This window comes from Melitaea cinxia, chromosome 3, assembly GCF_905220565.1.
Source record: "Melitaea cinxia chromosome 3, ilMelCinx1.1, whole genome shotgun sequence".
In the NCBI taxonomy this organism is placed as follows: domain Eukaryota; kingdom Metazoa; phylum Arthropoda; class Insecta; order Lepidoptera; family Nymphalidae; genus Melitaea; species Melitaea cinxia.
The window spans coordinates 788,101-1,076,458 of record NC_059396.1 but is presented as its reverse complement, the minus strand read 5'-3'; the positions used below and the strand labels follow the sequence as shown (position 1 = coordinate 1,076,458).

The 288,358-nt window shown below is 37.5% G+C and overlaps 15 protein-coding genes and 2 long non-coding RNA genes across 19 annotated transcripts in view; 11 read left to right on the top strand and 6 right to left on the bottom strand.

The window, feature by feature from the left end:
- Positions 1 to 1,367, top strand: part of LOC123668779 (maltase A1-like) — an 8,546-nt gene extending 7,179 nt beyond the window's left edge. The window contains exon 8 of the mRNA XM_045602476.1: positions 1,232 to 1,367. Coding sequence (XP_045458432.1) covers positions 1,232 to 1,307 — 76 coding nt within the window. The 3' untranslated portion in view covers positions 1,308 to 1,367. The remainder of the gene's footprint in view (positions 1 to 1,231) is intronic.
- Positions 1,368 to 2,999: 1,632 nt separating this feature from the next.
- Positions 3,000 to 10,762, top strand: LOC123668768 (maltase A1-like). Its single transcript, XM_045602466.1, has 8 exons — positions 3,000 to 3,201; positions 6,211 to 6,390; positions 6,695 to 6,852; positions 7,150 to 7,535; positions 7,818 to 8,019; positions 8,095 to 8,451; positions 8,637 to 8,875; positions 10,627 to 10,762. The coding sequence occupies exons 1-8, from the start codon at positions 3,000 to 3,002 to the stop codon at positions 10,700 to 10,702; spliced, it is 1,800 nt and encodes a 599-aa protein (XP_045458422.1). The 3' UTR covers positions 10,703 to 10,762.
- Positions 10,763 to 12,961: 2,199 nt separating this feature from the next.
- On the top strand, positions 12,962 to 20,253 carry LOC123669682 (maltase A3-like). Its single transcript, XM_045603273.1, has 7 exons — positions 12,962 to 13,100; positions 15,097 to 15,276; positions 16,382 to 16,515; positions 16,862 to 17,124; positions 18,321 to 18,510; positions 18,752 to 19,129; positions 19,357 to 20,253. The coding sequence occupies exons 1-7, from the start codon at positions 12,962 to 12,964 to the stop codon at positions 19,690 to 19,692; spliced, it is 1,620 nt and encodes a 539-aa protein (XP_045459229.1). The 3' UTR covers positions 19,693 to 20,253.
- Positions 20,254 to 35,313: 15,060 nt separating this feature from the next.
- On the top strand, positions 35,314 to 42,372 carry LOC123669681. The gene is made up of 2 exons (XM_045603272.1): positions 35,314 to 36,069; positions 42,187 to 42,372. Exons 1-2 carry the CDS (start codon positions 35,314 to 35,316, stop codon positions 42,370 to 42,372), a joined length of 942 nt encoding a protein of 313 aa, XP_045459228.1.
- Positions 42,373 to 74,247: 31,875 nt separating this feature from the next.
- On the top strand, positions 74,248 to 82,735 carry LOC123668758 (thioredoxin domain-containing protein 3 homolog). Its single transcript, XM_045602455.1, has 10 exons — positions 74,248 to 74,395; positions 74,985 to 75,088; positions 75,210 to 75,281; positions 76,301 to 76,450; positions 77,356 to 77,554; positions 79,417 to 79,587; positions 80,276 to 80,433; positions 80,986 to 81,206; positions 81,634 to 81,859; positions 82,335 to 82,735. Exons 1-10 carry the CDS (start codon positions 74,248 to 74,250, stop codon positions 82,533 to 82,535), a joined length of 1,650 nt encoding a protein of 549 aa, XP_045458411.1. The 3' UTR covers positions 82,536 to 82,735.
- Positions 82,736 to 83,104: 369 nt separating this feature from the next.
- LOC123669271 (kelch-like protein diablo) lies at positions 83,105 to 100,026 on the bottom strand. The gene is made up of 11 exons (XM_045602883.1): positions 99,828 to 100,026; positions 97,133 to 97,301; positions 96,564 to 96,743; positions 95,832 to 95,990; positions 94,929 to 95,121; positions 92,631 to 93,007; positions 91,679 to 91,780; positions 91,208 to 91,356; positions 85,613 to 85,751; positions 84,665 to 84,777; positions 83,105 to 83,250 (listed from the first exon to the last, which is right to left on the bottom strand). Exons 1-11 carry the CDS (start codon positions 99,986 to 99,988, stop codon positions 83,226 to 83,228), a joined length of 1,767 nt encoding a protein of 588 aa, XP_045458839.1. The 5' UTR covers positions 99,989 to 100,026; the 3' UTR covers positions 83,105 to 83,225.
- Positions 100,027 to 104,484: 4,458 nt separating this feature from the next.
- On the top strand, positions 104,485 to 125,736 carry LOC123669680 (conserved oligomeric Golgi complex subunit 4). The gene is made up of 14 exons (XM_045603271.1): positions 104,485 to 104,686; positions 105,036 to 105,233; positions 105,343 to 105,445; positions 106,124 to 106,256; positions 106,956 to 107,076; positions 107,642 to 107,827; positions 109,291 to 109,449; positions 110,630 to 110,754; positions 110,832 to 110,945; positions 112,362 to 112,566; positions 113,215 to 113,509; positions 116,208 to 116,371; positions 116,506 to 116,705; positions 125,604 to 125,736. The coding sequence occupies exons 1-14, from the start codon at positions 104,600 to 104,602 to the stop codon at positions 125,644 to 125,646; spliced, it is 2,133 nt and encodes a 710-aa protein (XP_045459227.1). The 5' UTR covers positions 104,485 to 104,599; the 3' UTR covers positions 125,647 to 125,736.
- LOC123669270 lies at positions 122,344 to 125,435 on the top strand. The gene is made up of 2 exons (XM_045602881.1): positions 122,344 to 123,467; positions 124,893 to 125,435. The coding sequence occupies exons 1-2, from the start codon at positions 122,381 to 122,383 to the stop codon at positions 125,135 to 125,137; spliced, it is 1,332 nt and encodes a 443-aa protein (XP_045458837.1). The 5' UTR covers positions 122,344 to 122,380; the 3' UTR covers positions 125,138 to 125,435.
- A 4,560-nt stretch (positions 125,737 to 130,296) lies between the features above and the next one.
- LOC123669679 (CKLF-like MARVEL transmembrane domain-containing protein 4) lies at positions 130,297 to 141,289 on the bottom strand. Its single transcript, XM_045603270.1, has 3 exons — positions 141,100 to 141,289; positions 131,225 to 131,491; positions 130,297 to 130,443 (listed from the first exon to the last, which is right to left on the bottom strand). The coding sequence occupies exons 1-3, from the start codon at positions 141,226 to 141,228 to the stop codon at positions 130,297 to 130,299; spliced, it is 543 nt and encodes a 180-aa protein (XP_045459226.1). The 5' UTR covers positions 141,229 to 141,289.
- LOC123669269 lies at positions 138,229 to 140,038 on the top strand. Of its 2 annotated transcripts, none has more exons than XR_006745728.1 (3): positions 138,229 to 138,307; positions 138,457 to 138,692; positions 139,978 to 140,038. It is a non-coding gene; the product is annotated as an uncharacterized LOC123669269 (long non-coding RNA). The 2 variants fall into 2 exon arrangements; XR_006745727.1 differs by having other exon boundaries at positions 138,248 to 138,375.
- Positions 141,290 to 144,943: 3,654 nt separating the features above from the next.
- On the top strand, positions 144,944 to 160,079 carry LOC123669266 (CKLF-like MARVEL transmembrane domain-containing protein 4). The gene is made up of 4 exons (XM_045602879.1): positions 144,944 to 145,037; positions 145,287 to 145,421; positions 145,719 to 145,985; positions 159,583 to 160,079. The coding sequence occupies exons 2-4, from the start codon at positions 145,293 to 145,295 to the stop codon at positions 159,721 to 159,723; spliced, it is 537 nt and encodes a 178-aa protein (XP_045458835.1). The 5' UTR covers positions 144,944 to 145,037; positions 145,287 to 145,292; the 3' UTR covers positions 159,724 to 160,079.
- A 3,744-nt stretch (positions 160,080 to 163,823) lies between these two features.
- Positions 163,824 to 165,683, bottom strand: LOC123669268 (proteolipid protein 2-like). The gene is made up of 3 exons (XM_045602880.1): positions 165,561 to 165,683; positions 164,949 to 165,209; positions 163,824 to 164,540 (listed from the first exon to the last, which is right to left on the bottom strand). The coding sequence occupies exons 1-3, from the start codon at positions 165,681 to 165,683 to the stop codon at positions 164,454 to 164,456; spliced, it is 471 nt and encodes a 156-aa protein (XP_045458836.1). The 3' UTR covers positions 163,824 to 164,453.
- A 3,118-nt stretch (positions 165,684 to 168,801) lies between these two features.
- Positions 168,802 to 184,754, top strand: LOC123668747 (mitochondrial uncoupling protein Bmcp). The gene is made up of 6 exons (XM_045602445.1): positions 168,802 to 168,865; positions 168,968 to 169,115; positions 172,127 to 172,331; positions 179,018 to 179,275; positions 182,949 to 183,038; positions 184,635 to 184,754. The coding sequence occupies exons 1-6, from the start codon at positions 168,802 to 168,804 to the stop codon at positions 184,752 to 184,754; spliced, it is 885 nt and encodes a 294-aa protein (XP_045458401.1).
- Positions 184,755 to 188,910: 4,156 nt separating this feature from the next.
- LOC123669678 (girdin-like) lies at positions 188,911 to 220,867 on the top strand. The gene is made up of 28 exons (XM_045603269.1): positions 188,911 to 189,057; positions 189,513 to 189,641; positions 191,269 to 191,447; positions 191,806 to 191,828; positions 192,834 to 192,925; positions 193,315 to 193,403; positions 193,845 to 193,937; positions 194,569 to 194,629; positions 196,270 to 196,449; positions 197,230 to 197,448; positions 198,257 to 198,343; positions 198,829 to 199,007; positions 200,135 to 200,177; positions 208,738 to 208,860; positions 211,096 to 211,161; positions 211,545 to 211,622; positions 212,029 to 212,169; positions 212,275 to 212,349; positions 213,308 to 213,385; positions 214,523 to 214,588; positions 214,843 to 214,953; positions 215,213 to 215,312; positions 215,686 to 215,804; positions 216,908 to 217,059; positions 218,319 to 218,456; positions 219,098 to 219,452; positions 220,263 to 220,379; positions 220,748 to 220,867. Exons 1-28 carry the CDS (start codon positions 188,911 to 188,913, stop codon positions 220,865 to 220,867), a joined length of 3,360 nt encoding a protein of 1,119 aa, XP_045459225.1.
- Positions 220,868 to 225,525: 4,658 nt separating this feature from the next.
- On the bottom strand, positions 225,526 to 227,369 carry LOC123668736. Of its 2 annotated transcripts, XR_006745640.1 has the most exons (3): positions 227,335 to 227,369; positions 226,782 to 226,896; positions 225,526 to 225,906 (listed from the first exon to the last, which is right to left on the bottom strand). It is a non-coding gene; the product is annotated as an uncharacterized LOC123668736 (long non-coding RNA). The 2 variants fall into 2 exon arrangements; XR_006745639.1 differs by lacking the exon at positions 227,335 to 227,369 and having other exon boundaries at positions 226,782 to 226,912.
- Positions 227,370 to 234,976: 7,607 nt separating this feature from the next.
- LOC123668726 (beclin 1-associated autophagy-related key regulator-like) lies at positions 234,977 to 236,408 on the bottom strand. The gene is made up of 2 exons (XM_045602425.1): positions 236,099 to 236,408; positions 234,977 to 235,666 (listed from the first exon to the last, which is right to left on the bottom strand). The coding sequence occupies exons 1-2, from the start codon at positions 236,275 to 236,277 to the stop codon at positions 235,240 to 235,242; spliced, it is 606 nt and encodes a 201-aa protein (XP_045458381.1). The 5' UTR covers positions 236,278 to 236,408; the 3' UTR covers positions 234,977 to 235,239.
- A 37,689-nt stretch (positions 236,409 to 274,097) lies between these two features.
- On the bottom strand, positions 274,098 to 277,682 carry LOC123669677. Its single transcript, XM_045603268.1, has 2 exons — positions 274,769 to 277,682; positions 274,098 to 274,495 (listed from the first exon to the last, which is right to left on the bottom strand). The coding sequence occupies exons 1-2, from the start codon at positions 277,680 to 277,682 to the stop codon at positions 274,098 to 274,100; spliced, it is 3,312 nt and encodes a 1,103-aa protein (XP_045459224.1).
- Positions 277,683 to 288,358: the final 10,676 nt, after the last annotated feature.

The window sequence follows — 288,358 nt, the reverse complement described above, 5'->3', positions numbered from 1 at the left end:
CAAAAATCATCAAAAGCACTGAATCATCATTTTACAAATTAAAATAACATTCGTTTTATTTAATATAGTTACAAGTAAAGCTAGCACTGATTCCGAACGTAGATTCTGCAGAGAATCGGCTAAAAACTCCGCAGTTACGCTTTTAAAAAAGAAATTTGTTTTATTATAAAATAAGTTAATCTTGAATGAAATATAGAAAACAAAATAGACAGAGATTACGTCTGGGAATACCAAATTCTTACTAAACCTTTCATCTATACCTACGTGGTTTATTCTCAACGTATTTCTAGGGCATCCAATATAAGACAATATTTTATGTCATACATTACGAAGATACCATATCAGGAACTTATTTCTTCAATGCTGTATTTTCTGGGATTTACTTATATTTAGGGGAATGGAATTTTGATTTAATTTTTATTCGAAAACTGCTTCGTGACAAAAGTTTTTCGCGATTGCGATGTCCTCGCGACGTTTATCCTTATTGACGAGCAGTGACGTAGTCAGCTTAGCCCCCCCCTTCCATTCGAAAACCATAATAAGTCCAGCAATTTCTGTTTTGCTGACCATTTGCGCCCCTTTGTTATAGCGTCCGGGGCTTTCTACGCCTAATGCCCCCCACCCCCCCCCACCCACTACGCCACTGTTGCCGAGCACGAAAGGAGCTGATACAAATCGTTATCAGTACATTTTTATCTTAATTCTACTGTTGCTTTCAGTTTATTTATTTATTTAAGTACCAGCAGTAGATACAACACTGAGTACGTATACTGGTTCCCATCATTAAACAATAAACTTTAGTTCGCAACTTTTTAAAGTAGTCACCCAAGTATTCACAATAATTATGCCAATTACAAATTTAAAAAAAACAAATAAAAATCGACTCAGAATAATAATTCAGATACAATTAATATCTATTATTATTTTTATTTACAACTTTATCATTTTGTCCTCGACGAGAAGATCACAGCTAAATAAGTGTTCCTGTTGGTGAGTAAGGTGACCAGAGCACCTGTGGAATTGGTGATTGGGTCGGCAACGCGCTTGCGATACTTCTGGTGTTGCAGGCATCTATGAGCTACGGTAATCGCTTACCATCGGGTGAGCCGTACGCTCGTTTGTCGACCTAGTTATAAATTACTTAAAAAAAATGATTTGATTCTTCTGTTGTATTACATTGAGTGTGAAGAATTTATTATTATTTATGAATAATTAATTTTTTTTTTTGCAGTGATACCATTCCACTGGAAGGCAACCTTACTCTTAATCCTGGAGAAGCTCTTGTACTACGAGGATCGCCTACATAGAAATAACTATTGTTATGATGTATAATTTTAATAAATAATGCATTAATAAAAAATAAAAAACATATTTTTATTGGTTATATCACCAAGACCTGAATCTACAATATTAAATAATTGTGTTTGCTGGCAAATGAAAAAAAACCGACTTCAATTACATCGACAAGTAATACAACGTAGGTAGACGAAAAAATTGTCAAGTAAATACGCATTATCAAAGATCACCCCAAAAGTTGTGATCAGATCTCGATGAAATTTAAATGTGACCTTATGATAAACATCAGCTTTCGATTAAATTAAAAATCATCAAAATCAGTAAAAAGTTATGCGGATTTTCGAGGGTTTCCCTCGATTTCTCTGGAGTCCCATCATCAAATCCTTGTTTTTTTTATCATAGTACCACACTTAGGATATCTCCTTTCCAACAAAAAAAGAATTATCAAAATCGGTTCATAAACGACGAAGTTATCCGAGAATATTTTTAGATTCATTTTTAGAAAATGTCGTTTTATCCCTGTTTTTAGGCAATGAAAAAATGGCTACAATATCGTTAGAATACGGAGGTAAATTTCGCACTTGTCAATAAAGTTGCAATAACTCAGTGGGAAATCGACCGGTCGCGACCGACCGAAAAGACTACGGTTCAAATCCTCAAATTTTCATATCGATTATTATTTTTTCTTTTTTTTTTCTAATTGCACTCGCATTTTTTATTTAAATAGCCAGTTCATATTTTATATTATTATGTCGGTAAAATCAAAAAATATTATTTATATTTTATCAATATGTAATTCGTATTTAAATATGATTTCCAAAACACATGATTTACTAAAAATACCGAGTTAAGCTCGGTCACCCAGGTACTTATTACTAAACTACGAGGTTCTGGAACATTTAAATTTAAAATATAATTATGATAAAAAATAACGTTGTAGTTATTTATCAACACTTATCTGACGATAATATATTTTTGGAACGTATTATTAAACGACACTGCTATAAAGAAATATAAAATATTTATAATTTTCAACAGATATAATCTTTGTATGACTTTGTTTCTATAATTCTTGAGATTATTAGTATTTATTTTAGGATTAGTATACTACCCTAAAAGTCCTGGACCAAAAAAACTGAGAAGGGTTAGGGGAAACGGTCGGCAACGCACTTGCAATGCTTGCAATGCACGGTACCCGATTATAGTCAGGTCGAACGTAGCCTATTTACAATCCTAGTACTATTAAAGGAATTAAAGCGATAAAATCTCAAAAAGTTGTTTTATTATTCAAGAAATAATTAAACTACTATTAATAATCTATACTAATATTATAAAGCTGAAGAGTTTGTTTGTTTGTTTGAACGCGCTAATCTCAAGAATTGCTAATACGATTTGAAAAATTCTTTCAGTGTTAGATAGCCCATTTATCGAGAAAGGCTATAGGCTATATATCAACACGCTAAGATCAATAGGAGCGGTACACTAATGAGGAATGTTTCAAAACCGAGGGTTTTTTTCGAGTAACTATTTAACGCGGACGAAGTCACGGGCAGTAGCTAGTGATTATATAAAATCAAACATATTCAATTTTTTATTAGTAGTTGTTATAATACTGATAATATTCTCCCCCACCAAAAACTTGTATCGCTATAATGATATTAAATTAACAAAATTAGATATTTAGTAAGCGTTTGGCAGTCAGAATGCCGTCTTTGTTAAAAATATTAGGCATCTGGTTTGGTGCTATAGTTGTGGTAGGTGAGGTGGTCGACAGCTCAACATGGGAAGTCCTGGCCACCAGACCGGAACTAAAACCACTAGACTGGTGGGAGAATACCATCATTTATCAGATATACCCAAGGTCGTTCAAGGACAGCGATGGTGATGGCATCGGTGATATCAAAGGTAAATTTAATATTTCTACTAAGTAAATAAATGTTTTTGTTACTAAACTAAGCATTGTTTGTTTTTAAGTCAAACAAAAAACTGAATTCTAAGCAATTGAATTCAACCAATCTTTTCTCTAAATGAAACCACAATTATCTTTACTGTATTACTAAAAATAATACATTATCATAAAAAGATAATTTTACATACAAAGTAATATAGTAAAAATCTATACCTACATATAATAAAATCTTAGGAAAGTCAAAACTGTACATTGAATATTTTTTTAAAAGAATACCTACTTACGGTGTGATCTACAATCGATAACGAAGCCAAAAATATAGTTTTTAGAATTTTTGTCTGTTTGTCTGTTTTTCTGTGTATATGTCCAGGATAAGCTCAAAAAGTACCGCATGGATTAACTTCAATTTTTTTTTTTTTTTTTTTTTATGTCACTAGGTCGGCAAACAAGCGTACGGCTCACCTGATGGTAAGCGATTACCGTAGCTTATAGACACCTGCAACACCAAAAGCATCGCAAGCGCGTTGCCGACCCAAACCCCAATCCCCCCCAGGAGCTCTGGTCACCTTACTCACCAACAGGAACACAATACTGCTTGAAAACAGTATTATTTTGCTGTGATCTTCTGTAAGGTCGAGGTACTACCCCAGTCGGGCTGCTCCATATTTTGAGCAGGAAATTCCTGCTGTGCCCTACCTCAGTTTGGCACGAATATTATTAAGAAGTCGGGTCAATATATAGGCTACATACTATTATCACGCTATCACCTACGGGAAACAGGCAGTGAACCTTTATTTCTTCAACGCATTCTGTAACAACGTGTAATCTAACGACGCATATTTGAATGTTGTTGTTATTATGTTAATAACCATGCTATAAGCTAGCTTCACACTATAAATAAAGACATTCTGTAGTATATTTAGTATCAGCATTGAACCCGTGCGAAGCCGGGGCGGGTCGCTAGTAATACATAAAACTGAAAGTTATTTTTTTTTAAAGTTTCATTTAATTTAATTTAATAGTGAGCACTCCTACTTTGACTGTTTATACGCAGAGCAGGATATTCACAATGTTTCTCATGGCCTAATTTTTTTTCTCCTATATTTCGGAACAAGTGCAAAAGCTATTAGCACGAGATACAAACTAGTGACGAACTTCATCCATTAAGCGGGATTAAAATTATTTTGTTTATTTATTTTTATAATAGAAAAATAAGTGTTGTCTGAAAAATCTTGGCCAGGCTATATTTAATTCAAAATTGAAAAATTTATTTTTATTCAAAAATGTACCGACGAAATTAAAGAATAAATTTAATACCTGCCGACATTATAAAGCCTGTAGAAAATGCCAACGCCGGGTTATCTATTATTTTCCAGGCATAACTCAGTAGTTGTTATACTGCTACCAAGTGGTGACAGGTATAAACAGGTATAATAATATACATATATTGTTCTAGTTACTTTCACCTACATGTTTCATATGTAATCTTATATCAATAAAATATGATGAATACGATGACATAGAGTTGCCTACTAAAAGTCTGGTTTGAATGGTGGTTACCGAATAAAATATATCATATAGCCTTAGCAGGAAATTTCCAGCTAAATTTTCGCGATTTATCTTTAATATACTTGAGAACATAATTATTTAATTGTTATCCAATAAGCAGATAAGTGAAGATGACCATGGTATGAGTCAAATATGGGAACAAAGAATGACCATGTAAATATTCCGTTTAACGTATAACTTATATAAGCTAATCATATCCATCAACATTCTAGTTGAATCACCATTCACCGTGTTACCACACGAACAAAAAGTATTAATACTCTTATTATCTGACTTATGCGCTTTCGATAACATCACGCCTTACTTAATCACTAATCTATTAGGATTACTGTCAAAATAATTTTAATTTCTTACGTTTTAAATTTCACTGCAAATTTATTTTGTTGTTGTGCCAGAGTACTCCTTATACAGGCTGTTTTAATAGATATGTGTAATCGAATAAAAAATAAACGCAGTTGCAATAAAGAAATACCGTCAGCGTCCACGTCCTATCTTGACTAGGAAGTCACATAACCGTCGATCTGCAGTTTTATGTAATAAATTGCCCGCAGGAATGCATGATTTTTGACAAAAGGCATAGGCAATTTAGAGCCTGTAGATGTTCATTTTAAATAACAAAAAAACGTGTAAGTATAGGAGGGTTTAGGTCTCTGTTTATTAACATGGCGTTTTGAATCAAGTGCTAGAAGTCGATTTTCTTCAAATGATTTAATTTTATAATTGATAGTAGATCGCTAAGATGACCTATTTAATGCGAGTTCCTCCCAGCTTTCGGGATCAATAGCACAAGCATTCAAGTTTCTTTTGAACACATCCTTATACCGTAGATGTTGACCGCCGTGTCTTCCTTTACCCTCTGCCATCTCAGAGTAAAAGACTGCTTTGGGTAGACGGCGGTCATCCATGCGAAGGAAATGCCCACACCATCTCAGCTGTCTCTGGATAAGCAAAGCCTCCACTCCACACATTCCAGAAAGTCGTAGGACCTCGGTATTTGGCACATGGTCTTGCCATCTGATCTTCATAATAGATCTCAGACATTTTAGGTGAAAAGTGTCAAGCTTTTTCACATCTGATTTGTATATTAATATAGAATAAAAAAATGACCAATTATTGTTTAAATGACAAAATAGTGCCTTGCCTATCTGTCTTTTTTGTCATACACACCTGATAGCAATCGATACTTACAGAAGGGAATATATCTGCAAACTTGCAATGAACAGCGTGGTGGATTAAGCTCTGACTTTTATTTGATTTTACAAGCTGAATCAATCAATCGAAATAAAAAAATAGACTAATTAATTTGTTTTTCGCAACATGTCGACACGTAATTATTGAAAATTTGCAAACAGTTTAAGTTAATAGTGCATTAAAACGAATTAAATTTAGGTTGAATTTGCATCCTATTACAATATTTTTTTTTATTATAATCATAGGTATCACATCAAAACTGGACCACTTAGTTGAGGCTGGCGTGGGTGCTATATGGATGTCGCCCGTCTTCGTCTCGCCTATGGTAGACTTTGGGTATGATATTAGCGATTTCTATGATATTCAAGGAGAATATGGTACTATAACGGACTTTGAAGAATTGGTTGAAAAGGCACACAATCTTGGTAATTATAATTCACTTATTTCCTTCATTTTGTCTTTGGTATAATTCTCAACGCAATTTTTTTTTTTTTTCGAAAAAGCGTCCAATCAATTTTTAAGATTTGATGGGATACTATAAATTATTTATGCAATTTTATAAGAACGATAGATTGAACTCTCAATAATGTTTCACTTCTTGAGTTCAAGCTCCTTACGATTTTACTCATATTTTTTGTATATATATATATTATTTTTTAGTCACTAACTTCAGTGGATTTTGTTTATATTTGTGTTTGAATTATTTTTTTCAATATACTAATATTTTAGGTATCAAAATCATTCTGGATTTTGTTCCAAATCACGCCAGTACTGAATCTGAATATTTCAAGAAATCTGTGGCAAGAGAGCCCGGGTACGAGAATTACTTTATTTGGGCCGACCCTGTTGTTACCAATACTTCTAGCCGAGAAGTCCCTTCCAATTGGGTAAGTACACATCCAAATTAATATAACACAAGTCCCTTATAACAACTAACAAATTCCAAATGAACAAAACAATCTTTGAAACTTGGTTCATTTTAATGGTCACTATTTTAAGTCATCTAACTATAAAATAGGAACAAATTTGCTTTGTTTCTTTTCTTCTTAGTAGCTATTGAGTTAAAAACTAGAATAATAGAACAATTTAGGAAATTTCAAAACTGCCAGTATTTACTGCGCTTGTTCAAACTGTCTTCAAAGAGAAAAAAAAGATCAAAAATAAATTCTGTAATTTGTTTTCAGATCAGTCAATTCGGTGGTTCCGTATGGGAATGGAATGAAGAACGCCAGCAGTATTACTTGCATCAATTTGCGATAGAACAAGCTGACTTTAATTTTAGAGAACCAGCAGTTAGAAACGAAATGCTTAATATAATGAAATTTTGGTATGAGAAGGGAGCGGACGGCTACAGGTTGGATGCTCTGCCGCATATGTTTGAAGCGAACCCTGATGATCATAATGGCACATATCCCGATGAGCCTTTGAGCGGAAACCTGTTCGTAAGACCGGATCAAGCCGGTTACACGACACAGGAGTACGTTAGAGATCAACCAGAACTTTACGATGTGGTTTACGAATGGAGAGAAGTCGCTGACAGATGGACAGATGTAAACCAAACTGACACCAAGTAAGATTAAAAATTTTAACACTTTAAATTTTTTTTTAATGGGGAAATCTGATTTCAGAAGAGATTTCTTTTAACATACCCAAGTGTTTTTGGAATCGTTTTTATTTACTATTAATCTAACATCGGGTTTGAGTAGTTCATTCAATGAATCCTTTAGTAAATATTTATTTGGGTCAAATGGACGTTTATGTAGAGTCATATATATATGTTCCCTCCACCCTTATATTGTAAAACTCATTCCGAGCTTAGTGTGTTTGTTCTCATTGATTGACTATATTTTAGGATATTGCTAGCAGAAGCATACGCCAATATATACAATACGATGCTCTACTACGGCGACGAAAGAGGCAGAATCGGTGCCCATTTCCCATTCAATTTCGACTTCATCACTAGTTTGTCGGCAAATTCGAATGCTCGGGATTTCGTCTATACAATCCTACATTGGTTAACTTACATGCCTCGAGGACAAGTTGCTAATTGGGTCGTAAGTATATGTATTACACAAATACTATTCACAACTTTATAATATAACACTAATGACTAAAATATTTTTTGCAAGTTCGGAAACCACGACCAGAATAGAGTTCCTTCAAGATTCAGACCAGATATGATGGATGGTTTAAACTCTTTGAATATGATGCTGCCAGGAGTCGCTATAACTTATCAAGGCGAAGAAATTGGTATGAAAGATGGTTATGTCAGTTGGGAAGATACAGTGGACGTGGCTGCTTGTAATCAAGGGAACCCCGATAACTACTTAGAGTTCTCAAGAGACCCGGCTCGTACTCCTTACCAATGGGATAATACTACCAGCGCTGGTTTTTCAACAAACACAACCACTTGGCTACCAGTTGGTTTAGATTACATGGAACTAAATTTGCAGGCACAAAGAAAGGCAGAAAGGAGTCATTTCAAGGTATTTTATAAAACTTTATGAATTTTAAGGAATTCAAAAAAGGTTCAAAAGTTAGGTCAAGAACACGATATGATTGTTATAACAAAAAAAAAAAACAATCAACACAAGTACAACTCCTCTCACGTTGCAAATACTCATAAGTGCTAGCCTAAGCACCAGCAATAATTAATATTACTGTTTTAAAGGTGTACCAAGCTCTGACGAAACTGCGAAAAGAACCAACATTATCACACGGAGAATACCACATCGAAAGTCTAACGGCGAATACCCTGGTGCTCGTGAGATACCTGCGCACCTACGACACTTACGCCCTCGTCTTTAATGTGGGTCAGGAACAAGACGCAGTTGACCTGTCTGCTATATCGTTGCTAAGAGAACCCTTGACCGTCTATATATCAAGCATACACTCAGATAGAAATGTGGAGTAAGTATTACAGTGTTTTAAATCTAATTACTGTTAAAAACTACATCAATATTTTACTGCAGTTGTAAAAGATTTCAACGTAATATGTGCAATAAAATGATTACTTATCTCCAGTAATAAATCGATAGAATTTTTTTTATTTGATCTCAGAAACTTGTTTCCAAATTTGTATGAAGCAAAACTTTTTTGGAATTGATGTGATTCAAAACTCGATAAAATGAAAATGCGTCATGGTAAAGAAAGACACATACAAATTTTATAGGAGAGAATGAGATAAAAAACAGTATTGCTCAAAACACGTTAGCGATTCTTCACGAGGCCGTGGTCGTCATCGATAGAACTTTAACTTTTTATTTTACTTTGTTCACAAATCATCTAAAGTATATATAATAAAATAAGCATAATTATTATTTTTCAAATTAAAAAAATCACTTTAATTAATTTAATATAGTTAAAAGTAAAGCTAGCACTGATTCCGAACGTAGATTCTGCAGAGAATCGGCTAAAAACTCCGCAGTTACGCTTTTAAAAAAGAAATTTGTTTTATTATAAAATAAGTTAATCTTTAATGAAATATAGAAAACAAAATAGACAGAGATTACGTCTGGGAATACCAAATTCTTACTAAACCTTTCATCTATACCTACGTGGTTTATTCTCGACGTATTTCTAGGGCATCCAATATAAGACAATATTTTATGTCATACATTACGAAGATACCATATGAGGAACTTATTTCTTCAATGCTGTATTTTCTGGAATCTACCTATATTTGGGAGAATGATATATTTTGATAAATAATGCATTCAATATATCTTAATTTTTACTCTAAAACTACTTCGTGAAAAAACTTTTTCGCGATTGCGATGTCCTCACGACGTTTATCCTTATTGCCGAGTAGTGATGTAGTCAGATTAGCCCCCCCCCCCCCATTCAAAAACCATATAATAAGTCCAGCAATTTCTGTTTTGCGGATCATTTGGCGCCCCTTTGTGATAACGCCTGGGGCTTTCTACGCCTCTTGCCCCCCCACTACGCCACTGTTGCCGAGCACGAAAGGAGTTGATATAAATCGTTATCTGTACATTTTTATCTTAATTCTACTGTTACTTTTAGTTTATTTATTTATTTAAGGACCGGCAGTAGATACAACCGGTGGCGGGATAACCATCCAACTGCTGGCTTTGAAATACACAGGCCGAAGACGGGCAGCAGCGTCTTCGGTGCGACAAAGCCAGCCCTGCGGTCACCGACCCGCCTGCTCAGCGTGGTGACTATGGGACTGAAACTTATGGAGGCCTATGTCCAGCAGTGGACTGTATAGGCTGTATTGATGTTGATGATGAACTTTTTAAAGTAGTCACAATAATGCCAATTCCAAATTTAGAAAAAACAAATAAAAATCGACTCAAAATAGTAATTCAGATACAATTAATATCTATCTATTATTTTTATTTACAACTTTATCATTTTGTCCTCGACCTTACAGAAGATCACAGTTATATAAGTGTTCCTGTTAGTGAGTAAGGTGACCAGAGCACCTGTGGAATTGGGGATAGGGTCGGTAACGCGCTTGCGATACTTCTGGTGTTGCAGGCGTCTATGAGCTACGGTAATCGCTTACCATCGAGTGAGCCGTACGCTCGTTTATCGACCTAGTTATAAATTACTTAAAAAAATGATTTGATTCTTCTGTTGTATTACATTGAGTGTGAAGAATTTATTATTATTTATGTTTTTTTTTTTTGCAGTGATACCATTCCACTGGAAGGCAACCTTACTCTTAATCCTGGAGAAGCTCTTGTACTACGAGGATCGCCTACATAGAAATAACTATTGTTATAATATATAATTTTAATAAATAATGCATTAATAAAAAATAAAAAACACATTTTATTGGTTATATCACCAAGACCTGAATCTACAATATTAAATAATTGTGTTTGCTTGCAAACGAAAAAAACCGACTTCAATTACATCGACAAGTAATACAACGTCGGTAGACGAAAAAATTGTCAAGTAAATACGCATTATCAAAGAACACTCCAAAGGTTGTGATCAGATCTCGATGAAATTTAAATGTGACCTTATGATAAACATCAGCTTTCGATTAAATTAAAAATCATCAAAATCGGTACACCCAGTAAAAAGTTATGCGGATTTTCGAGGGTTTCCCTCGATTTCTCTGGAGTCCCATCATCAAATCCTGGTTTCCTTATCATGGTATCACACTTGGAATATCTCCTTTCCAACAAAAAAAGAATGATCAAAATCGGTTCATAAACGACGAAGTTATCCCACAACATACATAAAAAAAGAAAAAATATATACGGTCGAATTGAGTAACCTCCTCCTTTTTTGAAGTCGGTTAAAAAAGAATTTAAAAAAGATCCTAACAAAAAAATATTAATATTAATAAAATATGAAATGAATTGTCATCGACGCTTAATAGTCATCACAAATTGCTAGGTAATCTCCCAATCAAGTTATCTAATCATTAAATGACAGATGTAGTGCGGGGCTGATAATAGTCCAGTCTGCAATTTGCCGCCTAACTAAATTACCGTCTGCACTTCCGATCTGGAATAGTGATGTACGGAACAATACAGATCTCGATTAAACTTGAATTTTATTTCTTGGCAATGTGACTTTATGAAATAGTTTTGAAAATTACGATAGTTATTGTTCATGGATTATACCTGTTGCGCTGGCGGTTGCGGGTTCGATCCCCGCACATGACAAAAATTTGTATTGGCCATACAGGTGTTTGCCGTGGTCTGGGTATTTGTGCAGTGCTTGTGGGTTTCCCCACCGTGCCTCGGAGAGCACGTTTAGCCGTCGGTCGCGGTTGTTATCGTGTACACCTGATAGCGATCGTTACTCATAGTAGACAATATATCCGCCAACCCGCATTGGAGCAGCGTGGTGGATTAAGCTCTGATCCTTCTCCTACATGGGGATAGAGGCCTATGCCCAGTAGTGGGATATTACAGGCTGAAGCGATAGTTATTGTTTCTTTTCTATGTATGAGTATGTTCTTAAACTATACAGCTCTGTATCTGTGCTCTATAGATCGTACGATTTTAAACACAATTGATGAAACTTTAAGATAAAATTAAAGATATAATAAGAGTAGTCTCATTATCTAGCTGTTAGGAAAACAATCGGAATCCTTGTCATATTTTTCCAAATTTTTTTTCTGTATGTATCGCATTAGATTATTTTTTCTATTTTACTGTTAATATTATAGTGCTGTGTGGCTACGGCACTAAAGAATATAGCCACCCCTTCTCTTCCCGTGGGTGTCGTAAGAGGCGACTAAGGGATAACAAGGTTCCACAACCACCTTGGAACTTAAGAAGTCGACCGATGGCGGGATAACCATCCAACTGCTGGCTTTGAAATACACAGGCCGAAGACGGGCAGCAGCGTCTTCGGTGCGACAAAGCCAGTACTGCGGTCACCAATCCGCTTGCCCAGCGTGGTGACTATGGGCAAAACACATGAGTTCACGTTATTTTTGGCGTAAACTTGTGGAGGCCTATGTCCAGCAGTGGACTGTATAGGCTGTAATGATGATTATATTGCAATAATGTCTAAATGTCCCACTAGTCCTTTTAATGTCCACTGTCCTATCGAGATGGATCGTTTTACTGTTTGTGATAAACTTGAAGGCTTGGAACTTAATCCACAAAATTACAGATACCCAATTGTAAATTAGGCGTATCGGCAAAAAGCGTAAAAAAAGAACTTCAAAGAGGGACGCAAAAACTTAATAGCGTTTTGAAGGGGAAAGTCCCTTTGATATGAGAGGAAGGGCTGTACAGTAGGACCGATTTCGTGTTTTAATAATGGGAAAACATCATTGTTTTTTATTGATTTTATTTGTCGTTTGATATCTTTATTTACTTCTATTCATATTTATATTGACTTACTAACATTAGTTATAAATTGTTGTTGTAATACTAACATTAAGATATGGACTATGTCTGAAACAAAATAAATAAATAAAAAAAAATTGTAAAATGTTAGGTTTTGGCCTTCACTAGTGCGATCTACTTGTTAATCTGGTAAAACACACAAAGTATGTGGATAGGTGCGCTCGTGTTGACAGTGTTACTCAGAAGTGGAGGGGCCGATCCCTGGTGGAACAATGCGGTATATTACAGCGTCCTGGTCGACTCTTTTAAAGATATGGATGGAGATGGACTGGGGGACTTAAATGGTGAAGAATTTAATTCGTATAGTATTTTTGTTTTACTTTGAGATAAAAACAGGGTCGTGTCCTCCAAAAGATATCCTTAAACTCTCTGGGCCTGTTTTAGTACTTCTAATTTTTTTGTTGGCATTTTAGGACTATATTTCTGTAAAGATAATATAAGACAAAAAATTTCCATAGTGTAAGACTTTTGGGTTAAAATTTTGTACATTTTTTTGTTTAAATATTATTTTAGAATCTTAACTAGTGTTTTCTAATTATAATGAAACATTTTTTTTGTATTTTATCGCGGTAACAAAAAAAAGGTGTTTCATTATAATGAATGAAATTTGCGTAAACATCAGAAAAGTGCTAACTAACTTAGATTTATATTATTAAACAGGAGAAAATAAAGGAATAATCATAGAAAATAGTCAGTAATGATCATATATCGATTCAAAGTTAATCGTGCTTTGTTATATTTGCAACGAAACTCACATTATAAAGGTAATTCATTAACATAACTCCTTAAAAACATTCTGGGAAATATTCAATCGCTATACGAAATCAAACAATTTCCATTATCACGTGTTTTCTCTAAATTAAATAAAATTTACTATGTGATTATTAGCTGTGTTCCGCAGTTTCACAAATGTTCATCTGATAAAAAATAGGCTATAACCTTCCTCAGTAAATGGGCTATCCAATAATTGTATTTGGTCGCAAACGAAAAAAAATCGACTTCAATTACATCGACAAGTAATACAATGTAGGTAGACGAAAAAATAGTCAAGTAAATACGCGTTATCCAAGATTACCCAAAAAGTTGTTATCAGATCTCGAAGAAATTTAAATGTAACCACACGATAAACATCAGCTTTCGATTAAATTAAAAATCATCAAAATCGGTACACCCAGTAAAAAGTTATGCGGTATAATACGTAGGTCAACGAAAAAATAGTCAAGTAAAAACGTTGTTAGATCTCAAATAAATTTAAGGTGGACCAAATGACACACACTACCTTTCGATAAAAAGCCAATCCAATTCGAATCAGTATTTCCTGAAATAGGAATGGCGTTTAAACAAACTTGTCAGCTTTATAATATTAGTATAGATTAATACTCTTACCCGCATTGGAGCAACGTGGTGGATTAAGCTCTGAGCCTTCTCCAACATGGGGAAAGAGGCCTATGCCCAGTAGTGAGATATTACAGGCTGAATCGAATACTGTTAACAGAAAAACCAGTACGAATCATTTAACAATTTCAAACTATTTTTGAATCCATTGTCCAACAAAAATCTACGGCACGATTTGATGTCAATTTTAAATTCGTTCGTGCTGTGAATATTGTCCCATTCTCTCACCGCCGTTTATAAATATCGGTCATGTATGCTCTATCAACTCACAAGAGTACTTTAAAATTACTACAGTGATAAAATGACAAAGCTAAAACGGAGAATACATTTATGTATAGGTTTTAGAATAAAACAAAATTATTATAGTACATCAAAGTTTTTGCTGATGGAAATAAAGCTTTCTATGAACCCGTCACTCATGATGATGTAGGTTTTTGTACTGTAACTTGTAAGATTTCAAAAACAACTCTGGTGTAGTAATGCGAGTAATCGCCTCAAACACCGACGCGTCCATTGTTCTATTTCCGCTCAGGATTGATATTTGTATGTATACAAATGTTTCTGTCCGATCTGTTCTTATGGGTCTCCCCGCCGTGCCTCAGAGAACACGTTAAGCCGTCGGTCCCGGTTGTTATCATTAATACCCGATATGATCCGCAGTTGAACAACGTGATGGATTAAGTTCCAATCCTTCTTCTAGGTGATGAAAGAGGCCTATGCCCAGAAGTGGGATGGACAGGCTGAATTCATTTCAAAATACAAGCAACGTATTAAAATAAAAGAATAAACAGTACTATTAAATACCCAATCTCATACTGTCAGCCTCTAATTTAAAAATTATGACAGCTAATGCTAGAACTAATCACAATAATTCTTAACTAACAGGACTTACAAAGCAACTAAGTTACGTTCGTGCTCTCGGTGCGGATGGTGTAATTCTATCTTCTGTATCCTCGAAAAGTATGGATTGTGATCAACCCGGTATTATGGATTTTACTAACATAGATGAGAGATACGGAAATTTGGATGACTTTAAGGGACTTGTAGAGAAGGCGAAAAAGTTAGGTAAGCCAAAAATTGTATACAGTGGTATGTTATGAAGGACGATTTCGTTTTTCGGGAGGATCAGTCTGTTGAAATTTAAATTAATTTGTTTTTTCTTTTTCATTTGCTCGATTCGTTTCTAACGATACTTTTATACAAGTTTGTACATTTAAAAACCAGCTGTACGTTACACTCGCAAACGAAGCTAGTCAAGCCATTGCTTTGGTTACAATTTTAACATTTCGTATTTTTTGATCGAATAAAGCCTAAATACCCTAGCAATTTCATTTATAGTGATTCAATTTAATTTTAACTTATTGTTTAATGTTATTAAGATTGTTATAATCAACAAACTCTACTTATCACAAAATGTATTCTTCTAAAAATGGACATAATGGTGGCAGCAATAATGAATATCTATCTTCTATATATTAATACGTGAAGCAAAAATTTTGTACCCCTTTTTACGAAAATTGAGCAGACGGAGGAGTGTGCAATTTCGCACACTTATAGTTTGTAAATAAAACTTATATAATTATTGTATATTAGTCATAAAAATATATTAAATCAATTTTAAAAAAATCATTACACACACTACCAATAACATATATGTGTGTATTTGACAAACACACGCATATATATTCTTTTATTTAGTGTTTAAACTTATAATTTAAATTGATTATTGTCGAATTTCAACCACTGGGCGACTACTAGTCATTATAAATTGGATTTTTACATATAATTGAAATAATTGATACGTTAAATCTCTAATGTTATTTCTTGCTGATTATTCTTAGCAAAATCTAATATACATTCCGAATCGGTGCTAGCTTTATATTAGCAAAAATTAATATATCAAAGTCATTTTAATGGATTTTTTTTTTATTTTTGTGTTACCCACACATTAGGAAATTTAGAATTTCCTAATGTGTGGGTAACACAAAAATAAAATCGCATATATCTAAGTCAATCATAATTATAATTTGTAAAATTCAAAAGTTCTTTAACCTACTTAAACAAAGCAATATTTGATTATGATTTTGTAATTACTGTATCTGTACATTATTGCAATTAGAGCCTAAAATTACTTATAAATATTTGTATATAATGTTATTATTCGTCACAGAGCTCAAACTGGTGATTACTTTGACAATGCAGACAATCAGTTCAAGTTCTGAGCTGTTTAATCTAAGCGCTGAACGCAAGACTGGGTTCGAAGATAAAGTTATTTGGAGGGATGGAAGTCTTGACGAATCGCCAGCTGTGAGTTTTTTTACATCTAAGGAAGATATATAAATAGTAAAATAAATTAATGTTCTTGTAATGCAAAAACAACAGTTTTTTCTACATTATTTTTCTTGTCGATTTTTTTGTATGTTTTCGTAACGAATTAATATTTAAACAATTTAAGCAAACACTAAATTGTAAATAGCTGTTACTAAATTCGATAAATTTTTGTGGGAATTCTAATATAAAAGAATATAAAAACCGTGCCTAAGTAAATTAATCGTGAGTTTTAAGTGACAGTGTTATAAAACTACATTCCTTAAAATACTCTTGTTCTAATAAAACGGTACTCGTAAAATAAATTAGGCGCTATTTCCAGAATGAAGATGGAATCAATTGGGTATGGCGTGAAAGCAGGCAAGCGTATTACGGCTCGTTGCGTAAAGAGGCTGTTTTAAATCTCTGTTCGGAAAGTTTACTAGCTATGTTGTCAGACGCTCAGTGCACTTGGTTGAAACGAGGAGTGTCTGGAATACTCCTACACCCGGATTTTCCCTTAGATCATGAATGTGGTGTGCAACTTGTACAAAATATGACTGTTGCGGCTATGAGCTGCTCTCGAACTGCTAACTTAGAAGTACCGTGAGTAAAATGTAACAGAAAAATCAAATTTTACTGAAACAGGGGACAGCAGGAAATTTCCTGCTCAAATGATGTAACATCCCGACTCGGTTAGAGCCTCGACCTTGCAGAAGTTCACAACTAAATAATACTGTTTTCAAGCAGTGTTATGGGTAAAGCTTTAGATTAGGTAAAACCGAATTATGGGACCGTGGGGGGAAGGGGGGGGGGGAGAGGGTGGAGAACGCTACCCCTGGTACCACTGTCACACCTCAGAACCCCATGGTTATGGAGATATCCATGGTTAAAGTTTTGAGGTTAGAAGAAGAATTTCGAAAGTTAGAGGAACGCTTGGCTCCGGCGCTGCGGGAAGTGCAGCTCTTCCGCCCTTGCGTGCGAAAGCACGCTCACTCATGCTTCGTTCCGCAGCGGAGGCTGGTCGCCTCCGCGCCTCCGCGGCACAAAAAACACTCTAGGGGTAGGACAGACCAAGACCACGTGGACAGTGGGGTGCTCCGATTCGGTTTTGGGTATTTTTCGAATTTCTAAACCTATATTCTAGCACGCAATGTTACTAATTTTATTAGAATATTATGTCTGACGCGTTATTTTGTTTAAAAGTGTCGATTTGTCAAACAATGCAAACAGTACGAGCTCAAAGGTATTATAATAGCTTTAAATTGTTCTTCTAACCTCAAAACTTTAACCATGGATATCTCCATAACCATGGGATTTTGAGGTGTGACAGTGTTACCTTGTATAGATTCCCCTACACCCTCCACCCTCCACACCCAAAAACCCCATAATTCGGTTTTTCTAATTCGGTTTTACCTAGGCTAGATCTTAGCCGTGTTATGTTCCTGTCGGTCAGTAAGGTGACCAGAGCTCCTGGAGGGAATTGGGGATACGGTCGGAAAAGCACTTGCGATCTGCTTCTGGTATTGCAGACGTCTATAAGCTAAGGTAGCTTACCATCAGGTGAGCCGTACGCCTGTTTGCCGATCTAGTTATATAAAAACAATTAGAACAATGAAATAAACATAGGGAATACAAACTGAAGAAAAATTAATAGAAAAGTTTAATGTTAAAAATGTTCATTCACATAAAAATATATTCAATAAAATACCACTGGAATGCGTTACATTAAAAATCGTAAAACCCCTTCCAAAATATTGATAGCAATTTAACGTTACTACAATAATGCGATTTTGTTTCAGAGTCATTTTAGTAGAAACTGCGCTAGGAGCGGAAGTCAGCGCTAAATATTACGTTGAAGTAGGTTTAGGCGCCAATAGTGTTATTAGTTACGATTTGGCTTCGCCAGCCAAGCGGCCGGCGGCAAGTTTGGCGCTCGCCCTGCACGCGTCGCTGTTGTACCCGCCGCAAGATATGACCCCCACTTGGCTCGTGAGTTAGTCTTAAATATTGAGCCATACTGCTGTCAAAATAAATCTTCTATAAGCCGCAGCTTTTACCTTAGAGATTGGAATTTAGTTTCGGTAGTACGCTTTAACGTTGCGAAATTTATTGCAAGAAGGTTATGTATTTTGGTAGGCTCTTGTATTTCATTATTAAATTTCCTAACATATGAATAGCAACTAAATATGCATTTGATATTAAGCATCCCTTAAAATAATTTATGTTTCAGACTAGTAGGAGAAACGAAAGTAGAATAGTGACACGCTATGGTAGTGGAATGGTGGACGCTATAATTTTAATAGCATTCGCACTACCGGGTGCTACTATCATTCAGCAAGGAGATGATTTGGGTGCAGCAGATACTATTCTTGAATGGGCAGAAACTTCAAAATGTTGGCCTAATCCAGCAGTTCCATCAGCTGCTCCATTCCCATGGGACGACACTCCTACTGCCGGTTTTACGTCTGGCGATCCCTGGCTGCCACTAGCTCCAAATTATCGATATGCCAATGCGAAGTCTGAGTACGCGATTGATTTAAGTCATATCGGTGTTTTAAAAGTTGCTTCAGCTATTAGAAAATCTCCAGCTATTGGACCACACGTTGAGGTAGAAATTTACAGTCAAGTTGTATAAAAAACTTTGACTCCATATTAATGATATATTATCTCATAATTAATAACTCTGCTTAATCCCTTAAAATATAATATGATTTTTTAATCAAATAACAATGATCACGAAAGAAGAATCTGTGTAAGTGATACAGATCTTCTGAATATTTATTTGTTTCCGCTTAAATTATATCTTATACTAAGATACATAGTCTGCTATTCCAGATAAAGAGACTTGGTGATGCGCTCGCTGTACTAAGGTGGGGTGGATCAGGGTCCCTACTTGTCGTTTCTAATTTAAGTCAAGGAAAAACTGAAGTCCTACTTTCAAAGATTCCTGGACTGCCATCCGAAATGACAGTAGCTGCCAGTTCAGGAGGATCCAGCTCTTCAATCGGTTCCCATGTGAATTTGGAGAAAAACTTGAAACTCAGTCCTGGAGAAACTTTGCTATTAGTTGGACCACCTAGACATTGTGGTGGTCCAGGACCCGTGGACAAAATCGCAAGTAAACTATCTGAAGGCTGGCAGAAGATCAACAAGTATTTTGGCAGCATTTAATATAAATAAATGATTTGGCAATAACATTCTGTTGATAAATGTATCAAAATATTGTGTTCTGTAATTTATCAGTTATAATAACATCCAGTTCATGGATATGTGACATTTGCCTATAATTAAACGCGTAAATTAGTTAAAATAAACAGATAAAGAACTTTATTCAATATGTCAAATACGTTTATAAGACTCTTTAATATTGTACATTTTCAGTTATATGGACAATAAAATAATTAAATATTTCTTTTAAAAGGTGGTTGGTCCTGTAATAAGTTTTGTTCTTTTTAGCGTTTTCCGTCACATACATAGAAAGAACGATTAGAAAGAGGCCGCAACAGACAACAGGCCTGTAACCTCATACTACTCGTAGCAGCTACGCTCCACGATCAGCGGACATTAGCCTACATTCGCATTGTACATTTCATTCCCTATTGTATTTTCCATATGACCTATTTTCCTATGAATCTTATGAGCTATATCATTTACATATGCGTCTCCTTTTGTGAAATTACTTTTTTAATAATGTTTTATATGTGTAATAAATACTACTTTACTGATGACTCATTGAGAAATATATTATTAAAAATAATATTGTTGTAATATAAATGTATGTGGCTATGAATGGGGAATTCCAGCGTCAGTCAGCGAATTAAATCGATATTTTTTTTTACCAGAATAAGATTTAAAGGCTAAAGTTATAAGATGCTAAAGTTTTCCTAACTTTCAAGTCATCTAAATCTTGCTGATGTACCCAATGTACCTCAAGGTTATACCAGTTATTACAAAAATCAAATCCAACAGCGATTTTCTAACATCCTTAATGAGGACACGAGCAGACAACACGAAAAAGGGGACGAAATTCCAAAATGGAGTCATCGCAACCGTAAAACCGCGAACTCTTCAGTTTTCCGACCGCTTTCCGGCAGAGGGCGTAAAACGCCGGGTGTTAGGCATGATAGTAGGAATTATGACAAATATGATATCTGAAATGATGTATTTAAGTGATGGGTACGTACAGAATTTGCTCTTCTCGGCATTTCCGATGGTGACGATTGCGAGGCAAGCGGTGAGAACGGTGAGCACGGCTCGCGACCTCATGGCCGCGACGCGGGCTCACGGGGGCCCGGCGCGGCGCGGACTGCCGCCACCGTTGCGCTATCGACCACACGCCGGCTACTACGGGCATGCGCGGACCCATCTCCGTGTTGCTAGTAGCAAAAACGTATTTTATTCTTATAAAAATTCTAAGTTTACAACTACAAGTCTAGTAGATCTTTAAATTTACTTCCTCCATTAAACTAAATAAGTTTTCGAGACTTCATATATCAAATTACTATTTTGAAAACTGAGACCACAACCAGGTACGTTCTTTTAGTAAACAAATCATTAAATTGTGATAAATTTTAAATGACATTTGGTTTAACAATTGTAGAAGTACCTACAAACTTATTTTATCAATGAATCGAATGAGCACTTAGCAAAAGAATGTACCTATTAGACCTACGTAACAATTTGGCGCCATGTTACAAGTCAGTGTGTACATTCCGACTTTGGTCATGTAGGCATACGTTTTAGGTCTTTTTAGACCATTAATGTTTTTTTACTACTTCATTGTTTGGCTGACTAAAGCTCATAATGATAATTAACACTGACAAATGAGAGTTCAATTCCCACATGGATCTAATATTGGTTAGTATACAATTGTTTATGAAGGTCCGCAGCTTACTCCTGCGTAAAGGTCATCTCTTCTATACAGAAGAAAGACGAACTTATTGTTTTCTAATGGTCACGCGAATTTCATTCATTATAATAAAACAATTTTTTCGGATATTATCGCGGTTAATTAAGTTTTTTAGATGCCTTCGGATACTTTATAGCAAACGTGGTCACGGGAGGACTCAACTCCTCGTATTAAAATATAATCCAAAAGACTAGTTTTATTATAAAGATGAACTTATTATTTCGCCACGCTGGTCGAATAAGCTTCGGCGTATATAGCTGTTTTCGATTTTTTTCCAGAAACATGTACCTACGTACTCGTATCTTAACGATTTCAATCACTGCTCCACTTCGACCGTTCGGTATCAATTCGTATATTTTATGCTCTTGGCTACTTTCACTATTTCAGTAAAACTGAACTACAATGAACCATCCTTTTAAAAAAAAATTCTAGTAGAAGGGTGGGTGTAATCCACCACACTGGTAACAGCAATTACTACCTACCTACCTACCGGGCATAGGCCTCTTTCCCCATTTAGGAGAAGGATCAAAGCTTAATCCACCACGCTGCTTCAATGCGGGTTGGCGGATATATTCCCTACTATGAGTAACGATCGCTATCAGGTGTACATGATAACAACCGGGACCGACGGCTTAACGTGCTCTCCGAGGCACGGTGGAGAGACCCACAAGGACTGCACAAACACCCAGACCACGGCAAACACCTGTATGGCCAATACAAATGTTTGTCATATGCGGGGATCGAACCTGCAACCACCCCAGCGCAACAGGTACAATCCATGGCTGTAACCATTGCGCCAACGCGGCGTCAAGTAGTAGTCTAGTTGGAGTAACGATAGTTAATAGGTGTTTATAATATTAATAGGGATCGATGTCTCTGCTCCGAAGACGTGCTCTCCGAGCTATGTTGAAAAGAACCCACTAGAATAAAACCACAGATGATAAACTAATATTTGTTGAATACTTATAATTATAACTTGGGTATCTTCAAATCAAGAGTGAATAGGCATCTTCTAGGCAAGCGCGCACCACCTTAGGCTGCATCTTCACTTACCATCAGGTGAGATCACAGTCAAGCGCTAGTCTATATATTTAAAAAAAATACAAAAATCTAACCCGAACAGGAATCAAATCGATCGTCGGTGTTTGGACGCCTATACACAGCTGAGCGTTTCCCACTGTTGTCAAATGAGTAGTTTTATGAATAAAAACATTTAATATTTATCAATCAGTATGATGGATGATGACCTCGTTCTCGTGGTCCTTTTTTCCTTCTATTTAGACCATTACGAATTGTAATACTAAATAGACATTTTACTTATATGGGACATCGACGCTGAAAAAGTGACAATTACAAAATTACAATTGCGGTAAATTTCGCAATTTTTAAATACGCTTCAGCCTGTAATATCGCACTGCTGGGCATAGGCCTCTTTCCGCATGTAGGAGAAGGATCAGAGTAATCCACCACACTGCTCCAATGTGGGTTGGCGGATATGTTCCGTACTATGAGTAACAATGTACATGATAACAACCGGGACCAACGACTTAACGTGCTATCCGAGGTACGCTGGTGAGACTCACAGACTGTACTAACACACAGACTACGGCAAACATCTGTATGACCAATACAAGTGTTTGTCATGTGTGGAGATCGAACCCGCAACCGTCAGCGGAACAGCCACGAACGACTGTTGTGGCCTGTGACCGTTGTGCTAACGAGCGTCAATGCGCGGTTTCACCCGCGTTGATTTCAGGAAAAATATAGCCTTCCTTCTTCTTAAACTACCTAACATTCCTTTTTAAATAGTTTAAATTTTTTAGTTGTGGATACCTGTAGAATAGGCAATTATCTAATAAAATGATATATAATAGTTATGTGGAGTGATTGTGGGGTTTATTCTAAAAAAAGCATACATCCGTATATATAATGATATATCATATGTATATTTGATTGCAAGCGAAGAAATGTGTAAAGGAATATGAAATTAATTTAGTTTGTGATGTTTCTTCTGTCGTGTTTTTTTTTTTTTTTTTTTTATTGAACAGTTTTATTTTTAAAGCAACAATTGTCAAGGGAATTTACTTTTATACCGTCTGGTACAGTTAACGTTATAAAGAAAAAATAAATTCGTTACGCAAAAATTTTATACATTATTTTAAAGTTAATAAAAAAAAATACAATATTATTATAAATATAAATTGTTTGTGCAAAACGCTCAAGAAATTGTCATTACTCATCATTATTACAGCCCATAACTCACCGCAATCGATACCAGGATATCATAAATAAAAAGAAAAAGAAAATAAGAATTTTCTAGATAAGAGAATAGATCCCTCTAAAGTCGGTATCAGTCTCGAAGCAACCACCATCAGCTCCTCACGACCAACACCGACTTCTCAAGTTGACGTACGGAGCCTTCCCTTGCTGATTGCCGTGAGTGCCACCCCCCCTTAACCCCTCCATCCTCCCCTCTCCACTCCAAGGTACTCCTCAGCTGAGAGCCACTCGACGCAACACGAGTACCCTCCAGGCATAAAGGTATCTTTTTGACAGTTCTGAAGTATACGCAAAGTAAAAGGTGGCTGGATTACTTACGAGGCGCGTTAATATACCTCGAGTGGGGAGCTCTTGACGAGTACGCGTAATGCGATTTTTAATTCTTGAATGATTCATTTGATAATATTCAATGACGTGTCGACTGCGTACTATCGAAGATATGATACGATTGTCGCTAAATAATACTTAGAACCTAACCGTCTATTTGTTTTAAGGAATGTATCAATTGATTAAAATTCAATAAATAATGTTTAAAACAAACTTTTTTGTATATTTTTTAATGTTATCAATTTCTAAATATTGAAAATTTGACAGGTTACTGTAAACCGAGGAAAAATATGTACATTTTTAAGTTCAAGCATTAGTTCTGTAAATATATTAAGTTAGAAACTTTCTTGGTTTATATCCTAGTACCAATTAATAATAATAATAATATTGTATATTTATTTCCAAAATATAAGTGTACAATAGACTCACAAAACGTCTACAACAGATCCATTATCAAATAATAAGTAAAACACATTACGACAATATCCTTCACAAAAAATACAAAACAGAACGATGAACATACACGACCATTAAGTTATAATTAATTACACAGCCTCCGAGATCTTGGAAGTGATAGCGGGAGAACTTACACAGCGAATCGTTGCCAACTTTTTGAATACCAACATAAATTAAATAGTGTAGTAGTCGCCGGCCATTAGCGCTCACTGAAAATATTTACACACTAAACGTTTTATAACAATGCTATAAATAATTCGATATCAATTAACAAAAGATCATTTTTTGACCTAAATAACAACATTATGAATACAGAAAGAGTCGTACAAAAAAAATTATCAAGTTAAAAATGTAACGCCGCTGCCGTTTCGATCGCCAAATCGTTAATCGATCGATTAATTACGAAATCAATCAAGATAGACAAAAAAAATGTAGATAAAAAAGTTCAGGGTCCAGGATCAGCAGAGGTCTCGAATACCACTCAGCCCAGCAAAGGGTAGTGAAGCCATCGTTAGGTACCCCAGACCACCGCTGATGATAATCGAGTGCCAAATTCGTGAACATATTTCACGTATCAACATTGTTTCGGCTGTTATCAAGCGGTATCAGATAATGTACTGCAACGCACGGTTGATAAAACTGATTGTAATTGTACGAATGATTACGTACCGTTTAATCGTGACGTAATTATAGTCACCTAAAAACCAATTAGTAAGTGACATGATTCGAATACTCTTGACTAGACAGTATATTTCGAACAGTCGAAAAGAGGAGCAGAAATGTCGCATTTTTTTCTATATATGTAACTAGGTCGGCAAACAAACGTACAGCTTAACTGATGGTAAGCAATTACCGTAGCTTATAGACGTTTGCAACACCAGAAGCATCTCAAGTGCATTGCTGATCCTACCCCAAATCCTCATAAGGAGTTCTGGTCACATTACCCCACCAATAGGAACACAACACTGTTTGAAAGTAATATTATTTAGCTTTAATCTTCTGTAAGGTCGAAATACTTCTCCAGTCAGGCTGCTCCAGATTTTACCTAAACTAATTTCTTTAAACCACTGTTTTGTACATATCTAATTCAAGAATTCACTTTAAACTTTACTTGAAACGCTTAAGGGATGATAGCCTGTTTTGTATCATTGTCTCCATATCGTCTATTATTACACATTTTCAATTCCTTACCTTTACTCATTTTACCACTTTGGTTGGTATTTGTCAAATGTTTGATCTTGAACAATTTTAAAACCTTGATATTGACCGCCGTACTGAATAATTGTGTTTACTAGCAAAAAACAAACTTCTATTACATCGACAAGTAATAACAACGTAAATAGACGAAAAAAATTACAATCACACTAGTCGTCACTACGATTTCCGAAAGCTCCCCTCGATTTCTCTGGGATCCCTTCATCAAATCCTGGTTTCCTTATCATGGTACCACACTTGGGATATCTCCTTTCTAACAAAAAAGAATCATCGAAATCGGTTCATAAACGACCAAGTTATCCGCGAACACACATAAAAAATATATATACGGTCGAATTGAGAAACCTCCTCCTTTTTTGAAGTCGGTTAAACAGAATCATCACGATCAATTTTTTACTTACATAAAAAAAATTAGCCACAATTAGAACCTTCTATTCTTCGAAGTCGAATGAAAAATAAAGAAAAAACTCTCGGTAATATAAATCCAATCTTGCTGACCCACAATTCTTATGTTTTATAATACTTAGTTTTGTTGTGAGATTATATGAACAAAGCAACAAACGGAATAAGGAAAATTCAAGATGGTACTTGATTGTACGATAAAAAAAAATATGTTAACAAAATTTGGTTTTGATAATAAAGGAAATGATATTTTGATGCGAATTCGATGGAAATTCGAAACTGCTCGCCAGCTCGTATTAAAGTGTAAGCTGTTGATGTTTCAGATTAAAGTTATATCCACTTTTGATGAAAATTCTAAAGTTAACTTCGCACTCTTGTTTTCATTGTTTATAATTAATTAGTCGATGCTTCTATACAAATAAATAAAATTGGAGTGGCTGTTTGTAATATTAAAATAACCGCTTTTTAATAAACAAAGGTCAATTAATGTTTATTCTTTGTTACTCTTTATTTATAATTCCGTCTTCATTAGCCACCATATTTTTATACCTTGATTATTTTTCCATATCATCTGACAGTGACACCTCAAACCATAAATTTTAATATTTATAGAGAGAATACTCTATCTAATATATAAAATTCTCGTGTCGCGGTGTTTGTAGTTAAAGTGCTCCGAAACGGCTTGACCGATCCTCATGAAATTTTGTGTGCATATCGGGTAGGTCTGAGAATCGAACGACATCTATTTTTCATCTCCCTAAGTTATAGGGAGGGGGATTAAGGGGGCTAATAACATATATGGCAAAACAACGTTTGCGGGGTCAGCTAGTATATATATATAAGATTAGGGATTATATGCAATATTTTGCATCGTAACTAGTTCTTAATTATTCGATACCTCAATAACTTTACCACTTAAATATAGCAATAGTATCAAATGTCAATTTAATACATAACTGCTTGGTTGACTACATGCGAATTGTACTGAGATTTTTTTGTTAATTATTACGAAGTAATCCGCATTAAGACTTTAAAACAGGTGAAATGTATTAGCATACTTTTATATGGCAATAGATTTTTAATCTTAAATTTTTTGCGTGTGGTGTGCTTATTAACTGACCAAATGTGATTGATAATTACTTTTACATGTTCTAATTTTTTTTCTTGCTTTCATTTGTTAATTGACAACAACAAAAAAAGTCCATTCTAATGGATCTAATTTCTTTTTTAATGCTTCTTGGTTAGCGCTCTTTCAGTTTTTGTTCAATATTTAATTATCTTTAGTTCTTCAAATTGTCAGTTGTTGATTTCAATTAGCAATATTTCAAAAGGCGCTGTTTCTATAAATGTAATATATCATAAAACAACTGCTCAATATTGTATAATTGTTTTTGGTGGTTACTCCTTAAGTATCGATTTTCATACAAGGCCCATGGCATGAAAAAAATATGAGGAGTAAGATCTACTAAACGAATGACCTCGTTACGTTTCCCGTAACGCCATCTATCGGAACTTAATAGGTTTCCGATATATGGCTTAATGACGTTATCTAATAATGCCATCGATAGATGGCGTTATTTGATTCGTTTATTTACCATTTGATATGGTACTAATATTTTTAACCGACTTCAAAAAAGGAGGAGGTTACTCAATTCGACCGTATACATATATTTTTTAATGTATTTTCGGGCATAACTTCGTCGTTTATGAACCAATTTTGATAATTATTTTTTTGTTGGAAAGTAGATATCCCATAGGTTTAAAGAACTTTATTATCAACAAAGACAGATTGTCACTTATGTGATAACATAAACTTAAGTAATTACGTATACATCGTCGTTGCCATTCATGCACTATTATTGTGAAGGTATACTTAAAAATTTATTCAAAATAAATACCATTTTGTTGAATTTCGTCCCACCCCATACATTCAGATCAATTTTATAATAATTAAATTTCGTATTTGTTTAATAAATAATCAGACAATTGTTTTTTAAATGCAAGAAATGAGTCAACATTTTTTATATGTGAGGGTATACTGTTATACAGACGCGCTCCGTTGACTGTTATCATTGTTTTGCCGTATGACGTGCGATGTTTTGGTATGGTGAGGTAACTAGCGCGCCGACTGCTGCGCTCGGAAACTTGGTTTTGTTTAGTAAACGAAAGATTAGTGTGGATATTCCTATTAAAATATTTTCGAATAAAAATGCAGATATTATATTTGTATAAATTTTCAATGTTCATTAAGTTAGTTTCTTCATATATTTTGGTAGTTGGCGTTAGGAAGTGGTAATTAAAAAGTAATTTTATTATTTTATTTTGTTGGCGTTGTAATTTGTTTAATTGAGTTTTGGCTGCAGTTCCCCATATCTCGATAAGATATAGCAGGTGGGGTTTAACTAAAGCATTGTAAATTGTATATCTCAGGGTACGAGGGATGCATTTTGTAATATTACAGAGTGAGCCACGCAGTGATATTAATTTTGTTTTAATTTGCCTTAAATGGGTATTCCAATTCAACTGACTGTCGATGTGCAGACCGAGATACTTTTCGTGAGTTTTCTGTTGAATGGGTTCATTATTGATTGTAAGAGGAGAAAAAGTGGGTATTAGTCTATTTTTGGCTTTAAAGATGACATAGCATGTTTTCGATATGTTAATGGTTAATAAGTTGTATTGGAACCAGTTATATAAAGTGTTGAGATCCTCTTGGGCTTTAGATATTAAGTCGTGAATGGAAGTTCCAAAATAAAACAAAGACGTGTCGTCCGCGTACAAAGTAATATGAGCATGTAAGCCTAGCTGAAAAATATTATTTATATATGTAACAAACAGGAGAGGCCCGAGTATTGAACCCTGCGGTATTCCGCAGGTAACAGGTAATGCGTTACTTTGGGTTTTGTCCGACTTTACTATTTGTGTTCTACCTGTGAGATACGATTCAAATATATCTAGTGCTTTACCAGTGATACCTATGGACTCTAGCTTTTTTAAAAGTAGCTGATGGCTTACTGTATCAAAGGCCTTTTTGAGATCAATAAAAATACCTAAAGCTACGTTCTTTCGGTCAATATTTTGTTTCAATTTGGTGACAAGGTCAATGGTAGCCGTAGTTGTATTACTTCTGGGTCTAAAACCGTACTGACTATTAGAGATAAATTTAATTGAGTGTAAATAATTTTGTAACCTTGTGTGTAAAACTTTTTCAAAAATTTTTGACAATACTGGGAGTACCGATATGGGTCTATAGTTACCTGGATCTGTATTGGATCCCGATTTATAAATAGGTGTTACTTTGGCAATTTTTAATGAATTTGGAAATATACCGTCACATATTAGCCTGTTGAAACATTCAGTTAGTCTATTACATATCAAATTTCTTATAGATTTAATAGCTTTAGTACTTATACCATCCAAACCAACGCTACAATTTGAGTCCAGTTTAACAATTATGTTTAAGATTTCTTTTTCAGTACAGGGTTCAAATGATGAAATACAATTTTTTGATGGGCTTATCCGCGGCAAAGCACGATGAAAATTGTCATGGTAATGATTTGGTATACATTCGGCTAGCTGGGTCCCAATATTTGCGAAATATTCGTTAAATATTTGACATATGTTAAAAGGATCTGTCACTACCAGAGAATCAAATTCAAGCTTAACGGGAAAACTATTGCAAGCAAATTTATTAGTTGCCAGAGTCTTGATTAAGGTCCACATTTTCTTTGGCTTGGTACTACATTTAGTAAATTCTTTATAGTGGTATTGATCTCTTGTTTCTTGAATTAATTTAGCTACATGTTGTCTTTTCTTGATAAATTCTTCCTTCAATGACTCGTGATGTGGATTATTCTTGTGTTTCACCCACAACAGGTTTCTTTCATTGATCTCAGAAATTATCTTTTGATTTATCCAATCTTTTTGTGGTTGATTTAGAATTTTGGTTTTCTGTACTTTGCTGATATCCAGACACATCTTAATCCCATTCTCAAGCTGTGTATAGTCGCCCTTGGTTAGTTTTGGTAACTCTTGTTCAACGTGATCAAAGTACTTGCGATAGTCTATAGCTTCATACCGGCAATATGCTCTAGGCGGTGGTTTAATTTTATTTATTTCGAGATATATTTGTTTATGGTCGGATAGAGGAGAATTTATGAGTATCATATTAAAAGTATCTTCGGTTAAGTTAGTGCTCACATGGTCTAGTATTGATTTTCTTGTCTCACATTCTCGTGTATAATAGGACTTCTTAACTTTATTAATAATTTTGTGACCAGCTCCCTTAAGAACCTCTTTGTATCGTTCCTTCCTTATCATGGTATCCCATATGTGGTACCATGATAAGGAAACCCTTGAAAATCCGCATAACTTTTTACTGGCTATACCGATTTTGATGATTTTTAATTTAATCGAAAGCCGATGTTTATCATGTGGACACATTTAAATTTCATCGAGATCTGACAATAACTTTTAGAGTAATCTTTGACAATGCGTATTAACTTGACTATTTTTTCGTCTACCTACGTTGTATTATTACTTGTCGATGTAATTTAAGTCGGTTTATTTCGTTTGCCAGCAAACACAATTATTCTTAGACTAGTAAGGCTTTTTTGTGCCTATTTAGACAATTTCGATGATTCCTTTAAATAGAAGTTAATATATAATAAATACCTTTCATTAAATATTTATCAAACAGACGAAATTAATGAGATATTTTAGTGGCATTATAGATAACCGTTAAAGGTGTGGGCAATTAACGCGCGCGCTCGTCCGCGACGGAATTCAGTTACGGGTAATCGCGTTGCTATAATATGAATACAATTGCTGGAATATGTTTCATAAACATATTACTTCTTGCGTACGATGTAACTCATGCTAAAATATTGCTTGCACGAAATTTTTGGTTTTTACCCAACTTCCAAAAAGGAAGAGATTCTCAATTCGACTGCATTTCTGAAGTAAAACTTTTTTACGCACGCTTGACCTAGTGAATTAGCTGGTATATGCGTGACGAGAGCGTTACGAAAAGTGTGATCGGGTAAGACGAACGGAAGTTGAGAGTGAGATATAAGTTAATGAAGATAGAAAAAGACAGAGTTACGTTTCGTAAGTTTTACTTCAGTCGTGTAGTCTAAAGCACTCGTTTTATGTGTGTCACCTAATTACTGGATGTACCGACATTGATGAATATTTTTAAATCGAAAGCTACTGCTTAACAGTCCAATTTAAATTTGATCTGACAAGTACTTTTTGAGTTATCACTAACAATGCCTACCTAATTGACTTTTTTCATCTACCTACGTTGTATTACTTGTCGATGTAATTGAAGTCGGTTTTTTTTGTTTGCGAGCAAACACAATTATAACATATAAGGGGACATTCATTAATAACGCGGGCTCATAATGTCAGAGTCGAAAGAAATCTCACCAAATCTCATTTAAACCGAGGGGGGAATAATCCTAAATCGAGGATCCAAAATGTCACATCACTTCAAAAAATATAAATATTACAGATATCAAAAAAATATTTTGAGTGTACATTTTGCCCGCTAAAATAGAAATAATTAATTAATAAGAATTAATAAACGCATCACACTCAACGGATCCCCCAGTAGGATTTTCTCCTGTGTCGGGGGTCCGGAAACACACACAGTACACAAACACAACGCCCAGACCACAACTAACATCTATATGGTCGATACAAATGTCTGTCGTGTGCGGGAATCGAACACGTGACCGCCAGCGCCATTACCGCTGCGCCAACGCGTCATCAATATCATGACTATTAAAATCATTTAGTTTTTGCTTTGATTTTTATTTAATTTAAATAAATTAGCTATGGCATGCCGGAATAGTTTATTATTTACCGTCAATCTTTAATGGATGCCCCCTAATGAAGTTCGTTTAACTACAAACAACGTCTGCAAGGGATTTGAAGTTTAATGTTTTAATGATTACAAAAGTTGTGTAACTTTGACGTCAAAAACAAAAAATGCAATTAATTATTTAAAAAATTAGTCGAATTGCTATGATCATTACCATTAAATTTAGCTTAAAATTACAATTGGAATGTATGTAAGAATATCAAATAAGTTGCATCATTAAATCGGTGTTAACTTTCTGAAGAAAATCTTCTTTACTCATGCTTGACTTGGAGAGTGAGCTGGTGAAGGCGTGATGAGGGCGTTACGAAAAGCGTGATCGGGCGAGGTGAACGGAAGTTGAGAGGGAGATATAAGTTAGTGAAGATAGAAAGATACAGAGTTACGTTTCGTAAATTGTACTTCAGTCGTGTGGTCTAAAGCACATTCGTTTTTTCTTTGTTTCAAATATTCAAACAGATTAGTCAACATACAGTCTATTAGATTTTAATTGTAAATATAATTATATATATTTAGTTACAATAATTAAAAGTTAATTAATAGAATACCGTCAGCATTATTAATTAATAATATAAATATATTTTGATTAATTATTATTTATTAATAATAAAAATAAAATAACACGTCTTGCTATATTATACAACGAAATAAAAAAAAAACTTAACTTACGCCTAAATCGAATACCTTAACTGTCTTCAATTGAATATTTTGACTGACAGTATAACTATTTTTTTTTAAACTGTCAAAAATAACTAATATTTCATGTATTACTAATGTGGTGTTATACTTGTCCCCATTATAAAGCCGTTTAATGAACTTAAGCGCCGTATTGAACATAAACTAGTTCTAATAACTCGGGCGGATCCGTCATGCGGAAAGTTAGCTAACAATAAATGCATTCGGGTTCAACAAAAGTGAAATAGGATTCAATGCGATCGTAAGGCTTAGCGTTCACTCCACACGTCAATAGGCTGTTTTTTTTTTAAGAATGAGTGCGAAAGTTTAACAACGCGCTTGCGATGCTTCTTGTGTTGCAGGCGTTTATAAGCTACGGTGATCGCTTACCATCAGGTGAGCCGTACGCTTGTTTGCCGAACTAGTTACAGTAAGTTGAATCCTAATCGTAGAATAATATGACATATGGATTAAATGATATTTTTCGATCTTAGACCTCAGTGATGATACGCATACATTACACTTTCATATCTCACAGTAAGTACCCTATGGATACATATGCAGCCATATTTATTTAAGAAGAGTTTAAAAACATAGCCAACCTTTTTAGATTACCCGCAATCAATTAAAAACACGCGGATATACGATAATAACGTATACGAGTTACGATATTACTTTCATTTTTTTATGTTAAATGTCATTGCTCCCGTTCATTCACCCCTGAGCTGCTGTTCGATTGTTATTGCGTAACTTATAACTTAATTAATAAAACAATTACTGAATAAAAGTGTGTGTGTATGTTTGTGTTCAATTCACACAGGGCAGAAGTAAAACTTCTGAAAAGTCGTAGGAAGGTAGGTCGTTGCGATTTGTTCTTTCGTTCTATCGACGATGTTCACCGTCTCGTTATAAAGGTCGTAAGCGCCATAAAAACGCGTCGCTTACGAGTTTTGAACGGTAATGTAGTCTATCTCATTGTTTTCTATACATTTATGTTTTTCTTTCTTTATCTTTACGCTTCTTCATTTTATCCAAATTCAAATCACAAAAATTCTAAAGAAGTTTAACTTCTGAAAGTTATAAATAATTATTATTAACTAAATTAAAAACTCTCGTGTCACGGTGTTAGTTACCAAACTCCCCCGAAACAGCTGGAAGTAGGTCTGAGACTCAACCAACATCTATTTTTATACCCCTAAATGATAAGAGTCAGTCAGTCACTTCAGCCTATCGCAGTCTGCTGCTAAAAATAGGCCTCCCCAAATTCACGCCAGACATCCCGGTTTTCCGCAATCCTCATCCAGCCTACACCACCAATCTTACGTAGATCGCGTAACTTAGGCTACTTTTTTTCTAGAAATTGATTTATGTTATAACTCTGTGAACTGAACAATATTTTTTTTTTAATTCCACGCTGACGAAGTCGCAGTCACAGCTAGTTGTTAATAAGACTAATCTCCGCTCAAAACAATAAGCGTCTGTTTGAAACTTCCATGATCGCGTTTGACCTTGTGTTATTACTAGGTCTCAAGAGCTTGTATATTGTTAATTATTCAGACTTTTTAGATTTATTTTTGTTTTTGTTTATTTGTAATATTCGTAAATATTTGATTACTTAAAACAATCTAATTACAAAGAAGTTCAATCTTAGCCTGTTACGCAAATTGATATTCATTTTTTGACAAAATTCTCATTACAATATCTTTACTATGGTTTCCTTCACTCTCTAAGAGCAGTCCACTGCTGGACATAGGCTCCTCATACAGCCTCCACCGGCAATCGGTCCAGCGGACCGGAGTACGTCACACGCTGCGATTGCCAACACGCTATCTCCACTGACACAGGTGACCAGACATTGCTAGCTAGCCAAGAATCCCAAATATAGCTTAATTATCAGCACTACTATAAATCCTAAACTCAAGATATCTTAGTTAAAATCTACTTTTTTTAATTAGTAAGGCATATTAACTTTCTACTGGTACTAGTAATGACTGGTAAAAGTAAAATTACGTATAAGTGCAATTTTCTGCCACTTATGGTATTAACTGTCTAGTAATGAGCCAGACTTAAGCGTTCGAAACGCAACCCGCAACCGACACAAACTAAGGTTTACATTTTCACGCCGGATATTACTTCCTCGTTTATTCACAGCTACTGTTACTCACATTAATACCTTATACGGTTCTTAGAATGTTTACGGTACTATTATTTAACTAAAATACATCAAAATTAACATATACACAAATCGGTGCTATAAAAAATTCTTAATCATAATTAGTATCAATGAAATTGTCATAAATGTACAAAGTAAATAGCCGTTAAATCTTTGCTCTACATTGTCACGGCGCGCCAATAATAGCGTCAAACTAAGTAATCACATTGCAGTTTATTTAAAAGTACATAAGTAGGTTTAAAATTAAATTACAGTGCAGTACGGCGCGTCGGCCGCACTCGCGTCGCGGCGTCCGGGGCGTGCGCGCGATCTCATAATTACTAATTACCGAGTCCTCTCCGAGTGTCTGTGAGTGATGTGGTTAAATTGTAAAATTAACTAGCGTTATCGAGCTCGCGTGCCGCTTTCGTAGTTTCGTTTGTGTGTTCGCATTAGTGAGTAGTGCGTCCGCGCGCGTCGCTCGAGTGTGACATGAGTCTGTGCGCTCAGACGCAGGACGAGTCCGCGGTCGCTCCGCCCATAATCGTTATCGAGGAGTCCGACCCTCGGGACGTCGCGGCCGTCACCCTTCCGCCTGAGGGAAATGTATCATTGCACGATTACAGAATCGTTAGCAACAATATTCGTGCGTGCGTTCGTACCTCGTCAACCAAAGAGGACTTAGTGTCGAAATTAGATGTGTGGTCGTCTGTGTCTTCTTCTAGGGATAAAATATTAGAACTATTACGACCAGAGGATCCAGGCAAAGACGCGCTGGAAGCGATAGTCCGATCGACGCCGAGGCGAGGCCTCGTTCGTCCCTACGATGAGGATACGAAACGCTTCCTCCAGAGAGCTCTAAAGACTCCGAGCCCCACTAGTATACCTCAATGTGAACCAGACTCTCGGTTGGCGACGACCGAGGACAAAGATGACAAACCTAAACATAAGACTGACTCTGACGATAAGAAGGAGAGATCTTTAGCTGATGAGCTTCGAGAAGCGGAGGAAGATGAGGTATCTGGAGCTAAAATGAGACGAGAATTATTGAGAGAGTTCAGGAAAAGAGGCGGAGGTATCAGGGAGTCGATGGAGAGAGATAGACTAGGGAAGCTGGCGCTGGCAGTGGAGGAAGACGAGGATTACGAGGAGTGCGGGCTGACGGCAGCGGCGCGACAACTGGACGCGTTGTTGGTGGAGTCTCGGAGCCTTCACGAGGAGCTGGCGGGCATCCACGAGGACATGCAGGTGCTGGCCCGACGCGTGGCCCGCCGCGACCACTGAGCGTTGGTACCACTGACCACTGCCACCACCTACCACGATATCGCACCAATACAAATAAATTAGCACAAGTAGCAAAATAATAAACAATACAGCAATAACACTTTAATATCACGTTAACAACAAAAGTGTAACAATTTGATATCACGTTAATTTAATTATTTTTTTTTTGATCATACAGAGTTTTGTGAAAGCCTGTAAATATCCCACTGCTGGGCAAAGACCTCTTCCCATACATACATACATAGGCTTCAGCCTTTAATATCCCACTACTGGCCATAGGCCTCTTTGCCCATCTAGGAGAAGGATCAAAGCTTAATCCACCACGCTGCTCCAATGCGGGTTGGCGGATATATTCCCTACTATTAGTAACGATTGCTATCAGGTGTACATGATAACAACCGAGACCAACGGCTTAACGTGCTCTCCGAGGCACGGAGAGGAGACCCACAAGGACTGCACAAACAAACAACTTAGACCATGGCATTAGCCATACATATGTTTGCCGTACAAAGGTTTGTCATGTGCGGGGATCGAACCCGCAATCGCCAGCGCAACCGTCACAATCCATGGCTGTGACCGTTGCGCCAACGCAGTGTCTCACAAAATATAAGTCATATATATATCACACGACAGATCAGATTTTTACTATCCGATAAACATATACGATTTAAATGAGAAACAGAATTTTTTTTATGTTTATATTTGGTCATTCAGTTTTCCATATTTCTGAAATTAGAAGCACCATGGTCAAGGATGAACTTAGTAACAAACTTGGTTAATATCCTGTTTTACTTATAAACCAAAGCCGTAATATGGATATAGACCGATGCACATTTTTCTTGCGTGCACTGCTTCGACGCTTACGCACTTTCTCATACTAAATACTTTATAAATTTCTATTAAATAAAAGTAATGTTAATTACAAAACACTATTTTTGTTAATGAAGAAATGGATTAACATTGTGGTTGAATGTAGTCATATTACATTCCCGACTTTATTGCAATACCGTTTTATCAAATTGCCTTAATAACCTCATTTCTAAACATTCAAATTGTGTCAAAATTTGACTTGCTTAAAATTCCGACAACAGTACTGGTGGTAACTAGGATTGTCATAGAATAACATTGTAGCCTTTAAATTTTCGTAGCCAAATAGAGTTTCCAACCCTAAAACAACTCAACGTCACAGGAATTCAAACTTGTAGAGTAGCATAACCAAGAAAACTGAATTTTCATCCTTTACAAACGTAGAGGCCTATGTTCAACTATGGGATATGTACAGGTGGTCAAATACGCTAATAAGGAATATTGTATTGGCGTAACAAGCTATATTTATAATTAAAGACAAAATAATCTCTGAGATTTCTAGAAGCGATGTCGTTTAATTGTCGTTAAGGAATAATAATATCCTATAATTCATCAATTCGGTAAAGATAGGTGTTAGGTTCAACGCGAATTTAATGAACCAATTACGTTAGTATTAATCTTTTTTTGGTGGCGGTGGCGGTGCTTACATATGTATGTTTATTGTTTATTCACACACTCTCCGCTTCGCTTCCCTGTTTGCTTTAGGGCTGCGTTGGCGAATTTTTTGATTCATATAACCAGATTATAAAACTGGGTCACTTGATTTTTATCTTACTTATGTTATATGATGTCATATCAGCCCCTACTGCAACATACTTAATATATGATCCGTGATTTTTAAACAAATATGTAGTTAAAATATTGGGTCAATTTATGTCATTTGCAACACTATAGAGAACATTATCGAGGGCTTTTCTCGTGGGACATCGACCATTCTTGATTTTATTGTCGTTTCATTTCATCAATCCATTATTTCTTTTGTGTTTCACAAAGTTCTTTTATTTGATTTACTATATGTAGTGTGTGTGCTTTACTCTTTGGAAATCGATGAGTTATATCACATATGAATACATAGATTGCATTAAATCCTTTGCTTTTAAACAATCAAATCATTTTAAAATTGCCATTTATTTCATAAATTAAAAAAAGTTATAAATCTAAAGATATAATAAACGAAAAGTTTAAAATAGTATTTATTTTTTACTTTTGTTTGTGAAATCTAGTTTCTTTAGCGTACCGACTTTCTAAAAGATAAACATAGTTTTAAAAATTTCTTAGTATTATTTTTTTATCTTTATTTAATGTTAATAGACATGATAAAAACTTGATAAATGAAAATGAGTTATTGAAATTAATTTTGCAGTAAAAATGACGATTAATAAATATAACGTTTTATGTAATTATATAACTTATGTGAAATACTATTTTGAACGACGCCCGGAAACATGTAAGGACTCTGGAAACTCTGCACTTTTCATTATTTCGTGTGATACGACTGTTTCAACTAAATTATTGAATAGAGATTTGTCAATATTACATACTATAATACTTCAGCCTAATACAGTCCACTGTTGGACATAGGCCTCCACAAGTTAGCGCCAAAAAATGGCGTGAACTCATATGTTTTGCCCATAGTCACCACGCTGGGCAGGCGGGTTGCTGACCGCAGGGCTGGCTTTGTCGCACCGAAGACACTGCTGCCCGTCTTCGGCCTGTGTATTTCAAAGCCAGCAGTTGGGTGGTTATTCCGCCATCGGTCGGCTTTTTAAGTTTCAAGGTGGTAGTGGAACTGTGTTATCCCTTAGTTGCCTCTTACGACACCCATAGGAAGAGAGGGGGTGGCTATATTCTTACTGTCGTAAGCACACAGATACAAAATAATATAATTTAAAACAAATAAAATATTGTCAGCAACCCTACTCCGTCCATACGGAAGCTGCCGGAAGTGTCTACTGTTACCTTTGAAGTTCCGCCACAACGGTTCGTTTTCAGCACGCGTACCTTCAATTTAAGTTTTAATATACGCTTTAAAAATTCACTCTCACTCATGGCGGCTGTTATCCCCTTTAATACATATATATTTACATGTATCGTGCGAGTTCTGTTTGAAAACATTTACATAGAATATTTAATGATCCCAGTTTTAAACGAGGGTCTATATTAGTCTTTATTTTTAACCGTCTTTACAGAAAGCTAATGTTCTCAATTCGACTGTTTTCTTATGTGCGTTACCTCATAACTTTTTAGTTAGTGTACCGATTTTGATGATTATTTGCTTTTAAAGCGTAATTAAATCTTTTTGCTTTCGATTTTTTCTTTTTAACGCAAAATCAAAAATAGTTCTTTTTCGAGGACTTCAGATAATCCTTAGATAATCATATCATTAAATGAAAATATTATAGACAACAGCAAAATAATTTAATTCATTAACGCTTCTCAATTTACATATTAAATAGTCCCAGCAGTCAGTTAAAGCAGGTGCGCTAAGCAGCTGTCTCAACGTAGAAAACAACGGAACAGAAATGTTACAAACACTAAATCGAATACAATAATATAACTACATTAAAACACTTTTTCGCTGTAATTTGATTACAATTGTTATAAACAAAAAAATAACTGCACTTCCAAATTTATAATTAAAAGGGAATCCACCAACCATCCCACTAGACCGGAACTATAACTTATTCTCGTTCATATCTGTCAATAGAAACATAATTGTATATAGATTGATTTAGTTAACCTTTACCTTTTTAACCGACTTCCAAAATAGGAGGAGGTTCTCAATTCGATTGTATTTTTTTATGTATGTTTTGTTTCACGTGTTGTCACGATGGTTTTGTTTTAATCGAAAGATGGTGCGTGTCATGTGGTCCGACTTAAATTTAATTGAGCTGTGACAAGTGCTTTTCGAGTTATATCTAATAATGCATATTTACTTCACTATTTTTTGTCGACCTACGTTATATTATACTGCTTAACTTTTCACTGGGTGTACACGAAAGTTGATGCTTGTTTTGTGGTCTCGACTCTCGTTTAAATTTGATCGAAATCCGATGACTAATTTTTGAGTAATCTTTGAGAACACCTACTTACTTGAATATTTTTTCGTCTACCTACGATATATTACTCGTCGGTGTAATTGAAGCCGGTTTTTTTTTTTCGTTTGCGAGCAAACGCAATTATATGTTATAAGTATATACACATGCTTAAACTTACTGGATCACTAATTCTTATTGACTCATCCTACAGTTAGTCTGAGTCAATGACTTAGTTATTTGACAACGCGACCGTGTAAGCGATAGATTCGTGTTTGAGATATCAAGCTTTCACTAATCAACTCGAAGCTGTTTTCCTAATTACGGTATTATTTACAAATGTACTAGCATTACTATTTTTTTATTATTTAACTTCTCATTGTATAGCTAAAAAAGTGTGTGTCGGCTCCTATGCACGACTGGAGTTTACTCCTTCAGATCGACCGTCTAAATAGTCACAAAAAAGGCTTACTAGTCTAAGAAAAAGATTAATACCACATCAAATGCTAAACGAATCAAATAACGCCATCTACCGGAACCCAGTAAGGTTCAGGAAGTCGGTCCCGATAGATGGCGTTACGAGAAACGTAACGAGTACATTCCTTCAGTAGATTTTACTACTCATATTTTTTTCATACTGGGGTTCTTATATGAATATCGATTCTTAACAAGTAAACTTCAATAAACGCCAAAAATTTTAATAACCTAGACAAGGACATTTAAATAACATGATTATTATTAACATATACAACAACATCCGTGAGGTAATTGCTGCAAAAACTTTAATTCGAGCCGTTTTTATCGTTATGAGTTAAAGATCAGAGGTGTCACTGCACTTGCGTATTATCAAGGTCGTAACACACATTTAATGGAAAATTATAACTAATCTGTATAGACAAACGTTATGCGGCAGATATTTGTATTCAAATAAATATTTGTTTCTATATATAATAGAGTTCATTCTAGTTGGTCTAATTCTCTAACCCAGGGGTCTCCAAACTACGGCCCGCGGACCAAATCCGGAGATCAATCCAGCCTACGACAGCTTGATTGAAATGCAAAAAATTGTGTTTGCTCGCAACTGAAAAAAACATTTCAATTAGATTGATAAGCAACACGCGTTATCAAAGATTACTCAAAAAATAGTCAATAGATCTCGATCAAATTTAACTGAAATCATAAATAACCATCAGCTTTCGATTAAACTAAGAATCATCAAAATCGGTACACCTAGTAAGAAGTTATGAGGTAAAATACAACGTAGGTTGACGAAAAAATAATACGATAAATAGACATTATTAGATATAGCTCGAAAAATACTAATTAATAATAATAATTAGTAATATAATTAATAATATCTTAAATATGACCTACCATTCATACACTTCGTTATATTCTGTTACATTTTAAATTATATCATAATTAACTCATTCATGTAATTTACAATCATAAACTCTTAATTTTCATTACTGGGGCTTAATAAATCAATACTCACCAATAAAGCTGGCGAATCAATACAAAGATTACAGCTACAACTACTCGATATAAATAAAAATGACGAATGAAGGTTACTTATATTTTTTAGAAGGTTTTTACGAAAAGAAAAATCATGAAAACGATGCAGAAAATTGTCGAATGAATGGCGGCTCAGGGTAGTACGTGATTCTAGGACCCGGGCGTCCTGGATATCACCCGTAAATAGGTTCCCCTGCGATACCAAAAAAATAAAAAAATAAATACACATCATGAAGATTTCATCAGATGAAGTACTATTTATATAAATAGTAGATAATAACTAGCTGACTCGGCAAAGTTTGTCTTGCCGCTAAACGGTATTTAAAATAGGGGTTGGTGATAGAAGGGTGAAAATGTAGGGTTGTATGTATTTTTCAACGCCTAATCATAATACAATAAAAAATAAATAATTTATCTAAAAATTAAAAAAAATTTTAGCTGTGAACTACCCTTAACTTTTAGGGGCATGAAAAATAGATGCTGTCCGATTCTCAGACCTACCCGATATGCACACAAAATTTCATGAGAATCGGTCGAGCCGTTTCGGAGGAGTTTAACTACAAACACTGCGACACGAGAATTTTATATATAAGATTAATCCTTTATTATAGGTAGATGATTTTGAATGATGATTAATAACTTATTGTACAAAATATGCCTCTAGATCCAGTGCGCGCGTGCATACCGCTGCTCGGCCGCAGCGCGTGCGTTGACAGCGGAGTCGCGCTCGCTGCGGTACCTGGATGACGTCGTGGCCCTGCTGCGCGGTGACGTCACCGCAGCGCAGCGCACGCGCGCCTGGCCCTTCGCTTTGGGTCGCAGGCAGCCCGGCAGGAACTATATTGTGTAAAATAGGTAAAAACACTCATTAAGATTATTATTTCACGTTAATTTTATTAATATCATCTACGTACCAGAAGTAGAGCAGCATGGTTGATTAAGCTGCGATTCTTCTCGTACATGGAAAAAGAGGCCTATGCCCAGCAGTGGGATATTTCAGGCTGAATCGTATCTTATCGTATCACACCGTTATTAATATCAATTAAGTTGCAAGATTTGTCAAGACAAAGTCTACATCTAAATACTAGATCGGCAAACAAGCGCCAGGTGAGTGGCTCACCTGATGGTAACCGATTATCGTAGCTTATAGACTGTAACACCAGAAGCATTGCAAGCGCGTTGCCGATTCTATTCCCAATTCTCCCAGGAGCTCTGGTCACCTTGCTCACCAACAGGAACACAATATACGCTTGAAAGCAGTATTATTTAGCTGTGATCTTCTGTAAGGTCCAGGTACTTCCCCAGTCGGGCTGCTCTATATTTTGAGTAGGGAATTTCCTGCTGTACCCTCCCTCAGTTAAATAAGACTGCAATAAGTGTACCTAAAGTAACTAAGGTTCTATTATTATAAAATGTCAATGGCTTCCAGAAATTCGAAGACGGTTATAACTCCACAACTTTTTATGAAACGATACATACAATTTACAAAAGAATTTACCTAACTGTAAAGAAAGCAAAATCTAACAATGAGTTACGAATTGAATAATCATAATTAAATCACAAAAGATTACAATAAATGGCTGAGAATCATCCGAAATATTTTAATTTAGTTTATTGTTAAAAAGGTCGTCGATCCCTTTGGAAATTATCCAAATATTTGATAATGTATCCAATTAATGTGGACAGAGAATTTCATTAATTGAATCGACATTATAATCAACACACAAAAGCATAACCCGAGTTTCACATGTATGTATGTATGTATGGGGTATGAATTTCATTATATTCCATCCGTATCCTTATTTGGGAGCTCAAATCTGCTTTTGTCTATTTACTACGGAGATTTCTAATAAGCGCCGTCATCATCGTCATATCGGCCAAAAGATGTCTTATTTTATAAATGACAACAATACAAACATGTCTCTCCTTTTGATAATATTTTTTTTAATCTTTCACATTCACACACGGTCGTCTGTTCCTAAGCTAAGCAATTTAATAGTTTTGCTACAGGTAACAGTCGACTGATATAGCTACATTTTTTTCGATAAATACCTTTAAATTATACTTCCATAAATAAATACAGAGATCACACCCAGGTTCGAGCCGGGAATTGAACTCACAACCCCCCAGAAAGCAGAGTAACTTCAAACTGCGCCAACAGGCTAGTCAAATTTTAGAAATTTAGATAACAAAGACGTGTTGAAAATAAATAAAAATCATTTTAAATGAGACCAATATTCCTCTTTGAAATACGAAACGCCAAATAAAATATCTATGATAATATAAGCTAATTGAAAAATCTTCCCCGTTTCTATAATGGTACCAGGTCCTACCAGGGATTTTGGGAGTAAAATGAGCGACAGTGAGATGAGAGACAGCGAAAATGACCTTGTGAAGTACTCCTACCATACTTAAGCTCTCTATACAGTAGCAGCCGATAGTAAAGAAATTGATTGTTAAAAAAAGAGGGCACTTTAGAACACACGACTGAAGTAAAACTTCTTTAGCTCTATCTAACTTATATCTCCCTCTCAACTTCCGTTCACCTCGCCCGATCACACTTTTCGTAACGCTCTCGTCACGCATTCACCAGCTTACTCCCCAAGTCAAGCGTGCGTAAATTTTACTCAAAGACTCCAGCGTATTTGCTTAGTGCTATACAAACACTTCATCTTAATATTCTCATCGTAATGACCCAAAATCTGACAATTATGTGTAGGAAATTCCTTAATCTGACCATTTTGAAAAATAAAAAATTCTATCATTTCGAACGATCACACCCACGACACGAACCGGCAGATTAATAGTATCCGTTATTGTTTTCTAAAGTTTATGCTTTTTTCACTTATTATAATGAAACAACTTTTTCGGATTTTATAGGATATATTTTACAATAACCATGGTCACGGAAGGAAGTCGGGCATCTATAAAACTTAATAAACCGCGATAAAATCCAAAAAAATTATTTCGTTATAATAATATCCGTTATCATAAATACATATGACGCAGATACTATTAATAGGTAACGCATTCGAGTACATATTTCTTTGTGACTGACTATACACTCCACATCTCTGACAGGACATATGATATAGCCTTTTTTCTTTTTAGCATCTAATCTTCAGAATCCAATAGGTCCCAACGACACTCGAGTAAATCCCTATTTAGTTTTTCAACCTCTACCATAACGCTTACGTTATATATACCCGCAAACAAATATTTATTTACGATCCGTTACATGTCTAATAAATGACAAACCATTAAAAAGCGTAGAATTATCACGAATGCTCGTCCAAACACATTATCACTTAATTAACAGTTCAACTTAATGTAAACGTTCGGTCTGGGCCAGTCATTACACATTACACGCTGGCCGATCACCAAACGAGCTAAATGAACGTGAGCTACGACCAGCGCGACACAAAGCTGGCGACCGACTATATTACCATATATGCGACCGTATCGATGCGATCTAATTAATTGTCTGTTATGTTACAACACAAATGATGATTTTAATTATATTTGTGTATAAATATAAAAATACTACCTTTTGCCCGCGGCTTCGCTCGCGCAGGAAACTTACCTAAGGGAGTACCTAAGGGTTATAATACATTAGAGGTTCTGCCTTCAGATGCTAACACTACCAAGTTGTTAGATGAACTGACTCTCGAGCAGGCCACGTAAAACTGGCCGTGCGAGAAGCAATCCCCCCTAAGATCAATTCCTGCTGTTTTCAGTGACTGACCCCGAGACTTGTTGATCATCATTGCGAAACAGATCTTAAGGGGGAATTGCAATCTTATAACTCGAATGGGTACTCACAAAAGAAGGGGGTGGGTGAAATCACGAAAGACGTATTTGTTTATTTATTTTCGGGAGTACTCCTACAAAGTTTCGAATCGAAATTTTTATTTAATATTGTTTCGCCATACAAATTTTGAACCACCGTTTTACCCCTTTAGGGCATTGATTTCGAAATATCATTCCTTATTCCTTGTATACATCATAAAGGGAAACTCTGTGCAAAATTTCAGTTATTACGTCCAAGGGTTTGGGCTAGGCGTCGATGAGTGAGTCAGGACTTGTCTTTTATATATATATAAAAAGATACATAGGTATAAAACTAGGTAGGCAAACAATCGTACGGTTCTTCTTATAGACTTCTGCAACACTACAAGCATCGCAAGCGCGTTGCCGACCTTTTTTTTTTTATTATTACAGCCTATACAGTCCACTGCTGGACAGAGGCCTCCACAAGTTTACGCCAAAAATAACGTGAACTCATGTGTTTTGCCCATAGTCACCACGCTGGGCAGGCGGGTTGGTGACCGCAGTACTGGCTTTGTCGCACCTAAGACGCTGCTGCCCGTCTTCGGCCTGTGTATTTCAAAGCCAGCAGTTGGATGGTTATCCCGCCATCGGTCGGCTTTTTAAGCCCGTTGCCGACCTTTTAACCCCGACCAACTATAATAACAAAAAAAAAATGTCGTGAAGAAAAAAACTAATTCTTTAAAATATAATTACATTGCCAGTTTTAAATCGTCGCATGTTAAATTTATGAACGAAGGTACTTTAATTATGTAGTTTAAAAGGAATGGTTGTAGTGAGTTAAAAATAACAATATAACTTAAAATTTTCCATGTAAATAACGGTATACATTATTTTGTTTCCTTGTTTATTTATATTGACTATACCTCTATGTAAACACGATATGACTGATTAGTGACCCAATTTTATTTATGCCCGCGACTTCGTTCGCGTGGAATTTAACAAAAAAGTTATTGTTCAGTTCACAGAACTATAAAATAAATAATTTTGTAAATTAAAAGTAGCCCACGTTACTTCTTATTACATATTAAAACAACTATTTACCTCGCCAATATGATCAAATTTAAATTATTGATATCCAAAAAGGGATTGATGGTGATGTTTTTGAAATCTCATAGATGGCGCTGCTTTAAAATTATCTTGATACTACTTATATTCATTTAATGATGTTTATAGGCCTAAGTTACTTATATTGCGTGATTTTTATAGTGTGAAGCTAGCTTATAGCATGGTTATTAACATAATAACAACAACATTCAAATATGCGTCGTTAGATTACATGTCGTTACAGAATGCGTTGAAGAAATAAAGGTTCACTACTCGTTCCCCGTAGGTGATAGCGTGATAATGTAGCCTATATGTTGACCCGACTTCTTAATAATATTCGTGCCAAATTTGAAGTAAATCCATGCAGTACTTTTTGAGTTTATCTCGGACATACATACAGACAAACAGACAAAAATTCTAAAAAATATATTTTTGGCTTCGGTATCGATTGTAGATCACACCCCAAGTATTAATTTAGTTTAGTTTAAAAAAATATTCAATGTCCAGTTTTGATTTTCCTACCATTTTATTATATGTATAGATGTCAACCATTTTATCGAACATTTGTTTTTTTGTTGTATGTGTGTGTCACAATCACATTCTTAGGCCACTCAAAAAGGTTCTGTAATACTCTATACTTTATAGTATTATATATAAAAGGGTCCAAAACGTGTTTCTTATACGGAGACTTTTTTTTCAACTATATTTGTTTTCGTGGCTACATCGGTTCCAATAATACACGCCTTCAGCCTGTTACATCCCACTGGTAGGCCTCTTTCTCCATTGAGGAGGACGATTCGAGCTTAATCCACCACGCTGCTCCATGGCGGGTTGACGGATCAAAAATACATACTCTATGAATAAGTATTCCAAGCGTCTGCTTAATACCATTTCAAAAGGCACCCAAGCAAAATCCGAAATATTTCGAAGAATCCTGTTAAAGATGGACAAAGAGCTGTCATTTAGTAATAGAATTCCATTAACATTATGTAAGGTACGAAATTTATTTAACCCTATTTACTGCAGTAGTTATGAATCGACCCAGTAGCGATTGTTCATTTAGATTTTTAGTCTGAAATGACATAAAAAACTGTGCTAATAGAAGTCTAACCAATTTGGACGGTTAAGCTAGTTTGCGATGTTAAATTATTATGGCAGAAAAGTGATTTGCATTTTGGTGAGACATTTACACGATACGACACGATTTTGATATGATAAATTGTGTTGATCTTATAACATACACACACGGTAATTTTATAACTATGTAACATTTGTTACGTGATGAATAACAATTAATGTGTTGTGAAATCGAATATTAATTTTTGAAACTTAAATAGCTGTGCTTTTAAACTGTATGGTATGTACACACCTATCGGCTGTTTGCGGGTTAAATTCCCACTTGTTGTATTAGAAGCGGAAATTTCACAGAAAATTTTCTGCTCAAAATATGGAGCAACCCTTCAGGGGTAGTACCTCGACCTTACAGAAGACAACAGCTAAATAATACTGTTTTCGAACAGTGTTGTGAACCTTTTGGTGATTAAGGTGACCAGAGCTCCTGGGAGGAACTGGGGATAAGATTGGCAACGCGCTTGCAATGTTTCTGGTATTGCAGACGTCAATAAGCTACGGTAATCGCTTAGCATCAGGTGAGCCGTTCTTCTGTTTGCCGGTCTAGTTATATAAAATGAATTAAAAAATATACCGCATAACTTCTCACTGGGTATACCGATTTTGATGATTCTTATTTAATCGAAAGCTTGTCTTGTAGTCCCATTTAAATTTGATCGAGATCTGATGACTACCTTTTAACTATTTCTCGTCTACTTACGTTGTATTACTTGTTGATGTAATTGAAGTTTGGATTTTTCGTTTGCGAGCAAACACGATTATTATAATCAATCGTCAATATTAAGCAATAATAAAGTACATGTATAAAACTAGCTGTTCCCCGTGTTTTCATACTCTTTAATTTGAGAGAAGAAATATCGTATAGCCCCCCTCGCTAAATGAGCTATTCGATACAATTTTTTCAATTCGAAGCAGTAGTGAATGATATTATCGAGCTTAAACCAAAAAAAAGAAACAAACTTTTCAGCTTTATAATGAGCGAGAGACAAACTTCTTAGCATTCCATGGATACACCGTGTGGGTGCCGGGTCCATCGTGTAGCAGATGGAGAAACTTAGAGCAGTTCCCAGGACTTGCGACCCAGGTGTATGTTTAAGGAGGCCCCCTTTGAGATGCGCATCAACGCTCACCTTCACTGCTCGAGTTTCCCGCCCTGCCTAGCCAAATTTGATAGGAACCTGTTAGTGCAGCCTTAGACACTCGTTCTGAAATAAAACTTACTGCGGTTCTCGACACGCTAAGGTCTTTCAGAAGATCGTAGAGAGATTTTGCTGGTATACCTCACGCTCCTACTTCTACCGCGTATAAATTAACCACATAAACATTTTTGTTAAGCTCAAAAATGGTTATGTGGTTAATTTCTAAAACATCTTCTAACAGATTATATATCTATATTCCCTCTCTCTTTTCTTGTCGTATCCGTCGCAGGCTACACTAAAAATATCTCATCACGGAGCTGCCGGTACCGGCGCCGACCGATCGCAGTAACGCGAGACACGAAAATTACGCCACGAATCGCCAAAACCCGCAGTCCACAGCGTTTATCGTCATAATAATTTAGAAGAAAAGAGATTGAACTTCATTATGAACTTAACTATATATAAAATTATTATTTTTTTCATAGTTGAGGTATAGCACAGCAGAAAGTATACTGTACTAAATGTGGAGCAGCCCGACTTGGGAAGTACCTGGATAGAAGATCACAGCTAAATAATACTGCTTTTAAGCAGTTTTGTGTTCCTGTGGTGAGTGAGGTACCATAGCTCCCGAGAAAGGTCGAAAGTAGGATCGTCAACGCGCTTGCTTCTGAATGCCTAGTGCGAGTTTTATTCACAGAAACATGACAAACGCGTTTATACGTGAAGATTATTTTGTATGGGAATTTAAACAGTGCAGCCTAGACGATAAAGAATAGTATACGATACAATCGATACAGAGTCATCTAGCGGCAAACGCGAGAACTAGGTTGAAATCCCGAATTCCTCATACAAAATGAAGTTAAAATTTACGCCCGTTATTGCGAGACGGATTAAACAAAACTCGCACTAGGCACTCAGGTGTTGCAGGCGTCTGTATGCTACAGTAATCGCTTACCACAAAGCATAGGACATACCTAGCTTATTTACCGACTCAGATGTATATGACAAATTATATATTTATAGTTTGATTTAAATAAGAAATTAGAAAATAAATTAAAACAATATATAAGAGGTAACAATATAAGATCGAGATTTCTGAGAATAAAGCAATTGCCAAGTCTGTGGTCACAAAAGTAGGGTTGTAGCAATCGTAATTGCATCTCAAGCCTGACGTTAGAAAATTGAAGATTGAAATCGTTTACGATTTTCAATTTCGATTCTCGAAAAATAATAAGCGTTCTAGTTTTGTAAATATCTCCCATATGACGATAAAAATAGTAAGCACGTGTATACCTAAAAAAATCAACATTATTCAATCCAGTTTTTGCGCCTTATAGGTCATGAGTCTAACTTCAATAATTAAATTTTAATATTTCTTATAACAAACGCGATAACGAGATATCATTACATAGTATAAAACGAAGTCGCTTCTCGCTATCTGTATGCTTAGATCTTTAAAACTACGCAACGGATTTTGATGCGGTTTTCTTTAGTGAATAGAGTGATTCCAGAGACAGGTTTATTTGTATAATACATGCTTAATATAGTAGAGGAATACTGATAGTTTTTACACCCGTGTGAAGCCGGGGATGGCCGTTATACATATAAGAATTATTGATAGTAAAATTAATAGATTCTTTTCTTAAAAGAAAACTGGGATATCTGGCGCGAACTTGGGGAGGCCTATGTCCTGCCGTGGACTGTAATAGGCTAAACTGACTGACTGACTTTTCTTAAAATCATGGAGATAAACATGACTTATATATACAATAATTGAAACTCTCCTCACAGAGCGGAATTTAATAATTTATTTGATTAAATTTCACTCATCCTCTCAAGAAATTTAGAGCGAATGTTAATTGGATGACGCGCATGACTGGATGCGAACACGAGAGCGACACGTGACAGAATTATAGAATGTAAGTCAAACAGTCTACTCCGTGAGATATATAGGTATTATTAGTAGATGACCCAACAACCGCTCTGATGTAGAGGTGGGTGCAGATTCCTCAAAACCGACGGGTTCGATCGGGATAGATATTTGTGTTTGTACAAATATTTATTTCCGGTTTTGATGTCTGTGCCTCGGAGAGTTCAACCAGCTGTCGGTCCCGGATATTATCATAAGTACCTCATTGCAAGCGTTAGTCATTGTTAGGAATATATCTGCCAATCCGCAGTGGAACATCGTGGTGGATTAAGCTCCGATCCTGCTCCATGGAGAGAGAGGCCTATGCCCAGCCGTGGGATGTTAGGGGCTGAATGCGATGCATACGTGCAACGTAATATGCAGTTCGTTTCTCTTTCATTTGACTTACAATTAGTTGAAAAAAAAATTTAAAAAAAAATGATACTTCAAGTAGGCATCAGCAGACTTTTGAATCGTCATTTTACAGTTACATAATCATTTTAATATTTTGAAATATTTGCTGTTTAATATGTAGGCATTACCGATTGGGAGTGTAGATTCTGTTGGAAAGAATCGACAAGGATAATCAGCAGTTACTAGATTTATATAAATACAATAGCGTATCAAAATAGCACCAAATCAAGGGTCATGTAAAACGCGTGCGTTCATTTGGCGTTTGACCACGCCGCATCACAAACGGCTGAATTCCGGGACAGCTTTGGGTTTGCGATGGCAAAATGCTGGAATACTTTGCCACCTTATGTACCCTTCGGGTAATAAATATTTGACACATATATATACTTTTTAGGAAAATACATAGTACATTTATTACTAAATAAATACTTATTATAAATAAAAAAAAGAAGTTATAATTTAAGTTAGCCCCGCAAACGTTGTTTTAGCATATAAGTTATTAGCCTCCCTTAATCCCCTTATAACTTAGGGGTATGAAAAATAGATGTTGGCCGATTCTTTGATCTACCCACTATGTACACAGTTTCATAAAATCGGTCCAGCCGTTTCGGAGTCTACCCGATATGCACACAAAATTTCATAAAATCGGTCCAGCCGTTTCGGAGTCTACCCGATATGCACACGAAATTTCATAAAATCGGTCCAGCCGTTTCGAAGTCTACCCGATATGCACACAAAATTTGATAAAATCGGTCCAGCCGTTTCGAGTATGGTAACTAACGTTTTGACACGAGAATTATTATTAAGATATTATTCCTCTGATCATTAATAGTTGCAGATTTATGAAACGTTTACTACACTCAAATATGAAGTCATCCTTAACAAGGTTATCGTAAACTGCGCCAGAGGCTAGTAATATTATATAAATACAATTTTTTATGAACACTATATAATATTTATGTAATTATATGCTTAGTATCATGCCACATTCGACTACAATAATAATTATTATGTCTCAGCACACATATATTTGTATTTTTTGTAATGTAACTTTTTATAATATAACCTGTTGGTTTTTCAATGTCATTTTGATCTTTCAACCGACTTCAAAAAAGGAGGAGGTTACTCAATTCGACCGTATATTTTTTTGTGTATGTTCGGGGATAACTCCGTCGTTTATGAAGGGATTTTGATAATTCTTTTTTTGTTGGAAAGGAGATATCCCTAGTTTGGTACTAAGAAAACCAGGATCTTATAATGGGAAACCAGAGAAATCGAGGGAAACTCTCGAAAATCCGCATAACTTTTTACTGGGTATTCCGATTTTGATGATTTTTAATTTAATCGAAAGCCGATATTTACCATGTGGTCACATTTAAATTTCACCGAGATCTGATTACAACTTTTGGAGTAATCTTCGATAATGCGTATTTACTTGATTATTTTTTCGTCTACCTACGTTGTATTACTTGTCGATATAATTGAAGTCGGTTTTTCTTTGTTTGCCTGCAAACACAATTATTTTTTGTCCATTTAGATTAATATGTTTTTTATATAGTTAGAGTATTTTTTCATTACGTCGATAGATATATAGTAACCAAATTAGGAACTAGCTGAACCCGTAAACGTTGTTTTGCCATATATGTTATTAACCCACCTAATCCCCCCTTATAACTTAGGGGTATGAAAAATAGATGTAGTATTGTAACTTACATTGTAACACGAGAATTTTATATATAAAATTATTATTCTTTAATAAAGAGTCGGTGGAGATAGCGAAGATCTAATCATTACTTCAACCGTTAAATAGCTCTTTCGCTAAAATATATTTATATTTATTATATGTACTTAATAGATTTTTGACTATCAATATATAACTTTATTTAACGCGTGGTCAACAAAGTCGTTATTTATTGTTTATTAACATAAGATGGACTTAAAGTTAAATGCTTTTGAGAACACTTCAAAGCAGTCATAATCTAGTAACACGTATTATTAATTTTTCTTACCTTTTTGATAAAGGTAATATTTTTTCATAAGCGGAAGATATTAGAAAGATATAGACATCGATTAATAAGATATGCCACTACTAAAACTGGTTCTTTTCTGTGAAATTTGGAAATGACATAGTTTGTCGAATCAATTAATAAAGGAATTTAACACATAATGTAACACATCATTTCTTATTCGAAAAAAGTAGAGTTAAGCCGTGGCCCGTGATCATGCAGCTCAGTACTAACAAAAAGATAGAAGTTGAATAAAATTAAACGATATAAATAGTTATTTTATTATATAAATATAGATATATACCTAAAATAATAATATATAATTAGTAATTTTATAGAGAGTACGCGTATAGAGTACGCGCTAGAGTAATGATCAACGGAACATGACAATTGAATATAATTATTTATGAGCTATACAGATGTTTGTATTGGTTCGTGCCTTTGTGTTTGTGTGTTTGTTGGTTCGAACACCCGATAGAGATGTAGCGACATCTATCAAGTTATCAAAGTGATTGAGTATATTTACAAGAACCCGACAAAAACCGTCGGGGCGTTAGCCCACCAGACACAACACCCGTCTGGTTGGAGGATCCTCCCTTTTCAATGGGGGACGAGGGACTCCACACCACGTGATTCACATCCCCAAAGAGCCTTTTTATGTTATGGAAGGTCATTTAGTACAAAGCATTTATTTATTTATTAAATAAACATCATAAGAATGCAAGATAGTAGCGACGACGTTTAACAGAAGACAACTCATCAAAGTACCTGTAATGCAATCAAATTATATTATCGTATTATTTTATATCCCTACTAGGGAACTCTGTCTGTCCATATTTTTTAAACAATAAGTAATCAGTAATCACCAACACATCATATACTAAAACCTTCTCCGAAACACGCTGCATCTAATGGCATTAGTATTATTCCGATCGGTTCAGTAGTTTTTGCAGTATAACCGAGCAAAAAAGAACCGGCCCTCTACTTATTAATATAGATAGATAATTGTTATAATCAATAATTAATTCCATATAATCTTAAATGTGACTTACTATTTATAAACAGATCTTATCCAGATCTTAACAAATTTACGATAAATTCATATGAATGAATCTGTTTGTTGCAGTTAGCGATAGCGAGAGGACTCCGACCTGCAGCGCTGTGAGTGAAAACAACGATTTATCTATGAATACATATATGAAATGTTTATTCACCGCGTGACAATCTGCACCCTTCTACGTGGAGAAAGAGGCCTATCAACTGGGATATTATAGGCTGAAATAATCAAAATATCTTAATATTGTGTAATGTATTTCAAAATAGAGTCTACTCAGCAATTAAACTAAGATGCTCAGTGGCGTAGTGAGAAGGGGGGCAATGGGGGACATCATGCCCGGGCGCTACTTACAAAAGAGCGCCAAATGGTCCACAAAACAAAAATTGTTGGACATATTATATGATTTTCGGATGGGGGGCGCCTAAAAGGGATTTGTGCCCCAGGCGCGAGTTAAGCTCGCTACGCCACAGAAGATGCTTAAATACTACTACTACTACTACTACTAGTACTAGTTATTCTATCTCCCTTGTGAATTATCGTACGATATAAAATATAATATGGCCTCCTAAGCAATAAACTAATTATGAGATTTTAAACTCTACTAACGACGTGCGTCAAGAACTCTGTTTCCAAGCTCATGCAAATTTTTCAATTATCTCTCTCATTATTTTTACTTGTAACTCTATCAGACGACTTCCAAATTCAAAATGTAACCTAAAAGGCTAGTATTGAATAAGCAATTTTCTTAAATTAGCAATTACTTACATTTGAAGATTGAAAGTAATGCACAACACAGACAAAAATAGGGTCAGAAAGTATGGGGCGTGCATGGGGTATTTTTCTTTTGAAAAGCAAATCTTAAATTCAAATCATTTCAATCACTTGAAACAACGCAAATAGAATGTTACCAATTCTGACAAACATGACAAGAACATTTACTTTGGAAGACACTGTTCAAAAAATATTATTCCATCTTGAGGTTTTTTTTTCACATGTTGAATACGATCTCTCTAAAGTATAGGCGTTATAAAAAGCACTAGTAAAGAAATTAATTACAAATTTAATTTAACAATTAAATAATCAGAGCAAACATTGTGGTTGATACAAAGAGTTTTACTAACAAAAGTGTAATTTTGATCATTATATTTATATCATGCAATATACCATACCTTTGTCAGATTGTAATATTGATATGGGATATTAAAATGTTCCATGAGACATTTTACTTGAGCGAAATCGATCAGAGTGTACAGTATTTTAATCATAAGTTGTACCTATAATAAAATAAAATATAACTTAAAAATTAATTATTATTATTACACTTTTAAAATAAAACCTTTATTTCATCATCATCATCATCATTACAGCCTATACAGTCCACTGCTGGACATAGGCCTCCACAAGTTTACGCCAAAAATAACGTGAACTCATGTGTTTTGCCCAAAGTCACCACGCTGGGCAGGCGACCTTTATTTAAAAGACATCAACTTCAACTATAAGATATTTTACTTTGTATATACAAAACTTAAGACTGAATAAAAATGGTTAGTGATAGTATATAAAATATAATTTCTCTGTGTTGTTTGTTTATTTATAATATACTGCATTCGTATAGATTAAAATTCTGGTAAGTGAAACTTTTATTCTATCGCTTCAAAATTTTTTGTTTATCTATCGCATGTCGCATGTCACGTGTTTTGTAGTATTTGTGTGTTTTGATCTGTATATAAATGTAATATAGAATGTAATATAAATGTTTTATTCACTAAAGTTTCACTTGCAATTTAATTTTTCTTGCTTTGCTAACTTTGATTAATAATAATATAATTATAATGAAAGTACCATTAAAAATATACGCAATAAATATTATTATTATATAATTGTTATATTAGGAGTTAAAAATATCACACGTTTAAGTAATTAATACATTAATAAATTAAGTAAAAATACGTAATTTTTAAGTATAATTTGCTAAGCAATACGTTAATTTTTTTCACAAAAATTGTTTGTTTATTGACTTAGCTGGTAAGACAACGAAAATATGTTATTGTGCTAATTATAGTATTACATGTAAAATAATACTCCTATATTAATACATTATTTAGCTTTAGAAGTCCGAAATAAATTATGTGGTTATTATATTGTTTTGTGTTGCTGGAGATAGGTCTCTCCAACTTCGCGCCTAACATCCCGGTTTCCCGCAATCCTCATCCAGCCACCACCGGCTATCTTGAGTAGATGACTCGGTCTAGCGGGCCGGAGAACGTCCCACACTGTGTTATAAATTAAGGCTCTAAAATGGTAAAAGAACATGCCTTATATACACATATGGATTAAAATATCTTCATACAATCAAGTAAGTATGGATCACTACTCCACCATACAGGAATATTTTGTCCAACAATAAAATTTAGAGACAATTGTAGTTGTAGTATAAAACGCACCTGCTATCTGAAGGTAATAGCAAAAACGGTTTGAGACAAGCTTTTAATTTAAAAGAATTGAATCTATTATTTGATTAAATCTATTTCTGCTTAATACGTTTACCGGTTGCGATAAATTAATTCTTTGAATGAGGATTGTGATTTATTTATTTCAACGTTAAAATGTGTTTTTTTTTTTCTTCTTACTCAGAAAACTTTGTGGGCTGATGCACAACACTTTGCTGAAGATCATGACATAAACGAATGCATAGTTTACGATACTATAAAGGACATACAGATAAACATTCATTTTTTATATAAATTTGGGATGAATGTTATAAATATAAATAGTTAATCTGTGACGTGTGAATGAAAGGAAGAATGAGTGAAAGAGATAGAGTGTGTTCGGCCATGATTGATTTGAGTATGAAAGAAGGAATGAGCGAGCGAGTGCATGGTGAATTAATATTCACCATGATTATTAGATAGAATTAAATAAACATTATAGTTTCATTGCTCTGTGCTCGTATGCTCAATCCCACATATAGATAGATAATTCTTTTTTTGATGGAATTAAACTTGAATAATAACGTCGAAAATATATCCTAGCCAGACCTAGAAAAAATATGGATGACAAAAAACTTATCGTTGACGTTTTTTTATTTTATTTTAGTATGCTCAGCGCTACAGCTCAAGTCCAATACTATTTTAAACGTAGCCCTATCAAAAATGTCGAGTTGATTAGTATTTATTTCGTACATGCTTGTAAATAATATATAGTATACTAGTTTCCTAATGATGAAAGAATTATTAAAACTGATTCGCTAGCTAAAATAACAAGAAATAAAGAAACAAAAGATACCTATAGGTGGATCACAAAATAATAATTGTCATCATATTTCACTGTTTCAAATAAATCTCCCTTTCATTATCAAAAGCAATTCCAGACCCATTCTTAACAAATAGCCTCAGAAAACGCTCGAGTCACAAATTGAAGAACCCCCGAACCATGGCAAAGAGGCCACACGTCCGAGGACAATCGAATCATTCAGACGGGCTTTGATTACGACAATAGTTCATTACGTCGAGTATGCATCTAAACAGAGTAATTTGGTTCCGTGTCCGGGAGCGTGATTAATGTGCCTCCCCTTTGAGGAGTGGGGGGAGGTCAAGAGTGTGGGCTAATCTCTGCCGCTGACGGATGACTGGCGAGGAATCCAAATTAGAGTCGTTCGCTTCGGACATAATAAGTACCTTTTGTTTTGGTAATTATTGGTGGATGTTATGAGAATCTTTTTTTTTTACATTTGTTGCCAAATTATTAATAGAGATTCTTGATGAGCTTTGAACTTGAATTATCTTTATGTAAAATTTTATTTATGTTTACAAGATATAGATATGTCAATTTAAAATTGGTACATAAATGTCATCCCGAATCTGAAATTTTATGTCTCCTAACACCTTGCCTAACTAAATACCTAAATGCCTACTAACACCTTGTCTTTGGCCCTCGGTTATTTATTTTTCGGCTGATTGACAATTATTGACATACAAATTAATGTTACTATTTACGAAAGACAATGGAGCAAAACAAAATTTCAGACGCCTGGTTGCGGGTTCTTTTTCGTAGTGTAACAATTTTAAGGAGTAATTCTTTTTTTTTTTTTGAAAATCAACGGCTTTGCAATTTTTTTTAAAATATCTACACAATGCACACACGGTCGTCTGTTCCTAAAGTAAGCAACTTAATGCTTGTGTTATAGGTAACAGCCGACTGGTATATAGCTACATATTTTTTTATCTAATATATAAAATTCTCGTGTCGCGGTGTTTGTAGTTAAACTCTTCCGAAACGACTTGACCGATTATCATGAAATTTTGTGTGCATATTGGGTAAGTCTAAGAATAGAACAACATCTATTTTTCATCCCCCTAAGTTATAACGGGGGAGGGGGGTAATTGAGGAAGTTAATAACATATATGGCCAAACAACGTTCGCGGGGTCAGCTAGTATAAATATCACCAGACTCAGGGTAGGAATCGAACCCTCAACCCGCGGAGCAGAAAGCGCTACAAACTGCGCCAGCGGGCTAGTCGTTTTTATTTGTATTATCATATATATATATATATATATATATATATATATATATTTATAATTCGTATCTATCATTCGTATATATTAATCTTATTTTGGTTTAAATATCCCACTTGATGGAATCAATCGTCTTCATAGCAGCGTGTCGCAGTGCAGATTAGTTTTTTTTTTTATGTTAAGGGTTTTTTTTTTATATATTACCCTAGAATATAATAACAACCCTTGACGCACCAAAATAAATGTTCTTCTCCTTCTGGTTTTTTTTATAACACTCTGGTGGCAAAGAAGCCCTCGTTTACTTTATTGTAAGCAGTTTCTATGGAATATGCCTATCCCTGTAACACCGGGAGCATTACAAGTGCGTTATTCCCCATGACCCTACCCCCAACTGGGTGGAAAATCGAATTCCCATCGCATGGAAATATCATCCGCAGAATTTTCAATTACCTTACCCACCACAGGCACATGACTGAGGTAGAGCATAGCAGGAAATTTCCTGCTCAAAATGTGGAGTAGCCAGACTGGGGTAGTACCTTGACCTTACAGAAGATCACATCTCACATAATACTGTTTTCAAGCGGTGTTGTGTTCTTGTTGGTGAATAAGGTGACCAGAACTCCTGCGGGGAGTGAAGAATAGGGTTGGCAACGCGCTAGCGATGCTTCTGGTGTTGTTGACGTCTATAAGCTACGGTAATCACTTACCATCAGTTGAGCCGTATGTTAGTTATAAAATACTCCACCGAAACGGCTGGACCGATTTTTATGAAATTTTGTGTGCATATCGGGTAGGCCTGAGAATCGGCCAACACCTATTTTTCATACCCCTAAGTTATAGGAGGGGGGATTAAGGGGGTTAATAACATATGTGACAAAACAGCGTTTGCGGGGTAGCTAGTACATATAATTATATATATTTGGGAGCAGTATTATTTGACTGTAATATTTTGTAAAGTTACAGTACTTCCTCTGAGGGGGGGAGGGGGGGCAAATATTTCCTTTCGTGCCCTTCATTACTAAGCAATTAAAATAATTCTAACAGTAATTTACCACAACGTACACTGAAACTTCATAATATGCCTGTCTATGGCTCCATAAAATTTAAATTAAATGACAGAAAACCTTCGTTTTCTAATTTACATAAGTCGTATAATTCAGATTTTGTAACGATAATTTATGATTAGAAGCAATAGCGCTGTCGTCTGAAACTACGTGTCGCCCGTGGTTTTGCCTTCACGTAATCGCCATTCGATAAATCAGTTTTGTCTATTCATTATTTGCTTTTTCGCCTAGGCCTTGGGTTCGTCAATTCCATGTTATTGCAAAAACGGTATACTACTAGATATTAAGGCATTGCTACACCCACAACTTCGAAAATCTATGACTCATTATAAATTTATTTATAAGTAAATAAATAAACGCCTCACACTCATCTGACCCCATTAAGACTCCTTCGACTCCAACTCCTGTGTGCGGGGTCCAGAAACACCCGATTCAGAAGCACAAACGCCCAGACCACGGCAAACATAACCATGGTCAATACAAATTTATGCAATGTGCGATGATCGAATCCACAATTACTATCGCAATAGCCATATACCAGTTCAATGAAAACAAAAAACCATGGCGTCAAAATCTAAAAATAACATTTTAACTACATAATTCTTACATAATACAAAACTGAAAATTCTGAATTTTAAAATTAATAACAAACGGTACCCCAAAAAGCGAACGGGGGTAGTTAATATAAAATTCCGTGCTTTCTTCAGTTTGCGTGTTCCGTAACCGCCTAATTGTGCATGCCGCGCCCGCCCGGCCGCGCGCTGCACAGTCCGCGACGACAGGCGGCCCGGGCCTCACCTGCAAACAACGAACATACAAATCTAAACTCCATCTAGACATCAATAAAATCATTAACCTAAAACATTTCAATTGTAACTTTATATTTTGATTCACTTGAAAATGTGGCAAAAATAAAACACACCAGAAAAGACAAATTTAATCACGAAAATGTTATTTAAAACAGTCAAATCTAATGAAATCCGGTGGCAGAAATGAGCAAATCTTTCTCTAAAGTCGCTCCAAATAAAAGCGTGCCTGATGACAATGCGTTATTTCAGTTTTAATTAAAGTAAACGACGAAATATTTGAGACGTTTAAAAATCTCATTGTCTCAAACGTTATTCATTATTCTGAAGGCCGCGGCCTCTTAAGAGAATCTAGTTATTATCTTCAATTCTTTTTATTTTGTTTACCATTTTTAAATAAATTAAGGAAGCATGGTACACGATACATGATTGTAAACAATCTTTAATTCGAGCAATTTTTTTTTACTGTCGACAATTCGTTTCCGATTCACGATAATAAATCAGTATCGAACCTTAACAGCGACAGGGCACGCACACTTCACTTAGAACTCACATACATCAACGTATTTCGCGGAAGTGGACACATTCTGTGAAATACTACACCGGAAATGGACCTGTATTACGTATACGGACTAAGTATTTGAAAGTGAACTTATACAAGTGAAGTGATAATCTAAGCACGGTGTCACCGAGCTCGTGTAATCAAAGGGGTGACGATGAGGCTGTCACGTACGTGTCTTATGTTTGATAATAATTAATTGAATGAGAAGTGCTTGTTGAAGTTTATGAGTTCGCTCATCCTGCAATTATGTTAATTTATAGGATACCTTGTTACAGTAAAATTTGGGTTGAGCGTTTGAATGGTTGAATTTTGAATGTGTGTGTTCTTCGTGGTGCTAGCTCGAATAGGTATGTAAGTGTCAGCTGATGAATGAATTAGTAATTTTATTTTATATTAACATATAAATAATTTAAACAGATATAGTCTTGAAACTAAGTTAGGGCACAGCAGGAAATTTCCTGGTCAAAATATGGAGCAGCAGAACTGGGGTAGTACCTCGACCTTACAGAAGATCACAGCTAAATAATACTGCTTTCAAGCAGCGATGTGTTCCTGTTGGTGAGTAAGGTAACCAGAGCTCCTGGGGGGTGTAATTGTGGACCCTAGGTCGGCAACGCGCTTTCGATGCTTCTGTGTTGCAGGCGTCTATATGATGAACCGAAATAGAACAGACAAGAGCTATGACACAGACAGCTTAATCCACCACGCTTCTCCAATGTGAGTCGGTGGATACATTCCCTAGTATAAGTAGCTACGATCGCTATCAGCTGTACATGATAGCAACTGGGGCCGACAGCTTAACATGGTCTTCAAGGCACGGTGGGGAGACCCACAAGAACTGCACAAACAAACAACCTAAACCATGCAAACATATGTATGGCCAATACAAATGTTTGTCATGTCCGCGTATCGAACCAGCATTCGCGAGCGCAACAGCCACAAACCAGTGCTGTGACTGTTGCGCCAACGCGGTGCGGGTTATCATCATTTCAGCCTATTGCAGTCCACTGCTGGACAAAGGCCTTCACAAGTTCGCGCGAAAAGTGGCGTGAACTCATATGTTTTGTCTATAGTCACCACGCTGGGCAGACGGGTTGATGACCGCAGGGCTGGCTTCGTCGCACCGAAAACGCCGCTACCCGTTTTCGGCCTGTGAATGCATGGTTTATATGTCACCTTAAATTTAATCCAAGCCGCAATCACCTAAAATTTAAAAGCAGTTATTACACATTTTGTAATATAATCATTCGTGAGTCAATGTTACTTTTGTTATTAATTTTATATCAATGAGTAAACAATAAATTGATAAATATTATACATTAATTGGTTTTTAAGCAGCGTGTTACGTAAGCTATTTATTCGAAGATAAGCCTCGCTTTATAAATGTTTTAATTATAAATGTGCCTTTGCTCTATGGAGATAAAAGTATTAAACTTATTTTAAATTGAATAATATTTTACCACAAATGAAACAGTACTGAATAAGTTTAATAATTCTCTCTATTAAGTTTTAGATAAATATAGATGAAACGTTTATATTACATTCTATTTATATAAAGTTCCTTTAAGATTTAGCCTTTGACATTTAATGATAATAGTAAATCACCATGGTGTGAGCAGTGAGAGATATTCTGTCTCTTAAGTCTGCGTTAGATACTTATATAGTTTAATTTTAACTATACAAATAAATGAAATTGGAGTGTCTGTTATAATATTAAAATAAACGCTTTTTTACTAAATGCGTATGGATGTAAACACGGTACATATACAAAAATAACATGTTTGCAAATTTGTGTCTGTTTGTCTGTCTGTCTGTTCCGGCTAATCTCTTTCACTGGCAGATAGCTGATGAAATAATGAGTAACTGAGCTACTTTTATTTAAGAAATTTATTTAATTTTATAACTCTACGAACCGATTAAAAACTTTATTGTTAAATTTCACGTGGATGAAATCGCGGGCACAGCAAGTCTATAAATAAATTTAGAATTTCTTTTAGAAAGAAGAATAATTTCTTTTAGATAAATTGTGCCTTTAATGGCTAAAGCATATAATGACAAATATAAAGATTTTATAACGGCTGCTTTATAGTTCCCAAAACTACTGGGTTTCTTGCTAATTCCTCTAAAGCTTAAAACATACCTATATTTCAAATCGGTGGAAGCTTTACATCAACTTTAATTAATTAATTACTTGATGGTATAAACTCTGTAAAATGATGGTTTAAAAGTGTTATGAAAAATAAACTCAATCCATACGTAATATAACTCTTATAGATAAGAGTATCATCTAATCTATATTAATATTATAAAGAAGTAAAGTTTATAACTTTGTTTGTATGTAGGGCGTAATCTTCACAAATACTGATCCGATCATGAAAATTCTTTCACTAACAGAAAGCTACACTATTCAGGAGTGACATAGGCTATATTTTATTGTAATTGAACAAAAAATTCAGTAAATAAGAAAAAAATTAAAATATAATATCAAAATGGTAAATAAACTAGCGCCATCTATCGCTATTAGAAAACAATTTATTAGTCTCGACGTTATTAATTTAGTCTTATTTTAGTCTATCGACGACGTTTTCTCGATTTTTGATAGATGGCGTTGGAGCAACATATTATTTATTTAAGTGCTATAAAATTTGTTCTTTAAAGTATGTTATTTGGTTAATATAATAATGATTAACGCCCAACGAAGAGGGCACGGGTCGGCTAGTTTATAAATAAAGCGAAGTCACGGTAAATGACTTGTTGTATCTTTGTACATCTTAAGGATAAACAAATAAATAAACACATGTTAATAATTACTATTTACCAACTTTACATAAAGGAGACGAACCGCCCGGGGGTTGAAACATTCTCTTTGACATTTAATGATAAGAAAACACATCACCGAATGTTTATTTGTCTTTTATTTGGAGTATATCTCCTAAAATATCTTTCACGTGACTAATGGATTACTTTGTAAATACATTTCAACTTTCAGGTTAAAAATTAAGTTTTGAAATTATACATAAAGTTATGTGTACCTAGATTTGTCATTATTCAAATGACCTGGGGTAGAGTATAAAACATTTCAAAGTACAAAAAATTGAGAAAAAAAACAATAATATATTTTTTAAAATTCCATATAACCAGATAGCCTTTTTTAAGCTTTTTTTTTTAATATTTTCAATGTAAAATCTGACCTGTTACAGTATTGTTATAAATATAAATACTCTTTTTATTTCGCGTAAAACCAATGTTCTACAGTCACTACTTTGCTCTTACCACGCGGTTCAAGTCTCCTATAAACCTAATTGCTTTATGTTCTAAGTTTCATTCTACAAAGGATGAATTGTAAGCTAAATATGTTCGAAGCATAACGAAGATATAATTATATTATGTAAATGTAAAGGTATGAAGTTACTAGCTTTGTTAGTTCGTTACTAAATAGTTAAATTAACACAATCTTGGAGCAACATTTAATTAATCAAACAGATTGAACTTCAGCGTATAACTGTCTGCGTCAAACCGATCTCAACTTAGTATGCGGTTTACATACGCAGGGCTGTCAAAAATAGCAATTTAAATAAAAAAATAATAACCTCTATTACTAACCTTGACCATTTCTTTATATTTTTTATTTAAAATTTTACATATTCATTCGGGTTCAATTTTTATACTGAATTGGCGTAGTAGTCATAGTAACTGATTTTTACGTTATCAATCACGGGTTCGACGCAACACACGAAAAATGTTTTCAAAGGCTAATTACATATTAATCGTAAAATGGGTATTGGCGTTTGTATTGTGTATTTCTCCGGATCTCAACGCAGGATTGCCATCTTACTGATAGCCCTTGAGATTACTCAAAGGGTTCCCTATCTTACTGGGAGCCGTTGAGTGTGACATTTATTGATAAATAACACAGCCCTACATTAGTGTTCGAACGTTGTCACGTAAGTCCGCGCCGAGGCACTTGTTTGTGACTTGTTTGTGATCGCACAATATTTGTTGTGTACTCCTTGATAGCTGTATCGAGTCGGGCAATGAGCGAAGCTCTCGATGTGTTTGTGAACCGCAAACATTGATACAGCTACCGAAATGTGTGCACTCTTGATGATGTTGACGCGGTTTACATATACTATATTAGAGTGCCACAATAAATAAGCTTTGTTGTATACAACATTTACAACACAACAACAAGAACACAACAAATAAAGATTTTATTATTACTTTATACAATTAGGGCGGTAATCAAGCGTACAGTCCGCTTGCCAGCTGAAAGCCTGCAACAACAGGAACGTCACAAGTGCATTGCTAACCTTACCTTTGTTGTTAACATAGTACGTCGTCAGGAGTTCTAGCGTTACTCTCCACTGGAACGTAACGCTAGTTGAAAGAAGTATTATTTAACTGTGAAGATCTTTCACATTGAGACACTTTACCAGTCGGGCTGTTCCCGATTGAGAGCAAATGAGAATTATAGTAATAAAATATCAGGTAGCCTTGGACTAGTCTACAATAAATTCATAGACTATGGTTTTCCAATTTATAACATTTAAATCCCGCATTAATAACTTGTTAACCGTGGCATAAATAATGAATGAAAAATTCACCCAAAACCTTGAACAAAAGCGAATCAGAACGAAAATAGACACACGCTAAATTTTCTAGGCATTCCATCAGTTCATGAAGTTAAAGTTACTACAGAATAATTTATGTTGAGGCCAGTGAGATGGCATGCGAAGATGACATTACTAAACTTCTGAACTACAAAAAAAAAGTAATAATTCCTAAAGAAATATGTCACGCAAATATCTTTGACGGATTCATTATATTTTAATTTTCGAATCGATTTTCTTTTCTTTTTTTTCGTTTTATGACTGATGTTAATGTCGCGAAAACTGGAGTTCTAAAGTCTAATATTAAATTAGTGGCAGAAGCACGTCACAGCAGTTTTGTATATACAAGTATATTTGCTCTAGTATTGAGCATATACTAGCTATTGTGTAACCTTTTAATGTCAAAGATTTAAATCAATTTTTGGTTAATGTCACATTAATTTTGGACGGAGGTCTGTTCTTCTATATTGAAGACAAGCTGTACTAAAGATTTGTTTTCGATTAGTAATCTTGTTTGTTATCCCTGCTATCAAGAAAATAATACTAACTCGTAGTATTAGACACCAATCACGCTAAGATACATTGAAATCCATTCAGTATTTCCGGCGTCATGAGTGGCCAATAAATATGGACAGACCGACAAATGACAGAAAAGGCGACAGACAAAAACTAAAAATAAGCTAAAAATTTAAGCTTTAGTATAGACACAATACCTTTCACACGAATATAAGATCTACTTAAAATGTGAGTTAGAAATCTAAAAGGTGAAATCTCAATGGTGCCAGCCGACCCTCAAAGACCAACAGTTCAACAATGCCCTGGCAGCATAACGTGACTTTTAGCTTAGGTTCGATTTAGCTTTACAATCCCGACTTAAAAACTTTGGACAGTCCGCATTCGCTTAGACGTAGAAACGCGCACCTGTGATTAGTTAACAAAATTTCAAAGTTACAAATTGTAAAATAGCGCCATCTAGATTAACTACAGACAAACATTGAAGGTAGCACGCGAATAAGCTTCACGGGGAACGGAAAAGCGGCTCGACACAAATGTAACTACCATCTCACAGATGGCGCTAGTCATTCTTTCAGAGAACAGGTCGGGATGACCTTTGTTTTAACTTTCACTACGGGTATATTCTTGTATTTTCTTTACAATAACAACCATTTGATCTCCCACAGCTGGTCAATGGCACCTCCTATGAAGGATAAGGATCGGAGTTTTAACTTACGACGCCTGTATGGAATTGGTCGTCTGCGTTAGTGGGTGCTCGCTTGCGGTAGTATTTAAACTCAATATTAAATATTAATACAATTTAATGAATAAGTAAGAATAAGGTACATAAATAATGTGTGTTTGTACAATCGTCAACGAGAATGAAGTGAGCGGGTCGCCGCAGCGGGCGCGCCCGATGCATCGGTCGACGTATGCAAATGTGTGTGTGACACACACTTGCAAGGCGTTAACAAGTTGCCGCCCCAGGAACGAAGTTCTGCTGATCCATTAGTGGCAGCGGGCATAGTCTGTTGAAGGCACGTCGTACAGATCCCGAAGTGGTAATCACGTCTGCTACTCGAGCCACTCCGTCAGAACCGGGATAAATATGTGTCACTCGTCCCAGACGCCACTGATTAGGAGGCAGCCGGTCATCCTTGATCAGCACCATCTCGCCAAGGTTCAGTTGTCCGCCTTTTCTTTGCCATTTTTGCCTCTTCTGTAGTTCTGTTATATATTCCATATAAAAACGATTCCAGAAATGAGTCTTCAGTTTCTGCATTCTCATATAACGTGAGAGTGTATGTAGTGCAGCGGTTTCTTTGACCTCAGGATTCGGGAGTGACGTAAATGTTCGTCCAATTAAAAAATGAGATGGAGTAAGAGCAATAAGATCAGATGGATCTAACGACATCGGAGTAAGAGGTCTTGAGTTTAAGATGGCCTCGATATGTATGAGGACTGTGTTCATTTCTTCATAAGTTAAATTAGCTAAAGACACTACTCGCTTTAGGTGGTGTTTGACAGACTTTACGGAACCCTCGGCTAATCCATTAAAATGGGGGCTATACGCTGGGTAAAATTTAAAATTGATTGAAGAGTCTGCAGCCTTAGAAGCTATACAATCAGAACTTTGTTTAAGGAATTTTGCGAGCTCATTGCAGGCACCTACAAAATTCGTACCATTGTCCGAAAAGATGTTGGCGGGCTTACCCCTACGGGCTATAAAACGATTAAGTGCGGCTAAAAAACTGTCACTAGTTAGGTCGGTGACAAGTTCTATATGTACTGCTTTTATCGCCAAACATATAAAAATACACAAATATGATTTTATTAGTTTGCTACCTCTTCCTTTTCTATTCAAAATCATAACTGGCCCGGCGTAATCTACGGCTGTGTTAATAAACGGGAATTCAGTGTATAAGCGCTGAGCAGGGAGATTACCCATAATTGGTTGTGCAGTTTTGCCAGAAAAACGACAGCATTTTATACAATTACGAACTGTTTTTTTTGCAAGGTTTCTGCCACCTATAATCCAAAATTGTTGTCTTACTAAAGCTAATAACAGTTGCGGTCCAGCATGCAAAAAGGCTATGTGATAATATTCAAATATTAAGTTTGCGATTTTGTGTGATGAGTGGAGCAATATGGGATGTTTAGTTTCATAACTATAGAAGGAATTTAATAGTCTACCTCCTACTCGCAATAAGTTGTCATTGTAGTCATAAAATGGATTTAAATTAAGTAATTTGTTTTTTGCAGGTAACTCTTTTTTATTTTTTAATAATATATATTCTTTAAGAAAATCCTCTTGTTGAGCAAATCTACATAATGATTTTAATGCTGATTTTAGTTCATGAACCTTTAAATACCCACTAAGTTTATTATTTGGATTGTGACAGTTGTGTATAAATCGTTGAGCAAAGGCTATGATTCTTTGTAACTTTCCCAACTTTGAAAAACGTTTAATAAAGTCTGAATGAAAGGTGAAATGATCATTTTGTTTTGATGTTAAATGACATTGTACTTTGAGCTCGGGTAAATTTAGAATTTTAAAACCGGTTGGTTGAGCAGGCCACTCTGACTGATTCTGAGAAAGAAATAATGGGCCTGACCACCATAACGAACATTTTGCCAATTGCTTTGCATCTGCACCACGTGACCCAATGTCAGCTGAGTTCAAATGCGTTGGTACATAGCGCCACATGGACACTTCTGAATTGTCAAGAATTTCCTGAACTCTATTGAAAACGAATGGTTTTAGTAAATGACTTTTTTCAGATTTTATCCAGCCAAGAACAATAGTGGAATCACACCAGTAAGTATAACTTTTTATATTTAATCTTAATGAACATTTTACCTTTTCAGCTAACCTTGCGGCGAGCAGCGCACCACACAATTCTAGTCGCGGGACCGTTGCAGGTTTTATTGGAGCTACTCGACTTTTTGCAGTTAACAAGTTAGTTGTTGCCTGGCCCTTAACAGGGATAGATTTAATATAAACACATGCTGAATATGCTTGCGTTGATGCGTCGCTAAAGGCATGAATTTCGACCTCAAATAGAGAGCAATCAGTTAATACGAATCTTGGAATTTTAATGCTATTTATGTAAGTTAAAGAATTAACAAATTTGTGGTAATAAATTTATGTAAGTATCATTTTTCGGACATGTATTCTCTGTCATGTGACCTAAGCTTATATTCTTTAATGAATTCACAATATTTCATTTTAAATAAAGAATCTTTTGAAAATCGGCGCTCTAAACACAGAAATCTAGATAATGCTTGTTGATAAGAATCACCAAGTTTGTCGGGAGATTCACTTAAAGGAATCGTCACAACAAAACGTCCGTCAGAATCGTAAGTATAGGTCTATCTATCTATCTATCTATAAACTGTTGCTAACATTCTTGTTCTTCTTTAGATATATGCTTACGTATTGACACTGCTTCAAATTCAAAAAATTGATTTAATTGTTTATCAATGTTTTGATCAGATGATATGATAGCATGATTGCAATGGACTGTATTTGAATAACATTGTGTTTGTGCAAGACCGGAGATTAACCAACCAAACTTGGTTTCACTTAACGTCGGCTTGTTTTTTCCTAATGAAATGTTATTGGAGCAAAGCACACTCCAGAATACATCTGCCCCAAGAAGCATATCTACTTGAGATGGGTAAAAATATGTGGGGTCGGCTAAAGTAATCCCCTTTGGAATTATTATTGATTTACAATCAACTTGCGTAATAGGTAATAATTGTGTGATACGTGGTACTACAAAACATTTAATTTCCTCTTTGTACGTGGAATTAAGCGATGATATAATAACGTTACATTGTTTGGATAAGCATGAAGTTTGACAGTTCAACCCTTCAACTAATGACGAGATCGAAGTGGTTGGTAAGTTAAGTTTATCACATAAGTTTTTTGTAATAAAACTCGACGTGCTGCCGTTATCTAACAATGCGCGTATAGTATGTTTTTTACCACTATAGTCAGTAACTTCGATCAAAGCTGTTGACAACAACACACAGTTTTTATCGATAGCTGACAAGGCTACATTATCATGTAAAATTTGATTAAGTTTTTGAGTTTCAGGTGGGCTGTGCGGCGACGGCGGCATCGACTGCAGCACTGAAGAAGACATCGACGGTGGGACTATATTCGGCGGCGGCGCGGACGGCGACGCAGAGCAAAGAACTATATTATTATGTGCAGTGATCGATTCACTTGGTGTGTGTGATTCATGTGTATGTAATAAGCTGTTTATTGGCTTATTACATACTCGACAAGGCCCTATTTTACAGGTATTTCTGGTATGACCTTGACGTAGGCAGTTCAAGCACAATTTAAGAGATTTCGCTTTTGACATTCGGTTCTCTAACGAAAAAGACCTAAACTTTAAACAACGATATATAGCGTGATTATGTTTACATAACGGACAAACATACGGTTTATTTATATGTGAGGTGTTGGGGTTGGAGGTCACTACTAATGATTTTTGACGATTATTATAAGTGACGTCACTGTGTCTACGTTTCGTGTGAGTGTCCTCCATGGTCTCCAACAGATCAGCTTGATTTTTTAGGAAAGTAATCATATTCTTAAGTGTCGGCAAATCCTTCAACGTGTTACGGTAAGTTTCCCATTCACGGCTTGTGACAGGGTCTAACTTCGTAGAAATAATATACACGATTAGTGCGTCCCAGTGTTCAGTAGGCAATTTCAAAGTTTTCAAAGCTCTAAGATTTTTATTTACGATGTCAATAATGTTACGTAACGCTTTAGAAGACTCTTTAGCTATTGATTCAATATTAAAAATCGATTGAATATGATTTGTAACAAGAAGTCGTGTGTTATTATATCGATCACACAAAAGATCCCATGCTACGTCATAATTAGCAGCTGAGAAGTCGAGCGAACGTATAACTAATGCTGCACTGTCTTTTAAAGTCGCGCGCAAATAATGAAATTTATGTATTTTAGGAATGGAGTTATCATTGTGCACAAGAGAAATAAATGTATCACGAAATTCAAGCCAGTCATGATTTTGACCCGAAAAGGTAGGTATAGGTATAGTAGGTAATTTAAGTTTTGGCCCACCTCCATGCACAGTACTAGAACCTGGCATCGAACCGGAACCGGTGGCGCCGGGCTGTTCGTGCCGCGCCAACAACTCTCGGGCAAGCGCGATGCTCTGGAAGTACTGGGACTCAAAATTCTCACGTTCTGTGAATTGGTCCTCTGGAATTTCAGATACATTTTCAAGGTTAGATTGAACATCATCATATTCTGAGTAAAGTTCTTCTATTTTAGTAAGGCGAATGTTGAGCTCGTTAATTAAAAGTGATGTTATCGTATCTGAGTTTTTAAATAAATCTAAATAATTTTTAAAAAGAGTAAGCTTAGCCTTAAATGTTGCACGCCTTTTTACTAAAGTTTTAGGGTCCATTATGAGTTATATGATATGTATTATGTACTTACGAAATCAGTATAAACTGTAAATAAAATAAGTAGAATTTAGGCGTAACTAATTAAAGAAAATATAGAAAAATACTTAAAAGCAATAATGAAGAGAAGCGAGGGTTCAGTAAATGTGCGCAGCTAGGTAAAAAAGCTAAGCGTGCGATGCGAGTAGCCGACAGCGCGTTCGGCTGATGCAATACCGGTCAGCAACCAATTCCGCACAGCAAGTGGGTAGGTAGCGGCAGTAAGCGGTCATGCGTCACAATCGCGATCGACTGAAATGCGTAATAGCAATAATTACCCACTATTCATAAAACACAATCCACACACAAAACGATTAATCCAAATCCAAACCTCTGAAATAGACAAGATGTATATTAATATAATAAATAGATAATTAAATGCAATTTATTTGCATTAAAATAATTCTTTTTATCTTAATATTTTAAATTTGAAGTAAAATGAATAAATACTATGAAGCAGTAGCTACTTTATAATAGGTAATAAATAGGTAGGTTTATTTCTATGACTATATAAATTATTTTTTATGTTTGCTCATCCCCAAAGGGTAAGAAACGTGACGATTAATACCTTAAGTATCTACTGGTGTAGATTTAAATAATTCGGAAATTAAATGAATAAGAACTTTTGATTAAATAAGTGATTTAAAAAATATATGAAATAATAGTTATTAATAGGGAAATAATTGGAACGAACTTACAATAACGCCACCCGATATCCTTACTATATTATGCACTTCAAATTTCAAGGTAGGTGCAAGGTCGTATCCAATCCAGCATAGGTAACTTTCCGTTGCGAACACGCCACGTCGATTCGCTCGTTTCCTTTATTCCAAATCTTTATGAATATGCACTGATTTTTTCTTTAAAGCTTCGGCTCGATGAACCAAAATGTATGGAATTGGTCGTCTGCGTTAGTGGGTGCTCGCTTGCGGTAGTATTTAAACTCAATATTAAATATTAATACAATTTAATGAATAAGTAAGAATAAGGTACATAAATAATGTGTGTTTGTACAATCGTCAACGAGAATGAAGTGAGCGGGTCGCCGCAGCGGGCGCGCCCGATGCATCGGTCGACGTATGCAAATGTGTGTGTGACACACACTTGCAAGGCGTTAACAACGCCATTTAGTAAAATTTATATATATATATATATATATATATATATATATATATATATATATATATATATATATGTATATATGTATATATATGTATATATGTATATATATATATATATATAAAAACGGTCACCAACCCGCCTGCCCAGCGTGGTGACTATAGGCAAAGCACAGGAGTTCACGCCATTTTTGGCATTTCCTGATCCTAAAACCAAAGTTGTGCCGTACCACAAACTATAATTAATTTTGTTCATCTTGGCCTTCGGGGCTATTGGTGATTGATATCTTACACCTTCGAGTCGAAGTACCAAGAAATTTGATGTTTAGAGCTGTTTATACATAACGTCCTTATCGTAGATGGAGAAAGAGGCCTATGCCCAGCAATGGGATGTTACAGGCTGAATCGTAATCGACACATACCATATTGATAATTCCTTCTAAATGGACAAATAAGGTACTTTTCCTTCATTCAAACTTGATAAAAGTATTCGTATAAATTGCAAAATATTCTGGTACAATAAGTCTTTCTGATGCAAACTTGAGACCAATCTATTTCTTATCACAAAAAAAATATATCAAAAATATTTTACTACAATAATAAGTCAGTCACAGCTGGAGTTTTTCTGATGCAAACTTGAAACCAGATCTATTTATTATCACAAACAATGATCGTGGAAACATTTCAGTTTGTAGGAAACCAATAAAACAGCCATTTACCTTGCCATGATAAATTTTATTTCTAGTCATGCAAGCTCGTGCAGAGTTAGAAAACAGCTAGATAGCGCATTAACTATGAAACGGTTAGGAACAAATATTCTTAGGAAATAAGGGATATAAGAGGATGAAAGGAAAATTATAAGTATAATGAAGTTGTTTGAAAGAATGTATTTAATTTACTGTCTTGAATTAAAAACCGTCGAATACCGCATCCTTATTTAACTTACTTCCTCCTTCTCCTAGCCATTACCTGTATCTAACTTTTAACCGTCTTCAAAATCATGAATAAACTTTTTAAAGATGAATATAGAAATGTTACTATTGTTACTTGTTCATCTCGTAATGTGTCCATAGTTAAGCTGACTTGAGCACATTTCAAATTGTAAATTATTTGTAACCGAACCACAGTAACTTCGTTTAAATGTAAAGCAATTGTACAAATAACTAAGGATTAAATAAAATGGGGTAAATTTTGACTACCAGCTCTCTTATTCTCAACAAGTAACGCAGCTCCTTCACAGTAATTATTATGACAACCTTGATTTTTTAAGAATGTAATAGCCTAATCGAGTCCACCACTATCGATTTGTAATCAATCCTATACACACAGATATTTCACCACAATCAAAATGGATCCAGCTTATTTGACTACAAATTACAATTCTTACTTCGAAAATTTTTTCTAAATTTTCCAAACTTGTAAGAATAGTTTTAGGATTTTGAAGGCGTTTCTCTGATTTTCCAATCCTACTCCACAATGCCACCTCTACCCCTAACTACCCCAACCCCACACGTGAGCGGCACTCGCCGGTATGTCTATAACGAACGCGGTCGCGAACGCCGCCGCCGCCGCCGCCGCTGCTGCCGGGACAGGCAAGAAAGCGGCTCAGGTCCAGTTACAGGCTGAACTTAACAATGATGATGATTGGAACAAGTTCATACAGCGAGATGGATTACTTGGTAAGACTATGCATTATTCCTTCAATTTTAAAAATCATGATATTATGGTCAAGTGAACTTTTATTCTTTTGATTCCTCTGTAACCAGTTATTTTGGCAATACTAAATGTGTAAAATTTGGGCAGAAGACCTAAAAGTTTTTTTCAATGATAACTTTTCTGATGATATTAGTTGTTGGTCACTGTCCCAATATTTTGAAATTATTGCCCCATTGGTAAAGGATACACTGGACCTAAACGGACATTTATTATATTGACCAAATGATAAATATCCTTTTTGACCTTGAAAACAACAACAACAACTGCTCTGGTGAAGTGGTGAGTGTAGTCGCCTAAATTCACAAATCGTGCCTTAGAAAGTCGGTCCCGGTTGTTATCATAAATACGTCAGCGATTGTTACTCATAGTAAGTAACATAGCGATCAACCCACAGTGGAACAGCATGGTAGATTAAGCTCTAATCCTTCTCCTACATGAAGAAAGAGGCCTATGCCCAGCAGTGGGATGTTACAGGCTAAATCGTGATCATGACCGACCGTGAAAATTTCAAACCATGTCAAAATTGGTTTTTATAATATGTGAAATTTCCAGTGGTGGATGTATACACCGAGTGGTGCGGACCGTGCATTGGAATGGTGGGGAACCTGAAGAAGATCAAGGTGGAGATCGGAGGCGACAACCTGCATCTGGCAGTAGTGAGCAACAATACCATAATTTACCATTATCTGTATACTCATAATCCAATTGCTTTTCAAAGGCTATTCTTTAGACAGTTTAGTATTATAGTACAAAATTATAACTATTTTTTTAATCTAGGCGAAAGCAGACACCATCGAATGTTTGAAGAGATTCAGAAATCGTAGTGAACCAACTTGGATGTTTCTTGCGGTGAGAATATTAAAATATTTAAGTATCACAATTTATCGATTTTATTACGATAAAATAGTTTATCTAGCAAGGCTTAAAAACATGATTACATAGTTTCCAATAACGATTAACAAATATTTTGAATCAACAGCTGAATCAAATATTAGGTGACATTCTTATAGATATAATTATACCATTGCGGAAAGAATAAATTAGCATAGCATTTAAACACATTAAAAAACAATTATTCCGCTAGAATTAACAAAACAAAACCTTCAAAGTAATATCATTAGAATTAAACTTTTACACCATTCAACCGTGGAACTTTAACATTTCGAAGTATATAGGCTTAATAAAAATAAACTTTATTTACGAAACGAATAAGAATTGATTTAAATCAGCAGTATAATATAATAGAAAATTTAATGTGGACGTGTGTGTCAAAACACATGGATAGATACTTGTACTGAGGAATGGCACGGACATGGACGGTATCGACCAAACCACCTTGTAAAAATTACATAAAAATGGTTTATACGCTCATATCATATCTACCTATGTCTCTTTCAAAGAATTCATAGACTAGACTCGTATAAGCATTTCAATTAACTTCTTAAACAATCGTTTAAGCGTTACAATTGAAAACAATCAAACATGTTCGAAATTTAAAGGTTCATAAATAAATGTATCTACAAACGAAAAAAAAACCGACGTTAATTTACATTGAATAGTATTGAAATCAGAAATCAAATACGTATTAATACTTACTTTTTAATTTATCTCTATAATTATCAAAAATAATCGTTTGATCTCGATTAAACTTAATTTATTCGCATTGACATGACAAGCACCGCGAGAACCACCAGCGAATAAAAAAAGAATCATTAAAATCGTTGAACGCGGTAAGAAGTTAAGACGAAACATAGATTAAAAAAAATGCAGTGAAAATGAAAATCTCCACCTTTTTTGAAGTATCTTAAGTTTCAATCTGTGCATATGAATTCGACTTTTCTAATTACAATTTTATAATGTAAATATAGGGTGGGCAGTTAATAAACGTAGTTTTTGGCGCTGACGCACCACGTTTAGCCCGAACTATCGTCGAGGAACTCAAAAATGAGGAATTAGTAAAGAAAGGGGAAAAAGAGCGGCCTAAACGAGCGCCTCACGAACTCACTCCTCCAGAACAGGTAAGGTTTGAATTTGGTTAGAATATACCTTACCTTAAAACTTGAATAAATTTATTATAAACCCAAATATGTAACATCCTATACCTATATTTCTTATTGTTGTGGCAAGGCCTCTACTTGTATACTTGTATAGTCATATATTATTTAGGTGTCCCAAAATAAATACACGTAATCAGTCCCTATTTTATGTGCCTAGAACTAGGACCAAATATACGCATTATAATTTTACTTTTAGAGCATGTAAAATGTACAACCAATGTTTTCATCACATTGATTTTGCAACTTGTTCAGTGCAATCTTTAAGGAGTGAATTACGATATGCAATAAATTTTTAATTTTTAATTTATCATTAATTATTAACATAATTCATGAATTTCTAGTAGGTTGGTTTGATTTTGTTATAAATTAATTTAATTATGATTGTATTATAGTTGGTATGATTAATTTTTAATGTTGTATATATCTGAATTTTATTATCTTTTAATTATTTATTATTTAATTGATGATTGTATGAAATGTTTCTATTCGTACATGTTTACCAAATTATTCAATTTACTACTGTTTGAATTATTTATATTTCTGTGTGTATCGATTATTTTTGATTAATGTGTGCTTTTTAGCTTATTAATGAATTGTTTACTATTGGAAACTTTATTGGTTTATGTATTAGTTTTATATGATTTTTTTCTTTGTATTATTGTACTGTTTGTTTCCTAAATAAAATAAAATAAATAAAAAAATAAAAATAAATAAAATACCTACCATACTGAACCAGCACAAAAACTCTACAAAATACGAAATAGATGTCTGATTGAAGACACCATATTTGGGTTAGGATTGTTAAAGTTTGAGCCTGTGACGATGATTAATGAAAAATAATAAAAGATAATAATTTTGTTTACCAGGAAGTCGCATTAGCTCAAGAGAAGCTAAATGAACAACGTCGAGAGAAAGAAGCTGCGGCGGCTAAGACAGCGCGAATCGAAAGGCGGGAAGCGAGAGCCAAGCGACTTGAAATGCACTTTACAGATGTATGTCCAGCACTCATGATGCCACATGCGCAGAAAAACCTTAGAAAAGTTTCGGACGCCCTTGAACCTTATGGTACGAAAAAGTTTAATAAAATAAAAACTGTATTATTAAATGATATGTCTACGAACACGTGGTCTTCTGCCCCTAAGGTATACAAATTAATGACTAATTTTCGTTCAAATAACACATAATACATGCATTTCACACCCAGAATCAGGGCGAGAATCAAACAGACGTCCCATTATGTAGAAAGCATGGTCACTGCCAACTGCACCAACGAGCCAGTCAAATACAATGTATAATCACTATAGTAATCTATATATATACAAATGAATGTTTGTCTGTATGTCATTTATAGAATCGTAAACTATGCATTTGATCATGTCGTGATCTTCAGCAAAGTGTTATGCATGAACCCACAAAGGTTTCTGAGTTGGTAGGACCAAAAAAAACGTAATAACACGCGCAGGGCAGCTCGTAGTACAATAAAACGAGTGTGCTTTAGACCAAACGACTGAAGTAAAGCTTCTTTAGTCCATCTAACTTAGGTATATCTTCCTCTCAACTTGCAGACGATTTACAAATTTACCGTCACTTTGGACTGGCTGAGTTGCATGAGACTATCAATCTCCTTAACAAGGACGTAGCTGCAATCTACCAATGGGCCAATTCGTTTGGACTTCTTATAAATCCAGTAAAATCTCAAGCAATAATTATCGGTAGCAGCCGTTTGAGAAACCGTATTGCCTGGGAAACAGTACCTCCAGTCTTGTACTGTGGCACACCGATACCATACTGCGACAAAGTTAGAAACCTAGGCTTGATTTTGGACAAAAACTTCGTGGATAGCTCATGTCAACGAAGTCAGCCGAAGGATGCACCACACCTTCCACTCTCTTAAACGCCTCCAACACTTTCTTCCCTTTCAAACCAAAATTCTGCTTGCGCAATCCCTTCTTTTACCTATCCTCGATTATGCAGATGTGTGCTATTTAGATGTGACAAAGGAGCTACTTAATAAATTAGAGCGTCTACAAAATCTTGCGATACGCTTCATCTTTGGTTTACGTAAATACGATCACATCACCCAATTTCGCACTCAACTTAAGTGGCTCCCAATCCAACTTCGCCGTGATATGCATATCCTTTCTTTTCTCTATAACATACTCCATGACCAAAATGCTCCCTCCTACCTTCGGTCCCGTTTCCTTCTTTCTCCTACCCCAACACGATCTAGAAGGTCTTGCGTCACATCGATGCTCGAAGTCCCCAGACATAACACCAACTTCCTCCTCAATTCATTCACAATACGCGCTGCAAAACTTTGGAATCATTTACCTAGAGTGATCCAAGACAGCACTTCAATTTATGCTTTCAAGGACAGGCTAAGGAAACATCTTCTCTCCGAAGCTATGAACCTCTCATAATTGTTGTACTCTCAATATATGTATGTATGTATGTATGTATGTGTATGTATGTATATGTGTATGTATGTGTGTATGTATGTATTTATGTATGTATATGTGTATGTATGTATGTATGTATGTATGTATTTATGTATGTATTTATGTGTGTGTATATGTAGGTATGTATGTGGGTATGTATGCATGTATATGTGCATGTAACTATGTATGTATTTAAGTATATATGTATTTTTTTTATATCACTGATTTTGAATGTATATATAGCAAAATAAGTATATGGCATTTTATTATTATTTTTAACTTTTTGTTCAGTTTTTTTTTTTCACTTTATCACAAATGCACTTATGAGTCCCGCGATAACATCTTCTCTCACCACCATGGGTAGACTGGTAGAGATCTCTTACAGAGATAAGTTCGCCCTTGCCAACATTTTTTGTAAAAATGACTTGTAATTGTGATTTTTTTTAAAGTGCAATAAAGAATATATATAATAATAACATAATGTTACAGGTGTGCTAATCGCTGATAAGTGCCCCCTCGTCCTTGGCAAGCATGGAGCAAAAATACTGGCGATGGAAGATCCCGAATTCGAAAACGCTGAAGCAGCGGCTCAGCTCATTGAAAGGCCATCACTAGCGTTGTTGCTCAAGAAGTTACCAGACAGGGAAGGCAATATAATTGGCAAGTAGTTGATTGTACCTAAATTTTATTAACATCACCTTATGATGATTGAATTTAGATAATATTAACTGGCAGCGGGATAGCTGAAAAGTATAAGGTATTTTTTTTTATTTAACTCTCAAGAAGAGAGAAAAGAAAGATCCTATAATTCGTATATAAGAGCAGTTTTTTTTTTTTTGCTAATTGCCTTACTACCCTTGTTTCTCGAGTTAGGTTGAACGCTTTCAACTATTTGATGAGGTTAAGGATCATAATAATAACAACTAGCGCTACCTTAACGGAAAAGATTTCTTCAGAATAACGATCTGTTATACCTAGGTTTAATTCGCGGTTGGTGCTGACGCCGCTATTTTAATTCCTTTTAATTATTCCATTTTCCATGCGGTCGAGTCAGTTGCCGTTTACCATCCAGCGCGTCACTATATATATTTTTTTTATCCAGAAAAGGAAAGTGAGGTGTTTTTAGGGACAGTTACTGTTAGTGTTTGGACGATAAAATAAACTAAATCAATACTTGAACAAGTTGTGTGTTTATTTTAAAAAGACTACCGGAAGGTGCCGCGTAACAGATCGCAGCAAAAAAGTCAGTTATGCGAATGGTTAAAGAGCGAAGAGCGAAATTTTTTCTTTAACACGTAACATTTATAACGAAAATAATTTAAACTCCGCTTTTTAAAAAATATTCCAGAAATAGCACGTCGAGCTTTATTTGGTGAAGGCTTGGAGGATGAAGAACAATCAAAGAAAATTCCATCAGAGGAATTGAAGTTTAACGGAGTACCGGGTTTATTTGTGCCCGCAGACCGTCACCAAAGAGCTTCTGTCCTAGATCTGCTATTTCCCAAGGTAAGGTAACGTTATATAAATAAAGTAATGGTCATAATTATGTTCAATGAGTAATAATTGCCAAAACAACCTTCATTATTTGATGAAATGTTTTTAGAGTCTCGGGATCTAGAGTTGGTTTTTATTTATATTCTTGATATATCGTAATTTGTTGTATGACTTAAAAGGATAAATTAGCAAACGATTCAACTCATATGAAGTTATTACCCATAAACAATTACAGCACTGGTTGTTATTAAGGCAGTCATAGATTCTTTGCTGACCTTAATATACAGGAGAAACAGGGAGCTGAAGATGGAAATTTTGATTTGATAAGTCTACGATCTGAACAATAACTGTTTTGTTAAATTCCGCGCGGACGAAGTCGCTGGCACAGCTAATAATAAATAAATACAATATAGTTTTAAACGACCACTTATCCATACTACACAAAGCATTATCCCACCTAACTCTTTATTAATTACGAACCAATATATATTATAGTACAACAACGAACAATACATTCACATAAATATCTTAAAGAGACATTATTCTAACTGCCATCAATTCCAGCTGGTCGGTGGTTTAGTTGAACCTCCAGCGTTACCAGATCCTCCTCACATCGCGATGGTATTCGGAGCGTGGCAGCGCAGAGCAGTCTTAACCATAGCATCCACGCCTAAGTTAGCGCCCAGAATTCTACGGTACGGATTCTTTGCGGACGCGAACATTGAAGAGCCCAAGTTGCTTTGCAAAACCGTCGAAAAATATGAAGAAAGAATTGATAAAGACTAGTAAGATTGCTTTTTGATATCTAGACGCATTTCAAAATTCTTATATTCTTTTGCAGACCAAAAATTTGTTAGTATCTTTTTTACAGCCCTATTCTACAGTACAAAAAGTTTTTTCTTCACTTCAGCCTATCGCAGTCCACTGCTAAATACAGGCCTCCACAATTTCACGCCAAAAATGGCGCGAACTCATGTGTTTTGCCCATAGTCACCACGCTGGGCAGGCGGATTGGTGACCATAGGGCTGGCTTTATCGCGCCGAAAACGCTAAGTTTAAAAAATATTTAAAATAAATAAGAAAGTTAAAATTATTTTTTATTTAAAAAAATATTTTTACTTTTCCAGCTAACCTAACCTTTAGTTAAAATTATACTTACATTTTTTGCATTCTTCTACTTAATAAACTGTAACCATTTATAAATTTTTCCAGTTGTGAGACAATAGTTGTGATGATAGCCGTCGGAGTAGCTGAACCAGCGCTAGTAGATCCTAAGGACATCCCGCCCGAAGGTCCTCCAGAGGAACTAATGGCGCTGGGTCCACTGCATGTGAGCGAGGACACGGTAGTAGGGGCCGAAGAATGTGAGAGGTTCTTCCCACCAGGGTATAGTGAACCAGAGCATAAGCCGAAGCCAAAGACCAAGAAAAAGAAGAAGGTAAGCACTATAACCAACATATTTATAAGATCTTTCTTTCAAAATTGTTTTTGGATAGTAAAAATATCAACGATCCAAGTGATTGGTAATTTCAATGGTAATATTATGAATGGTAAATATTGATTGGAGTTAAATTACAGTACAGGTAGTGTAAGTTTGTATTTTTTTTTTATACAATGATAGGCTTGCGTTTGACCACTATTTCACCTGATGATAAGTGAAAATGCGGTCTAAGATGGAGCACGCTTACCTAGTAGTAACCTGTTCACTCGCGACTTAAAGATCCCCAGGTTATAATTTTCTGGAAACACAGACGCTGGTAGAGAGCTGTATATTTTCAATTGGAAAGTCGATAAGCTAATTTTTGTTGAAGGAATTAAATTACAAACGACCAACAAAACCAAATCATGGGGTGATCAAATATTAAAGATTAACATCAACAAAACAATACATAAAATATGTCCTAATATTTCAGAAGCGTCATGAAACTAAAGAGGATACAATGGACGAGAGCAGTGAAGCGCCTAACGATAACATCGAGGAGGCCGGCGGAGACGCGTCTGCGGACGGGGAGGGAGAGGGAGACGGGGAGTTAGAGGGAGACGGGGAGGATGAGGGAGATGAGGAAGACAAGCTTATTGATAAGGCTACTTCTCCACCTCCCATTGCAACATAGATGACATTAAAAAAATTAGCTAAAAGCGATATTCATTATTGTGTTAGAATTGGATATGTCATATTTCAGAAAGTCACATAGTGCTGTATAAATTCGTTTCATATAATTTCATATGACACACACGCAAAATAACAGCTAATACATGCATATGTATGAATTAATTAATTAATTTACTGTGGTTGTACGTGTGTATGAGTTTATACGTATAATAATTATTATTATTATTATACATGTGTTTATAACCATAACCTATTGCTTTGTTAAGTACTGCTTTCTAACAAGAATTTTGTTATTCACTTTTACTTTTTATTTATTAAGCTTATTACATACAAAAAAGATGATATATTTTAGAACGATTAGGTACAAAAACACAATGTATGCAAAGGCGGCCTTATTGCTTATAGCGAACACTTCCAGGCAACCTTCTACTTTTACTAAGAATCACTGAAATATTTAGAAGATAGTTAAAAATCTACCGTCAGTTTTAGTCTAATAATATTAAATTACTTTGTTGTTTAAAGGAGCAAAAATCAAAAACTATAGAGATAGGTTAATAAATAAAATTCATGTTTATATTCTAAAATTTGTATTTTCATTTATTTATAAATAGTCAATTAATATAGATTTAACAATAAAATATACGATACTTAGAGAGACTTAACCTGATAGGAGATGAACGTACGGCGGTGTTCACACCACCGAGTCTTTGCGATTCCTGAAACAATTACACAAGCGTTCATTCATTGCACCTTTAGACGATGCAACTGAGGTTAGGGCAGCAGAAAATTTCCTGCTCAAAATCTGAAGCAGCTCGACTGGGGAAGTACATCGACCTTACAGAAGATCACAGCTAAATAGTACTGCATTCAAGCAGTGTTGTGTTCCTGTTGGTGAGTAAGGTGACCAGAGCTGGTGCAATTCCAGAAAACTTGGGGCAATTGTGTCATTATCTTTTACTGTAGTTCTAGAAATCTTATTTAAGGTTACGGTTTCCAAAGTTTAAATTAACAAAAATAATAAAAATTAACCACAATAATGGTCGAATTTTGACCACTGGGCGATTACTAGCTATATTGAATTGACGAGCTATTGGCGTATTAACTATTTAGGTAGTTAGGTAGTTGCTGAGCTAGGGTGATGAGTGTGGGTATGGCGACGAGTGTGGGTGTGGCGACGTGTGGGTGTGGCGACGTGTGGGTGTGGCGACGTGTGGGTGTGGCGACGAGTGTGGGTGTGGCGACGTGTGGGTGTGGCGACGAGTGTGGGTGTGGCGACGAGTGTGGGTGTGGCGACGAGTGTGGGTGTGGCGACGTGTGGGTGTGGCGACGTGTGGGTGTGGCGACGAGTGTGGGTGTGGCGACGTGTGGGTGTGGCGACGAGTGTGGGTGTGGCGACGAGTGTGGGTGTGGCGACGTGTGGGTGTGGCGACGAGTGTGGGTGTGGCGACGTGTGGGTGTGGCGACGTGTGGGTGTGGCGACGAGTGTGGGTGTGGCGACGAGTGTGGGTGTGGCGACGTGTGGGTGTGGCGACGAGTGTGGGTGTGGCGACGTGTGGGTGTGGCGACGTGTGGGTGTGGCAACGTGTGGGTGTGGCAACGTGTGGGTGTGGCGACGTGTGAGTGTGGCGACGTGTGGGTGTGGCGACGAGTGTGGGTGTGGCGACGTGTGGGTGTGGCGACGTGTGGGTGTGGCGACGAGTGTGGGTGTGGCGACGAGTGTGGGTGTGGCGACGAGTGTGGGTGTGGCGACGAGTGTGGGTGTGGCGACGAGTGTGGGTGTGGCGACGAGTGTGGGTGTGGCGACGAGTGTGGGTGTGGCGACGAGTGTGGGTGTGGCGACGTGTGGGTGTGGCGACGTGTGGGTGTGGCGACGAGTGTGGGTGTGGCGACGTGTGGGTGTGGCGACGAGTGTGGGTGTGGCGACGAGTGTGGGTGTGGCGACAAGTGTGGGTGTGGCGACAAGTGTGGGTGTGGCGACGTGTGGGTGTGGCGACGAGTGTGGGTGTGGCGACGTGTGGGTGTGGCGACGAGTGTGGGTGTGGCGACGAGTGTGGGTGTGGCGATGAGTGTGGGTGTGGCGACGAGTGTGGGTGTGGCGACGTGTGGGTGTGGCGACGAGTGGGCGGTTACCAGATGTAGTGGTTGTCGTGGTGCGGCGCGCGCATGACGCCCACGCCGCCGCCCAGCCGCCGGTAGTTCATGGCGCCGCACAGCCGCCACTGGTTCGACTCCGGGTCGAACACCTGCGGGCGCAACATACGTGTACCGTCTACGATATTACTCATACACAATGACTGGATCAATGGAATATTAACAGTGTTTTCTACTTAATTTTTTTTTTTTTTTTTTTTTTTTGATATAGAATTTAAACAAAAAACTCGTTTAATATAGGATTAAGTTTTATAATATTTTTAATTTTAATAAAATTCTTTTCATAACGAGCTTTTAGGTTTTTATCAGTCATTGAACATTGCATCTTAACTATCGATTAGTACCGGATCAGTGACATCATAATATCTAAGTGATGGACTTACTATTGTGCTACTTCAATGGCACTATGATATTATATAGTAGATGATATAGTATTGTAATATCGACAACCGAACTGTCATCATTTTGAACAAATTCGCCACCTAATGATGGCAACCAGTAAAATATAATCGCCTCCGGCCCCCAGTACGGTTTTCTTGTGGTGGGGGTCCGGAAACACATTCAACACACGAGCACAAACGCCCAGACTGCGGCATACATCTGTATCGCTACAGCCTGTAACATCCCACTGCTGGGCATAGGCCTCTTTCCCAATGTAGAAGAAGGATCAGAGTTTAATTCTACCAAGCTGGTCCAATGCGGGTTGGTGGATATATTCCCTAGTATGAGCAACGATCGCTATCAAGTGTACATGATAACAACTGGGACCGACAGCTTAACTCAGTGGGGAGTCCCACAAGAACTAACAACCAGATCGGAAATAAATATTTGTATATAGACAAATATCCACTGGGAGCGGGAATCGAGCCCGCGCCCGCCGGTGTAGCAGAGCGGCCGACAGTGGGCGGGGCAGTGCGAGGCCGCTACCTCGATGGACTTGAGGTAGGCGGTGCCGTCGAAGCCGCCCACGGCGTACAGCTGCCCGTTGACCACGGCCAGCCCCACGCCGCTGCGCCGCGACGTCATCGCCACCACCGGCGACCACGAGTCCGTCGCCGGCTCGTAGCTGCACACCAGCACCAGCACAATCACAATCAACAATCAACAGTTACTTTATTCTAAATTGTAAGGTGTTTATTATTTTTGTAAAAAGTAAAGCTACCACCGATTCGGATTCACCGACCGGTGAAGTTAACAGTAGTGAGTTTTAACTGAGACACACAGTAAGAAATTTCCTGCTCAAAATATGGAGCAGCCCGACTGGGGAAGTACGTCGACCTTACAGAAGATCACAGCCAAATAATACTGTTGTTGTGTTCCTGTTGGTGAGTAAGGTGGCCAGAACTCCTGGGGGGAGTTAAGGGTAGAGTCGGCAACGCGCTTGCAATGCTTCTGGTGTGTCAGGCGTCTATAAGCTACGGTAATCGCTCACCATCGGGTGAGCCGTGCGCTTGTTTGCCGACCTAGTGATATAATAAAGACAATGAGGGCGACGGCACTGGCAGCAGTTGGCAGTGCCGGCGGCAGTACCGCTCGGCGGAGGACAGCTCGGTGCAGTCGTCGCGGCCGCCCACGGCGTAGATCTGGCCGTCGAACACGGCGCAGCCCAGGTGCTTGCGGCGCGTGGACATGGGCGCCACGCTGGCCCACTTGTGGGCCGACCTAGCGCTACGAGAGAGACAGTACCGCTCGGCGGAGGACAGCTCGGTGCAGTCGTCGCGGCCGCCCACGGCGTAGATCTGGCCGTCGAACACGGCGCAGCCCAGGTGCTTGCGGCGCGTGGACATGGGCGCCACGCTGGCCCACTTGTGGGCCGACCTAGCGCTACGAGAGAGACAGTACCGCTCGGCGGAGGACAGCTCGGTGCAGTCGTCGCGGCCGCCCACGGCGTAGATCTGGCCGTCGAACACGGCGCAGCCCAGGTGCTTGCGGCGCGTGGACATGGGCGCCACGCTGGCCCACTTGTGGGCCGACCTAGCGCTACGAGAGAGACAGTACCGCTCGGCGGAGGACAGCTCGGTGCAGTCGTCGCGGCCGCCCACGGCGTAGATCTGGCCGTCGAACACGGCGCAGCCCAGGTGCTTGCGGCGCGTGGACATGGGCGCCACGCTGGCCCACTTGTGGGCCGACCTAGCGCTACGAGAGAGACAGTACCGCTCGGCGGAGGACAGCTCGGTGCAGTCGTCGCGGCCGCCCACGGCGTAGATCTGGCCGTCGAACACGGCGCAGCCCAGGTGCTTGCGGCGCGTGGACATGGGCGCCACGCTGGCCCACTTGTGGGCCGACCTAGCGCTACGAGAGAGACAGTACCGCTCGGCGGAGGACAGCTCGGTGCAGTCGTCGCGGCCGCCCACGGCGTAGATCTGGCCGTCGAACACGGCGCAGCCCAGGTGCTTGCGGCGCGTGGACATGGGCGCCACGCTGGCCCACTTGTGGGCCGACCTAGCGCTACGAGAGAGACAGTACCGCTCGGCGGAGGACAGCTCGGTGCAGTCGTCGCGGCCGCCCACGGCGTAGATCTGGCCGTCGAACACGGCGCAGCCCAGGTGCTTGCGGCGCGTGGACATGGGCGCCACGCTGGCCCACTTGTGGGCCGACCTAGCGCTACGAGAGAGACAGTACCGCTCGGCGGAGGACAGCTCGGTGCAGTCGTCGCGGCCGCCCACGGCGTAGATCTGGCCGTCGAACACGGCGCAGCCCAGGTGCTTGCGGCGCGTGGACATGGGCGCCACGCTGGCCCACTTGTGGGCCGACCTAGCGCTACGAGAGAGACAGTACCGCTCGGCGGAGGACAGCTCGGTGCAGTCGTCGCGGCCGCCCACGGCGTAGATCTGGCCGTCGAACACGGCGCAGCCCAGGTGCTTGCGGCGCGTGGACATGGGCGCCACGCTGGCCCACTTGTGGGCCGACCTAGCGCTACGAGAGAGACAGTACCGCTCGGCGGAGGACAGCTCGGTGCAGTCGTCGCGGCCGCCCACGGCGTAGATCTGGCCGTCGAACACGGCGCAGCCCAGGTGCTTGCGGCGCGTGGACATGGGCGCCACGCTGGCCCACTTGTGGGCCGACCTAGCGCTACGAGAGAGACAGTACCGCTCGGCGGAGGACAGCTCGGTGCAGTCGTCGCGGCCGCCCACGGCGTAGATCTGGCCGTCGAACACGGCGCAGCCCAGGTGCTTGCGGCGCGTGGACATGGGCGCCACGCTGGCCCACTTGTGGGCCGACCTAGCGCTACGAGAGAGACAGTACCGCTCGGCGGAGGACAGCTCGGTGCAGTCGTCGCGGCCGCCCACGGCGTAGATCTGGCCGTCGAACACGGCGCAGCCCAGGTGCTTGCGGCGCGTGGACATGGGCGCCACGCTGGCCCACTTGTGGGCCGACCTAGCGCTACGAGAGAGACAGTACCGCTCGGCGGAGGACAGCTCGGTGCAGTCGTCGCGGCCGCCCACGGCGTAGATCTGGCCGTCGAACACGGCGCAGCCCAGGTGCTTGCGGCGCGTGGACATGGGCGCCACGCTGGCCCACTTGTGGGCCGACCTAGCGCTACGAGAGAGACAGTACCGCTCGGCGGAGGACAGCTCGGTGCAGTCGTCGCGGCCGCCCACGGCGTAGATCTGGCCGTCGAACACGGCGCAGCCCAGGTGCTTGCGGCGCGTGGACATGGGCGCCACGCTGGCCCACTTGTGGGCCGACCTAGCGCTACGAGAGAGACAGTACCGCTCGGCGGAGGACAGCTCGGTGCAGTCGTCGCGGCCGCCCACGGCGTAGATCTGGCCGTCGAACACGGCGCAGCCCAGGTGCTTGCGGCGCGTGGACATGGGCGCCACGCTGGCCCACTTGTGGGCCGACCTAGCGCTACGAGAGAGACAGTACCGCTCGGCGGAGGACAGCTCGGTGCAGTCGTCGCGGCCGCCCACGGCGTAGATCTGGCCGTCGAACACGGCGCAGCCCAGGTGCTTGCGGCGCGTGGACATGGGCGCCACGCTGGCCCACTTGTGGGCCGACCTAGCGCTACGAGAGAGACAGTACCGCTCGGCGGAGGACAGCTCGGTGCAGTCGTCGCGGCCGCCCACGGCGTAGATCTGGCCGTCGAACACGGCGCAGCCCAGGTGCTTGCGGCGCGTGGACATGGGCGCCACGCTGGCCCACTTGTGGGCCGACCTAGCGCTACGAGAGAGACAGTACCGCTCGGCGGAGGACAGCTCGGTGCAGTCGTCGCGGCCGCCCACGGCGTAGATCTGGCCGTCGAACACGGCGCAGCCCAGGTGCTTGCGGCGCGTGGACATGGGCGCCACGCTGGCCCACTTGTGGGCCGACCTAGCGCTACGAGAGAGACAGTACCGCTCGGCGGAGGACAGCTCGGTGCAGTCGTCGCGGCCGCCCACGGCGTAGATCTGGCCGTCGAACACGGCGCAGCCCAGGTGCTTGCGGCGCGTGGACATGGGCGCCACGCTGGCCCACTTGTGGGCCGACCTAGCGCTACGAGAGAGACAGTACCGCTCGGCGGAGGACAGCTCGGTGCAGTCGTCGCGGCCGCCCACGGCGTAGATCTGGCCGTCGAACACGGCGCAGCCCAGGTGCTTGCGGCGCGTGGACATGGGCGCCACGCTGGCCCACTTGTGGGCCGACCTAGCGCTACGAGAGAGACAGTACCGCTCGGCGGAGGACAGCTCGGTGCAGTCGTCGCGGCCGCCCACGGCGTAGATCTGGCCGTCGAACACGGCGCAGCCCAGGTGCTTGCGGCGCGTGGACATGGGCGCCACGCTGGCCCACTTGTGGGCCGACCTAGCGCTACGAGAGAGACAGTACCGCTCGGCGGAGGACAGCTCGGTGCAGTCGTCGCGGCCGCCCACGGCGTAGATCTGGCCGTCGAACACGGCGCAGCCCAGGTGCTTGCGGCGCGTGGACATGGGCGCCACGCTGGCCCACTTGTGGGCCGACCTAGCGCTACGAGAGAGACAGTACCGCTCGGCGGAGGACAGCTCGGTGCAGTCGTCGCGGCCGCCCACGGCGTAGATCTGGCCGTCGAACACGGCGCAGCCCAGGTGCTTGCGGCGCGTGGACATGGGCGCCACGCTGGCCCACTTGTGGGCCGACCTAGCGCTACGAGAGAGACAGTACCGCTCGGCGGAGGACAGCTCGGTGCAGTCGTCGCGGCCGCCCACGGCGTAGATCTGGCCGTCGAACACGGCGCAGCCCAGGTGCTTGCGGCGCGTGGACATGGGCGCCACGCTGGCCCACTTGTGGGCCGACCTAGCGCTACGAGAGAGACAGTACCGCTCGGCGGAGGACAGCTCGGTGCAGTCGTCGCGGCCGCCCACGGCGTAGATCTGGCCGTCGAACACGGCGCAGCCCAGGTGCTTGCGGCGCGTGGACATGGGCGCCACGCTGGCCCACTTGTGGGCCGACCTAGCGCTACGAGAGAGACAGTACCGCTCGGCGGAGGACAGCTCGGTGCAGTCGTCGCGGCCGCCCACGGCGTAGATCTGGCCGTCGAACACGGCGCAGCCCAGGTGCTTGCGGCGCGTGGACATGGGCGCCACGCTGGCCCACTTGTGGGCCGACCTAGCGCTACGAGAGAGACAGTACCGCTCGGCGGAGGACAGCTCGGTGCAGTCGTCGCGGCCGCCCACGGCGTAGATCTGGCCGTCGAACACGGCGCAGCCCAGGTGCTTGCGGCGCGTGGACATGGGCGCCACGCTGGCCCACTTGTGGGCCGACCTAGCGCTACGAGAGAGACAGTACCGCTCGGCGGAGGACAGCTCGGTGCAGTCGTCGCGGCCGCCCACGGCGTAGATCTGGCCGTCGAACACGGCGCAGCCCAGGTGCTTGCGGCGCGTGGACATGGGCGCCACGCTGGCCCACTTGTGGGCCGACCTAGCGCTACGAGAGAGACAGTACCGCTCGGCGGAGGACAGCTCGGTGCAGTCGTCGCGGCCGCCCACGGCGTAGATCTGGCCGTCGAACACGGCGCAGCCCAGGTGCTTGCGGCGCGTGGACATGGGCGCCACGCTGGCCCACTTGTGGGCCGACCTAGCGCTACGAGAGAGACAGTACCGCTCGGCGGAGGACAGCTCGGTGCAGTCGTCGCGGCCGCCCACGGCGTAGATCTGGCCGTCGAACACGGCGCAGCCCAGGTGCTTGCGGCGCGTGGACATGGGCGCCACGCTGGCCCACTTGTGGGCCGACCTAGCGCTACGAGAGAGACAGTACCGCTCGGCGGAGGACAGCTCGGTGCAGTCGTCGCGGCCGCCCACGGCGTAGATCTGGCCGTCGAACACGGCGCAGCCCAGGTGCTTGCGGCGCGTGGACATGGGCGCCACGCTGGCCCACTTGTGGGCCGACCTAGCGCTACGAGAGAGACAGTACCGCTCGGCGGAGGACAGCTCGGTGCAGTCGTCGCGGCCGCCCACGGCGTAGATCTGGCCGTCGAACACGGCGCAGCCCAGGTGCTTGCGGCGCGTGGACATGGGCGCCACGCTGGCCCACTTGTGGGCCGACCTAGCGCTACGAGAGAGACAGTACCGCTCGGCGGAGGACAGCTCGGTGCAGTCGTCGCGGCCGCCCACGGCGTAGATCTGGCCGTCGAACACGGCGCAGCCCAGGTGCTTGCGGCGCGTGGACATGGGCGCCACGCTGGCCCACTTGTTGGCGCGCGGCTCGTAGCGCTCCACCTGCGCATATGCGCGTATGAAGGGCAAAGTTCTAGGTGACCGTCTAAAGCTAAAGCTTCTATTCGCGTTAAGAAAATAGCGAGTCATCGCTGTCACAGCGTCTCCACCAATCAAATCATTTTACAGGTATCCGTTAATGTTTTAATAAATAAAATTAAAAATTACACATCATACATAAGTGTAGCCTTTACACATATCATGACGAGCAACCGAACTCGTTTGTAACAATAATTTAAATTCAATTTTTTTTTATTGCAAATAGATCCTCAGTTTAATCACAAATATAGGCTATAATAATTCCAGCCATGACGGTGTCACGTACGGTGTTGAGCGGCGACTGTCCGTCGGAGCCGCCCACGGCGTACAGGTGCCCGCCCAGCACTGCCACCGCCACGCCCAGCCGCCGCGTCGTCATCGCTGCAACCTGTGGGACAAGGTGTACATGTTACGTATTCATTTAGTAGCACTTTCGAACAAAATAATTGCGTTTGCTCGCAATCTACAAATTAATACACTATTAAAGATAATTCAATAAGTACTTGTCAGATTGTAGTGACTTGTGTAGTGCTTTCTGCTACGAGGGTTCGTTTCCCATATATATATCATTCAAACGTAAACGCGGTGCCACCACACGACAACCACCCGTTTTAGCTTAAGGAAAAATCAACATGATTGGTACGCCCACTAAAAATACATACAGTCGAATTGAGAACCTCCTCCTTTTTGAAGTCGGCTAAAAAGTAAAAGTAAAGTAGTTTATGGCATTATAGTCACAAATATAAGCAAAAAAAATTCCATTATGGTCAAATAAAATTCTAATAACAAAGTAACGACACTAAAAATACACATAGAAAACCAATTTTATAACTCTACTATAGAATGGTCCTCCGAGTCGAATGCCATAGTAACTCATAAGAGAAAAAATGCAAAATTCCTTACTTTTAAATACTATTTCAAACATGAAGCAATTATACACTGAAACTATATCATAAGTCTCAAAAACTAAATTCATAACTTTTAATTGGTCCTTCAAGCCGGATGTATGTTTTTTTTTTTTTTTTTTTTTTTTTTTTAACAAGTCATACATCCACGGGCTTATGAACCCATGTCCTTTTTTACTCTAAATACATGCAAATTTTTATTTTTATTTTTTTCTATTTCAAGGTAGGCGTTACTACCGGATGTATGTTATATATACATACTCTAGTATACATTTTTTTAATCTAGAATTTTTCGTCGTTCAAGTATGTATAATGAAACAAAAACGAGCGTACCTTGGTCCAGCGGTTCTCCTTGGGGTCGTAGCGCTCCACGTGGTTGAGGCACTGCACGCCGTCCTGGCCGCCCACGGCGTACAGCGCGCCGTCCAGCACGGCCACGCCCACCGACGTGCGGCACGACGACGTGGGCGCCACCGCGCCGCACCACTGGTTGGTCTGCGGGTCGTACCGCTCGATGCTGTTGAGGTAGCTCTGGCCGTCGTGGCCGCCCACCGCGTACAGCAGGTCGTGCAGCACGGCCACGCCCACGCCGCAGCGTCGCTTGGACATGGGCGCGACCATCTTCCACTCGGCCGTCGCTGGGTCGAAGCGTTCGACGGACGCGATCGCGTCGCCCGAACACCAGCCGCCCACGGCGAATAGCACCTCGCCTGAAAGGGCAAACCATTTTTGTGTTCATTTTACCATATATCAGTATAAAGTGATTGAACAAGCATATCTTTTATCTCCGAAATCAATGGAATAAGTACTTTTTTTTAAATTACTGTCAAATCGATGGTATTAACGAGTAATTTAATGAGGCTGACATGCATCTTCATGCTAGTCTATGACTCTTAATATGTGCGTAGGGGTGTATGGCCTACCAAAAACAAACATGTACTAAAACCGTCTATCTCTCTCTCTCTAACACGCAGTCTCACGAGTTTATTTATTTATTTCATAGGTCCATCCTCAGAATACATATAACACATTATATCGAATCACCATTAAGAGGCTCCCCCTTCTCAATGACCTTGAGCATTTAGACTTTGCCACACCCCACCCACCCGCACTTCACCTGATCAGTATTACGTAAAGGTTATTAAACTCGGCCATCTACCGGCTCTAGCTTGTACTACTTAGGACATGCGATTGATCCGTTTCCTAGACCAAGAGCTTGCGTACAAGTTGTGATCATCCATAATTATTATTTAATTTTCTTCTTGTCGTGTCGATCATTTAGGCTATAAAATTATATTAATTACTAGTTGTTACTTGTTGTTCAGTTCGCAGTTATAAAATAAATAAATTTCTAAAATAAAAGTAGCCTAAGTTACTCCTTACTATATCAGCTATCTGCCAGTGAAAGTTCCGTCAGAATCGGTCTAGCCGTTGCAGAGAATAGGCGGAACAAACAGACATACAGACAGACAAAAATTATCAAAATGCTATTTTTGTGTATGTATCGTGCATACATCCATATGAATTTAGTAAAAAGCGGTTATTTTAATATTAAAAACAGCCGCTCCAATTTTATTTGTATAGATATACTAAATTTATATTTTATTATATTATCGGCTCGGTGAAGATCGACTTTAGGTTCGGATCTTAGACCACAAGCTAAGCAGCTTTACATTTACACAGCTCAAAATTAATAATTTAAATTATTTTTTTATTTGAAGTAAATACAATTGCAAAATTCAACAGTAAGTCTGTCTACCTGTTACATTTTGATGCCTATCTTGGATTAAAAAAAGTAAATAGATTTGCGCGTAAGCAAGAGCAGCGTGCGATGACGAGCGACACAAGTTCCCCGTACAAAGGCCTCTGGCCGTCTGCCGCGGGCCGCCTGTCGCCCGGCAAATAACCAAAAATTATATTTTTATGATTTTCTAATAAAATACTGCACTTAATAAAAAACCCTTCTGTAGAAATATTAAGTACAGGATTCTTAATTAATAAAAAAAATATCCACTATTGTAAGTAGTAAAATTAGAAAGCCTATACGATTTTTGTACGCAAAAGGAGGTCCAGGTAAACAATTATTTCTCTTTATTTAGAGAATTTTATACAAATATCTTACAGTCACATTAATAAACTGAATCCGAGTTACAACATATATTTATTTGATATTTTTAACGTAACTTTAACGTATACTTTATAGCACATGAAAACGGCCGAATTTGTCAGGGATCCCCTTAAATTACTATTTAACATGTATCCCGTTCCGGAGTACACAACATTCTGCAACAATATGTTAACGTCACTGAAGTCAGTATATCTAAGCAGAGCTGACAACACTACGCCTCAGCCATGACAGCCTCGTCCCGACCGTCCCGAGTGACCGGTCACGACAACCACTCGTGGACAGTCGCCGGGCCGCCCCAGGAGCGCCGCACTGACCGGGGTGAGATGGCGAATGCTAACGCGACCCCATCTCGCCCCACCCAGGCGGACGACTGCACACACGTGGTGGTTTTTAGTCAGTGGGAGTCTGACATAACCCTCTGGCGCCCCCGCGCTGGAGGGTATCCATGATGGATTTTCCCCACGTAAAAAAAAAAAAAAAAAAAAAAGGAGCGCCGCACTGACCTCGCCTGGTGGGCTTGCGCGGGCGCGTGCGCGGGCCCTGCATGAGCGGCCGCTCCTGCGGCAGCAGCAGGTAGTTCTTGGCCTCGTCCAGCAGGTCGCGGCAGGCGTCGTCGGAGCGGATCAGCAGCTCGGACGACACCGTGCCCACCAGGAACTTGGGGCTCAGCAGCGGCAGGCGCACGTGCTGCAGCACCTGGGAGGGGGGGGGGGGTTATTTTGTCAGACAACACACGAATACTTTCTTACACGAGTAGTATTGATTATGTATTTCAAAGCAAAATAATATAATAATACTGTTTTCAAGCAGTATTGTGTTCCTGTTGGTGAGTAAGGTGACCAGAGCTCCTGGGGGGATTGGGGATTGGGTCGGCAACGCGCTTGCGATGCTTCTGGTGTTGCAGGCGTCTATAAGCTACGGTAATCGCTTACCATCAGTTGAGCCGTACGCTTGTTTGCCGACCTAGTGACATAAAAAAAAAAAAGTAAAAAGCAAACTTTAAATAGATTTCATTTCGATTGACCTCGACACCACATATGATGAAGTATTCCAAGCCGATTTCGGCTACAGCGAATGCTACTTTATTGTCGAACATACAGACAAAGACACCGTGTATATATGTAATCATATTCTGTGTTAATATCTATAACGACACACAATTATAAATAACCAATATATGACCAAAACATTTAAATCATCATGTCGTAAAGAAATTACTTAAAATTAGAATACAATAATATTGGTTATAAAACACATCATTTTTAGATTATGTATTCAACATAAGATTCCGGTTCGAGATTTTAAAAATACATTAGATATAAAAAAATACTTTTTATTTAATAATAACTTATTATAATACTGATTGAAATAATATTATACAGATTCATAGAGCTGAAATAAAATACCTGTGCTAAGTGCTGCCGCCTCTCTGCAACATTGTACTTGACCCAGGACATGACCGCCTGGAAGGTTTGCTCCTCGGAGCGAACGTTCAGCTCGTCCGAGGATACGATATCTATCAGCTGAGCTGCTGGCAGCAACAGGAACTCCTCACTCTCCATCACCTGGATAGGATAATTAATTTAGACAATTGTGTGATTGAGCTTGTAACACCCCACTGCTTAGTAAAGATCTCTTTCTCCAGGAAGCAGATGGGAGATTACGATCCAGTACGCTGCTCCACTGCAGGTCGACGAATAAATTGTTAAGAAGATATATGGTCATTAGGGGGTAATCTTTGAGAAACACCTCCGGACCATAAGTCTATACAATTTATAAGATTGAGGAGACAGAATTGATGCTTAAAAAATTTTTAGTTCACGTCTGATTGAACTTTTCTTGTCAAAAATGGAAAAACATCTGACATACGTATTTATGCTACAGTGTGCTTCACTAAAACACCTGATCTATCAGATGTCTACATCGAAAACCAAAACAGAGCTAAAAACTTACTATCTTGTGCTTGAACTACTGCTTGGATGCTTTTTTTATATATGGCTATATTAATTACGCTATACTATGTAATATACGTGTTTCGATTTAATTCACTTCGTTTGTATATAGGATACATTTTTTAGGATCTCGAAACCCCACGTAAATTTTATATCCAATCGGGATATTGAGTCGTGTCTTTATACCTCTGGAAAGTTCTGCTGCGTGAACTTATCAGCGATGCGGAGGAGTTCTCGACAGGAGTGAGTGTCTGCGAAGGCGCGGATGCCGAGGCAGTTGGAACAGTCTAATTGCCGCTTGAGGAACTCGCAGCATACATCCTGGATCTCTTGCAGCTGTAGTAGGCATGCAGCCGGCAAAAGGGCCTGCACAAATAAGGATGTGTCAAAAGCAAAAATTACTATATTCAAGTAGGCTTCATGATCACTTTTGAATCGTCATTTTACAAATGAAGTTATATTTGTTTTAATATATTAATGTTGCCAAAATGACGATTCGGAATATAGATTCCGTAGAGAAAAATCGGCAAGATATTCCGCAGATGGAGCATTTTGAAGACTATCAGCTACTTTCCAAAATGATTTAAAACTTTTTCAGCATAAAATTGAAATATTAATTATTGCGTTAAAATTCATTTCCAAGTCGTACTACAATAGTGCACATGTATAGAATTCCCCCTTACCTGAACATTGCTCTCAAGTTTGACATAGCCCTCTCACCTGAACATTGCTCTCAAGTTTGACATAGCCCTTACCTGAACATTGCTCTCCTCGACGACGATATGAGCGGTGTAGCAGAACTCGACGAGCTGCTCCATGGCGTGCTCGTCGACATCACGTATCGTGACCTCAGTGGCGCGCGACTCCGCCAGCTCGCCCGTGAACATCGCTCGGAAGTACGGGCTGCACGCCGACAGGATCACCCTAGACCACCATTACCCTTGCACATTATGTTCAGCAAATAATAATAAATGCCTCACACTAATCGGCCCCAAATAGGATTTACTCTTGTGCCCTGAACACACAGTAATACAAAAACAAAAACGCTCAGACCACGACAAATAATTGTAGGGCCAATACAAATGCATAAGCCAGCGCTGAGAACGGTGCGCTAAAGCATCGCTTAACATACACACACGGCCATTCTTTCCTAAGATAAGCAAATTAATGGATGTGTTATAGGTAACAGCCAACTAATATAGCTACATATTTTTGTAATAAATATAAATAAATACATATATGACACTCAGACTCGGGGGAATAGCACCTACAACTCATGCAGCACAAAGCAGGGCCACTGCAATCTGTGTCATCGGGCTAGTCAAAACTTGTTTTGGGTAGTTTTTGCTCCTAAAGTAATTTGACCCTCGGGAATATGTTCGTGAAATCAAACAGCCTTGTCAGCCAACGTTGCGCGGCCTTTTTGTATTTAATTCATTTTTGTTAAGCAAGTGTCCGGTGCATTCATATTTTATAAAAAAAATTAAAATTATTTATATTTAATATTTCGGACTCGAAAGAATTAAAACACAAAGCGAGTGTTAATCAAGTTTTATTGATCGTCATGACCTTCAGATCAAACATCGAATATTTATTTACCAGTTACTATTAATCACTTCGATAATTGTAGTTCTACCAATTTCACAGAATTTCTTTAAATATCTGTACGTTTGCGCTTGCAGATTTTATCACAACCCCGGAGGGCACGAAAAGCTGTTAGTCCCAGTTGTTACTATACACCTGATAGCGATCATTATTCGTGGTGAGAAAATTATTTGCCAATCCGCAAGAAGAGCAGCGTAAAATTAGTTCCTTTAGTGGATTTTAACTGAAGTAGGGTACAGGCGTACAGCAGGAAATTTCCTGCTCAAAATATGGAGCAGCCCGACTAAGGTAGTACTTCGACCTTACAGAAGGTCACAGCTAAATAATACTGTTTTCAAGCAGTGTTGTGTTCCTGTTGGTTAGTAAGGTGACCAGAGCTCCTGGGGGGAAATTGGGATAGGGTCGGCAACACGCTTGCGAAGCTTCTGATGTTGCAGACTTCTATAAGCTACGGTAATCGCTTACCATCAGGTGAGCTTGTTACGCTTGTTTGCCGATCTAGTTTTATATAAAAAAAGCTTCTCTTATATGGACCAGGAGGTCTTCGCCTAGCAATGGGAGATTACGTACTAAATCTATATCAACATAAACATATACGTTGAAAGAACCTAAAAATACCCATTTTGTATTCGGCAAAGTAATTCTCAAGTCCGAAACATACATAAATCCATCCAAGATTCATCCATTCGCCAACTTTCACTATTACTAAAAAATAGCAAGTATTTAATTTTGCGAAGCCATTACAATGTGCAAAGTCAACTTTGCCCTGAACTAGAATTCTTGGCATAGTTCTCGTATCGATAAGATTATTTATTAGCTAACTGTTTAATATCAGCTGACTGTGATCAATTACTGACTGTAACAATAGTATAATGCAGGTAACACATACATTTGAACGCTATGACACATACCTATGACGCGAAGAGGTCAATCTTTATGCAATTTAGGTTTTCAAGGCAAATATTACACTTACATTAATTTATAAACATATAAATGGCTAGCTTTTAGTCGCAAATTATCCGATCAAATGGAATTATTTACACAGTGACATACTTCTCGAGTTGCAGGCGACGGTAATCGCTTACCATCAGGTGAGCCGACAACCGAACCAACGTATTGTTTGTCGACATAGCCGCATTAAAAAAATGTTACGGTGTTACGGGCGTCGAAGCCCTTTTAAAATATTTTGTGTACAAATGGTTACATGAGATAATTCATCTTCTAGGGTTGACTTTTGACCTCTTTACTACACTATCGTAGTTGCAACGTGACCACATTATAGTTTTAAATATTAAAAAAACAATTAGGATAAGAATTTCTCCATTTTCCTAAATTTGATGGACTTATCTGTGACCCTTAATGCCAGTATTCAGATGTCCATGATTTTTCAATAGCGAAGGCTTTTTACTTTACTATTTTGGAGGAAGCGCCCAATTTATTCAATTAATGTTACGTATTTTTTTTTTATCGCTGGCACGTGAAGGTCAGCGCTCGTAACAATATTATCATAATTGGTGCTAAGAGATTGGTAGCTTTAATTGTTACTTTTGTAATAATTTCTCAAAAATGTCTACCGGTTTTTAATAGCACGTTGACCTACATTTGTTTTTTTTTTCACTCTTTTTGTTATACAATGCCAATGATTGTATGGTAGATGTTCGAGAAAGGAAACTAGTAATGTTTCTTGATCATTAGTGTATCATTAATAATTATATATCTACATAGGTATAAATAATAAATACACCATGACTCAGGCGGGAATCGAACAACTCTTGAAGCAGAAAGCAGGACCGCCACAAACCGCACCAGCGGGCTAGTCAAAATGTTATAATCGAGTGATCGAACCTGTGTGCGAATAGCTTCCTGTTGGCGACGTTGAGTACGACATCGCAGAGCTCGCGATGCCGGCGGAGCGCCGATAGCTCCCCGAGTATGGCGCGCGGATGCTTCTCCGACGTGTGCGACAGCCGCGCTCCGCCCCCGCCGGGGGACCCGCCCTCCCCCATCCTGGCACATTACAACCATCTTGAACACTCAACAGGAATCCTAGTGGAATCCTCTATCTATACAATTACATAATATGTCATGTATATTGAAAATGGAAAATGTATTGATATATTGAAACCGCAACTTAGTGTGCATCAGCTAACTATTGTGACCAAAACCATAGTCAAAAATATGGAATTGGAATCTCAATACCCATCTTAAAATTATTTGAATCACGATATTTTTGTCTAGTGCTAGAATGTACTAGAAATTTATAACACCCAAACCATGTAAGGGGGCGTCCCTAAATTACGTGAGGTGTTTTTTTTACATTCCTGTCCCTCCCTCACCCCCTGGTGAGAAGTCGTGAGATTTGATTCAGCCCCCTCCCCCAATCCCCCAATCTCACGTGAGATTTTTCAGAATGTGAATATCTTACGTAAACGCGTTGTAAAAAGAAAAAAAATTTGCTTTGTGCCGTTATTTACGACTAGTTAAGACTAGTAATCAGACACAATCAACAAATCAAACAGTCAGTAGATGTATAACGTCGATGTATGAATGAAATTATTTTCTTTCGAACGAATTAGAGAATGATATTAATCGTATTACGATTACGCTTAAGATTAAATATTAAGCATGTACGATCTGGATTAAATGGACCAAAATAGTATAATTTTTTTGTAGAAAATAATTGCGTGTTATTTGCCGAGGCCCTCTCTCCAACGTAAGATTAGATGAGATTTGACTCGACCCCCTCCCCCCTTAAACATCTCACGTATTTTATGAACGCCGCCTAAGTAAATAAGTAGAAATAATAATGTAGTTTTAAAAACTATTTCCCCACCGATGTTACATATTTCATTACATCAAAATTGCGTTCTTAGTATCAAGTTTATAAAAAAAAAGATAAAAATACCACTTTTTTGAAATTGCAATATCCCAGACACTAAAAAAGTAATAAGCTAATACTACGAGAATTATCATTATACATTACCTAAGCTAATGTTTTTACATGTTATTTTTTTTATAATAATAAAAACTAATACAATGTTGTATTTTCCACTGAAATTATCAGATCATTATTATTATTATTATTGTAGGTTTTTTTTAGTCGTATTTTCAAAAAAAAATCATAGATAATTAGAATAGATGGGTATACATATATTTAAAAAAATACAAAACCAATTAAAAAATTCGCACAGGTAGAAATTATTAATTAAGTCTACTAAATTTTAAAAATCAAAATAGTTTTATTCTTTTTATAACGTTTATATAATTATGTATTTAATACGTGAAGCAAAAACTTTGTACCCCTCGAAAGAGTATGAAATTTCGCAAACTTACCCCTACTTATATTATAAATGTGAACGTAAGTTTGTTTGTTACGTTTTCACGCGAAAACTACTTAACCGATCATCATGAAACTTTGTACCCATATTTTTGGAGGTATTAGAAGTAGGATACTTTTTATTTAAAAAAATTCGATGCGAGCGCAGCAGCGGGTAAAAGCTAGTAGTTTATATAGAGAAGGAGTGCGTAATGCCAATATTTTTTTTTTTAAATTATGCATAAAAATACATTAAATCGGTAAAAAAACATTACACACACTACCATATATTTGACACACGCATATATACTTTTTCGTTATTATTATAGAAGCTTAGTCTTTGACAACAGAACCATAATAATGTTAAAACTTATAATTTAAATTAATTATAGTCGAATTTCGACCCCTGATCGACCACCAGTAAATATAAAATAATAAAGACAACATTCAAAGTATAAGCTATATTTAAAACAACTTTTGCTTCATATTGTATGAAATAAACTGGTTGCATTCATTTTATTACAACAAAATTTAATTTTAGCAGTAATACCATAATGAGATAATAAGAAAAAGTGGTACATGAAAACAAAACTATATAAAAACTTGATCAACAAGTCATATCTCTGTAACAGAATAAATAAAACAGATAGTGATAAGGATTAAGTATTTAAACATTGTTTTAAAACTAACCATACATAGCGCAGAATAGTATTAGAGTTTTTAAGCATAAACAAAAAAATATATATATATATACATAGACGACGCCACGGTCGCTTAGACCGAATATAAAATCGTCATATCAAAAATTTCGATCTAGCGAGTACATCGTTCCATAGCTTAATTGGCTAGAGCACCGACACGGTCAGTCGGAGATGCAGGTTCGATCCCGCTGGAACGGTTGATTTTTGATATGATATAAATAAATAAATAAAAAATTATAATAAAATAATTTACTACTAAAAGAAAATGTAAATTAATATAGATACTTCTTTTTGTGGGTAAAATAATTTAAAAACAAAATTTAATCTGTATTAATAATTTTGATAGGTTATTAAAACAAAGACAGCATTTAAATCATGCGAGTTTTTTTTTTTTGTCACTAAAATTTTAAACATGTAAAATAGGATATTTACTGTATGTCATTACTCATTCTGAGTTTCCGATATTATGACACTGTTGCCAGTGCCTTGAATGTGGGTACACTCAGTGTACTGTACATGATAACGTAATATATTTCATGTTGTCTTTGTATAGTATGTATAGCTTTATAAAGGTACGAGAAAACATTATACACAATATTTTTTCTACTCTTTAATTTAACATAAATAAAACATAAAGACAACTCATTAAAAACCTTACAATGTAAAAGTTTTTTTATTGTATGCACATTGTATTAAGTCTTTATAAATAAATACTAATAATGAAAATATGACTACTGTACATATTTTAATGTGATTATTAGAAAAATATAGAATAATAAATTCATAGATAGAACTTTCTGATTTCTTATCTGAATAAATACATTTATCGCAAGCAATTAGCCCATAATTAAATATCATATTTACATCTTAACTAGCATTAGTACGGTAGAAAACTTTATCGTCAACAGTCGGGTTGGTCTAGGAGACCTGAACTGAAAAATATTATTTCAATAGTGAAAATATTTTTTTTAATATTATAATATATAATTAAAGTGATTATGATAGAAAAAAAGTTAAGTAAAAAACATATATACTAAATGACTAATTACCTTTTTTTAATGACAATTCTAGGAAATTATAACAAAATAGACCCCTCTGTCTTATAGAATTAAAATTGAAACAAAAAATAAACCTTTCTACAACATGTTACCTAATATGAAAGTTATGAAAGATCTGATATCTATAGTATGACAAAAAAATACACCATATTGAATTCATTCCTTATTATCACCCTGACTATCTGTGCAGTCTTTGCTGCATAATATTGTGTGCTTGCTACATCCGTTTTTTATAGCCCCTAGATATATTTAATTTGCAACATTTTCCTCTACGTGAAGTGAGAAATAACAAATAAGATTACAAATATACAGTCATGAAACCTTACTATGTAGTACAAATAGTTGACGGATAACATACAATGACACCTAATCACACCGCTGTGGCTACATGCAACAGTATAAACTCTAATATATAAACATAAAAAGTGTACCTCTTGTGTCCGCGTGCGTTTCCCAGCTGCAAACGCAGCGGGGGCGAAGCCCAGCCCCACACGGAGTCAATCTACAACCATCACATTCAGCATCATTAACAAATAACTTTCACATTTATCTATTACTTGTTTTTCGAATTTTCACTAAAACTGAATCGTACACAAACTTACTAGAACGGTCGAAATGACACTAAGGAACACAAGAACGATAGTCTGCTTTTTATTAATATATACAATAACACTTTTGTTAGCATACGATAATATATGCGAATGTCAATGCTCCCTGCCCCGACTTACAGACTTACCTTTGAGGTTTTTTGTACACCGCACCACAAAAATTACCCTCGGTGGAGCGCAAACCTACAAGTAGGTGCCCTGAGGTCTAAACTTCACAAAATTAGCGTTGCATCGATTTTCTGATCACAAAAATTTCAATGTTTACTGTTACATTAGTTCGGACATCGTACATTAATCGAGTTCTTCTTTAAGTACGTTCAACACATCTCTCCGCCTTCACTAGTAAATAAAAGTAATAATTATCACGGAGACATTTATTTCAATAAATATGATTAAATAATCTCGATTTGCTTTACAAAGTTACAATAAGACGTGAAATTTTAAAACATATTTGTACAAGATTAGGGTGTTTTATAATAATTTTGAACCAATATCACATAGCTTCAGAACGCTCTTTTCATTGAAAATATTGAAATGTCAAAACTTGTGTTGCCACACACCTTGTTTTAAGTTGTTACGAAGTAGGTATTGCGAAACGCGCTTTATAGCCATTTTATAGCATGTTACATTTCATGCATATGAATCAAAATCCAACGCTCACATGAATACAAAGCAATTAAAAAAAAAAACAATTAACCAAGTACAGTTATCGTTTTTTTCCTATAATTATTATTAGAAAAATATACTACAATCTTTTAACTGCTGCACATGACATGACACTTGACTTTTAGGTCAGCTGACATACTTCTGTAATTTTGACATTAGACGTCAATGGGGCTAGGTTGAAAATAAACAACTGTCAATAAAACAAGAATTTGGTGATGTGTATCATATGTACTTTATATTAATAAATTAAAAAAATATTAATAAGATAATGTCGTTAACATTGTTGTTGGAAAAGTACGACGTTTCCACCGAGGAAGGCCTTCAGAAGGCTTTGAATGAAATTGAAAAAGAAGAGGTAATATAAAACTGCAAACTATTACAAAAATCGGCGGGTCTCGAGAAACAAATTATTTGAGAAAATGTGCTCACAATAAAATCTATTTCATTATTTATTTTTTATATTTACAATAAATTAACTAGACAGCAGGAGGCATTTACTATAATTTTACATTAACTATGTTAAGTATTTAACTATATACTTATCACAGAACTTCTATACTGTAATAAGGAATTTATTTTGGGTAATTAGGCACTTAAGAATTGTTTATTCTACACACTTAAAACTAATATAAACTTTAACTTTAAAGTAATTTTATCAAATATCATTGCACTTTCAATAAATAAAAAATACTTTAATTCTGCAGGCAGAAGTCGACGAAGCCTTGTCTAACGCGTTATCACGGGCTTGTACGCTTGAAGGTCGCTTACGTACCGCCAGTCAGGCCTACACGAAATTGGGTGAAGTAAAAAATGATGCTCAGGTTGCTGCCAGTATGGTTGACAAAACAGCAGCACTGGCGAAGGATGTCAGTGCCAAAGTCCGCCAGTTAGATCTTGCTAGAGTAAGACATATATTTATGACAAATTTCAGCTTTAATTTTTTTTTAATAGTAAAATTAATGCCTTAATATCTTTACTAAAAATTTTCACCTTAAACTTTTTATATTTTAGTCCCGTGTCGCTGAATGCCAAAGAAGAGTTCATGATCTTATAGATCTACGAGTTTGTAGTGCTGGAGTGGAAACTGCCATAAAGGCTCATGATTATGAGACAGGTAAATGAAGTCTGTAATTTTAGAGGTAATTATGTACAATCGAGGAGTGTAATTTAACCCTAACCTATCTAACTTAAGAAGTCCAACGTTTAACGACAGTTTCGTTTAACAAAAAAAAAATAACCCTAACCTATCTAACTTAAAAAGTACAACGTTTAACGACAGTTTCGTTATACAAAAAAAAAAAAATAACCCTAACCTATCCATAAATTACATTCCTCGATTGTACATAATATCCATTTTAGATCAAGTAGTTATGTCAAAAAGATTTGAAACTTCACTAACTACATTAAAATATATACCTAGTAATTTTTCCTTAAAATGAAAAAAACTATCATGACATGTGATAAAATAAACAAATGAGAACAGTAAAAGAAAAATGCACAAAAAGCAGGCCTTATATCTCAACAGCAATTTCTTCCTGGCAACTATAGGATTAAAATTTGAAATTTTTTTTTGATACAGTGATATAATTTCTTTTCAAGTACAATAAAACTAATTTCAACAAAAAAAGCTTAAAATAATAACTGTAACATCATATAAATATGACTGATGGGTATGGGTCGCTTCTTCTAGAAATAGACCTCAGCTAATTTCATCACACTGCACACACTCACTACTAGACACGACCATGACTAGTCAGTAGTGGATTTAGTTATGCATAATTGTGTGGTATAGCGGCAGGTCACGTGGCTCGTTTCCTGAGTATGGAGCCGGGATCTGTAGCGGCAGCGCGCGCCAGAGGTGTTGCAGACCCAAGGCGAGACATGGATGCTGCTGCTAATACACTACGAGATCATCTTGTACGCAAGTGAGTAGTTCAATTTCATTGGGCCTTTCTTGGTTCTGGGTTAGGTTTTTCGTTGGTTCTTTTATGCTACTGTAACTTTTATAGGCAAATTATTCGAATTTATCAATAAACGTATTTATCGCTGATAGAGCCGAAAAAATATACTGTTATTATTTCCTGAATCCAAAATTCTAGTTGACTAAATATTGAAATTGAATTTACTCGTCCATCTAAGGCTGTGTGTTGCATATTGGACATTATTCTTCGTACTAGGCTATGCTGGCTCATACTGAGCCATCGCAGCGCATACTGACACATCTGGGCTCATATTGTGGCATCTCGGCTCATTATCTCATTTCATACTGAGACATCTCGGTTCATACTGAGATATCTCAGTTCATACTGACACATCTCGGTTCATACTGAGATATCTCAGTTCATACTGAGACATCTCGGTTCATACAAAGACATCTCGGTTCATACTAAGGCATCGTGTAGAACAGAAGCATGTCACCTTTTCTTTGTATTATATGTTATTGTATTGTATGTATAGTGTTAGTATAGTACAGTAGTAGTTATGGTAGGTAAAGAAAACACGTCTGTTTCGCTCGAGTTTCTCCACTTTATTAATACAAGATGCTCGCTGCTCGATACATCGATTTAATGCTGACTAAAGACTATACAATATACTTACACACTACATTATAAAATATTTCGTAGATTTGAAGAAGCATCAAAAAGGGAAGATGACGCCGCTGTTGAACGTTTGTTCAAACTGTTCCCGCAGATCGGGCGCGCGGGAGAGGGGGTCGATCTATACTCCAAGTACTTGGCGTCTCAGGTTTGTATACTTTTGAGTAAAATACTATCATACTTTCGCAGTGAGTAACTGTTACGATGACTGTACGCTAGTGATTGTCGACCATTTTCGTGTGCCATCAATTGTGACGCCAAATTTTAATAATGTAAATGATAACAATTGCAATGATTTTTTAAGTACCTTCTATTTTTGTTTTGCGTCCAATGGTTCTAGTGTGGTAGTTTACAGCCTAAAACCAAAAGTTTTGAAGTAAAACTTCTTTAAGGACGCTTTGACTTGGAGAGTTAGCTGGTAAATGCGTGTCGAGAGCACTACGAAAAGTGTGATCAGGTGAGGCGAACGGAAGTCGAGAGGGAGATCTAAGTTAGTGAAAATAGAAAGAGAGAGCTACGTTTCGTATATTATACTGTAGTAGCAAGAGAGAGAGGTACGAGCACACTTTTTTTTTCTCTTTTTCCCTTATAGTCAGTTACCTTTCGTATATAAGACACAGTGCAGGCCTGTTACTAAAGAAGTTTTACTTCAGTCGTGTTGTCTACACTCGTGTCGTGTCGTGTCGTGCACACTCGTTTTTCCTTCCCGTCAGCTGGAGGGGGCAGTCCGACGCGCGGGAGTGGTGGAGCGCGGCGGCGAGGCGGGCGCGTTCGCGGCGGCGCTCACCCGCGTGCTGGAGGCCGGCGCCGCGCACGTGGAGCGCGCGCGCCTGCTGCTGGCCGCGCACCCGCCGGCGCACGCGCTGCTGCCGCGCGCGCTGGCGCTGCTGCAGCCCAGGGTGAGTGGGTGGTGCAGCGCGGCGGCAGGCGGGCGCTCACCCGCGCGCTGGCGCTCCTGCAGCCCAGGGTGAGTGGGTGGTGCAGCGCGGCGGCAGGCGGGCGCTCACCCGCGCGCTGGCGCTCCTGCAGCCCAGGGTGAGTGGGTGGTGCAGCGCTGTGGCAGTCGGGCGCTCACCCGCGCTGGATGCGGCGCCGCGCATGCCTGCGCAGACGCCATTGCCAAGGCCACTTGCGCACTTACAGTCCAAGATGCGTAAGACTAATTTACAAAAATCGACCTCAAGCTTAGCGGTCTTAGGGCGGAGTTCACCGACTATCATTTAACCAATGTTTAAGTAATCAGCCGATGAATTCCTAAACATCGGTTATGCACCCGGTAAAGTATTCACTGTTCACCACGAATATTTTAACCGTGGTTACTAAATCAGGCAATCACCATACGCTCAGAGTGTTTGAACCACTAATGAATGAATGCTATAAGTCTACTCATTAGGGAAGTCACATAGTTTTATTTAGTCGACATGAGTTTTGGTGCCATCTATAGTTAGTAGCATAAAATAAAACGCTTTCAACTTGAGAAGTTCGAGAACGCATTGGAAACTGTAACATTAGCATGTAGTGTCCAATTTGGATGGGTAATAACGGCACGGCGCTGTCATTGTCAATTTTTTTTATTATTTCTTTGCACGTGTTAACATTCTCTGTGTTGATTATTACTTTGTTCTGTTGTGAGTGTTTTATTTTTAAATTACGGTTTACTTGAAAAATGGCAGCATTAATAAAGAGAACCAACCGATTTTTCAAACGATGATTTTGACAAACGGAATCTAGTTTTAAATGAGGAATCATTGTATTCTTCGTAATAATTACGACGCATTTGAAACAGGTACTCTAGGTCTCCTTGTTTTGGTCTCTATATTTTCTAGATTTTCAAGAAGGCCTAAAGTCTTGATAGTTATCAATTAATACATTGAAAATGAACACTGACTGCGTGTTTATCTCTTACCAAAAACATTCAACAAATAACGAAATGTTGCAACTGTTGTAAAGTCACAGCAGAATCTGTTGAGCAGATGTCCGAATATGGCATTGATGGACGGTTAAACAATGCTGTAGAGTTCGGTTATAGTAATCGGCTGTTTAAGGGCTGTAAACACTGGTTAACATATGGTGAACAGTAAAAATGATTTAATCAGTTGTTTAATCGATAAACAGCCGTTTTAAAAGTCGGTGAACTCCGCCCTTAGTGGCATATCCACCAATCATCAACTTATGCTAACGATTGCAAGTTAGATTCCCGCTAATAGTTACTTTATTTAAATCTCGCCAAGGTTGTGAATACTTAGTAAACGAGATCACGAAGTGTTCTGGCCATTTATAAATAAGTGAACAGCTAGTGCGACTCGTAGCACAAAAAGCTGGTGACGGCTGAGCCGATAACGATACACGGCACCGTGACCAGGTGTGCGCGGGCGCGCGGCGAGTGTGCGGCGGCTTACTGGGCGCGCGCGCCGGCCCGCCGCCGGGTGACCCGCGCGCCGCGGAGCCGGCGCTGGCCGAGCTGGCGCTGGCGCACGCGCGCCTGCAGCTCTACTGCGCCTTCCTGAGGAAGCGCCCCGAGGTGAGGCCCGCCGCCACCCTACCACTGACGTCATTAGTGTCTCATTCGTGTCCATCCACCCATCCAGTATTTGCGACCTCTCTGGTCTGGTCTGGATCAAATACTAGCTGACCCCGCGAACGTTGTTTTGCAATGTATTTTATTAACCCTAACTTAACCTACTTAACTTAGACCTATGGAAAATAGATTGTTCTTTAGTTTAAGGTTCAATTTCGTGTAGCAGAACGGTTTGTATAATTTGACGAATAAAACACGTGTTCACTCCTTGATAATTTATTTGAAACTGACTTTAAACATTTATTTCAAATAGTGTTGGACATAGACATTGGCCGATTCTCAGTCTTACCCAATATGTACACAAAATTTTATAAGAATCGGTCCAGCCGTTTCGGATGAGTATTGTGACTAACATTGTGACACGAGAATTTATATATAAGATTTATTTCCGGTCTGGTTGTTACTTCTTGTAGATCTACCCACCGTGCCTCGGAGAACACGCTAAGACATCGGTGACGGATGTTACCATGTACTCTTGATAACGATCGTTGTTCGTTGTAGTGAATATATCCGCCAATCCGCAGTGGAACAGCGTGGTAGATTAAGCTGTAATCCTTCTTCTACATGGGGAAAGATTATGCCCAGCTGTTGGATATTACGGGCTAAAGCGTAGTATTGGCGCGCGTATGGAGTAATTTTACGACTCTTTAGAAAGATTAAAGATTTTCTGTTTCAGTTCTCATTTTTACAAATTAAATACGACAATCTACACCGAAATTTCAATTTTTAGTTTATTGTTCAATCAGGAGAAAGCAGTACCAAAAGGGCCAAGATAGTATAAAAAAATTAAAATGGAGACTGGCTTTAGTTTACATTTTGACTATCTACTCGAGTTTCTTCTTCTTCTTTACTTCGGGTTTTCCCTGAGCGCTATAATCATGGGGTTTTCAAGCGTCGAGTGTATAGACATCTTTTCTCTTAAGGCTGGTAACCCACCCACAACTCCTCTTATGTTGCAAATGTCCATGGGCGGCGGTCGCCATTCAACATGAGATGGCTTCGTCTGTTTCGTTTGCCCCCGTTGTTATAAAAAAAAATACTTCAATAATTAGTTTAGTGTAACTATAAAATAATATATTGGATCAAAATCATATATCGTATTAAAATTACTCTGTTTCTCTAGCTGACAACGAATTTAACCGAAGCTGAAAAGGAAAAATGCTTAGCAGAAATTGAGAAGATAATTTCAGAGTGTGAAATTACGAGGGTCGCTCAAGATGTTTTGAGCCAATATTTGACGCTGGAAAGGTAATATACTAATACTTTATGAATTGATAGTAAAATTTAGTTGAGAGATGGTCCTTTATAAAATTTTATTTTTTCAGATACTTCTTAGAAGAGAGCGTGAATAAAGCGCTGAAGCTTTCCAGTGCGCAGTCCGGAGCCACAACATCCAGCCTGGTAGATGACGTTTTCTACATTGCGAGAAAGGTTATCAGGTATGATTTTGCTTGTATGGCCTTGTGAGAAGAATTCCTGGGATATTTATACAAGTTTGTACCAACTTACCGTTCTGTCCAGTCGTATTTTTCTCGCATTACTAGCTCCTTGGTTTTATTTTTTAAGTTCATCTCTTACGGCAGTTTTTATCTGTTCAATCTGAATGAAATCTTATCTATGTCTAGGCGTTTTTGATTGTTTTACTTTTAGTTTTGTTTATGTAAGTTTATGATAAGTGTTAAAGTTCAATTTGCTGATGACACTGTAGTTAGTGAAGTAGCTGCTTCTGTTTGGTGAGAACTAATTCTGCTTTTTTTGTTATTTTGTAATTAAAAAAAAATTACCATTTTATCCCCATTTCTACTCCTACCATTACTGCACTACATATTGTTCTAGTACTGAATACTCTTCTTGGTGCCTAAATTCAATTTGTCCATTACAGTCTTACATGACTCTGAAGTTTTATGGCTTAGTTTAGATTAAAGTAGATGTATCAATGGTTTCTGGGTTCGATTGCTCGGTAGATGAGTACACTTGTACAATGGACCAAGAATCTTTGAATCCAGATAGTTTAAGATTTACTTGTGAAATGCCCTTCGAATTTTCCACAAATTCTTATATGTACTTTGATATGTGTTTTTTTAATAGTAAATCCAACTTCATATTGATTAAGAGTATCGCCTGTTTGGTAAAACAGGTAATCTGGATAAGATGTAATTCATTCACCCAACGTCATCTCATCTCATTTTCTTCATTTCTAATACCCTTAACCCCTTCTTTTTAGACAGTTTTTTCTTAGTTTTGTTTTCCGTTTAATGATTGCTATTATTTATCGTTTTTCATCATTTCATAATATCACAGTCTACTGCTGCACACAGGTCTCCACAAATTCACGCCAAAAATAGCACGAACTTATGTGTTTTGCCCATAGTCACCACGCTGGGCAGGCGGGTTGGTGACCGCAGGGCTGGCTTTGTCGCATCGAAGACGCTGCTGCCCATCTTCGGCCTGTGTATTTCAAAGCTAGGAGTTGGATGGTTAACCCGCCATCGGTCGGCTTTATAAGTTCCAAGGTGGTAGCGGAACTGTGTTATCCCTTAGTCACCTCTTATGACACCCACGGGAAGAGAGGGGGTGGCTATATTCTTTACTACCGTAGTCACACAGGGAATAATCGTTTTTAGTTGAATTTAATCATTGTTGGATTTGGATCACCGTGGCTCGGAGAAAACGTTAAGCTGTCGGTGTCAGTTGTTATCAGACAGCGATCCTTACTGGTATTCGAGAATATGTCCGCCAGTGGAGCGAGGTGAATTAAGCTCCGACCCTTCTCCTTCGTGGAGAGAGAGAGGCTAATGCCCAGCAGTGAGACGCTACAGGCTGAACCGTGATCGCGACGTACGTGTGTGTGGCAGGCGCGGTATCTCGACGGGCAGCGTGGACGGCGCGTGCGCGGCGCTGAACGAGGCGGGCGCGCAGCTGGAGCGCGCGGGCGCCGCGCTGCGCCGCCGCCTCGCCGCGCCGCCGCCCGAGCCGCTGCCGCTGGCGCCGCCCGCCGCGCCCGCGCCGCCCGCCCGCCCGCGCGCGCCCCGCGACGACGCCGAGCGCGCGCTCTACCTGGTCAGTGCGCGCTGGCCTGACTTTTTTTTTCTTTTTGATATCGCAGGGTAACCCATTTACGGGTGATATCCAGGATGCCCGGGTAGGCATTCCTAGACCGTATGTCGGCTTAGCACTTGGGGGTGCACTACCGACCAAAACCCCTGCGGGAGCCTTCAGCCGATTTAATTGGAGGGTCCCGGATCTGCCTCAACTGCAACCGCTGGCCTGACTGCACCAGCGGAACATATCCCGCTGACTGGGAGACTATCTCGATCTTATAGACGATTGCACTTTTCTAATACTGCTCTTAAGGGGTGTTGTGTTCCTAGAGTTAATAAGACGACCACAGCTAGAGGATTGTAGGTAGAATTGGCAATGCACTTGCGATTCTTCAGGTGTCGTAGGAGTCTATATAGCCTACGGTAATCGCTTTCCAAGAGGTGAACCTAGCCTAAAATAGCTTTATTCAAATAGGCTCCAAGAGCATTTTCGAATCGTCATTTAAGAAATTAAAACTAAAAATAAATTATTATTTTTGTAAAAGTGAAGCTACCTCCGATTCGGAATGTAGATTCTGCACAGAAGAATCGGCAAGAAACACCGCAGTTGCTCTTTTGCAAACCTACTTATATAAAAAAAAAGTGTTTATAAGACGTGACACAATAGGCGCTGACAAACGAAGCGGAGACCGGCGCGGAGTGGGCGGAGGCGCTGGCGGAGCAGGCCGTGCGCGAGGCGGAGGTGCTGTGGCGCGGCGCGGCGGGGGCGGGGCCGGGGGCGGGGGCGGGGCCGGGCGCGGGGGCGGGGCGCGCCAAGCTGCGCTCGTGCGCCGCGGGGCTGGGCGCGGCGGCCGGCGCCTTCCGGGCCGCGCGCGACCTGGCGCTGGCGGCGCTGCGGGCCGCGCTGCTGCCAGCGCTGGCCGCCTGGGCGCACGCGCTCGTCGACCCCGGCGCCGACGGCGGTGAGTCGCCGGCGTGCCTAGGAAACCTGGAGGTGGTCGAATTGCTAACGAGAAGTCACATATACTTTTAACTGTGTTCAATTTTCTCGTCGACCCCGGCGCCGACGGCGGTAAGTCGCTGGTGTGCCTAGCCATTGCGCGCCTAGGAAACCTGGAGGTGGTCGAATCGCTAACGAGAAGTATACCTTTAAAAAGTTCTCGTCTCAATCGTCACATATTCTTTTAACTGTGTTAAATTTTTACATACCAAAACGCACGGGTGCTGAAACAAAAAATACAAACCATATTCTAGACCGTATCTATCGATGTGTTTAAGAGTTCGTTGTAGATTGTACTTACGCTTCAGCCTGTAAAATCCTACTACTTGCATAGGCTTCTTTCCCCATGTTGGGGAAGGAAGGAAGATTGTACTACGCAAAGTTTTATGACAGCACCGTTGTCGAGCGTTACGTGTACGACGCACGAGCGAATGGGTCAGAGATCCAGTCGCTGAGGGAAGCCATGATTCAGCATCTGAACTTGGGACAAGCTTGGATAAAGCTGTCTCTGATTGGGGTGACGCAAACCTGGTCAAATTCAACGCCTCTAAGACCCAGGCGTGTTTCTTTTTGGCAAAGCAACCTTTCCACCTGAATCCCTCTTTCCAAGGTGTGCCCGTGCCCATAACCAGCCACCTAGAGCTTCCTGGTGTTACTTTGTCATCCACCCCCAATTTTAGCTCATACATAGAGGCAAAGACTCAAACAGCTGCAAAAAAAACTGGGCGTCCTCTCGAAGGTACTACGTAAGACAGTACTTTACTCCGGAACAGCTTCTAAATTTATATCAAGCGCAAGTTCGTCATGCATGGAGTACTGCTCTCATATTTGGGATGGCTCAACCAAATACCAGCTGGAGCTTCTTGAGTCAATTGAGAGACGAGCCAAGAGGCTCATCGGTGGTGATGCACTGGTCGCCGCAAAGCTGCAAAGTTTGCACCATCGGTGTAGTGTGGCCGGATTGTCGGTTTTTTATCGAATACACTTCGGAGAGTATGCACAGGAACTCCATGACCTGATTTCCCCTCCCCCTTCCATCATCGTACAACCAGATGCGCTGTGTTACGCCACCCTTATATGGTTGACGTTCCCACTATACAGACTAAGCGATTCGCTAGTACATTCTTAATGCTTACGGCCAAAGAATGGAACTCTCTACCAGCGTCTATGTTTCCGGAAAACTATAACCTGGGGATCTTTAAATCGCGAGTGAATATGTTACTTCTGGGTAAGCGTGCTCCATCCTAGACCGCATTTTTACTTATCACCAGGTGAAATTGTGGTCCAAAGCAAGCCTATCATTGTATAAAAAAAAGTTAGTTTGCAGCGATTAATATCTAAAAAATAAATAAACTACTATTGATATCATTGATTAATCGAATAAAAAGTACAGGTTCTAGTATCAAGCCCAGAGAGATTCTAGATTCTCATAGATACAAATAAAAAAAAAAAAACAACAACTACAGGATAAAGCTAGTTTATGGCGATAAAAGTAGAAAATCGAAAGATCCTATCATTATCTTTTCGTAAACAGAATTACGCCTGGTTTCTAAAACGTTTCTCAAAGTATAGATCTACTAAACGGCTGTTAGATTTAACATAGCTGTCAAATCAATTTGAGTTGCTGAAACTTCATTCACAGCAAAATTAACTTATCTTCTATTAGTTGGATTTGACAGTCGGTTTGTAACCTGTGGTCATATTTGTGATGTATCAAAACCTACAGAAACTGTTAGTTGTGATGTTATTTATTACATCTGATAATACTGATACATCTAATAAAGCATAATATAAACACCTAAGGAAGATACAACAAAAAAAGAAAATAGTTCCTAAAAACAATAACTGACTAGCCCGTTGGTGCAGTTTGTAGTGGACCTGCTTCCTGTTCCGTGGGTTGCAGGCTCGATTCCTGCCTGAGTCTGGGTGTAATATTTGTATTTATGTATGTATTATTTCTATGTATATTTATCAAAAAAAAATAGTTATAACAGTCTGCTGTTAACAAGCACTAAGTTGCTTACCATAGGAACAGATGATCGTGTGTATGTTATAAGATAGTTATTTATATATTTATTATTCAAATGACTGTTACAAGAAGTAGACTTTTATAAAAAAAACATATATTACATTTATAACACTTGGTTGTAAATATGTTTTACATACCCTTAAAGAAACAAAATGTAGTTTCACGTAGATAATAATTGTTTTCCTTAAGTTAATTCGTCGATATACACCGATTAGTTGACCGAGTATTTGATAGACGATTGATCAATGATTATGATGATTATTCGTATTTTAGAAACCCAAAATGGTGATTTGAAAAATTTGACAGTTATGTCAACTGAAAAGATGATCAAATTAAGTAGTTTAACCGTGCTTTTAGCAACTTATTTCATACTTAACAAGAGATTTGAAAGATGATTTGTTGATTTCTGCGTTGATCAGCCTTTCGGAAACTGGGCGTTAGTCAGACAAGTCAGACCTCCCTGAAGTTCGAATTTTGTCAATCTTGTTCCAGATATAAATTAATAAATAAATAAATAATACTTACTTGTACGCGTAATATTGGAACTCGTTTTTGCTAAGTCTTCATATATACGTACTTCACAAAATGTCACACACTAACCCGCTGAGTTGTTAACCTGCTTGGTTAACAGAGGAGTTGGAAGAGGAGGCGGACGCGCTCCCGACCGCCCTGGACGGGCTGGCGGACGCGGCGCGCGCGGCGCTGCCCGGCTGCGCGGACGCGCTGCTGGCGGACCTGCTGGCCGAGCTGCTGGCGCGCGCGGAGGACGCGCTGCTGCGGAACCGCTACGACAGGGTGAACACTCTACTCGTGTTCGAACTTATTGGTTGCATTAATGTTGTTAATTGTGCACAGTTCGTTGAAATTAAAATGAGACATCTAAAAACTGTCAACCCGTCACTTATAATAAATCACGTGCTATACTCCAGCGCGGCGGTCTGTGCGTTGAGAGGCGCGCGCGGCGGCTGGCGGCCTGGGCGGGCGGGAACGCGCCCGCCGCGAGGGAGAGGGTGGGCGCGCTGGCCGCGTGTGGCGCGCTGCTGGCACTGGAGAGGCTGGCGCACGTCGGCGAGGCGCTGCCGCCCGCCCTACTGCCCCCCGCCCGCGTGCGGGACGTACTCGCGCGCAGGTCAGTGCCCCGCCCGCTCACCTCTCTCCGCACTATCTCACACTACACTGTCCTCTAACGCTGGAGAGGCTGGCGCACGTCGGCGAGGCGCTGCCGCCCGCCCTACTGCCCCCCGCCCGCGTGCGGGACGTACTCGCGCGCAGGTCAGTGCCCCGCCCGCTCACCTCTCTCCGCACTATCTCACACTACACTGTCCTCTAACGCTGGAGAGGCTGGCGCACGTCGGCGAGGCGCTGCCGCCCGCCCTACTGCCCCCCGCCCGCGTGCGGGACGTACTCGCGCGCAGGTCAGTGCCCCGCCCGCTCACCTCTCTCCGCACTATCTCACACTACACTGTCCTCTAACGCTGGAGAGGCTGGCGCACGTCGGCGAGGCGCTGCCGCCCGCCCTACTGCCCCCCGCCCGCGTGCGGGACGTACTCGCGCGCAGGTCAGTGCCCCGCCCGCTCACCTCTCTCCGCACTATCTCACACTACACTGTCCTCTAACGCTGGAGAGGCTGGCGCACGTCGGCGAGGCGCTGCCGCCCGCCCTACTGCCCCCCGCCCGCGTGCGGGACGTACTCGCGCGCAGGTCAGTGCCCCGCCCGCTCACCTCTCTCCGCACTATCTCACACTACACTGTCCTCTAACGCTGGAGAGGCTGGCGCACGTCGGCGAGGCGCTGCCGCCCGCCCTACTGCCCCCCGCCCGCGTGCGGGACGTACTCGCGCGCAGGTCAGTGCCCCGCCCGCTCACCTCTCTCCGCACTATCTCACACTACACTGTCCTCTAACGCTGGAGAGGCTGGCGCACGTCGGCGAGGCGCTGCCGCCCGCCCTACTGCCCCCCGCCCGCGTGCGGGACGTACTCGCGCGCAGGTCAGTGCCCCGCCCGCTCACCTCTCTCCGCACTATCTCACACTACACTGTCCTCTAACGCTGGAGAGGCTGGCGCACGTCGGCGAGGCGCTGCCGCCCGCCCTACTGCCCCCCGCCCGCGTGCGGGACGTACTCGCGCGCAGGTCAGTGCCCCGCCCGCTCACCTCTCTCCGCACTATCTCACACTACACTGTCCTCTAACGCTGGAGAGGCTGGCGCACGTCGGCGAGGCGCTGCCGCCCGCCCTACTGCCCCCCGCCCGCGTGCGGGACGTACTCGCGCGCAGGTCAGTGCCCCGCCCGCTCACCTCTCTCCGCACTATCTCACACTACACTGTCCTCTAACGCTGGAGAGGCTGGCGCACGTCGGCGAGGCGCTGCCGCCCGCCCTACTGCCCCCCGCCCGCGTGCGAGACGTACTCGCGCGCAGGTCAGTGCCCCGCCCGCTCACCTCTCTCCGCACTATCTCACACTACACTGTCCTCTAACGTTGGAGAGGCTGGCGCACGTCGGTACTCATCAAAACGTGGCAGAAATTCGAAAAAACAACTGTCAGTGTCAAATTGTGAATGTTATCACAACTTGATAAACTCTCCGAGTTATTACCTCTCATCAGTCCGTCTATTGCAGACGATTTAGACAGTGTCAGACAGACACTGTCGCCTAGGACACGCAGGAAAACGCAGAATTGCCTAAGCTCTGCACCACCCTCTCGACCTCACAGGCTAGGCTCACAGGAACGACAAGTCGATACGTGTGGAGCCAGTTCGGCTGCAGGAGTCTTTCGCATTTTAGAGCTATGTCACGAATGCTTGACGGAGACTCCATTCTGGGCTTCAAATGAAGTTTTCCTTCTCCAGGACTCTGATGATTTTGAGCCAAGTTTATTCCTCGGTCGCCTTTTACGACCCCCACGGGAAGAAAGGGGATGGTGCTATTCTACTCAGCCGACACCACATGGCACTTTCGTCAAAAACGCAACGATAAATTCACGGGAATCCATGTTGAATTAAGTTTTACTCCAATCCATGCGAAATATTTACTCACAACCCCTACAGCTGCATTTTTTATCATGCCGCCATATTGCGAGCACACAGCGCTCAAATATGCGTTCCACTTATAAAATTCGCCTACAACGCCCGCGTTAGTGGAACGGCAATTTCAACAGTCGTGGTCGATGGCGTTGCTTGCCTTAAGTAGAACGTAGCCAATGTCGTCTCACACTACATTACCATCTAACTTTTCACTATCGTCAGACACTGAATATACTACAGTATTAATTTAGATTTAACTTATTTAAATTTCTTTAATTTCAAATACAACTTAATATATTTGACATTGATAATTTTAGTTATTGAAAAATTGCAACTAGATTACATTAAATATTTTTGATTTTAAGTGGAACATCAAATTATATAATTATGTTAATTTTAAGTTTTTTATTACTTTAAGCAATAAATCTGTCTGGATTAAACATACACACCAGTAGGTATTTGTAACTATAACTTTATTTTTTGTTTACAATTTATTTCAATAAGTTTAGTTCCTCGATGACGCCTAGATGGCGTTGGTAGATTTATTTAAATTTCTGAATCACGCAAGCACTACATCAACATGTTAATATGTAATCGCTTTCAAGTAAACGATAAAAGTGTGTTATAAGAAAAAAAGTGTTTTATTTCATCGTAATCAGCCTACCAGACTGTTGTTCATGGTTCTTCGAGTCGGATAGGCAAGGCGTGTTTTTGTGTTATTGCTGCGTCAGTGGTACAGTAGTACCACTAGCTTCGTCACTACTGGCAGTGGATTGCTGTCCAGAACATCCCTACAGCGAGGTGCCACGTGCGGCGCCGAGGCAGTGGAGGAGCCGGGTGTCTACAACCCGGAGGAGAGACGGACGGGAAGCGGCAAGCAGCGGTGAGGTTGCGGAGTGCTAGAGGGCGCCACAGGTGCATTATAGCGAAGATAAGTGAGTGTGTGCGGTGATATATTGTGAGTACATTTTTAAATATTATAATAGAAGAAATTAACTTGAAAATTGAACCTTATTTCAAAGATTAGTTGAACTTAAAAAATTGAAGATAGTGAATTATACAGTAACTTAGAAGAATATCAATAATTTAAGACTTGTAATAGTTTTAAGTAAATATTGGTCGAAACGGGGAACCTATGCCCGATTTTAGTTAAAATTTAAAGTTAAAAAGACTTGTAAAATTTTGCTCATCTGTTTCTTGGACTTAGAAAAATTGGATCATAAAAATTTGGACAAAAATAATTTAGTTGTATAGAGTTGGTGTTCTGTTTTATATTTGATACTACTCTTTTATATTTACCTATAAGTGATTAAATTGTTAAACTAAAAAATTTAAAATGGAGTCGTTTAATGATCTGCAGGAAGACATAAGGACTAAAATGCTAAAAGTTAAGACTAATTTTAAAAAGTCTCCTAAGGATCGTTTGACGGTTGCTTATATTGAAACCAGGCTAGATAACTTGGAACAACAGTGGACTTTGTTTACAGACACTCATGCTAAAATTATAAGCCAGGTTAAGCGAGCTGATTTGTATAGTTCAGATTATCACAAAAATAGTGTGTATGATGATGTAGAAGAATTATATGTTCAATTCAAAACTGAGTTAAAAGAAATGTTATATAAATTAAAATCGCCTGAGTTAGAAGTAAAGTTAAGTTCAAATAGTCAAGGTGAGAGTTCAGCAAGACGTTTCAAGTTGCCTGAAATTAAAATACCTACCTTTTCCGGTAAGTACACGGAGTGGCAGACATTCAGAGATTTGTTTTTAGGGCTTGTGCATGAAAACAAGTCACTGGATGATGCCCAAAGATTTTATTATTTAAGGGGACATTTAACCGGGGAAGCCGAACAACTGTTACGCAATATTAAGGTGACGTCGGATAGTTATCAAGTTGCCTGGGAGAAATTAGATAGTATGTACAATAATAAAAGGTTTTTGGCGAACGGCATCTTGAAGCGTCTACTAAGTCAAAAAAGTTTGGTGTCTGAATCAGCATCGGAAATTAAAAACTTAATTTGTACAACTTCAGATTGTTTAGACTCAATAAAAAATATTGGTGTGGATGTTTCATCTTGGGATATCCTGATTATCCACATTATAAGCGCTAAATTAGATAAGGACACGCGAAAAGCATGGGAGTTAAAGGTATCTTCAGATCCGAGTGACGAATTACCCACGTTTCAAGATTTTTCCAATTTTTTAATAGGGCGTTTTAGAGGTCTAGAAAATATCGATTTTAAGGTACATCACAGTGAGAAAAAATTTACTAAATCTTTTCACGTGGTTAAAAATAAACCGATTGTATCGTGTGCGTATTGCAATGCGGATCATAAGATAACTACGTGCAAAAGATTTGGGAAAGAAAGTAATGAGAAACGCCGTGAGTTCGTGTTAGATAAAAACTTATGTTTTATTTGTTTAAATAGCAACCATTCCGCTAAACTATGTAAAAATATTGTCCGATGCCAGGTGTGTAAACGTCGACATCATTCTTTATTACATCCCAGTGGTGATTCTGGTTCTGGTAGTGCTGAAGTTGGGGCGATTCATCAATCAACCTCGTCGACCAGTCGAAGGTCAACGGATGAGGATACTGCCGCAAGCAGTGATAAGTTATCTGTTCAAGCAGAAGGTTTAGATAAACCACTTGTGTCTTGTTTTTCGACAGGAAACTGTTCTAAAACAGTTTTATTAACTACAGCTGTGGTGCAAGCTGAGTCGAAGGACGGGACTTATTTCCCAGTTAGGGCTTTATTGGATCAGGGGTCGCAAGGTTCTTTTATTACCGAGGCTATGGTGCAGCGCTTAGGTTTAAAAAGGCTTGCGGTCAAAAACACCATAGTTGGTGTAGGGGGAGATAAAAGTGTGACTTCCAAGTCCACAGTCAAAATCAATTTAAGGTCGAGAGTTGATCCTAGGTTTCAAGTGAAGGTTAATGCGTATGTCTTGAAGTCGGTTACGTCTCTTCTCCCAGTTGCGAAGGCAACTAGGGTAGAATGGGAAAACCTGACTCTGGATGATCTGGCTGATCCCGAGTATCACACGCCTAATAAGATTGATATCTTATTAGGTGCGGAGATATTCAGTCAGATTATTCAAGAAGGCATTAAAAGAAACCTCAACGGATCTCTCTTGGCGCAGGATACTGCTTTTGGTTGGATAATATCTGGCGTCTGTGAGGTAGAGAGCACGTCAAATATCCATTCTCACATAACTGTGATGCATTCATATCTGGAACTGGACAATATGTTGAAGAGGTTCTGGGAACTTGAAGCCGAACCACCTGTAACAAAAAGAATGCTCACAGATGAGGAAATTAAATGTGAGAAATTATTTAAGGATACTACGAAACGGGACGGAGATGGTCGGTTCATCGTAAAACTGCCGTTTCGTACGGCTAACCCGGACTGCATGCGTGGTGAGTTCAGGAAAATAGCTGAAAAAAGATTGAGAAATTTAGAATTTAAATTGCAAAAGAACATCAGGTTAAAAGAGGATTACATACAAGTTATAAGGGAGTATTTAAACTTAAATCATATGGTAAAAGTTACAGATAAAGATAAATTTACGGAAAAAGCTATTTACTTACCACACCACGCAGTAGTCCGGGAAGATAAGGATACTACTAAAGTCCGAGTAGTGTTTGATGCCTCCTGTAAGGGAAGCAATGGGAAGTCATTAAATGATGATTTATTGATCGGACCGCCACTGCAAGCCGAACTACGTCATATAATTATGCGCTGGAGACAATATAAGATATGTTTGGTGGCGGATGTGGTGAAAATGTACCGACAAGTGCTGGTAAATCGGGAAGATACTCCATTTCAGAGGATTCTTTGGAGAGATAGTCCTGAAAAGGAGCTTCAAGAGTTTGAATTACTTACCGTGACCTTTGGCACCGCATGTGCTCCATATTTAGCTGTGCGGTCACTGCAAGAGTTAGCCTATAAGGAGTGTCAGAATAAGCCAGAAATCGCTAAAATTATTTTGAATGATTTTTACATGGATGATGTGATGACCGGAAGTGAAACCCTAGAAGATGCTTATAAAATATATAAAGAATTAACCGAAGTGTTAGCGAAAGGAGGGTTTCCGTTGCAGAAATGGAAAAGCAATTCTAAGGAAATATTAGCTAAAATATGGAAAGCAAAGGGTAATAAGGATGAGGAATTAAGGATTAAGGTAGATGATACAACTAAAATATTAGGACTTACCTGGGATCAGCGTGGTGACTTCTTCCGGTACTCTGTAGATCTTGCACCGCAGGAGGAACCTGTAACAAAAAGGAAAATCATATCTGATATATCCCGATTATTTGATCCACTCGGATGGTTAGCTCCTTGTATTATAGCAGCAAAAATACTCATACAAAAGCTTTGGTTAGCTGGTATTGGGTGGGATGAGCCAGTTCCTACTAATTTAATAATTGAATGGAATACTTACCGTAAAAATTTAACTGCCTTACAGAATATTAAAATTCCACGATGGATACACACATGTAATAAATATAAGCGCGAGTTGTACGGGTTTGCTGACGCTTCGAAGGTGGCTTATGCGGCTGTCGTGTATCTGCGAGTTGTAGATGAAGTGGGAAATGTGTATGTCTCGTTAGTTACATCTAAAACAAAAGTAGCTCCCATAAAGCAGGTGTCTATCCCTAGACTTGAGCTTTGTGGGGCCGTACTCTTGGCTAAATTGATGATTGAGGTAGCTGAAGTCATGAATGTTGAAAGAAATCAGTTACATGCATTCACTGACAGTGAAGTAGTTTTAGCCTGGCTTGACAATCACCCAAGTCGATGGAAGACCTTCGTGGCTAACCGAGTTTCTGAAATTCTACAGATTTTGGATACACATCATTGGTCCCATGTAACCACTAAGAAGAATCCTGCCGATTGTGCATCACGAGGTATTTCCCCGACGGAACTATCAGAAATGGCTATATGGTTTGAAGGGCCAGAGTTTCTAAAAAATAAGGTGATTAGGTGTACAAAACCAAAACACCTGGTTACAAATCTTGAGCAAGTTAAAGTTCACACAGCGGTCGTTGACACAACTTTGTGGCAAAGGTTTTCTTCATTCTCGAAGCTTGTTCGTGTGGTCGCCTATTGTCGTCGTTGGTTAAGGTTAAGAAAAGGTTCAAGTAGCATGCCAAGTTTAGGAGCATTGGAGCGACAGGAAATTGAGGATGCGGTAAAGGTCTGTATTAAAAAATGTCAAGAAGAAGGGTTCTGGGAAGAATTGGAAGGATTTCGAAAACACGGAATAATAAATAAAAAAAAGAAAAAGTTAAAGTCATTAAATATATTTTTAGATTCAGAAGGTATAATTAGAGTCGGCGGCCGACTAGAAATGTCTTCGCTGTCATTTAACGAGAAATATCCGATTCTCATACCTAAAGAATCTTTTTTGAGTGGACTCTTAATTGCTGATGCTCATCAAAAAACCCTACACGGAGGCCCACAACTCATGATTACCTATTTGAGATCGAAGTATTGGATTATGGGTGCGAAGTCTCTCATTAAAAAATATTATCGTAGCTGTGTAACTTGTACGCGTTACTCAAGCCGATCCACATCTCAACTCATGGGTCAGTTACCTTCCGCGCGTGTTAACCCGAATAAGCCCTTTCTTATAAGCGGAGTCGATTACGCGGGGCCTATTAATATAAGAATTTCAAAAGGTAGGGGTAACAAGTCGTATAAAGGATATATTGCTCTGTTTATTTGCATGTCGACCAGAGCCGTCCATCTTGAAGCTGTTAGCGAGCTGTCCACTCAAGGGTTTATAGCCGCTTTTAAAAGGTTTGTTGCAAGACGAGGTAGGTGTGCAGAGCTATACAGCGATAACGGCACAAATTTTGTAGGCGCTGCTCGACAGTTACTGTGTCTGTTCAACGAAGAGAAAACTAATTTTAAACCTGAACTGGCAGAGTACCTCGCGACCAATGGAACCCAGTGGAATTTTATTCCTCCTCGCGCTCCAAATTTCGGTGGACTATGGGAGGCAGGAATAAAGTCCACAAAGTTCCACCTCAAACGAGTAGTTGGAAACTCTACGTTGACGTATGAGGAGATGGCCACAGTGTTATCTCAAATAGAGGCATGTCTGAATTCGAGGCCATTGTCTCGTGTAGAGGATCAAGGCGAGGTCATAGTTTTGACCCCTGGTCATTTCCTGGTGGGTGAACCACTCATAGTTGTTCCTGATGCAAATTATGAGTCGTCAAATATGTATACTTTGCGAAGGTGGCAATTCCACCAGCGAATGATGCAGGACTTTTGGCGTCGATGGTCCCAGGATTACCTTCATCAGTTCCTTCAAAGGCATAAATGGGAATATCAGAACCCAGAACCATCACTGGGTGATGTAGTTTTAGTCAAGGAGGACGATCTACCCCCGGCGCGATGGTTGCTAGGTAAAATCGAGCAAAAACATCCGGGACCCGATAATATCACGCGGGTAGTCACAATACGTACCAAAAATTCTTTAATTAAAAGACCTACTTCTAAGGTAGCAATTTTACCTGTAACTAAATAAGTTATTAGTCGAAAGATTCTTTACAATTTGGACTGTTGCATGGTGGGCGGTTTGAAGGACATTTCGCATAATGTCCTTGGTGGGCGGTATGTCCGGATTAAACATACACACCAGTAGGTATTTGTAACTATAACTTTATTTTTTGTTTACAATTTATTTCAATAAGTTTAGTTCCTCGATGACGCCTAGATGGCGTTGGTAGATTTATTTAAATTTCTGAATCACGCAAGCACTACATCAACATGTTAATATGTAATCGCTTTCAAGTAAACGATAAAAGTGTGTTATAAGAAAAAAAGTGTTTTATTTCATCGTAATCAGCCTACCAGACTGTTGTTCAAAATCATACTTATGATCCTCCAAAATACGATTATTATTTCGCCCATAATCATTTACGAATTTGGTAAACATCAATTTTATATGTAAAAAATTACTTATTTAATCAAAATATTCTTTTCTATTCCAGAACGGACTTCAAACTTGAAGACATTAAGCGACTAAAGCTGTAGAAATGTCAATAATTTTATTTAAAAAACTCGATATATATTGTATATCTATATTGTAAACATTGTGGCAATAAATATGTAGTAACCTAAAAATTGTTTTATTATCTGTTAGTATAATAATATTTTTGGACCCATCGTTACGAGCAGTGTTGTCTATAATATTTTGTAAGACGCTACTTCTGTCATTGAAATAAAACACATCCAGAAATATTTTGCTCAAATGAAAGGCAGCCCGACTGGGGAATTACCTGCAATAGACGTACAGTATCTCAAAATAATTACAAAAATTTGGGTACGTTAGACTGCCTTTTCACTTTTATATTCTAAATATCTGAGTCAAATTCCAAATTTGACTATATTTTCTACAATTATACTACTATTCTATTCTTTACAATTTGCAAAAAAAAAGTAGGAATAATAATAAATAAAAGATAAAAATTGTATTAATCGTTTATTCAATTACAAATTTTGTGTTTATTAAAAAATGCAAGTTGCTATTGTGTAAGTTAATTAATATTGAAATGTATTCAAAATATTTTTTATTACTTTTACAATTGCATGTAACAATTTTCAATATAAATCATAAGTTAATACAGTGTAAATATGTTATTGTTGTCTTAAAAAATAACTCATTATTTTGATATAAATTGTCACATTATATTACATAGCACGAGTAATAAGGATATAAAAAATATTGGAGGCAATTTTCCTGCAAATTTGTTGTATGATTAATGATTACAGCAAGCATAGTTTATCTTTCAAATATAATTACATTAATATCTATAAAATACTTAATTAATAAAACAATAAAACACGTTATATTAATGAATAGGCATAACAAATATTGAACACAAGTACCTAGGATACATTTGTATAGATACTGTAAATGATTAATTGTAAATTATTTATAAGTTCGGTTGAAAATATACCTTTGATTCGCCTTTTTATTGAAAATTTTGTACTGGCTGTGCAACGCGATTTCGTGATCAATACAATTTTTTTCAAAAATGATCTGTACTAAAGAAAATCGTACTACGTGACATTCAAACATAACAGTTAAACTTAATTCTATTTATTCAAAAAAATCAAGCAATAAAAATAAAATCTTAAAATATTTATGTGCTTATAATGAATGTGCAAAACTTAAAAATATATAATTAATAACAATACGGAAGTATTTGATAAGTGTTTTTTTTTTTTTTGCTATTAATAATTTACCCCTTATATTATTATGATAGCATTACGTTCAATTTAAAAAATTTAAGGTGGCTTTTTTTCACATTTGAATAAATTCAAACCTAGATTACTTGTTCCAATTATTATTATTAACTAAATCTACACAACAATGCAATTATTCAGTGTTAAAATATAAGCAACAATAATTTTTATCAATAAATCAAAAACTTCATATTCTTTTTTAATCTCTTACAAAATACTATTCACACACACACACACACACAGGTACATAATAATCGTTGTTCAATTAAAATTTAACATTAGAAAATTACCTTTAATAATCTGTCTTTCGATTTTTAAAAAAAGTGCCAGGTGTGAGTGAAACACAAAACTACTACTGTTATATTACTACTGTACTACTGTTATATTTAATTCGTTATGAACTATATGAAAGGCATATTTTAGATTAAAAAGAATTAACTTTTTTTTTATCAAATTTAATTCACAGATAAATATAATTTTCAATGTTAACGTAATTATTATTATAACGAATGCTTTTTGTTTATTGTCTATTGCTGATATAATCTTTTGACACTAGTATACTGTACTAAAAAAAACATTAAAAATTCTGATGTCTATGATTTTAATGATGGTTTTATATGATTAGAATTTTTTAAATAGGTTCAACGGATATCCAGTCATAATACCACATATCTACATAGGATTGACACAAGCGAGAGCTAATATATAATATAAAGCTGAAGAGTTTGTTTGTTCGTTTGAACGCCCTAATCTCAGGAACTACTGGTCCGATTTGAAAAAAATCTTTTAGTTTTAGATAGCCTATTTATCGAGGATAGCTATGTATCATCTGGCCCAATAGGAGCGGAGCACCAATCAAGAATGTTTCAAAATCGGGTTTTTTTCCTTTTGAGAGCTTCCTTACTTAGCCCAAAGAAACTGTTCTGCGCGGACGAAGTCATGGGCAGAACCTAGTATACATATAAATCAGTCAAATAAAAGCAGATGCTAAAGTTCAGTTGCAGCCCAAATCTTTTGTCGAAACTACTGCTTATAATTATTACTATTTTTTTTTTCTTTTCTTCTATATATAGCTTAGAAATTCTATATGATTTCATCGAATTTGTCTATGCGGTTTAATTTAGTGCATCTCGCTTGTATCCACCTTTTTGGATCAGTAAAAGCCTGACTATGAAAATATATATATTTGTTATGTTAGTAACAAGTATAGGTACATTGTTTAGAGTGTCGTGTTAATACAAAAAATTGAGCTCCTACACCCTGTACAAAATATCTCAATTTCTTTGGTGTTACAAAATTATTTACATCGTATGAATTTATAAAAAACATTAACGTTTACATAAAATATATATAAAAATATTTTTATGAGGTAATTAGTGCTTCATTAGATTAATCATTAGTATAAATCTTAAGTATTAAATACGTATATACTGTGTGAAGTATATAATGGCCATACTAAGCTATAAGCTAAATAACATTCCGATAGTCGTGCTGTCATTTCGCAATCGAAAACCTCCGATCGCTGGCTAGCTGTCAAATACTTTTTGGATAGAAACCAGCGCCAAATGCAATTAAGTAGCAATAGTTGGTACTAATATTATGAATTTAACTTACGGGCTTATCACTTTTAAATACCAATTTGACAGCAATAATTTTACAATCTCTTATTTTTTGTGAAAAAAATCTAACAATAGTCAATTTTTTATTTATATCGTGCGAATTGGCCATTATAGTGTATAGATAGTGCTTGTTACATTTAAATTTTCTTAAAACTGTTAACATTTTCTTAAAAATACATATTTAAAAACTACAAATAGTTTAAACAATTGTTTTTACAAATATATTTTTGTAAAAATACGTGCATTAAGGCGTAAGAGAGATAGTAATAGATTTAGCAAGTGTCATGTTAAGTTAGGGTTGCCAGACGGCGGGGAAATCCGGGATTGTCCCGGAATTACGTGTCTTCTGCCGTGTCCAGGAATTATAGTTGACTGTCTCGGATTTCGAATACTACTAGTTTTCTAGCGATTCACAAAAATATTATCAATTGTCGTATATTTTTCATTCGACCGAATTCGTAATCCTCGAATTGTCCCGGAAATGACATGATTGAATCTGGCAACCTATTTTAAGTAGAGAGTACACGAAAGCAATATAAAGAATCATAATTACCAATACAAATTAAAACAATCTCTTTTATAGTATAGAGTAGAATATATATTTTATTCAAGTAATTTTTATTATAATCATTGACTTCAACATATGTTTTATTTTATAGTTATATTTTCATTTGTATAACATTTTTTATTAAATCATAATAATTATTATTTAATATCAACTGTAAAATAATTCTAATTATAAAAAGCTATCTTATTAAAAATTTAAGTATTGTAATGAAAAAGTGAGAAGTTTGCTTGTGTGTGTAAAAATCGAAAATATAGTGTATCAAAATAAATATATACTATAAGTATATAGGTGGGATATGTTAATATGATATACTCGTATATAAATAGATAATATCTCAATATCAAGGAGGATATACTGTAATTTTATTTTATATTAAGAGCACTTTAAGGCAGGTATTTGTAAAAGTATTCTTCTTCTTCTTTTAAATTCTAGCTTCCTCTAGGATTTTCCAGCATTCAAGTAATTGAATTTGTTCTGTTATTTTGAAATTGACTATACTAAACATGCTGGTTTTGTGAGATTACAAATTTATGTCAAAGAAAGAGAATAACTTTTAAATCTGTTGATCCACCTAAATTGTAAAAGTATTATTTTTCTATGATAATTTTAAATTTGTGACAACTTATTAGTATCTCTGTTTCTGTTTTATAACGAAAATTATTTCTTGAATATGCTACATAAGATTTGAGTTCTATTTTCTGTGAAATCCTACCAAAACAAAATACATAGTATTAAGTACAATTCGCCATACTGCCGTTATTATTATGAAACAATGCTATTATTGTAGGTATTGACGAACAAAACAATATAACAATAACAATTGCAAGTTTTTCTCACGGAATATTTTTATCAATGTAATCTCATTTGTTAATATTTTTAATTTGATTTAAGAAGTATGTACAAGTACTTTGTCTTAACACTTAACGAGGATAAAGCGGAAAGTGACAAAAACTTATCTTTAAATAAAAACATAATAACTAATGTGACACATTCACTACAGATTAAAAAAAAATTGCAATCATTGTTTATTCGCCAATCTCCATACAAACGTATAAGGGGGATTTCCCTTATCTACTAGTACCATGTACTAGTACCCTGTACTAGTACACTGTACTAGTACCCTTGTCTAGTACACTGTAAAGTACCATGTACTAGTACCGTGTACTGGTATCCTGTACTAGTACCCAGTATCAGTACCCTGTACTAGTACCGTGTACTAGTACTCACCGGTCGGCCACTAGCACCACACTAGTAGCCGACGCGCTGCGGGCTAGTCACGGAGGCGGTCTGCTGCGACACGACGCGCGAGCCCTGCGCCAGGCCGCCCGCCTGCACCGCGCGCCACTTCAGGTAGGCGTCTATGGCGTACGCGAGGGTAGCCGTGAATCCGAAGAACTGCTCACATAAACATTTCATATAAGATCATCCAATGCCCTAAGTAGGATTCACTGCTGTGTCGGGGTTCCGAACACAATACACAAGCAGAAATGCCCATCATCATCATTACAGCCTATACAGTCCACTGCTGGACATAGCCCTTCACAAGTTAGGGCCGAAAATGGCGTGAACTCGTGTGTGTTGCCCATAGTCACCACGCTGGGCAGGCGGGTTGGTGACCGCAGGGCTGGCTTCGTCGCACCGAAAACGCTGTCACCCGTCTTCGGTCTGTGTATTTTAGAGCCAGCACTAGGATGGTTATCCCGCCACCGGTCGGCTTTTTAAATTCCAAGGTGGTAGTGGAACTGTGTTATCCCTTAGTCGCCTCGTACGACACCCACGGGAAGAAAGGGGGTGGCTATATTCTTTAGTACTGTAGTCACACAGTACATGCCCAGATCATGGGAAAAAATCTGTATGGCCAATACGAGTGTTTGCCGTGTGCGGGGATCGAACCAGCCACCGCCAGTGCAACAGTCGCGACCCAGTGCTGTGACCGTTGCGTCAACGCGTCGTCATGAATAAGTTTCATAGAGCATATCAGAAAATATCCTCTGTTCCAAATCTGGATCTCTCAAGAAGCGCTATGTTTCTGATTGAATAAAATAGTCAGAGCTCCTAGGGAGGGTTGGGTGTTCCTGGTTTTACACTATCGTGTCCGCTTACCATCAGTCGAATCATACACTTGTTCGCCACCCTAGTGATATAAAAAAACTACATATATAAGTGTCTAACTCACCGCAGCCGCTGAATGCGGATTATCATGCACAGTGACGGCCAGGATTGCAGCTATAAAGAGGAGCACCGTCCACAGCGCCGTGAAGACAAACTCAATCTTCAGCCACGGGATCTTGTAGAACTTCTCAACGATGTGGAACAAGTAGAACCCGAGAAGGATACCCGTGAACCAGAATGCTATCATCGCTATCCAACTAAAGTACACGCCCTTGCCGGCGTTGTTCTGATACGAGAACTGGATACAAATAAAACCCACGAGACTTGCCACCTGTAGACATTAAATATTTTACTTATATTAATTAAAAACGTAAATGTTACAGATTACACATTTTGACTTTCATCCACTTTCCCGAGGGAAACCTGTATTGAACTTTCGAATAAATAGTAAATTCAATTCGTACTATGAATTCAAAAAATAACGAGTTTCATACAAATTTATCTAGAAGTGTCATTATAATGTGCGGTCGAGATAAAGACAAACAGACAAACAAACATACTATGTTTGTTTGTGTTATAATAATACATCAAATGAAACAAATGGTGCCATCTATTGGTGATGTTGTAGAGTAATTGAATATTGATTGTAATCTGTTGAATTGATTGAATGATTAGCTTTTGTAACTCTTTCCTTTAATTGTATAAAGTAGTTCGCTGTTCGCCACCATTGTGTAAACTTGTCGTCATTATTAAATTATAATTATTAGGTTATGGGCCCAGTCACATTTTTTTATTTAGTAAGAATAGTTGTAGTTAGTTGGCTGAGTAATAGTGTACAGTGGAAGATTTCGAAGTTATAATTAAGTTAGTGAACTTTTGACTTTGTATCCGTGCTACACGCGGTGTGGTTGATTGACAGACATGGCTTCTAGTACGAACTCATTTATTGCAAATGTACCGAAGTTGAAAGGTCGGGAAAATTATAGTGAGTGGGCGTTCGCGGCCGAGAATCTGTTAGTACTCGAAGGAAAGACAAATTTTCTTAAAACTGAAGGAGTTGGAGCTAACATGGCGGACGACGCCATGACGAAAGCCAAGTTGATTCTAACCATAGATCCGTCGTTATATGTACACATTAAGAGCGCTTTGACTACTAAAGAACTATGGCAGAAATTACAACAAATGTTTGATGACTGTGGTTTTTCGAGAAGAATCATGTTATTGAGGAATTTAATATCAATACGTCTCGAAAGTTCAGATTCAATGACAAGTTACATTACACAAATTATTGAAACGGGGCAGAAATTATCAAGAACTGGGTTTTTGGTAAATGATGAGTGGATTGGCTGTTTAATGCTGGCAGGTTTACCCGAAAAATACTTCCCAATGCTAATGGCCATCGAACATTCCGGAATCGCCATTACGGCGGATGTTGTAAAATCAAAATTATTAGACATGTCCGGAAGTGAAGATTTGACGGAAACTACTGCATTGTATACTAGAGGGCGCCAGCATGTCAATCAAAAATCGAAGTCGTTCAATAAAACCAATCAAGATGGCGAAATGTCAGATGTCAAAAATAGCAAAAAGAAATTTATTAAGTGTTATCGTTGTAAACAGATCGGGCACTATAAAAATAAGTGTACACAAGTTCAAGATATGAAAATAGAGAATTCTAATGCATTTTCTGCAGTATTTTTAAGCGGAAACTTCAGACCGTACGATTGGTATTTGGATTCCGGTGCAAGTATGCATATAACCTCAAACGTAAACAATATTCGGAAAACATCTAAGAATACGAGTATAAAGGAAATCACAGTGGCTAATAAAGCAGTGATGGCTGTGCTTTGCTCAGGCGATGTTGATATTGTTACGATCACGTCGAAATGCAAATATTCTATCACAGTAAAAGATGTGTTATGTGTGCCTAATATTGCTACGAACTTATTATCAGTGAGTAAATTGATTCAAAATGGAAACAGAGTGGACTTTCAGAAAAATTGTTGCTATATCTATAACAGTAGAAATCAACTGGTTGGAGAAGCCAGATTAGTTGATGGTGTTTATAAACTCAATGTTGAGAATAGACACGACTGTTTGTTCACGACATCTGATAATGTAAACAGTGAACTGTCGCATCGCAGATTGGGCCACTTAAATAGCAGTGACCTTAATAAAATGAAGGAAGGTGCAGTTGTAGGCGTACATTTCAAGGACAAAGCTGTTATTGACAAAAGTACATGTGTTGTATGCTGTCAAGGGAAGCAGTCACGATTACCGTTTAACCATGCGGGCATGAGGAGTAGTGAAGTACTTAATACCATTCATGCAGATGTGTGCGGACCCATGGAGGTGACTTCAATTGGTGGCTGCAGGTATTTCTTGATCTTTGTCGATGACTACACACGTATGACCTTTGTTTATTTTTTGAAGGCTAAGAACCAAGTGTTCAAATATTTTAAAGAATTTAAAGCTTTAGTTGAAAATCAACAGAATAAGAAAATTAAAATATTTCGAACTGATAATGGTCTGGAATTCTGTAATGCATTGTTTGACAGTTATTTGGCTGAGGCTGGTATAATTCATCAAAAAACTAATACATACACTCCAGAACAAAATGCTATTAGTGAGCGTATGAACCGAACTCTCGTGGAAAGGGCTCGTTGCATGTTGTATGATGCTGAACTACCCAAAAGGTTTTGGGCTGAGGCTGTAAATACAGCTGTATATCTCAGAAACAGGTCACCAGCATCGGGATTACAGAACATGACACCGTTTGAGCTCTGGTCTAATAGAAAACCAGATCTTAGTCACATCAGAATTTTTGGGAGTCAGGTTATGGTGCATATCCCAAAGGAAAAACGACTTAAGTGGGACACCAAGTCGAAACCACATATTCTTGTCGGTTATGCTGAAAATGTTAAGGGGTATAGGATTTATGATCCAGATAAGAAGTGTGTGTCTGTGAGCAGGGATGTCATAATCCAAGAAAACTTAAAGAGTAACATAGATGATAGGATATCAGTTTCAGTGGGGGAAATCTCAAAAACACAACAAATTAAGAGTGAAATAGATGAGTCTGATATAGTCACTAGTGTAGAACTTGAAAATGATACTAACCACACAGATATTACTGACCAGACTAATAAATCTATACTGCAGGATGTAGATGAGACTCCGCCCCCAGAAGAACCCAAGAGGATCAAACGACCACCACAGCGTTATGGTTACTCAAACTTGTGCATGCAGTCAAATGCTGAGAATCAAAGTGATCCAATTAATATCCATCAAGCTCTACGAGGTCCTGACAAAGATAAGTGGACTGCTGCGATGGAAGAGGAACTTCAAGCATTTGAAGAGAATAATGCCTGGGTAGTGGTGAGTGAGGTGCCTAAAGGAAAGACTTTAGTTCAGTGTAAATGGGTTTATAAAAGAAAGTTTGATAGTGACAATGGTGTTCGATATCGTGCTCGTCTTGTGGCAAAGGGCTTCACCCAGAAACCGGGAATAGACTATGACGAGACATTCTCACCTGTAGTGCGTCACAGTACCTTAAGATTATTATTTGCACTTTCTGTACAATTAGATTTAAATGTTACTCACTTAGATGTTAAAACTGCTTTTTTAAATGGGATTTTAAGTGAAGATATTTATATGGCTCATCCACAAATTGATTTAAATAATAATAGTAGAAAAATTGTTAAATTAAATAAAGCTATTTATGGTTTGAAGCAGGCGTCAAGATCATGGTATGAAAAAGTTGATCAGTGTCTGGTTGAATTGGGTTTTAAGAGAAGTAATGTAGAACCATGTGTATTTACAAAATTTCATAATAATGTTAAAGTTATTATTGCTTTATATGTCGACGATTTCTTTGTATTTTCAAATTGTAAAGTAGAGACAAATAACTTAATTTCAATATTGAGTTCAAAATTTCAGATTAAAGATCTTGGACAGGTAAAGCATTGTTTGGGGATGAGAGTAAATTTTGATAAAGAGAATAATGTTTGTACATTAGATCAGGAACAATATATTGATCAATTGTTAATTAAATTTAATATGTTAAATTGTAAAGAGGCTAGTACACCTATGGAGTTAAAATTAAATATTGATAAAAATGGTAATGTTAATGATAATAATATACCATATCAGCAATTAGTAGGTAGTCTCATGTATTTGTCTGTGTTAACAAGGCCTGACATAGCCTTCAGTGTTAGTTTTTTAAGTCAATTTAATTCTTGTTATACTAGTACTCACTGGAATTATGCTAAACGGATTCTCGGGTATTTAAAGAGAACTAAAAATTATTGTATAAGGTATATAAAAGGAAGTTTTGAGTTGTTGGGATTTGCTGATGCTGACTGGGCTAATAATAGTTTTGACCGGAAATCATATACAGGGTATTGCTTTGTGATGTCAGGGGGTGTCATATCATGGGAAAGTAGAAAACAAAGGACTGTGGCTCTTTCCAGTATGGAAGCTGAGTACATGTCAATGGCAAAGGCATGCAAAGAATTAATGTATTTGAGAGTATTGTTGTCTGAAGTCACTAATCAAGATGTATGTCCTATTACCTTATACAATGATAGCCAGAGTGCTCAAAAATTTGTTGTTAATCATGCTTTGAATAGGAAAAGTAAACATATAGATATCCGTTATCATTTCCTAAGAGATGCTGTTAGTAGTAATATTATAAATATTGAATATGTGTGTACTAATGATATGCCAGCTGATGTTCTCACAAAGGCACTCGGTGTGACAAAGCATTACCAATGCATTGAAGCTTTGGGAGTTATTAATTTGTAAAAGAATTGTTAATTTGTAAGGAGTTGTTAATTTGTAAAGAGTTGTCAATTTGTAAAGAGTTTTTAATTTGTAAAGTAAGTTTCATGTGATGTAGTGGGGGTGTTATAATAATACATCAAATGAAACAAATGGTGCCATCTATTGGTGATGTTGTAGAGTAATTGAATATTGATTGTAATCTGTTGAATTGATTGAATGATTAGCTTTTGTAACTCTTTCCTTTAATTGTATAAAGTAGTTCGCTGTTCGCCACTATTGTGTAAACTTGTCGTCATTATTAAATTATAATTATTAGTTTGTCTGTTCAGAGTATTTCTAAAGAGCATATTTATCAATAAATCTTGATGAAAAGATGTCGGATCCGGTACTCTTTAAACAACAAAAAAAAGAAACGTTAAAATCAGACACGGAAATGTATGTACTCGCATAATTTCCTGACGACTATATCAAATTAGATAATTCCTTGTTTTCGGGTTTGTAAAACAATATAGGCATTAAGAGAAAAAATTTGGGGATATGAAGTTCGCCGAGTCAGCTAAAGTTAATAAAAATTGAGATTACATACAAATGGATTCGTTAATTCTGCTGATGCTCTGATGTTTAAAGTGCATGTACGTTGTGTCTATAGCTCTATCGACACAGTATCGTATAGGATTGGATGAAGAAGCATGGATTGCTAAGGTTTTCGTTAACAATTCATCTTAATAATAAATAATTGTTTGCTTGCAAACGAAAAAAAAAACCGACTTTAATTACATCGACGAGTAATACAACGTAGATAGACGAAAAAATAGTCAAGTAACTACGCGTTGTCAAAGATTACTCAAAAAGTAGTTATCAGATCTCAATAAAATTTATATGTGACCACATGAAAAACATACGCTATCGATTAAATTAAAAATTATTAAAATCGGTACCCCCAGTAAAAAATTATTGCGGATTTTCTAGAGTTTCCCTCGATTTCTCTAGGATCCCATCATCAGATCCTGGTTTTCTTATCATGGTACTAAACTAGGGATATTTTCTTTCCAACAAAAAAAGAATTATCAAAATCGGTACACCCAGTAAAAAGTTATTGCGGATTTTCAAGAGTTTTCCTCGATTTCTTTGGGATCCCATCATCAGATCCTAGTTTCCTTATCATGGTACTAAACTAGGGATATCTCCTTTCCAACAAAAAAGAATGATCAAAATCGGTACATCCAGTAGAAATTTATGCGGTATAATACAACGTAGGTCGACGAAAAAAGCGTCAAGTAAAAACGCATTATTAGATATAACTCGAAAAGTAGTTGTTAGATCTCAAATAAATTTACATGGGACCAATTGACACACACCACCTTTCAATTAAAAACAAATTGTCGAAATCGGTCCACACGGTCAAAAGTTCTGATGTAACAAACATTAAAAAAAACAGTCGAATTGAGAACCTCCTTCTTTTTTTGGAAGTCGGTTAAAAAGGTAAGTCACCTTGCAAAATGCTAGAGTTATTGTTGAATATTATTTATCTGATTTAGCTTAATTAAGAGCAAATAAATAAAAAGCAAGTATTGATTATACAATAACATGTATACAAATAAATAAAATTGGAGTGTCTGTTTGTAATATTAAAGTAATAGCTTTTTACTAAATGCATATGGATGTATAAACGAGACATATACCATAATTACATTTTTTACAATTTTTGTCTGTCTGTCTGTTCGTTCTGGCTAATCTCTGAAACAGCCATGTTTAGTGCTGTGACCGTCGTACCAACGCGGCGTCGAAAATATTTAAGTCAGATACAATATTAACACATTAAAACGTTCGGCCAAAATACAATGTCAAAATTGTGAAATTATCAAATGTTCGCATGTTCGCGTGTCAAAATGTTAAAATTAAAATTAAGATACATAAATAAATTAAAAAAAAAATATTATATGTACCGTGTCCATTTAGTAAAAAGGGGTTATTTTAATATTACAAACAGACAGTCGAATTTTATTTATTTGTATAGATAAAAAATATACTTTCCGCCTTCGTTTGGATGCATTAAAATATATGATGACGCAACTTCTATTATTTTTAAAGTATTACCGTATCTCACCTGAAACAATCTCATTTTTCACATAATAAAATATTTACGTAACGAAATTAAAACACCTCCACTCGTCACAAAAGTAACCGTACCAAAAACTGGAATTCTCCGGTAATAGACATGCAAACTTCGTTTTTCGAATGGCAACTTAACTGACACTTAAACGGGAAATCCCTCGCAAAATATTTAGTCTATGGCCGTCGATAGTAACGCAGTATGAAGTTTTTATGACGTGATTCGTGAATGAAAAGACTACGTATACCGGTATAGATGTACTAAGTTATCAAGTCTTGCAAATCAAATTATTAATTGCACTTTTAATTTAGAATATTGTTAGGTTCCTTATTGTATTCTTAATTTTGTATTAAAGTATTAATGTACTTTGACTGATTACAATTTTTCTGGACTTATAGACGAGTTGTATTGTCACGGTGAAATTATGGGAAACTATTGCGCTGCTGGAATAGTGCAAGTTCTAGCCGGTATAGTGGTGTATACGGGGAAAGGCATGTGGTTGCTCGCAAAGCTTGGGTTCAAAGCGACGGGCATCGTGGCGGGAAGCCTCGCCGCGATGGCGATGTCTAGCTTCGGTAATGTGCAGTCCGGAAGCATTATAGCACAGGCAACGTCTATGGCTATGCGGTCGTAGGTTGGTTTTTGTTCATATTTATTATTATTAAATAGTTATGATTATTTTCTATACGTATCGTATAAGTGATATATTTCGTTTACTAAAGTATGTTAAAAGACTAGTTTTTAATGAAGTTTAGTTTATTCATTTTATGCTTATATATCTGGTTAGTTAATAAATAAAATAGTTACTTTTAATGTGAGTAAATAGTTTTGAAGTAAATTTATAGCACATTATAAAATTCAATTTAATATGTAAAAATAAATAAAGGTGAACTGTATTATAATTAATACATAATTTCATGGAGGTGAAAATAATGTAAATAAAAAAAAAAAATCCTGACCAAATCATGAATTTTAGTTTTTAGTCAATGAGTTCTGTTGTTACACGTTTTCCTAAACAAATCCCAATAGCTGACAAACAATACATACCATAAACCATGTTAAGCAAACATCTGTACCAACATTATATTGACTGTTCTGTATTACTGGTGATGTAAATCCCATTAACATAATGTTGTTCAAATACTTTTGTGTAGTAATTATTTATACATAATAATCAATAGGGCTTAAAGGCAAACTAGGTCGGCACACAAGCCTTACTTACCTGAGGGTAAGCTATTACCGTAGCTTATAGACTTCTGCAACACCAGAAGCATCTCAAGAGCATTGCTGATCATATATATATATATATATATATCCCCATTTTCCCCAGGAGCTCTGGTCACCTTACTCACCAACGGGAACACAACTCTGCTTAAAAGCAGTGTTATGTGAGCTGTGATCTTCTGTAAGGTCTAGGGACTAACCCAGTCGGGCTGCTGCCTCAGTTAACAATTTGCTAGTTATGTATTTGAATATGGTCATAAATGTTACTGAACATTGTGAAACACAATATATCTGTAAAATGATTACATCCATATTGTATAAAAGATACATGATTCAGCCTGCAACATCCCACTGCTGGGCATCATCCTTTTCACCTTGTAGGAGAAAGAAAGGAATACAATACTATAAGTAAATCATTTTCAAAGCAAGCATCTAGCATTTTGCTAGTGAAGCCATCTTGGCTTATTAACAAACACCTAATAATGATTATTTATCCTAATAGAGTAATTATGAACCAAGCGTCAGTACAATGGTGTAAGGGATTACGATTAAGCCCTCTTCTTTCTTGGGAGATGGTTTAGGGATATTGGTTTCTCTGACATTTTTATATCAAAAACAATCGAAGTTACTTTGTATTTTTGATTCATTCTTGTTACTATCACAAGCTATCTTTAAAATATTTTTCTTCTTTTCAGATGTGTCAGTGAGCTGTTGGTGATTTCATTTTTTTTTTATTCAGACAATAATAAAAATTTTTAATCAACGAATTAGTTTTTTTCATAATACCTAATAAGAATACCCTTAATATATCTATAAGATTATTTGTCTATCGTTGTGAGAGTACAATTAAATAAACTTGCATTGGTCTGAAAGTAAAGAAATGGCTTTTAAAATTTACTCTTTACAGATTCTAATAATTATAAATAATCTCTCTTAATTTAAACTTCAATGAAAGCCAGCCAGGTGTGGCATAATTCAACTAAAGAGATTCTATAGGAATTTCTATATATATCTACAAAAATAATTTTTAGTTGAGCTGCAATAACTGAAGAGCGTATTGTATAAAATATTCATATATATTAGTAATACATGTCGGATGAGGTAGGTTTCTCTCGCTCATCGTCTCTGAGTACTCGGTCTACTGTGAGCTTCAGTGGCCAATTTTGGCACAGGTAAACACAATTTATAATATCACCAATTTCTTATAACAAAGGAATCACTTAGCAGAAAGGTAGTTATTTTAGTTGAAAGGTACGCAGCATGGAACGCGGGATAATCAGAGACTAACTTCTTAGCATTCTATGGATTCACTGTGCTGGTGCCGAGTCCATCGTGTGGCAGAGGGAGTAGCTCAGAGCAGTGCCTAGGACTTGCGACCTAGATGTAGGTTTAAGGAGGCCCCCTTTGAGATGTACATCAACGCTCAACTTCGTCATGTAACAATTAATTCGTTTGCACAAATTAATTATTGAAAGAGTAGGTTAAGAGCTACTAGGATACAACAAGTGCAACTTGCCAAGCCAGAGCCAAGACTGCCTTAGGGGTAGGTGAATATCAAACGATGTGCTAAGTGGCGTGATCAGTGCATCTGTTGTTTATAAATTCCTTTGCTAATTTAGATGTATTTAAACAACAAAAAATAGATTACATAATATATTTAAGGTGTTACTGTTTTTATTTTCTATTTTTATTTTTGAATTTAGTTGTCATTTGTTTATTTTAGTGGTAACTGGATTTATCACATTTTTTTTTATTGAATGAGTGTCGTAATAATTTTAATATTCCCTGAATAAATAAAATAAGTAACAAAAACTTACCGCTTGGACAATTTTAAGTATTCCTGGTATGGTCTTCACATAGGAGGGATCAAAGCGTATGTTTGTTTGGACGGTTGTGCTCGTGGTGACCGTCGTGGTTACTCTTTGCCCGTAACCAGTTTCAGCCATTTTGTTTCTTTATCTATAAGTTTATTTAAAAATAATTGTGTTTGCTCACAAACGAAAAAAAAACCGACTTCAATTACATCGACAAGTAATACAACGTAGATCGACGAAAAAATAGTCAAGCAACTACGCGTTATCAAAGATTACTCAAAAAGTAATTATCAGATCTCGATAAAATTTATATGTGACCACATGATAAATATCAGCTTTCGATTAAATTAAAAATTATCAAAATCGGTACACCCAGTAAAAAGTTATTACGGATTTTCGAGAGTTTCCCTCGATTTCTCTAGGATCCTATCATCAGATCCTAGTTTCCTTATCACGGTACTAAACTAGGTATATCCCCTTTCCAACAAAAAAAGAATTATCAAAATCGGTATATCCAGTAGAAAGTTATGCGGTATAATACAACGTAGGTCGACGAAAAAAGCGTCAAGTAAAAACGCATTATTAGATATAACTCGAAAAGTAGTTGTTAGATCTCAAATAAATTTAAATGGGACCAATTGGCACACACCACCTTTCGATTGAAACAAAATTTGTCAAAATCGGTCTACCCGGTCAAAAGTTCTGATGTAACATACATAAAAAAAAAAAAAAAAATACAGTCGAATTGAGAACCTCCTCCTTTTTTGGAAGTCGGTTAAAAAAACAATTGCATACATTAGTGTTTATTTCTCTCCATCTATATACATATATATTAAAACTTTCACAAAACAATTAAATAGTTTAAGGTTTCATTATATCTTATTTATGCTACAGCAGTTACAGAAGCAGAGAGAGAGAGAGCAGATGTGTACATGTATAAAAATGCCTTCTCTAACTTAAATAATAGGTTAAGATATTATCATAATATATTAGCACGGAAGCTATGACATTGCAATATAGTAATTTCTTGAATTTTATTTAGAACATTATTATGAAGACTTGCCAACTCGCATTGGAGCAGCGTGGTTGATTAGGCTCTGATTCCTCTCCCACATGGGGAAAGAGACCTATGCCCAGCACTAGAATATTACAGGCTGAAGCCATTTATGAAGAACAAAAATCATGTGGTGTCATGGGACACCAGGTAGGAATGAAGTTCCTTCGGATAGTATAGAAGCAACACAATTTGAAAAAGAAATGTTGAATTTTATATATATTTTCTAGTTCTTGATTTTATTTTTTTTAATTTTGTTGATTGGTTTTTAATTAAGTACATAAAAGTTTTTAGGAAATTTAGTATTTTAGAAAATAACAAATACCATATTAATAATTCAAACTATTAAGTGATATAAAAAAAAACATATGGCTTTATATTTTTTTGTCGACAGTATAAAATTACATAAATAATTTTAAAAAATTTACTACTAATATTTTAGTTTTACAAATATCCTATTATACAGTCGTGTGACTGATATTACGTCACTTCCGTTATATATTTTTCTTAGTTTTAGTATCACATTTTTTTCAGTACGGTCGCCCAGCTAAATGTCAAGCCTGCCGTGGGAACGTTGTAGTTGTTGTTGTACGTTGTAGGAACTTCGTTCCAACAAATGACCCTGATTCTACACTATATCATTAAACGATGTATGTGGTTTGCCTACCTACACTAATATTATAAACTTTATAACTTATTTAACTTCTAAACTTCTAGTTATAACTTCTGTTATAACTAGAAAGTTTGTTTATTTGTTTGTTTGTCTAAGGTCACTAATTTCAGGAACTGCTGGTCTGAATTGAAAAATTCTTGTGTTGAATAACCCATTCAACAAGCAAGGCTATAGACAATTTTTTCATCAAATCAACACGTGTGAAACCACTGGGCACTATCACAATAAAAAGGATAATATTAAAAGAAATTACTTTAAATTTTTAACATTTTAAGCTTTAGTATTTTTGAACGAATTATCAGTCGTGTGAATAACTATTTAATTACCACATCTGTTAAAAAAAATCAATACTGATAAAAAAGCATGAATTATTATGACTAATGCACGTAAATCGTGCTTATCACAGCCCTGTGATAGCTTATCACAATTATCAAAATACACAAAATTTCAATGAGTATTGATTATTGATACAACAAAAAATATTTTAAAAATAATTTTCACTATTTTTTTCACAATTTAAACAAGAAATTATTGTGTGCATCAAATAATTTAAAATAAAAATAATTGATGTACGATAATACTTCGTTTTTTTTTTTTTTTTTTTTTTTTTTGTTAAAAATATGTATTAACGATTAGAAATGTTTAATTCGGACGCGGGCGAAACCGCGCGAAACTGCTAAACAATTAATGGACATAAAAAAAAAATTATAATTTTATAACCACATTAGAATATGAATAAATTTTCCTGCCAATAGTTACAGAATATATAAATCGTCACCTCCTAAAATAGCGATTATTGAGCAATAGAATAGACTAGTGTCTCCAGTGATATTTTACACGAATGTAAGAATTAAATATATTGCTTACCGAATTTTCTTTCGACAAATTAAACTTTAGTTCACAACACTTTTCCTTAGACACAAATCAAAAAATAAATAATATATGATACGAAACATACAATATTATTTAAAGTTTGTAAATTATGAATTCATGATATCAAATTATTAATGACGAACTTGATGGAATGTCAATTTTGACATCATTTACTGAATGACACAATTCCACCCACCACCACCACCACCACCACAAAAATATAGATAGTTGGATGTTTTATGTGTCCAATTAATCTTTAATTAATAACTTGTTGTTGTCGTTAAATTTATAGTGTAATATATATAGTGTAAAAATATCAATTAGTTATTTTTATTTTTTAGTTAGGCTTTGAACAAACTAATGATTTTAAGCAAAAGCGCTCAGTTTCACAAATATTTTTAATTTTGAAGTACAAAACTACAAAACGTAAGCTTTTCGGAAGTTGTTTTTTATTTGCACTAAATGTAAAATCTATAAATAATTAAAAATACGGTCATATTCCATACTAGCTTCCTCCTGCGACTTCGTCCGCGTGGTGGGTTCTTTGGGCTAACTGGGGGAAGCTTTCAAAAAGAAAAAACAACCAGATTTTAAAACATTCTTCATTTGTGCTCCGCTCCTATTGGTCTTAGCGTGATGATATAGCTTATAGCCTTCCTTGATAAATGGGCAATCTAACACTGAAAGAATTTTTCAAATCGGACCAGTAGTTCCTAAGATTAGTGCGGTCAAACAAACAAACAAACTCTTCAACTTTATAATATTAGTATAGATTCCATCTAAAAGCTACTTTTTTATCTGGTTATTTTATGGGTTATTTTTGGTGTACTAAATAAATATTATTTGCTAATACGTAAGTTGAATCGTCTATAATTATGTCATTTGACAGTTAACAGTTGTATACGCTGTGTTTTTGACAGTTGACAGCATAGATTATACACATAAACTGGTTGACAGTGTACAGTACCTATTCATTGAAGATGTACTTCGCTAAAATTCATCAACACTCTTTGGAATTTATTGTATACCACCTGCACCGCTTAATAGATTAAAATAATATTGTGTGTTAATAAATACAAACCGTGAGTTAATAAAAACATAAATTCATATGAAAGTTAAAAGAACTTAATATTTAGTGAACATAATGGGCTAATCTTCGCGTTGGCTTTTAGTAAACAATAAAGTAATCACGGGTTGCTATTTAAATATATGAGTCAGTGATGCATTTAACACATTTTAGTATTGGTTCGTAATATAGTGTCAAGGAGAAGCGGTGACGACATTGTTATCTCAAATTATTTCCTTGCGGAGCGAACGTCGAAATCAGTTTAACTAATAACTGTACGCATTGTTATACACATAAATTTACTGCTCAAAAAGTATATTTAATTATAATTTCCTTAATTTTAATAAGATAAAATAATAATATCCTATGTTTTTAGAGAAATGTAAGTGATAATTTTGTTTCAAAGATCTGTATTTCTCAAAAACAATTAGATAACATTTTTTTTTATCAACTTCAACATACAGTATAATAATATATATTATTTCCTTTTTATTGAAAACTTGCTACAATTTTGATGTGATCAGTGAGCCATGGCGTCACCTCAAAGCCCTCAACAACCTCAGAACATGGGGTCTACTAATGTGATATTCCGTACAGACCTCCGTTTTGATCCAAGTTACCTAAAAACCACTCCAGGGATGGTTAAAGCTGCCGTTATTGTAAGTAATGCTTAAATGTTATTAAATAGCAACATTTTTTAACCATTATGAATTTATTTTGATAATTAAGAAATTATGTATTTTCTATAAAATTGTCTGTTTTGTCTGTTCCTAAGCTAACTTAAAGTCTGTAATATAGGCAAAAGTTAACTGATATATAAATAATAAAATTTATCTGACACATAAGATGCTGATTGTTTTATCAGTACCAGGTATAGCAGTCTGTTATATAACTTATATACGCAGCTCTAAAATGGAAATCAAATCTAATTAATCAAATTGTTTTGTACTTTACAGGTCCTCAACCTCCTTGGGTTCATTTGCATACAATCGTCAGCGTTCTGGTCTAACAGCCATGGTGTCTACTTCAACGTGGTGGCTCTGGGCTCTCTCTGGTTCAGTGGTATACTACTGCTTCTGTATCTGGTACATTTTGTGGAGAAGTACCATAACTTCATGTGGCTGAAGGTGGAAATGCTCGGCTGTGGAGTGGTTACGTTTTTGTACTTGATTGCTTCCACGATTGTTGTGGCTTTCGGTTCTGCTGCGTATTCAGCTGCCGGGGTGAGTTTGAAAATTTATTTATTTTTATTTTGGAAACATAAATTTTATATTACATTATTATATTATGACTAATTACAAAAACTGAAATCAGTAATCTTTTCTAAATATATTTTTTATGTTTTTAAATTTTTATGTTTATAAAAAGTAATTAATTGAAATGTCTGAAAAGAATTATTTTACTTGTATCATTAATTTTAAAATAAGAAACGACATTCATTTAAATATTTTCAGTCTCATACATAGCTATAATCTATATTTATTTATTTATTTTTGAGGAGGAACAACAGCTAAAATACTTTCACAAATACAAAATTTATATAGAAACATAAAGCTAATAATATAATAATATTTTTTATTATCATTAAAATAAATTGGTATTTTACATAAATGTATGTTGCATCATTGCATATGTATAATATTTATTTAAACACACAGCCATGTACTTTTAGTTATAATCCTGACCTTGCATAGTTATTGAAAATGATAATTGTGTTTGGTCGCAAACGAAATAAAAACTAACTCCAAATTACATCGACAAGTAACAAAGTATAGTATGTTATTAGATATAACTGATAAGCTACTTGTCATACAAAGATTAAATTTAAATTGAACAGCAACAGTGTTCGATTGAAAAAAAAAATACATTGGAATCGGTAGACCCCGGCCGCGTTCCACTTAAGGCCCACAATGCCATCAATCGACAGTTGCTTTTTTAAAATTCCCGCCGTGTTTCGATGAAAGCCAACTTTGACTCGCTTATGTTTTGTGGGCGCGAACAGTGACGTCTTCTATGACGTCAAGCAAACGCTCGCGACGACTACGAGCCTTAGGTGAAACGATAGTATGGGCGCCGCGAGCGTTGCGGACGCTTAGTAGAACGCGGCCCCAGTGAACAGTTATGAGTTATGACCCATAAAAAAAAATTAAAAAAAAAAAACATTTAATTTAGAGCCTCGTCATTTTTCTTACGTAAATAATGTTAAAAATGTTGTGTTTGCCGTGTGGTATCGGCTAAGTAGAATAGCACCACCCCCTTTCTTCCCGTGAGGGTCGTAAAAGGCGACCGAGGGATAAACCTGGCTCGAAAATCATCAGGGTCCTGGAGAAAGAAAACTTCATTTCAAACCCGGAATGGGGTCTTCGTCAAGCATTCGTGGCACAGCTCTAAAATGCGAAAGACTCTTGCAGCCGAACTGGCTCCACACGTATCGACTCGTCGTTCCTGTGGGCCCTAGCCAGTGAGGTCGAGAGGGTGGCGCAGAGCTTAGGCAACTCTGCGTTTTCCTGAAGAGTGTCCTAGGCGACACGGTGTCTGTCTGACACCGTCTAAATCGTCTGCAATAGACGGACTAAGGCCAATGATGATGAATGAATGATTAATGTTAAAAAGCAAATTATGTCATACACTTTTATTAGTAGTAACAGCCCTGATTTTCAAGTAGAGACTTACGTGTGGCGTTACGACTTACGATTCATGTTGTATTTCAACCGCTGCTAATTAAGACCTGTAGGTATAACAGGCATTGTTTACATCTGCTACACAGACAAATTAAAGCTACAAATTTTACCGCTCGCGCCCAAGCATTGTCTGTACCTACTGCAAATGTCGTAAATAAAAGCTATTTACGACAGTTGCAGTACTTTGCTTTTTTAATTCGTTCGCCACTGATATTTAAGATACTCTATTCAAATGACAGGTTATGAACCTTTGCTAGCTACGAAAAACATATTTTTTATTTATTTAAACAATAAGATAACACAATGAATCATTTCCATTGTGTAGCAGTGTATTATTTATGACTGTGACACGAATGCTAAGCTTTATCAGAAAAATATACGTTTTTTCCCACCCAAAATAAGATTTAAAAATCTGGTTGGATTGACGCATCGCCAAAATATACTATTTTCGTGTAACATATATTACATATAATATTATCAATTCGAGCGAACTCTCATGAGTCATTATCTAAAACTATAAATATATATTTACTTCATTATATATATAGAGTATATGTACACCTCATTCGCGTTATATACCTAGTCATTAAATACTGCGAATAATTGAACAGTGATGTTGTAAGACGCCTGTAAGCATTGAAAACAATAGGAGTGATGTAACCGCATCGAAGTACATAATGACGATTTTATATACTCATATAACTTTATAATTCAATTTTTTAAAATAAATTCTTAAGACTACCTTGATAAATCTTAGGAATATTTTTTTTATAGGCTTGCGGTTGACCACTATTTCACCTGATGATAAGTGAAAATGCGGTCTAAGATGGAGCACGCTTACCTAGAAGTAACCTATTCACTCGCGACTTAGAGATCCCCAGTTATAGTTTTCCGGAAATACAGACGCTGGTAGAGAGTTCCATTCTTTGACCGTACGGATCAAGAATGTACTAGCGAATCGCTTAGTGCATATAGGGGGAACGTAAGCCATATAAGGGTGGCGTAACGCAGAGCGTCTGGTTGTACGATGATGGAAGGGGGAGGGGGGAATCAGGTAATGGAGTTCCTGCGCATACTCTCCGAAGTGTATTCGATAAAAAACCGACAGGCTGGTGACCCTACGCCGACGATGCAAACTTTGCAGTTTTGCGGCGACCAATGCATCACCACCGATGAGCTCCCTGGCTCGTCTCTCAATTGAATCAAGAAGCTCCAGCTGGTACTTGGCTGAGCCATCCCAAAGATGACAGCAGTACTCCATGCATGACGAACTTGCGCTTGATATAAATTTAGAAGCTGTTCCGGAGTGAAGTACTGTCTCACCTTCGAGAGGACGCCCAGTTTTCTGGCAGCTGTTTGAGCCTTTGCCTCTATGTATGAGCCAAAATTGAGGGTGGATGACAAAGTAACGCCAAGAAGCTCCAGGTGGCCGGTTATGGGCACGGCCACACCTCGGAAAGAGGGAGTCAGATGGAAAGGACTCCGCTTTTCTGAAAAAAGACACGCCTGGGTCTTAGTGGCGTTGAGCTTGACCAGGTTTGCGTCACCCCAATCAGCTACAGCTTTAAGGGACAAGTTCAGACGCTAAATCATGGCTTCTTTCATCGACTGGATCTCAGACCCACTCGCTCGTGCGTCGGATACGTAACGCTTAACGGTGCTGTCATCTGCATACCCAAAGGGCCCGGGTCCAGCTCGTTGATGTGCAGCAAGAATAGCGTTGCCGACAGTACAGACCCCTGAGGGACCTTGATGGGGCATGATTGGGGCATTGATGGCCAAACGATCGGACTCGCAACCGTCTATGACTACGCGGATCGATCTGTTAGGAGCCTCAAGGCGAGAGTCTTTTTAAAAAAAGGAAACAAAATTAATTTTTAAAGCACACGTCTAGCGCGGATGGAAGATGGGAATGAGACTGACTGTGGCGGATAAGTAATAACACCTGCTAAAGGATAGAAATGCTGAATAGGCAGAATAGGAGTGCTGGATAGGGAATAAGGGTAACTAATCCGGGTTATAACACCTCCCCGGGGTAGAATAAACTTCAGGGGCCTGAAGTTTAGGAAATGCAAGGTCACACCCTGACTCTAATGCTTGGTGAAGGAATTTCACCCGAAGAGAGTTTGACAGGTTTAATATGGGAAGGATCTTCTACCGAGGATTTGGGATTCCTATCAGGATTAACGGGATTAGGGGTTATGTCTTGCTCTTGGGTTGGTTTGGAGACGTTAGGGAAGCGATAGGAAAGACGTTGCGATTTAATACATACAAAAATTTTGAACATACAGTAAATACAAATTAAGGAAAATATTAACATTATAGCTATTGAGTAGTGAGTCCCGTATTTTATAATTTGGTGCTGGTTAACAATTTTATCAGCTTCCTTCGACATAGATTTTAACCTTAAGCTAGTTTCTGAAGTAAAGATATCTAAATCAATATTTTGAAGTTGAATAGGGGGCTCATTACTTATCTCATTTTGGAACTTATCTACGATACAACAAGGATCTTTTATTAAATTAAAATTAGGACGAGGAACACTTATATTTAATCTTAAACCACTAAATCTAGGAACTAATTTTGTAGTTTTACAAGACGCGACACAATTTTGTGGTACCTTCAAAACACCAGTACCGACTACGTCTAATTCCAGAATTTTCTGATTAATACAGTCCATATACACTTTATTGTTCTGGGATTGTATGTATATCCAGTTATTGTCTGAGATGGGCATCCAAATGTCTAGTATTCCACTAAGAAAATCGGTTTGGCACTGCACGGGTAGAACATTGATCACTTTTGACAATAACTCACTTTCACAATTCGGATGAGCACTTGTGGGAAAAACACTCATTATATAGCAGATGTACTCATTTGCGCTAATCGCTTGGCAATCCGTAAGTGATTCCAGATTACAGTATTCTGTCTTATCTTTGGTCATTGCGATAAACTTATTACTAGGTCTTATAAGACTAAAGGTATTAGGGTTTACATAGTCGTGTGGAGTGGGTAATGCTATACTATGAAATAATTCATATTCCCTTGGGGAAACTAATGGTAATCTTAATACAAATATTATCTTATCATTTAGACTATAGCAAGCTATACTAGATACATTTAATAGTATATGGATATTCCTTAACTCTAAACTTATCGGTAATTTAACATTAGTTGGTAAATATCTATAGTTGTCGACAAGTTCTTTATATAGTTGTTTCGGAGGTAATATAGCGGGATGCAAAGTATTGTGACTGCTGAACAAGATAGCATTTGTTATATCCTCCATTTGAAACGACAATGTAAGCAAGGATGCTTCTAAACTAGTCAAGATTGAATCTATATTCGATTTGTAATTTAATTCAACAGAAATTTTGGAGATATTTTTAAGTTTTAAAGAGAGGTTGTTAACGGCTTCATCAAGGCTAGCTTCATTGATTTTTATTTTATGGAGAGTATCGTTAAATTTGGACAAGGTTGTAGTTGTGACCAAGATACTTTCTTTTATCAATGAAATTAGTCTTTTTTCGTTATCTTGGACATTTTGTATTGCGTTATCATATTTTATTGCGTCATCTTCGTTCAAAGTGCCAAATATAGTTTTTGATAAAGTTCCTACGGCACCTATCCAGGCTCTCTTAAATCTTTTACTACCAATTAAATGTGAAATAGAGGAATATGCTGATACAATATCGTTGTATTTTACACTTAGTGGTTCTAAGGTGTTATGACATTCTAGGTTTGTTATTATTTCCATCTGGATCTGACTACATAAAAATCGTACCGTACCTAAGATAGAATTAATATTTTTCATATGCGGTTCAATATAAGACATATCGTAAGCGGTAACGATATCTAGATGACCGACGTTAATCTTAAGTTTCCCGATTGGATCAAAGTAAATGCCTGGTCCAGACTTGATTGGACGGGTATACTCTTGAAGAGAATTAGCCATCGTGCTGTAAGGAAAGATAAATTTGTAAATATTATGTTATAGAATAAAATGATCTTAATTATAATATTTTATTTTCCAGAATGAGATGTATCCTCGATTTCAGCGTGTTTAACTTCATCATAATGGTGTTTGACATGGCGTCTGTTAATGAGTAGTGAAAGCGTGTGGTCACCATGTATTTTTACTACTTTGAATGGCCCTTTCCATACTGGAGATAAGGCTTTACGTAGCCTTAGATGATTTTTGAGTAAAACGTAATCGCCAACTTTATATTCTACAGGGCGAGTGCGAGTGTCGTAGTATTCTTTAGATGTCGTTTTGGATTTGTGTATAAACTCTAATGCTTTGTCGCGGGTGAATTTTAGGCGATGTTGTAGCATTCTAACGTATTCGGGGTATGTAGCTGTAGATGATTCCTCGTAGACGGATGTTGGAATATGCGGTTTATGTCCGAACAATAATTCGTATGGGGAGTAATGAGTAGTTGAATGGACGGACGGCTGTATTATATGCTAACATGGCTGTGTAAACATACCGAGGCCAGTTGTCCTGGTTGTCATTTATATACGATTTGAGGTACTCCTTTAGGGTAGAATGCGATCTTTCTAACGCACCTTGGGTTTGTGGATGATATGGTGAGGAAAATAAGTGTTTGATTTTCAGAAATTGACACGTTGTTTGGAATAACTCTGCAGTGAAATTTGTCCCTTGATCAGTAAGTATGTGTTTAGGTATGCCAAACAGAGACACAAAGTGTAAAAGGCACTCGCTTGTCTCTTCGGCGGTGATACTGCGGATTGGGTATGCTAAACTAAATTTTGTTAGGTCGTCCTGCATAGTTAAGATGAATTTTAATTTAGCTGTTCCGGATTCAGGAAGAGGTCCCACAATGTCTATGGATAATCTTTCGAATGGGGAAGTTGAGGTAGATGTTATAACCATCGGTGCTCGATTTATCTTGCGTAGGGCTTTATTAGATTGACAAGATTGGCATTTTTTGATATAGGATTCAATGTCGGTTCGCATGTTTTTCCAGAAATATCGCTCTTTAATGCGGTTAAGCATCCTGTTGGTTCCAAGATGACCGGCAATAGGTATGTCGTGGTTCTCCTTAAGGATTTTTGGGATTTCGTTCAAGGTTGGATATATTATTTGATCATGGTATATATGAATTCTAATATTAGTTCCATCAAACAGGTAGCCTAACATGTTATAAATTTTTACGAAGGAATGTCTATCAAAGGGATTTTTGAAGTCAGATATACATATGTCATTTTCAGTTGGATAAGTTATCATTATCTCATCTCGTAAATATTTTAAGGTTTTAAATATATCTGGGTATGAATGATCATCGAAGTAGTGAACTTTCGTAAACGCGAAGAGGTAAGTTTTGGTTTCATATTCTAAAGGTAAGCAGGTAAAGGGACTTCTTTCTAATTTCAAAAATTCGCTGCGGGTAGGTTCTGGACAGTTATTAATTATTTCTTGGACGTAGGGCATAGACTCATCCATGTCTACTGAGGTAGGTATTATAATCAATTTTTGGGTGCTCTTAAGCAGGCTATTATTGTGTTCTATTATTTGTGTGTTAAAGGATTTCGTAGGTGATTTTAAGAAATTGTTATATGTTTCATCAGGTAAGTGTAGAGATGCTTGTGGTGCGACAGAACTTCCTGCCTCATTTGAAGGTATTGGTAAGGTTTCATGGGTTAAAGAAGGTCCGAGGTTTTCGGCCATGGGAAGAGATGCTTCTTCCGTAATTAAAGATTGAGGTTCTGGATTTAATTCAAGATTTGTTTCGTTGGTTGGTATTGACAACATTTCTGGTATTTGATAATCTGGTTCAGAGGTAGAAATATTAGGTATAGATGGTGCCTGCCAGCTGGTCGACGGTTGGGGATCAATAATCGGGTTTGGATTCGGTTTAATGGGCGTGGTTGCTTTTTCAATAGCAATAGGAGGAGTTAATGGTACGAAATCCAAATTTCTTTCATCTAAAGGGCTAAATGTTACTTCAGCCCATTCAGCAAGGTCATTATTGCCCATGGGTGGTTCTGGTAAAGGTGTAGGGTCATTAATTAATGGTAACGGATTCTCATTGGCCCATTCATTTAGCTCGTTATCGCCAATAGAAAGTTCTGGTAGAAGTGTTGGATCGCCATTTGATGGTAATGGGTTCTCGATTTCTGGATATATAGGATTAACGGGATACCGAGATAAAGCGTCTGCTGCTGAATTAAGCTTGCCCTTCCTATAGACTATTTCGTAGTCAAACTCTTCGAGCTTGAGACGCCATCTTTGTAATTTACTTGAGGGGTCTTTATGATTAAAAAGCCATTTTAAAGGGCGATGATCAGTAACAATTTTAAATCTTTGACCGTAGAGGTACGGTCTGAAAGTTTTGCATCCGAATAAAATAGCTAGTAATTCTTTCTCTGTGGTACTGTAGTTGCTTTCGCTTTTATTTAGAGTTCGGGAAGCGTAGGCGATTGGTCGTTCTTGTCCATAGGGACCCTGGGAAAGAACAGCTCCGAGGGCATAGTTTGATGCATCCGTTGTGACTGTAAAAGGTTTAGTGAAATCAGGGTAACAAAGAACAGGAGCTGAAATGAGTTTATTTTTTAGGGTTTCTAATGCTATTTGCTGTTGGTTTTGCCAAACAAAAGGCTGATCTTTCTTCAGGAGACTGGTTAAGGGTTTAGCGGTTTTCGAGAAATCGGGTATGAACCGTGTATAGTAAGATACTAGTCCGAGAAACGATTTGATATCTTTAGGATTCTGTGGAGTGGGAAATTGGAGGACAGCCTTGATTTTATCTGGGTTCGGCCTGACGCCGTCGGCAGAAATGACATGGCCAAGATAGGCGACTTCTCGACGTAAGAACTCGCACTTGTCGGGTTGCAACTTAAGATTAAATTTTCGCATTCTCTGGAAGATCAATTCCAAATTTTGTATATGTGTTCTTATGTCGTGAGAATAGCAAATGACGTCATCAAGGTATATAAAGCAACGTATACCTTGTAGTCCGGAGAGAGCAGAATTCATCAACCTCTGAAAAGTTGAGGGTGCATTTTTTAAGCCAAACGGCATACGGAGAAATTGAAAGTGGCCTTCGGGGACAGTGAACGCTGTTTTGGATTTGTCGTCTTCATTTAATAGGATCTGATGAAAGCCGGATGCGAGATCTAATGTAGAGAAGTAAGTACTCTGGCCTAATTGATCAAGAATTTCTGTAATTTGGGGAATTGGATAAGTGTCGCCAATTGTTATATCGTTTAATTTCCTATAGTCTATAACAACTCTCCATTTTTGGATATTAGACGCATCTAACTTTTTGGGTACAACCCATATTGGGGAAGACCAGGGTGAATTCGATGGTTCAATGATATTTTGATCTAACATTTTATTAATTTGATCACGGACTTCAGTTTTATGCACTTCAGGAAACCGGTAAGTTTTGGTATGAATTGGGACGTCTGTGGTTGTTTTTATGTCATGTTTTAATGCATTTGTATATGTTAGGTTTTCGCCCGGTAAATGGAAAATGTCGGAATAATCGGAACATAGTTGCATAAGGGCACCCTTTTCTTCTTCATTAAGGTGAGAGACGCGAAGCTGTTTTAGAACTTCTTCTGTACGTTTAGTAACATTAGAATAAGCATTTATATGGTTAACGGTCGCGGATTGATACCCGTTGAATTCGTAAGGCTCAATAGGGATCAATTTTAGATTTAAATTAGACTTTAAGGTAATTTCATTCTCGGAGGTGTTAACTACGGATAAATTTATTCTATTATTTTCTTTAACCCGAACTACGCAATTGGCTATTAATAATGAATCGGAGATTTTTTGATCGAGGACTAATCCTTCCTTTAATTCCGGATTTGAAACGGAGCATTCGATAATTTGCTCAGTTCTAGGAGGGATGACATAGGCAGGATCATTGAAGTGTAATTTTAACGCCGCCTTCCCGATTTTAAGTATATCTTTATTATAATCTATACTACAATTAAGCGCGTTGAGCATGTCGGAACCAATGATGCCATCATAGGGTAAATGAATTTTATCAATAACATGAAATTTGTAAGAAACGTTTGATTTAGCTATTTTTAATTTTAACTGAAAATGACCCCGTGTCAGGATAGGATTTCCTGATGAGTCGATTCCCTTAAGTTGGATAGTTTCTTTTATAAGTTTAGGATGATTTTGCAGACATGAATGTTTAATTAAGCTTACAGAAGATCCTGAGTCGATAAGTAGGGAAAGAGGAATGTCGGATACTAAGGATTCCACGATTACATGTGGTAGGAGCATAATGCTTGGGTCATTAGTGATTTCAAAAATATTGGATTTAGTATTATTATAGCCTCTATAAGGTTGGGGCTGGTTACCCTGTTTGTGATTGGGCTCAGAAACAATATTAGCCTGTTGGTCATGTAACGACGCGGGCTTAGAATTATGTTGGATTTGAGAATTTTGACTTCCATGTATCGGAGTCGGGGATCGGTAATTATAATTATTCGATTTAGAGTTAGTATCATGAATGAGGGTATCGGTTTGTGTTCGACTAGGTCCCGCACGATACCGGGACGAGACATTTACTCGTTTTTTGAGTTAAAATCTACGGTGTCGTAGCCCTCTGTGGGACTAGCTGGACTTGCTGGATGACTTGTACCCTCATCGGGGTTATCAGTCAGTAAATGAACACGGTGTTGCGTCCTAGAATTATTTGAATTGAATTTAGACCGTTCATTGTTATATTGTCGTTTGCGACATTGTTCTAGGATGTGACCAGGTGTTTTGCAGTATCTACAGAATATTTCTGAGCCATTGATCGGGGCTTGATTATGATTATTATAATAATTATTAGGTGATTTTGAAATTGATTGGCTTGGAAAGTTGCGATTGAATTTATAATTTTGTTGATTATTCGAATTTTGATTAAAATTAGACTTAATAATTCTTGGTTTTTCTAATCTCGCGCTAGACTGAGAATTTTTGTAAAGAAATTGTTGAATTTTTTCCTCTGAAATTGCTATATTAACAGCCTCATTAAGAGTTTTTGGGGATTTGCACCGGATTATGTTTGAGATACGTGGTGTTAATCCCATTTGAAAATGATGAAGTGCCAATTCTTTCATGGCTGCTGTTCTCCCTATCATTTCTCTACTTTTGTGACCGTGACTAATTGATATTTCGGTGAGGAGTTGCGATAAACAAGTTTCAACCCTCAACGCGTACTGGCTAACAGGTTCATTTGGGTGCTGTTTGCACTCTTGAAGGTCTGTCAATAAATGAGCGTAGTGTTTCCGCTCGCTGAATTGTGTTTTTAAGAATTCTTTGAGTTGTGGCCAATTTAAAAATTCTTTAATCGAACAAGCTACTTGGGCTTTACCTTGTAATTGGCAAAGTATATATTTAAATAATATATCTTTTTGGGGTTCTGTGGCTAGGTCATAGGCGTTACTACAGTTTACCAGAAACGAGTTTAAGGTTTCCCTGGAACCATCGTATGGTTTTATGAATTTTAATAAAGTTGAAAGATCTAATTCTATCTTAGTTCCGGTAGCAATTTTTTTCTTGGACCTAGTAATAGGTCCAGATGGAAGTGATTCTAAAGGAGGAGTAGAAGTAGCACCGTCCTGTTCAGTTGTTAAATATATATCTGGATTTTCTAATTTTGGGCTCGGAGCTCTGCTGGTTGCCATTTTTATTTTCATAATATGTACAGAAATGTCCTTATATTATAATTAACAATAATTATTATAAGCAGTTGATGATTAAAATGACTCGCAATGACCAAATTACAAAAATGAATTCGACTTACAGTAATGCAGCTAGAGCGATAGCGATGCGATTCATTTCCGTTCGTCCCACGCGTCGTCTTGCGTATCGTATTTCTTCCGAGCGTTGCGTCGACCGGTTATCAGTTATTGCGTCGATAGGTCACAGGTTCTTGTTGCATGCGTTTTGTTACATAAGGTGTACACTGATGATTTATATTTATGATAGGGGTTAAACTTCACAAAATCGGTGTTGTCACACAATTTTAGCGTCCTTGGAACTCGTTCAACTCGCGCACTTTTGATATATGAATTCAATATTGAATTTTATTTAAACTTTAAAATGAAGAGACGTTTTCCTGGGACCTTTCAGATCCCACCGCTGCCACCAATGTTAGGAGCCTCAAGGCGAGAGTCTTTTTAAAAAAAAGGAAACAAAATTAATTTTTAAAGCACACGTCTAGCGCGGATGGAAGATGGGAATGAGACTGACTGTGGCGGATAAGTAATAACACCTGCTAAAGGATAGAAATGCTGAATAGGCAGAATAGGAGTGCTGGATAGGGAATAAGGGTAACTAATCAGGGTTATAACAGATCGATCTCTCAGGATGTCAGATATCCAAACAGAGAGAAGTAGGTACGCCGTATGAAGGAAGTTTTCTGATAAGCCTGTCATGCTAGACCCTGTCAAATGCCTTCGAGATGTCGATGCGAGACCACAATGGCTTCCCCGTGTTTCTCGATAACCTCACTTCAAATGTTCGTAGCATACGCGAGAAGATCACCCGTAAACCGATTGCGGTGAAAACAGAACTGTCGGTCGCTAAGAAGATCGTTCTTCTCAAGGTATGCCAGGAGCCGGTTATTGAGTAATCGTTCCATACTCTTACAGAGTATGGACGTTACGGAAATGGGTCTATAATTGACAGGGCCAGCCAACGAAAAAAAAATCACTTAAGGGTACAAACACTAATATTTAAACCACAAATAATATATATACTTGTCTGTATGTATTCATCCGTCTAAAATCGCAACTAATATAAATCTAAATTGCTAACAATCGCAAATTCAATATCTGAATTTGTGATTGAAACACATGAGTTCACTCAATTTTTGGCGCGAACTTGTGGAGGCCTATGTCCTGCAGTGGACTGTATTAGGCTGAAGTGATGATGATGATGATGATGAATTCGTGATTATTTATATTATTATTTATTATTTACATATAATGAGCTAGTATCAAACAGTATATCAGTCATACGCTTCAGTCTGTAATATCTCACAACTGGGCATAGGCTTCTTTCCCCATGTAGGAGAAGGATCAGAGCTTAATCCACCACGCTGCTCCAATGCGGGTTGGCGGATATATTCCCTACTATGAGTAACAATCGCTATCAGGTGTACATGATAACAACTGGGACCGACGGCTTAACGTGCTCTCCGAGGCACGGTGGGGAGACCCACAAGGACTGCACAAACACCCAGACCACGGCAAACACCTGTATGACCAATACAAATGTTTGTCATGTGCGGGGATCGAACCCGCAACCGCCAGCGCAACAGGTACAATCCATGACTGTGACCGTTGCGCCAACGCGGCGATCAGTCATTATTATTTTTAATAGTACTAGCTTCGCTTCGCATTATTATAATACTGAGGATGATTTACGGATACATTATAAAATTTATTATTTTAAAAAGTAATTAACAGCTACTTTCTACAACTAACGGTCTTTGTTAGTTAAATCTTAATTACAACTCTAATTAGGTTGCAAACGGAAAAAACGACTTTAATCACATCGACCGGTAACACAACGTAGGTAGATGAAAAAATAGTCTAGTAAATACGCATTATTAGAAATAACTCAAAAAGTACTCGGCAGATCTCATTTAAATTTAAATGGGACCACATGACATGTACCACCTTTCAATAAAATAAAAAAAAAAAATATTGAAATCGGTCCACCCAGTCAAAAGATGTGAGGTAACATACATTTAAAAAATGCAGTCGAATTGAGAACCTCCTCTTTTTTTTTGAAGTCGGTTAAAAAAAAGAATGATATACAGTGAAAATATATAGCATAACAATAGAGACTATGTTCATACATAAATTACGATCGTAATAAACCAATCAGTGTCTACGGAGAAAGTAACGCGTATTAAATCGTTTTCTATGTTATTTATAAATATGTAACATGTGCGAACGATAGTTGTGGAGATGAAAACTCTACTGCTGTTAAATAATCATGTTTATGTGTCTGCTATTTTATTTAACACAACTGTTGACTTGATTTTTTTACCTGTTTGTAACACAACTCCAACACTACAAGAATATTAACGAAACAAATATACATGTAAAAAATATAAAATACTTATATATAACTCTTTTCGTATTACAGTTTTTCGGTTACCTAGCGATGGTTCTGTACGGCTTCGACGCGTTTCTGAAAGCGCGAGCGATTAAATCTGGCGAAATCGCCCAAGGATCATTCGTGGTCACAAAACAGACACATGTGACCACGCCACCTGCACTGCCTTAAACGACCGTGGACATGAACTATTTATAATAAATAGATGTTACCTTCTACATGGAGAAAGAGGCCTATGCCCAGCTGTGGGATATCACAGGCTAAATCTATCAATCAGAAGTTGAGGGTAGTTAATATAGTGTATTTTCTAAGCAGGAGGAGTATGGACCATGCAAATGTAAAATTATACCCAAGCGAAGCTGAAATAATGCTTGTATGATATTATTTTTAATTAATTTATTGAAATATTGTTAGGATATTTTAATAGTGATGTGTAAATATATCAGCTGTTTTCGAAACGTTTCATAACGGCAGACTTTTGACAGGTGAACACATGTTTAAAAGAAACAATCAGTCTTAAATATTAATGAAAAAATGCTTTAGTTTTAAATATTTTTAGCACAATACATGTCATATCAAAGCAGTGAAAAAAATAATGAAATGGATACGTATGTATTTATTATCTGGATTAGTAGATTTCTGTCACAAATTAAAAAAAAACACTAGTTTTTGACTGTCATTTGCTTTTAGTTTTTTTTTTTTTTTAATATTAAACACAAATGTGTAAAAAACGTCAAGGTTTATATGTGTGTACTACAATAATTTATGTTTGACTGAATGAACTAAGGAAGTCTTCATATATTTCATAGTAAAATAATATACTTACTATCAATCAGTATTCACAATATTTTTCTATACTATCTAGTCTTGTATGTCATATGTCAACAACCAATACCACTGTGCTTAAATTAAGAAACATAATATTGTCACAATGCAATAATAATATTCAAAATGTTTTTTTTTTCCAAGTATAAAATTGATCTGCAAAGCGTAATCCAGAGTACACAGTTCACAGAAATGTCGTGCTATTTACTGGTGCTGTATTTTTTTTATTATTATAGCAATACTACTAATGTTGCCAATTAAGCTTATTTCTTTATTTATTTTTGCTACATACATTATTTTATTTATCCTTCTCCTACACGGAGAAAGAGGCCTATGGCCAGCAGTGGGATTTTACAGGCTAAATCGTAAATTTTATTTATGTAAAAAAATCAAAGATTAGTTTTAAGTGTTACTATTTCTTCAGTTAGTGTACTTCAACCCACCTATTTTCGTATTTGCACTACAATTTTTACCAAAAAAAGATAATTGAGTTTTTTTTTTTTATTGCTGTTAACAAACTTTTATCATGGGCTTATCCTGTTTAATAAATTAATTATCCAGTGGTTTGTCATTTTGTATAGCATAGCTATGTAGAGCTAGTAGTTGACAAACAGTTGTAGGCTACTTAAAGCCAGTCATTTGGACTAAATGTACTTAATTGTGTAATTGTTATGCTACTTTCTCTTAAATCTCTATCAATTGATATTTATATATAATTCTTTTTTAAGTGTATATGTCAATATTTGATGATATTTTTCTTTGTGTATCTGTATAGTAAATTTCTTAGTCTGATCAACAAAGAGAACGAAATAAATGCGCTGTAATCGACTATAAAAAAAAAATTCAGACAGAATTTGTGTCATGCAGACTACTTGAAAATAATGTCAAAAACTCACTTATTCTATAAATTTTCTAAAAACGCGCCAACTTAAGTCAGTCAGCCATTTTGGTATTTTTTTTTTACTAAAAATATTCCTATATATATATAAAGATATGCTGTTTTATACCCTTGTATACATATTATTTTTTGTAAGAAATTTGGACACATATGCACTGAGGTGTGTGTTATCATAAATGATATTGATAAGGTTTAATCTCCGTCCTAAGCATCACTTGCTCACGCTTGTGTCAAATGTTCAATATATTCTTCTAATTACGCTTATATGTTTGTAAGTGTATAGTTTTTTAAGATTTGTATGGCTAAGGTTTGCGGTGTAATTATGAATCATGGGTGTAGCTGATTTTTTTATTTTAGATCAGGGCCGGATTTAATAGCTACAGCCCCCGAGCCTTCACGGGGAATAGATTTAAAAAATATTTTATTCCGAAGGATGATGATAGTTCTGTATTTTTTCCATGATATTCGAACATGTCTTCATAGTGGATATCATTTTATTTGGAAAATGATTATTGCATGATGATGTTATATCACTCATCAAGAAGCAATTTTAAAACTATTTCGAATGTTTTACTTATTTAAATATTATTGGCACCTCTATTCCCATGACTACAATACAAATTCTTTATATAAGAATGTATCAAAAAATTATTCTTTTAATAGCTCAAACTTAGCAAGTATAAAATAACTTATTAAATCGATTTTTTTTTTTAAATGTATGTAAATATCACAGGCTTGTGCAACATGCCAAATTTTTAGGTAATTATTTATTGTAATGTTAAAATAAAACCATTCGTAAATTGATTGTTGTTTTATTTATTTATTAATAACTAATAATATATTAAAATCAGGTAAGTATAGAATGTATATTTATTAAATTTTAGTGTGTGATATGTAAGTATTATTTATATAAATTCATTAGTAAAATGACAGTCATTAGTAAAGTGACGGTCAACTCCGTTGCAATTTTTTGGCACAATTTTTTTTATGGAAACTTCTTTTATTTTTTATCTATACAAATAGCCATACAGCCATAGTAATAACTTGAATATTCCGGGTCGCCATAACGGTTCCACGGACGTACCATTCTAGCGATTCTAGACAGTTTTAGAATTGCTGCTCTGTAGTTAAACAATTGTAAAATACACACGTCAATAATAAAACAAATATTTTATGTTGTGCAAACGACATGGGCAACTAAGAGCCCGTGTATGTTATGAAATATAAAATAAAAAACTTTTTCACAGATTTTTCATTTTTTGATAGACACCAACGGTATTGCTATTTTACATCTTTCCAACTTTCTTTTTTTTTAATGTAACCCTTTTTCTCTTTCAGAATGATAACGAATTGAGCAAAAAATGTTGGCCCAATATTGGCATAAATTTTTTAAAATCTCAAATACTAAAATATCAAACTTTCTTAACATCATTAATATTGGTATATAAATCTATAAAAATACAGTTGACCAACATGATGAATACATTTAACTCCAAAACTATTATGTAACAAATTTTTTTTTAATAATGTTTTATTTCCAACTTATAAAAACAAAAACAAATAAGAATTGCTTTTACTAGCAACTTAAATAGGTAATTAAAAGAATTAATTATATACTTTAGAAATAAACACTTCAAAAATACTGACGATAAATTCAGCAAGTTTCAATAATCCCACATAGCTAAAAAAATAGTCAGCGTGAGACCAAATGATTACTTAATTTACTATCTTAAAAAAAAACGAGTTTGCTTTAGACCACACAACTAAAGTAAAACTTCTTTAGCTCCATCAAAATTATATCTCCCTCTCAACTTCCGTTCACCTCGCCCGATCACACTTTTCATAACGCTCTCGTCACGCATTCACCAGCTTACTCCCCAAGTCAAATGTACATAAAGAAGTTTTACTTCAAAAAATATAAGGAAAAAGAACATAGAACAGTTAAGTCACAACTTGGTAGTCACTGAAATAAATCTATACGTAATAAATTATCTTATATCTTAAAATCTAAGTATTGGTTTTCCTCAGATTTGACAAGAGATTGTAAGGCACAAGGTTTATTAATGGCATGTTTCACCGGTTCTGGTTAAATTTTATCCTGTTGATAAGTTACGAATAGACTAACAGCAGAAGGTAGAATAGGCAAAAGAGACTGTTTCGCCTCAATTATAAATTCAAAATTGGAAATAGAAATATGCCATAAAAAATATAGTGGGATTCTAGGGTGAAAAAGAAAAACACATCTAACATTTATCTGTCGGATACCAACATCTGTCAAATAGGGTTCACGGGAAACGGTGAAACAGACCTTGCGTATATAATATACAAAATTTATTACAAATTTTAACGTAGTCTTTACCCTAAGCAGAGTTTAAATTATAGCTTATGAAATAAATATTAAGTGAGGTCCAAGAAAGGTCACGATCTCAACAATTAACCTACTAATTTCCCATATTACCTTGCAGTAATCTAATTTAATTAATATGACCATGCCTAATAAATACATAACAGTAATGTATAAATGGTGGGTTAGTTAAAAAAATAACTCTTAATAACAAATTAACATATATTCTTTGCAAACCTACAGGTTGACTGGTGAAGAAGTTTCAACTTTCTGCAGCTGAGTTGAGTTTGATGTTAATTTTAGTCAGCAATCAAAATGTGACGGGACTATATGATGCTATATTTAGGAACGGTGACATTTTGTTTAGTCAGCGGTGTCCGATGGACTACCACCTCAGTTGCAGAAGGTTAAGTCTACCTTTAGCTAAACGCAAGTTACATAATTGTGCAATAAAGTTTTACAAAATTAATACATCTACCTCTGTCTGTTTTATTCTGATGATCAAAACCAAAACCATTTAAGAAAAAAAAAAAAAAAGAATTATGCTTAACTTTAATTTGGCTCAAAATTAAATTTAAATGTGCTTTACTTTTACTATATCAGTAAGTATACTTGGAAGTTATATAACAGTTAAGATAACTTGAATATATTTATAAAAAATATTCAGTATGTTTCTTGTACATCTGTTCATCATAAGATAAGGCCACTTTATCTTATTCTATGTTTAAAATATGAATAATGTGTATTTGATACGCATTACCTTACAATATGATTAAAAAGTCAAAATATGTAAAATTCTATAAAAAAAACCTTTTAGATGTAGTTTATAAGGTATCATTGAGCTGGCAGCCCTCTCCTCCATCCCTTATATTTTAAATATGCATCCAAACCATATGCTATGATGGCACATAAGCCGAAAAACTGAAAAAATTAACAATTAAAGGTTAATATTAAAATAAAAATTATGTCTATTTAGTTTTTATATTAAGATAATAATAATATATTTTAAAGTAAAGTGAAAGTGTTTTTAATTAAAGTTAGAATAATTTTAATAAGTATATGAATACTTTTATGTAATATCAATTTTTTGAAGCTAACGTTGACAAATTTTCTCTAAACATATTATATTTTCGTTGTAATACCATTGCACACAATGTTCTGAAGTTTAAAAATTAAAAAAAAAACCAGGACAAAAGTGGTCTTGTACTATTCAATACCATAATAGATCTGTGGCGATTTTTATCCAGATCTATTTGCTTATTTTGGCCTGAATGAGTAACAAACATTCATTCAAACATTCACATTTATAATAATATTAAAAAAACTTACTCCAACAGCGTATCCTGCACTTTCTCCTAATGTTGTTGCAAATATAGATGTTCCAATATAAGCCAAGGACATTGCCGAACAGAAGAAGAACTCAAACTTATGCCACGGCCATCGGTCGTATTTTTCCACAAAGTGAAATGTATACATTAGGAATAGGAAAACCGTTATGATATTCCCGACCCAGTATAAAATATTGTAGAAGATTGCTGACAACCACGCAAAAGAAATCTTTATACATATAAAGCCAACCATATTTGAGACCTTTAAAGAAAAATTAATAATATTTAATAAAAAAATTTAAATTGGTGTAAATATCTTTGTGAAATGTACTAAATGTTGTAAAAACTTTTAATTTGTAATTGATTTATGGATTATACTTAAATCACAAATTAAGTTTAAATTAAATAATAAAAATTTAAAATTATCAGTTTGTTTTTTTTTAATAATTTTTAATAATACCGTTTAAACTTATGAGCAGTAATTTTGAAACTTAATTATAAGAAACTCTGGCCTTGAGATAGTATTAATTTGCATTATCTATTCAAAAATGTTTAAAATGTACCTAGTTAAGAGAGGGCGATGTGGTAATTAAGTAACATTGTTTAAACTTACCACTTCCACAATTTTTAAGATACCCGGCATTGTCTTCCAGTAGCCCTTATCAAACCTTAGGACTTTCCGCGGAGGTGGAGGTTCAGCAGCCACAGGAGGGTTTTGGGTAAAGTGATCAAACATTGTGGACTAATATATCTATTTTCTTGAAAATATAAGTAAATTTCACTGTTATTTTTAAATTATATCCTAAACTTGATTGTAACAGATCGAAGCACGTATATTTTGTTTTGCGAAATTCGTTTCTAGTCAACAATATTAAAATTTAAAAAACCCACAAAATATTTACAAGACACTAATTTCCTAATGATTTTCCTGTTGTAACCAAGTTGTAACTTTATATGCTCTGTAATGTATTCGTAAACAACGTAGTGAATGTAGGTTACAAATAAATATATTTTTATAAAATATTTATGGTATATTATGAGTACTATAAAAGTATAAAATTATTATGAACTGCTGATTAAAAATAACCAAGTTAACCAATAGAGATAAAAATACAGATTAAAAACGTAACAAGAATAACTAAAATATCAACAACAAACTTTTCATTCATTCATTTGGATTTTGGAATACTAATGTCAAAATGGTATGGAATTATGACATATTGGGTATGCTCCGATATGCACTGCGAGCACTACACGGTCCTATCACTATAGAAAAATTCGTTCCGTTATAGTCTGCCAGTATACTGTCGCAGTACCCTAAAGAAATATATGACGTTATAAATCGTCGCTATATTCTACTGCGAGCACTGGCGTTTTCGAGGTAAGGTACTCGCAGTACTTTGATCGCTTGATCAGTCAAAACCGCGTGCGAACTGCCAAACGTCTTTTAAGCAATACCTCCAGTTTAATGATAAAATTAAAAGTTATGCAATTAGTTTAGATTATTTAATAAAACAATGGAAGAATTGCAAAAATAAGCATATTAGACTATGTTAAAAATGTTCAATACGAGCTGAAAGTTACGCAGGAAATTTTCGATCGTGCAAAGACAGGTAAATTTGCCATTGTCATCATTACAGCCTATACAGTCCACTGCTGGACATAGGCCTCCACAAGTTTACGTCAAAAATAACGTGAACTCATGTGTTTTGCCCATAGTCACCACGCTGGGCAGGCGGGTTGGTGACTGCAGTACTGGCCCTGTCGCACCTAAGACGCTGCTGCCCGTCTTCGGCCTGTGTATTTCAAAGCCAGCAGTTGGATGGTTATCCCGCCATCGGTCGGCTTCTTAAGTTCCAAGATGGTTGTGGAACCTTGTTATCCCTTAGTCGCCTCTTACAACACTCACGGGAAGAGAGGGAGTGGCTAAATTCTTTAGTGCCGTAGCCACACAGCACTAATAAAAAAAAAACTCCAAAATTTTACCCTATATTCTATTTTTTTGGAATAGTCCTAAATAGTAAACAAATATGGCGTACTTCTGACCACAGACAATAGAGTAATATTGTAAGTATAGTAAAGTGACACAAAGAGCAAATGAATGAACAATATTAATAAGCTATAGACGAATAAAAAATTCATTTTATGTTCAAATATTAACGCTAACATATCGCTAAAATTATTTCAAAACCTAATAAAATATTGAATATTTTTGTATATATATATAAAATAATTATATTAATCGAGCATCGAGCATAAAAGGCAACAAATTTATATTTCGTTTATGTGAAATGGTCTGTAAAAAAGACGCCAAAAATAAAATTTACAAAAAAATAGGGCCGCCTGTGTCTAAAAAAAAAGTCGACCCTATTAATATTATTGTCACATTATTTGTATTTACTATGAATACAAATTTATATTTCGTTTATGTGAAATAGTCGGTAAAAAAGACGCCAAAAATAAAATTTACAACAAAATAGGGCCGCCTGTGTCTAAAAAAAAAGTTGACCCTATTAATAGTATTGTCACATTATTTGTATTTACCACGAATAAAAAACCTGGCGCCGGCGGCACACCCTCTCTAACATCTACAAAACGGGACTACTAACATTGTACTCCACGAAGCTCTCATTGGGTAATAATAAGTCTCATCCCAAGTCTCAATATTTTTTCCTGGGAACTACAGTAAATGTTTATGCCGTTTCTATGTGGTATACTTTAATATTATATGGGATAGCGTTAAAAATGTTTAGGATGAAATAGATATTCAGAAATATTCATAATATAAAATAAAACCTTTACAATGAATACTTTACCTTAAATGATTGACATTTGCAATATTTTGTAAGCATTTTTGCGCTCAACATAAAAAAAAAACAAAAAAAAAACAATTAATAACAAATCGCTTTACGGTTATATTATTTAACAAGTTATAATTCGTGAAAATTTAAAATATAGTTAAAAAACATGGCCTATTTTATCATTCATGCTGTTCATTCACTTATACTCATTCACCTCAAAAAATATTCTGACCACATCCCTATTTGCCTATTAAAAAAAGATATTGAAATGTCATATTCGAAAATATTAGTTATCTGTACTCTCGGAATTCGTATTTTAGTAGTTTTTATGTGTTTTTTAAAATGATAAATTGATATTTGTTTTTAGTTAAATAAATAGTAAATGGAGTTTTACAAATTAATGTCCTTAAGCGAATGTGTTGTAAAAGTGAGTGATAAATGCGTAAAAAGCGTGAATTACGATTGACAGCGGTTTGTTTACCAAATAGGACTCTTCCAAAAAACGGAATAAACATAGTCTCTGTCTATTAACTTATACACAAGGTTGATATAAGTTAAGTAATAAAAAACATATTCTTTTGATTGATAGTACTCCAACAACAGTTTTTTTTAATGAACTAGAAAACTGTTTAATACACTTATTTGAAATTTGGATGCTGCGTCAAAAAATGCGGCTGACAGTATATGGAATTGCGTTCCGTTTTAAATAGTAACCACTATAACTGGCTATAAAGGAACAGCTTCACAGTATACTAAATTGGCGTCAAACTGTACAGTGGTCGCAGTGCATATCGGAACATAGCCTTAATCAGTAAGAAGTAAGATCTGACAGTTGATGACAGTTACCAGACTTGTTCGAAGCGATTTGGGCACTTAGTTTGGAAATAGAGAATTAAAATAATAGTAAATATAGGTAATTCGTGAAAGATATTAAGTGCAGTTGTGTGGGATCATTGAAGTTACTACTCTTCATATTATTTGAAATAAGTCTAGGGTTGGCGAAGTTTTCGCGCCGGTCCTAGTATTGTTCCGTGCTAGTAATTTTTGCATGTGATGGGAGATCGGGACTGGCGACCATTTATTTATGGCGGGCTCGCGTCAATCGTTGCCGAATTCGGTTAGTTTATATCCTAACCTCCTTTATTATTAAAAAAAATAGCCCTATAACAGACTTAAATACTTTTATATAATGGAGTAATACAGAATATATTGGTACTAGGTACGTTCCCAATTGATACAACCAAAACCCGGCTTCAGATCCAGGGTCAGAAGATAGATCCTCGTCATGTGGAGCTGCGGTACACGGGGATGGTGGACTGCTTTGTTAAGACTTCACAGCAGGAAGGCATTAAAGCGTTATATTGTGGGTAAGATTCTATGCCAATTGCATTTGTCATATTCTGCATATAATATGTGAGAATCAAAGTAGAATTATTAAAGCAAAGTTAGTTTTATAATAAATTAAAAAAAAATATACATATTTTAGGCAGAAAATACATAGTGAAACATTAGTCATAAAAGTTTATGCACTGCCACAATCGATCAATACGATCCTCATGATGGTAAATTGTCACAATAGCCAATGGACGCTAGAACCTCTAGGTGACATATATCAGCATAGCCAGGAACCGTCTAATTTAGAATATATCAGATTTTGACTGTAAATAAATAATGTAATATATTATATTTATATATAACAATTTTAACAGTACATACTATCCCATTCTGACACCGCATTGGGTTGGCTTGTGATTGTTGCGCTGGCGGTTGTGGATTCGATCCCTGCATGTTTAAGTGAATTTTATTGCTTATTATTAAGATGACAGATAAAATTACTAAGGGCTTCTTTCACCCGTCCGCATAAAGTATCCTGCAAATAAGTTATGAATACCCAGCAAGTAGAATAAGATATTAATACTGACACGACGAATAACGACGCGTTGGCGCAGCGGTCACAGTACTGACTGTCGTGCTGGCGGTCGCGGGTTTGATCCCCGCTCACAACAGATATTTGTATTGGCCATATAGATGTTTGTCGTGGTCGCAGCGTTTGTGCATGTATGTTGTGTGTGTTTCTGGACCCCCAGTACAGGAGAAAATCCTACTGGGGGCGCGTTGGGTGTGAAGCGTTTATTTATTACCTGTTTCGTTTTCCTCAATTAATAAATTCATATTTGTAAATAGAAATATCTCATAAATATAGTTGGAATTAGATGGTAAAAAAGAATAATATATCAAAAACTTTTTATTTATTGGATACTGTCATTTAGTAAATAGTGTTATCTACAACTGTTGAAACTGGTCTTAATTGAAATTAAAAAACAAAATAAAACAACTATATGTAAACTATGTTCGGAATGATGAAACATCGATAATATTTTGTATTGTTTATAATTTTGTACTACACTATTATTCTTAAGTCTTATCTGGACATTTCATCATCTCAAGATTAGTTTTCCTCAATACTCACGCAGACAGTCGATTGTAATTATATGGAACATACGTAAACAATTTATCTGTGTTTTACGTTTGTAGTTATTATCTATTAAACAACAAACGTAACAAATGTAATATGAGATTATATTACACACAAGCTGTGCCTTCTACTTCGTCCGTGTGGAATAGTGTCTGGACAGTATTTTTTGGATATATCGTTTTGGTTTATTTAGGATTAAAAACGCCATCATTTGGGTATTTACATGTTCAAACGAGATAATTTAAATAGGGTATTCCACTATGTTAGAAAAAATACTTCAAAATGTTGATTTTCCAATAAAAAACCACAAAAAAAATATAGTTCGGCAAAATAAACACGCTTTCAAGCCATAAAATTAAATTAGATTTTAAAACTTTTTTATTTCCGCGAAAACGCTATCAGCCATTCTGGTGACGTAATATGGTTAGTAACAAAAATCGTGTATGACGTATGTAAGACTGAACTCGTTCAATACGTCAAAAGTTCAATACCTTATACATATACTCTTTGTCGTTCAACATTAACAGCTACAAATATTTGGTGTTTTTGTGTAAAATAAAGAATTATAATAGCTATCGTTGGTGTGTAGTGTCTATCTGTACAAATAGTAGCATTAAAAAAAAAGACTATTAAGTCTTAATTTGGCAGTAACATAAGGAATAAAACATAACCTAACACTTTCTAACATTATTTTTCAAATTAGGTATACCTACATAAAAAAAAAAAAACAGTATAATATAACAAGTAATAGTTACACAGATGTTTTAACATTCCGAAATTCGACAGAACAGAAGTCTGAGTTACACACAAAAAACTTTGCAACCATCATTGAATCAATTTTTGGCCGATTCTTACTATCTGCTTTTACAAAACCTTTTTGCATTTTAATAAATAAATAGCTACAAATGAAATGCACTAACGAAAGAGCGCAAGTATTACTCCTTGAAGTTAAAGTTGATAGATAATATGTACCTAGCTGTTTACAGCTCTGACAGAACTTTGTTTTTGTTATTGTCCGTATGACGTCATACGATGGCGGGTCACGTGATAGACAGATTAAAATATACGACTTTTAATTTCAATATATTAAAACAATAATGTGCTTTTATGATTCCAAATCAGAATATTTAAGTGTATTTTTACATAAATTTTAATTTTTATTAAATTTTATAATTTATTTTTCACTATCGAAAGTACTCTATTGTCATAACTCTTATTTATGAACCGATTTAAGATGAAACTTTATATTAGTGAAAACCGCATCTAAATAGGATAAGCTGTGTCTGAGATTAGAGTGCACAAACATATTACATTTACATTTTATTGTATTGATAATTGATATATGTTATACGAATATAAACAATTTTTAATCAATACATATAATAAAAATGTAAGGTATCGTTGTCTATACATTGAAGATATATGAGACAAAAATATTAATTGGACCTTTATCCACCACCCAAAATAAGGATTGTTAGAATTATTGTCTGTTTTTTGTTGCACAGCTACATAACTTAATAAAAACTTAATTTGTAACTTAAAGAATTTAATGAAATTTCATTGTGAGAGTCCCCACCGTCGAAGAGCATGTATAGACGTCTGACTCGGTCGGGGTATCTCAAGCGCAGTCTGATAACGATAGTTGTACTCACGGGATGGATATGATTTCGCCAAATTGTGATAAAATGCCCGTCTTATATAATATATGACGTATTTATTTACCTGCCATTTGAAAAGACGATTGTGTGCGTTTGCATGCCTGTGTGAATCTGCATGTGTCGTGTGCACGTGCGTGTGTGAATAATGAACATATACGGGGAGGAGCCTTTTGTCCAGTAGCTGAATATTACAGGCTGTTTTCAGTTCATTTCAAAAAGTTTTTCTTTCTAATTCGCGGGTCAGGATCTGGCCGGCCGTGCTCCGTCAAGCCACGTATGGTACGATCAAGTTCGGAACATACTACTCGTTGAAGAATGCGCTGGCGAAGAGGCGAGCCGACGGTGGCTCTAAGGAACATCTGCCCACCAATACGTTCTGCGCGGCCTTTGCTGGAGGCCTGTCCAGTGCCATCGCTAACCCTACCGACGTGCTCAAGGTTCGGATGCAGGTAAGATTGACTTCACAGCTTAGAAGGTTGTAAGGTTTCATTTGAATTGTGTCTTCTTAGGAATATCGGTCAAAAATTAGCCCGTGTTAATCCAGATCGTAAACTATATTCATACCAAGTACAATCGTAATGTGTGCCACAAATATATCAAATGACTATACGGTCGTCTAGATAGTAAGCAAATACTGTAGCCTATGGATATCTGCAACATCAGATGCATCACAAGTGTTGCCGACTCTAACAACGTATCCCTAAGAGCTGATAACCTTACCCACCATAGTAAACAATGGAATTGTTTTACTTATTATGCGGTGTGATAACGCATTGCAATCCCGAAAAGTTCTTACGTTTCATTATTACTTGATAGTTCTAGTGGTGGTAAAAAGATATGTCATATAGCTCACTAGGCCTTAACTGAGGTAGGGCACAGCAGGAATTTCCGGCTCAAAATATGGAGCAGCCCGACTGGGGTAGTACCTCGACCTTACAGAAGATCACAGCTAAATAATACTGCTTTCAAGCAGTGTTGTGTTCCTGTTGGTGAGTAAGGTGACCAGAGCTCCTGGAGGGGATTGCGAATTGGGTCGGCAACGCGCTTGCGATGGTTCTGGTGTTGCCGGCGTCTATAGGCTGCGGTAATCTCTTACCATTAGGTGAGTCGTATGCTTGTTTGCCGACCTAGTGATGTAAAAAAAAAAATAGTAGGAAATAGCACCCCCCCCCCACCCCATATATAGCAAAAATTATACTAGATCATAAATTTTCCGATTATAAATCGTATAGTAATGAGGATCTTCAATTAATCTGCGGCCGCAGTTATGTGGAATAATTTTCAAATGTAAATTAGAATTTGGTCTCATGGATAGCCAAAGCTTGCTAAAACAATGTAAGTTTTAGACATTTTATATACAGAATGTCTAGTTCTCATAATTTTCGTACACTTTTAATGTATTGATCGACAATTACGACATTTGTTTATCTAGGCGATGAAGGTTATGACTGATGATTAAAGCAGTAGATGGTTGGAGTTTTGGAGTCTGCAGGATTTTCTTAAAAGCCTCCTTTTAAGCCAGGGTCAGTGAGAGATATACTTGTATTACCTATATAATGGAAATTGTCGAAATGTTCATGTAATTTTCGTACACTTATTTACTGATCGACAGTTCCGACATTTGTTTATCGAGGCCTCGAAGGTCACGGCGTTAATAAATTGCCGAAAATCGCTTAGTTACACATGAACGATTCGCATTTATCGACTAAATACGGTAGCTACGGTAATATAATAGCTACGTAATAGCTGTCGCATAAAAACCTTCAGACTTGTACAAATAGGCCTATGCCTAGCAACAGGATGTTACAGGCTGAATTAAATAATCAATCACAAATCAACTGAGAAGGAATTACGTAAATAATTCGTTTATAAACAGACCATTGTTTTATGTAAATGAGTTGCGCTTTTGTGTGGTGATGTCATTTTCATTAAATGTTTAGTTAACATAGTTTAAATATCTGCAATTTGATGAGCATTTTAGTTTTAAGGAGGCGATTGAGCTTAGTAGATCGAACGTGGAAGTAGTATCGGCGTTTTTTTAGGCTATATTACCAACAATAGCTGTTGCTATGGTTACGGTTAATGCTGTGTGGTTACGGCATTAAAGAATATAGCCACCCCCTCTCTTCCCGTGGGTGTCGTAGAGGCGATTAAGGGGTAACACAGTTCCACTACTACCTTAGAACTTAAAAAGCCGACCGTTGGCGGGATAACCATCCAACTACTGGCTTTGAAATACACAGGCCGAAGACGGGCAGCAGCGTCTTCGATGCGACAAAGTCAGCCCTGCGGTCACCAACCCGCCTGCCCAGCGTGGTGACTATGGGCAAAATGCACGCACATTTTTCGGCGTGAATTTGTGGAGGCCTATGTCCAGTAGTGGACTGCGAAAGGCTGCTGTGATCAACAATAGAGTCTTAAAAGTTCGTCGTGGGATATCCCATTGCGTACAAATTCAGGACCTACAAATTTTTGAAATTATTTATTTGATTCGGCAGTCTATTTTAAGTCTATATTTTTTTTTACCATAATATATTATGCATCGTGTTATGTAAGGCACGTAAATATTTGTCAGCAACGACGTGGATGATTGAGCCAAGTTTTCTATCTTTCGATCTCTTTTCGAAAAATAGAAAAATAGATGGATTGGATGAACGCGAAGTGTGTTACGATTGTTCAGCTTGTCGATTGTGCCAAGTTTTCTATCTTTCGATCTCTCTTCGAAAAATAGATGGATTGGATGAACGCGAATTGTGTTATGTTGTCTATCATGAAATGACCATATTTATTACTAGTTCCGGCGAACTTACTACTATTATTTGTTCTAATTTTAATACAAACTGGCAAGTCCTAACAACAACGAACGCAGAAAGAAGAATTTTCCAATTTGGTGCAGTTAGTTGTTCGAAGATTTTGTCGACATTTCAGTCATTCATTTGTATATACACTAGCTGTGCCCGCGACTTCGTACGTTTGGAATTTAACAAAATAGTTATTTTTAGTCCGCAGTTATAAAAAAAGTAGCCTAAGTTACTTACTTATTACATCAGCTATCTGCCAGTGAAGGTCCCGTCAAAATCAGTCAAAAAAAAATGTTATTTTGGTATATGTACCGTATATACATACGTATGAATTTAGTTAAAAGCGGTTATTTTAATATAACAAACAGACAATCCAATATTATTTATTTGTATATATATATTATTGATCTAAATTATATTTCATTTAGAATAAGCGTAGTCTAATAGTATAATATATAACTTTTAAATTTTCATGGTCATCATTGAGTGTATCCATGACGATGGCCGGAACAATGCCAAAGTATCTGGAAATGATAACGATTGACGACGAATATAGGAAAGTATTTCGTTTAGCGTCTTTGTACTAAAAAATAATTCAGAAAAAAAAATTATTTTTCGCAGTAAATTTAATATCTTTCCATGTTATCTGTAGCTAATATTTAAGTGTTAGGATTTAGGGTATTATGATTTGATTCGTCTCTGATAAGCCCATAGGCCGTTTGGTACATTTTACTTGTGTAATTAAATCGTATATTGTTTGTGAATAAAATTATACTGACAATTTGTGACGACGATTTAATCTCGTTAATATTCACAAGATTGGATACAATTTTGCTTAAATATAAATACATTTTAACTTTACGCTATTTTGCTATTTTTTTATTTATTTTTTTACTTTTAAGGAAATACAGCTAATGTTAGGGATATTACTGCGCTATTGTGAATTCTTATCAAATTTCATTTTTAACTTTGGAAGGTTGAACGTGACTCAACTATACACAAGATCACTCTCAAATTTACATGACACCTTTCGAATGAAAAGTAATCTATAAAATCAGTTCATCAAGTAAAAAGTTATGAGGTAACAGAGAAATATGACATAACTGCACAAGCGTTATGATATCATTTGCTGTGGAGTTTCTTGTTCATTCTTATCTGCAGAATCTAAATTCCGAATCGGTGGTAACTTAAATTTTGAATTAAAATTAGAATGATTAATTAAGATCAGTACAATTTTGAAGAAATGAACAATCATTTGTTGTTAATAATTGTGTTTGCTCGCAAACGAAAAAAAAAACCGACTTCAATTACATCGACAAGTAATACAACGTAGATCGACGAAAAAATAGTCAAGCAACTACGCGTTATCAAAGATTACTCAAAAAGTAGTTATCAGATCTCGATAAAATTTATATGTGACCACATGATAAACATCAGCTTTCGATTAAATTAAAAATTATCAAAATCGGTACACCCAGTAAAAAGTTATTGCGGATTTTCGAGAGTTTCCCTCGATTTCTCTGGGATCCCATCATCAGATCCTGGTTTCCTTATCATGGTACCAAACTAGGGATATCCCCTTTCCAACAAAAAAAGAATTATCAAAATCGGTACATCCAGTAGAAAGTTATGCGGTATAATACAATGTAGGTCGACGAAAAAAGCGTCAAGTAAAAACGCATTATTAGATATAACTCGAAAAGTAGTTGTTAGATCTCAAATAAATTTAAATGGGACCAATTGGCACACACCACCTTTCGATTAAAACAAAATTTGTCGAAATCGGTCTACCCGGTCAGAAGTTCTGATGTAACATACATAAAAAAAAATACAGTCGAATTGAGAACCTCCTCCTTTTTTGGAAGTCGGTTAAAAATGGAACATGCAATCCCTACTTAATTTTATAAATGTGAATGTAAGTTTGTTTGTTACGCTTTCGCGCTAAAACTTCTTAACCGATCATCATGAAACTTTGTACACATATTCTTGGAAGTACTAGAAGTTAACATAGTATACTTTTTATTAAAAAAAGTTCAATGCGACCGAAGCCGCGGGAAAAAGCTAGTAAGGTATAATGTGGATATAGAAGCGATTAAAAGATAATTCATTATACAGAATTATGTAACAACTATAGCTGTGCGCGCGACTTCGTCCGCGTGGAATTTAACAAAAAGTTATTGTTCAGTTCGCAGAGTTATAAAATCACAAAATTTCAAAAACAAAAGTAGCCTATGTTACTTCTTATTACGTCAACTATCTGCCAGTGAAAGTCCCGTCAAAATCGGTCCAGCCGTTTCAGAGAATACCCCGAACAAACAAACAGACAGACAGACAAAAATTGTAAAAAAAAATATGTGTAGGTACCTTGTATACATCCATATGCATTTAGTAAAAAGCGGTTATTTTAATATTACAAACAGACACTCCAAATTTATTTATTTGTAATAGATAATTTAAAGTTTATAGATTCTTTATCTGAATTTTTAAAGTGTAGAGCTGTAGTTTTAGTGGCGATGTGCGTCATTGGAATGTTACAGATAAGTTGTGTGAAAATGTTGTGTCATTGTTTTCAGGAAAGAAAATATTTGTAACCATAAAAAAAAATGTCTAAATGGGGTGGAATAAGCATGTTAGTGCAGCACACAGGGAGACTAGGTCCAAATTCATGTTGTGGGTTTGGTACGGTCGACCGAAGCAGGGTTTTGTGTTTGATGAGATGGTGTTTACCACGAGCCGGCGTATTTTCAAAAGTAGACCAGAATAGTTAAGTGGTGCCAAAATCGTCAGGCACAATTAAAAATAAAGAAATTGGCTTCTTATCATTCTAAACACGATTTTAAAAAGTTTTGGAAATCCACAAATCAGGCCAATGTTGGACCTGGTTGTAGGTTACGTGAATAGTGTTTTGGAGAAGTGTGAAGAATCACGTCGGGGTCACCAGTTTGGGAGTGTGAGAAGGAAACGTGGTGTTGAATTTCTCGTCTATTACTGAAAAGGGAGGATCCTCCGACCAGACGGGTGTTGTGTCTGGTGGGCTAACGCCCCGACGGTTGTTGTCGGGCAGTGTTGCCGTTAGGACAATTTAGTTTGTGCCTACATCAAAGAAAAAATTGCCACTTTTGTAAATAAATCACTTTCGAAATTCCGCTAGAAGTGGCTAAAGTATGAGTTTTCCAATTACAGAGCATAATGTGACTCAGTGTAGCACAATGCTAAATTGTGCTGATGCTTAATTGGAACTTGAATTCGTTTTGAAATACACCTAAAAAAACTACGACGACTTTACTTTACTTTGAATTACTAACTATAATATACTAGCTGAGCCCCGCAGTTTCACACGCTTTAATTTAAAAAAAATGCCTATGCGTAAACAATAACAACATTACGCTCCGTATGACATTTTGACATGAGTAGTATTAATGTTATGCAAAACAAACTAGGCTCGACAGCAATAGCAGTACGGTCCATTTTCATTCGATCAAACCTAAATTACGTTAAAGATGAACATTCATTCGGGAATCCTCCTGTCATAATGCGGACATTATTGGTGCTGCCTAAAATTAACTATGTATTTTAGTTTTGTAGTATTGGTACCGTATGGTGGTATGTATTAGTCGGTGGACTTTTTATAGTAATAAAAATACGTATGCAGTAACAATCTGAAAAGCAGCCAGAAGTAGTTAGATTTTGTTGGCTAAAAATTAATGGATTGTTTTTTGGCTAAAACCGTTGAAAATCCGCTAGATCTAGCCACAAAATGGCTAAAACGGCAACACCGTTGTCGGGTTCTTGTATATATACACAATCGCTCTGAAAACTGATAGCGCGATGTAGCATACGTCAGTTTTTTTCTAATTACGTAGTTAGTATGTTGCGCGATAGATGTCGTCACAGTGTAAAGTGATTTGCAAACTTGTTTAGGGATTAGTTTACTTAGTGTTTAAAAGCACTTAAAATATGCAGGTGTGCATTCACCTAGAATTCTAGCATTATTATTTAATGTATGTGTATCGCATTCTTATATGCCTGACGACTTAACGAGAATTACGGTAGTTCTGGAATCGTACTGGTGAAGAAATATCATTTTATTACTCAATAGAGTGTGTGGCAGCGGCCGCAGTGCTGAGTGAGATTATTAACAGTAGGGACTGTTCGCTGATCGGCAATATTGTCAGGAGGATTGCTTCGTTTTAAATCATTGATAATTAATGAAACTACTGACATAGCTATAAGTTTTTATATAGCTATTATACTTCTATGGATCCAAGCTGTTCTAAATAAACTATTTCAATTTTTCTTTTATCTATTTATTGAAAGAAAACGGTTTGGGTCAGGTCGGTGACGAGAAACGCAACCTGGTCCGCTGCTTCGCGGAGATGTGGGCGGTGGAGGGCGTGCGCGGGCTGTGGCGCGGCGCCGCGCCCACCGCGCAGCGCGCCGCGCTCATCGCCGCCGTGGAGCTGCCGGCCTACGACGGCTGCAAGCGGCGCCTGCTGCCGGCGCTGGGCGACGCGCCGCTCAACCACCTGCTGTCCAGCCTGCTGGCCAGCCTGGGCAGCGCCGTGGCCAGCACGCCGCTCGACGTCGTGAGGGTGAGTACCGTGGAGCTGCCGGCCTACGACGGCTGCAAGCGGCGCCTGCTGCCGGCGCTGGGCGACGCGCCGCTCAACCACCTGCTGTCCAGCCTGCTGGCCAGCCTGGGCAGCGCCGTGGCCAGCACGCCGCTCGACGTCGTGAGGGTGAGTACCGTGGAGCTGCCGGCCTACGACGGCTGCAAGCGGCGCCTGCTGCCGGCGCTGGGCGACGCGCCGCTCAACCACCTGCTGTCCAGCCTGCTGGCCAGCCTGGGCAGCGCCGTGGCCAGCACGCCGCTCGACGTCGTGAGGGTGAGTACCGTGGAGCTGCCGGCCTACGACGGCTGCAAGCGGCGCCTGCTGCCGGCGCTGGGCGACGCGCCGCTCAACCACCTGCTGTCCAGCCTGCTGGCCAGCCTGGGCAGCGCCGTGGCCAGCACGCCGCTCGACGTCGTGAGGGTGAGTACCGTGGAGCTGCCGGCCTACGACGGCTGCAAGCGGCGCCTGCTGCCGGCGCTGGGCGACGCGCCGCTCAACCACCTGCTGTCCAGCCTGCTGGCCAGCCTGGGCAGCGCCGTGGCCAGCACGCCGCTCGACGTCGTGAGGGTGAGTACCGTGGAGCTGCCGGCCTACGACGGCTGCAAGCGGCGCCTGCTGCCGGCGCTGGGCGACGCGCCGCTCAACCACCTGCTGTCCAGCCTGCTGGCCAGCCTGGGCAGCGCCGTGGCCAGCACGCCGCTCGACGTCGTGAGGGTGAGTACCGTGGAGCTGCCGGCCTACGACGGCTGCAAGCGGCGCCTGCTGCCGGCGCTGGGCGACGCGCCGCTCAACCACCTGCTGTCCAGCCTGCTGGCCAGCCTGGGCAGCGCCGTGGCCAGCACGCCGCTCGACGTCGTGAGGGTGAGTACCGTGGAGCTGCCGGCCTACGACGGCTGCAAGCGGCGCCTGCTGCCGGCGCTGGGCGACGCGCCGCTCAACCACCTGCTGTCCAGCCTGCTGGCCAGCCTGGGCAGCGCCGTGGCCAGCACGCCGCTCGACGTCGTGAGGGTGAGTACCGTGGAGCTGCCGGCCTACGACGGCTGCAAGCGGCGCCTGCTGCCGGCGCTGGGCGACGCGCCGCTCAACCACCTGCTGTCCAGCCTGCTGGCCAGCCTGGGCAGCGCCGTGGCCAGCACGCCGCTCGACGTCGTGAGGGTGAGTACCGTGGAGCTGCCGGCCTACGACGGCTGCAAGCGGCGCCTGCTGCCGGCGCTGGGCGACGCGCCGCTCAACCACCTGCTGTCCAGCCTGCTGGCCAGCCTGGGCAGCGCCGTGGCCAGCACGCCGCTCGACGTCGTGAGGGTGAGTACCGTGGAGCTGCCGGCCTACGACGGCTGCAAGCGGCGCCTGCTGCCGGCGCTGGGCGACGCGCCGCTCAACCACCTGCTGTCCAGCCTGCTGGCCAGCCTGGGCAGCGCCGTGGCCAGCACGCCGCTCGACGTCGTGAGGGTGAGTACCGTGGAGCTGCCGGCCTACGACGGCTGCAAGCGGCGCCTGCTGCCGGCGCTGGGCGACGCGCCGCTCAACCACCTGCTGTCCAGCCTGCTGGCCAGCCTGGGCAGCGCCGTGGCCAGCACGCCGCTCGACGTCGTGAGGGTGAGTACCGTGGAGCTGCCGGCCTACGACGGCTGCAAGCGGCGCCTGCTGCCGGCGCTGGGCGACGCGCCGCTCAACCACCTGCTGTCCAGCCTGCTGGCCAGCCTGGGCAGCGCCGTGGCCAGCACGCCGCTCGACGTCGTGAGGGTGAGTACCGTGGAGCTGCCGGCCTACGACGGCTGCAAGCGGCGCCTGCTGCCGGCGCTGGGCGACGCGCCGCTCAACCACCTGCTGTCCAGCCTGCTGGCCAGCCTGGGCAGCGCCGTGGCCAGCACGCCGCTCGACGTCGTGAGGGTGAGTACCGTGGAGCTGCCGGCCTACGACGGCTGCAAGCGGCGCCTGCTGCCGGCGCTGGGCGACGCGCCGCTCAACCACCTGCTGTCCAGCCTGCTGGCCAGCCTGGGCAGCGCCGTGGCCAGCACGCCGCTCGACGTCGTGAGGGTGAGTACCGTGGAGCTGCCGGCCTACGACGGCTGCAAGCGGCGCCTGCTGCCGGCGCTGGGCGACGCGCCGCTCAACCACCTGCTGTCCAGCCTGCTGGCCAGCCTGGGCAGCGCCGTGGCCAGCACGCCGCTCGACGTCGTGAGGGTGAGTACCGTGGAGCTGCCGGCCTACGACGGCTGCAAGCGGCGCCTGCTGCCGGCGCTGGGCGACGCGCCGCTCAACCACCTGCTGTCCAGCCTGCTGGCCAGCCTGGGCAGCGCCGTGGCCAGCACGCCGCTCGACGTCGTGAGGGTGAGTACCGTGGAGCTGCCGGCCTACGACGGCTGCAAGCGGCGCCTGCTGCCGGCGCTGGGCGACGCGCCGCTCAACCACCTGCTGTCCAGCCTGGGCAGCGCCGTGGCCAGCACGCCGCTCGACGTCGTGAGGGTGAGTACCGTGGAGCTGCCGGCCTACGACGGCTGCAAGCGGCGCCTGCTGCCGGCGCTGGGCGACGCGCCGCTCAACCACCTGCTGTCCAGCCTGCTGGCCAGCCTGGGCAGCGCCGTGGCCAGCACGCCGCTCGACGTCGTGAGGGTGAGTACCGTGGAGCTGCCGGCCTACGACGGCTGCAAGCGGCGCCTGCTGCCGGCGCTGGGCGACGCGCCGCTCAACCACCTGCTGTCCAGCCTGCTGGCCAGCCTGGGCAGCGCCGTGGCCAGCACGCCGCTCGACGTCGTGAGGGTGAGTACCGTGGAGCTGCCGGCCTACGACGGCTGCAAGCGGCGCCTGCTGCCGGCGCTGGGCGACGCGCCGCTCAACCACCTGCTGTCCAGCCTGCTGGCCAGCCTGGGCAGCGCCGTGGCCAGCACGCCGCTCGACGTCGTGAGGGTGAGTACCGTGGAGCTGCCGGCCTACGACGGCTGCAAGCGGCGCCTGCTGCCGGCGCTGGGCGACGCGCCGCTCAACCACCTGCTGTCCAGCCTGCTGGCCAGCCTGGGCAGCGCCGTGGCCAGCACGCCGCTCGACGTCGTGAGGGTGAGTACCGTGGAGCTGCCCTGGCCCTGCGGGAATTTTGTATGTTTTTTAACTCTACACTCAACGGCGCCCAGTCTATTTCACCGCGATGAAACGTAAAGTCTCCGCGTCTTAATATGAGAGAAAGAGTCAGACCCAAAGGAACAAATACAGTACGCATTCAGTCTGTAACATCCCACTGCCGGACATAGGTCACTTTCTCCATGTAGGAGAAGGACTTAATCCAACTCGCTGCTCCGTACTGCGAGTAACGATCGTTATCACTTATTTATGATAACAACCGACCGAAGACTTAGAGACCTACAAAAACAGACATCCAAACCGGAAACAAATATTTGCACAAATTCAAATATCCCGATCATCGATCCCTATACTATTTGAAAAGTTAATTGATGAAACGAACTCAAAGTTAATTTAAGCAGTGGAGAAAATATATCTTAATTATAAATACTTTAATTTATGCCCATGTTTAGGGTTAATTAGAGATGACGGGTAGTCTCAGCTATCATTTTAACTCAAAAGATTTGAATGATACAACAAACATACTCGTAATATTAAAAGTATTATTTTTAAATTTAGGGTATTTCTTCTCTTTCAGACGCGGCTAATGAATCAGAAAAAATTGAAAGACAGCGTAGCTAAGTCTAACGATAACATCTATAAAGGAACGATAGATTGCTTTGTGCGGGTGAGTAACATTTTTATATGCGACTAGGTCAGCAAACAAGCGTACGGCCCACCTGGTGGTAAGAGCCATAGCTTATAAATATATATACGAATATCCATTAAGTAAATTTGAGCATTACGGTGTTATTGGTAAAGCTGTTAATATCATTGTTTCATATTTTGCTAAAAGAATTCAACATGTATCAATAAACGGAACAAAGTCTTCTGGATCTGTGCTGAAATGGGAGTTCCACAGGGATAAATTCTAGGTCCTTTTCTTTTTTTCATATACAAAAATGATCTACTATTTTATGTTAAGAATATTTGTGATATAGTGTTGTTATTTGTTGATGATACATCGCTTATTTTTAAATTTAATGGGAAAAGAGTAAATCATGACGACGTCAACAATTCCTTATCGCGAATACAAAATTGGATTAAAACAAACAACTTGATATTGAACTCCAAGAAAACCAAAAGCGTTGTATTTGCGTTGTCCATTGTTAGGCATCCGAATTATTAGACACTAACAACGAGAGTTTTAGTAGTAACGCTACAGTTTTCTTAGGGGTAATTTTGGATTCGAAACTTCAGTGAAATTCTCATTTGTCATCCTTGAACGGTAGACAGCTTCGTAGCATTTGCAGTTAAAAAAGTTCGTCAACTGACTGATGTTGCTACTGCGCTGTTGTTATATAATTTAGCTATTTCCATAGTGTAGTTTCTTACGGTCTGTTACTGTAGGATACAGATATTGAGATTGTATTTATGTTGCAAAAAAGGCTATTTATAATTTTTCGAGTTGTTTTTCATAAGGATATGTTATATGACTGCAACTACAATATCTGCAATTTGATGAGCATTTTAGTTTTAAGGAGGCGATTGAGCTTAGTAGATAGAATGTGGAAGTGATATTGGCGTAATTTTTTTTACGCTATAATATCAATAATAGCTGCTGCTATGGTTACGATTAATGCTGTGTGGTTACGGCGTTAAAGAATATAGCCACCCCCTCTCTTCCCGTGGGTGTCGTAAGAGGCGACTAAGGGATAACATAATTCCGCTACCACCTTGGAACTTGAAAAGCCGACCGATGGCGGGATAACCATCCAACTGCTGGCTTTGAAATATACAGGCCGAAGACGGGCAGCAGCGTCTTCGGTGCGACAAAGCCAGCCCTGCGGTCACCAACCCGCCTGCCCAGCGTGGTGACTATGGGCAACACACACGAGTTATGGTTGGCCTATGTCCAGTAGTGGACTGTAAAGGCCGTAATGATGATGTTATATCTATAAGGTTATATTATGTATATATATAAAAATATCGACTGTTTTGGTATAAATAGCTATAATCGCAGTGTAAACACGAGAAAGAGCGCAAAGTAAACGTCTACTTTCTGGGTTATGGTATTCGAATGTATAATAAAATCCCACAAATGAATTTATAATTGCCAGAATGTAACTTTTAAAGTTTGTGTTGAACCGAATTTAATAGCTAAAGCATATAATCAGTTCACGATTATATTTTCTCAATTTTATAGTATTTTCTAAATATCAATCATAATGATATTATCGTTGTATTGAAACTTTGCAATAACGAAGGCCTATTTGAATTGCAGACGGTTCGCAACGAAGGTTTCCCGGCGCTGTACAAGGGCTTCGTGCCCACGTGGCTGAGGATGGGGCCCTGGAACATTATCTTCTTCATCACCTACGAGCAGCTCAAGCAGTTCTACTGAACCCATAGACTACACACATAGCACATGTGCGAGGCTGGCCTCGCGGGCATTTTGTATATAAGGCGAGTATAATGTATGACTAGGACGGCCCATAAGAGCACGGCTCACCTGATGGTGAGCGATTACCGTAGCTTATAGACGCCTGCAACACCAGAAGCATCGCAAGCGCGTTGCCGACCCAATCCCCCAATCCCCCCAGGAGCTCTGGTCACCTTACTCACCAACAGGAACACAATACTGCTTGAAGAAAGTGTTATTTAGTTGTGATCTTCTGTAAGGTCGACGTACTTCCCCACTCGGGCTGCTTCATATTTTGTGCAGGAAATTTCCTGCTGAGTCCTTACCTTAGTTAATAAAGTATGATGAATAGAATTTTTCATGCATTAATCTATTCTAAATGACAGACAATATGCAATATTAAATTATACATATTTTTTTTTGTTTCAGATGTAAAAACGATATCGCCTAGGACTTGTATAGATGAATTTGTAGTATTAAGCGTAGTTAAATTTTCTTTATGTACAGCAGGAGTAGGTAATAGTCCTAAAAGTTATAGGAAATATTTAAACATTGAAATCTCAATTTATTTATATGAGATGAAGCTTCGTTTAAGAATTAAGTATCAGTAGACATTTTTTTGGGTGGGTTCGTCTATAATACGTTTGCAAATAACAGAGGTGGGTTTGTTTAGGGCGATGAGATTTGACAATAGGGTGTGGGGGGGGGGGGGGGGGTTCAGGAACTGTGGCTTTCGTATTTCATTAATTTAATTTTCTTTCTTTTTCATAACCTGACAGTTCTTACATTTTATCCTGACGATTAAATTTTGTGACGCAATTTTATTAGGGAGGGGGTGAATGTCTGCCCTAGTATGACGGAGAGATATGAGTAAAACAAAACATTTTGTGTTACGTATTTATAGACGGCCCCTTTTTATATGTTTATACTTGAAGGGAAATGTATTAACAAGTTAATAAGATCGACTGGATTTCGACAAAAATTAAAACTTAATACTAATAACATAATTATATTCCTTTGTTAATATTAATTTTGAAATTCCTTTCAAGCAAATATCCGTTTAATTTTTTTTTTGTGAATTAAAAATAAGCCATAACAGCTGATATCACATGCAAATGGTTTGTATATATTACTAGTGATGTTTTGGATATCCGTATCCGTATCCAAGGATATCCGTATCCGCGGATATCCGTACCCGCGGATATCCGACTGTATATCACATAATATACGTTTAATATTGTCTAACTATTTATACATATTATGATGATATAAAGCTTCACATATATTGTAGTCTTTAAGTACACAAGCCAAATGTAACTTACTGACCAATTGATTTACTGATTGAAGTGACTTAAATCTCGACTTATATACAAGCCTCGCCTTTATATATAGTTTAGGGCGTGCGAGGGCGCAAATTATAGATATATAAATATTAAAAAAACGAGTGTGCTTTAGACCACACGACTGAAGTAAAACTTCTTTTAGGCCTGCACTGTGTCTTAAATATACGTGACGTGACTGGCTTTGAGAGAAAGAGAGAGACAATGTGCACTCGCACCTATCTTGCTCCGTTCGCGTCATCCGATCACACTTTTTGTAACGCTCTCGTCACGCATTTAGCAGCTTACTCCCCAAGCCAAGTGTATGTAAAGAAGTTCTACTTAAAAAAAAAACTATGGATAGATTTTTTTTAGTCTTTAGTTGGACGTCACGGTACTAAAATAAGTAGCGTAAAAGAAGTTTGTTCCGCCCAAATACTTTTTATAAAAATCCAGAGCTAAATCTAAAGTTTTTATTTGGATTTTTTATGATATATACAGGTCGTGCAATTACAGTAGTAGGGGTTCGTCGGCTTAATGGTTGCGCTTTTCTTTTCAATTTACGGCCGCCAGAGCCATGACGATCGATGGGTATGCTGTGAAACGAAGACAGAAAATCAATTACAATCAAGCGTCACTCGTGACCGCACACATCGATAGCAGTGATGTGGGCCAACGTTGACAAGAACGAAAAGTTATGACACTCGTTCTAACTACTCGTTGCATGACCTGTATTTAAGACCGTATAATCCACCGTTAAAGACAGCACGTCACTAGTGACATTGACGTTTAAAGAGATCCTAATCTATGTTTTGTCTGTGCTTATTTGTTTTTTTTTACAAAAAAAAAAAATAATAAGTAAAATTAAATTTTGACACACAATATTACACTATAGGAGTAAGCTAAGCATAGCTGTGAAACATATCATACTTACGAGATTATGGCACCAAGTGCATTTAGATTATCCGATTAATGTAAGTTACACTAATAAAATTGTTCGAATTGTGAAGATTTTTTTCTTTAATTTTATTTTCATACTTGTAAAGTACCGTTTCGAGAATAACTCATTTCAAAAATCTGTACACTAGCAAAATTGAATATTTTACCATTATATATGATACATTATGTAATGATAGATATCGTATACCAAAATTCTTAGGAATACGTCATTTAAAGGTTGTTAAAAATATTTTCATTAGCTTTTAATAATAAATATGCTTTACACAGTTTTTCGTTTAACCGTGTAATATGCAGTAGATTAAATGTGCGCAACACGATTTTAAGCGTAAGTCTGAGACTCGTCTAAGAATTTCTTAGAAATATTTTGTACATATAAATAATAATTATTGCAACAACGTTAAAAAGTAACTTATTAAGATAAAGAAATCAAGAATAAACTTTTGTTTTGTGCAAATTTCGTAAAATGGCGGTTTCTTAGTCGCCATTTTGTGACGGCTTATGATAGGTTACATTTATACGGATTTATCTTGTAGAAATTTTTTATCAGACTATTATATTTGTTATATTTATATTTGTATACAGATTAACCTTATTGTGCTATTTTAACTTTTTGCTATGGCACAATTAAAAATACACAATAAGAAAATCTTTTTTCAATCACAAATCGTACGCCACTAAATTTAAAATTTATAAACATGAGCAAAGGTAACACTAAAATACTTTTTTACTAACAGTTTTACGGCCAGTTTCAATACTCTATCTCTGAATTTGCTGACTAGAGATAGAATTTTGATGTGGTAACAATTTGATTTTTAGCCTAATTTCGCTTCACCCTGAAATAATCCACTGATTTTTGGTATTATTTAAACTGGAATATCATGGTAATAAATCACTAATGTCGGAGTAATGATAGACGTAGCTCACGCTTCAGCCTGTAATATCCCACTTCTGGGCATAGGCCTCTTTCCCCATGTAGGAGAAGGATCAGAGCTTAATCCACCACGCTGCTCCAATGTGGGTTGGCGGATATGTTCCCTACTATGAGTAACGATCGCAGGTGTACATGATAACAACCGGGACCGACGCTTAACGTGCTCTCCGAGGCACGGTGGGGAGACCCACAAGGACTGCACAAACACCCAGACCACGGCAAACACCTGTATGGCCCATACAAATGTTTGTCATGTGCGGATCGAACCCGCAACCGCCAGCACAACAGGTACAATCCATGGCTGTAACCGTTGCGCGAACGCGGCTCAACTTCAGAGAAAAGTACTGTCAATTAGAGAAAGTATGTCATAGTATTTAGTCTTCAAAATATTTTTAAATATTCAGAAGATTTTCGGATTCCAGTTAAAATAATAAAAATCACTGCAGGTACAACTGTAATGTTAAAAATAATGATTTAAATTGACACGTACCGACATTTTTCTACTATATATAAAATATAAGATTGTAGTTTTGTGATCGACGTAAGTCTGAAGATTTGAAGATACCTTCGACTTCTATACAAAAGGTACTCTAAAAGACGTGCTCCAGTGTTAATAAGTATGTGTTAAAAACACACCAACGTAAATGTGTGTAGGTACAAATTTAGCTAAATTTATAATCGAATAAATATTATTTTGGTGTTGATATGTTGTTATTTTATTTATTTTGTTTCCACTTCAACCTCTTTTTCTCTTCTTTTTGATGCTATCACAAAAGTTCGTCTTGCAATTCTTTTTAACTTTAAACATTGTCAACTTTGACAGAAATGTCGTGTTGATGGAACAAACGCAGAACTAAGTTTAGATAGATTAGGTAATTAATTGGTTTAGTTCATGATGAGGTAAGTGTAATTGGTCAAAATAGTGGTGATGGAAAACGTGGTGGAGTGTGGTGCTTGTGGGGGGTGCGGGGCGTGTGGAGGGGGGGCGGCGTTGGCTGTGTTGGAGGATGTACAGCGAGCGCACCGCGACCGCGTCGACCTTGTTGATAGAATTGGAGGCGCTGACAAACTACAGGTTACTATTTTAAGAGTAACGGCGAAGTTACTTGTTGGTATTTCTCTGGAGAATCTAAATTTTGAGTCAGTGGTGTATTCGTTTAACTATGAGTAATTTATTAAAAAAAAAAATTTAAAATGACAAATCAAAAGTGCTTTTGAAGCCTACTTGATTGAAATAATTTTTGGTTGGAACACGAGTTACGGAGTAGTCTCAAAAAAGTTATTTTCGTTTTGAACATTAGACTAACAGAATAGTCACATTTTAAAATAGGCTTTTAAAGTAATAGATGTGAATGTTAGAGTGGATCATAGCTGGTCCGACAGACGTTGTCAGGTCTTATTAACTATTGCGTGAAGTTGAAATGATATTGCAGTTACGTTTTCTGATTTTTTTTGCAAACAGATACGTCCTGTTAAAAATTCGTCTGTGTTTGACAAACTTTGAAACTATAATTTTTAATAAATGATTAGAGGAAAGTGGAAGCTCTGCAGTCGTGGGTGAATGATCTGGTGGCCCAAAATACGCTGCTGGCGAGCACTGTCGAAGAGTTGGAGACGGAGCTTACATCGCGTCTGCTGGAGAAGAGACGACATGCTGAAGTAGGCCCTTAATATCCTGTTTTATTTAGTTTGCTCTTTGCGAGTAATAATAATAATAATTATTATTATCATCGTTCATTCACACTGACATACATACATCGATACACAGACAACTTAAAAACTAGACAAAAAAAAAACAAAATTACAAGATAACTGCTCCATTGAACTATAACCGTGTAGTTACTACAATTAATTAATTTGGAAACAATGTACATACCACGCATCTAAAATAAAACACAATAATTTTACAAAAAAAAAAAGAAAAAATTATAATAATAATAGATAAATGCCAGTTGAGAGTTGAGAATACAGAGTAGTTGATTGACTGTATCCAGAGACCAAATTGTATAAAGACTAGCATGAAATTAAGTCGAGTCGATGTACTTAACCATCATGTGATATTTTGGGCGAGTTCCTAATGCCTATTACATTTTTTCACTAGTTTTATCAAGGTGTGTCCGATTATTTATTATGATGATTTAATACAGTTCATTATATTAAAATATGACTTTAATTACAATAATCATGAAAATGAAATTAATTAATTAATGAAATAGTTTGAATATGTTGTCAGTAAAGTTTGATAGCTGACGGGAAAGTGATCTTGAACCACGTAATGAACAGGACTCGTGCAAGTCGACTGTCCCTACGTGCAGTATCAAAACTGAAAATTTTATATTTTTTTATTGCATGAAAAAATTACTTTTTATGTATATTTTCAAAGAAAAAAAGAGAAAATGCTAAAAAATACACATAAAATCACATTTTTCATGAGTTTATAGTCATTATGGATACTGAACAAATCATTCAGCGTAAAAAATGTAAAGTGCCTTTTTTCAATTTCGATATTATTTGTAGGGACAGTCGAAGTTATGGTCGATTTTTGGGCATAGTGATTTAGTTAGTGCATACTTTACTACCTAAGATCGAAAGTTTTCATCATAACGTTTTATATACAAGAAGATGTAAATTTTTACATTAAAACAAGTCGAAAATAAATTTATTCGACTTTTTAGAAGGTATTATTGACGTCGTGTAAACGAAATTTTGTAAGGATATATATTTCACTCGAACCACACATCACTATCCGTTGAGGAGATTGCAGTCTACGAAAGTCTATGAGAATTTGGTCTGCATTTGTCCATGCTTTATGAGATTTTTTCCATAGGGGAGAACTGTCGAAAAACTTAACTGATCAAGTTAATTTATTTTTATACGCTTGAGTATGATTTAAAACTAGGTTCTATCGAAGATAGCGGTCTAATTTATTACCGTATCACGATAAATTTATAAATAAAATACATTGGTATTTTTTTTATTAATTAATAATAAACTAAAATAAAAAATGAGATTATGAGGCGTACACTTTTGGATTTTCCAAACTTTCTGAGTAATATGAAGGATTACGACTGCTCTAACTCTCATTATGAAGTAAATTAAGGTGAGCTGGCTATACCCCCAAAACCCAGTACCATATCTACAATCCTACCAATTCTATTAAACAGGAGAAATAGTCTTTTCAGTAGTGGGATATAGTGGGATATTACAATACCTATCAATTATTAGGTTGGTTTAACAGAGTACAATATATTTGCGATGAAGTTGATCAGACTATAAATTCGGGCAGATAGAGATCGAGCTCCGGGCTGAAGCAGAGGTCCTGCGCAGGAGACTTGCCCGTAAGGATTCTGACCTACGCGGCCTCTTGGAGGTCCTGCGCCGTTTGAGGGAGTTTGACTTCTACGCGATTGATGGCATACACTTCAATGAAGTTACCGAGTCTGATATATTTGGATCTGCGTTATGGTTAGTGACCTTACGAATATCTACATAGACTATGGTACTTTTTTAATAATTAGCAGTTTGAAATCCAGGCTAGATGTGAATCTTGCTCCCTCTTGTTATCCTAAATGTAAATACCTCAATTGGCTTTTGTGAACATGAGGTCGAAATTCGAAAATGCTGCTTGAAATATGGTATAGATTACATTTGTTCATTCTTTTGGCTTAGTTCAATCCAGAATGGATGCGAATCTTGCTTCCACATCTTATCCTATATTTTATTTAGTATCGAATTAGCTCTTGTATTACATTATGTGGTTGGAACCGTAGAGGTATGTACCGTACCGTAGAGGTATATTATTATGTCATAATTTTATTTACAGGAAAAAGTCTAAACTGGAACAGGGTGATGTCCAAAGCGACAACGTAACGCAAAAATCGAAGAGAGAAAGAAAATTTTATAAATTATAGTGACTTTGTAGTGAATTTTTTTTAAATATTTTATTTTTCGATGTTATTTATTTTATTTATTTTTTATTATTAATAAATTTTATACAATTTTTATTGTTTACTTATTATAAATTAAATGACACTACACGCTTTGTTGTCCTTTAACAACAATGCGTTTATATACATTGATTGATTACAGGCACTTTATATTTTAGCAAAGAACAGGATTTTATTATAAAAGCTCAACTCAAAAGCTCTCCACACTACGACAAAAATCTATATAACCAGTGAGTGTTTTTAGCCCCTCCCCCCATTCGAAAATCATATAATATATCCGGCAATTTTTTGTTTTGCGGACCATTTGGCGTCCGGAATAGCGGCCGGAGCATGATACCCCCTCCTACCCTCCCCTTACTACGCCACTGTATATAACATATAAAACTATTTGTCATATCAGGGGAAAGAACTCGCGAGTTAGTACAACATCTAGTTGCAGCTCCAGTACCATTGAGTCAACATGTTATAAAATATATAATACTTCCATTACTCACTGTGACCTAATTTCTGTGGATACATTTTTAATTAAAAAAATCTGATAGTCACATGCCCGTTATGGGGAAACCGCTAGATGCCGGGATAGATGGTTATTCTTTCTTAAAGTTCGCACGACATTAGCTTGAATTCTGGGTTAAAAAATTAGTCTATTTATAAGAAATAAATTGTCAAGAAATATAATGTCGATAAATACTCGTATTACTATGAAGAAAATTCGAAGTCTCAATTTAGAAACTTAAAGTATGAGCTTACTTTTTGATTTTTTAGTAATATGTGAAATGATAGAGTGCAGTAGGAAATATCCTGCTTAAGATCTGGAGCAGCCCATCTGGGGCAGTACCTCGACAGAAGATCACAGCTAAATAATACTGCTTTCAAGCAGTGATGTGTTCCAGTGGTGATTAAGGTTACCAGAGCTCCTGGGGGATTGGGTTTAGAGTCGGCAATGTGTTTGCGATGTGTCTGGGATTGCAGATGTCAGGGGAGGATTTTCCTTATGTAATTATAAAAAATAAATAAATTATTTGTTCTACGTCAAAAACTACTGCAGTAACGGTTTGAGATGCAACACAATGTACTAATATCAAAAATGCATAATCTTGGCGCAGCAAATGACTCTTCTTACAGACCGTACAAATGTTGGTTTAGGTCTGGACGTTTATTTCTGTATTGTCTGTGTTGGGGACCCCTGACACAGGATATCTTATTGGGGAAAAGGGTCCTACTTGATGTCCTACTATGTTCTGTTACACCAACTCGTATTGGGTATCATTGCTTAAGTAGATACCAAATATTATAACATTTTAGAAAGTTTAATATGTGTCTGATATGAATATATATTTAGGTACATATCGTATTATAGTTTATAATATTATGTATTGTTATAGAAAGACAAGAATAAAGTGATGTGCGACAAAGTGAACGAGATCAAAATAATGAACGATTCTCTGAAGAAGGAAAACGCGAATAAAGAAAGGTGATTTAATACTTATACGAAAAAAAAAAAACTGTTCGCTGCAGGAAAAAAATCGTTTACATACAAATAAATACAAAAAGGAACGGTCGCTTTCGACACAGTATGGATAGTCTCAAAAAATTTCAGTTTTTATTAGCTGTGTTCCTGTTGGTGAGTAAGGTGACCAGAGCTCCTGATTGGAGATAGGGTCGACCACGCGCTTGCGATGCTTCCGGTGTTGCAGGCGTCTATGAGGTAATCGCTTACCATCTCAGGTGACTCGTACGCTTGTTTGCCGATCTAGTTGTACGAGTACATATATAAATAAAAATTCCTTTATACAAACTTGTTAAAAACTTTAGATGCTTTAGATGATTTAATGATAGCTTTAAATCAATTAATACTTAAATGATTGTTATTGTTGCTAGAAATATGAAAAAGTATTGTCTTTATTGTTTTTAGAGAAATTAGAAGATTAAATAAGGATATTGAACACTACGAGCAGACGATAACATCTCTGAGGAACGAACTGGCCATCAGCAATTTTCGTACACCGTGTGTATTTACTGGACGTTATTAGTGTTTTTGTAATAATTTAGTTTTGAATTTTAATTGTTTTTTTTTTTAATTAATAAATCGTCAACTATTCTTGTGAAACTAAATACAGCGGTTCATTATCATCATCACTACAGCCTATTGTAGTCCACTGTTGGACATAGGCCTCCACAAGTTCGCGCCAAAAATGGCGTGAACTTATGTATGTTGCCCATAGTCACCACGCTGGGCAGGCGGCTTGGTGACCGCAGAGCTGGCTTTGTCGCACCGAAGACGCTGCTGCCCGTCTTCGGCCTGTGTATTTCAAAGCCAGCAGTTGGATGGTTATCCCGCCATCGGTCATCTTTATAAGTTCCAAGGTGGTAGTGGAACCGTGTTATCCCTTAGTCGCCTCTTACGACACCCACGGGAAGAGGGGGTGGCTATATTCTTTACTGACGTAGCCATACAGCGGTTACCACTAGGAAAATGTCGTCCCGTCGATTACGGATAGGAATAGTGATAACCGTTTGTATGTAATAGATTTGAAAATAGGTAGACACTTGAAGTTTATCGATAGTAATAGAGTTTTTTTTTAATTTAAATATAGGTGTAGTGTTATGAGTTATTAGAAAATATTGAATGTTTTTAGCGATGTACCGAAAAAGGACGCGCAGGTGATGGCTGACATATGTTGTACGAATAAGCACGAGGTAAAAATGTATTCAATTATATGTTTATATTGGTCCAAACATGTATTTTAGTTATTAATTAATATATAACTATTATTTTTTTTTGTATTAAAATATTAATTGTTAAGATTACCTATGTTTCTTTCTATGTAAGAAATACTTTCTATAGATCTATATATATAAAGATGGTACTACTACTACTCCTACTACTACTACTACTACTACGAAGGTATGATTTAGTGTTTGGTGACAGTGCAACGAGGAGCCGGTGAAGGAGTCCGAGATGGCGACGCAGGAGCACCCGATGTACCAGGAGCGCATACATCAGCTGGAGCATAGTGTAAAGGCACGATTGTAGTTTATTGGTTTGGCAGAAGACAGTTTGCTATCAATTTCTTGGAAAATGAATCAATTGTTGAAAAAGAGAACACCTTTCACTGTACTACTGGTACAGCATGGCAGGTATGTCGGCAAACAAGTGTACGGACCACAGAATAGTAAGCGGTTATCGTACCCTATAGACGTCTGCAGCACCAGCAGCATCGCAAGCTCGTTGCCGGCCCTACCCTCAATTCCCCTCGAAGCTCTAGTCACCTTGCTCACCACAGGAACACAGCCCTGATAGAGAGCATATTATTAAGCTGTGATCTTCTGTAAGGTCGAGGTACTTCTCCAGACGGGCTGCTCCAGATTTTGAGCAAAGTAATCCTGCTGTGCACCTCGATGGAAGTTTATTATTATCGATTATTTCCGTTGGTACTAGGAATGCATACATGGGTAGGAGTAACTTAAACGTAATTCACTTAGGGGTCGTCAAAACAACTAAAAACGCCCTGCAAATTTAATGTCTGTCTGGATTTTGTTATAATAATGCTTGATTTTTCAAAATTTTATTAAATTACTAGCTTTACCCCGCGGTTACACGCTCATTAATTTGAGGTAAAATTGCCCATAGCCTTGCCGGTAAATGGGCTATCCAACACAAAGAGACTTTTTCAAATCTAACCAGTAGCTTAAACAAACAAACTTACCAGTTTTATAATATCGGTATAGATGTATAGATTTGCTCGCAAAAATGGTAGCCTTTAGGTAATGGAAAACCTTTTAGTTATTTCATATCTACCTGGACGTTAAGTCCTCACACTCGGTCTACACGTTTTTTCCCACGTAAATTCCAATTTTTGCTGGAATTCTGAGATAAAAAGTGTCCTATATGGTGCTCCACATTAATCTCTACCTTCTAGTGAAAGTCCCATACAAATCGGTTCAGCCGTTCCGAAGATTAGCTAGGACAAACAGAAAGATAGACAGATAAGAATTTTAAAATCGTTTGGTTTGTGTTTTAGTATCGTGTAAATAACTAAATGCACTCAATAAAACACAGGTACACATTGAAATCATAGGTAGACACTTCAGTTTTATATATATTGGTTTTAAGAGTAACCTGTATTTAAAAATAATTTTCTGAATTTTTTTTACATTTTGCACAAAATAAGACATGTGATTTTTGCAATATATCAATCCCATCAGGGCTTAAAAAGTATCAAGATTCGTGGACGACCCCTAAGTGACAACGGTAAGCCATTATAGCTACTAACGCAAATAGGAAAGCATACGTGGGTAAGAGTGTCACAAACATAAAACAGTGCACGTACTCGTAGTCGTCGAGCGAGTTGCTCAGTCTCCGTCAAACGAACGCGTCCCTCCGCGAGGAGGTTCGTGCGTTGCAACGCGTGTGCGCGGCTCTGGACGAGCAGGGCCGGCTGGCGGCGCTGCGGGCCGCCTTCAAGGACGACGTCATACATGAGATGCGGAGGCAGCTGAGGCAGGCCAAGTCTAAAGTGAGATACTATATGTAATAAAAGGTTGTCCAAAAAATAATGGGTTGTCTATAAAATAAGAGGTCGTCCATGAGATGTGGAGACAGCTGAGGCAGGCCAAGTCTAAAGAGAGAATATAAATAAAAAACGATTGTGCTTTAGACCACACGATTGAATTAAAACTTACTTTACTAAACTTTAGTTTTAAACTTTAGTTGCTTCTACAGTATGTAATATACGGAACGTAACTCTCTTTCTCTCTCTTTCTAACTTCACAAACTTATATCTCCCTCTCAACTTCCGTTCGCCTCACTTCATTACACTTTTCGTAACGCTTTCAAGTTTTACTTCAATAAGTAGTTGTCCGTAAAATAGGGTTCATCCACGAGATGTGAAGGCAGCTGAGGCAGGCCAAGTCCAAAGTGAGATAATATTCAATCTGTAGGGCGCTAAAGCTGTTCTCTATAACTCTTCAACTGTCTGTAATATAATAAATATATATTATCTTTTTTAGAAGATACCTTTGCCTATGAAGAGAATAAGCAACGTCTCAGAATTTCCTCTGAGACATGGAGTTTAGCTCCAGTTGTTTTTCTTCGACCGATGATTTGGTAGACTACTTTTAATAATTGAAAATTTGAAACATCAATGGTGTCACACTCAATGCATGTGGCCTATTTTGGCTAAAAGAAGTATTATTTAAAGATTTTCTTACAATGTCTTTCTTCAGCTGTTATTCTCAAATGAGGCTTAATTATCAAAAAATTTATTTATAAAATATAACACTATTTTATTTGTCAGCTCAGAGAAGTCGCAGAATCAAAAAGCCTCAACACTAACAAGGGCCTGCATCACGATATCCAACACAAAACGTCCGCGTCTTACGATTCACTGACCATTGCGTGTGTTCAACAACAACCTCGTCGAAATGGTCGAATTAGACCAGACATGGATATGAACATCAACTGGGACAACAATAGCGCAATATGCGATGGTTCCGGAGATGATGCGTCTTCGAAGGCTGAGTGAATTTGATTGCTTAGAATAAAGATTGCTTTGATAATTATATTTGTTTTCTTTGTGAATTTACGAATTTCTTTTGTTGTAAAGTATTTATGCTCTAAAAGGTATAAAATTTTCAAAAGTTTTTAGAAGTTGGTTATACTAGATTGGCTGTTGTTGAGGAACCACAGTATAAGGGATTCTGTTTAACCTTTGTTTTTCTTTAATATAAGACGGAATCCTTTAAATCTTATTTAATATTGATTTTTCAATTATTTTGATGAAAAAAACTTTAGTGCAAAGTAAAAAAAAATCATTGAGTCATCATAGATGCGATTTTCACCTTTCGCTTCAGCCTGTAATATCCCACTACTGGGCATAGGCCTCTTTTCCCAAGTAGGAGAAGGATCTGAGTTTGATCCACCACGCTGCTCCAATTTTTCACCTTATTTTACTTTTTCACCTTACCTTAATTTCACCTTATTTGATTTTTTTTGATTTGACTTGATTTTCACCTTAGCTTAATTAAAAAAAATAAGGATATGTACCTATTGTTGAACATTGTAGGAAACTTTTTGGCAGACGCTTAGCCGTATTTAGACTATCATGAACATATTATTGGCCTAAAAAAGTGAGAGGACATGAATTATAAGGATTTCTTGAAAGTGCCAAAGGTTTTTTTTTGTAATTCGTTTAAATGCGTCTCTATATTTGAATAACTTATAATTGACGGTAAGTCATTTATGTTTGGACCAATACAGTTAATATAAATGTATTATTAGTTTTATATAGATTACAAATTTAATCCTAAAATATTTCGGTCCAGTCAGGAATGGTAACGTCAACGCCAAACGTGAGTCGAGAAGAGAAAATGGATATAAGGAATTACAGCGATGTTTCTATAATAGAAAGAGTAAGTTAAACCGACACTTTTAGTGATACGGGTCTTACCGATAAGTAGTCTATTGGTGACCATGGTGTCTGCAACGTTGCTCCAATTCAGGTTGGCGGATATATTCCGTACTATGAGTAACGATCGCTATCAGGTGTACATGATAACAACCGGGACCGACAGCTTAACGTGCTCTCCGAGGCACGTTGGGAAGACCCACAAGGACTGCACGAACACCCAAACCACGGCAAACACCTGTATGGCCCATACAAATGTGTCATGTGCGGGGATCGAATACAATCCATGGCTGTGACCATTGCGCCAAAGCGGCGTCGCTTATAATATGCATTTAAATCGCGCAAGTTCTATTGAAATCCATTCAAGAGTCGCAGTCAAGATACAGATGAACAGACAAAAATGAAAAAAAAATATACTATATCGATCGTAGACTCCCTCGAAAACTTTGATTTTAAATATTTTCAACTGTAGATAATTTTAATTTTTAGTCTCCTTCACCACCCCTGCTCATATCAGACAGCTCGATAGACCTCCGAGGAGTTTCGCAGAAACTTGAGATATGTGGAACGAAATGCGACTGTGACCCTCACGCCTTAGACGATAAGAGGAATAAATCTAAGATCCTGAACAAAAGTTTAGCTAAAAATATTGAGGAGTTCAATTCTGGGTTCGTACCTACTTTGAAAATTTTATTTTTATTATTGTCCTGAATATATGTGTAACTAGGTTTGATGGGACTACATTTTCTTACCCCAATTATTTATCCCAAAATATTTTGAAATATAGCTCACCAATTCATTTTAATTCCAATATAATTTCAGTTTCGCTTTTTCGCCGTTTCTATTTCGTGTCCTATATATATTGTCTGGAAGAGAGTTAAGACTGCCTTTGTACGTCTTTCATTTTATATTACTATTTTAATGTTTCTTTTAATGGTGTGCAGTAAAGAGTATTATTATTATAGCGCTGCTGTCAACAGAATATCTATAGCCCTAAAAGCCTTAGCTACTTTAGTCACAATAGGGTCACAGCATTAGTTTAGTCTATCTCTATCTATTTATCTATCTATTTATCTATCTATATCTATATATCAAAACGTTGTCTGGAAGAGAGTTAAGACTGCCTTTGTACATCTTTCTTTTTATGTTACTATTTTAATGTTTCTTTTAATGGTGTGCAGTAAAGAGTATTATTATTATAGCGCTGCTGTCAACAGAATACCCTTAAAAGCGTTAACTACTTTACTCACAATAGGGTCACAGCATTAGCTTAGTGCAGGCTATGATATTCTGTATAGTTGATTTCAAACGTGCTACTCTAAGTTTGGATAATATATTTCTCACATACGATCACATACGTACGATGATTCTTACATATAAGTACGATAAGGTTAAGATATTTGCCTCCGTTTTTAGAAAAAAAAACTCACAATTACTCTACATACATAATATATCATTTTATCGATAATTGCTTTCTCTATCGGCATCAACAACTATTTTTTTTATTGCTTTTGTTTTTGTTAATTAAATAATCATTAAAATTATTGACATATATTACGGTTTTAATGTTGAAACGTCAAAATTATTGAAGGTCGGAAAATTATCATTTATTCAATTTTAAATCAACTCACGTATTGACACGCACGGGTATAGCTAGTATTTGTTATTATGACATTCTATTTAAAAACGTTTAAACACTAACTTATATGCTTATATACTTATTAACATGTCCTGTTAGAATTTTCAAAACTAGATAATAGAAACAGTTATGATACGATTTTTTCATAATTTTCAGGGAAATAAAACAAGAGCAAGAACACGCCTCGCGCGCACAAGAAGTAAGCCTTATAATGTATTTTACCATTTATCATGTAGCGCCATCTATCTCGCGACATACGAACTAGAGAAAACTGACGTATCCTACATCGCGCTATCAAAGTTATCAGAGCGATTGAGTATATATACAAGAACCTGACAACAACCGTGGGGGCAGTAGCCCTCCAGTTACAACACCCGTCTGGTCGGAGGATCCTCCCTTTTCAATGGCGGACGAGGAATTTTACACCCTGTTCCTCACACGCTCCCCAAAATCATAAAAATAAACAATTTAAAGGATTCTAAATTTAGCCTTACTCGCTTGCCCAAATTTCACACGGGAATTTAATGTCGAATTCCCTCCAAATTTTCATTATTATCTAGATTTCATTTAATGATTATTTTCAAAAATCAATTAATTGACAAAGTAATACACTGCTTAGTATCATCTCATGCTACGATACACAGGATTGTAACAATAATTATAAAGTTTAATAACACACACACACACACACACACACACATACACACATTTCATTCAGTAGGTTGTTTATCATAATTTTAAGAATGGGTTAACATAGATGATGGATTTATATTTTCATGCCACCCACGAACGCTACGTTTTACGACGCGCTTAAGTTGCCGCCGGTTTGTATTAAAAATAAGTTCTGCCACTATGTTGTGGCGCCAAAAGCAAATGCTGAACTTTTAAAAGTTTGTTATTTGTGGGATATTTTGATCGGCTAGTTCAAATGTGGTCATAAGAAATTTAGAGGTTCTGCTACTTCAATCGTTTTCCATTTATTGTGTTAGTTTTAATAATTATATATATTTTTAACTTTTTTATAATGTTTGTGTAATATATTGAAGATTTAAAAAAAATCTGTTTAGTTTCTTTTCTTTTTGGTATAATCTACGGTCTGAGTCTTGTTGTCAGTGTACTTATTAAAAAAATTAGTTATTATATAACTAGGTCGTATTATATCACTAGGTCGGCAAACAAGCGTATGGCTCACCTGATGGTAAGCTATTACCGTAAACCGTAACCGTAACTGCAACAACAGGAGCATCGCAAGTGGGCTGCCGACCCTACCCTCAATCCCTTCAGGAGCTCTGGTCACCTTACTCACCACTGTTTAGTCTCAGTATTACACAATATAATGTATTTAATCTAATATATAAAATTCTCGTGTCGCGGTGTTTGTAGTTAAACTCCTCCGAAACAGCTTGACTAATTCTCATGAATATTTTGTGTGCATATTGGGTAGGTCTGAGAATCGAACAACATCTATTTTTCATACCTCTAAGTTATAAGGCGGGTTGGCGGGGGGATTAAGGGGCTTTATAACATATATGGCAAAACAACGTTTGCGGGGTCAGCTAGTTGTACTATACTTTATAATTTAACAACCACTCTGGTGTGTTGGTGGGTGTAGTCGCCTAAAACACCGACGCGGCGACGGTATGTGAGTTCGATTCTCGCTCGGGATGTATATTTGTATGTGTATAAATATTTCTTTCCGGTATGAATGTCTATCCTTGTGGGTCTCCCCACGGTGGTATTTACATACATACTACTTACTTACACATTACAAGTTCTCTAATAGAAAATGCAGCAGCAGAACTTGAGTAAGACTTTGTAAATTAAAGAATCTAAAAAAATAAATATTATTTTACTTCCTCTGGTCACTGAACACTAATAGAAAGAAAACAAAATATTAAAAAAGTTTTTTATGTGTCTGATTTGAAACGTTAATGGTTCAGTGTGACGAAACGTCGGCGGAAGAGCTATGTAGCGATGAACTAGATACCGTCGTCCGTTGCGCTTACGACATTTTCTTGACGATATTATGTTGTGACTATTATAATTCTTTGGGATTCTATGGTTTTTTTATGTTAAATAGGTCGGTGATGATATAATGCTCCTCTCATTTTGGTCTACATTGTATTGTTCGGTGTTTTCGTAGCCTGTAAACGTTAACATAATATTTTAAATTAACATGGTTATTTTTATTATAGAAATTATTCAAAATATCAAAATCGATATTTCTACATTATATCCAAATGTCTTGTTCACGAGACATAAGTTTGGGTGTAGACGTTGAGGGCATTACACGTGTCCATACCGAACTACCTCCTTTCTTGTACGTTTGCTACGTAAGCACTGGTCACCACTACCATTGGTCACCTACTTACCAAACTTCAGTTAAATGTTTAACTGCACGGCATATGTGTAGGTTTCTTGAAACTTTCTTGAGGTTTGATCTGAGATAATTAATTTTACTCTACTAATGGTCAATGTAATGGAATTAGAGGGTTAGGTAGTTAGCCTAAAAATATTCATTTTTAAAAAATATATGTACAAAAGCGATTGAGACTGTATCAGACATTGATAGAATAACTATTGAAATGACGACAGCTCTGCTTTGACAGTAATTTCCGAAAGATCTTAAAATCTTAGAAAAGTAATATAAATATAGTAAATACTTAAAACTTTCTACTGGAAAATTGTCCACAAGTATAGCATACCATAAAACGATTTCAGACAACGATTTTTGAAATATAAACACTCCATACAACCCATCGAGGCTCCAAACAAGTGGAACAGAAGCGCTTCTGCTGCGCTTCCAAAATTACTATTATCGCTGCTAAATATATCAATACACATCGGCGCCGGCTCCGGGCTCACCCCATCATAATTATGTGTTCAGTGCATCGCTGCATACAGGCGCGTTTTGTTGTGCTTTTAAAGCAATAATAATCGTGCTTTACGTGAACACTTATTACTAAGCTGTTACTTGTAAATCTAATTTATCTTAATTTTGAACAATAATAATCTTCTAAATAATAATATTAATAAACCAATATTTTTGACGCAAATAAAGTATAACTCTATACAATTTTTAAAACTTATTCTATTTTTATTGTATGTTTTTTGACTGAATGTTTAATACTTTTTCTAGTTATTTTTTTATGTATAACCGTAGTGCGTCTCTGTTTCTTTATTTCGTGTTTATTGTGCTTTTTTATCTGTGTCCTCGGATTGATTATTGTCCTAAGATGATGTTTAACGGCCTCATGATGTATGGCGATTCGGATACGAGTGATTTTGGTAAAGTGAGTTGATGGGGGTTTATTTAGAAAATAATTTTAGTAGACCATTTTTTCGTCCAGCTACATTGCATTATACCTCATAATTTTTTACTGGGTATACCGATTTTGATGATTTTTTTTTAAATCGAAAGCTGATACTTGTCTTGTCGTCCCATTTAAATTTGATTGAGATCTTATCACTACTTTTTGAGTAATCTTTGATAAAACGCATTCACTTGACTATTTTTTGGGGCTGTACGCTTGTTTGCCAAGTTAGTGGTATAAATTCAATAAAAAAAAAAACAATGCTGATACACAAAATCTCTGCACAAAATTAGTCGTATTATTAGTTAATTTTATTTATTTACATTAAAGTCTAGCATGTTGTCCCTAAGGCCACTAAAAAGTACCACTAGAAGGGTTTTGATTCAAGAAATAATATTTTTTAACGTTTTTGTTATGTTTATTTTTTTTATAACAGAGAGTTGGCGCAGTTTGTCTGCCTTGCTCTCTGCTCCGCGGGTTGTGGGTTAGATTCTCGCCTGAGTCTGGGTGCACCCATATTTGCATTTCATCATTATCATCATCATCATTACAGCCTATACAGTCCACTGCTGGACATAGACAAAAATAACGTGAACTCATGTGTTTTTCCCATAGTCACCACGCTGGGCAGGCGGGTTGGTGACCGCAGTACTGGCTTTGTCGCACCGAAGACGCTGCTGCCCGTCTTCGGCCTGTGTATTTCAAAGCCAGCAGTTGGATGGTTATCCCGCCATCGGCCGGCTTCTTAAGTTCCAAGGTGGTTGTGGAACCTTGTTATCCCTTAGTCGCCTCTTATGACACCCACGGGAAGAGAGCATTTGTATATGTATTATTGCAGACGACTGTGTGTGTATGTTAAAAGAAATTTATTATTTATTAATAATATTAGATATTGTTAAATATAACAACGATGTGGATCTCTGTATTTATTTTTCAGTTTCTAGTTTATAAGAAACATACGTATTTCAGGACAGTATAGCAAGCAGCGTCGGAAGCGCGGGGAGCGACGCGCGCGCTCTATACCTCGAGAGTAAGCTGATGGCTACGATGCTCGTTGTGAGTGAGATACAGATTAATTATATTTAAGTAATTAAAATGTCGATATAAAACCTTATTTTAAATTAACGCTTTAATATAACCTTTGTAGTATTAAAACATTTTTTAAGAACGTAAGAATGGTAAAAGACCTAGAAAGGTAACCTTGTGTTTTAAAACATTGAAACAAGTTCTTATCGAAATATACATAGTTTTTGAGTTTAATCCTTTAGGAATCGATTTTATGTAGTATATATGTATATATTTATTTGTGTATGTGTATGTGTATGTATATTGTGTGTATATGTATGTATATTTACTTCTGTTAATATCATACTGCTTGTTAACTATATGCCAATTCTGTATCAACTGTTTGTACACTTCCTACCGTTTCTCTTTTTCTTCGCTATGTCCTATGCCCAAAGGTTGTCTGGAAAAAATCGCTCTTAGCGATAAGACCGCCTTTGTACATCTTTCTTTTCATGTATCACTTTTGTTGTAATGTTTCTTTGTGGTGTACAATAAAGAGTATGTATTATTTATTATTATTTATTAATTGAAATAAATATGAGGAGTTAAATTTACTGAACTAATGATCTCGTTACGTTTTTTTGCGCCATCTATCGGAATCCTATTGAGTTATTTGTATCGTAATTTCATTAATCTTTTTCTTAGACTAGTAAGCCTTCTTTGTGCCTATTTAGACAGTCGATCTGAAGGTGTGAATTCCAGTCGTGCCTATTTTGGAGCTACGTGGTCCGTGAACGATGCGTATAAATAATGTTTATTTGCCATAGTATATCAATTAGATATATGGAAGAAAAATTTATGTATATTGTTTTCTAATCTTTACGCAGATGTTCCTCATTATAATGAAACAAATTTTTCGGATTTTATCGCGGTTTATTGGACGCTTTATATGCCTGACGTTTCCGCGTAAATGTATGCATGTTTAGCGATTCTGGGTCGAGTGATTATGACAAGACTTGTTAGAAGATAACTGATATCGATCTTTAAATTCTAATTACTATTATAGATAAAAAATTGTAAATTATTATTTATACAAAACAGTTTTACGAAATACCCAACATCTATAATATAAAAATGAGTCGCTGAATGTGTTGCTAAGCGCAAAACTCGAGAACGGTTGGACCGATTTCGCTAATTCTTTTTTTAAAATATTCCTTGAAGTACGAGGATGGTTCTTACGGAGAGAAAAATTAAAAAAAAAAAATTTAAATTTCCTGAAAAAGTCTAAAAACAACACTTTTCTATACTCCCATACAAAAGATTTGTGATAATACTTAAAAGTCAATTTGAACTTAAATACCATACGATAAAGTTTGTGTTAGGCGATACGAAGTTCGCCGGGTCAGCTAGTTATGAATAAACCACTTCAGTGCTGATACAATCAACCCTTTCGAGTATCTCGTGTTCGTTTCATTAATCGGTCATTAGTAAAGATTAAAGGAACGCTGTGGATTAACTTTCGTCTGAAAATAGAAAGGGGATTATTTATACTGCTGAAAATATCGTTTTCAATGTATCTGTACTTTTTACCTCTATATCTATCCTTGCGTCCTAAAATAGATAGATTGAACCTAGCAGTTTCCAATGTTTCCAATGTAACAAGTACGTGTTTCACCAGTTGTAGATAGTAAATAGCGCATTTGACGGAGAATCATACAAATAGACTTTGACAGCGGGAGGTAGAATAGGCCAGTAGGAACTGTTTCTTCTTAATTGATAAACTGCAACTTTAAGATAGGCGAATAGAAATATCTCATAAATATTGTAGAATTCGATGGTAAATAATTGTGTTTGCTCGCAAACGAAAAAAAACCGACTTCGATTACATCGACGAGTAGTACAACGTAGATCGACGAAAAAATAGTCAAGTAACTGCGCGTTATCAAAGATTACTCAAAAAGTATTTATCAAATCTCAATAAAATTTATATGTGACCACATGACAAACATCAGCTTTCGATTAAACTAAAAATTATTAAAATCAGTACACCCAGTAAAAAGTTATTGCGGATTTTCAAGAAGTTTCCTCGATTTCTCTAGGATTCCATCATCAGATCCTGGTTTCCTTATCATGGTACTAAACCAGGGATATCCCCTTTCCGACAAAAAAAGAATTATCAAAATCGGTACATCCAGTAAAAAGTTATGCGGTATAATACAACGTAGGTCGACAAAAAAAGCGTAAAGTAAAAACGCATTATTAGATATAGCTCAAAAAGTAGTTGTTAGATCTCAAATAAATTTAAATGGGACCAATTGGCACACACCACCTTTCGATTAAAAGAAAATTTGTCGAAATCGCTCCACCTAGTCAAAAGTTCTGATGTAACATACATTAAAAAAAAAAAAAAAAATATAGTCGAATTGAGAACCTCCTCCTTTTTTGGAAGTCGGTTAAAAAGAAAAATGAATCAAAAACTATTTACTGTCGGATACTGTCATCCGTCAAATAGCGTTATCCACAATAGGCGAAACAGGCCCTAAAGATATTTGGATTTTTTCATTTGCTGGTATTGATATATAAAGGTTTTTTTTTTTTAAATCAATGTTTGCTGTTTACTTTATTGTCTATACTGAAACTGTTTCTATAATTCTGCCTGTTTGTCTGCACCTTGGTCGCGGATGATTGAAAATATTGCCTACTTTTTATCTCAAAATTAAAATTAGATTCCTTCTAAAGGATAAAAGTGATAATGAGAACCGCTGGAATTTGATCTGCTGTGTTTGTTCAGTAGAGATTAGAATACGTTCCCCCGAGGTATGGTAGGAAATTATACAAGGTCAAAAATTCAGACGAGAAAAAAAAATTGTTCGTTCTACTACGTATACTTTAATCATTTTTTTTTCTTTAATTTAAAATTAATATCCACGGGCTCTAAAATATCCATGCCTTTCCAGGTGCTGTATTATTCGAAATACAAATTGACAGGTCTGTGACTGACTAGTAAATCTCGGACGTGGTCCGCGCTGACGGATTTTTTTATTATTACTATTTTCTTTTAAATCTTTTGGTAAAATACATAGACTCTCTTCTACTGTACTGATAGGTGTTATCAGCAGAAGGAGAACGAGGTCTTAAGGAATAAAGTCTTAGAGCATGTTTCATACCAACGATTGAACTATATTTTTTGGACTCACTTGTTGCGAATAGAAATGGAAGATGAAGTCACACTTTTAACTATAGGGCATGGTCTATCTGGCAGCTTTATCAACAACCCTAGAAACATACCTACATTCACATAAAGTTTATATAACATATGTGGCCATACAATTAAATTAAGGATAATATCAATGACGAGTCTGAAATTAGAACGACTTTGTTTACGATTTATTTTTAACCCATTGATTGCCCCGCGAGTCGTTGCGAGTGTTGCTCAAACATTCGTCACGGACCGGATGTTAGGAGACAGGTGTCGTTGACTTGTATTTCACTCTTTGTTAATAGATACGGTTTTCTTAGAAATCTTATTCAATGTTGATATGTTTTGACTGTTCTGTTGTGACTTTAATTAAGGGTGGCTGGCGAGGTGTAAGATATATTTAGACAAATATAAAAAACAATAAAATACATCTTCATCTGTGGTTTTACAAATAGGAACAATATTCTAAAACATTTTTTAATATCATATCAAAAATCGACCGTTCTAGCGGGGATCGAATCTGTATCTCCGACTGACCGTGTCGGTTGCTCTAGCTAATTAAGCTATGGAACGATGTATCCGCTAGATAGAAATTTTTGATATGAAGATTTTATATTCGGTCTTAGCAACCGTGGCGCCGTTTATAGTGAGTTCTTTACAGAAACCCGTAACTATTCAAAGTTTCATATTACGATGAAAATCTTTGACAGGAGACGACGCCATGCTATTTTTAATTTGTACGATTTTATTTTTGTGTTACCCACACATTAGGAAATTCTAAACATTTTTTAACATTATATCAAAAATCGACAGTTCCAACGGGGATCGAACCTGTATCTCCGACTGACCGTGTCGGTGCTCTAGCCAATTAAGCTATATAAAATATTCATATCAAAAATTTCGATCTAGCGGGTACATCGTTCCATTGCTTAATTGGCTAGAGCAACCGACATGGTAATGCTAAATAAGATTTCATACGTCTGTGATAGGAAGGATTGCAAGTTATTGCGTTTATTGCGTTGTTTAAATGTTTTGTAACTATTCTTTCATTCTTTATTAGGACTGTCGTAAGCTTACTTCTAATTTTCTCTGTAACTTCTATAATTTTAAGGACGAATAATTTGGCTCTTGAAATAAGTCATGCCCCGAATAAATTTTTCTTTTTTTATTCTCATCTATACATTGGGCCTTATGGTTGTAAAAACTGATTATTTAATGCCAACTGTTAATTTTATTGTCAGTTGAAGAACAAGGAGGAGACGATACGAATACAGGAAGAGAGTCTATCGCTAGCTGAAGCGCGCATTGCCGCTCTCGCTTCCAAAACTCAGAACATGATTCACCAAGAGCAGCAGACAAACCCTGTAAGTTACATAAGGATTACTGGTTTTTAAATTTAAGTTTAAATACAATGGTGATACCGTGACGCCGCGTTGGCGCAACGGTCACAGCCATGGATTGTACCTGTTGCGCTGGCGGTTGCGGGTTCGATCCCCGCACATGACAAACATTTGTATTGGCCATACAGGTGTTTGCCGTGGTCTGGGTGTTTTTGCAGTCCTTGTGGGTCTCCCCACCGTGCCTCGGAGAGCACTTTTAGCCGTCCGTCCCGATTGTTATCATGTACATCTGATAGCGATCGTTACTCATAGTAGGGAATATATCCGCCAACCCGCATTGGAGCAGCGTGGTGGATTAAGCTCCGATCCTTCTCCTACATGGGAAAGAGGCCTATGCCCAGTAGTGGGATATTACAGGCTGAAGCGAGCTACAATAGTTGAATTTAATGTTAGTAACTAAATTGTGGTTATAAAAAATAAAGTTTTATTTTAGTCTTCAGTGACTGCATCCGGGATTAGACCGTATATTCCATCCACACGCTTATTACTCCGGGATTATCTAGTCAATGTGTTATCCTAAGATTACAACTACTTCCATAGCTATTGATTTTAGTAATATATATCGCATTGAGGTCGAAGGCAAGAGCATCATTAAATTAAAGACAAAACGGCAATCCCTCAAATAAAAAAAAGTTTATGCGTTAGATCACACGACTAAAGTAAAACTTCTTTAGCTTCATCTAACTTATATCTCCCTCCCAACTTCCGTTCGCCTCGCCCGATCACGCTTTTCGTAACGCTCTCATCACGCATTCACCAGCTTACTCCCGAAATAAAGCGTGCGTAAAGGAGTTTTACTTCAAAAGTATTTTGGCAGTAATATTATTTTTCATATACTGTTTACATCTTACATCGGCTGCAGTAAACGTAAATTCTTCAGTCTGTCCCCTTTGGATATACCCGTCCTCGATCGACTTGTCCTAAAAATAATAAGCTTTTAACGCGTACATCTAAAAATAATAAAAGTTGATTAGTGTGTCTGTGTTTGAGGAAATAAATAGTAAAAGTAACAGTATCGAATACTCGCTTTCATGTATGTTTTTTTTTTTGTAAAGTCAAAGCTGACAAATCTTTCGTTAGAAGGCGTTATTACATGTTTTCCACTTTTAGTTTTCAATTTTTATAATATAATATTAGTTTTTTTGTAACATTAAATTAATAATAATTAATTGTTAAGGGCATAACTTGTTATGACATGTAATCAAGGGGAGGATACTGGCTTCTGCGACACAGTATACTACATACTAGTGCAGGAGTCAGGGTAATCTATTTATTGTATGAATTATGATTGTGTCCAATAAAGATTATTATTATTTGTCTAAAATTTTTAGTGAAATTGGTAATAATTGTGTTTGCAGGCAAACGAAGAAAAACCGACTTCAATTATATCGACAAGTAATACAACGTAGGTAGACGAAAAAATAGTCAAGTAAATACGCGTTATCAAAGATTACTCCAAAAGTTGTAATCAGATCTCGATGAAATTTAAATGTGAACACATGATAAACATCGGCTTTTGATTAAATTAAAAATCATCAAAATTGGTACACTCAGTAAAAAGCTATGCGGATTTTCGAGAGTTTCCCCCCGATTTTTCTGGGATCCCATCATCAGATCCTGGTTTCCTTATCATGGTACCAAACTAGGGATATCTACTTTCGAACAAAAAAAGAGTTATCAAAATCGGTTCATAAACGAAGGAGTTATCCCCGAACATACATAAATAAATATATATATATATGGTCGAATTGAGTAACCTCCTCCTTTTTTTGAAGTCGGTTAAAAATAGAATACAAATTTACGGAGGTAGGGCACAGCATTCATTATCTTGTTCATAATTTAATTTAGGACAGCCTGACTGAGGAATTACCTTACGGATGACCACAGATTAATAAAATTGCTCTCAATGTTGTATTCCTGTGGTGAGAAAGGCAGCCAGAACTCCTGGGGTGGGTCGACAACAGGGTTGGCATCCATAGACTACAGTACCTTCCAATCAGGCAGACCGTACTCTTGTTTGCTGCCTTTGTACAATAAAACCGTATTATGCGCTATTAATATTCCTTTATCTTTTAGTGCAATTAACTATAATTAATAATTATCAAATTCCTAATTTCTAATAAAAAGTACCAACATCAAGATATTTACCAAACAATTGGTGTAAGATTTACTGTATTTATGTTATTTGCCATACAATAGTTGCTGGTGCGTAGTTCAGCGGACGGCAATCACGTGGACATGAAGGATGTATCCGCGACAGTACAGGTACATAGCCTTTGATTTGTTTTCATTTACTTTTAGTAATATTGTATTTTATACACCAGTTGAGTTACATACATTTTTATTATTACGCTATATTTATGATTTTTAAATAAATAGAAAAATATTATTTGACTTTAAAAAAAAATTATACATTTGAAATTGGAACTCAACATATATTTTTAAAAAGTTTAATTTACTTTATGATGAGATATAAATATGATCGTATAACTACATATTATATTAAATTATATTAAGTGAACTACTAATATAACAAGATTCTTTTACAATAACAATGGACAAAAAGAAGTAATATAAAAAAAAAGAATTTTCGTTTTTTTTTTGTCGTGTTTTTTATACAAATGTGCAAAATTGTCCGAACATTGTAGGATGAGTCGAAGATCGTGAAAACGCTTCGCGACAACTTGTGCGTGATCGAAGAACTCTATAGGGAGTGCTTCTATGAGGTTAGTAGACTAGAATAGTTATTGAATTTAATCATTTCCGTAAAACTTATTTTCACACTATTTCCTTTCAAAGCATTTTAAGTTGATACTACAACTTTTGACGATACGTTGGCATTGTGATCACAGAAGGTGGTTTTTATGTTCAGTTCGATTCCAATCCATGACCAGCATTTGCAAAGGTCTATAGATTGTGGCCTAGATGTTGAGTTTGTATTATTTTTGGGCATCAACCCATAAAATAATTCACAGCTATATTATTACGATTTATGACCTGGTCAGTGGTTGAAAAAAAAAAAAAAAAACTAAAAGTATTCGCTCTGCCCAGCAGCGACCGAGTAAAAAAAAAAAGTATGATTATATTTTTTGCTACAAAATAATATTAATATTTCATTATAATTGTAATTAGACAGCCAAACAGGAAGAGTTGATAGCGATGTTAAGGAGGTCGTACTTGGACATGAGGCTCGTGGACAGACAGAAGTCCGACCAGATCGACTTCTTACAGAACACGTTAAAGACACAGAAAAGCTCGATTGAGCGTTACGAGGTAATTAAAACATACATTCATAAACACACACACGCGAACAGTATATAAAATGAAGAAGTTAACAATTAAATATTTAGAAAATACAATTTAAGACATCTGTTTCAGGACATTGCTATGGAAGTGGAAAACCTGAAAATGGAAATAACGAACTTCTTAAACAGCTCAACGAATAATGACTCGGTATTCATAATAATTGATATTTGCGTTCATCGTCGATGCTGTGTGGCTACGGCACCAAAGAATATAGCCACCCCCTCTCTTCCCGTGGTTGTCGTAAGAGGCGACTAAGGGATAACAAGGTTCCATTACCACCTTGGAAGTTAAGAAGCCGACCGATGGCGGGATACCAATCTAGCCGTTGGCTTTAAAACACCGGCCGAAGACGGGCAGCAGCGTCTTAGGTGCGACAGAGCCAGCACTGCGGTCACCAACCCGCCTGCCCAGCGTGTTGACTATGGGCAACACACATGAGTTCACGCATTTTTTACGCGAACTTGTGGAGTCCTGTGTCCAGCAGTGGACTGCGATAGGCTGGAATGATTCATCGTCGATAGCAATCATCGTTTTAGTGTGAAATTGTAACCATTGTGCATTAGTTCCTGTTCTAATATCATACATCAAAAGGGGCTTAATACACGAAGAAAACATTGACTAGGCGTTATTGTCATTGTCAAATAAAAAGTTTAGTAGAATATCCACACTCACATTTTTTTGTCAAATATCAACAATCAAAGAAGTCATTTTATTAGATTATTTTTTGTAGCAGGATGTAATAGTAGAATCGGTCTTTTATATATTATGTAGTATAATCTGTTTGCATATTTATAAATATTTAAACATTTTATAATATATAAAACATTTTGCTATTGACAAAAATAATCCGTTACTTTTTCAGGTTATTTGCGGATTTTATTGGTATTGCGGGTTAGAAAATAAAGTTCAGCGAACATATTTTCATTGATGTAATTAGGATAAAAAAAATTTATATTAATTAAAAATGATATAATATAGCGGAAAAATAGCACAAAATTTCAACTTTTATAAGGCCATTTTATTCATTCTATTAATTAATATTTCACATTATAAAACCTAATAAAATAAAATATAAATATAAAATAAGTCGTTTTATTGACACCAGGGTGTGTGGGAAAGCGAGCCAGTGGCTGATTTACGTGACATTGCGGACCAGCTGCTTCGTCTGCAAGATCTCTTGCGGGTATACATCGAGACTTATTGATTTCTGTGTTAAATGAGTGCATGATACCTAACCAAATAAATAGTTCTGTTAACGATCTCAAACTGTTTTCTAATTATTATTATTTATACATAAGCGTACGGCTCACTTGATAGTATTCGATCACCGTAACTTATAGACGCCTGCAACACCAGAAGCATAGCAAGCGTGTTACTGACTCTACCCCCAGGTGACTCTCCCCAGGAGCTCTGGTCATCCTACTCATCACAGGGACACATCACTGCTTGAAAGCAAAATTATTTAGCTATGATCATCTGTAAGATCAAGCTACTTACCCAGTCGGGTTGCTCCAGATTTTGAGCAGGATATGCCTGTGCTCTGATGAGTGATTGTATAACTTATAAAAAAAAATATAAATAACCAAACTTGGAAAATGATATTTTGCGTTCAGAGCTTTTGTTTTGTGTTGTGCTCATTTCAGGACGCTTATATGTATAAGATTTTATTCATACTGGGGTCTGAGAGTTGTCTTTAACTGAGGTAGGGCACAGCAGGAATTTCCTGCTCAAAATATGGAGCAGCCCGACTGGGGTATAGGGGTCTCGACCTTACAGAAGATCACAGCTAAATAATACTGTTAACAGCTAAATAGTACTGTTTTCAAGCAGTATTGTGTTCCTGTTGGTGAGTAAGGTGACCAGAGCTCCTGGGGGGATTGGGGATTGGATCGGCAACGCGCTTGCGATGCTTCTGGTGTTGCAGGCGTCTATAAGCTACGGTAATCGCTTACCATCAGGTGAGCCGTACGCTTGTTTGCCGACCTAGTGACATAAAAAAAAAGTTTGAGATGATTGTTTTGTGCATGTTATACCTAACGAATATAAACCTACTTTGATAACTAATATTTATATTATTTATTGATTTTCCTCCCTTTTCTTTTAACCTTTTTTTCTGTTATTGGAGTTGGCTAGAGTTTAAAACTTTTAATGGAATATCGCTTGGCTTAAATGTGTGTAAATGACACGAACATATTGATTGGAAAACACTATTTGTTGTTAATTGTTTTTTCGTATTATTATTTTTTAACTAAATTAATAACAAAAATAACAGCTTATAATGTTAAAATTGTCATATTATTGAAAATTTTCTCCCTTACAGACTGACTGCATTTGCGGATTAGAAGAGGAAAATAAGAAACTCAAGCAAAAAAGCGAAACCATGGAGGTATGGTTTACTTTTTGCTTAATTCTAGTAAAGGCCGTAGCTTACTTAATTTCTGCTAAATTAAAGTCTGGCCAAATCGCTAATCTAAATTATAAGAAATATTTTAATCAGTATAATCAAAAGGAAGGACTTTAGTATTAGATATACGGTTCCATATAAAAAAATCTTACAGAGGTTCGAAAACCGAGAGTTTTTAAAGTTACTTACTCCGTTATATTGGCCAAGATCTTTTCACTGTGAAACTATTTTTATAGATCCAGATAAATAACTTACAAAGGAAGGTGAGTGAGCTGGAACTAGCGTTAGAAGACAAGGAGAACATTGATCAGAAGTATCAGAAGCAGATCGAGGAGAAAGAGAAGGAGGTACTATTTTTATAGTTAGCTTATTTTATATATAAATATTTTAGGAGATAGCGAAGAAAAGAGGAAGAGAGAAAGGGGGAAAGAGGGAGGGAGGGGAGTAGAGCTAGATTTAAAATAAAAAACCTCCTTTTGTGCATTCAATATTTACTTTTTTTCTGCTTTTTTTGTTTATGCTTCGTTTGGTTGTACACTAACCGGGAATATTTTGTTTGCTGCTTCATGTATCTTATAATAATAGTTTGTATTTTCTTTTTTTAAGCTGCATCGCATAAGAGAACAGTTCACGGCGTTGGAAAAAGGAACGCGGGATCAAGGGTCAGCTTGCGACACGCTGACTTTACAGCTTAAACAACTTGAAAGTAATAACTTATTTTGTGAACAGATAATGTACAGGGATCAGAATTATCTGTTTAAATTCGAAATGAATTTAATGGGTCGGAACACGCTGCTTCACTACGGGTCGGCGGATATATTCTCAACTATATGTAAAAATTGCTAAGTTGTCTGCGATAACAACTGGGATTGAGAGATCTACACGTTCTCAGTGGTACGATGGGGAGACTAAGAAGGGTAGACACCCAGAGAGCGGAAGTCGAACCCTCGACCGCAGGTATTTAGGCCTCCACACGGCACAAGCACTACACCAGAGCGGTCGTCTTTCAATTAAATAAACTCATTATTTGATTTCTCAAAAAGTTTCAGAATAGGTACTAATGAATATACGTTTTGCAGATATGCTAAACGATAAGACTTTAGAACTATTGGCGACGGAGCAGAAGGTTGAGTCGCAAGAGGCGACGATTAGGAATTTACGGGAGGAGCTCCACAGGACGAACCTTATTGTAAAAGAGGTAAGCTATTATTTGAACGGAACTGAAATTTATATTCTGTTTACACACTTGATTTTGGTAGTAAGCTGGTGAATGCGTGCTGAGAGCTTTATGAGAAGTGTGATCGGGCGAGGTGACCGGAGCAAGAGAGAGAGGTGCGAGAATACATTTTCTTTCTCTCATAGCCAGTTACGTTTCGTATATCTAAGACACAGTGCAGGTGCTATTGTGCTGAAGTTTTACTTCAGTCGTGTGGTCTAAAGCACACTGTTTTTTTTTTGTAATGTAACATGAAACGTTGAAGCTTTGTTTGAATTTTACAGGGTGTATGACTGTACTTAATTTATGGTTTATTATCTGTAATTCTGTATAATATTGCTTTTTCCAAATAGTCAAATAGATAAAATTGATAGGGCAAGATTCAAATACATTCGCTGAATTGGCGAAAAACAACGAGAGATAGTTAGCCTTCTAACATTAGATGGTACTATCGGCTGAGTTGCACCCCTAGCTATAGAAAAAAAACTGTTGAATGGTACCATCTACGACTTCTGATAAATCAATACGACTTAAAAGACAAACAATTCGAGTTTTATTCGAATGGTCAACTTTCCGTCCGATCGTGACATTTACAGACTATTGAAATTAGACAAAAGCCTATTTCATTTTTTATAGGACTAGGGTGGCAATTAAGGGTATGACTCAGATGGTAAGCGTTTGGCCGTTTATATACCAAGAGTATAGCGAGCGCATTGCCGACCCTACCCTCAAACTGTCCAGGAGCTCTGGTCACTTTCCTCACCGCAGGAAAACAACACTGCTTTTTAGAGCGGTGTTATTGAGCTGTGATCTGTAAGGTCGAGGTACTTCCCCAGTTGGGTTACTTGAGATTTTGAGCAAAATATATCCTGCTGCGCCCTACCAGTATTAGCCTATGTTGTGTTCTAGTGGTGAGTAAGGTGGTCAGAGCTTTTGAGGACGGTCAGGGCTTAAGCCCGCAACAATTTTCAGATGCTTCTGGTGTTGCAGGCGTCTATAAACTACGGTAACAGCTTAGCATCAGATGAGCCATACTTGTTTGCCACTCTATCGCATGAAAAAACACGATATGACGTTTATTTCAGAACCAGCAGGTCCGTGAGGAGGTGTCGTGTCTCTCAGTGCAAGTGTCGCGGTGGCGCCAGCAACTGGCAGACAGTCGCTGTCGGATGCAGGAGCTGGATGATGAGTTGAGACGCGCACGAGAGCACTGTCGACACCTCGCTACACTGTACAGGTGGGGTGATTGTTATGCTCTTTTTTTTAAGTATAGGTGAATCACACGAGTGATTTTTCCTTAGGTAACTCAATGCCTGTATTTTATGTAATAGCCGGCGGATATACCTATTTATGAAATAAATATGTACAAATGTATATGAAGTAATGATTATAAGACGCTTCACACTAACGTTTTAACACATAATTTATCAGGTCAAACTTCAAGACTACGGCAAACATCTATATATACATACACACACACACACACACACACACACACAAACAAATTGCTGTCTACTGCTGAACATAGGCCTCCACAAGTTCGCGCCAAAAATGTTGTGAAATCATGTGTTTTGCTCATAGTCACCACGCTGGGCAGGCGCGTTGGTGACCACAGGGCTGGCTTTGTCGCACCAAAGACGCTGCTGCCTAAAAAAAAAAACCTGTAAAGCCTGTGTATTTCAGAACCAGTAGGTGGATGGTTATGGCGCCATCGGTCGGCTTTTTAAGTTCCAAGGTGGTAGTGGAACTGTGTTATCCCTTAACCGCCTCTTACGACTACAACGGGAAGAGAGGGGATGGCTATATTCTTTACTGCCACACGGCTTGACATCTATATGGTTAATCCAAAGGTTCACTATGAGCGATGACCGAACCCGTAATCGACAGCATCCAGCGCTGTGAACGCTGCGCCAACGCATCGTCATGTGTCTTTTGTTAAATTTTGATACCATTACATTTTTTTATTATTATAATTTTAAAATATAAGATGAATAAATATTAGATGTAAGAAAATAAATGAATAAATAAATAAATAAATAAATTAATTAAATAAATAAATAAAAATAAAAGTACACTAATTTTTATGGTCTAATAAATACGATGCGTTGGCGCAACGGTCACAGCACTGGTTTTTGGCTGTTACGGTGGCGATTGCGAGTTCGATCTCCGCACATGAGAAACATTTCATCCGTCCCGCTTGTTATCAAGTACACCTGATAGCGATCGTTACCTACTCATATTAGGGAATATATATATACATTTAGGAATAGGGGAACAGCGTGGTCGGTTGAGCTACGTGTCGGTTCTCCTACATGGGGAAAGAGGCCTATGCCCAGTAGTGGGATATCATAGGCTGAAGCGTAAATACATAGCTTTGAACTAAATTTTTTCAGATTCAGATATTTAAGTTGACTGCCTTTATCCGAGCACGGTAGTGGTATTTTTTATTTCTAAATGTGCCGCTGGGTATAACGTATAATGTCGGCGCGCCGGCAGAGAGAAGGCGCGCTCGGCCGCCGCGCTGCAGGCGCAACTCGGCGAGGCGCAGGCGCGCGGCGCCGAGCTGTGCGCGGACGCGCAGCGAGCCACCGCCGCGCTGCGCCGCTGGCTCGTGAGGCAGCGCGCGCGCCGCAGGTGAGCCCACAATGCCACACTGCCCCACACAATTCCAAACTGCTCCACACAATACCCCATTGCCCCACATAATTCCAAACTGCCCCACACTATACCACACTGCCCCACACAAAGCCACTCTGCCCCACACAATTCCAAACTGCCCCACACAATACCACATTGCCCCACACAGTATCACTTTGCCCCATACCTCACAATACCAAACTATACCGCACCGCATCGAACTGCCCACTCCGACGATGTTCTAAGCCGAGGTGCGATCTCGCTAGGAGACGTCACCCCCTCCAAGGGCCCACATCTTCCTTCGCGGCCGGTGTCTATAGTACCCGGCCCCTGTCACCGGTGCCGCCGTAAAGGCCAGTAGGGCCAACAGTAATAATCAGTTCGAAAAAAAAAACAAACCGGACTGCACTGCGCTCCACCGCTTTGCATCACCACTGCTCAGTTCAACAGACGACAACTTGTAATCTTCGAAATAAAGTCTTTGAAACATGTTTCAAAATTGTATGAACAAAACTTTTTAGAATGGACGAAAATTAATAATGTTCACAATGTCATTTGAAGATTTGCTGTTTATAATTCAACACATTATTTTAACCTATTTTGTGAGAAATGGGTATGAAATTACGAAATATTTTCAGAGAGCAAGAAGACAAAATAAAAGAACAGGAACGAATAATTCAATCACTGCAATCAAACGAACGTACAAGTGTGAGCGAGAACGAACCATGCTGTTCCAAGTATCTGCCTCGAGCGGAAGCAAGACAGAGCGATCATAGTAGCTTGCGTGCGAGCGAGACAGACTGTTCTAAGTATCAGTCACGAGTGGGAATGAGACGGAGCGATCGCAGCATACGTACGAATGAGACGACAGGATGTTCCAAATGTGCGTATTCGAGACTCAATCTGCGGACGAGTGGGAGTGATGCAGCCAGTCCACTACCTCCCACTCCGCCGAGAAGATTGCTACGGAAGAAACCTTTATGTGTTGAAAGGGTACGTGTTTTTAGTAAGGTTATCGTAAATTTAGTGTCTAGTGCCTATTGGAAATGTCTATTCATTGCAATCCTTCATCTGGAGTCGATGACATGTCCATTAGATCTTAGAATCAGTTCTGGTTTTGATATTTACCTAAAATTTATCTAGCATTAATTGACCTGATGCGATTTCATCTTGGCGAGTGTAAATACGACGTTTGTTATTTCAAAAGTTTAACAAATTGACCTCAAAAACGTTTTGCATCTTGAAAAAACATTGTGCTTGACTTCCGGACTATAGTTAAAGCCTATTCCTATATTTGATATAAACTTTCTATTTATTAAAATTAGATTGTTATTGTTAATCGTCTGATACCAGCCTAGTACAAAAAATCGGAGATGGTTCGGTCTGTTCTAAACTAGTTTGGGTTGGGAAAAAGAGAACTAAGACAAAATGGAACACTAACGTTTTGGGTTTCTAGAATGAGAAATGGGCATAGCTCTCTTTGCCCATGGAATATAAAGATCACTTATAAATCTCTAGTTTAATCTTCTATCCTAAATTTAAGAATAAAAAGAGGGTGCTTTAGACCACACGACTGAAGTAAAACTCCTTTAGTTGCCCCTACAGTAATATACGAAACTTAACTCTTTCTCTACCTTCACTAACTTATATATCCCTCTCAACTTCCGTTCGCCTCACCCGATCACACTTTTCGTAATGCTCTCGTTACGCATTCACCAGCTCACTCCCCAAGTCAAGCGTGCGCAAAGAAGTTTTACTTCAAAAGGGACAATCTAATAATACTAATGTACTTGTATGTACTAGCCGTGTCAGTGTCCGCTGACGCGCACGGCTGCCGTACAGCGGCCCTCGCGACACGACGCGCTCTCGGACACTCGGAGTTGCGAGCTGTACGCGTGTCGCGACACTGACGCTAACTCGGTGAGTCTGGTGTCATTGCTGTACTACAAGTGTTCTGTTCTTGTGGTGAGTAAGGTAAGCCAGCTTTGCGACATTTGCAGTACTTTTGGTGGGGCAAGCTTGTATGGAGTAGTCCATTATTTAAAAAACTGGATTGTCAATAGATCCTTTATCATTGCCAAATAAATGACGTCATGATGCAAGATCTGCGGTCGGTCATCGATGTCATACCAGTCAGTTCTGGTAATATATTTTATTAAGCAGTCAATGATAAGCGATATGAATACTATGTTTCTCCTCTAGGTTATCAAAGCTATCATGTTTTATATTTGGTCGACTTCGTCCAGTAATTACGGCATTTATTTTTTTGATACTTTATTTATCTTCAGCGCGACGAGTCCAGTCCGGACGAGTTACTGGAGCGAGTGGAGCGCGCTCACGAAGCACTCTCCTCCGCACAGCGTCGTTGGGGACGTCGTATGACAGAAACTCAGGAAAATGATTCGTGACGTCACTCACCAAAAAACAACGGCCACGTCACGAGGGAAATGCTTTAGTGTAACATAAGAAAACAATCAGAAACATGTCTCGTGACGTCCAACTAAGCACTCGGTCACGTCTGACATACGAGGAGTCATTTGGCGTCGCAAAAAAAAATCTTGATTTCAGGAAAAACTTTTGATGACTTCACAAGAGGTTATCCAATATACTGGAATTGTGGGCAGGTCGTATGACAGACACTACGGTCAGGAAAGTGACACAGATCACTCGGTCACGTCACGGTGCTTTACTGTGGCATAAGGAGGAGAAATTCGGTGGCTCAAAAGAAAATACGAATACAGGTAAAGCTTTTGATGACTTCGCATGACGTTCTACTATGCAGAAGTTGGGGTTATTTTCTAAGAAACTGCTCGATGAGGATTATTTCAAGGGAGCTACTAGAGCGAATAAATTACGCACGCGAGATGCTGTCTAGTTAAGTCACACATACGACATAAGGAGAGATATGACGTCACAAAGAAACTCCTGATGACGCTGCTTGTGGATACTTGGGTACGACCTACACCTAGATTTAGGCAGAATCGTGTTTTCACAAACGTCATGAACACAACAGATATTATTGATGTGTTGCAAGTGTTGGGCCGTTTGAATGTTTCTGATTTGACACCAGTTTCGCGGTTTCGATTGAGTGATGTCAGGTGTAGGTACTTAACTGACGCCATATATTGGAAATTTAAAGTACGGCGTCATTCAAGCCAGTCCTTGATGGATCTAGTCACTACTCGATGACGTCACAAGTCAGGACGAAAGTTAAAAAATTTAGTTTAGTTCGTTACGTAATGTCTTATATTGATATCTAGTCAACCGTTGTTGCCATCACACAAGTTGATAGGGATTGTGAAATGTAGATGTAAAAATTCTTAAGTGTGAACTCGTGTCTATGGCTTTAAAAAAAACTTTTTTAAATAGTAAGTGTTTAAAGAATAATGTGCTCTCTTATATAGTTATTTATACTTACAGAATATATACTGCTATATAACAAATACATTTAAAATAATGTAGGGCACAGTAGGAAATTTCCTGCACAAAATATGGAGCAGCCCGACTGGGGAAGCAGCTCGACCTTACTTATTTAAATAATACTGTTTTCAAGCAGTATTGTGTTCCTGTTGGTGAGTAAGGTGACCAGAGCTCCTGGAGGGATTGGGGATTGGGTCGGCAACGCGCTTGCGATGCTTCTGGTGTTGCAGGTGTCTATAAGCTACGGTAATCGCTTACTATCAGGTGAGCCGTATGCTTGTTTGCCGACCTTGGTGTATGAAAAAAATAATTAAAATAAATATATTATGGAAACGTAAAATATGTGTGATAGCAATGATATAGTTGTAAAATATGATAATGTTGTACAAAGTCTGATACGCATTTGTATTTATAGCGGTTTTGTTTTACTAGTCGTATTTATACTTTAAATAAATAATTTTGATAAACTATGGCTTTTTTTTTAAATAAAACACAATTTGAACACAAAGTCTTTATTAAGAACTCATATTCTTTTTATAAAAAAAAAAAAATTAAAAAAAATAATGAAATATTAGACACGTCATTATTTTAGTGATTGGAAATTAGTTCTCTTGTGATGTCCACGAGCAAACTAATTTGCTGTTTAAGACAAACTGCGCGAATTATTTCGCTCTCTCTAACCCCCAGTGTCTCGCTCTATACTGAAAGGTCGTCCGATCATCGGCTCTATTTGTTTCTAAATCTACGCTTTCACTCATTCTCGCCGTCTCTTTCTCTCGTATAGAGAGTGAGAGAGAGCGTGGCACCGTGAGTCACATTGCGTCATTACAGTTAAGTATTGGCGCGACAAATAAAAAAAATATTCTTCAGTATGATAACTTAAAGTAAATTATGTCGATCAATCTCGTTGTCTGTTTATCTCGTATGGAGAGTGAAGAAAGATCGCTGCGCCATTAGCCACTATCATCAAGTCATGGCGCGATACATTTTATAAGTGATGTAATGTGTTACAAATACATTAAAAACTAAAAATTCGCGAACATCTTCCGAATATTGGTATACATCGCAGAAATATCAAAAATTTATATTTACACATCAATTTAGACTTGCACAAGTCATTGATCTATTGTTACTCGCGTATGGAACAGATGCGACAAACCAGTTTTTCGCCCCGTGCGTTGTTTCCACGCCTTGATCGTGGCAAAAGAGAAGCATGGATAAAATTTGACCAAAAAAAAAATCGGAATGAAGAGACATGGCTACCGAGCGTCATCATTTTATAAATGAAGTTACCCAGACAGGTCGACAATATACGTGAAGACGAGGACACAACAGCAACTCAAGCTTTAGTTATGCTGGTTTCTATAAACGAAAATTAGAAATTGCCAGTTTAATTAAAATTTGTTTACAAAAGTGTCATGAGGTTGGCGTGACTGATGGCAAATCTCACACTCAATAGTTGTGCTACAAATTTAAAGGCAGCTGAAATCTTGAGATGTCAATTGACTGATTTAAATAATATAGTCCCATTTTCGTCATCCTTCTCACCACGTCAAAAAAGAGTGCATTTTATTAGACCCTTGCACTACAACAAAATTAGTCAGAAACACATTTGAACGGAAACGGTTGATATTTGATGGAAATAATTGTGGCGACATCTATCGCGCGACTACGAACTACGTAACTAGAGAAAAACTGACGTATCCTACATCGCGCTATCAAAGTGATTGAGTATATATACAAGAACCCGACAACAACCGTTGGGGCGTTAGTCCACCAGGCGCAACACCCGTCTGATTGGAGGATCCTTCCTTTTCGATGGCGGGTGAAGAACTTTACGACCTATTCCTCGTACCCCCCAAACAATGGACAGATAAGGTGGCAACTGCTAAGCAATTTGAACAAACTCCAGCAACGTGAGTAGGTCTGTGATTTGCTAATAAATTGAAACAGCGTCACATTTCTTTCAGCAAACAGATAATGAAAGTGAAGCTTGCTACGCAATTGCTGAGTATGAGTGTTGCAAAAGCAATAACCTTCTGTGATGGCATTTTAAAATCAAGCAAATTAAAAGATTCTTTTGCTGCTGTTAACTTCATATCAATCATGAATAATTTTTTCGATGTCATGAATTCCAGAAAATTTCATGGTTTTAAGCGTCCAATAGACAAAAAAAAAAACAACTCAGACAGCCTTCCTAGATGTCAATTCATATATACTTCAGCTGCAATACCACGCGCATACCAAAAGAATCATCAAAAGAAAGAACCGCATGATCCTAAAATCGTAATGAGTATCACCAAAAATAAAATTGGGGAATCCTCAACTAAAACAGGATTTATCGGAGGCATAATCTGTATATAATCAACGAAGACACTTTACAATTATTTAGTGGAAGAAAGAAAAACTTATTAACTAAATGTCAAACCAGGACCATTTGGAACTTTTTTTAGATTAATCAGGAAACATGGCGGATACAAAAACAACCCTATTATACTACAATTAAGAACTGCATATAAAAAAACGACCACCTTTCAGTGGGAACTGCATTCCTTTAGATAATTTCAGTATATTAAATTCATTGTCCGCAAATATTATCGATAAGACGTCCAGCTTAAGCCGAGTAGATGAGGAGGCATATGAGGTTTTAGAGTCGATACGCGCGCTTGAATCTGATATAAGGACTGAAAAAAATGGTGAAATCTTTGCAAGTATGGTCAATAATGAAAATGCAACAGAAGCTTCACAACTCACGGATATATTTCAGGATATGTGTCCCGTTTTCTAATTAAATCATTGAAATGTGAAGTATACCTTAACCACGAGTAACCTTCCAAATGACAAACTTAATAACACTAAAAGACACGGCGGTTTTTGTTATTCTTCCGAAGACGTTTACAAAGTGGCCTGCCTTTGTACCGATAGTCTTCCAATACGTTGAACAAAACGCGTAACCGCCATGATATTCACGGCACTTGCGACGTTTTGGTCGCGAGAAAAATATAATCTCTAAGCGACTTAGCGCTGCATGTTTTGACAATTTGATTAGACAACAGTCGCTCGGTTTAGCGCTGCAGAACAGACCGGAGCTCACCCCCCCCCCTGTCATCAAGATGCGACAGGTTTTTCGTTTGGTCATAACTTCTCTATACGCTAGTAATAGCAAGTCAATGACTTGCGCAAGTATATTCATTCGATCGCAATCCTTCGTGTAGCTGTCATCTGATTTGTTTTGTAATAATGCGTAATATAATCATAATAATAAATTATATTTTTTTTCTCAGACATTATATTTACAATTACATTATCATATTTACAATTTACAACTTAAGAACTAAATATTTACAGATAGTTATGGTACAAATGATCTCCGCGTGGAAATGTGCCGAGAATGCTGGCAGCATTTCCACGTTGAATCGCTATGCCGAATCTCTGGGCAAAAAGTGCAATATAATTGATTCACATTGAATCGTAAAATTCTATAACTTTCCCGTTCACTATGAACACTTGATTCTACAGGACTTACGGCGATTGTTGTTTTGAAAGTCCCGATAGTAAAGAAAAAAATTAAGAAATTGTAAAAGTTATTAAAAATTATTTAAAAAAAAAAGGAGTAGCGGGAGTTACAAAGTGACAATCGCGGTAATTCCCCTAATAATGAGTTTTCACATTGAAGTAATTAACGGTATTTGCACATTGTTGTACACAATTCTATTACAACCTACAAGTAACCTAGTTTGGTCCGAAAAAATAAAATAAATTCCCGAAATACAACAATTGGACTAGATTCAGTTCCCGGTCCGACAACGTTGGAGCAACGGTCACAGCCCTGGTTTGCGGCTGTTACGCTGACGTTTGCGGGTTCGATGCCCGCACATGACAAACATTGAAACAGTAGGATGTTACAGGCTGAAGTAAGCAGTTCCCGGTTTCACTTGGCCCAGCCGCGCCACAATGAAGCCAGTGACGCGGCCGCTGACGTCACTAGTGACGGCGCCGGCGGGGGCGTGCTACTCGCTTCGGTTATCTGAACATATTAAACATAAATTATTCATTTGTTAGTACATTAAATTTACTTGGTTTATATAATGAAGCACACAATTCGACACCAGCAATTTATACTAAGCTAACTCATAAAAGTGAACTTTACAATAGAGGCTTATAAAAGGGACAAACGTGATACCTTTTATATTAATTAAGAAACTTATTTGAAATTTGGTATCTTTAATAGTTAATTTATTCATTGCAATTTCACAATTTTTATTATTACAAAAAAAGCACATTTATTCAAATTGTTGGTGTGGAATTATGGAAAGGGATAGGGTGTAGTAATATAGATAGCATTAAATACTTAACTAATGTTTAGCCTATGTTTGATTGTCTATGTGGCACTATCCGTATATGCTTTACGGTGCTACTGTACACTTGAATTTATCAGCGTGTGGAGTATATGTATGCGAGTATTCATGAGTACGTTACTTCTGTGCAAGTGAGTGTGTGATTGTGTGCGACTACGCGTATATTGGTGGCGGTATATACTAAACATATATGCAAACTGCACGGGGTAGATTTTTTTTCTGATATTTCTCATGATAGTCACAATCTTATCACCCCGTTTCGGCTTGACGTTGAATTTTGGGACACCCTGTATATAAGCGAGTAACGTTATGCATATGAACGTTTACTTGTGTACGTTTGAGTGTGAGTTTGTGAAGCGTTATGTATATTTGAGTGCGGTATGCGTGTGTTATTTGTGTACGCTTGGGTGTGTGTTTGTGTAGCGTTATGTATATTTGAGTGCGGTATGGTGTGCGTGTGTTGATACTTGTGTACGCTTAAGAGTAAATTTATTCAGAGCTATACGTATGTGTGGGCTGGTGCGTGTGTGCGTGTGCGGTGTACCTCGGCGGTGTCGGGCCAGTGCAGGTGCTCGGGCGGCTCGGGCTCGGGCTCGTCCTCGTCCCCCAGCAGCCACGCTTCATACGCCTCCCAGTTTTCACTCGCCCACGTCTCCACTCTGCAACATCAAGTATAATCAATAAATATCTTATAATATATACACACGTCTGTTCCTAAGGTAAGCAATTCAATGCTTGTGCTACAGGTAACAGTCGATGATAAAACTAAATATTGTTTTTTGATAAATATAGATAGAAATAATATATATAAAAACACAAATATTACACCGATTCAGGCGGGAATCGAACCCGCAACCTACGGAACAGAAAGCGGGGCCACTACAAACCGCGCTAACGGGCTAGTCAATAATAATCAGTAAGACTTATTATCCGACTCGAAGGATCAACTATTGAAAGCCCTATTAACTTTAGGTTATACTTCCACATTAAAGGTTCGATGTTAAAGGATCGAACCCTACGCATGTCAATTGTCGATGCACAAAGCACCGCGCTGGGGTCGAGTGCTCAATACCTCAACTCCGATAGTGTGCGCTCACCTGCCGAGCTCGGGGTCGTCCGCGGCGGCGGCCAGCGCCAGCGCGTGCAGGGCGGCCAGCGCGGCGAGCGGGGCGGGCGGGGCGGGCGGGGCGGGCGGGGCGGGCGGGGCGGGCGGGGCGGGCGGCGGCAGCACGGCGGCGCGCGCGCACAGCGCCACCGCGCCAGCGCGCACGCGCACCACGCACGCGCGCCAGCTGCGCGGGTCGCTGTACTCGCTGGAACAGGCGCGCGTCTGAGCCGGCTTTCTTTATTTGTAGTATATTCAGAAACCCATGTATTACACTATATTTAAAGCAAAAGCGTAGCGACGCCGCGTTGGCGCAACGGTCACAGTCATGGATTGTACCTGTTGCGCTGGCGGTTGCGGGTTCGATCCCCGCACGTGACAAACATTTGTATTGGCCATACAGGTGTTTGCCGTGGTCTGGGTGTTTGTGCAGTCTCAGTGGGTCTCCCCACCGTGCTTCGGAGAGCACGTTAAGCCGTCGGTCCCGGTTGTTATCATGTACACCTGATAGCGATCGTTTACTCATAGTAGAATATATCCGCCAACCCGCATTGGAGCGGCGTAATAGATTAAGCTCGGATCCTTCTCCTACATGAGGAAAGAGGCCTATGCCCAGTAGATACTATATATATATAGTATAGTATAGTAGTAGATGGGATATTACAAGCTGAAATGTTCTAAAGCAAAAGCCCTTAGGCTTGTCCGCGCAGTAGCAGTCTCACACATTTTATGTAACACATACATACTGCTATAACATTTACAAAAACAAATCTTACACACATTACTAGAGTAGCTACAAAAACACATTTATTCGCACGAAAATTGCTAACTTTTGCGTTGTCCACACAACAAAAGATTTGTTTTTGTTCGATTCCAGCTTAAGGTTGATTTGAATAGCACTTCATGTCTTCTGATCGTCGACGCTGACAGATTAGCGCGCAGCTAGTCATCGCGAAACGATATAGAATCGAGCTGATAACCACGCAATAAAAAAAAATACAGAATATATTTATTAACGCTCGGTAACGGCAGTAGCGCACGAACTATAGTCGGCGCTGACAGCTACACGTTATTCAGAAACGCTACCTAGAAGTTCCGCTTTTCGGTAATTTGATGTATGTATGTATTTATTATATTTAAGAAAACAAAATAAGGCGCTACGAAATTCGCCAGGTCAGCTAGTAACATAATTATAATTAAAAAAAAAGGAAATTATCACATTTTATTGTGTGTGTGTGTGTGTGTGTCTGTGTGTGAACGTGCGCGGGCATGCGTGTGTGTGCGTGGGTGTGTGTGCGTGTGTGTGCGTGGGTGTTTGAGCGTGTGTGTGTGCGTGGGTGTATGTGCGTGTGTGTATGTGCGTGTGTGTATGTGCGTGTTTATGTGCGTGTGTGTATGCGAGTGTGGGTATGCGAGTGTGTGTGTGTGCGTGTGTGCGCGGTACCTGAGCGCGATGGCGTGCGGCAGGCGCACGTCCAAGGTCCAGGCGAGCAGCGCCACCAGCTGCGTGTGTGTGTGTGCGCGGTACCTGAGCGCGATGGCGTGCGGCAGGCGCACGTCCAAGGTCCAGGCGAGCAGCGCCACCAGCTGCGTGTGTGTGTGTGCGCGGTACCTGAGCGCGATGGCGTGCGGCAGGCGCACGTCCAAGGTCCAGGCGAGCAGCGCCACCAGCTGCGTGTGTGTGTGTGCGCGGTACCTGAGCGCGATGGCGTGCGGCAGGCGCACGTCCAAGGTCCAGGCGAGCAGCGCCACCAGCTGCGTGTGTGTGTGTGCGCGGTACCTGAGCGCGATGGCGTGCGGCAGGCGCACGTCCAAGGTCCAGGCGAGCAGCGCCACCAGCTGCGTGTGTGTGTGTGCGCGGTACCTGAGCGCGATGGCGTGCGGCAGGCGCACGTCCAAGGTCCAGGCGAGCAGCGCCACCAGCTGCGTGTGTGTGTGTGCGCGGTACCTGAGCGCGATGGCGTGCGGCAGGCGCACGTCCAAGGTCCAGGCGAGCAGCGCCACCAGCTGCGTGTGTGTGTGTGCGCGGTACCTGAGCGCGATGGCGTGCGGCAGGCGCACGTCCAAGGTCCAGGCGAGCAGCGCCACCAGCTGCGTGTGTGTGTGTGCGCGGTACCTGAGCGCGATGGCGTGCGGCAGGCGCACGTCCAAGGTCCAGGCGAGCAGCGCCACCAGCTGCGTGTGTGTGTGTGCGCGGTACCTGAGCGCGATGGCGTGCGGCAGGCGCACGTCCAAGGTCCAGGCGAGCAGCGCCACCAGCTGCGTGTGTGTGTGTGCGCGGTACCTGAGCGCGATGGCGTGCGGCAGGCGCACGTCCAAGGTCCAGGCGAGCAGCGCCACCAGCTGCGTGTGTGTGTGTGCGCGGTACCTGAGCGCGATGGCGTGCGGCAGGCGCACGTCCAAGGTCCAGGCGAGCAGCGCCACCAGCTGCGTGTGTGTGTGTGCGCGGTACCTGAGCGCGATGGCGTGCGGCAGGCGCACGTCCAAGGTCCAGGCGAGCAGCGCCACCAGCTGCGTGTGTGTGTGTGCGCGGTACCTGAGCGCGATGGCGTGCGGCAGGCGCACGTCCAAGGTCCAGGCGAGCAGCGCCACCAGCTGCGTGTGTGTGTGTGCGCGGTACCTGAGCGCGATGGCGTGCGGCAGGCGCACGTCCAAGGTCCAGGCGAGCAGCGCCACCAGCTGCGTGTGTGTGTGTGCGCGGTACCTGAGCGCGATGGCGTGCGGCAGGCGCACGTCCAAGGTCCAGGCGAGCAGCGCCACCAGCTGCGTGTGTGTGTGTGCGCGGTACCTGAGCGCGATGGCGTGCGGCAGGCGCACGTCCAAGGTCCAGGCGAGCAGCGCCACCAGCTGCGTGTGTGTGTGTGCGCGGTACCTGAGCGCGATGGCGTGCGGCAGGCGCACGTCCAAGGTCCAGGCGAGCAGCGCCACCAGCTGCGTGTGTGTGTGTGCGCGGTACCTGAGCGCGATGGCGTGCGGCAGGCGCACGTCCAAGGTCCAGGCGAGCAGCGCCACCAGCTGCGTGTGTGTGTGTGCGCGGTACCTGAGCGCGATGGCGTGCGGCAGGCGCACGTCCAAGGTCCAGGCGAGCAGCGCCACCAGCTGCGCCGCCAGCCCCAGGGCGGCTCGCGCGCGCACCCCCGAGTTGGTGTGAGGCTCTCCGATACCCGGCTCCTTGCTTTGCGACACTAATCAATAATAAATATCTATAGCATACACACAACATAGTCTCTCCCTAAGGTACACAAGTATGTGTTGTAGGTAACAGCCGATTGATATTATAAATAAATATTAACTTTATACCGAGACTCACTGCGCCAACAATAAAAGCTTCAGGTCATTCACTCATCACAAGCCTCATCACATCATATTGACAACCACTTGACATATAAAGATAGAATTTGGCAGGGACGTAGTTTGTAGTTAGTAGACATTAGGGATGTGAGTTCAAAATCGATTTTCACGTAATCGATTTTTTTAGTTTTGGTAATAATCTATTTTTGAGCAATCGGTTTTTAAAAGAAAAATAATAATTTTTTTTTGCAAAAATCGATTTTTAAGAGACAAATTGTTTTGCCTTCATTAATCACAAAGATTAGAAGCAAAATCACCACAGGTTGCTAGGTAAAGAATAGACGTCCATCCACTATCCATTTCATATCTCATCATTTATCTGAATATTTAACGAGGCTCACTCCGATTAGCGGTTGGCAGCGTAAATGAACCTTATGTCCATTATATGCCGAGGTGAAGATTGCTTTAAGTAATTATAGTTTACAAATCGACTAAAGCGCCTAAATGAACTGATCACAACAAAATGTGTTTTTTAGACCACACAACTGCTGTAAAACTTACGAAACGTACCTTCCTCTGTTTCTATCGTCTCTAACACTTCTCCCTCTCAACTTCATTTTCACCCCGCCCGATCACACTTTTCGTAACGCTCTCGTCATGCATTCACCAGCTTACTTTCCAAGTCAAGCATGCGTAAAGAAGTTTTACTTCAAGTCTTTAGTTGAACAATATTACTACAGACAAAATATACTGTTTGCGCCGTAGCATGGTGCGGGTGACAGTTGCCTATGTGACGTTGACATCTGTCATCTGTCAGAACCACATGACTAGAGATGTGATGTTAAGCAATTCATTTTTATTACTAACGATACTCGCAGCATAAATCTAGTTCTTATTAAGTGTTATGAAAATTAGTATGTTATTCAGTTGTGTAGTGTAACTACTAGTATAGACTTGTCAATATATTTAATTTATGTTTAATTATTGTCAACCATTTTTCTTTTATTTTTTTTACCAAATTTAAGTCACAAGATTTGTCGTTTTTCATTTTTAATTTAACTCAAAAGTTAACACTACTTATATTAAACGCGAATGTGTGTTTATTGGTGTCTTTTCACAGAGCAACAGATCTAAGATTTTTTTTGCATACACAAAATATAGCCACCAAATTGTACACATAGTAATATATATATAAGTTCTTTTCTATGATTAAACAAATATTTTATTCTGTGACTAGACCGATCCACGGACAGACAGCGTAGATTTAGTGTAGTGTGCAAAAAACGAGTTCTAAGACATCCCAATTCAAAACTCTACCGATTTTTTAAAGCTTCGTACTCTATATAAAAAATTTGACAAACACTGGCAGTAGGCAAAAAGGTCTTTGTACGAAATTTTTCGTGCTCCGCGTCCGTACTCGTCGTATATTCGTCGTAGCAGTACATCTCACCACTAAATACGTCTATGGCGTTACGTTATACGCATAATACTTTGCTTAATTTTTATTTCCATTACATTTCATTCGTAGACTAGAACGTTCCGGTTGAGTTTAATTTAATTCACTTCAGTAACTAATGTTTTAATATATTACGAATGTGGTACAGCTGAAATACTAAGTCATAATTTGTAAATCGCGGCAACTCTCAAGAGTGAAATGTAACGTTACTGAAACTGTCATCGCACCATGCTACAGCGCAAATAGTATAATTGATAGAATACAGCGCCACTCACCCCAGGTCTGTATGTGAGAGTAGTCCGCGTGTATGTCGATCCACGGAGCCACAATGTGCAATTGGGGTCGCTTGGGAGGTTCCTCGAAATCGCCACCGAGAAACTCCAAATCTTCTATGCTATCACTGGAAACAAAACCAATTTATTACAATATGATAATTGTATTTGCCCGCAAACAACTTAATGCTTGTGTTGTAGGTAACAGCCGACTGGTATAGCTACATTTTTCTTTTTTTCAAAATATATAAATTACACCCAGACTAGAGGTGGGAATCGAACCCACAACCCGCAGAGAACAAAGCACTACAAAATGTGCCAACGGTCTAGTCATAAAAACAATACTAAACAAATTATATTATGGTACTATCACAATTACATAAGTATTTTTGCTACGCACACAAAGAAATGCTGATGACACAATTTTATAACATTATTTTATTAAGTAACATCTGAACTTCTAGGTGGTGCATCAAGATGAAACAGTGTATCAAAGGCTAAACAATTCAACAAAACGGATAATTTTTTGTAAAGCAATTTTTAAAATTTGTAAATTTTATTACAGTTACTCTGACAGAATAAGATATATATATACTAGCTGACCCCGCAAACGTTTCTTTGCCATATATGTTATTAACCTGCTTAATCCCCCCCCCCCCTTATAACTTAGGGGTATGAAAAATAGATGTTGGCCAATTCTCAGACCTACCCGATATGCCCACAAAATTTTCTTAAAATCGGTCGAGCCGTTTCGGAGGAGTTCAATGTTTAACACCATGACACGAGAATTTTATATATTAGATATATATATACACACGTAAAATTATGTTAACATAATTTTTTTTCATGTGTATACACATGCAGTGTTTACTAGCCTATGACACATGCCCGTATTTTTAATAAAAGCCCACTGATACATATCTATAAACACATTTTTGTACAAATATTTACATATTGGAACTGTAATCTGATATACTTAGCTTAGTGCAAAACAAAGCCAAGGCCATCTGTGGTCATAGGCCTTCCATTTTCAATCAAATTATATCGCTGGCCCCGGGCAATAAAGCGGTATACGCCGGTTACACCCTTTTTAATGTTATTTAATTTTTGGCTTCTCTGAGTATCAATCTATCACTCTTATTTTTTTCAGTTTTTTTTATTAATATTTCGTTAGAATAAATGACAATAACCGTTTTATTGCATGGATAATTCTCTTACGACTAAGCTATGTATTATTGCATTACTCTAAGAAAAATAACACAAAAAACCGGTGAACATCTTTATTTATTATCATTAAAAAATTATACGATTTGTTTTTAAAAAATTATTTTTAAAAGCTTAAATTGGTAAAAAAAATAGCTTTCATTTGACATATTGAACGTCTGTTTTGGATCACTGTACACTGCACTATAAACAAATTAGCTTCTTTTATTTCTCCTGTAAAATTTGATTTTTGATATTACCGCTTTACTGCCCGGGGACAGCGATATTATCATTTACACATAACAAGTGATTTACAAATTAGATAATTAGGAACTACATCAGTAATCATTAAGTTATCAATTTTACAGTTTCCTCACTTCATTTGTTGATAGCTAATTAAATATACTATAATTGTGTTAGATTAGAGAGAAATGTATAAATATGTTTACAGATAATAAGTGATTAGGTATTTCTAAAATTTCTTGAACTGAATAATTTTATTAAGCAGTAAGATACATTTTTTTTTTTAATTTAAAATTAATATCCAGTGCTCTAAAATGCACATGGCTTTTGTTAGTCTGCCTAGAAAAAATTACCAAGTAAATTGTATTAGGCTCGGTTTTCCGCATTTAGACGCAAAGGTGGTCCATTATACGTGACTACCAAGTAAAACCTGAATATTAAAATGTTTAGAATAGACAGACGACTTAATTGTCTAAAGCGCATGCTGTAACTGCCTTTAAGATGAATTATTTTTATTCTGTTGGTGGTTCTTATTAAATAAATAAACGTGGTCCGATGCTGATGGAGTTTTGCTGTTACAATATCTTTTTTTTTATTGTACTTTTTTTGCATATTCATTCATTAATTTAGATTATTGGTTTTTTTTTTGCATAGAGCCTAAGTAGTATGGGCGCATATTTTTATAACTTGTTTTTTCTTCAATAAGAAATACATAAATATAAACAAATTACTAGTGTTGCTAGATGCAAAATTCAAAAAAGTGGACCAATATCAGTAATTTTCCTTTAAACTTTTTCCTAATACTTTGTAGTAGTAAAAAAAGTAGAAAGTTCTTACAGAAAGAAAAATATAGAAAGTTGTATAGAAAATTTGATAATTTAAGTAATTATAACGAAACAATACTCAAAAAGTTTACGTCTTTGACAAATGCAAGACAACGTCTAAAAAGTCAGCTAGTAGTAATTTATACTGAGACATATCGTTAATACATATAATCCCTTTGTATATGTGCTTTATTTAATTTTTTCTAAAGAACTGTTCAACCAATTTTGATAAAATTTCAACCTTGAAGGAATACAATATTGACTAGATAATTAAGAGACTCCTTGTTGGCAATACAAAGTATTTCAACAATTTTTTATAACTAGGTACCTAAATTTAGTTAGCTTTTCATAAATCTTTGAGTTTCCCATTTTTTTGTAAAAGAAATCTTAGAAACACAAATTAAGTTTATATGAAAATCTCTAAAAAGCAGATAATTCTTAAAAACTAATAGACAACATTCCTTGTAGTGTCAATTTGTTGTCAAGCACGTACAAGTCACCCACATGGTTTAGATAGCAATTAAGCAGTGCTTTTATCTATTTAGAACCTTTTTTTTTTCAAAGCCACATTGCCTGTAAAATAATTACAAATAGTAAAATAAATATTCTCACCTAAGATCGTAGCTAATATATATCGGAAAGATGTATCTAATTAGCTGACGTATTCTCGATCGTCGGAGAGCTGCTAAAGAATGAGACTGATCACTATATACACTAATTTTGTTCTGCAATTCGGTTTTTTGTTGCTGCAAGTGCTTCCTTATATTAGATACCCTCTTTTGGTATCTCGGCAGCCTTAATTTAATATCATTATTGTATTTCTGTAGTTGTATGTATTCTTTTTTCTTTTTCTCAACTATACTCCGTCGTTGTTCTATTGCTAATCTTAATAAATCTATTTTATCTTTGGATTGCTTCACTTCTGTGACTAGTACATCTTTTTTCAATTTCGGTGTCAGTAATATCTTGCATTGTTCCATAATAGTTTGTCGGCAGAGTTTAAGTTTCATCAAACTGTGTTGTTTGTCTGAAAAACTAATAAATTATGTGTTTAGTAAGTTATTTATTTGTATCAAATAGAGCAGTTTAATAAAAGTTTATATACAAACTTCAAATTCGGTACATTTTTAGTGTAGTGTTATAGTTACATGTGAGCTATAATAAGCATCACATGTGTACGTTTTCCAACTGTAAAAAACTACATAGGAACAAAAAACTAGCACTAATATCTATAATTCATTTATAGCTTAAGGTTGTTGCACTCAGTTTTAAACAATCTCTTTTTGCAACAAATTTAATTAACATTTTTTTTATACAAGTAACGTAACAAATTGTACGTAATGTTTATTTAAAAATTAGGATTTCTTAAAACTAAAATTATGCGTAGTGCGGGTGATTGTCATTGATGTAATTACGTTACAGATCGTAATATGACTCATATGGACGAACTAATTGCGTAAAACTCACCTGTACGAGTAAGGAATCGAGGAATGGATAAAACGACCATTTCGAATACAATCTACACAATAGAAGTGTTTCTTCATCGTACAACAGAGACGGCATTTTGCATAGATTTCCTCGCTCTCAGGGGTAGTCACACGAAAATCTCGTGGAGCCTCATTCTCATTGTAGTAGCTCACAGCCATTGTTTTTGAAATTATTTTATTTAAAAATGCTAATTGTTAAAGCTGCAGCGAACGGTACTTATGTATTCAATACTGAGCAAAGAGTATATAAACATAAAGGTTAGTCCCAGGGTTGCCAGCCGTAAAAAAATCCCTCGTAAATACATAATTATGCAGCTAAAAATCTCGAATTTTGACTTTCAAACCTCGTACATTTATTATGCATCGATCATAGATATAGTAAAAAAAGTAGATAATGCGCGGCCTTTGTTGTTAGTGAAGCCACAAAACTCGGCTCCTTCAAGTAAATACACGCGCTCACGCACACATATGCATCCATAGATATAGTAAAAAAAAGTAGATAATGCGCGGCCTTTGTTGTTAGTGAAGCCACAAAACTCGGCTCCTTCAAGTAAATACACGCGCTCACGCACACATATGCATCAAACTACGCTCATTTTCGTTAGTATGTCACGAGGCTTCATACAGTAACTTTGCTTATAAAATGCCGTCTTGTGTGATTAAATGGTGCAAAAACAATACCAAAGTAAACAAAAAATCTGAAGGAATATCGTTTCACACGTAAGTACATATAAAACTTTAAATTTATTGTTATTCCAAAATAATATTGAGGTTATTCGGAACTTGGAATTTCAATGTCACGAAATGACGTACCACGGGAGTGCTGCCAGTAGTTCTTTTTTTCAATACCCCAAAATGTGGGTAAGTAAATTGTACGCAATCAGAAAAATAATTAAGTAAAAAGTAGACATAGTTATTGTTTTTTTTTTCTCGTGTTATTTTATGTTACATAAATTGAAAATAAAAAAATCAAAATATATTTATGAATTATTAACTCGTTTGTTTTATGTTTTAACTTTTTACAATTTTTGAGTAAACTAGGTACCCATATTTTACTATCAAATTTCATGATTTTAGGTTTCCAACGAATATTTTAATAAGAGGTGAATGGGTAGCGGCTGTAAGACTGAGAAAATGACCACGATTATGCTGGCCATGCGCATAAAGTCAATTTAATACGATTAGTGATTGAAAAATATTTGAACATAAGACTACATCATATTAGTAAAATGCAAACAATGACGATGACTCTGAGTTCTAAGCGACAAAAATTTAAAAATCTTATATAACATAAAGGATTCTAGGTTTAAGAAAAATAGTTAAAAAAAACCGACTGCAAACTGAAAAGAGATAAACAGAGGGGATAGGAAGTGTCCATTCATACGATTATCTTACGAATATATTTTTTTTATTATTCTACCGATTTTTTGTTTTATTTTAAGTAAATTTATTTAAAACTATAAACAGGTTTTTATTTTCACATACCCATTTTACCTATATTAAATTGTTTAATAAAAATTTTAGGGACTTTTTTTAAAAGGTGTCAACACTTCACTCACTCACACGTCTTTAAAAAAGTGGCTTCAGTTTTTTGTTCTAGGTGCGTTATCTACCTTTTTTTACTTGATCTATGTATGCATCAAACTACGCTCATTTTCATTAGTATGTCACGAGGCTTCATACAGTAACTTTGCTTATAAAATGCCGTCTTGTGTGATTAAATGGTGCAAAAACAATACCAAAGTAAACAAAAAATCTGAAGGAATATCGTTTCACACGTAAGTACATATAAAACTTTAAATTTATTGTTATTCCAAAATAATATTGAGGTTATTCGGAACTTATAATTTCAATGTCACGAAATGACGTACCACGGGAGTGTTGCCAGTAGTTCTTTTTTTCAATACCCCAAAATGTGGGTAAGTAAATTGTACGCAATCAGAAAAATAATTAAGTAAAAAGTAGACATAGTTATTGTTTTTTTTTCTCGTGTTATTTTATGTTACATAAATTGAAAATAAAAAAATCAAAATATATTTATGAATTATTAACTCGTTTGTTTTGTTTTAACTTTTTACAATTTTTGAGTAAACTAGGTACCCATATTTTACTATCAAATTTCATGGTTTTAGGTTTCCAACGAATATTTTAATAAGAGGTGAATGGGTAGCGGCTGTTAGACTGAGAAAATGACCACGATTATGCTGGCCATGCGCATAAAGTCAATTTAATACGATTAGTGATTGAAAAATATTTGAACATAAGACTACATCATATTAGTAAAATGCAAACAATGACGATGACTCTGAGTTCTAAGCGACAAAAATTTAAAAAACTTATACAACATAAAGGATTCTAGGTTTAAGAAAAATAGGTAAAAAAAAACCGACTGCAAACTGAAAAGAGATAAACAGAGGGGATAGGAAGTGTCCATTCATACGATTATCTTACGAATATATTTTTTTATTATTCTACCGATTTTTTGTTTTATTTTTAGTAAATTTATTTAAAACTATAAACAGGTTTTTATTTTCACATACCCATTTTACCTATATTAAATTAATTGTTTAATAAAAAATTTAGGGACTTTTTTTAAAAGGTGTCAATACTTCACTCACTCACACATCTTTAAAAAAGTGGCTTCAGTTTTCTGTTCTAGGTGCGTTATCTACCTTTTTTTACTTGATCTATGGCATCGATAAAGCGCTAAAACCAAGATTTAGGCACATTATATTAGTGGATTAAGGACTTTTTACTCAATGAAATAAACTATTGTAAGTTTCCTACTAAATAAAACATAACCATGTATTGTAATTAAAAAAATCTTTATAATTACTCAAGTAAAATCATAAAAAAAACTAATATTTATTACATATAATATATAATATAATAATAATATTATAATTTAATTTAGTATTTTTCATGTGATAGTTTTTTTCTTACATAAATTTTAATATTTGGTATATAAATAACCAAAACAGTTACTGTGAGATAACTTTGAAAATTAATAATTTATTGTAGAGCTTTTATAAGTTAATATAAAGTATTGTGATAAAAATTGTAAAAATATATATTATTATATTTTTAAATAAATAAATAATTATCTACACAATATACACACGGTCGTCTGTTATTATTATATTATATATTTACATTCCCTTATTCTTTAATTTTAGCACTATTTGAAAATTATCCTGTTGCTATAGTGGCGTCCCCTATTTAATGACTTTTCACGGATACTCAGATACGCAAAGATATTGCTCCTTTTCTTCTACACTCCATAGGCGTGTCATTATACTGTAATGACACAGAATGTATCTATGTGTGTGTGAAAAATGTAAGTGTGTTTTTAATTTAGTCTGTGTGAGTTTCGTAGTGACAGACGATTATTTTTGTGTGGGAATTAGATAAAGCGTGATAACCATCCAACTGCTGGCTTTGAAATATACAGGTCGAAGACAGGCAGCAGCGTCTTCGGTGCGACAAAGCCAGCCCTGCGGTCACCAACCCGCCTGCCCAGCGTGGTGACTATGGGCAACACACATGCCAGTCCTATGTCCAGTAGTGGACTACGATAGGCTGAAGTGAATGGAACTGTGTTATCCCTTAGTCGTCTCTTACGACATCGACGGGAAGTAGGGGTGGCTATATTCTTTACTGTCGTAACCACACAGCTATCACACAGCCTCCATACAATATAGGTTATCTGGCTACAATTAAGGCTGTTTGACCATTCTGTACGAATATGATTTCAATGAAAATCAAGTGTCCTAAATTTTTTAAATCAGTCTATATCCTTCTTCGCAAAATTCCTGTATCCTGTAAATATTATAAATGTTTGTTGATGCTTATGTTTAGTTCTTTTTTCCTTTTTTATCCGACTGCCCCAGAAGGGGGATAAGGTTTTTCTAGTGTATGATTCTATGTTTGTAGATAGATTTCTATGTTTTCCACTACAGCATAATAATGTGAATGTTTTATACAATCAAAGTATAAACATTAAATCTTGTACAAATATATTTCGTGAATGTTTAAATTCAATTGTATGATATGCCTGTTTTATTTTAAAAAATATTGGCGCGAGGGAGGCCTATGTCCAGCAGTGGACTGCAATAGGCAGAGTTTACTGACTGACTAATTTTTAAAAATAAATATCAAATTTTATTGTTTATAATTTAAAAAAAAAACAGATATTTATAACTTTTAAAGGTTTTATACATCCTCGGGCTCAGAAGCAGTGAAAATAAAAAATCGAAATGAGCCGGCTCGTTAGGCGCGTGTAATCCAATCCGGCTGATTCACGTTGACCCGCTATCCTACCGTGAACGTATTTATCTTTCATTTCACTATTTACTAAGTATATAAATGTAATTGATACCGCCTTAACGTTTTTCTATTTTTATGATTAAAGCGTAAATTTGGTATAATTTGTTTATTAATACAAAAAATTATTGCTAGATCTATAGCCTCTAAAATCTACAGACGTAAATATCGAAAAGCGTTGTATTGGATGCAATGCAAATTAGATTTTTCTCTACACTGTCTGACTTCCAAATATTTTCAGACGACACTTAAACACATTGGTCACAATTGTGCATGCATTTAGTAAATAAGTTTTAGGGGTACAAAATAATATTGCATTTGTTTTTTTTTTATACCACTAGGTCGACAAAAAAGCGTACGGCTCACCTGATGGTAAGTTACCGTAGCTTATAGACGCCTGCAACACCAGAAGCATCGCAAGCGCGTTGCCGACCCAATCCCCAATCTCCCCCAGGATTGTATAGTATTGTATTTTGCAACAATAATTGTATTTTATTTGGTTTCTCTTTTTGGAGTTTACTCCTTAAGAATAAAATATGTGGAGTAAAATCTACTGAACCAAGGATCTCGTTACGTTTTTATTAACGCCATCTATAGGAACTCAATAGGGTTCTGATAGATGGCGTTTTGATTTGTTTATTTACAACTAATATGGTATTAATTTTTTCTAAGACTAGTAAGCCTTTTGTGCCTTTTAGACAGTCGATCTGAAGGAGTAAAATCCAGTCGTGTGTCCAAGCTGACACATAAACTTTGATTTTAATCACCAGAAGTACCAAAATCAAACTTAGAGCCTATCATTATTTATACTATGTGTACGAGTACATTACTGTACCTCTCATATAAGCAAAACATATACAATTAGGATTACCGTTGACAAAACCGGTTAGTATTTAATTACAACGGATAAAATTCTACACATACCAAAATATACAAAAACACTGTATAATATACACGTGTATTACAGTTAATTAAAATGGGTTCCATCATAAAATGTACGTGTAAAAAGCTCGCGGTCGCTCGTTAGCCGTGATTGCGTAAAGGATAACAGAATTAATAATTTTCCGCATCATAACCAAAAAATACCATTTAACGGTACGAACTTGTAAATCTTCGTGAATTGCTCGAGCTTTACCGAAGCTTTTTATTATTGGTAGAGTTGTGTTGTGGATTTACGATACATTTTTATAATTGCGATTTAATTAAAATATTGCTTGAAAAATGTAAGGTAAAATAAAAGTTATCTGTTAATAGACTTTAAAAAGTAAGATCCCGGTTTTTACGGGTTTGTTTAAATGCACGCGTTTATTTGTTATGTAGGTATATTTATGTTTTTCTAAAACAATTTTCTGATCGTAATAATTGTGCTTACTTTTTATATTGAATTTTTTCTCTTATCTCTACGTACATGCTTGGCTTACACCAAATCGGCTTGGGCCAAATCCCTTTTGGCCCCAGGGTAAATACGCCCATGATTCTTTGTGTGCGTGATCATCTATTTATTTAATACTAGCGGACCCGGCAGACGCTGTCCTGCCCGGCAAACAGCTACCAAATTTGATAGCTTACATACCGATAGCAGCGCCACTTGCCGGGTCCGATTGAGATAAAAACTACCATTTCTTCCCAGTCAGACAAAATTACAGATGTTTACAAAATTTGGTAAAAATTGGTTCAGTAGTTTCGGAGTTACATACTGATAGCAGCGCTACCTACTAGGTCCAATTGAGATAAAAACTACCATATCTCCCAAGTTGGGCAAAATTATAGATGCGTACAAAATTTGATAAAAATTGGGTCAGTAGTTTCGGAGTTACATACCGATAGCAACGCCACCTATCGGGTCCAATTGAGATAAAAACTACCCTATCTCCCAAGCTGGACCAAATTACAGATACTTAAAAAAAATGATAAAAATTGGTTCAGTAGTTTCGGAGTTACATACATTTAAAATTTTCATTGTTAACGCCCACCCCCGTAATCCTTATTGGGCATGAGTTATCCTAAAATCCGCTCACCGATCATTTCTACATCACATATAGGATATTCGTACCAAATTTGGGGCCGATAGTTTAAAAACGGGAATTTTCCATTGTTAACGCCCCCGCAACAATATAATAAGTAACATATTGCTAGTTAATACCATTTTTACTGTTTGTAAATTAAATTAAAATGCGGTCTAACGAAGAAGATCAATTTAATCATTGATAACTTACGTAAAATGCGCCCTAATCTATTATTTAACATGAACTTTATTGAATAGCAATAAAGTTCAAATTGACTCTACATTTTAGTTAGAAAACGTTTATATGTGAAAAAGAAAACGGCTGTTTTTAGGGTTTTCACGGGAATTATTCGAATTTTTCTCGCCGTAAAAACCATCCTTGGACTTCAACGAACATTTAAAAATAGAACTGGTATAATTGGTCCAAGCGTTGTTTAGTTATACGCTTACGAACACATTTTACGATTCATTTTTATATATAAGATTAAATTATAATCATTATGAGATTTATTAGTTAATAGTATATCGTGAAAATACAAATACACACTGCAATATTTTCAGTAATCATCGTACGAAGTCTGTGCTCGTGGCCAGCACTTATAAAATAAACGTTTAATGAATGAGGAAGGCAGGAAATGGGTCAATAAATACGAGAATACGGTGGTCCGAAGCGCTGATTGTAATTTTCTCTCGCTGGAAGGCAATTAAAGTGCTCCATCGGTGCAGTGCTCCGATTGGATTTCAACTTTCTTATGCGATTCATTTTAGAGATTAGACGTTTTTAGAGTCACGAACCCTATTACTATGTGACATACTGACAAATCTTAATATATATAAATCTCGTGTCACAATGTTTGTCCTCAATGGACTCCTAAACTACTTAACCGATTTTAGTCAAATTTGCACACCGTGTGCAGTTTGATCCAACTTAAAAGATAGGCTATATTTTATTTTGATATATTATGTTATTATTATATTTCAGAAAAAAATAAGGTGATACGAAGTTCGCCAGGTCAGCTAGTATATGTATAAAAACTTTATAAACTCTCATCATCATCATTGGCCTTAGTCCGTCTATTGCAGACGATTTAGACAGTGTCAGACAGACACCGTATCGCCTAGGACACTCTTCAGGAAAACGCAGAGTTGCCTAAGCTCTGCGCCACCCTCTCGACCTCACTGGCTGTCCACAGGAACGACGAGTCGATACGTGTGGAGCCAGTTCGGCTGCAGGAGTCTTTCGCGTTTTAGAGCTATGCCACAAATGCTTGACGGAGACCCCATTCCGGGTTTCAAATGAAGTTTTCCTTCTCCAGGATCCTGATGATTTTGAGCCAGGTTTATCCCTCGGTCGCCTTTTACGACCTCCACGGGAAGAAAGGGGGTGGTGCTATTCTACTCGGCCGGCACCACATGGCATTATAAACTCTACAGTAAAGAAAACTAAAAAAATGAGTCTAACATAAAACCTCCTTGTAACAGACTTCCAAAAAAGAATGAGTTCCTCAATTCGATTGTATTTTTATACCTACTTTTATGCACGTATGCTACCTCAAAACTTATGACTCGGTAGACCGATTTCGATGATTTTTTTTGAATCGAAAGGTCATGTCGTGTCATGTCGTCCCATTATAATTTAATTGAGATCTGAGAATACTTTTCTAGTTATATCTAATAATACGTATGTACTCGACTACTTTTTCGTCGACCCACGTGGTATATATTATATCGCATAATTTTTCATTGGGTGTACTAATTTTAATGATTTAAGGTCCCATTTAAATTTAATTCAGATCTGATGACTACTTTTTGAGTAGTCGTTGAAAACGGGTATTTACTTGACCATATTTTCTTGTACAAGTAATGTAAAAGATTCTTATTCTAATTATGAACTGCAAATAGCAATAGGTTTAAAATATACTCATTCGAATTTTTATTTTTTATTACAACAAATAAAATACCTAATATTGATGTAATTTTGATAAATCTTTGTACACGGAACGGTTGAAGACGGTCGGTATTTTGTCAACCATTTCTATATATGACAACCGAGACCGTACCTATTGTAGCGAAAATAAAATATCTTAATACATCTTTTGTCGGTCGTCTGTTCCTACGGTAAGCAACTTAATGCCTATGTTATAGGTACCAGCCGGCTATTATAGCATTTTTTTTTGATAAATATAGATGGAAATACATAATACATAAATAATTATAAATATTACAACCCGCGGAGCAGAAAGCAGGGCCACTACAAACCGCGCCAATGGGCTAGTCAAATATATTTTTATAGCTGGCAACGTGGTCTCTTGATCTGTTAATAGCGGCTTGAAAAAAAATGTCACGCAGTTGAATTTCGAAATTTTGTTTTTAATTTAGGTAAGGCAAAGCAGGATTTATCCTGCTTAAAATCTTGAGCAGTTCGACTGAGGAAATATCTCGACCTTACAGAAGATTACAGCTAAATAATACTGCTTTCAAGAAGTGTTGTGTTTCTGTGGTGAATAGGGTGACCAGAGTTTCTGGCTATGATCGGGGGTATGGTCGGCAACGCGCTTGTGACGGCTTCTGGTGTTGCAGGTGTTTATGGGCTACGGTAACTGTTACCATCATGTGGGTAATACGATTTTTTGCAATCTATCGCATAAATATACTTTTAAAAATAAACCAACATTTTGTTAACTTAAGGGAATAATAGGATCGATCTGTCTAGGCGAACAGTTTATAGCAACTCGACGTCGCAAGTCGGTTTAATCAAATCGTGACTGAGGTCAGAATAATTGAAGCTGGTACTTTAAACTTTATTCGCGTGGAAATTTTGTAAGAAAACAAACGAATATCACGATAAATATTTGGCTTGCGCAATTCTAAACCTACTTTAGTGGTAATAATAAGTTAAAAAAGCATGAAATGTTTTCGAAATATATATTTGTAGAATAAACATTAGAATGAAAATTCATTCATTACATGTCATTTGATGCCAAGTCAAAATTCATACAACGCTTACAACGCTTCAGCCTGTAATATCGCACTACTGGGTATAGGCCTCTTTTCCCATGTAGGAGAAGGATCAGAGCTTAATCCACCACGCTGCTCCAATGCGAGTTGGCGGATATATTCCCTACTATGAGTAACGATCGCTATCAGGTGTACATGATAACAACCGGGACCGACGGCTTAACGTGCTCTCCGAGGCACGGTGGGGAGACCCACAAGGACTGCACAAACACCCAGACCACGGCAAACACATGTATGGCCAATACAAATGTTTGTCATTTATTGTTCATGTTGTTGTCAATGTTGTTATCGAAATATATATTTGTAGAATAAACATTAGAATGAAAATTCATTCATTACATGTCATTTGATGCCAAGTCATAATTCATCATAACCATTTTTTGCCCAGAGAATTGGTATATCGATTCAACAGGGAAATACTGCCAGCATTCTTGGTAGCATTTCACGCGAATATGATTTATACCCCAACATTTGTAAATATTTAGTTGTGTAATATTGTAACATTTCGAAATAAAAAAACCAATCTTATATCACTGCTAGAAGATATCTTCTTTGTATTATAATACAAATCTCAAAGATGTCACATATTTTGCCGCATCCAAAATCGACGTCTAGAGAACTCCCCGAGCGCTTTTCTTATTTCCTATCAATATTGTTATGATTCGACGGCCGTCCATTACTATCCAGCATCCTATTTCCTCACGACGATTCAGGAGCTACGCGTGTCACAAATTGCTTGAACTCACTCAATAATAACCTATCAGGAACGAATTGAGAATTTGAGATCGTGGGGTCTGCTTGAATTAGATCGCTTTTGAGGGAAAGTTCTTGTATATATGTATTTTACCACTAGTTTTTTTTATTATTATACTAGCTGTGCTCGCAACTTCGTCCGCGTGGAATTTAACTAAAAAGTTATTGTTCAGTTCGCAGAGTTATAAAAAAAAAATCTAAAATAAAAGTCACTTAGATTACTCTTTATTACATCAGCTATCGGCTGTCAGCTAATAGCTGTCAAAATCCGTCCACCCGTTTCATAGATTACCCGGAATAAACAGACAGACAGACAGATAGGCAGACAGACAAAAAATTGTAAAAAATGTTATTTTGGTATACCTACCGTATATAACTATACAATTATATACATCCACATGCATTTAGTAATAGGCGCTTATTTCAATATTACAAACAGACACTTCAATTTTATTTATTTGTATAGATATATAGATTAAAAATTGTCTTTGAATTATTCTCTTTTAAGGTTGCTTGGTAGACAATGTCTTCATCAAAATACAATTTTTTTTCTAAGTCAGTATGAATCTTAGTAATATAGTATGACTTGGCTTTTATCACACTTTTGATGATTTCCGTAACTAATATTTACTAAGTCTTTACATTATACCAATCGAAACTTTTTAATACACCGATGACAGAGCATATTGAAAAAGTAATACAATGGAGAAAATTTGTTATGGAAATATTTACATATCTGGTGGTAACGGGACGAAATGGCGCCCAGGAGGGTAGTAATTCCATAATTCAACTTACCAACACCACGACAATGGTCGATTATAGACCAACGATTTATTGACGTAGAAATGATTTTGTCTGGGAACCGTATTTATGCGACCACTAGAACGATTTTATAAAAAAAAATCATGGTAATTCAAGATAATCCAGATTTCTGCTAAAAAAAACATTGTAATTTCGTTTACGTAAATAATAATACAGTCATATCCGTAATGAAGTAAATTAATAGTAGAACGATTTCCTGAACGGATGCAGCTTTATTTAACATCACTTGGTCACTTTTTAAATGCAACAAAATTGTAAAAGGCTCTCCTGAAAACATAACAAAATGAGATACAATGTTCTTCATATCAGGTGCGATATGAGTCCTTGATATTAGCACTTTTAAGCTTCTGCTGCGTTTCAATATACAATGAAAATTATTAAATATACGAAAATTATTTTAGTATAGTATTAATCGCGAAAACGACAGTCATCGATCTTCGAGGAGCATACAAATTGAAAGGCAAATTAGAATAAATGTCTTTAAACGAGAATTTAATTAATTTTTGGGTTAGTATTAAAAGTTAATACTCCGGAGTAGCCAAAAGGCTAATTAAAACTCGGTAGGGTTAACTTTGCTAACTTCTGTCGAAACTGTCGTTGTGAACCGAGATGATGTATATATTATATATAAACTCGTATTATATACAGAGGCTTTACATAAAACTTACATCATCACTTCAGCCTATCGCAGTCCACTGATGGACATAGGCCTCCACAAGTTCGCGCCAAAAAATGGCGTAGACTCATGTGTGTTGCCCATAGTCACCACGCTAGGCGGTTGGGTAGAACTAAAGTTACAGCAATGTAACAAAAAATGTACAACTAAATAACAATATCTCACTGCTGGGTATAGGCCCTATGTAAAAAGACCAGAGTTTAATCCGCCACGCTGCTCCAATGCAGGAAGGCGTATATATTCCCTACTATGAGTAACGATCGCTATCAGGTGTACATGATAACAACCGGGACCGACGGCTTACGGTGGGGAGACCCTCAAGGACTGCACAAATACCCAGACATCGGCAAACATCTGTATGTCCAATACAAATGTTTGTCGTGTGTGGATCGAACCCGCAACCGCCAGCGCAATAGCCACAAACCAGTGCTGTATATCTTAATGTTTGTTATTGATAATTATTTAAGTTGTGAATAAGGGCTTTATCGACCGTTAATCTTCTAAGATTAGCGAGTACATACAGCTATATAAATAAATAAAATAAAATAAAAATAAAAAAGCCTTTTATTTCTTTCATTACAGATTTTTTGACTAAAATTATTGCATTAAAATTGTTGAAAAAATGTAATAACATTATCAGAATGAAAATAAATAAACTATGATATAATGACAAATTATTAAAAAACTATTGTTGTAAAAAATAATAATTAGTAATTGATTTTTTTAATATCACATTTATGAATAATTTTTGTCTGATTGACTGTATAATATCTATTTGTCAAGGTATTTACATTACACTCATAATTGTCAATAAAGCTAATAATTGTAATAATAACTATACAGCAGCTATATAGGTAATACATTTTCTCTTCCTCTTCTTAATAAAGTCATATCTAAGTTATTACTTGATTACCACGAAATGAAAATAGCAGACCACAAGGATAAAGAGTTACTTACGTTATATACAACCTCATATTTGGGTATTCAATCGTTTACTAGATTGAAATATTAAAATCACAAAGTAAGTCTTAAGTTAATACATAGATAAGTACACTTCGAAGGAAAAATTAAATTTCAGTACACGCAGACGCGGATTAAATTTAGTTGATCGGTATCGAGAGATAAAGTTTTTAAACGAAATAATTTAAAGATTAAAATTAACAAAACAAGATCAGGGGTTACGAGTTTAAGGAACATTTCGGAACGAAATTATTTAGGAATTCCGGTAGCGTTCGCGGACGACTTGAGAATTCGGTCTTCTTAAAAATCCTTTAATCCGTACCTGGCTGCTGGGATTACGGGATTACCGCTGATCTCCATTACAGCCTCCGACTAATAACAATATACTGGGTACAAAAATGAAATTAGAATTTTATATTATTGACCTTGTTTCGGGAAATTGATGTTATTTTTTTAATAATTTTTACGCAAATTGTAATGAATTGCTTTTATTTCACAGTTTTTTTTGCAAAAGCAGATGGAAATAAAGCAACATAAATTAATTTATTATTGATCACCATAGAGCGCAGTGAGTCCATTATGAAATCATCGTAATTCTATGGTACAGATTGTTGGCGTAGTCTAGACGTGTCGACCACAAATGTTTGAAAATTTTGTTTTGAAGTTAAATATAATAAAAAATAGTAAATTATTATTTAGACGATCGTAATTTAATTTTGTATACGCTCTTATTTATTTATAAATATTTTTATGTTAAGTTTTATTTAAAAAAAAAATTCACCAAATGTAGGACGCAAGTTTTAAATTATACTGTGTTGAGAAAGGTGATCAGAGCTCCAGGGGGGAATTTAGGATAGGGTCGATAACGCGCTTGCGATTCTTGTGGTGTTGCAGACGCCTATAATCTACGGTATTCGCTTACCATCAGGTCGAGCCGTGCGTATGTTTGTCGACCCATTTTTACAATAATACTAGCTGACCCGGCTAACGTTGTCTTGCTGCTAAACGCTATTAAGAAATAGGGGTTGGTGGTAGAAGGGTGAAAATTTAGGGTTGTGTGTATTTTTTAATGTTCAATCATAAAAAAATAGAAATTAAAAATTTTGTCTAAAAAATAAAAAAAAAAAAATTTAGGGGTGGACTACCCCTAACATTTAGGGGGATGAAAAATTGATGTTGGCCGATTCTCATAGATACCGGATAAGCACAAAAAATTTCGTCAAAATCGGTCAAGCCGTTTCGGAGGAGTATGGCAACGAAAACTGTGACACGAGAATTTTATATATTAGATAATTCTACCCGTTAAATAAATGCATAATAGGGGAGCGTAAAATTGGTATTCTGCTTCTTTATTTTAGTATAGATAGCGCTTTATATTTTATTTCAAAAGTGCTATATTCTGAATGAGCAGCGATGGTGATTTGGTGGGAAGCAAATTTCCGGGATAAAAGGTATTATAAACTGTAGTACAATGAACGCTGTTATTATACTAAGCTTGATTGAAAATCTTTAAAATAAAGCCTTTGGCAAGTTATTGTAAATAAAACGATTAAATTTTGACGGACTTCTAAAAAAGGTGTAGCGTTCTAAATTCGATTGTATTTTTGTATGTACGTTACATGGACAAAAACGACGGGACTACAAGACAAGATAAGACATCAAAATCGGTATACTGAGTGAAAAGTTATGTGGTATAATACAACGTAGGGCGATAAAAATAGTCAAGTAAATACTCATTATCCCTACTAATATTATAAATATGAATGTAAGTTTGTTTGCTACGCTTTCTCTCGAAAACTACTTAACCGATTATCATGAAACTTTGTATATATATTTTTGAAGGTATTGGAAGTAACATAGGATACTTATTATTGAAAAAAAAAAAAACATTACGAGCAAAGCCTTCCAACTGAGGTAGGGCACAACAGGAATTTCCTGCTCAAAATATGGAACAGCCCGACTGGGGTAGTACCTCGATCTTACAGAAGACCACAGCTAAATAATACTGTTTTCAAGTAGTATTGTGTTCCTGTTGGTGAGTAAGGTAACCAGAGCTCCTGGGTCGATTGGGGGTAAGGTCGGCAACGCGCTTGCGATGCTTCTGGTGTTGCAGGCGTCTATAAGCTACGGTAATCTCTTACCATCAGGTGAGCCGTACGCTTGTTTGTCGATCTAGTGGTATAAAAAAAAAGCCGCTAGTAAAAGCTAGTCAGATATAAATCGAAGAGTACTTGTCAGATCTCTTTTAAATTTAACTGGGACCACCACCTTTCGATTAAAAAAAATATCGGTTAAAAGGTAATAGGGTAAAGGTAACATACTTAAAAAATCCAATCGAATTGAGTACCTTTTGCTGTTTTCAAATTCGGTTAAAAATTAAATTATCTAAAAATATCATTCAATTTGAATCGAAATTCGATGCATTCGTAACGAAATCAAATATTCAGTTACCGTTTCATGTTTCGTTAATTCAATGAAAACTTCAACTTTTATATTACATGAAACTATGAATAGAAACTAATATACTTTATTGGAAATTTATTATTTTACGTTATATTTGTAAACTGTGATTGATTCACAATGGAGTTACGTTCTCGCTGATAAAATTTTACTGCGGAGTAATATCTGTATTATACCTATAGATAACATGTTCTATGATACCTAAGTATGAAAATTTTCCTTTGGATTTTACTTCTTTCCTTTAACATTAAGGAAAAGATCCTTACATTAAATTAGGTAAATTCGTTAGATGAACGATGTATTTTGCGTTAATTGACTTACGACAAACATTACATATTTTTTTCCTTACCTTAACTTCAAACAGGTACAATTACTTTTAATTTCAAAATCTATAATCATATTTTAATCTTGATAGACTTTAAAAATAAATAAATAAATATCTTATGACACACTCACACACGGTCGTCTGTTCCCATGTTAACCAATTTAATGCTTATGTTACAGGTAACAACCGAATGTATTAGCTAAATATTTTTTTTATAAATAAACATAGAAATATTACATATATAAATACACATATTACACCCAGACTCAGGCGGGAATCGAAAGCAGGGCCACTACAAACTTTTAAAAGTAATCACACACATCACACAAATACATTAAAGAATTTAATTAAATGAACCGACTTAAAAAAAGTTTTTTTACCAAGGAGGTTACATACGTCGTTTCCTTGAACTTTAAACGAAATCGTTTTGTTTTATCTGTACCGTCGGAATAAATCCCGCGCGAACTGAACGCTGGCGATTTATTACGCTCTTAGTGCTACTAGTTAAGTCTTTTATTTATCCCGGTTTGCTTTTAGAGGACATGTTTTCTAACCTACTTCTAACTAAAAGCATTTTAAATGAATTCAATGATAGAGTTTTCTGTCTAAAGGTAAGTTTGACTCTCGAAAATATTATAGCTATTGTAGCACGTACTAACTAAATTTGACCGTGTAATAAAAATGGCGGAATGTCACGTGACGAGTTAATGTGTCAAGTGGATGCTAATATAATTGTCTTTGCTTGGGAACGAAAAAAACCGACTTTTTTATATCGACAAGTAATGTGACGTAGGTATACGAATATTTATTATATTTTAAACTCGTTACCTGACTTAAAACAACTTGTCAGATTTACTACACATTCAAGCACCAGCTTTCATGAAAAAAAAAAAATGAGGTAACACAGATAAAGAAACATATTAGAATTGAGGATCTCCTCCTTTTTTGATGTCAGATAAAAATTAGTTTATTAAATTTAATGAAACTACTCTCAAAGTTACATATAAGTTATTTTTAGCGGTTTAATTTTTCGAATTTGACGTTACAAATAATTTATGGACAATTTATGTTAGTACTGATTTAGACTGAATTGGTAAATGTCAATAAAAAGATATAATATTAACTTGACTAGCTATTTGACTAGCGATTTGTTTGTAGTGACCCTACTTTCTGCTCCGGGGGTTGTGGGTTCGATTCCCACCCTGAGTCTGGGTGTAATGTATATATTTATTTATATATGTATTATTTTTAAGTATGTTTATAAAAAAAATGTAGCTATACCAGTCGGATGCTACCTATAACACAAGCATTAAGTTGCTTACTTTAGGGACAGACGACCGTGTGTGTATTGTGTAGATATTTATTTATTTATTATTATTATTATTATAATAACCAAAGAAAGTAACGAAGTATGTCTGAATTATAAGTAAACAACTTCCCATTTGGTTTTGACTTACAAATTGTATCTGTGCTCACACGCTCAGACGATCACAGCAAGTAATCAACACTACATAATTGAATGAGTTGCATCGCTTAACCGGTCTGTACGTCGGTGTGTTTGCGGCACTTTGAGACATTCCGGTTCATTCCGGGACATTCCGGGACATTCCGGGACACTTCGGGTCACGGTATTGCGGGACACGGGACGGGAGCCGGGGGAAATCAGCCGCACGATACACTTGAATAATAATTACGTAATGTGTATTAGCTTCAGTTTAGTCGGGAGATATTACGTTAGTTGTATCATTTAGTTATGCTAAGTAAATTGGATTTTACTTAGAATATTGTTATTATATGAGTGTAATATAGTTGTTGAACTTTATGTAGCAGAAGTACGTGACTAAATTATTTTAATTTTTCAATAAAGATATATATAGATAGTTTTATGTCGCTTCAGCCTGTAATATCCCACTACTGGGCATAGGCCTCTTTCCCCATGTAGTAGAAGGATCAGAGCTTAATCCACCACGCTGCTCCAATGCGGGTTGGCGGATATATTCCCTACTATGGATAACGAACGCTATCAGTTGTACATGATAACAACCGGGACCGACGTCTTAACGTGCTGTGCGAGGCACGGTGGGGAGACCCACAAGGACTGCACAAACACCCAGACCACGGCAAACACCTGTATGGCCAATACAAAGTTTGTCATGTGCGGGGATCGAACCCGCAACCGCCAACGCAACAGGTACAATCAATGGCCGTAACCGTTGCGCCAATGCGGCGTCTATGTTGTCTATGTTTTAAGTTTTATGTATTACTGATTTATTAGCACAGTAAACAATGACTCTGACTCTTTTCGTTTCAAGGTTGTAGGCTCGTATTCCGCATTGAGACTGATATATAATATACTCATTAAATATACCCCCGATCCAAGAGCCAGGCCACCGTAATAACTACAGCAATACAACACTGCTTGAGGGCTTTTAGCTGTAATCCTCTGTAAGGTTCAGGTACTTCCCGAGTTGGGCTGCACCAGATTTTGAACGGAATATATCCTGTTATACTCTAAAAATAACATTAAACATATTTAGAGTTTAAAGTTACTTTTTTATTTTAGCTCATGGAATTAATTACACGTGGAATCCAATTTCACCTTTAAAATTTTATCGATAATTACGTTACATCCGATAAATCTGTTCGATGTTGTACCGTCTTCTACTTACGCCGTTTATGTAGTGGATTAAAGTGTCCATTATTATAAACTATAATAGCTCGACACCAGCAATTTATACTAAGCTAACTCATAAAAGTGAACTTTACAATAGAGGCTTATAAAAGGGAAAAACGTGATACCTTTTATATTAATTAAGAAACTTATTTGAAATTTGGTATCTTTAATAGTTAATGTATTCATTGCAATTTCACAATTTTTATTATTACAAAAAAAACCACATTTATTTAAGTTGCATTAAGAAAACCAACTTATCGAAAATTCGAGTTGGCGTAGTATAAATTGTTGGTGTCGAGCTGTTCTTAATTTGCCAATAAAAATATTTATTTTTACACGTTTTTTATTAGCTTTTCCTGTATGTTTTGTAACTGACTCCGTTGGACTTAATTTTGATCCACTTCAAACGTTCAGATTTCATTTAAACTGAGTAGACTTATCGAGGACGGATAACGTTACACTAATTTCGTAAGATTATTTCTTTTTAGTTTGGATTATTTATAAAAGCGTGTGTTTTTTAGTTTTCTTAAACTATTATTATTTTTTGTAAATAATACAAACTATTGTTAGATATGCTTAGATTAATATTTGATTACGAGTGGACATCAAGTCTAAATAATAATATTTTTAATATTTAAAACGAATACAACATTTTAAATAAAGAGAAAAATACATAGACATTCATAAAAACAAATTTGATTTGGAGAAAAGGTGAATGAATACTATAACACGAGTTATTGTAAAAATACATAGCTCTAATTTAAGCTTGTGAATAATTATACCTACAGGAGCCATGGTATACATTTCAAAGGTCAATATTGATGAGTACTCCTGCAAATCTGCGGTGCCAATTAATTAAGAAAATATTCCAAACGCCTACGTTGATTGATAACAAAGGTAACTGAAAAATAAAAACCAAAAATGTGATCAATTATAACCGAGAAGGCGCAATCTTCGTCTATAATTGGTAAACCTTTGTCTCTGTAGCGAGTAAATCGGTGGGAGTCCCAATTTCCGTCGGCGACAGCCGGCCGTTTGTGAAGCTTCGACGGTTCTCGACGCCTCGAGAAATATCGAAATAATGCCATTTCGTGAAACAAATATTGTGGCCGTAATAAATGAGTTTCGTCTTTGAGAGTTTCGACTGGCGTTGAGCGAATATATCATTTTATTAATGGTCTTGATTTTTGTTTGGATGAGTCTGATTGTCTTGAAAGTACGCGATAACTACTCACTTTTATATAATTGGGCTCAGACAATAAGTGAAAAAAGAGAGAGTGAGTTTCTATTAGTCATTTTATGGGATATATTTAGAGAGAGTTTCCAGAACTTCAGCACCTTGTTCCTTCTCCGCCTATCTTCTATATATCAGCGAGATACCATAAGTTTTAACTTGTGCAAGTTGTAAAATTGTAGATTTTTAATGAGGTTAAAGGTAAGGGCACGTTGGATATGATATGTGGTGTGAGTAATAAAGGTTGTGCAGTAAATTTAAAAATAAAACTAGACGAAACCATATGTAGCGTCTAGTTGTGAAACGTAACCAGAATTATTCCAGAGCTAATTACTGATTCACTGTTAATTTAACTGGAACTTCATTATTAGACTTCACGCTTAAACGACCGATGTAAATTCAGTCCTAACTTACAAGTACGCACGGTATCAAGGAGATCCATTAGAAGTTTCTCGAAAATTATCAAGATCGTTAGCTGAACAGGACTTTCGGGTAAATAATGGAAGAAGCGACGAGTTTATTTAGCAGATAGCCGGGAGCGATCCGGCCCCCGGGAAATCAGAACCGGCACACACGTAATTACGTTCGAAGATGACAGTTTTCTTGCGATTCCTAATTATACATTCGATGTTACATTACAGGGGATTACAGCCTCCATCTGAAGTGCCTAAGATCCATTATTGTGAGATGAAAGATTGCCTTAATCCACACAGCGTTACGTTTGAAATATTTTTAATATTTGTTTTGTAATTTCAATATTGGATGGTGTTTGAGGAATCTTTATTTTTTGAGGCCTGTGATTATAATTTCTCTTTTCGACTTTTTTATTTCACGATTAACATTTATATCTCGTACAGACATTAATGTGATTACAAATATGTTCGTAAAGTGTACTCTAACCTGATTGTATAATATTAGTACTGATTACTTACATCTTTGTTGAAATGTATGCTTAATTCAAACATAATAAATTTTCTGTAATTTTTGGAAATGAAAACAAAGTAATACCGCAATGAAATTGGAGAATAAACACTGCTCATATCTGTAAATCTGGACACAGTTCCGCCATCTTGAAAACTAAATCACTTTTGTTCCGTTTCCGTGACTGTAATGTAGTGATGTCACGTGGAAGATTTTAAAATTAAAACTTATACCACACATTTAGTTTGCATTGTATAATTTAATAAAATTTATTTTTATTTCGTGATATTTTCCTTTGATTTTGTGTTTAACTGAAGTTATGTGGGTATCATGGAAAATTGTATGGCATCACTAATACATATATACACTGACACATTCATGCATTAACAAATACATATATTAACCCATACATGCACCCACTTAAGTGTGAGTATATTTGTAATAATTTTACAGATAAAATTGATGTATGTAAATTCCATTCGGTCCGGATGTGGAGGGACTGGCAATCTGTAATACAGGTCTCCTTTTACAGATTTTGCTTTGTTATTGTTGAAATTTGTATTTTGTGTCTATTTTGTGTGAGAGAAAACAAATATATATATATATATATATATATTTTATGTTTGCATTGGTCATTTGTGATGTGTTTGTTTCCGGCTAAATACAGGATTACATTCTACAGGGGGGCGTTAGTTCATTATTATTTATTACAATAAATCGTAACTTCTAAATATACAGTTGTTTTCTTATATATTTGTAGTACTTTTATTTCTAAAAAAAATAAAATGTGCTATCGTTTGTCATGTATAGTTATTTTTAACCGACTTCAAAAAAGGAGGAGGTTACGCAATCGTTTATGAACCGATTTTGATAATTCTTTTTTGTTGGAAAGGAGATACTCCAAGTGTGGTACCATGAAAAGTAAACCAGGATCTGACGATGGAATCCCAGAGAAATCGAGAAAAATCTTCGAAAATCGTAGTGACGACTAGTGCATTTGTTATTTTTTTTCGTCTACTTACTTTGTATTACTTGTCGATGTAATTGAAGTCGGTTTTTTCGTATGTGAACAAACGCAATTATTACAAACACACAGCGCGCTAACATGTTGTCAAATGAGTATTTGGAGGTCTGCAATTATTGTATTAAGTTTATGGGAAATCAATCAAGTTACAAACTATAATGTTATATAACAACGTCGACCTCATGATCATCTAACTCAGTTGAGTTTCCTGCAAGAGCTTCGGACGAGGTCTTTGACCAATCAAACCAATTACATAAATTAGGAATAGTTACTTACCCGCATTATTCTAAGCGTAAAGTGTTAAATCAGGATCAAAAGTGCATTTGATGTGTGCTTTATCATAAGTAGATATAGGCCTGAGTTAGAATTATTTTCGCATACAGCCTGTAATATCCTACTGCTGGAAATAGGCCTCTTTTCCCATATAGGAAAAGAGTCTGAGCTTAACCCGTCACGCTGCTCCACTGCGGGTTGGCGAATATGTTCGCTACTATGAGTAACGATCGCTATCACTTGATAGATATAGTATTTATGGTAACAGCTGGGACCGACAGCTTAACGTGCTGTACGAGGTACGGATGGTATATCCAGAAGGACAAACATCCAAACCGTCCCGAGCGGGAATCGAACCGGCAAACCCTCGGTGTTTTAGGCGACTACTCGCACCACTTACACCAAAGCAGTAAGAATTATTTTATAGCTATTGAAATAACACATACCAATTGATATAATTGATGTGCTGTGTGGCTACGGCACTTAAGAATTTAGCCACCCCCTCTCTTTCCGTGGGTGTCGTAAGAGGCGACTAAGGGATAACAAGGTTCCACAACCACCTTGGAACTTAAGAAGCCGACCGATGGCGGGATAACCATCCAACTGATGGCTTTGAAATACACAGGCCGAAGACGGGCAGCAGCGTCTTCGGTGCGACAAAGCCAGTACTGCGGTCACCAACCCGCCTGCCCAGCGTGGTCACTATGGGCAAAACACATGAGTTCACGTTATTTTTGGCGTAAATTTGTGGAGGCCTATGTCCAGCAGTGGACTGTATAGGCTGTAATGATGATGATGATGAATTGATATAATAGTTAGAATATTGGAGCTTAAAGGTAACAATTTAAATTCCATACTCTTTAGTAAAATGTAACGCAATTACGTAGAATGGTCCACGGCACTATTTCAAAAACACATATTATCCTTATTTAAAAACAGTCACTGGAAGGTGTTTGTGTTAAAGGTGTACAATAACAGCACAGCTGCGTTTTCGGAGCAATACACAGACAAACAGACCTACGAACGTGTTGATCCTGCACAACTAAAGTCATTAAGCGCTAAAGTTTGAAAGTCACACATTTATGTGTAAGCTCGTATGTCGTGCTTATGACTTTAAAAGGCGCTGTTCGTGTTAAAACGGTAAAATGAAAAACAGAAATAACTTTATTTAAATATTCTACAAAAGCATTTTCGAATCGTCATTTTACAAATTAAAATTTTAAATAATATTATTACTTTTTAAAAATGAAGCTATCACCCATTCGGAATGTAGATTCTGCAGAGAAGAATCGGCAAGAAACTTCACAGTTGCTCTTTTGAAAATAATATATAAACTGTGTTTTAGCACAAAGTTAGTAATATCTTTTATGAAATACAGCTTTACTATAGACAGTATGGTCTATTTGTGATATGCAAAATTTTGTTTAGATAGTAAGAATTGAAATGTTTCGTAAATTATTATCAATATAGCGAAAATATACCAGACAAATCACTTACTCAACCGAGGTAGCGCACAGCAGGAAATTTCCTGCTCAAAATATGAAGCAGCCCGACTGGGGAAGTACCTCGACCTTACAGAAGATCACAGCTAAGTAATACTGTTTTCAAGCAGTGTTGTGTTCCTGTAGTAAGTTAGCCAGGCCTCCGGGGTGAATTTTGAATAGCGTCGGAAAAGCGCTTGCGATGCCTCTGGTGTTGCAGACGTCTATAGGCTACGGTAATCGCTTACCACCAGACAGGTGAGCCGTACGATTATTTGCCTACCTCGTTATATAAAAAAATATACAATGCTAACTAAATATAAAGTGATGAGGAATACCTATAAATATATACCCTATCCTATATAATATGTACCCTACATGTGAGAGGTATTAAGTTACGAGTAACTTGTCTATTTTGGGCCTAAACTACTATATTTACAATTATTACGATTTTTTAAAATAGTTTAGTAAACGTAATTAGTATTTACGCGATGCCGCCTTGGCGCAACGGTTACAGCCATGGATTGTACCTGTTGCGTTGGCGGTTGCGGGTTCGATCTCCGCTCATGACAAACATTTGTATTGGCCATACAGGTATTTACCGTGGTCTGGGTGTTTGTGCAGTCCTTGTGGGTCTCCCCACCGTGCCTCGGAGAGCACGTTAAGCCGTCGGTCCCGGTTGTTATCATGTACACCTGATATCGATCGTTACTCGTAGTAGGGAATATATCCGCCAACCCGCATTGGAGCAGCGTGGTGGATTAAGCTCAGATCCTTTTCCTACATTGGGAAAGAGGCCTATACCCAGTTGTGGGATATTACAGGCTGAAGCGTAATTAGTATTTATTTGGTTTACTTTAACGCTCGATCTTCCGCTTAGCGCTTGTATCTATCTTTGTAAGATTAGTAAAGACCACGAGAAAAGTTAAGATTGATTAAGTTGGTGACACATAATTTTTGACGTAATTGCCAAAATATATTTTACATATCGAAACTCATTCACAAACAAAATAACAAAATGACATCTATACGAAGGCGGGTGGTTTACTGACATATCATAAATATTTTTATGGATTCATAGTATCGTTAGACAAACGCATCAGGGCGTGTTTGAACGCAATACGAAAGTAAATGTATCGGGAGATAGCGGAAACGCGACGTAGATATTTTAGGGCGGGGGGGGGGGGGGGGGGGGGTTTACAACTGGGTGCACGAATATTTACAGCGTTATTGTTATAGTACCGAATAGTTTTTTAGATCCCACAAAGGTGGCAAACAAGTGTACGGTACGCGTGAAGGTAAGCATCATTACCTATGTACGCCTACAACATCAGGAGCATTGAATTACGTTGATGACTTTGTCCTCCAGGTGCTCTGGTCACCTTACTCAACACAGGACCACAAATCTGCTTGTGAGCAGTGTAATTGTGATCTTGACCAAGATTTCGAGTGAGATCATTCCTTCTGTGTCTTAATAAAAACTACTCCCCACTCACGGCATACATTTTTATTGGCCATATAGATGTCTGTCGTGGTGTGGGCGTTTCTGTTTGTGTATCTTGTGTGTTTCCGGACCCCAGACACAGGAAAAATCCTACTGGGGGCCGTTGATTGTGAAGCGTTTATAAGTGGCGGTGAGAACTACCAAAAACTGATTTATTTTAATTTTTAATTTTTAAATAGATATATATATATATATATATATATATATATATATATATATATATATATATATTTATTTATATATTTATTTGCTGCCAACAAAGGTATCATTGTAAGCAAATTCCCGCAGTACGCTTCAATATCAACGGTCCATATTCGGCTATTTTCGTAGCCATTTTGCGGCGACAGAAAAAAGGGAAAAATGTCTACAATAGCGTAGGAAGCTGTGGCAGTGCACGCCTTCAATTTTCCAATTTGGAGCAACGTGGCGCACAGCCGGTGTTCGCTCGACCCGCGCTTAGGATCGCTTCACATCAAGCATGAAATGCTGCATTATAAATACCCCTCCGTTTGCTATTTATGTTTCTCATCTTTTCAATTCATTTTTGAAACTTTTGTCTTGAATTTTGGGATGAAAGATATAGCTACTTTTAGGCTATTCATTCGCATGTATAATAAAATCAAACAAATGATTTTAAAACTGCCAGAAAAAAAATTAAAATACGAGTACTGGGTGGCTACGGTACTAAAGAATATAGCCAGCCCCTCTCTTCCCGTGGGTGTCGTAAGAGACGACTAAGGGATAACGCAGTTCCGCTACCACCTTGGAACTTAAAAAGCCGACCGGTGGCGGGATAACCATCCAACTGCTGGCTTTGAAATACACAGGCCGAAGACGGGCAGCAGCGTCTTCGGTGCGACAAAGCCAGCCCTGCGGTCACCAACCCGCCTGCCCAGCGTGGTGACTATGGGCAAAACACATGAGTTCACGTTGTTTTTGGCGTGAACTTGTGGAGGCCTATGTCCAGCAGTGGACTGTATAGGCTGTAATGATAATGATGATGATGACAAGTTTTCCAGAATCTAATCCCAATTCGGTAGTAGGTTCACTTTGTCTATTATTAAATGCTTTGACTTGTATTAATTTATTAAAAACAAATATAATTATGTACAATTTGTAAAATTATGATTCAAAAGTGCTATGAAGCCAGTATTTATTGAAATAAAGATTTTTTTTTATTTTGTTTTTTAACAGTCACCTGTTTTGTGTCTCGAGCTTTGAACTACTTAGAATTTTTTATGTTTCAAAGAGAATGTGATTGAGTTATCACGTATGAATTGTTTTTAACCGACTTCAAACAAGGGGGAGGTTACTCAATTCGACCGTATAGTATATTTTTTAATGTATGTTCGGGGATAACTTCGTCATTTCTGAACCGATTTTGATAATTCTTTTTTGTTGGAAAGGAGATATCCTAAGTGTAGTACCACGACAAGGAAACCAGGATCTAATGATAGGATCCTAGAGAAATCGAGGAAACCTTCGAAAATCCGCATAACTTTACTGGGTGTACTTTTGGTTGTGATTTTGATAATTTTTAATTTATTCGAAAGTCAATGCTTATCATGTTCAACTTTTTGAGTAATCTTTGATAATGCGTATTTACTTGACTATTTTTTCGTCTACCTACGTTGTATTACTTGTCGATGTAATTGAAGTCGGTTTTTCTCATTTGCCAGCAAACACAATTATTTCGAAATGCCAATTCGAACTTCTCATAATATAGCGAATATGGAATTAACCCCATTTATCCTGTCAACCGGTGGTGGACCGATTTCGATTTTTTTTTTCATCAAAAAGTGGTGTGTGTTATGTGGTCCCATTTAACTTTAATTGAGATCTGACAAGTACTTTTACGTTGTATAGCATATAACTTTTTACTGGGTGTATCGATTTTGATGGTTCTTATTTTAATCAAAAGCTAACGCTTGTCTTGTGGTTTTATTCAAATTTGATCGAGATCCGATGACTACTTTTTGAGTAATGTTTGATAAAGACAATTCTGAGTTAGATTAATTATAATATTACTGTTTGTTTTTTGAAGTTGAAAGCGCACTTGTAAATCATAACCAAACTTCAGACCATTGTTCTGAAGATCGCGGTTTTCGACAAAAGGCTGAAACTAGAACAGTTAATTGTTTATCGGGTCTCGCTTTAATTCTGTATTTCTATAATTTCGAAATGTTTGTTGTGCTTACGAACGAAGAAAACAACGCGAAACTTGATTTCTTTTAAACTTGGTTTTAACTTATTTATGTTTCGTGGGTGTGTGTATGTGTGTGTGTTGTAATTTGTCTTTCTTTTTCAAATGAACGAACAATCCCACTGTTTCGCAGTATTAAGACCAGGGCAATGATCTTTTATTTATATATGATGCACGCGTAGCAATTTATAAAAAGTAATATTAACGCTTCAGCCTCTAATATCCCACTACTGGGCATAGGCCTTTTTCCCCATGTAGAAGGATCAGGGCTTAATCCACCAAGCTGCTCCAATGCGTGTTGGCGGATATATTCCCTACTATGAGTAACGATCGCTATCAGGTGTACATGATAACAACCGGGACCGACGGCTTAACGTGCCCTCGGAGGCACGGTGGGGAGACCCACAAGGACTGCACAAATACCTAGACCACGACAAACACCTGTATGGCCAATACAAATGTTTTTCATGTGCGGGGCTCGAATCCACAACCGCCAGCGCAACAGGTACAATCTATGGCTGTGACCGTTGCGCCAACGCGGCGTCAAGTAAAAATAATATTAAATTATATATAATTTACTTGTCTTTCCTTTTGTGTAGGAAATTTACTGGATATCTTGCAATATTGGATTTTCGCAAAACGGTTAGGTTATGTTATCATTCACGCGATTTGGTAATTTTATTATGAAATTTATCCGTTAGAACACACCAGAAGATGATAAATGATCTCCGCTTGCAGTAATATCTATAGGAACATCAGTCTTCATTTCAAAGTATATAAGATTAGTTGAAAAATGTTTTCTAAGCTTAGAAATTTATTCTTATTAAATTTGAGACATTTATTTGAGAGCTTTTAAACATCTTAATTTGACTTACTTTCATATTTATTGTATATAAATAAATAAATATTAAATAAATAGGACTTGACTAGCCCGTTGGCGCAGTTTGTAGTGACCCTGCTTTCTGCTCCGAGGGTTGTGGGTTCGATTCCCACCCCGAGTCTGGGTGTAATATAAATATTTATTTATATATGTATTATTTATAAGTATGTTTATCGAAAAAAAATATATATGTAGCTATATACCAGTCGGCTGTTACCTATAACACAAGCATTAAGTTGCTTACTTTAGGAACAGACGACCGTGTGTGTATTGTGTAAATATTTATTTATTGTATATGACAAACAATTGATAAAGCTCACCCTAAATTTTATAGATTGTGTAATACAAATGGTAGACTTAAAGGTAATTATCAATTTACCCCGGATAACCAAACCAGTTTGTTCCTCACTCCGTTTCATTTAGAGTATCTTACCTAAGTTTTAATATATTCCAATATTTTTTTGATCTAAAACGGTCCAATCGTTATGCGAAATACGAAAGACAGAATTAATTTTCCATTTGTTTTATGATATTTTTAACCGATTTCAATGCAGTCTACCTAGATTCATTGCAATTGGTTGTCGGTTTTGCGTACAAGCATAAAAGATATCCATCCAATTTTAAACATTTCTGATATCAGCTTATTTTATCTCACTTTTATTATCTTGTTGTTTTTACAAATAACATTAAAAGGGAGATTTTTTCCTCTGCTTATTTATTAATTTATTTATTTAATAAGAAATACTAACACAATTACATGTTTAAAAAAATTACAATCAGTTATATGCCTAAGTGTTACATATAGATATAAATTCTCTTAAAGGTAGTTACGGCATGCCCTTTAGACAATTAAGTCATCTGCATTTTCTAAAAATTCAAAATTTTCAACATTCAGGGCTTAAACAAAAAAAAAAAAATGCGTGCAGACTAAGTACACATGTCAGAAGTGAAACTTCTTTGGTAAATTAATAAAAAAAAAAACTAATAAAAAAAAACAAAAAGCCAACGTCACGCGGTGTTCCTAGGCGGTCACCCATCCAAGTCCTGACTGATCGGACGAGAACCACTACTATTTACAATCGCATTAGCATGATATGTTCAATGGAAAAAAAAACGCTGTTTATTTATATAACCTCTTGACTAGTTTCTTGTTTTAAAGATTTGTGATCGATACAATGTTCTATATTTTTGTTAAATTGCATTTATACCAGATACAAAAGATGTATGAATACCATGTGAATTTGGATAAAAAAGGTTAATCTAAAAATTAAACGAGCCAAAAACGACTACATAAGAAATAAATTAAAAATACCAAATTCTTAAATTTCGTATCTTTTCTTACAGGCAGTTCTTTCCAAAGCCCAATAGCGGCGAAGGCGATAGTTACAAAGTCCTATTTGCGGAGACTGTGTGTTAGTAAATGCAGCCAGGGATGTCCTCCGGCTCGCAGGACCAACGATCTACGTAAAATTGCCGGTGGTGACTGGATGAGGATTGTGGAAAACCGGGATGTCTAGCGCGAACTTGGGGGGCTCCGGCCGATAGTCGGGAGACTTTGGCCGGCCTGACGACACGACTCCACACGTCTGAGGGGTGGCCTTGTTGTGAGCGAGGCATTGTGTCAGGGCTCGGAGGTTTCGTCCGGCCCTACCGCCGGGGCGAGGTGGCGAATGCTAGCGCGACCCCATGTCCCCTCCCAGATGGACGACTGCCGCACGTGGTGGAACTTGGGGGGCTGAACTGAATTGAACTGATTTGTTTTAATGTATCATTTATTATGTATTTTATGAACAGGTCATCTGAAGCACTTAGCTGCCTATAATAGCCGTCAAAGAAAATTAAATTTAACTAACAATTACACGTTGAATAATTCCGAGCTATTAAATTATCCGCACGTCGTGCATGCGACAGTGAGGTGGGTTCGTATCGACGAATTTATATTCCGATGGCGAAGGCGATGCAGGTGCCTCGAATCCAATTATGGGACGAGTGTGCATCCTTTTGTGGTCTAGTTCAATATTTCTGTATGAAATTTCGTGCATTTTCAGTATTATTCGAGAGAAATCGGTAGGCGTTTGTTTGAATGCATATTGATTAAGCAGTTTGGAATGTATGATTGCTTTAACCATTACGAAGCGTTCAACTGTCCCTGTATCAGTTCTACCAATTAAACAATCGTCCCAAGCTATAGATTACTTCCATGTGCCCTTAATTTTCTCGAAATTTGTCCAGACTTTTGTCTATCTTCTATTCTTGCTATGAAAATGTTCTGTCTTTTGCAGAACGGTCAATATCAAAAACCTCATAACAACAACATATAGTATCAATTTGTCAGGAGTTCGATACTAAAGCTATATTTCGAACTACAATTAATTGGAACTTATTTCAAAAATCACCATTACCGTAATTTTAATTTATTTGTACTGTAACAACAATATTAATTTTAAACTAATGTTGAATAATAATTTATTTGTGACTAATCTGTTATATTTAAGTTATTAACGTCTTTAAATGCTATGTAAAGTATCTTTTAAACCACATATTTATTACATAACTAGTGACCCGCCCCGACTCCGCACGTATAAAATAAATATTTGCATTGTAAGCGCAAAAAATGTGTTTATTTACGACATCACATTAGAAACATCTAAGATTATCAGTGTTTCTCTACTATATTATGTATGTATCATATATATAAACCTACCTCTGGGATCACTCTATTTACTAAAGAAAACCGCATTAAAATCCGTTGCGTAGTTTTAAATGTCTAAGCCTACAGACAGTGGGTAGCGACTTTGTTTTTATTATGTAATGATATATCATTATTCCAATATTAATAATTTCGTAAACGTTTTAAAACGTAACATATAAATAAATAAATAAATATCTACACAATACACACACGGTCGTCTGTTCCTAAAGTAAGCAACTTAATGCTTGTGTTATAGGTAACAGCCGACTGGTATATAGCTACATTTTTTTTTTCATATATAAATATATAAATAAATATTTATATTACACCCAGACTCGGGGTGGGAATCGAACCCACAACCCTCGGAGCAGAAAGTAGGGTCACTACAAACTGCGCCAACGGGCTGGTCAGATATATATTATGTATTATGTATTTTTCGCAAATAAATTAGTGTTGACATAAAAAAAATGTCTAGTTAATGTTACCCAAAAAAATTTTATTCAATCAAATGCCAAATATGCCTACTTATATTTTGTTCGTGTAAGGGTTTTACCGTAATATAATACCGAGGCGGCCTCCAACAAATTTTTATAGGTCCATTACCGACTAGCTACGCCGTAGCTTGCTACGAGTTTGTATCCGTTCTGAGTTATATTGTATATTTTGTGGGTAACTGACGAACGTTAGAGATCTTTGGAGTTATGGGAATAATGTTTTATGATACCCAGTGTATAGTAATGTAAGTCAGTAATATTCTTTATAATAATATAATAATAATATCTATTATATATTGCGTGTATTCAGCCTGTATCATCTCACTGAAGGATTGGAGCTTAATCCACCACGCTGCTTCGCTGCGGGTTGGCGGATATGTTCCCTAATATGAGTAACGATCGCTATCAGGTACTTATAAGTGAGGGATTAACGTGCTCTCCGAGTAAGAAATATTTATACAAATACAAATATCCATCCCGAGCGGGATTCGAACCTGCAAATCGTCGGTATTTTAGTTGTCTACTCGTACCAATACACCAGAGCGATTGTTATAAAATGAAAAGGTTTCATTAATCAAGAACAAAAACGCGCAGATAACCCAATGTTGCGTTTAATAGGAACTAAAAACATTTGTTTCTTTATTATTATTATTTTTTTTTATTTATTAAGCTTTATTACAAAAAAAAAGAAGATACATTTTACCTCAATTTGATACAAAAACAAATAATGTATGCAAAGGCGGCCTTATCGGTTATAGCGATCTCTTCCAGGCAACCTTGAATAGAAGTGGTATAGGAAAAATATGTTAGTAAAATTGCGCAATCAACAACGCCAGTTTATCACACATAATTAAATCAATTTATAATACTAAACATAGTTATATAATAAAATATTCATACGTTTAATCGGTATATTGCTACATAAACATATCAATAGAATACATATATTTAAAACTATGTAAGAGAGATGACTTTGTAAGTCAAAATTGATAAGCTTTCGAAGTACATAATGTATTAGTTTTCGCGAATCTTTAACAAAGGTGACATTAAATTGTTCTCTATTTATCTGTAACAGATTTTATATTTTACTAGCTGACTCGGCAAACGTTGTCTTGCCGCTAAACGCTATCTAAAAATAGGGGTTGATCGTAAAATAAATGGTTGTGTGTATTTTTTAATGTTGTATGATACAAAAAAATAAAAAATGAAAAATAAATAATTGATCTAAAAATTAAAAACAATTTTTTTTGGTGTGGACTACCCTTAACATTTATACTTATTACATTACAGCCTATACAGTCCACTGCTGGACATAGGCCTTCACAAGTTTACGCCAAAAATAACGTGAACTCATGTGTTTTACCCATAGTCACCACGCTGGGCTGGGCGGGTTGGTGACCGCAGTACTGGCGTTGTCGCACCGAAGACGCTGCTGCCAGTTTTCGGCCTGTGTATTTCAAAGCCAGCAGTTGGATGGTTATCCCGCCACCGGTCGACTTTTTAAGTTCCAAGGTGCTAGTGAAACTGTGATATCCCTTAGTCGCCTCTTACGACACCCACGGGAAGAGAGGGGGTGGCTAAATTCTTTAGTACCGTAGCCACACAGTTTACTTAAGATTGTCGGTGTAGGCTGGATGAGGATTGCATAAAACCAGGATTTATGGCGCGAACTTGAGGAGGCATGTTTCCAGCAGTGGACTGCAATAGGCTGAAGTGACTGTCATTGTAAATTGCCAATTATATGATTTCCTATAATTGTTTTCCTCCAAACATGGCTCCAGTGTCGCGTTAATATAAATCAAGTAAAATATTGTCTGTTGAAATAAATGTGAACACCATTCAAAAAGCATTTATGTATGAACGAATGTGTTTTTCGAGCGAATAGAGACTTTTGTTGCCATTGTTTGATCGTTCGCTCGATAACGCAAACGAGAAGTAAGGGTGAGTGCTGACAGCCGTAGAATACGCTGCGACAAATTTAAAATAGTCTACATGTATATTCTTAACCCTATCCTTCCTCTATTTGGAGAAAGAGGCTTATGCCCAGCAGTGGGATGTTTCAGGCTGAATCAAATAACCAATATCTGTAGGTGCAGGTACTGTACATAGGAAACCTACGCTGAAGTTGTGAGAAATAAAAGATAAAACAATTATTTTTAGTATTTTTGTCTCAAGAAATATTCAAAACATGTATCCATAATGTTCACAACATTAAATTTATTTTTTTCCTTAAGTCTTATATGGTATAACATAATTTTTTTTACTATGTTATTATTATTATTTTTAATATATTTTTATTTGGGTTGACAGATTTTATGCCATTATGCGTCAGAAAGTATAGTCTCTGCTTGGGCGCATGAGGGCCAGCGGCAAAAGCATTCTGAAGACAATCACGGCTCACCCTAACTGTTGAAAGAAACAATGACGCGTCAAATAAAATATTTTTGAAGTAAAACTTCTTTTTGCATGCTTGGCGACGCCTCGCCCGATCACACTTTTCGTAACGTCACGTATTCACCAGCTCATTCCCCAAGTCAATAGCGCGTAAAGTAGTTTTACTTCATAACATAAATACATGCGCTTAAGTTACAAATGTAAACACAGCTTTACATTTTATTGGAATTGATTTCACGTATAGAAAACAAATATAAATTGAATTTCGAAATATATTCTATTCAATCAAGTTTTCATATGCTTTTTCAAATTTTTCTAAAGTTACATAGCAAATATAGTTACAACTACCGTCCTTAATAGACTTCAATTTTTGGAGTAAAAGAGTGTCAAAAGCGTTACGAAAAGTGTGATCTGCCGAGGCGAACGAAAGTTGAAAGGGAGATGTTAGTTAGTGTAGATAGAGAGTGAGTTATGTTTTGTATACTGTAGGGGCAAGAGAGAGGTGTGAGCACATATTATCTTTTTCTCTTTCTCTCATACATATAGATGGAGCTAAAGAAGTTAGTCGTGTAGTAAAGTCGTGTGGTCTAAAGCATACTCGTTTTTGAAATATATATTGTTACTATTTCATTTTTTGCTGTATTACATTTTGGTTTTGAATAAACATACTTTCTATACTATATTATAAAAAGGTAATGTTTCTAACTTTGTTTGTATGTAGGGGGTAATCTTCGCAAATACTGATCCGATCATGAAAATTCTTTCACTAACAGAAAGCTACACTATTCAGGAGTGACATAGGCTATATCTTATTGTAATTGAACAATAAATCAGTAAATAAGAAAAAGATTAAAATATAATATCAAAAAAGTAAATAAACTAGCGTCATCTATGGCTATTAGAAAACAATTTATTAGTCTTTCGACGTTATTAATTTAGTCTTATTTTAGTCTATCGACGACGTTTTCTTGATTTTTGATAGATGGCGTTGGAGCAACATATTATTTATTTAAGTTCTATAAAATTTGTTCTTTAAAGTATGTTATTTGGTTAATATAATAATAATTAACGCCCAACGAAGTGGACACGGGTCGGCTAGTCACATATATATGGATGTAAGTTTATGTAATATATTTAAATGAATCTGTTTAGTATGGGTTGGCACAGTGGACATCAAAAGGTGGCTATTGTTGTCATAATAAAGAATGCAAATGAAATTTTTTCTTTATAGTGTAAGTTTTATACATGAAATGAGAATAAAATTATGAAACACCATTTGTGTTTGAATACGTGTGTCGTTTCTATATTCATTTGCAATTTCCATATCTTACAAATAAATTTGATATTTTAGTTCAAATTGGCCTCATAAACTCCAACTATCGAGAAATTATGGATATAAAATAGCCTAAGTGTAAATAAGGGTCTTTAATTACCACAGACGTTGGCAAATTTTGTTGTTAATGGTCCATTAGTTTAGTCAAGAAAAATTACAACTAATGACACACACTTTCAAATTTATAATATTTGTCGATTACATGGATAAAAAAGTGTCGTGTTGTGGGATACCAGATAGAAACGAAGTTACTTATTATAAAATATTAATTTCAATTTCTAATAGAGATGTAAAGAAAATAATTATTCGGGTATACATTTTTTATTATGATTATTATCGATTAAAAAAAAACTACTTTACATAATTATCTTAACACCTTTATATTATTTACAATGATTTATAAAAATATAACATAATTATCGAATGATATAATAATAATAGCAAACTGCAATAATAATAATAAAAAAAATAAAAAAAATGCAATAATAATAATAGCAAACTGCAATAATAATAACAGTCGTCACGTAGACTATACATTAAACATTGTATAGCTACCATATATAGACTATATATAAAATCTTACGCTTTTTTAACGTTTTTTGCCGGCTAGGGTACCCCTCCACAACGCCCCATAAGGAACTTCGTTCCAATAATAACATATTCTAATTCTCAACCTCTATTCTACCCGAAATACAGACATACACATTAGTAAAAAAATCTAAAGTATAAAGGTGAACTCGAGCGTTTTTTTCCAGGTAACATTAGGGTATAGGACACGATGAATGAGTAGTAGTTACGATTAAAAATGTACAATATGAAGAAACGAAAAAAAATATATTTCATTTTTAGTGTGATAATTTAATTCACATCTTTGACTAGCTCGATGGCGCAGTTTGTAGTGACCCTGCTTTCAGCTCCGAGAGCTGTGGGTTCGATATTCGCCTGAGTCTGGGTGTAATATAAACAAATATTTATATTGTATTATTTATAAAAAAAAAAAAAACTATCTGTTACAGTCGGCTGTTACCTATAACACAAGCATTTAGCAACAGTTGCTTAGCTTAGAGATAGGTGATCGCTTGTTTCGATGTTTCTATGTTATAAATAATTTAATACACTCGAATATTACATACTTATATTATGGACCAGTTCGTAAAACAAATCATTTTTCATACTATTGAAAAAAAAAAACAATAATAAAACCTCTTTTAATTTTTTTTGCAATATATATTATACAACGTATGTAACATAGTTATGTATAATGTATGTGAACGATTTTTCATCCGTCCTGCTTAATCGACGGGCGTTGTGTGACAAAATAATGAACGTGGCTTTTTCTAGAACGAAATTAATGAATGACACGTGTTTATCACTGTTGCGAACATGTTAAGCGGTGTGTTTCACATTATATTCCTCGATATTGTTCATTCTCTCTCGTCAAAACAGTTGACATTACATAATGGTGTATTTTCGACACCAATCTCTCTCATCGTTTATGTAATATAAATAAAATAAATTTTATTGGTAACAAAATACTACTTACGTAAGATAAAATTCAACAAAATTCAATTCTAATACAAAAAGACAAGGCTATACACAAAAAAATTAAAAAAAAATGAATTTGTGATGTTACCAATCGGACGCCCACTCAGTATTGTTGAGACAACAACTATGATTTTGAGTGAGCACCGGTAGCACAGCAAAATATGAATATGAAGTGAAGTTTTTAAATCGAAATAGTAAACAACATATGTATTATGTGTTAAGCGAACTAAATTTATTGATTAAAATATATAAGTGACGTAGGGCAGAGCAATATCCTGATCAAAATTTGGAGCAGCCCGACTGGGGAAGTACCGTGACCTTACAGAAGATCACAGCTAAATAATACTACTTTCAAGTAACGTAATTCTAAGCATACATCAAATAAGACCTCAAGTTACATTTTAGTTAGACACAATTAAAATCATATAAATCACCACCAAGTCAACATTTGCAAGGCATCGTAGTTAATCCCGGCCGACGTCACGCTATAATGACGTTTATTGTAAAACTGGAATGTCGATATTTGCGTGTAATGCACTGACGGGAGTTGTCCCGGTGATGTTACGAAGCAAGATTTATGACACATCGATGATAGACTAGAAGATTTGCTTGAAAAATATATCTTATTCAAACGGCATAAGGTTGATAACAACTCATTTAATTTGAAGAAGTGTACATTTCATTATTGTCATTGGAAGATTGACTTTATTTACAATAAATAGAGTTGATTTTTGAAGAGATTTGTATTCGCTGAGTAGTTACCACGATTAGGTGTCAGTCACGCAGTTTGTCACCTTCGTAATAATTAGGAGAACAACCAACTTACGAACGAAATTTCGAACAACTTAATTTTGACTTGTTGTCAAATCTCTTGTTCTTAGTACAGATGCTCTCTTTGGGATGACAGCACGAAAACTTTAGGACTATAACTTATTATTTATTACTTCCCATGGATCTTAAATCATTTTGAACGGAGACTAAAACTAAACGGAAAATTGCTAAGCTGAATCCGCAAATATTACAAACATTTGTAATAATTGTGTTTGCGTGGAAAAGAAAAGAGCATATTCCTGTCTGAAAGGCCGGTAACGCACCTGTTAATCCTCTGATGTAGCGGGTTTCTGTGGATGTTGTTTTCACTTACCACCAGGTGAGTCAACTGTCCGTTTGCCCCCTTTTCTATAAAAAAAAAGAAAAAAAGGAAAAAAACTTCGATTACATCGAAAATATAAGTCGGTAGACGAAAAAAATTTCAAGTATGATGCTGATGATGAAACTGGAACTGTGAAAACGGACATATCCGACGGTGAAACTTTACTCTGAAATTGAAGTCCTTATTGTCAGACAATTAGCCACAAATCGTATAGTCATTGTTACGTCCGACCTGGAGTATATTGAAACGAGTGGAAGCGTGATCTCAGGTACGAACGGGACGAACAATTGTCTGCAGTACGCAGAGCTAACACTCAATGTCTTAAATAAAAATCCTACCTTAGTTTCACTGAATACTGTTCGGTGAAGCCTCGCCAGGTATAACTTAATTAACATCAAACTATAATTGGCCAATCATTACGTCTAATGCTAATCAATTATACTTAACTGAAGTGGCGGGCTGAAGCAGGAACCAGCAATCAAAATGGCCGTTGTTCGGCGTAGTTCCCTCACGTTTTTCACAATAATTCAACAAGGAATACAAGGAATACACTTTGCTATTAACAATTAAATTACTTCAAACAACAAAGGATGGTTCGATCAACAAAAGGCGATAATTTTTCGCGAGAACGAACAAGTACAAACAAAAGCGTAACTTTTATACGGAGACCGGAAAAACGATGCAAATTTTTAAATTCAAAAGGTGACGAATGACAGCTCATAGATAAAAACCATTTCGTAAACTATACTAACTGTCATAGATAATATAATAGTTTAGTGTTGCTACATTTGGTTCATAACATCTACCCGCCTCGGCCAGGACTACCTGGCCGCTAATCAATTGGCAGTCGTGACAAGGTTGATACCACTCTCTTCAGAACAGAACCGTCCACCCGAACCTCAGCAAAACGGGGCACTCCATCTGCTCCAAAGACGAGGTTAAGAATGCGCCCTCTGCGCCAACACAGTGGCGGTGAGTTAGCGTCCTTAACCAGAACGAGGTCACCAACATGCGGTGGATCAGTCTTGTCAGTCCACTTAACGCGCTGCTGGAGAATATGCAAATATTCCAAATTCCAACGTTTCCAAAAGCTCTGAGTGAGTTGTTGGATCAATTCAAACCGCGAGAGACGATTGAGTTTCACATCAACATAGGGGTATTCCGGCAGGGCGTTCAGCGGCCGTCCAATCAAAAAATGGCCCGGTGTGAGGGCTTCCAAATCGTTAGGGTCTGAAGAGATCGGGCACAACGGGCGTGAATTCAACATGGCTTCAATTTTGCAAAACACAGTTGCGAGCTCCTCAAATGTTAATACGGACTCGCCAATTACTCGTCGCAAATGTGTTTTGGCAACCTTTACAACACTTTCAAAAATTCCTCCCCAGTGGGGGCATGACGCGGGACTGAACTTCCAAGTTATTCTGCGACTAGCTAGTCTAGACGCAATCTCAGTCTCATTAGACGCCAAAAATTCATATATCTCTTTTAAATAGTTATTTGTGCCTTTGAAGTTGGTGCCGCAATCCGACCGAATCAAGGACGGTAGTCCTCGTCGTGACACGAATCCATCTAACGTCGCAACAAAGGCCTCTGTCGAGAGGGCTGAGACTAGTTCTAAGTGTACCGCCTTGGTGGACAGGCAAACAAAGACGCACAGGTAGGACTTGACCGTTTTACTGTTCCTGAGGGTCGAGGTCTTAACCGAAAAGGGACCTGCAAAGTCCGTCCCAACTCCAGCAAAGGGCCTTGTCTCTGTGACCCGATCCGACGGCAGGTCACCCATGATAGGCTGCATGGTAGAGGCCTTGAGTCTATAACAAGACATGCAGCGAAAGACCACACTACGGATCGTCCTTCGGGCCGATAAAATCCAAAATTCTCGTTGTAAAATGGCCAATAAGGCATTACAGCCGGCGTGGGAGTTCTTGATGTGACGATCAGTCACCAACAAACTCACTAAGTGGCCACTTTTGGGCAACAGGAGGGGATGACGAGCTCCATACGGGAGGTTTGCGTTCCTTAGACGTCCTCCGACTCGCAAAAGACCCGCACTGTCCAAAAAGGGGTTCAGTTTGCAAATGGCTCCAGACAGCTTACATTTGCCTTTTCTCAAAATATCAATCTCATTTTCAAAGTTCTCTTCTTGCACAGAACGAACCCAATGAAGAAGAGCATCCTGGAGCTCTTGTGGCGATAAGAACGCCTCCAAGCATTTGTTCTGTGGGTGTCTACAATTTCTGGTGAAGCGCTTGATCCAAGCGGTGACCCCCAGTAATTTGTCTAATGAGCTGTAGCGATTCATTAGGAAATCTGGGTCGAACGGATGGTCCCGCCGTTCAATCGCAAGGGTTCGCAACCCAGGCAATGTGACAGTATCCAAGGCCGGTGTTCGCGGCCAATTAGATTCTGACCTGGTCAACCACTCAGGTCCCCACCACAGGGAGTGCTCAACCAAAAAGGGGGCCATACATCCCCGTGATGCGCAATCAGCAGGGTTGACTTCGCCAGGCACATGCCTCCAGATTAACGGGGTTTCCGATTTCTGGATCTGAGAGACCCGATTTGCAACAAACACCTCTAAGGTGTGGACTGACGTCTTCAGCCAACATAGGACAATTTGACTGTCAGTCCATGCATAGACTGCCTCAATGTTAACTGACGGGCACAAGGTGGACATGACGTGATTCAAGAGGCGAGCAAGAAGGGCCGCCCCTGACAACTCTAGCTTGGGAATTGTCAAGGTAGTTCGAAGAGGCGCGACCTTGCTCTTCGCCATGACCAATGACACCTTCACTTGACCATCCATGGTCACGGTGCGCAAATATACGGCTGCTGCGTACCCACGTTCCGAAGCGTCCGAAAACCCATGAAGGGACGCTGTATGCTTCCCTGGTGGAAGCATAGCACGGGGCAACGATATCATATTGATAGCAGGCAATGAGGAAGCAAACAGGAGCCAGTCCTTCAAAATAGCTTCGCGGAGTGGCTCGTCCCATCCAAGACCTGCAGTCCAAAGTCTCTGCAGGAAGCATTTGGCCCAGAATATGACTGGGCATATCCAACCATTGGGATCAAACGTTCTCGCGACAGTCGACAGAACCAGCCGTTTCGTCCAAGTGCGAGGCGAATCCAAATCGACGTTGAACGTGAAGATGTCCTGGACTGGTCTGTACTGTATTCCAAGGACTGTCATCATGGTAGGATTGTCACGGTTCTCAAATAGGTGAGGATCCTGCTGGTGGTCATCAGGTAGCCCATCCAAGAGCGCAGGTAAGTTGGAGATCCATTTACGCAATTCATATCCTGCGGAGGCTAGGATGCCAATCAATTCGTCACGCAAAAGGAGAGCCTCTCTCTCCGTGGACGCACCAGTGCATATGTCATCAACATATAGGTCCTCCTTCAAAATGGCGGCTGCGCGAGGAAACGACATACGCTCTCGATCTGCGAGCTCCCAAAGCGAACGTATGGCCAAAAAGGGGCTAGACCGCAGCCCGTATGTGTTCGTGTTGAGTTCGTAGACAAGTATGGGATCTTGCGGGTTTTCCCGCCACAATATCAGCTGGTATCGACGATCATCAGGGTGGATTACCGTTTGCCTGAACATCATCTTGATGTCAGCTACGAAAACGAATTGGTGACGCCGAAACCGCGTGATGACGTCACAAAGGTCCTTAAGCAATTTGGGACCAGAATGAAGACACTGGTTCAAGGACACTCCCGATGTGGTCTGCGCAGAACCATCAAATACTGTGCGCAGCTTGCCACTTGACGGCTTTATCACAGCATGATGTGGGAGGAAAAAATGCTCCGTCGAGCGCCAGTCAAGTTTTGACACAGACATGTGTCCCAAATTCTCATACTCCCGCATGAAGTCAATGTACTTCTGTTTAAGTAGCGGGTCCCTGCTCATGCGGCGCTCCATTGCCAATAAACGCTTCTCTGCAGTAGGCCGCGAGTCGCCAAGGGGCGGTCGTACGGCAAGAAATGGCAATCTTGTCATGATCCGGCCAGAACGAAGATAACTGGTGTTGCTCTTGTAGAACCGTTCACACTCCTCGTGTTCCGGATCAGAGCGGGGTGCTTGTGGTGGCTCTTCCACTTCCCAAAATCTCTGCACGGCGTCAGAGAGGGCGGAGCCCACCATCAAAGCCGTTCCAGGTTCAGCAGGAGGGGGAGCCCTCAATACAGGCCCCATCAATGCGAACCCAAATATGGTCCGGAGGGCTACTAAGCCACCTGGCTGCAAAACACGATCCTTACCGAGTAATATTTTGCCCAGTACATCGGCGCCAAGCAACAAATCGACCGTGCCAGGTAGGTCGAATTTAGGGTCAGCCAAGTCCAAATCGGCGGTCAATTTTACCGCATCCGCAGACAACCGAACTTGCGGGTGACTGCCCAAGATGTTCTCCATCACAATGGCCGACGATCTCAGCGTCGGGCGTGGAGAATTTGAGGGCGAGAACTCAAACGAAACGTGGCCCTCAACCGTGGTTACAGGGGCGTTCCCGACACCTCTTATTAGACCTGAATACCTTTTAATATTCAGGCCAGTCTGCCCCACCAACCAAGACGAGGCTATGCACCCTTGTGAGCCTGTGTCCAATATTGCTCGGACTACAACCGAGGCGCCCGTCCGTCCCCAGACCCGGACATAGGCCGTGGGCAAGAGGACGGTCTCAAAAGGGGGTGGTGCATAGCGGGGGCAGACGCCAACATCCTAATGTTGGCGTGGCGGCGATCTATCGCCGCTGTCCCGGGACGGCACGTCAAAACGAGGGAGTGGTTTAAACTCGCCCTCCTCTCGATGGCGACTGCCACGAGCCATAGTCGGCGGTTCGTAGCGCCGGGAGCGTCCGTACTGAGGGTTGCGCGGCTCCAAACGGGAACGCTCCGCCAGAGGGGGGGACGGCAATCGTACCGGACGTGCGTCACGGTAATCGTGGTAAATGACTGGAGGTGACCGTGATTGGTCACGAGGGTGCGGTGAGGGCGAACGGGGCACAAAGGTGCGGGATTGAACCCGAGGCCCCCTTCCATACCCGCCCGTGGGGCTGCGCGCCGAATCATGTCGGCGATCCACAGCAGCACAATCTGCGTGGCGGGGGGGAGGTGAGCCGGACTCCAAATTGCGGGACTGAGCCCGGTGTCCGCTCTCATACCCGCCCGAAGGCGACCCCGGGTGGTCGCGGCGGCCATTTGCGTTGGCGCACAGCACCTTTAAATGTTGCCCTCCACAAACAGGACACGGGTGCATGTCGGGGCAAGCGCGCTGAAAGTGGTCCCCCAGGCAGGAGAAACACCAGCCTCGGGCCTTAGCAATCCGCCTACGAGAGGCCACATGCAACGCTACAAAGTCCGGGCACTGCATCGTTCGGTGCCCCCGGGACTTACAGAACCGGCAGACCGGTCGCGCAGCCTGCGCGACTGCAAAGCGGGGGGACGCCCTTCCCTTTGGCGCCATTTGAGCAGTGCGCCGTTTGTTGGTGGGTCCGGAGCTTGATAGTCCCACCGGCGCATCCATAACGTCGCCCATGCGACACTCATTCTCCAGGAACGCCAACAATTGCTCATAACTAGGGAGAGGAGATGCCTCATCCCTAGTGTGCGCCTGTTCAAAACGTGCTCTCAGGGACACCGGCAACCGCTTGAGCATAATACGCACCAACCAGTATGACGACTGGTCAACCGGCAGGCCCAAGCGGCTAAGAGCATTGGTAGCTGCAACGAGGGGGTTAAGCATCTTGGTCCTCAACTGGGCGGTATTACTCACGACAGGAATGTCCATTATCTGGTCGATATGAGCATCGGCCAGACAGCGCTGGTTTTGGTAGCGCTTGGTGAGTAATGACCGCGCGACCGCATAGCTCCCTTCACAAATCGGGAGGTGCTGCACCAATTCTCTTGCCTCTCCATCCAGCACTGAGAGCAGGTAGGCCAGCTTTTGGGACAGGCTCAAATCCTCCCTAGAGTCCACAAGGCTTTCGAACAGGCCGATGAAACCCATCCACGCGTCGAGTCGACCATCGAAATGGGGGAGATCCAGGTTAGGCAGTCGGGTCAAAAGGCCCACGGGAGTCTTCAAAGAGGCCCTTGTAGGCGGTACTCCGGCGCGCGAGGCTAAGATCTCCTGGGCGCGTTGGGAGATTTCATCGGCGAGGCCCAAAATTTGGACGTAGTCCTCGTGGACTTGCTCCCGTCGCTCCTTCGGAAGCGACTCCATTGGCACATCGTCAAGGTGCAGAAGGAGGCGCTGGTACAGAGTCTCGACCTGTTCAAGTCGAGCCGGGCATTTCTCGTACCTGTCTATTAAGGCCTCCGTGCGGTCTTCCCTATTCACCAAGGCGACCGCTGAACTGAACCATCTCAGTTGAGCTGTGATTCCTGAACAAGATTCACGGACCATGGTGACCGCGGTCGAAGTCATCTTCAAAGGCACAGATATAACAACAGTAACAACAAACAATAATCAAATTAATTCCAATGAAACAACTGCTATCACTGAATTGAAATCAAGTATCAAATCTTAAATAACTTCAGTAATAATACAAGAAAAAATTAAAACTAAGTTTTTTAATCTAATATTTCAACAAACTAGATTCAAAGCAATAACATAATTTACTCAACAAATTAATGAATTTACTGATAAATACCCATTTAAACAGCTATTTCTAATCTTATACTAACAAACAAGAGTATTTATAAGAAATTAACCTTCAATAAAGCATAAGATAACAGCTGTTATTAACTCAAATCCAAATATTAGACCTTAAGTATCTAAATATAATATTTTAATAAAGAAAGAATTAAACAAATTGTGACCTAACTTATTCATACAATATAATAAACTGAGCAACAATAAGTTAACCACGCTCTGCTACCAAAACTTGTTACGTCCGACCTGGAGTATATTGAAACGAGTGGAAGCGTGATCTCAGGTACGAACGGGACGAACAATTGTCTGCAGTACGCAGAGCTAACACTCAATGTCTTAAATAAAAATCCTACCTTAGTTTCACTGAATACTGTTCGGTGAAGCCTCGCCAGGTATAACTTAATTAACATCAAACTATAATTGGCCAATCATTACGTCTAATGCTAATCAATTATACTTAACTGAAGTGGCGGGCTGAAGCAGGAACCAGCAATCAAAATGGCCGTTGTTCGGCGTAGTTCCCTCACGTTTTTCACAATAATTCAACAAGGAATACAAGGAATACACTTTGCTATTAACAATTAAATTACTTCAAACAACAAAGGATGGTTCGATCAACAAAAGGCGATAATTTTTCGCGAGAACGAACAAGTACAAACAAAAGCGTAACTTTTATACGGAGACCGGAAAAACGATGCAAATTTTTAAATTCAAAAGGTGACGAATGACAGCTCATAGATAAAAACCATTTCGTAAACTATACTAACTGTCATAGATAATATAATAGTTTAGTGTTGCTACATTTGGTTCATAACATCCATCAAAAAACGACAGTAAAACAAGCCGAGTTTGTCCACAGGTGAAATGTCCTGCAGCTCGGGTTGAACAGAAATATACCGCTCTCAGTGCCGCTTTTAATAATAAAATAAACAAAGCCAAAAAAAATCATTTACTTACAAAATACGAAGTAAAAAAAGTCAACAAGGAATTATTTACTTACTCTTGGTTATGATGAGGCTGAGAATTCGAAATATTAACTCTAACACACCCACTCTACACACAATATTGTACGTTAGTAAAAATTGTACGTTAGACATGATATCAATATTTTGACTAACCTGTTGGCGCAGTTTGTAGTGACCCTGCTTTATGCTCCGAGGGGTCCCGAGTAACAAAAAAAAAATATATATATATTACACCCAGGTGTAATATATATATTTATTTATATATTATAATATAGATTATTTATAAGTGTGCTGTGTGGCTACGGCACTAACGAATTTAGCCACCCCCTCTCTTCCCGTGGGTGTCGTAAGAGGCGACTAAGGGATAACAAGGTTCCACAACCATCTTGGAACTTAAGAAGCCGACCGATGGCGGGATAACCATCCAACTGCTGGCTTTGAAATACACAGGCCGAAGACTGGCAGCTGCGTCTTCGGTGCGACGAAGCCAGCCCTGCGGTCACCAACCCGCCTGCCCAGAGTAGTGACTATGGGCAACACACATGAGTTCACGCCATTTTTGGCGCGAACTTGTGGAGGCCTATGTCCAGTAGTACACTGCGATAGACTACATAGGGGACCGTATTTATATACAGTCTTTTATTTACAATCAACCGTATGAAATTATTTTTAATGCGTTTAGCTAATTAATTTAAACTTCGAAATTATTATGATAAACTTAAAAACAAAACCCGCGTGATTGACTTCAGTAAACCATTTATAACTACAATATAGTAAAATATTATAACATAGTTTCTTAAAATAACAAAACGTGGATATAATCTCGGAGCTATAATCGAAATCGTGCGATTGTGGAGCGACGGTAACAGAATTGAAATCGTTTGTTTAAAATTCGGAGCGGCTCGCGGCCGGAACAGCCACGTACGCCGTGTAAGGCTTGTGTACCTTTACGATTTTGTCAAATTTTTATTACGTTTTTATGTAATATTGTAATAAAACAGAGATAACGAATGGGTTTTCTACGTCTATTTTTACGTGGATATTTTGTTTGTTTATGTTAGTCTAGCCTGCCCGGACAGTTTTCATCCTGTCAAAAATTTTATAGATTTTCTTCATTTTTTTTTTATGAAAACCATACGCGCGCCTTAAGGTACATACAAAAAATAAATTAGCCGAATTGGTTGAGCCATTCTCGAGTTCTGCGCTTAGCAACATTCATTTTTATTTTTATAGATAACTAGCTGTGCCCGCGGCTTCGCCCGCGTTGAAATCAGTGTGTCACAAAGTTTTCCCGGCAAACTTCCAGTGAAACTCTCATCAAAATCGGCTTTGCCGTTCCGTAAACCTTCCTCTTGAAGCCCTCTCTCCATTTGTGAAACCGCATGAAAATCCGTTAAGTAGATTTTGAGGGAATCGATCACATACACTTTTGGAGACTTTGTTTTATAATACACTAACTGTTGCCCGCGACTACATCCGCGTGGTTATAAAGATATGCATTACTATTAGGATGTTTAACGCAAATTATTGTTTTATTTCAGTTACTTGAAATGCTTATTGATTGATTAAAATGCTTTTGAAATGCTTATTATATTAATTTAGTATAATTTAATAGTTGTTTTTATAACACCTCTCTATACACCACATTCTTAGTTTTATTTTCAGGCAGCAGTATAAATAACCTATCAGGCGAACTTATATGTTTCATACAAACTATCAACCCCAATTAAGCCCCTTAGCGGTGGAATATCGCAAAATCCGTTCTTAGCGGACGTCTACTAACTATAATCTACCTCCCTGCCAAATTTCATCTTTGTCCATCCTGGATGGATGAACCCTCCAGCGGTTTTTGAGTTCTCGTGATGAGTGAGTCAGTGACCTTTCTCTTTTATATATATAGATTACGCTGCATTATTTGGACACCATCTCATCATCTATAGAGCATATATTTTACATTTCAAGTCTCTTACTTCAAAAACAAAGGACTTTTATACAAACCTCCAACCCCCGTTTTATCTCCTCGGGGGTCGCGTTTCGTAAGATCTGTTCTTAGCGAATGTCTACGCCCTATAAGGAACCTACCTTACTTCAAAAATATAGAACTTTCATACAAACTTCCAACCCCCGTTTTACCCCTTTAAGGGTTGAATTTCACAAAACCAGTTCTTAGCAGATGTCTACACCCCATAAGGAAACTATCTGCCAAATTTCAAGTTTGTATCTGTTATAGTTTCGGAGATTTCGTTATGAGAGAGCCAACCTACCATCCCCCGGTTTAACCACAAAAAGGAGTTGATCTCTAAAAATACATTACTTGGACACCTTTTCACCATCTATAGAGCTTACATTTTAAATTTTAAGTCTCTTACTTCAAAAACATAGGACTTTCATACAAACTTCCAACCCCCGTTTCACCCCCTTAGGGGTCGAGTTTCGTAAAATCCGTTCTTAGCGGATGCCTACGTCTCATAAGGAGCCTACCTGCCAAATTTCAAGTTTGTAGGTGTTATAGTTTCGGAGATTTCGTGATGAGTGAGTGACCTTTCGCTTTTATATATATTATAGATTATAGATTATAGATTGAGTCGCGTTGTTTTACTTGAGTTCTTAAACAGTAGTCGGTGAAACGGTCATAGAAAGTAGCGGATTTTGATGACGTTACTTGGAAATTTTCAACGTAATAACCTTTATTTTAGTCGATAGAGGTCATTTATTGAACGAATATCCTAGCTTCTTATGTCGCCCTGGTACATGTGTCTTTTTTGCTGTAACAGTACCTATGTTTTGTGTTTACCCTGAGCTAACACGGTGGTCTTAACTAACGGCTGTTTCGTTAACGGTGATGGGTTCGATGCCCAAACGTGTCAAATATTTATAACAGCCAGACGCCAGATATTGGAAGTTGGTATTTGTGTGCTGTGTGCGTCTAGATCTCCGAAATAGGATCAATACTTTAGTGGATACCGTTGGATGTAAAATTTTGTTTGATGTTCAATGTTAATTTTATAATTTATATATATATATATATATATATATATATATATATATATATATATATGGGATAAAATCAAGAAAATCCACAGTCTTTAAAATACTGGTTTAATCGAATCCACAGAGAAATACAATTATACACGTCTTGCCGTCTTCACCCTCTTAGCGCCACACCCAAACTCACTGTCACACGTTCGCATGTCAATGTCAATCATTCTTCACATCATGCATACTCACTCTTATATTCCCTTTCACACATTCGTCTTTAAAGTTACACATCCTACATATATATATATATATATATATATATATATATATATACAAAAATTCAATTTGGATTAAAAAATTTTGTTCCATAATTTTTACTTTATACAATATAGCGCTGAAAATCCTATTAACACCAATTAATTGCAGCACGATGTTGACGTAGAGCTTTATACTACTCCTCTACGTCGTAGCTTTACTATGAATTTGTGCTACGAGAATTATAAATGAAGGTTGTATAATGTTGTACATATTTTAGTTATAGAAAGATTTATTTATAGATATTTTAAAAACAATTCCAAAATATATGTAATGGAAATGTACAGTTTAAAATATTTAATTTTTGTATCAATATTTTTATGTCAAATTTTGTGTGTGTGTGTGTGTGTAATTCATACACAAGGTAGGCTGTTGCGATTTGTTCCAAAGACAATGATGACGGTCTTGTGAAAAAGGTCGTAAGCATCACAGAAAACGCGTCGATTACGCGTTTTAAGCAGTAATGTATTCTGTCTCATTTCCTCCTACACATTTATATGTTTCTTTCTTTATATTTCTAAATCACAACTATTTCAAAGGAGTTTTACTTCAAAAATCAAAAAGTCAGTAAAATATTTTAACACTTTATATTCCGACGATGAACCAGGTATGTAAAATATTTGTATACAATGTTACATAAACTCAACGACACCTATTACGTACGTTGTAGTATCCTTTATAAAAAAAAATATTGCTTGTACTTATTTATTGTACTACAGCTTATGTTTGATAATTATATTCGTTATGCTATAAAATTTTAGTCCATATAGATTAGGCCATAAAACATCACGCTTTGTTGCATGATTCAATCTGTAACATCCAATTACTAGGCGTAGGCCTCTTTCTCCATGTAGGAGAAGGATTGCAGCTTAATTCGCCAAGCTGCTCCACTGCGGGTTGGTAGAGGTAGGTTCCTACTATGAGTAACGATCATTATCAGATTATTTGATAACAACCGGGACCGACAGCTTAACGTACTCTCCGAGGCGCGATGGGGAGACAAACAATTGTAAAAAACAAATATTCATAAAAAAAAACACACACACATTAAATACACATAAATTTAAAAGTTCGTTTATTTCATTTTTCGTATAAATATTATTTCAGAATCAAATATATTTTTCATAATTAGAACTCATTTATAAATCTAGTAAGTCCAGTGATCTAGTTGAAACCGGAACATTAAAACGGTCACCAGACCGTCACTCACTACTGAGCTACTCTGTCTGTCGACATGGATCACTCTGAGCTCAGATGGAAAGCTAGTAAACTGTTGAGCTACACTGATAAATGTCACCTATGGTACCCGTATTTACCCGCGTAAATCCCGATTCTATGAGAATTTTGAGATAAAAAAAAGCGTACATATTACTGTAGTTTTTCAACTATCTATACCCTAAGCTTAATAGAATTTAGTTTAAAAGTTTTTATTATAAAGTAAAGACATTAAATCTACAATACCATCACAGACTTTCGATTTTAAAATGCTCTATGAATATCAATTCCAAAAATGTTTAATAAGTACACTACTGCTGGCTGTTGTCTGTCATTTTTATTTAAAAAAAAAGAATGTTTAAAAATTTACATTTTAAAAATAGAATAGAACAATGAATTGAAAATTTTATCATAGCAAAATAAAACTATAAACTGTTATGTTTAAAAGTTAGAGTTTGTATCATTACAGAGTATAAAACAAAGTCGCTTCCCGCTGTCTTTATGCTTAGCTCTTTAAAACTACGCAACCGATTTTGATGCGGTTTTCTTAAGTAAAAATAGTGATTTCAGAGGAAGGTTTAATACATCCATAATATAGTAAAGGAATACTGATAGTTTTTGCAACCGTGCGAAGCCGAGGTGGGTCGTTAGTTATTTTATAAAACTTCTAGTTCAACCTGGTTAACATAGAGATCAGCATCCGACGTATATATCAATTTAACAACAGACCTATATACAAAATCATTAAATAAATACAAAAGAATATGTAAACATTGTTGGTTAAAAATTTTGAATGAATAAACTTTCGTTTAAGATGCAAGTTTTTATCACTATGGCCAGGCTCATAAATTATCCAAACCGGAACAATGTATTAGCGCTAATTCTGATGTCGAAAGCTGAAGTAACGTAAAATTTATGTTTACCCTGTACTTTATATTCTGAACAGAATTAAGTAAAATATTTTAATTGAAGTTTATTACAGTATTTAGGAAATGACGATAAGGTGGACAAAGCTACAAATTTACTTAGAAAGTTGTATCCAAGTTAATTGTATTTTCTAACTTTTACCGGAAGCTTCCCTCGCATTGATTTTGTAAATAAAAAGTATCCTCACTTCTAACACTTCCAAAAATATGTGTACAAAGTTTCACAATGATCGGTTAAGTAGTTTTCGCGTGAAAGCGTAACAAGCAAACTTACATTCACATTTATAATAGTAATAGGGATTAGAGATTTATTATTTAAGTGATAATTAACATATTTTGTTTATTCGTATCTCAATATTTCGTTATATATTTATATGCCTATACGTTCATATAGATGAATATTTAGATTTGTCATATAATCGAAATATGTATAGAAAAATAAAATATCATATGGTCTGTATTACTTTTTAACCGACTTCCAAAAAAGGAGGAGGTTCTCAATTCGACTGTATTTTTTTTATGTATGTATGTGACATCAGAACTTTTGACTGGGTGGACCAATTTCGACAATAAAAATTTTTAATCGAAAGGTGGTGTGTGTCGTTTGGTTCCATTTAAATTTATTTGAGATCTAACAACTACTTTTTGAGGTATATCTAATAACGCGTTTTTACTTGACGCTTTTTTCGTCGACCTACGTTGTATTACCACATAACTCTTTACTGGATGTACTTGAAGATCTGAAGTCGGTTTTTTTTTTCGTTTGCCTGCAAACACAATTATACAATAATGATTAACAACAGTGATAAGACAATTTTTATATTACTTTTGACTTTACATTTCTAGTTTTATCACGTTAATTTTATATGTGCAATGAAGGCATAAAATATATCCAAAGTGGACTTTAAGAACACTTTGCTTTTGAAATCCACCAAACCGTTTATGTTCTAACATTTGTCAAAGTAATTGACATGGGTAAGTAAAATTTCAATACAAAGGGATTTTTTACGAGTACCCTCTTTTCAATACAGTATTTTTTTTTTATCTATAATTCTTGACAACTCTATCAAAGATCTACGAGTATACAATTGACACGGACGTGCGCGCGGGGCAGGAGATGTCATCGTCGCGGTTTTTGTTATCTTGTCGCCAGCTGGCGCTGTCTGAAAGGTGATGTCTAGGACAGCGGCTCTCAAAGTGCGTTCAAGGATCAATCGTTTCTAGCATAATCCGTTATAAAAATACTACTTAAAGAGAGAAAGGGAAAATAACAGCTATTTTGGTGATGACGCGTTGATGCAGAGGTCACAAATGGGGTTGTTCTGCTTTCGTGCTAGCTTTTTTTATAACTAGGTCGGCAAACAAGCATACATATCATCTAATGGTAAGCGATTACCGTAGCTTATAGACGTCTGCAACACCAGAAGCATCGCAAGCGCTTTGCCGACCCTATTCCAATTCCCTCCAGGAGTTCTGGTCACCTTACTCACCAACAGGAACACAACACTGCTTGACAACAGTATTATTTATTAGTTTAGTCGAGGTACTTCCCCAGTTGGGTTACTCTATATTTTGAACAAGAAATTTCCCTCTATTACCTCAGTTAAAGTTGTGCCTGTGTTTAATTTATAAGTTTAAAAAAAAGAGGTTACATAATTATGCATGTGTGTGTGTGTGTCAAATACATGGTAGTGTGTGTGTGTTTTTTATTAAAAAAAATATTAGCATTCTGAACTCCTCTACGAGTATATTAACTATAAGTGTGGGAAATTTCGTATTCCTCCGTCCGCTCAATTTTCGTAAAAAGGGGTACAAATTTTTTGTTTCACGTATTAATATATAGATTAAGATTGTAGTTTAAAGTTTTTTTTTAAGAGATTCCAAGCTCTGATTTCAAAAACTTTGACAATCACTAGTCTTATTTATTGTTTGAAACTCCCGGTATATCGAGTACGGTTACACAATTGTACCGGCCCGGATATTAATTCTGATATGCATTGATTCTTGCGATGGCACCAGTTTAGTTCTGTGGCTT

Coding starts and splice junctions, on each gene's coding strand:
- LOC123668768 (XM_045602466.1), top strand. CDS start 3,000: ATGCCGTCTTTGTTAAAAATATTAGGCATCTGGTTTGGTGCTATAGTT. Junction 6,853..7,149: donor GAGAAGTCCCTTCCAATTGG/GTAAGTACACAT, acceptor ATTTGTTTTCAG/ATCAGTCAATTCGGTGGTTC. Junction 8,020..8,094: donor GACAAGTTGCTAATTGGGTC/GTAAGTATATGT, acceptor ATTTTTTGCAAG/TTCGGAAACCACGACCAGAA.
- LOC123669682 (XM_045603273.1), top strand. CDS start 12,962: ATGTGGATAGGTGCGCTCGTGTTGACAGTGTTACTCAGAAGTGGAGGG. Junction 16,516..16,861: donor GAAGTCTTGACGAATCGCCA/GCTGTGAGTTTT, acceptor CGCTATTTCCAG/AATGAAGATGGAATCAATTG. Junction 18,511..18,751: donor ATATGACCCCCACTTGGCTC/GTGAGTTAGTCT, acceptor TTTATGTTTCAG/ACTAGTAGGAGAAACGAAAG.
- LOC123669681 (XM_045603272.1), top strand. CDS start 35,314: ATGAGTCTGTGCGCTCAGACGCAGGACGAGTCCGCGGTCGCTCCGCCC. Junction 36,070..42,186: donor GCATCCACGAGGACATGCAG/GTGCTGGCCCGA, acceptor ATATGCCTCTAG/ATCCAGTGCGCGCGTGCATA.
- LOC123668758 (XM_045602455.1), top strand. CDS start 74,248: ATGTCTATAACGAACGCGGTCGCGAACGCCGCCGCCGCCGCCGCCGCT. Junction 75,282..76,300: donor CAACTTGGATGTTTCTTGCG/GTGAGAATATTA, acceptor ATGTAAATATAG/GGTGGGCAGTTAATAAACGT. Junction 80,434..80,985: donor TAGATCTGCTATTTCCCAAG/GTAAGGTAACGT, acceptor CATCAATTCCAG/CTGGTCGGTGGTTTAGTTGA.
- LOC123669271 (XM_045602883.1), bottom strand. CDS start 99,988: ATGGGGGAGGGCGGGTCCCCCGGCGGGGGCGGAGCGCGGCTGTCGCAC. Junction 96,744..97,132: donor TCGAGGAGAGCAATGTTCAG/GTAAGGGCTATG, acceptor TTATTTGTGCAG/GCCCTTTTGCCGGCTGCATG. Junction 95,122..95,831: donor GGCGGCAGCACTTAGCACAG/GTATTTTATTTC, acceptor CCCCCCTCCCAG/GTGCTGCAGCACGTGCGCCT.
- LOC123669680 (XM_045603271.1), top strand. CDS start 104,600: ATGTCGTTAACATTGTTGTTGGAAAAGTACGACGTTTCCACCGAGGAA. Junction 105,234..105,342: donor GCCAGTTAGATCTTGCTAGA/GTAAGACATATA, acceptor TTTATATTTTAG/TCCCGTGTCGCTGAATGCCA. Junction 116,372..116,505: donor TGCGGAACCGCTACGACAGG/GTGAACACTCTA, acceptor GCTATACTCCAG/CGCGGCGGTCTGTGCGTTGA.
- LOC123669270 (XM_045602881.1), top strand. CDS start 122,381: ATGTACCGACAAGTGCTGGTAAATCGGGAAGATACTCCATTTCAGAGG. Junction 123,468..124,892: donor TACACATCATTGGTCCCATG/TAACCACTAAGA, acceptor GGCGTCGATGGT/CCCAGGATTACCTTCATCAG.
- LOC123669679 (XM_045603270.1), bottom strand. CDS start 141,228: ATGGCTGAAACTGGTTACGGGCAAAGAGTAACCACGACGGTCACCACG. Junction 131,492..141,099: donor TACTTAAAATTGTCCAAGCG/GTAAGTTTTTGT, acceptor TAATGTCTACAG/GTGGCAAGTCTCGTGGGTTT. Junction 130,444..131,224: donor ATCCGCATTCAGCGGCTGCG/GTGAGTTAGACA, acceptor TTATGTGAGCAG/TTCTTCGGATTCACGGCTAC.
- LOC123669266 (XM_045602879.1), top strand. CDS start 145,293: ATGGCGTCACCTCAAAGCCCTCAACAACCTCAGAACATGGGGTCTACT. Junction 145,422..145,718: donor TGGTTAAAGCTGCCGTTATT/GTAAGTAATGCT, acceptor TGTACTTTACAG/GTCCTCAACCTCCTTGGGTT. Junction 145,986..159,582: donor CTGCGTATTCAGCTGCCGGG/GTGAGTTTGAAA, acceptor TTCGTATTACAG/TTTTTCGGTTACCTAGCGAT.
- LOC123669268 (XM_045602880.1), bottom strand. CDS start 165,683: ATGTTTGATCACTTTACCCAAAACCCTCCTGTGGCTGCTGAACCTCCA. Junction 165,210..165,560: donor TCTTAAAAATTGTGGAAGTG/GTAAGTTTAAAC, acceptor TTTTCTTTAAAG/GTCTCAAATATGGTTGGCTT. Junction 164,541..164,948: donor GTGCAGGATACGCTGTTGGA/GTAAGTTTTTTT, acceptor TAATTTTTTCAG/TTTTTCGGCTTATGTGCCAT.
- LOC123668747 (XM_045602445.1), top strand. CDS start 168,802: ATGGGAGATCGGGACTGGCGACCATTTATTTATGGCGGGCTCGCGTCA. Junction 169,116..172,126: donor ATTAAAGCGTTATATTGTGG/GTAAGATTCTAT, acceptor TTCGCGGGTCAG/GATCTGGCCGGCCGTGCTCC. Junction 172,332..179,017: donor TGCTCAAGGTTCGGATGCAG/GTAAGATTGACT, acceptor GGTTTGGGTCAG/GTCGGTGACGAGAAACGCAA.
- LOC123669678 (XM_045603269.1), top strand. CDS start 188,911: ATGGAAAACGTGGTGGAGTGTGGTGCTTGTGGGGGGTGCGGGGCGTGT. Junction 193,938..194,568: donor ATCAGCAATTTTCGTACACC/GTGTGTATTTAC, acceptor GAATGTTTTTAG/CGATGTACCGAAAAAGGACG. Junction 200,178..208,737: donor ACGCCTCGCGCGCACAAGAA/GTAAGCCTTATA, acceptor TTTTATTGTCAG/TTGAAGAACAAGGAGGAGAC.
- LOC123668726 (XM_045602425.1), bottom strand. CDS start 236,277: ATGGCTGTGAGCTACTACAATGAGAATGAGGCTCCACGAGATTTTCGT. Junction 235,667..236,098: donor TCGATTCCTTACTCGTACAG/GTGAGTTTTACG, acceptor ATAATTTATTAG/TTTTTCAGACAAACAACACA.
- LOC123669677 (XM_045603268.1), bottom strand. CDS start 277,682: ATGGAGAACATCTTGGGCAGTCACCCGCAAGTTCGGTTGTCTGCGGAT. Junction 274,496..274,768: donor TTGCGGCACCAACTTCAAAG/GCACAAATAACT, acceptor CGATCTCTTCAG/ACCCTAACGATTTGGAAGCC.